We start from the raw sequence: 256,101 nt of genomic DNA on the forward strand, positions 1-256,101 counted from the left end.
GAGAGCGCCATCTCGCGGTTAGTTGCTCTACTTCTCAGAGCAATTTTTTGCTGGTTTAAAAACAATGAAAAAAAGTTGAGTTAATTAACGCGCTTAGAAGAGTAGAATGGAGCAAAACGTGGGTCTGCTGTAACCAAGGCAGATCGTCTGTAGGGCGGCACCAGGGGTCACTGGGCGGCACCAGGGGTCACCGGGCTGCATGGACGCGCCAAATGCCGGCCAAGCAGACAACAAGAGGCGAGCCTGTACCGTGACGGGTTGAGAGATCAAAGCGGCCAGTAATGACGAGGACAGAGGGATTTACCAGATCCTAATCTTCAGGCCTGCACTCTACCCCGCTCGCTGGGATCTCGTGCGCCCAGTCCCTCTCGCCCCAGCCTCGGCCTAATGTGGTCTTTGTGGGCAAGCCGCGAGAGCTTTTCTTGGAGTTTCTTTTAGAATCATCCTCCGAGGCGAGGTGGCCTTTGTATCTGCTCATCCGAGGCTGGCTTTGATTGTATCAGCGCCACCCGCACATCGCCCGTACATCGCCCGCACACCGCCCGCACATCACCACACGGCCTAGACAGACAACCAAATAATTCTGGCACCAATCTAATCAAGCCAGAAATGAAATGAGACCCAGGAGACCCAGGAGACTGGGTCCTGCCTGGAATTGCCATCTTTTCCCCGGACTTAACTTGTACATTTCTGGTGCACCCACCCGGCGCATACACCAGGCGCATACACCGGCGCATCAAATGGGCACTTTTGGATCTAAATAGAGCTATCCTGAAAAATAAAGAACTTTGCTCACCCCCCCCCCCCCCCCATCCTGACGCCCCCACTTTAGAAACCCCCACACACTGTTGTCGGGGCACCGTCAAAACACTTCTCAGAACAATCTTATATTTGAACTCAATACATCCGTACGTGTGTACATTAGAACAATTAAGACATAAACTTATTAGGTTATCAGATACAAAACGATCAACATTTAAAGCCGGCCATAGAGGCGGCACGTTTGCCTTTAAGCTGAGACCTTGCAGCCATCTAGATCGTACGTTGATGGTGGTCTAGTATTGCCTGCCGTGTAGTTTAATGATGGCGGTCAAGTTTTAATGAGCCAATCAAACCAACTTCCTGTTTGAACTTGGCGAGTTTATTGCTGTCGTCACCTCGAGGTGGCGTCCAGTTTATTTGCTCGTGTCGACTGGCCATTGTCCACCCGCCGGACAGCCGGCTAGCTGGGCACGAGTTCACAGCTCTTCGTTAGTCCATCAGACCTCATCTGCCGGCTTTTATACCTCATCTGCCGGCTTTTATTCTCACGTCAAGTGGTCAGCGCTGGAGTGAACATTGTCACCCACCCACATGTGGACCTTAACCCTTTGCTTACCATCTTTAGTCCTGAACCCTGTATCTACCATTCAGTGTTTCTTCCAGACTTTTTTCTCCGGGGGGGGGGGGGGGGCACTTCAAATTTTCGGGGAGGGGGGGGGCGGACACTGTTAAAAGTATATATTTTCTATATAAATTATATAAATTTCATTTCGTTGGGGGGGGGGGCTTTAAATTTTTTCCGGGGGGGGGGGGGGTCTCCGCCCCCTTGAAGAGATGCCTGGAAGATATTCTGCTACAATTTTAGTCCTGAACCCCGTATAGTGGCGTAGCCAGGATCGTCTCAAGGGGGTGGGTTCCAATTTTTACCCGGGCACAAACTTTCGATTTGCACCCCTCCCCCCTCAAACTTACGATTTCCACCCCCTCATACTTTATATATATATATATATATATATATATATATATATATATATATATATATATATATATATATATATATATATATATATATATATATATATATATATATATATATACCGAGGGGTCTATGGGAGGGTTATGACCCCCATAACCCCCCCCCCCCCTGCCTACGCCACTGACCCCGTATCTACCACCTTTAGTCTTGAACCCTGTATCTACCATTTTAGCCCTGAACCCCGTATCTACCACCTTTAGTCCTGAACCCTGTATCTACCATCTTTAGTCCTGAACCCCGTATCTACCACCTTTAGTCCTGAACCCCGTATCTACCATCTTTAGTCCTGAACCCCGTGTAGGACCGAACCCTATTGTTTCTGCCTCTCCATCTGTTGTTTAAGTGCGAATGTTCTGTTTGCCATACCCCGCCCTCTACATAGAACCCCAATGTTCTGTTTGTCATTCCTCACCTTCTACATAGAACCCCCAGGAGCGATAAATTAGCCAGGATCGTACATGAAGAGGTCTCGAGGGGCGATAGCATCAAGGTATTAAACAAGGGCACCACACCCCGCGGGCACCACACCCCGCGGGCAGCACAACCCGCGGGGCTTAGAAGTTTAACGTCAGCTCACACTGGTGTATCGTAACACCAGCGAGCCTCGAGGTTTCACAAACGGGTACCACGTGATCTAACTGCCCGCATCTCGATCATTCTGTAAAGTACAACTTTGAAGTGGCCCACAAGACGAGCCGCCCCTAGACAACCGTACGCCGGTCTACGCTGGCTTGAGCCGGCTGCGGAGAACGAAAGGAACAATGGATCTATCAGGCTGATACGACTAGCTTTACATACCTCGTCTAACACCGGCCTGCTAAAAAGTGTCCCCAGTGATAGATAACTGTGTTGATTGGAGCAACTTTCTTTGTTAGTCGAACGTCCATTTTTGTTGACCGGGCTGTGTCGACTTTTTACCAACAGATTTGCATAAACCCGAGCCTAATAATACTGAGCTAAAGAATGTTTTAAACATTTGGTGGAAACTAGTCGCCGTTCTAACGGCTAAACTACGTCTTAAAGGGAATGTTCGGGGTGGACCGGTTGTATTATTTTATGTTTTATTTCTGGGCGTTGACTTTCTGTTTCTTGAGTAGTTTCCCTTACCGATCGTCACATGAGTAGCTTCCCTTTAGCTTTAGAGATATTGGTAAATCTGTTAGTGAGCTTCTCTTTGATACTTGATCTCACTCAGGAGATAATGGGCGTGCGTGTTTGCTGCGACCGATCCAAATGGCACTTTTGGCTGTAGAATGTGGCAGACACGGGCACTGCTGGCGACGCTACGGAACACGGCGTCGTGAGGACAATAGACAGCACGTGACCTGGTGCCGCTCAAAGGGTTACAGCGGTTTGATGTAAACAATCTTGGTCATGTGACTTAAGGAACAGGGGCAGGGAACTGCTCCTTAAGGTGGTTGAGTTGTAGTTCAGAGATTTGTTAAGTAAAGCAGACGTGTAGAGTAGACAGCCAGGAGCAACTCTGCTGCCTCTACTTACCACTGGTCAATTGGATCTGTGCCACTAATTACCACTGGTCAATTAGTGTCCAACAGTGACCAATGTCCCGTCTGACCTGCCCCCCCCCCATCCAGGGGATGTCCGGGTGTCTCTAGTTACCCGGATGTTTAATTAGGTCTGCGCATGACCGTGCAGTCCAAGCTGACACCTTGTTGTCAGTCGTGTTTAAACCGGCAAGTGTCAGTGCTGAGGCCGGCATATTCCGGCAAGTGTCAGTGCCGATGCCGGCATGTCCCTTTTTATCGTTTGCTGTGTCCTGCAAGGAAAGACGTTGTCTTGAGATGAGGCTTGGGGGTCATGGACTTCACTTTGTGGCTAGCAAGGTCAATTGTAGACACACGGACCGACGGCAGAATGGACATGTCGGGACCTGGACCATGGACGTGTCGGGACCTGGACCATGGACGTGTCGGGACCTGGACCATGGACGTGTCTGGACCTGGACCATGGACGTGTCGGGACCTGGACCATGGACGTGTAGGGACCTGGACCATGGACGTGTCGGGACCTGGACCATGGACGTGTAGGGACCTGGACCATGGACGTGTAGGGACCTGGACCATGGACGTGTAGGGACCTGGACCATGGACGTGTCGGGACCTGGACCATGGACGTGTCGGGACCTGGACCATGGACGTGTAGGGACCTGGACCATGGACGTGTCGGGACCTGGACCATGGACGTGTCGGGACCTGGACCATGGTCGTGTAGGGACCTGGACAATGGACGTGTCGGGACCTGGACCATGGACGTGTAGGGACCTGGACCATGGACGTGTCGGGACCTGGACCATGGACGTGTCGGGACCTGGACCATGGACGTGTCGGGACCTGGTCCATGGACGTGTAGGGACCTGGACCATGGACGTGTCGGGACCTGGACCATGGACGTGTCGGGACCTGGACCATGGACGTGTCGGGACCTGGACCATGGACGTGTCGGGACCTGGACCATGGACGTGTCGGGACCTGGACCATGGACGTGTCGGGACCTGGACAATGGACGTGTCGGGACCTGGACCATGGACGTGTAGGGACCTGGACCATGGACGTGTAGGGACCTGGACCATGGACGTGTAGGGACCTGGACCATGGACGTGTAGGGACCTGGACCATGGACGTGTAGGGACCTGGACCATGGACGTGTAGGGACCTGGACCATGGACGTGTCGGGACCTGGACCATGGACGTGTAGGGACCTGGACCATGGACGTGTAGGGACCTGGACCATGGACGTGTAGGGACCTGGACCATGGACGTGTAGGGACCTGGACCATGGACGTGTAGGGACCTGGACCATGGACGTGTAGGGACCTGGACCAACAGTTGAAATGACGTTACTGACTGTTACGGAAAAAAAATTACATTAATAAATAAACTAAAAATAGTTGCACCAAGTTGGCTGTTACCTGGCAACCAGCATGTAAGATATCCGTCTATGTCTCACATAGAGCACTTTTCTAGCCGTGAAATGTACACAACTTGGCGCCCCCTCCCAACCACAGCCAAACGTACCCAACTTGGTTCACTCCCCCACCCCACCCCCACCCCACCCCTCCCCCGACAGTGCGACATGAAACTCCAGTTGCCCCTGTTTAAAGATCTCCGTAATGAATTCCCCTGTATCAGTACACGGCGGCCATCTTGAAACCAAAGCCGGTAAAAGCTTTTCATTGCTTCTCGTGTTAATGGCGGACGTGCTTAAGGTTTGCATTAGAACAATAGTTAAGCACCAGTCCCGTCCCCGGGCCTGCGGATTGTCAAACTGTTTCCCGCTAACATATTTTAGACACTTGCTTCATTACTGGAATTCCATAAAACATGTTTTATTTTATCGGCGGCTTGGTTCACTCCCTTTATATCAATAGCGTCCCTTGTTCGGGAATAAAATAAAATGGGGACTTCCCTCTGTGCACCTGTTTGAACTGTAGTCAGTTCTATTGAACGTCCGTAGTCTGAGGACGTAGTGATGAGTCTAGAATCAAATATGGAAATGTTTTGTAATCCAGGTTGACTAGACAATGGTGTGAGATAGATGGCGCACGTTTGTCTTAACCTGAAGAATGCTTGGTGAAAAGTTTACAACTTTCCAATGGCCATTCCTGCATGCGAAAGTAGTTTGATTTTAATTGATCTCCGTGCGTCATTTTTATAGTCCATGACGTCACAGTCTGCAGACAACAGACGGTTGTGGTTTAAGACAGTTACAGTATGACGTCATCCTGGCCTTTGACAGGCGGCATTTTCCTCCTGCCGAGTTTATCGAAGATGAATGCTGTATGTTTTTTAATAGTTCCACCAAATGTTAAAGATCGAAACTTTCTTCTTATACCATGAAAATGGTTTCAGACGTTGCGCGAACCAACACTCTGGACCTCACGTGAGATAAGTTAATCTTGAAGTAGCCAGAGCGACGCCTGGCTGGAACCGCTAGTAGACTATAAAATAGACACTCGTCAACTCTCAGTGACGCAATCGTGTTGCGACTGTATGAAAATGATTCAGCTACTGTAACGCTGGGTTACACCGGGTCAACATCAAACATAACACGTGCACTAGGTGACCCTCCACAGACACGTCATGACGTCACAAGGTCCATCAGCCAATCATAAACCACCTAATGACGTCACAGACACATTTGATTACGTTTAACGCCAACCATCCCGGGGGTAAAGCAGTGCAAAAAACCCTAACCATTGAAGACACAGAAGTTAACAAAACTTATATTTGCGATCACTCTCACCGACGGTTCGCGCCTCTCAAATTTCACAGACGTCTTTTACCGGCGCCGTCTGCTCCAAGATGGCGGGCCAGACGATCTGCTGAAAGAGGTGGCCCATTCTCGGCCCATTCTCGGCCGACACTGCTCGTGTCAGGCCAACACCCGAGCCTCTTATTGACACACGCGAGAGCCAACAGAGAGGAAGTGTATGCAAAGATAATTGGAACAAGTCCGGCACTTTCGTCCGGCACTTTCGTCCGGCAGGCTCGGCTGCAACTCTCGGGTTTCACCGGCAAGCCGGCACACATGTAGCAAGTTTTCAGTTTTCAAAGGTTCAACTTTTGTTTTCAACTTTTCAACTTGTCAACGTTTTTCAATTTAATTTTGTCAACTTTCTTTTTCAACTTTCAAATGTTCACCTTGTCAATAGATGGTCTAGCGTTATAACGTCACTGCTATCTCTCATTATGTTTAATTTGTCAATTTTTTCTTCTTATCTAGTAACATAAAAATCCTTTTTTGCGCCTACGTTCATATTAAAGAGTGCCATAAACTATGGATACCGTGTGCTACTATAATAATTGATTCTAGTAGCCAGTATGTTGTGTGGACACACGGTGAACGAAAAAAAAAGTCACAGGAAAAAAAAATAGAAAAAAGTCACTAAAGGAAAAATGTCATAGGAAAAAAGTTACAGAAACAAAGTCACAGGAAAAAAGTTACAGAAATCTTTTAAGAAATATTCTTTTATTTAATTTTTGTGTATTGTTAAATTTTCAGTGTTTATTTATGTGGGTGGGTTTTTTTTTGTAGCATATTTGCAAACTTTAAAGCATTATGGTTTAAAACAACAATACAAATTTTGCTACATATTTAGCTAAATACGAGGTAGTAAAAAATAATTATCAAGGACATTTAGGCACATCATTGTGTTTTGCATTTCCTTTGTCGGCCTAATCCGTCCATATTGTGTGTTGTTGACCTTTTGCGTCAATGACAGTCTTTATACCGTGTCGGCTTTTTGTTTTGATCCTATGCATTGTAAATGTGCTCAGAAAATGTGGTTGAACTGTTGATGCGATGAGTCGAGTGCAGCAAGTCAGATTATTTATGTTTTATTCCACCTCAGGCTAATTTAAAGTTAGTGTGTAAAACAACACGATGAAAACCAAGAACGTCAGAACATTGTATCAAATTCTATTAAATATTACTTATAGGCCTATAACGGAATTAAAACCTACGTACTTCATACAAAATATTTTTTAATAAATATTACTATGCGCATACAACCTACACATATATTACATTTAATTAATCGTAAGTTGATTTGCACTTTCTAAATATTTAATACATAAAAGTAATAACACATTTCATACAAATATATATTTGTGATTTTTTTCCTGTGACTTTTTTTCCCTGTGACATTTTTTCCTGTGACTTTTTTTTTTCCTACAATCGGACAAACCTGGTCACAACAAGAGATATAGCACTGGCACTGTTTACATTTAAATAACTCAGTTTTAGAAAACAAGTTGACTAAAAATACACGATTGGAAACGCATTGATGAAATCATTTAAATGTTGCGTCAGCCTATCTTCTCAGACTGCAGCAACGCGCGCGACATGTACGCACGTATTTTCTATAAAAATTGAAATTCAGCTCTTTGAAGGAGGACTATGCAAGGTCACGTGTACTCTGTGGGTGTTTCCACCTGTAGAAGAGCCAGACAGGTAGACCCGTGTCTTAACATGTCGTGTCAGCAACAGATTAGCCAATCACCTGGCCATCTGCCCACCACACCTGTAAACCGATACACGATGACACGGTCATTAAGTTTAACCGATACATAATGATATGGGTCATTAAGTTTAAACGTTGTACACAAAAGCCAGAGATAAGATTTAAACGGCACGCCATTCTCTACAGAAACATGTACACACATACACACACACACACACACACACACACACACACATATATATATATATATATATATATATATATATATATATATATATATATATATATATATATATATATATATATATATATATATATATATATACGAAGTGTCGATGAAAAATCCACACTTGCAAGTCAAGTGGAAGAAAATCCCACACTTTCAAATGGACGGCCCAGAATAGATCACTCTCCTGTTACCTGATACTGCACAATAAACTTCGATACAATCTGCTGAATTCGATTACATTAGGTACATGTTACAGTCGCTATTCGATTCCTTGCCTTGGGAGAAAAGATGTAATCGGATACGGGTGTTTCGGATTGGCCCCAATAAATCAGCCCCGACAGCCGAGGCGGACGATTGAGATCTACTTTCAGACTCGAGACAAAGACGTGCTGCCAGACTTGATACTTGTGGGCTAGAGGTGAGGGCCTTCCATGGTGGTACACCTGCTGGTGTCTGTGGTGGTGTTAGTGGTGGTGTCAGTGGTGGTGTTAGTGGTGGTGTCAGTAGGGGTGTCAGTGGTGGTGTTAGCGGTGGTGTCGGTGGTTTATGTGGTGGTGTTAGCGGTGGTGACAGTGGTGGTGTCTGTGGTGGTGTCAGTGATGGTGTTAGCGGTTTATGTGGTGGTGTCAGTGGTGGTGTCAGTGGTTGATGTTGTGGTGTCAGTGATGGTGTCAGTGATGGTGTCAGTGGTGGTGTCAGTGGTTATTGTGGTGGTGTTAGCGGTGTTAGCTGTGGTGCTTGTGATTTATGAGGTGGTGTCAGTGGCTGATGTGGTGGTGACAGTGGTTCATACAAATGATTGGCTAGCTAATCTTGTCACGATGCAGACAGCAAGCAAATGATTGGCTAGCTGATTTCCGCCGATAATGATCCAGTTATTTCTCGCGTTTTTAGCGAGATTGTTTTTTTCGTTAAGCGGTATACGTTTTTTTGTTAATTCACACGTTTGTTTGTAGGCTTGTCAAATCTTGTAACTCAGTCACAACCCGCTTTTAGTGTAACTATTTTGTTTGTAGGCTTGTGAAATCTTGTAACTCAGTCACAACCCGCTTTTAGTGTAGCTATTTTGTTCAAACTTTAAATATACAATCATCTCCAATGACAACGCAATAATGTCTGATTTTTAATATAATTGACATTAAAATTTAATTAAACGGCTACTGAATGCAAAAAATAAATGGGGATATAGCAAGATTAAAATATACCCGGAAATTTAAAAGCTTCGAAAAAAAGTCTGAAAGAAACATTGCTTGCTTTATAAAACAATATTTGCTAAAACGTGCAAGAGATCCCTTGAGCTACAAATGCTTTTACTATTAAAATAAAATAAAAAACCAGTTCGTTTTAATTTTCTTATTTTCAAAGCTATATGAAGTTTATTATTTTAAAGTTTCTTAATATTTGTTTTAGTTCGGTTTTCTTCTATTTTACCCTCAGAACTAGACACACTTAATTTTTATCTTTGTCAGTTTTGAAAACTGATTCATATTAGTCATAAGTGACAAATAACAATATTATCCCTATAGCAACAGTATATTTTAAAATGATCCTAGAAAAATTAAAATGAATGTAAAGTATATTTGGCGAATAAAAACAAAAATTCTTAAATAGCTAACGTACTAACATGACGTGCTCTTATATCGTGACCACGTATTTTAAGTAATGTTAACTTTGTTAACGATTTCATTAAATGTAGATTATCTCATTGGTTGATGACATTTTTACCTCAATATAAAATATGTGAGATCTTGATTTTATCATTTTTTTCACTTTCGGTAAAGACCGACAACTGTTATAAGATGTGAGCAATATTTGAACACATTTGGTTTCCACTTACTGCATCGCACTTTGTTAATGGTTTATAAATTATACTTTAGTCAATGGTCTAAAAATTATTGGTCTAAAAATTATAATTTTTTAATGGTCTAAAAATTATATTTTTGTTATTGGTTTAAAAATTATACTTTTGTTAATGGTCTAAAAATTATACTTTTGCTAAACGTCTGCTATAAGTTGTGTGAGATGTTGGCTGACGTCTGCTATAAGTTATGTTCTCTGATTTAAGTTACTGAATCAAACATCACAGATGAAAGAAAAAAAATGTAAACAAACTAAAGAGAGAAAAGTCGCACACGTTTATTAACAAAATCACAACACATCAGGGACCATTGCAAGCTGACATAGAAGGGGGTCACATGTTGACTGGTCGGTCCGTGTTTAAATACAATGGTAGCACTGACCTCTTGGTGACCTGACTACAGGGACCTCTAGGTGACCTGACGATAGGGACCTCTTGGTGACCTGACGACAAGGACCTCTTGGTGACCTGACGACAAGGACCTCTAGGTGACCTGACGACAGGGACCTCTTGGTGACCTGACTACAGGGACCTCTTGGTGACCTGACGACAAGGACCTCTTGGTGACCTGACTACAGGGACCTCTTGGTGACCTGACTACAGGGACCTCTAGGTGACCTGACTACAGGGACCTCTTGGTGACCTGACGACAAGGACCTCTTGGTGACCTGACTACAGGGACCTCTTGGTGACCTGACTACAAGGACCTCTTGGTGACCTGACTACAGGGACCTCTTGGTGACCTCAAAACGGGGACTGTTACAGGTAGATAGCAATGGGGATTTCATAAGAGGGACCTCGCGAGTATCATTAGGTCGGCGATAGGGTCAGCAAAGGTCACGAGGTCGGCGATAGGTTCAGCAAAGGTCACGAGGTCGGCGATAGGGTCAGCAAAGGTCACGAGGTCAGCGATAGGTTCAGTAAAGGTCACGAGGTCGGCGATAGGTTCAGCAAAGGTCACGAGGTCGGCGATAGGGTCAGCAAAGGTCACGAGGTCAGCGATAGGTTCAGTAAAGGTCACGAGGTCAGCGATAGGGTCAGCAAAGGTCACAAGGTCGGCGATAGGGTCAGCTACAGGAGCTATTAGCTACACACATGGCGCCACCTATGTGGGCGTGGCTAAAACATTGGTCGTTACGTAACAATATTTACACTGTAAACAACTGTACACAATGTGGATACATCAAACGTGTCACGCGTGACAGCGTGATTGTCTAACATGAAGCTAATCCCGCATAAATTAAATGTCAAGGTCAATCAATAAAAACAAACAGGTAGGAGAAGGTGAAACCGTTTCACATTATGTCAGAGCTAGAGTTGTCTTACAACTTGAGAACACAAGGTTAGAGTCTCCACTTCCGGCTTGACACTAACCACGAGAGGTGACGTCACCAACCACGAGAGGTGACGTCACTAACCACGAGAGGTGACGTCACTAACCACGGTCACTAACCACGAGAGGTGACGTCACTAACCACGAGAGGTGACGTCACTAACCACGAGAGGTGACGTCACGGTGTTCAGGTGAGTGGTGGTTGTGCTCAGTAGACCGTGACAAAACACCTACGAGTAGAAGAGGGACACGACAATTTGCTGGCTTTCTTACTCCTGGCTGCCCACGTTTGTCGAGGTCAGGGGTCAGCCAATGTCCTATGGAGATGACCAACAGATTGGTCCTGCAGGGGCGAGAATCTAATCCCCGATACAGCCGGCAGTTTTGTCCCCTGTCTGCGAGTAGGGCTTGGAAGGGCAGCAGGAACAGCCTACGGTGTAGTGCAGAGTTTTGTTGGCGGTGCTCAGGGCTCCGTACCCGTAGCTGGAGCCCAGGGCCAGGCTCGGGAGCAGGGGCGGGTAGGGGATGGCCAGCGCCGCCATGGGGCTGGAGCGGGCGCCCGGGCCGTAGGTGTACCGGATGGAGTTGAGGTGGGCGGTGGGAGGGGAGCTGATGGGGGAGAAGGCTGACTTGAAAGCCGGCGTCCCGAGGGTGGGGGGTAGGTAGGACTGGGGGAAGAATCCGGAGCTCGAGAGCCCGACGTGACTGACGGCTAAAGCGTTGAGAGCCGCCCCGACTCCCATGGAGCTGAGCGGCATGCTGACCGGCACGTTTCCGGCTTCCGTGTGGTGGTTGTTGAGGACCTGCTCGATGGCCTGCACCATGTCGTCATGGCAACCCTGAAGGATGAGCTGCAGCACGCCGCGCTTCATGTGCGGGAAGACCCGGCACAGCATGTCCAGCGGCGAGCGCTTGCTGCCGGCCAGCATGGCCTCCTCCAGGGCCAGGGCCGGGCTGAAGAGCTCCACCTTGCTGGACGGAGGGGTCAGTCTCTGCTCGCTGGTGGGCGGGGCCGAGCGGTAGGTGAAGCTCGGCTCGTGCATCAGCTTGGGTGAGTAGCTCTCTGTGTGCGGGGTCGGTGACCTGGCCAAAGGTGAGTCCTGGTCTTTGGCTGACCTACTTCTCGGAGACTCGGTGCCAGCGGGAGACGAGGGTTCGGATCCCGGCTGCTCTTCGCTATCTGTGTCTAGACGCGACCTTTTCCCACCTGTTGGAACAAAAAAAAATGTTCTTGAACAATTTTGAAAAGAACATGTCAACAGATGGAGTTACAAGAAAACAAACCTTAAAAAAACAAGTTAATTAAAAAGTCTAGTGACATTTAAGCGCAATTTCCTTATGTTGTCTAAAAATAGCTCTGTCGTAGCGTAAATCAAGAGCAGGGTTAGTAAAACCATTGGTTAGTTATTAAAACGTTTTTTTATTAATTTTTTTTTCAGTATTTTACATGTTTTATTTACAATAGAGTTATATGACTAAAAACCATTGCGCGCCTACTGAACGTGATGACGCAGCCATTGAACGTGATGGCGCAGCTATTGAACGTGATGACGCGTGTGGTGTGGTTGCATAAAATGCCTACTAATTCGGTCCAAATTTTAATTAATTCAAAAAAATGTTTGTGACCAAACGAAAGGATATTTTTGAAAACTTTCTTCGGCAATATTGTTCTAAATTATAGCAGGAATCGATTGGTACATGTTTCAAGTCGCTAAGTGGTCTGGTTGCCGAGATATGGGCCAAAAACTGCTTTTTTTCGATTTTTTTTTTTTTGGCTTTTCCGGAAAATCCATGAAAGAAACCCGGAATTTTTATGGCCTATGTTTATCCTCGTAACTTGCTTAACATAATTGCTTTTGGAACTAGTCATCGATATTGCTTCGTTGAGGAGGAGATACGACTTAAAGCTGCGGACACACATCCATCCATCCATCCATCCATCCATCCATCCATCCATCCATCCATCCATCCATCCATCCATCCATCCATCCATCCATCCATCCATCCATCCATCCATCCATCCATCCATCCATCCATCCATCCATCCATCCATCCATCCATCCATCCATCCATCCATCCATCCATCCATCCATCCATCCATCCATCCATCCATCCATCCATCCATCCATCCATCCATCCATCCATTCATTCATACATTCATACATCCAGAAATGACGGGTTAATAAACGCAATTCTCCAGAATGGAAATTGCGCTAAAAACAAGCCACCAGAATTGACGTTTAAGTTGGGGGGTTGGGGGGGGGGGGGGGGGGGGGGAGGGAGGGGGGTGGGAAGGGGCGCGACTAGTAAGTTATTATGCTAACAACTCTTAACCAATCGCCCAAACCACGAGTTATGTTTAAAATTATTATTATTATTATTATTATTATTATCATTATTATTAAAAATATTATTATTTTATTTTTTAACATTTAAGTTATTTTTTAATCAGAAAACCACAATTAGAATGCGAAAATGCAAAAAACGACTGTCTGATAAGACCCCCCCCCCCCCCCCAAACCCCTTTACGAGATATAATTGTTTATTTGTAATCTTGTTTCCTTTTGTAAGCGTTATTTTAATTGACACTATCCTGAAAGAAAAAGTGTTTGATGTGTCGTATTGGTTGCCCATTAACGAGTGCCGGACGTGGTTGCACGATAGCCGGCAGCCGGGTCCGGCGAGAATGTTTGCTACTGTTGCCGGACGGGCGTCTGGGCGTACAGGGGAGACAATCGTCTGATTGTTGACACAGACGTGATGTATCTCTCCCATCTAGTCTTGCTGTGCGCATGCGCCGTGCCCTATCCATCTGGTTTCCGGTGGGCTTAGATTCGGGTACGCTCCGTCTTAGCGAACGTTTGATAATAAGGTACACACGGATTAACTGTATCTCTTTTCATTCGTTTATTACAGGGTTTTTTTTAATAAACACTTTAAAAAAATAACTCAAAGAGAAACTAGTGATAGATACGACAGTTAGATCTAAGGGAAGATACTACAATTTAGCTACAGTCAAGGGAGGTCACTACAATTTAGCTACAGTCAAGGGATGTCACTATACTACAGCTAGATACAAGGGAGGTCATTAGAATTTAGAGTCCAGCGAGGTAACTCAGTCGCAACATTTTGATACATAGCGTCACCAGATGAGCACAAAAAGCGAGTGTGCAGCGAGTGTTTCAGTCTGTCGGAGGGAGGGCAGGTGATCTAGATCTGCCTGCAATGTTTCGGAGGGAGGGAAGGTGATCTAGATCTGCCTTGCAATGTTTCGGAGGGAGGGAAGGTGATCTAGATCTGCCTTGCAATGTTTCGGAGGGAGGGAAGGTGATCTAGATCTGCCTGCAATGTTTCGGAGGGAGGGCAGGTGATCTAGATCTGCAATGTTTCGGAGGGAGGGAAGGTGATCTAGATCTGCCTGCAATGTTTCGGAGGGAGGGAAGGTGATCTAGATCTGCCTGCAATGTTTCGGAGGGAGGGAAGGTGATCTAGATCTGCCTGCAATGTTTCGGAGGGAAGGAAGGCGATCTAGATCTGCCTGCAATGTTTCGGAGGGAGGGAAGGTGATCTAGATCTGCCTGCAATGTTTCGGAGGGAGGGAAGGTGATCTAGATCTGCCTGCAATGTTTCGGAGGGAAGGAAGGTGATCTAGATCTGCAATGTTTCGGAGGGAAGGAAGGCGATCTAGATCTGCCTGCAATGTTTCGGAGGGAAGGAAGGTGATCTAGATCTGCAATGTTTCGGAGGGAAGGAAGGCGATCTAGATCTGCCTGCAATGTTTCGGAGGGAGGGAAGGTGATCTAGATCTGCCTGCAATGTTTCGGAGGGAGGGAAGGTGATCTAGATCTGCCTGCAATGTTTCGGAGGGAAGGAAGGTGATCTAGATCTGCAATGTTTCGGAGGGAAGGAAGGCGATCTAGATCTGCCTGCAATGTTTCGGAGGGAAGGAAGGTGATCTAGATCTGCAATGTTTCGGAGGGAAGGAAGGCGATCTAGATCTGCCTGCAATGTTTCGGAGGGAGGGAAGGTGATCTAGATCTGCCTGCAATGTTTCGGAGGGAGGGAAGGTGATCTAGATCTGCCTGCAATGTTTCGGAGGGAAGGAAGGTGATCTAGATCTGCAATGTTTCGGAGGGAAGGAAGGCGATCTAGATCTGCCTGCAATGTTTCGGAGGGAAGGAAGGTGATCTAGATCTGCAATGTTTCGGAGGGAAGGAAGGTGATCTAGATCTGCAATGTTTCGGAGGGAGGGAAGGTGATCTAGATCTGCCTGCAATGTTTCGGAGGGAGGGCAGGTGATCTAGATCTGCCTGCAATGTTACGTCTCCCACACCTGGCCTTTACGGCTGTGTTAACACTGATCCTAACACTGATCCTAACACTGATCCTAACACTGATCCTAACACTGATCCTAACACTGATCCTAACACTGATCCTAACACTGATCCTAACACTGATCCTAACACTGATCCTAACACTGATCCTAACACTGATCCTAACACTGATCCTAACACTGATCCTAACACTGATCCTAACACTGATCCTAACACTGATCCTAACACTGATCCTAACACCCGTGGCTTAAGATTTAATTTGCTAGAGATCAACTGCAAGCCTCGCCCTGAGCTGGAGGTGAAATGTCATCTGTCACTGACACGGCACACCGGTGTAGGCAATAACAATGGTAGACCACCCCGACAAATGTAGCCGCCGTACAACAAAACTAAGCCGCCGTACAACAAAACTAACCAATCAACAACATTCATGTACCGCCTAAAAAAACAACCATGTTTAGAGACAGAATCCAAGAATGACGGAAGCCACGAGTCACGTCCATGGCTGTACAAAATGGCTGCAGCCAGCCAACATCACATGGAGGGTCACACTGTGGACGGGTCATGACGCGGGTCACAACACGGGTCACATAGTCAGCGGGTCTCCCCTACCCCTATAGCTTGTGTCTTCAGATTAATTCAGTTTTCCGTGTCCAACGTACCGGAAATATTTCTTAAGCTTTCGGTTATTTGCCGGGACAAGCAGTGGCCGGTAGTTTCCGGTCAACCGGCTGTTCTGGTCCGGTTCTAGGGGCGGCGCCCTGTTACCGCTTCCGGTTGAGTGCCGATTCCACAGAGCCACGGTAGCGACATACAAGCCGCCACAAGCCCGGCATCCATCAGCACTCGTTGATTGCGTCCCCTTTGTCTGGCGGTATTGTTTCCCTTGTATGTGGGACAACAAGCCGACACTTGTTTTCGGTCAAATAAACGGAGGAAGAATACAGGAGTAACCAGAAGTTTAAGCTGACTCAACCGTTAGAGGACAACTTGAGATAACTGACCAGAGGATAGGAGACAACTGACCAGAGGATAGGAGACAACTGACCAGAGGATAGGAGACAACTGACCAGAGGATAGGAGACAACTGACCAGAGGATAGGAGACAACTGACCAGAGGATAGGAGACAACTGACCAGAGGATAGGAGACAACTGACCAGAGGATAGGAGACAACTGACCAGAGGATAGGAGACAACTGACCAGAGGATAGGACACCTTGAGACAACTGACCAGAGGATAGGACAATTCATGAATATAATGTCCCATAAATGGCATGCTCCCTATGTGTCATGACCCCTAAATGTCAAGTCTCCTGAATGTCATGTCCCATGAATGTCATGTCCCCTGGATGTCATGTCCCCTGGATGTCATGTCCCATGGATGTCATGTCCCCTGGATGTCATGTCCCATGAATGTCATGTCCTATGGATGTCATGTATCCTGGATGTCATGTCCCCTGAATGTCATGCCCTATCTATACAAGTGTGCAAAAACTACGAGTCAACTTTAATCACTGCTAGACAGTGTTTGTTTTGAAACCTCAAGCTAACAAAATATCCTTCAATCCCTGTACAGGCTCACTCCTCCCGTCAGCCCCCCACCCCACGGGTGACACTGTTTCAGGGTGATGTATCACCCAGTCGAGGAGCCCAATCAGGTTTTAATCTGGTGTCCCCCCCCCCCCTCGCCCCTCCCCCACGTGTGCTGGAGAAACGTTTGAAGTTAACTAAAAGAAAACAGACCACCTCTCTAGGCCACCACAGGAACCCCCCGCGCCAGGCAGGAATAAGCCTATATTTAATGACTGTTGTTTTTACATAACTTCAAAAGTAACCCAAAATTGTCGGCCTGTAATACTTCTCTCCCTTGGGCAATATTCAAACAAGTTATCCCCCTGTGTGAAAAAAAGGATGGATTATAACGATAAGCGCTTGTTATCTTACAATTTGTTACCCATTTGGTTAGCAGACGATGGTCTACGTCTGCCGGGAATTGTGTGCAGCCGTTGATTGAAATCGCTTCCGTTGTATTCAGGTGTCGACCCCGTCATTTGGACAAAAAACAAACACGACGCATCACGTGACTAAACACCTTGGCCTTTCCCACCCCACACCCCGGGGGGAGGAGATCTACAAGGTGGCCATGTTGTGACGTCACAAGAAACGTTACCCCAACTGTTTGTGGCTGGGGTATGGAGTAGAGCGAGTTGTGAAGCTCCAGGTCATATGTTGTAAAAAAAAAAAAAAAGCTACCCGTTTAAAAAAAAAACATGTAAGAATGCATCAAGAAAGCCGCCATTAATCAAATCGTGGGACATGCAGGGTGCAGCAACTGCTGGCATCAGATTTCACACACCTGCATGTCTGTCTTCTCTCTCACAGACACACTCACACACTACACCCACACTCACACACACTACATACACCACACACACATTCACTCAAACACACACTCACACACTACACCCACACTCACCCACACTCACACACACACACCACACACACATTCACTCAAACACACACTCACACACTACACCCACACCCACACTCACACACTACACCCACACTCACACACACCAACACACACCACACACACATTCACTCAAACACACACTCACATACTACACCCACATTCACACACACCACACACACACTCACACATTACACTCACACACATCACACACACACTACACCCACACTCACATACACCATACACACACCACACACACATTCACTCAAACACATCACACTCACACACTACATCCACACTCACACATTCCACACACACTACACACACTACACACACTCACTCTCACACACCACACACACACTCACAAATTACACTCACACACATTCACTCTCACACACTACACTCATATACTACACTCACACTCACACACACTCACACATTACACTCAAACACATCACACACACCACACACACACTCTCACACACCATACTAACACACTACACATACCCAAACCACACACACACACCATACACACACTCACTCACACACACTACACACACTAACACATTACACTCAAACACATCACACACACTAACATACTACACCCACACTTACACTCACACAGACACTCACACATTACACTCACACACACCACACACCACACACATACTCACACACACCAAACACACACATACGCACACCGCACAATCGCAAATATATATATTAAAAACGAAACCGAATTTCCCAAACACAAACATACGTAAAAATTCAAACACACAAATGCACATTCGCATGCACACAAATTATACAGTTACAGATATAGTATTACTCAGTAAATGTAATTATTCATGATTTCAAAAATTGTAAAGTGTAGACATGCAGCTGTTTTAATTCCGGCTACAATTGTTAGACCAATCTTTGCTTATTAAAAAAATAAAGTAATGCAATATTGTTTTTTAAAGCGACACGATTTAGTTTTTTTTTTAATTTAATTTTTTTAAGAATGTTTGCATACTACAAACTCCGTGTACTATAAGGGGTAAAGCCGCGAAGGCTCTATGAAAATCTTTTAAAATCGTGAACGGTGGGATAAAAAATAAATGACTGTGTTTTACTGTGTTTTAATGAGTAATTTCGGCGACTAAATCAAATGTTTTAAAAACCAAATTAAATTTTTTCTCTCATGTTCTCACCGTCACAAAACATGGCGAGCCGAGGTCACATGGTTTGAACAGTAAAATTTAATTTATTTTTCAAAGGTTTTTCTGTGTAAACTACTACAATAAGGGGATTGAGATCACTGTTTTCTGTGTAAACTACTACAATAAGGGGATTGAGATCACTGAGTTTTGATACAGCCAATCAAAGTTTGTCTAACTTAAAAGATAATTCGGCGTACGTTTTTGGCTTGATAAAAATAAATAGAAATGTAGCCTTATTAAACGTAAAAAACTCTCAATTTATCTGCATTCGTGACGTTATAGCATTGGTTGTTTAAAATATTACATTTCTGAATTTAGTTCAGCCCCCCCCCCCCCCCCCCCCGATGAAGACAAAAGCACATGTTTGTTCCGACAACAATAAACATGGGGGGGGGGGGGGGGGGAATCGCATCAATCTCGGTGTTTCTTTCTGGCATCTCTCTGAAGCGACACTGTCCCCACCCCCCACACCCGAGTGAGGATCGCCTCCACCTGCGCCCCCCCCCCCCACTCCAAAAAAAGAAGAAATATTTTATATAAAAAAAACTTAAAAGGTCCGCTACCCTCCGAGTTACAAGTGCCCCCCCCCCCCCCCCCCCATCCCCACCCTGGCGAAAAGTGTCTGAAAGAAACCCTCTATAAAGTTTGGGCCACTCAACATTGGCCATCAAACATGGCAGACATAGTGCAACAAACTGGCCAGAGCAGACGATGACAGCGGCCTTCGTTTGACGATAACACCGCCGATTACCGGCCCTGTGTAATCGCAGAGATCACGGATCGAATCCACTCTTCACCGCGGCTCACGGTATCGGCGCACAGGTATCGGTGTTTGATCAGTAATAAAATAAAACGATTCCCGTGTTGTGTGTGTGTGTGGGGGGGGGGGGGCTCAAGGAGCTGGAGATGGCGAGATACAGTTGACGAGGAAACCTTGGCGATAAATCAACTCGGGAGCTTTGAACAGTTCCAGCCCTCGCCACATCCAGATATACAGCACCTGATGGTATCCACTTATCCATCCAGCCCTCCCCACACACAGTATACAGCACCTTATGTTATCCACTTATCCACTTATCCACATCCAAGCTGTGACATCACCCATCGTACCGTCAGCCTATGGTTAGTATCTGACTGAAGGCTTCAAGACTTCCATTCTCTCACACCTTAGAAACTTCTGGTTAGTATCTGTAGGCTTCAAGACTTCCATTCTCTCCCACCTTAGAAACTTCTAGTTTACATACACATATCTGTATTTATATATGAGGTTCTTGAAGGGGACCTCTTTGGGACTACCCCCCCCCCCCCCCCGCGCCAAGTCATGCCTTACAGCTCGTCACAAAAGGTTCGTCACATAAGGTTCGTTACATAAGGTTCGTCTCATAAGGTTCGTCACATAAGGTTCGTCACATAAGGTTCGTCACATAAGGTTCGTCTCATAAGGCTCGTCACATAAGGTTCGTCACATAAGGTTCGTCACATAAGGCTCGTTACAAGAACCAAGTGAGGTTCGTCAGGTGAACTACAAGCACTGGTCACGTGAACAGCCCTCGTAAGACGCGTCTCGCCTTTTGAGTGCTCACCCAGCCATGTCCGGGTCCCATCAATCTTATCCCCCAACTCGAAACTTTCTTAACTTTTAACCTCCTTTCATCCACAACAAAATTCTTATTTATTTAGTTCCTTGGATCTCGGGGAACCGAAGTTCCCACGACGTTCCCCTGGCTCAGCCATGAGCCTCGATGTGAACGCTAGCTGGTCGCCCAGCCAGCCAGCCGAGCGTGACTGCAGCTAACTAATCGCGATCAATGAAACAAACATTAGCTGCCGTGTCGGAGTCGGGGGGGTAGATCGTACCCTCGTGCTCTGGTAGTTCTGTGAAGGTTGCAAGTCTGGAGGGTCGTAAAGTGGAGTGGATACACTTAGGCCATCACCTGGGGTCGGGGGGTGCGTCGCGCGTCATTTGTACGTTTGATTCGAACGATCAGTGAGGTTCGGGGTTGTTAACTTTACACCGCCTAACCTGTGTGACGTCACTCTGTCTAATTTACTTGTAGGTAAAGAGGAGACATTTGTGTGTCTGTTAGACCAACGATGCCCAACAACCCCCACCCCACGCTAAAAGGTTGGTTAGTGTATCACGTGATGACAGGTAAACTTGTGGGCACCGTCAGGTGTGTCGCATGATGTGGCGACACCTGCAACTTTAGGTGATGTGTGTCGCATGATGAGAAGACACCGTCAGCTTTACGTGATGTGTGTCGCATGATGTGAAGACACCGTCAGCTTTACGTGGTGTGTGTCGCATGATGAGAAGACACCGTCAGCTTTACGTGATGCTAGCAATCTCGCATGAGTCACGTACGATTCACGTGCTACCAGAAATATCTTTATCTCTCAAGATTTTTTTTCGACTTATCCTTTGGTTATTAAGTCAAATTACCTTCTTAACTAACTAAACTTTCTTATTTTCAGATTTCGTTTTCAAGTGTTGAAGTCAACAATGAACACCAACCAAAAAAACCTAAAACCAAACCACAAAACCAAAATCCCAACCACAGAACCTAAAACCCAACCACAAAACCTAAAACCCAACCACAAAACCTAAAACCCAACCACAGAACCTAAAACCAAACCACAAAACCTAAAACCCAACCACAGAACCTAAAACCCAACCCCAAATGGCTGCCTGATGAAAGAAACAAAAGCCTCTCTTACCGTGGACATCCTGGTCGTCTCTAGAATGTGGCCGGCAGAGGGGGGACCGGCAGCGTGGGGAGCCTTCCCTGTGACCCTGCATGGTCTCACTCAGCGTGGGTCCCTGTTGCTGTCCCAGCGACTGTCCCAGCGACTGTCCCAGCGACTGTCCCAGCGACTGTCCGTGTGACTGTCCGAGCGACTGTCCGTGTGACTGTCCGTTGCTGTCCGACTTGCGATCCCCGACTGTGGGGTTCGTGGATCCCTGTTGCTGCAGGAAGGTCTTGGCCTCCGGGAAAAAGTCGACGGTCTCCGGGTTCATCTGGAGCAGGCCGTTGGGGCCGTACAGGAGACCCAACTCCCGGGCCTCGTTCTCCTCCTGGGCCTGTTGCCGCCTGAGCGCCACCTGGGCCGCCATGACCCGCTGACGTTCTGCGATGAGTGTACACTTGGCACACACACAGTCCCGCCACCGACAGTAGCGCTTGTGTCCCTTCAGCGCCGACACGACGCCGTGGTTCCGGCACCGGGCGCACTTGGGCGTCCTGGGGTACCGGTCGGACGCCCGGACAAACATGTTTGACCCGTCTACAGCCGGCCCTCCGGCGTCCGGTCTTCCCTTCTCTTCATCGGAAGACGACATAGTTGAAGAAATCCAACTGAAAAACCGCACCAAAAAGTACCAAACGCGATGCTCTAGTAACGAAGTATTAGCAACCTAGGTCTAGCAGGCAAGTATCTCTCCAGTAACAAAGTATCTGCAAGCAAGTAGGACGTCAGAAGTTACAGCCAGGATCTAAGTGAAGACTCCGGTCGTTGGGTCATGATAGTGGTAGAATCAAGCAGCCGACACAGGCAATGTGTCCGTTAGAGCCACAAGCAGACGACAGCGCCACCAGAGAGCGAATGTTGGCTGTCGACAACGTAATAAAAGCTGGCAGAACTACAGCAACAAATCTGGGGACGCTGTGGTTACATGTATGGGGGACGTCCTCACACCTCCGGCTTTTGTCGGCTGTCCAAATGTCGCACCTCCCTGGCCCCGCCCCCGTGTCGTGGCAACAGTCGGGTCGAGTTGACGGCCGTGTATCGATTTGTCCTCGCCAGCCACTGGCGCGGACGTCTGGAGGACAGTCGCGCGCTCGCTTGTTTACTCGTCGCTGATTGGTCGTTTTTTCCTTGTATCATTTGACGCCTTGGCCTATGTATCGAGTGACGCTTGTATCGAGCGGGTTGACGGGGCGGGCGTGGGGGCGGGGCTTAAGCTGTTGGTTTAGTCATGTGACATATGTATCCCAAATATCCGCTTTGTGACAAGTGACAAGCTTTGACGTCAAACAAATGGAAATCTAATATCCCCGTCACTACACACATACAGATATGACGTCATAGACAACAAGCGCTAGCAGCCATCACTACACAGAAGACAACAAGAAAACTTGTGCAGACGAGACCAATCAAATGTTGAGTGTAGCTTTGATTTCTCCGGATTTAGATTACAGTAGCTGGCATTAGAAACTTTGTTGTCGGTAGAGTTCATCAGTAGCAGGGTACCGTTTTAGGGTACAAGTTTAATGTAGAGTTATTGGTACAATCGTAGGTACAGTTTTAGGGAACAAGTTTAATGTAGAGTTATTGGTACAATCGTAGGTACAGTTTTAAGTTTTAGGGTACAAGTTTAATGTAGAGTTATTGGTACAATCGTAGGTACAGTTTTAGGGAACAAGTTTAATGTAGAGTTATTGGTACAATCGTATGTACAGTTTTAGGATAGAGTTATTGGCACAGTCGTAGGTACATTCGGTGGTACGGTTTTAGAATACAGTTCTGGTACAATTTTAGGTTACAAATTTTGATTTTTTAAACTTCACACATATAAAGTCAACATTTATAAATATAAAGTCAAAATTCACACATATAAGATCAACATTCACACATATAAAGTCAACATTCACACATATAAAGTCAACATTCACACATATAACGTCAACATTTACACATATAACGTCAACATTCACACATATAAAGTCAACATTCACACATATAACGTCAACATTCACACATATAACGTCAACATTCACACATATAAAGTCAACATTCACACATATAACGTCAACATTCACACATGTAACGTCAACATTCACACATATAAAGTCAACATTCACAAAGAGTCAGTTAACATCCACACAAAAACTGTCAACATTCACCAATTCCACATTATTAACCCTAAGTTTTTTTAAATCCCACATGTCAAAATTTAAATAGCAATGTTGCATAGTGTCATCATTGGACCAAAATAACCGCAACAATCGTCTAAATAAAAACCCCGTCACCGACCTCATCTACCCTGAGACATACTGACACATACTGACACATACTGACATATACTGACACATACTGACACATACTGACATATACTGACACATACTGACATATACTGACACATACTGACATATACTGACACATACTGACACATACGGACACATACTGACACATATTGACACATATCGTAACCTAAAGTAACCCTGACTTATCCTATCCTAAAACTAACATAACCCAGCCCATCAAACCTTAACCTAATCTTAATCTAAGTGTTGCTTACTTCAGCCGGCCCTAACCTAACCTAACCTAACCTAACCTAACCTAACCTAACCTAACCTAACCTAACCTAACCTAACCTAACCTAACCTAACCTAACCTAACCTAACCTAACCTAACCTAACCTAACCTAACCTAACCTATATCTCAGTGATGCTTACTTAAATCTTGCCCTAACCCAACCTATCTCATAAGGTCAACAATAGTATAAAACATATAGATTTTAAAAATATTTTGTGTCTGAGACCCAAACATGTCACAAGAAGTAAGCGACATGTGCCCAGTGTAAAACATGTCACTAGAAGTAGGCGACATGTGCCCAGTGTAAAACATGTCACTAGAAGTAGGCGACATGTGCCCAGTGTAAAACATGTCACTAGAAGTAGGCGACATGTGCCCAGTGTAAAACATGTCACAAGAAGTAGGCGACATGTGCCCAGTGTAAAACATGTCACAAGAAGTAGGCGACATGTGCCCAGTGTAAAACATGTCACAAGAAGTAGGCGACATGTGCCCAGTGTAAAACATGTCACTACAAGTAGGCGACATGTGCCCAGTGTAAAACATGTTACAAGAAGTAGGCGACATGTGCCCAGTGTAAAACATGTCACTAGAAGTAGGCGACATGTGCCCAGTGTAAAACATGTCACTAGAAGTAGGCGACATGTGCCCAGTGTAAAACATGTCACTAGAAAAAGGCGACATGTGCCCAGCCTACTGACAGTATTTGTAACGAGCCGACCCGCGGCATATCATACGCCGCTATTTAGTTGTTTTATTTTCTACTTTTCAGTAATTCATAATTTGTGAATTCAACAGTACCAATGCCGCCTCTGAAAATATTTGCTTTAAAACACTATCAGTACGTCGTTAAGAACGATACTACCCCCACCCTCCTTTCCCCCAACCCCAACCCCTACCCTAACCCCCCCCCCCCCCCGTGAAAGCAGCCTCTTCTTAGTTACCTCCCCTAAGTTTAAAATAGTTTCAAACTAAATTATCTGCCCCTAATAGCCGTCACTAAACCCGGCTGCACGAATGTAAACATTTAGCGTGAACCACAGCTCACCAGACCATGTAGAGGTGGGGTTGGCAGGGAGCGCGCTTACAGCTTGTTTTCTAGCGTCTCCAAGAAGAGAATTATACATATAGATACAATATGATAAAAATAAATCTTACACACAAAATACATCTTACACAAAAAATACAGCTTACACACAAAATACATTTTACACACACAAAACACATCTCACACACAAAATACAACTAACACACAAAATACGTCTTTCACACACAAAGTTCGTCTTTCACAAATTTTTAGCTCATTAGAGGTTGTAGTGTAAGGTGGGGGGATTCAATTTTTGTTTAATATACATGGTGATCAGATAAACGAGCAAATAGAAGGCAGCAAAATCAGAAATATGAACTCACAGAAAATACCAAGAGAAATTTCCGCAAACAAAATGAGTAAAGACAAACTTTTGGACAGAAGAATACCTAACCATAACAATGATGCAAGTAAACCTTTATTTATTTATTTTTTTTTTTTGACAGACAATAGTTTGAGACAGTAAACAAAAGCAACACACGCCACAAGCAGTGTTCCCTCTAAGCTGCGCGGCTGCGCGGCCGCGCAGTACTTTCAAATGTGCCGCGCAGACATTTTCTGACCCCGCGCACAGATTATCAGAACGTCGGGCTAGACTGATTCACAAGAAAAAATGTGGCCAGTGGTTTGAATTAAGCGACATTTTTATTGCCTGTTTTGTTAAACGAACAGTCTTTGTGTTTTGATGCATAAACAGAAACCAAGGAGTATCATTGACTTGGGGGGGGGGGGGGGGTGACCTTGGTTGTCATACCACAGGTCCAGTTAATGACTTCACTCTAAACTGAGCGGGGCGGGTACCGATGTGATGTCTGGGTGACCCTCCCTCTGCTTGATTTAATGGTTTACTGACACCTAATACCGGAAAGGGATTGTGGCTACTAGCTGACCATGCAAGGTTTTATTTTCTATTGTCACTGCCCTCCCCCATCTCCCAACCCCCACCCACCTCCTGATACTAAGACGGCTTACCCAAGTCAGATGTAAAATCTACTTTACTAAAGGTGGATGTCTTTTTTTTCTGTTTGGTTTAAGGATTTATATTCTATATATCCAATTCTTGGATTATTACGAGCACCTGGATCGAACTGTTTCAGTATTCACAGACTGGTTAGGTAAATCAGGAATAAATGTCCACTACTGTGTGCTATTTGAAAATGTTGAAAAGAAAAATGTGTGTAACAAGCAGTTCAACAATGTGGCACAAAAAAAAGCGATAGATTCGTTTAAACTGGAATGGCTCAAAGTTAAAGTGAGAACCGAAACGCCATATCAAATAATGTTTCGGTTGAATTAGAAAGCATCTACGAATATTCAGATGAGATTGGACTGAAGTGTAAGTTCTGTGCTGCTACTACTTGTAACAAAACCAACATAAACAACGACTTGGTCACAGGAAAGCTCTGGGAATCATGGGCGCTTGACTACTGTGTAAACGTCAACTATTGTCTCTCGTTTACGTAGGAAATGTTGCGATTTCGTACAACAGCTCACATGGAACTGACCTTAAACGTCTGCTGGTTGAAACTTACATTGAGCGAGGAAAACTAATTGAGCAAAACGAGCGCCAGCGATCAAACGAGGATAAAGTTCGAATCCTAACGGATAATGTTCTTCTTATCGCCTCGATGCTGTCGGTACAACTGATTCATAACCACATGGGGAAGTATGTTTCAATACCAGACAGTTGGCGAAGTAAGAAATACGCCTTTGAGTTTGTTCAAGTAATCAACGAAGTTGTTGTAAAGAACATACTGACAGAACTTCGAGCAGCATCATTCCACACGCTTATAGTTGATGGCATAACAGTACATAAAATGCTAATCCTTTATTTTAAATTTCATCCAGTCAATTCTGTATTCTACAAAACCGTTTTTAGTGGAATAACTCAGCTTACTGTAAGTGATGCCTTAGCTCTGGAGACAGGCGTAACAGCACTACACTGAACATTAAAGCCAAGAAAAGTGTGAGTTAAACGAAAGAATCGACACAAGGCAAACCACACAGTACGTACAATCAGTCTGCGAACATTTAAATGTTAGGTTTCCAGGAGATGAACTGCAGTTTTTGTCATCTTTTTTTATGCTACAGGTTTTAAAAAATGTGCATTTGAGTTCGGCGTCAAAGATATCAAAGAACTGTGCGTAAAGTACAAAGACGGGTTACGTACAACAAATGATCAGTTAATTACCATCCAATACAATGACTTCAAATTTCGATAAAGTGAAAAACTCAAATCTGTTTCTGTAAATTATATGCCTGAATATGCAAGATTTGTCAAAACAAAGAACAAAATTTAGCTCACTGGCAAAGTTAAGTGACATTATTGTACTTTCCAAGCATGCAGTGCTGATTACGAACAAGGTTTTAGCCTTATTAACATAATAAAAGTGCAAGCACGAAATAGACTTGAAGCCACACATTTGGAGAATCTGATGCAAACTAAATTATATCTAAATGCTGGAGAGGATGTAGATTTAAACAAAGCATATAAGGTGTGGAAGCAATGCAAGGCTAGATGCGAGAAATTGCAATAAATGCCCCTGAAACTGAAAGGTTAGCTAATATTTGTTTTTAAGTCAGCTTTAATGTTGCATATGTTAAACTATTGCGTTTGTATTACCGTTATGGTATTAGCATTATTACCATAAGACTGTCTTACTTTAACATAGTAAGTCGACCATATAACTTGTTGTCTAAGTATAACTGAAAGTTTTTATTAGTTTTTTATTTATTTTGATGGTATTCGTATCTCCATTTAATTGCATACGTTTCATAAGTCACACACATTATACTATTAATTTATCAAAATGCATGTCTTCATTATTATGCTTAATTGCAAGACTAAAAATACATATTAACTTGCCCAAGTCATTTTTAGCACCGCGCACACAACATATTTTTTGCACACACACTCTTGGTCCTTAGAGGGAACATTGGCCACAAGTATTGTAAAACTAACACAGTCAACCATGTGACCTAAACAATTCTAAGCCAAATAAGGCGTCATCCATGTATGACTTCCACAAAAAATTCTAAATTTAATATGAGTGCTTTATTAAATGTATGTAGCCTATCTTCACATATGTGACTCCAAATGTTGAAATGTATTTGTCTTCTTATATATGACTCACAATGTTAAAATGTATTTGTCTTCTTATATATGACTCACAATGTTGAAAGGTATTTGTCTTCTTATATATGACTCACAATGTTGAAAGGTATTTGTCTTCTTATATATGACTCAAAATGTTGAAATGTATTTGTCTTCTTATATATGACTCACAATGTTGAAAGGTATTTGTCTTCTTATATATGACTCACAATGTTGAAAGGTATTTGTCTTCTTATATATGACTCAAAATGTTGAAAGGTATTTGTTTTCTTATATATGACTCAAAATGTTGAAATGTATTTGTCTTCTTATATATGACTCACAATGTTGAAAGGTATTTGTCTTCTTATATATGACTCACAATGTTGAAAGGTATTTGTCTTCTTATATATGACTCAAAATGTTGAAAGGTATTTGTCTTCTTATATATGACTCAAAATGTTGAAAGGTATTTGTTTTCTTATATATGACTCAAAATGTTGAAATGTATTTAAATGTTTAATCCTATATAGCGATCCATCCATGTGAATAAAATTCTGACTCAGAATATAAAGGCTACCCATTTAGTTACTTTTAAATTTACTGTGAGTTTGTCTACCATAATTTTAATTAAATTTTCATTGTTTTAACGAAAACTGTTTTTACCTCATGATATATCACCGCTATCGATTTACCTGGAGAATATTTACGATTTCAAAGTTTGTTTGATTTCTATCAAAATGTTTCTCTATTGTGCCCTTTAGTGGGAATGGGCTGTTATTTAGAGGGACCATAGAGATTTTGTTAAAAAGGGAATGTTGTGATTTGTTTTAGAGGGAATGTTGTGATACTTTTTTTTAGAGGGAATGTTATTATCTTGGTTTAGAGAGAATTTTGTGATAATGTTTTAGAGGGAATGTTGTGATAATGTTTTAGAGGGAATGTTGTACACTTATATAAGAGCTTGAAGGAGTTGATTATCAAAACAAGAAATTTCCAGAATTCTCTCCACGTGAGATCAAACGGATGGAATTTCTAGAAACTTAAGACGTTACAAGATACTTCTGAGGGGGGGGGGGGGGGGGGGGTCATTCACCAAACATTACAACATGAGTCAACTGAATGTTGTATGTTGGTTGATCCATCAACTGAATGTTGTATGTTGGCTGATACATCAACTGAATGTTGTATGTTGGTTGATCCATCAACTGAATGTTGTATGTTGTTTGATACATCAACTGAATGTTGTATGTTGGTTGATACATCAACTGAATGTTGTATGTTGGTTGATATATCAACTGAATGTTGTATGTGGGTTGATATATCAACTGAATGTTGTATGTGGGTTGATATATCAACTGAATGTTGTATGTTGGTGTATATATCAACTGAATGTTGTATGTTGGTTGATATATCAACTGAATGTTGTATGTTGGTTGATATATCAACTGAATGTTGTATGTTGGTTGATATATCAACTGAATCTTGTATGTTGGTTGATACATCAACTGAATGTTGTATGTTGGTTGATACATCAACTGAATGTTGTATGTTGGTTGATACATCAACTGAATGTTGTATGTTGGTTGGCTCATGACATGAATGTTGTATGTGGGTTGTTGGTTGGCTCATGACATGAATGTTGAATGTGGGTTGGCTCATGACATGAATGTTGAATGTGGGTTGACTCATGACATGAATGTTGTATGTTGTTTTGTTTAGCTCCCGCTTGTAGCGCCAGAACGAGCTACCAAAGAACTTGCCTGTCCACGTGACAAGTCAGCCGGAAGTTGTCATGTCAACTTATTAAACCGCTTTGGTTTAACACGAGTTTAATATCAATCCTACCCCAGTGTCTGGTGATCGATCACCGCGATCGATTACCCGCGTCAGTATCTCAGCCGTGAGCCAAATTGGTAGCCGATCCATTCAGTGGCCAGTCCCCAGTCAGTGGGGAGGAAATTGAAAAGTTTGGCCAGAAAGAGCCAAAGAATAGTTTTTGATTTGGCCTCCCCTTGCCGGAACGTTGGTAGAAAAAAACCGGCAGAAATGAAACGTCGGGCCTGAAGCGGGCGTGTATCGCCCGATTAGCGCCGGCTGACCGGCAAATTTGGGCGGGATTGACTTGCTATTCCGGCGTGTGGCGACTCCCCGGTAACGGCAGCGACCGGACGATTGCCGGGTGCCGGACATCTTCGTCTCTGGTCGGCGGACAAGGCGGTTTGATTAATTGTACCCGGGACATTTGAAACGCAAGCGTTAATTCGAGAAATCGCATTTCAATATTGTGACTTCCGGTGTACGTCACTTCCGGTGTACGTCACTTCCCGTCCCCATCAGAGCCTGAAGGCTGTAAGAACGCTGGGAGTTAGATCAGGTATCAGAAACATTGGCCAGATTTCCCCAGTCGATGTTTCATTGGTTGAAATATGATCTACAGGCTACAGGTCGCTACATGATAGGTCACTACATGATAGGTCACTACATGATAGGTCACTACAGGTCACTTCATGATAGGTCACTACAGGTCACTTCATGATAGGTCACTACAGGTCACTTTATGATAGGTCACTACAGGTCGCTACATGATAGGTCACTAGATGATAGGTCACTACAGGTCACTACATGATAGGTCACTACATGATAGGTCACTACAGGTCACTACATGATAGGTCACTACATGATAGGTCACTACAGGTCACTACATGATAGGTCAGAACAAGTCATTTCATGATAGGTCACTACAGGTCACTACATGATAGGTCACTACAGGTCACTACATGATAGGTCACTGCAGGTCATTTCATGATAGATCACAACAGGTCACTTCATGATAGGTCACTACATGATAGGTCACTACAGGTCACTACATGATAGGTCACAAAAGGTCACTACATGATAGGTCACAACAGGTCACTACATAATAGGTCACAACATGTCATGTTACATGTCATACAATTGGTGACCCTGTGGCGACACCAGTTGGTGAACCAATTACACGTCTCTCCCACCCCTTTAACAAGCTGACGTCACGCAATCGAGGCAGACGATGACGGGCATATGACGGGCACATCAAAGACGCGGTGCCTCAAGAGGGCAATAACTTTAACGAGAGCTCAGCAGCTGGGGGGGGGGGGGGGTCTATTAGTCTCTAGGAGCAGGTTCAACAGCTCGTCACGGTACGGGCTGCTACACTGGGAGGGGGGGGGGTGTCAGATCATAAGTCTCTGGGGTTGGTCTCTAGGATCAAGTTGGCCTCTAGGATCAGGTTGGCCTCTATGATCAGGTTGGCCTCTAGGATCAGGTTGGCCTCTAGGATCAGGTTGGCCTCTAGCATCAGGTTGGCCTCTATGATCAGGTTGGCCTCTATGATCAGGTTGGCCTCTAGGATCAGGTTGGCCTCTAGGATCAGGTTGGCCTCTAGCATCAGGTTGGCCTCTAGGATCTGGTTGGCCTCTATGATCAGGTTGGCCTCTAGGATCAGGTTGGCCTCTAGCATCAGGTTGGCCTCTAGCATCAGGTTGGCCTCTAGGATCAGGTTGGCCTCTATGATCAGGTTGGCCTCTAGGATCAGGTTGGCCTCTAGCATCAGGTTGGCCTCTAGCATCAGGTTGGCCTCTAGGATCAGGTTGGCCTCTAGGATCAGGTTGGCCAGGTTGGCCTCTATGATCAGGTTGGCCTCTAGGATCAGGTTGGCCAGGTTGGCCTCTAGGATCAGGTTGGCCTCTAGCATCAGGTTGGCCTCTAGGATCAGGTTGGCGTGTGGGTATACAATGATTAAGTCTAAATTGTCCTATAAAAGCATCTTAAGCCATCCATTGTGGCCGAACCCTGGGTCTACTGGCCGGCAAAAAATACGAGATTCAGTGGCCGGCGACATGGGTGAGAAAAATACGAGATTCCATCCTGGTACAGAGACTGTTCTTACGTCCGTTACTGTCCTGATACAGCGACTGTCCTGATACAGCGATTGTCATGATACAGCGATTGTCCTGATACAGCGACTGTCCTGATACAGCGACTGTCCTGATACAGCGACTGTCCTGATACAGCGACTGTCCTGATACAGCGACTGTCCTGATACAGCGATTGTCCTGATACAGCGATTGTCCTGATACAGCGACTGTCCTGATACAGCGATTGTCCTGATACAGCGATTGTCCTGATACAGCGAGTGTCCTGATACAGCGAGTGTCCTGATACAGCGACTGTCCTGATACAGCGAGTGTCCTGATACAGCGAGTGTCCTGATACAGCGACTGTCCTGATACAGCGAGTGTCCTGATACAGCGATTGTCCTGATACAGCGACTGTCCTGATACAGCGACTGTCCTGATACAGCGAGTGTCCTGATACAGCGACTGTCCTGATACAGCGAGTGTCCTGATACAGCGATTGTCCTGATACAGCGACTGTCCTGATACAGCGACTGTCCTGATACAGCGAGTGTCCTGATACAGCGACTGTCCTGATACAGCGACTGTCCTGATACAGCGACTGTCCTGATACAGCGACTGTCCTGATACAGCGACTGTCCTGATACAGCGACTGTCCTGATACAGCGACTGTCCTGATACAGTGACTGTCCTGATACAGTGACTGTCCTGATACAGCGACTGTCCTGATACAGCGAGTGTCCTGATACAGCGAGTGTCCTGATACTCCCTTACTTTCCTGATCCCCCTATTCTGCTACAGTGGCTGATTTGTCTAGATATACGGTCTAACCCCCCCCTAGATATACGGTCTAACCCCCCCCCCCCTAGATATACGGTCTAACCCCCCCCTAGATATACGGTCTAACCCCCCCCCCCCCCCCTAGATATACGGTCTAACCCCCCCCCCTAGATATACGGTCTAACCCCCCCCCTAGATATACGGTCTAACCCCCCCCCCTAGATATACGGTCTAACCCCCCCCCCCCCCCCCTAGATATACGGTCTAAACCCCCCCCCCCCATAAAGTCCTGGAGAAACGGGAATTCCCAGCAACACGATACGACCCGCAACAATGCTGGCCAGGGGACATAAATCACGAGAGACAACTCGTCTGGGTAGGGGTAGGTAAGCCAGGAGAAAACATACGCTCGATTGTGATGTAATCACGGGGGGGGGGGGGTGTCTTGGCCAGGTACTGGTGGTGGTCACCAATAGCGACACAAGACGGGGTGGGGGTAGGCGGTCCGCACCAGGTGACACCATTTAATGGCTGGACCTAAATAAAGCGGGAGTGATCTCACCTAAAATTTCTTGAATGTTCTTGCATAACACTACGGTAGGATGGCAACTGGAGATATAGACATAATTTTAAATCCACTTTTACATACTTAAACTTTTAAATATATAATAGAATCTCGATGAAAAAAAGAATTGCGCACCAAGTGAACAGCAAATAATGTGTGTTAAATAGTTCGGAACATAAGTACTTTATAAATTCATGTGCTTATTTTACAGAAAACGGAGGATTAGATGATTTACTTATATTTGAAATTTCGTCTCTCCATCAGAAGCTATGCAAGTTATAGGATTTAGAAAAACCCGAAAGAAGAAAATTAAATTCCATTTCCGGTTAACGGAAATATCTGAAAAGTTGATACAGAGCTACCAATTTTATCTTATACTTATATTTGAAAACTCATCACCTAGCTGTAACGGCACTCAAGTTATTGTGTTCACAGCTACACACGCTCAGACATACAGACATAATTTTATTGCAAAGCCCAGTTTTTCCGACATGATTAAAAACTAACTGTTAAAAAAAGTCCGTATCAAGTTAAAACAATAACACGGGGCAGGAGTGACTCACAACCGAAAATTCTAAAGTGTTGGAGGGGGCTGATGTGTCTTCCTCACCTTACCATAGTTGCAATCATGTGAATCGGGGAATTATACAGCTAATAGAAAAAATTTGGTGATTCGATTATTCAGGTAAATGCAGAATTTGGTGATTCGATTATTCAGGTAAATACAGAATTTGGTGAGTCGATTCTTCAGGTAAATGCAAAATTTGGTGAGTCGATTATTCAGGTAAATACAAAATTTGGTGATTCGATTATTCAGGTAAATGCAGAATTTGGTGATTCGATTATTCAGGTAAATACTAAATTTGTTGAGTCGATTATTCAGGTAAATACAGATTTTGGTGAGTCGATTCTTCAGGTAAATGCAAAATTTGGTGAGTCGATTATTCAGGTAAATGCAAAATTTGGTGAGTCGATTATTCAGGTAAATACAAAATTTGGTGATTCGATTATTCAGGTAAATGCAGAATTTGGTGATTCGATTATTCAGGTAAATACTAAATTTGGTGAGTCGATTATTCAGGTAAATACAGAATTTGGTGAGTCGATTCTTCAGGTAAATGCAAAATTTGGTGAGTCGATTATTCAGGTAAATGCAAAATTTGGTGAGTCGATTATTCAGGTAAATACAAAATTTGGTGATTCGATTATTCAGGTAAATGCAGAATTTGGTGATTCGATTATTCAGGTAAATACTAAATTTGGTGAGTCGATTATTCAGGTAAATACAGAATTTGGTGAGTCGATTCTTCAGGTAAATGCAAAATTTGGTGAGTCGATTATTCAGGTAAATACAAAATTTGGTGATTCGATTATTCAGGTAAATGCAAAATTTGGTGATTCGATTATTCAGGTAAATACTAAATTTGGTGAGTCGATTATTCAGGTAAATACAGATTTTGGTGAGTCGATTATTCAGGTAAATACAAAATTTGGTGAGTGAATTCTTCAGGTAAATCAAACTGTCGGTGAGTGAATTTGGCGGTGTGAACCATACAATCATATAACCATATAACCACGTGATGTGAACCATATAACCACGTGATGTGAACCCTGGGGTGTGGGGTCAGCAGGCCTACCCCGGATGGGTGTGAACCACTTGACGCCGGCCACGGTGATCACGTGATACCCGTGTTGAGCACATCGATCAGCATGCACGGGTCTACATGGGCCACTTACCCGAGCCCGCCGGCCCACCGAATGGCCCGCCGTTATCAGGCCATCGTCCTGTTTGATGTGACGTGTCAGCCATGTTCCGCTTATCGGAAACACATCGCAGCACGGCAAACATGGGTGAAAAATGGCCGCGCGTCCCTGGCTTGTAATTAGCCCCAATGTTGACGCAGGATTGTATTAATTGTGGCGGGCCCGATGAAATCTGATACTGAATATCGTGCACAGATTTGAAAGCAGGCTATTGACGGCGAAGAATGAGTCTATTGAAGCTGAAGAACGAGTCTATCCAAGACGCTACTACGAGCTGGCTGTGTTGCCCGACTAGTTAGCTGGGACTTAGATCACGTGATTAATTGTATTATCTCCCCTTTAATAATGGCGGAAATCCCGCCCATCAATCATCGGTTCCGGTATGCGTGGTCACGTGGTGCGGTGATACCCAGAGGGTGGGGGAGGGGGAGGACAAATCTGTAGCGGGAAGTGGGGGAGGGGGGCGGTAGTTTCACGACATCTGATGTAGCTGGGAGTTACCTTCTCCACCTGTAGGGCTGGGAAATGTGGAGAAACACAATTTTTTTACAACAATAGACGAGAGATTTAAATGTTGTTAGCTCCTGTATCGGCTACCTTTGGAAATTCTCGTCAGTTCACGCTCGTATGAGTCTCAAGTCTCGTCAGTTCACGCTTATATAAGTCTCAATTCTCGTCAGTTCACGCTCGTATAAGTCTCGTCTCGTCAGTTCACGCCTATATAAGTCTCAAGTCTCGTCAGTTCTCACCCAAATAAGTTTACATGTTTTAAATAACGAAAAACAACAGGACAGCTGGGACGGATTTCATTTATCACAAGCTACGAATGTCCACATGCCCCAGACTACGTACACCTAGACACATGCCCCAGACAACGTACACCTGGACACATGCCCCAGACAACGTACACCTGGACACATGCCCCAGACAACGTACACCTGGACACATGCCCCAGACAACGTACACCTGGACACATGGTCAACGTACACCTGAACACATGGTCAACGTACACCTGGACACATGCCCCAGAACACGTACACCTGGACACATGCCCCAGACAACGTACATCTGGACACATGGTCCAGACAACGTACACCTGGACACATGACCCAGACAACGTACATCTGGACACATGGTCCAGACAACGTACACCTGGACACATGCCCCAGACAACGTACACCTGGACACATGCCCAAGACAACGTACACCTGGACACATGCCCCAGACAACGTACACCTAGACACATGCCCCAGACAACGTACACCTGGACACATGCCCCAGACAACGTACACCTGGACACATGCCCAAGACAACGTACACCTGGACACATGCCCCAGACAACGTACACCTAGACACATGCCCCAGACAACGTACACCTGGACACATGCCCCAGACAACGTACACCTGGACACATGCCTCAGACAACGTACACCTGGACACATGCCCCAGACAACGTACACCTGGACACATGCCCCAGACAACGTACACCTGGACACATGGTCAACGTACACCTGGACACATGGTCAACGTACACCTGGACACATGCCCCAGACAACGTACATCTGGACACATGGTCCAGACAACGTACACCTGGACACATGCCCCAGACAACGTACACCTAGACACATGCCCCAGACAACGTACACCTGGACACATGCCCCAGACAACGTACACCTGGACACATGCCCCAGACAACGTACACCTAGACACATGCCCCAGACAACGTACACCTGGACACATGCCCCAGACAACGTACACCTAGACACATGCCCCAGACAACGTACACCTGGACACATGCCCCAGACAACGTACACCTGGACACATGCCCCAGACAACGTACACCTGGACACATGCCCCAGACAACGTACATCTGGACACATGGTCCAGACAACGTACATCTGGACACATGGTCCAGACAACGTACACCTGGACACATGCCCCAGACAACGTACACCTGGACACATGCCCCAGACAACGTACACCTGGACACATGCCCCAGACAACGTACACCTGGACACATGCCCCAGACAACGTACACCTGGACACATGCCCCAGACAACGTACACCTGGACACATGGCCCAGACAACGTACACCTGGACACATGCCCCAGACAACGTACACCTGGACACATGATCCAGACAACGTACACCTGGACACATGCTCCAGACTACGTACACCTGGACACATGCCTCAGACTACGTACACCTGGACACATGCCCCAGACTACGTACATCTGGACACATGCCCCAGACTACGTACACCTGGACACACGCCCCAGACTACGTACACCTGGACACATGCCCCAGACAACGTACACCTGGACACATGCCCCAGACATCGTACACCTGGACACATGCCCCAGACAACGTACACCTGGACACATGCCCCAGACTACGTACACCTGGACACACGCCCCAGACTACGTACACCTGGACACATGCCTCAGACTACGTACACCTGGACACACGCCCCAGACAACGTACACCTGGACACATGCCCCAGACTACGTACACCTGGACACATGGTCAACGTACACCTGGACACATGCCCCGGACTTCGTACACCTGGACACATGGTCAACGTACACCTGGACACATGCCCCAGACTACGTACACCTAGACACATGGTCAACGTACACCTGGACACATACCCCAGACAACGTACACCTGGACACATGCCCCAGACAACGTACACCTGGACACATGCCCCAGACAACGTACACCTGGACACATGCCCCAGACTACGTACACCTGGACACATGCCCCAGACAACGTACACCTGGACACATGCCCCAGACAACGTACACCTGGACACATGCCCCAGACAACGTACACCTGGACACATGCCTCAGACAACGTACACCTGAACACATGGTCAACGTACACCTGGACACATGGTCCAGACAACGTACACATAGACACATGCCTCAGACAACGTACACCTGAACACATGGTCAACGCACACCTGGACACATGCCCCAGACAACGTACACCTAGACACATGCCCCAGACAACGTACACCTGGACACATGCTCCAGACAACGTACACCTGGACACATGCCCCAGACAACGTACACCTGGACACATGGTCCAGACAACGTACACCTGGACACATGCCCCAGACAACGTACACCTGGACACATGCCCCAGACAACGTACACCTGGACACATGCTCCAGACAACGTACACCTGGACACATGCCTCAGACAACGTACACCTGGACACACGCCCCAGACAACGTACACCTGGACACATGCTCCAGACAACGTACACCTGGACACATGGTCCAGACAACGTACACCTGGACACATGCCCCAGACAACGTACACCTGGACACATGCCCCAGACAACGTACAACTGGACACATGCCCCAGACAACGTACACCTGGACACATGGTCCAGACAACGTACACCTGGACACATGCCCCAGACTACGTACACCTGGACACATGCCCCAGACAACGTACACCTTGACACATGCCCCAGACAACGTACACCTGGACACATGGTCCAGACAACGTACACCTGGACACATGCCCCAGACAACGTACACCTGGACACATGGTCCAGACAACGTACACCTGGACACATGGTCCAGACAACGTACACCTGGACACATGCCCCAGACAACGTACACCTGGACACATGGTCCAGACAACGTACACCTGGACACATGCCCCAGACAACGTACACCTGGACACATGCCCCAGACAACGTACACCTGGACACATGGTCCAGACAACGTACACCTGGACACATGCCCCAGACTACGTACACCTGGACTCATGCCCCAGACAACGTACACCTGGACACATGCCCCAGACAACGTACACCTGGACACATGCTCCAGACAACGTACACCTGGACACATGCCCCAGACTACGTACACCTGGACACATGCCCCAGACAACGTACACCTGGACACATGCCCCAGACAACGTACACCTGGACACATGGTCCAGACAACGTACACCTGGACACATGCCCCAGACAACGTACACCTGGATACATGGTCCAGACAACGTACACATAGACACATGCCCCAGACAACGTACACCTGGACACATGCCTCAGACAACGTACACCTGAACACATGGTCAACGTACACCAGGACACATGCCCCAGACAACGTACACCTAGACACATGACCCAGACAACGTACACCTGGACACATGCTCCAGACAACGTACACCTGGACACATGCCCCAGACAACGTACACCTGGACACATGCCTCAGACTACGTACACCTGGACACATGGTCAACGTACACCTGGACAAATGGTCAACGTACACCTGGACACACGCCCCAGACAACGTACACCTGGACACATGCCCCAGACAACGTACACCGGGACACATGGTCAACGTACACCTGGACACATGCTCCAGACAACGTACACCTGGACACATGCCCCAGACAACGTACACCTGGACACATGCCTCAGACTACGTACACCTGGACACATGGTCAACGTACACCTGGACAAATGGTCAACGTACACCTGGACACATGCCCCAGAACACGTACACCTGGACACATGCTCCAGACAACGTACACCTGGACACATGCCCCAGACAACGTACACCTGGACACATGGTCCAGACAACGTACACCTGGACACATGCCCCAGACAACGTACACCTGGACACATGCCCCAGACAACGTACACCTGGACACATGCCCTAGACAACGTACACCTAGACACATGCCCCAGACAACGTACACCTGGACACATGCCCCAGACAACGTACACCTGGACACATGCCCAAGACAACGTACACCTGGACACATGCCTCAGACAACGTACACCTGGACACATGCCCTAGACAACGTACACCTGGACACATGCCCTAGACAACGTACACCTGGACACATGCCCCAGACAACGTACACCTGGACACATGCCTCAGACAACGTACACCTGGACACATGCCCCAGACAACGTACACCTGGACACATGCCCCAGACAACGTACACCTGGACACATGCCCCAGACAACGTACACCTGGACACATGCCCCAGACAACGTACACCTGGACACATGCCCCAGACAACGTACACCTGGACACATGGTCAACGTACACCTGGACACATGCCCCAGACTACGTACACCTGGACACATGGTCCAGACAACGTACACCTGGACACATGCCCCAGACAACGTACACCTGGACACATGGTTCAGATGTGAACTGCCAGACATGCCATCCACCCAACAGCTGGTACCTGGCCTGCCGGTACAAACCCACACATCTGATATTTGAAACAGTTTGACAGCAGTTGTTGCGCTTCACCGTCCGGACACCGGCAGTCTAAGATACCGTGCCGGCACACGGCCGAGCCGGCAGTTTGCATGTAACTTGCGTGTTATCATCCAACACTATCGGCACAAGTAGATTAATTTGTTTTTAATGTTATCCCACGTGACCTGCCACATTTGCTGACGTCAGTAAGTAGAACAAGCGTATCTAGAGCGTGGCTGAGATTTCCGGAGACAGTCGGCAGTCCAGGGACCGGTCGCCCGGGGCCGGAGTTTCTAGGTGACGCAAACTGGGTCAGCTATTTTTAGAACTTGGGTATTTAACGACCACGGCACCTTAGGAGACGCAATGGGAACCTCTGGTCGAGTCACTTCAAGAGCTTGACGACATGGATGTGGACCAAAAGACATGACAAAATAACATTGTTGGACCAGAAGACATGAGAAAATAACATTGGTGGACCAAAAGACATGAGAAAATAACATTGGTGGACCAAAAGACATGAGAAAATAACATTGTTGGACCAGAAGACATGAGAAAATAACATTGTTGGACCAAAAGACATGAGAAAATAACATTGGTGGACCAAAAGACATGAGAAAATAACATTGGTGGACCAAAAGACATGAGAAAATAACATTGGTGGACCAAAAGACATGAGAAAATAACATTGGTGGACCAAAAGACATGAGAAAATAACATTGGTGGACCAAAAGACATGAGAAAATAACATTGTTGGACCAAAAATAAAGAGAAAATAACATTGGTGGACCAAAAGACATGAGAAAATAACATTGGTGGACAAAAAGACATGAGAAAATAACATTGGTGGACCAAAAGACATGAGAGAATAACATTGGTGGACCAAAAGACATGAGAAAATAACATTGTTGGACCAAAAGACATGAGAAAATAACATTGTTGGACCAAAAGACATGAGAAAATAACATTGTTGGACCAAAAGACATGAGAAAATAACATTGTTGGACCAAAAGACATGAGAAAATAACATTGTTGGACCAAAAGACATGAGAAAATAACATTGGTGGACCAGAAGACATGAGAAAATAACATTGTTGGACCAAAAGACATGAGAAAATAACATTGGTGGACCAAAAGACATGAGAAAATAACATTGGTGGACCAAAAGACATGAGAAAATAACATTGGTGGACCAAAAGACATGAGAAAATAACATTGTTGGACCAAAAGACATGAGAAAATAACATTGTTGGACCAAAAGACATGAGAAAATAACATTGGTGGACCAAAAGACATGAGAAAATTACATTGGTGGACCAAAAGACATGACAAAATAACATTGTTGGACCAGAAGACATGAGAAAATAACATTGTTGGACCAAAAGACATGAGAAAATAACATTGGTGGACCAAAAGACATGAGAAAATAACATTGGTGGACCAAAAGACATGAGAAAATAACATTGGTGGACCAAAAGACATGAGAAAATAACATTGGTGGACCAAAAGACATGAGAAAATAACATTGGTGGACCAAAAGACATGAGAAAATAACATTGTTGGACCAAAAATAAAGAGAAAATAACATTGGTGGACCAAAAGACATGAGAAAATAACATTGGTGGACCAAAAGACATGAGAAAATAACATTGGTGGACCAAAAGACATGAGAAAATAACATTATTGGACCAAAAATAAAGAGAAAATAACATTGTTGGACCAAAAATAAAGAGAAAAATAACATTGGTGGACTAGCACTAACTTTATCCTGATAATAACATTTTTATGGCCAACAGAAAAAAATAAATGCTAAGTATCAGTTTACAGCCATTAACAATACCAGTTGATTCATTGTCGTAATTCTTCAATGTGAAGATATTTTTTGTTGTGGAGACACAATAGTTTAGATGTCTCAATGTGAAGACACAATAGTTTAGATGTCTCAATGTAAGACACAATAGTTTAGATGTCTCAATGTGACAATAGTTTAGATGTCTCAATGTAAGACACAATAGTTTAGATGTCTCAATGTGACAATAGTTTAGATGTCTCAATGTGAAGACACAATAGTTTAGATGTCTCAATGTAAGACACAATAGTTTAGATGTCTCAATGTGAAGACACAATAGTTTAGATGTCTCAATGTGAAGACACAATAGTTTTTAGATGTCTCAATGTGAAGTCCAGATGACAATGTGACATTGATGAGTTTAAAAAGATGACATCTGTCATCACTTGAACTGTGGGCACGTGACTCCCGTTAGGAGCAGGCTCCAGCAGACGAGCGAGGTGTCACCCTCGTCTGACTGCCAGAGCCCCGTGACACGGGCCGCCTGTGTACACTCCCCCTGTCAGGGGCGTGTCAACAGTCCACTGGACGGGCCCATACAGCACGCAGGTCCGTCGTCCCCCCCCCCCCCCCGGGCTGTGTGTTTAACTGCTGGACAAAACGCAATCAACCTCGTCTCATGAGTTCACTGGAAGGCACAAAACTGGCGGCAAGTAAACAAACACGCGCGGACAAAAAAGTTGCCGGGTGGAAACTCTGAGCAGAAGACATGTTGACACTCACGTGACCGCTGACAGCGCATGCGCAAGGTGTTAACAAGTGCCCACTAACGGTGAATCAGTTTGTTCGGCGTCGCCAACTGGAGTCTGCTGGGTCAAATAAGGCCTGACTTTACTGGCAAGTCAACTCTCACGTCTGCTAAATTGTTTTCTCAAACCTCCCCACAGAGACTGCAGCATGACACTGTGGGGTCGGAGGTCAACCCCCCTCACAGTGTCCCACACAGACTGCAGCATGACACCATTTTTTTTCCCAAAAAATATAAATAGATCTCAATAAAAACAATAAAATGATATCCATTCTTCTCGACAAAATGGAATAACAGACTAAAGAGCAAGACAGAAAGAAGAAAATAGTTAAATACAGAACGTGCATGAACGTCCTCTCCCAGACGAGCTGGTTGGTAAAATGTTTCCTGTTCTTACAGCATATTATGGCACTTTTTCAATAACATAGAACGAAAATTTTCTGCGTCTAGATTCAGCTGGGCATTTCTTGTCTTGACATCTTTATATATATATTCTATACCATATATATATATATATATATATATATATATATATATATATATATATATATATATATATATATATATATATATATATAGATAGATAGATATAGAGATATATATAGATATATAATAAATAAATGCTATATTTGGATACACAGGTTTACTTCTCTTACCATTTCTTTGTCTGACCATCATTTGACTTTACCATTGCTCTGATAAACAAGTCCCTCACAGAAAGAAGTTTAATTTTAATCGCATACACGGAGTTTGAAACCTGATATTTATTGCTTTAATATCTGAGTTCTTTTCCCCTATTGAAAGCTAAAAATCAATTTTAATTAGCAACAGTATTAGAGAGGCCGCCTTGAGCAAGTCACATCGTTGTAAGACTCGTCCCAGTTTTTGTCTCGCTCTTGCTGGGCTGGGGGCTATGGGGGAGGGGGAGTGTCGTGATGGTAGTTCTAGTATCTGTGGGGATTGATGTTAGTTCTAGTATCTGTGGGGATTGATGTTAGTTCTAGTATCTGTGGGGATTGATGTTAGTTCTAGTATCTGTGGGGATTGATGTTAGTTCTGGTATCTGTGGGGATTGATGTTAGTTCTAGTATCTGTGGGGATTGATGTTAATTCTGGTATCTGTGAGGATTGATGTTAGTTCTGCTATCTGTGGGGATTGTTGTTAGTTCCGGTATCTGTGGGGATTGATGTTAGTTCTGGTATCTGTGGGGATTGATGTTAGTTCTGGTATCTGTGGGGATTGATGTTAGTTCTAGTATCTGTGGGGATTGATGTTAGTTCTGGTATCTGTGGGGATTGATGTTAGTTCTGGTATCTGTGGGGATTGATGTTAGTTCTGCTATCTGTGGGGATTGATGTTATTTCTAGTATCTGTGTGGATTGATGTTAGTTCTGGTATCTGTGGGGATTGATGTTAGTTCTGGTATCTGTGGGGATTGATGTTAGTTCTGGTATCTGTGGGGATTGATGTTAGTTCTGGTATCTGTGGGGATTGTCTTGATGTTAGTTCTGGTATCTGTGGGGATTGTCTTGATGCTAGTTCTGGTATCTGTGGGGATTGTCTTGATGCTAGTTCTGGTATCTGTGGGGATTGATGTTAGTTCTAGTATCTGTGGGGATTGATGTTATTTCTAGTATCTGTGGGGATTGATGTTAGTTCTGGTATCTGTGGGGATTAATGTTAGTTCTGGTATCTGTGGGGATTGATGTTAGTTCTGCTATCTGTGGGGATTGATGTTATTTCTAGTATCTGTGGGGATTGATGTTAGTTCTGGTATCTGTGGGGATTGATGTTAGTTCTGGTATCTGTGGGGATTGATGTTAGTTCTGGTATCTGTGGGGATTGATGTTAGTTCTGGTATCTGTGGGGATTGTCTTGATGTTAGTTCTGGTGTCTGTGGGGATTGTCTTGATGCTAGTTCTGGTATCTGAGGGGATTGTCTTGATGCTAGTTCTGGTATCTGTGGGGATTGTCTTGATGCTAGTTCTGGTATCTGTGGGGGCTGTCTTGATGTTAGTTCTGGTATCTGTGGGGATTGATGTTAGTTCTGGTATCTGTGGGGATTGTCTTGATGTTAGTTCTGGTATCTGTGGGGATTGTCTTGATGCTAGTTCTGGTATCTGTGGGGATTGTCTTGATGTTAGTTCTGGTATCTGTGGGGATTGTCTTGATGCTAGTTCTGGTATCTGTGGGGATTGTCTTGATGTTAGTTCTGGTATCTGTGGGGATTGATGTTAGTTCTGGTATCTGTGGGGATTGTCTTGATGTTAGTTCTGGTATCTGTGGGGATTGTCTTGATGCTAGTTCTGGTATCTGTGGGGATTGTCTTGATGTTAGTTCTGGTATCTGTGGGGATTGTCTTGATGCTAGTTCTGGTATCTGTGGGGATTGTCTTGATGTTAGTTCTGGTATCTGTGGGGATTGTCTTGATGCTAGTTCTGGTATCTGTGGGGATTGTCTTGATGTTAGTTCTGGTATCTGTGGGGATTGTCTTGATGTTAGTTCTGGTATCTGTGGGGATTGTCTTGATGTTAGTTCTGGTATCTGTGGGGATTGTCTTGATGCTAGTTCTGGTATCTGTGGGGATTGTCTTGATGTTAGTTCTGGTATCTGTGGGGATTGTCTTGATGCTAGTTCTGGTATCTGTGGGGATTGATGTTAGCTCTAGTCAACATCTGATCAGCACTCTGTCGGTCAACATCTGACCAGCACTCTGTCGGTCAACATCTGACCAGCACTCTGTTGGTCAACATGTCAACATCTGACCAGCACTCTGTTGGTCAACATCTGACCAGCACTCTGTCGGTCAACATCTGACCAGCACTATGTTGGTCAACATCTGACCAGCACTCTGTAGGTCAACATCTGACCAGCACTCTGTAGGTCAACATCTGACCAGCACTCTGTCGGTCAACATCTGACCAGCACTCTGTCGGTCAACATCTGACCAGCACTATGTTGGTCAACATCTGACCAGCACTCTGTCGGTCAACATCTGACCAGCACTCTGTCGGTCAACATCTGACCAGCACTCTGTAGTTCAACATCTGACCAGCACTCTGTCGGTCAACATCTGACCAGCACTCTGTCAGTCAACATCTGACCAGCACTCTGTCGGTCAACATCTGACCAGCACTCTGTTGGTCAACATGTCAACATCTGACCAACACTCTGTTGGTCAACATCTGACCAGCACTCTGTCGGTCAACATCTGACCAGCACTATGTTGGTCAACATCTGACCAGCACTCTGTAGGTCAACATCTGACCAGCACTCTGTAGGTCAACATCTGACCAGCACTCTGTAGGTCAACATCTGACCAGCACTCTGTCGGTCAACATCTGACCAGCACTCTGTCGGTCAACATCTGACCAGCACTATGTTGGTCAACATCTGACCAGCACTCTGTAGGTCAACATCTGACCAGCACTCTGTTGGTCAACATCTGACCAGCACTCTGTCGGTCAACATCTGACCAGCACTCTGTCGGTCAACATCTGACCAGCACTCTGTAGTTCAACATCTGACCAGCACTCTGTCGGTCAACATCTGACCAGCACTCTGTCGGTCAACATCTGACCAGCACTCTGTCGGTCAACATCTGACCAGCACTCTGTTGGTCAACATCTGACCAGCACTCTGTTGGTCAACATCTGACCAGCACTCTGTTGGTCAACATCTGACCAGCACTCTGTCGGTCAACATCTGACCAGCACTCTGTCGGTCAACATCTGACCAGCACTCTGTCGGTCAACATCTGACCAGCACTCTGTCGGTCAACATCTGACCAGCACTCTGTTGGTCAACATGTCAACATCTGACCAGCACTCTGTCGGTCAACATCTGACCAGCACTCTGTTGGTCAACATGTCAACATCTGACCAGCACTCTGTTGGTCAACATGTCAACATCTGACCAGCACTCTGTTGGTCAACATGTCAACATCTGACCAGCACTCTGTTGGTCAACATGTCAACATCTGACCAGCACTCTGTAGGTCAACATCTGACCAGCACTCTGTTGGTCAACATCTGACCAGCACTCTGTCGGTCAACATCTGACCAGCACTCTGTCGGTCAACATCTGACCAGCACTCTGTCGGTCAACATCTGACCAGCACTCTGTTGGTCAACATCTGACCAGCACTCTGTTGGTCAACATCTGACCAGCACTCTGTCGGTCAACATCTGACCAGCACTCTGTTGGTCAACATCTGACCAGCACTCTGTCGGTCAACATCTGACCAGCACTCTGTTGGTCAACATCTGACCAGCACTCTGTTGGTCAACATCTGACCAGCACTCTGTCGGTCAACATCTGACCAGCACTCTGTTGGTCAACATGTCAACATCTGACCAGCACTCTGTTGGTCAACATGTCAACATCTGACCAGCACTCTGTTGGTCAATATCTGACCAGCATTCTGTTGGTCAACATGTCAACATCTGACCAGCACTCTGTCGGTCAACATCTGACCAGCACTCTGTTGGTCAACATGTCAACATCTGACCAGCACTCTGTTGGTCAACATGTCAACATCTGACCAGCACTCTGTAGGTCAACATCTGACCAGCACTCTGTTGGTCAACATCTGACCAGCACTCTGTCGGTCAACATCTGACCAGCACTCTGTCGGTCAACATCTGACCAGCACTCTGTCGGTCAACATCTGACCAGCACTCTGTTGGTCAACATCTGACCAGCACTCTGTTGGTCAACATCTGACCAGCACTCTGTCGGTCAACATCTGACCAGCACTCTGTTGGTCAACATCTGACCAGCACTCTGTCGGTCAACATCTGACCAGCACTCTGTTGGTCAACATCTGACCAGCACTCTGTCGGTCAACATCTGACCAGCACTCTGTTGGTCAACATGTCAACATCTGACCAGCACTCTGTTGGTCAACATGTCAACATCTGACCAGCACTCTGTTGGTCAACATCTGACCAGCATTCTGTTGGTCAACATGTCAACATCTGACCAGCACTCTGTTGGTCAACATCTGACCAGCACATTGACCATGATCAACAGTTCTGTTTCTACTCCACGCTTGCTGTGGCGACACTTGAGCCAGTTAGGACCTAGGTACCACATGTTTTACATGTTGACAGTTTGTGTCAGAGATACGGTCGGGGGGGGGGGGGGGGTTAAGCTGTGGGTGAGTCGTATTGGTGGGGGGGGGGGGGGGGGGAGAGAATCTCATACTTTACGTGATGTGTGTGGGGCTGTGTGGGTGGGGCTGTGTGGGTGAGGTGGGAGGACATGCCACCAGGAAATGTCACATTAAATATCTAGTGTCATGTTACAGTGTCAGTCACTGCTACATCTGACAGCAGATTTGCTAACCAGTTTGTCCTAAATCCCCGAGGCACCGATAATCTCCCAATCTATGCTGAGCTTCTGCAAATAAGCTCATCTAAATATAGACCCTGGATTGATGAAACTAACATTTTTGACAATCTTTAGACAAAGTATGGAGCACAATGTCACCATATTTAGACCGGACTAAGTGCCGGAAATGCGCAGGTCACGGCTACAGCGGCGACCCCCCGTGACCGGCCCGTGGGAAGACAGCTAACTCCCCGACCCTGTCAGTGCTAGGTTGCCACTACATGCCAGCACCCTAGGGTCTAGAAATGCTATTTTTAGCCCGGGCTTGTTTGTGTTGGGGCTGAGCGCTGACCAGTAGATGCCTGGCTGGTTTATTTTGGGCGAGAGACGGGTTCCATCTCAAACAGGGCCTCGTCACGTGCTCGTCAGCCCCGGCCCCCATTGGTCCAGCTCTGCAAGTGTCAGTCCGTGTTTGATGACACGTGATGCGGTCCGGCGCTGGGGACTTGACTCCAATGTATGCAGGTCTTCTGGGGTCACGGGCCTCAAGGTCGCAGAACTCGAGCAGCAGACGGTTTGTTTGCTGGAAGACACGGGATCTCCTGCCCATATATGGGCATGCAATGCTGAAGACGTCATACGAGAAGTGTCAGATCATGCAGGACAAACAGCCGGCCCGTGAGTGTCAGTCAGTGTCACAATTGTTGTTTCATGAAAACTATGGGGGGGGGGGGGGAGGGGAAGGTAACATCACGGTCTACATTATGAATGGTGAGGGGGGGGGGGGGGAGGGGGGAGTTGGATTATTTAAAAACGAGACATATTTGAAACGGTGAGTATTTGACATCTAGTGCAATAACTAAACAGGCAAAAACCAGATAGGCAACAACCGAACTAAACAGTTTAGGTTGATTTTCCGCTTGTTACTTATAAGATTCGTCAACTCCACTTCACCTATCTTTGAACACCTTTACTCAGCTTTTAACGTTGAAATAAGCCGCCACTTGTCCGTGATAACAACCGATTCTTGCACAAGCCTAGTGGCGTCACTAGATCATGGTGTCTAACCCCTTCCTTCCTCGTGCTATCGCTTTGCATTTTGGAACCATAAAAGTAAACGTCGCACCATGCAGTATTTTTCAATGCGTCGCATTGTCATATTATAAGTTATAGAGGAGGGTTTGTTTATATAACGACTTAAATTCATTTTATAGTTGCCACTGTTTTTACTCTTTTGCATAACGTAAAGAAAATATTAAATACACGCACATTGCTAAAACATATTAAAAGGATCAATGTCAAATATCATTTTCGTTTAGATTCCTAGAAAAAGTGGATATATTTTAATAATAATAGGGTCGAAAAAAAAACGAATTAATTAAACTGTTTTGTATTTTTCCAAGGGAGGTAATTTGAAAATAAATTCAACTCACGCTAATTAAAAAAAATGTGATTCCAAAATCTACGAACCTCCTAGAAGGAATTATTGTTCCAATAATATAATTAGCAAAATGTGAATGCAATTTATGCGGATGTGTAAGAGGACATAATTGTTAGAATATTATAATTAGCATGGATTAATAAAAGATAATCTTTTATTTATGTTATTCACTGAACGTACTGTTTACTAATTATAATTTTTAATCAACTGTTCCGCACTATTATAGACGCGTCATCACGTTCATTAGGTGCGCAATGGTTTAAGTCATGAAACTCTATTGGAAATTTTTAAAATTTAAAGTACTGAAAAAAAATGCATGAATTGATAAAGTGCAATATGATTGGTAAAACACGGATATTTTAAATACTGCCTTTTATTTATTTTATACACTGAACGTACTGTTTACTAATTATTATTCTATCTTTCGGTTTGCTGGGTTTTTTTTTTATAGTCGTTCACTAAATCAGGCGCGTCCGCCGGTGCTCGGGCAGGGTGCGATTTGGCGCCACGAGCTAGATTGTGAGCACTATGGGTTTATTTTTGCATTTAAGTTGTCTTTATGTTATTAGTGTTGTGTTTATATTTTCATTTGTGTTTTTATTTGCGTTTGTTTTTTCTTTTGTGTTAATGTGTAGCATTTGTGTTTTCGTTAGTATTTGCATTGTGTTTTCTTTTGGGTTGTGTTTTGTTGTTCCCAAGTTGGTACATTTAAAAAAGACATACCGTGGCGGAGCACGGGTATGCAGCTAGTATATATATATATATATATATATATACGCCGTATACATGAGTATGTATAAATGTAATACTTATTTAGTAGAGCTGTTGTCTCTCGGTTAACCCGCTGTAGAGCTGTTAGCACGCTATGAAGGGATCAAGTTGTCTGTAGCAAGATCGAATCCCACCCTCCCCAAACATAAGATCGAATCCCACCCTCCCCAAACATAAGATCGAATCCCACCCTCCCCAAACACAAGATCGAATCCCACCCTCCCCAAACATAAGATCGAATCCCACCCTCCCCAAACATAAGATCGAATCCCACCAACGCCAAACATAAGATCGAATCCCACCAACGCCAAACACAAGATCGAATCCCACCCTCCCCAAACATAAGATCGAATCCCACCCCCCCCAAACATAAGATCGAATCCCACCATTGCCAAACATAAGATCGAATCCCACCCTCCCCAAACATAAGATCGAATCCCACCCTCCCCAAACACAAGATCGAATCCCACCCTCCCCAAACACAAGATCGAATCCCACCCTCCCCAAACATAAGATCGAATCCCACCAACGCCAAACACAAGATCGAATCCCACCAATGCCAAACATAAGATCGAATCCCACCAATACCAAACACAAGATCGAATCCCACCAACGCCAAACATAAGATCGAATCCCACCCTCCCCAAACATAAGATCGAATCCCACCCTCCCCAAACATAAGATCGAATCCCACCAATACCAAACACAAGATCGAATCCCACCAACGCCAAACATAAGATCGAATCCCACCCTCCCCAAACATAAGATCGAATCCCACCCTCCCCAAACATAAGATCGAATCCCACCATTGCCAAACACAAGTTGACAAAACCAGTTTCCTGAACGTAAATTTATTCTCAAATATTTCATTTGCCTGGGTTTGATTACAAGAAATTGTGCAATTAAATAATTATTTTAAATATTAACATTACAGGTTTCAGTTGTTTTATTTACAAAACATTTGTAGGAGAATACAGAGCCATAATGAATCGTACAAATAAATAGATGAGAATGTACACTGTAGCATACACATATAATAATTTTCTGTAGCATACACATATAACAACGCCCAGAAGCATACAACACATGTACGATAACATTGTGTAGCATACATGCAATATGCCAGATATATACAATCATTCATTCCCAGGTTCTGGTGGATAAAAACATCAGTCCCTTTCTGGTGAGTCCCCAATCCCTTTCTGGTGAGTCCCCAATCCCTTTTTGGTGAGTCCCCAATCCCTTTTTGGTGAGTCCCCAACAGACCAGTCTCTGTCCGCCGAATGTTCGAGATCTGACACCCACGCTACGACCTTGACATTCCTTGGTAAAACGAAAACAAAATCCCAAGGAAAAAATCTGGTCCTTTCTTGGACAAGAGAACTATTGACTACATCAATGCAACAATTGACCACAACTTTTGGATAACCATTGATCACAACTTTCAGACAACAATTGACCACAACTTTTGGCCAACAATTGACCACAATTTTCGGACACCAATTGACCACAACTTTTGGCCAACAATTGACCACAACTTTTGGACAACAATTGACCACAACTTTTGGCCAACAATTGACCACAACTTTTGGACAACAATTGACCACAACTTTTGGACAACAATTGACCACAACTTTTGGCCAACAATTGACCACAACTTTTGGACAACAATTGACCACAACTTTTGGACAACAATTGACCACAACTTTTGGCCAACAATTGACCACAACTTTTGGACAACAATTGACCACAACTTTTGGACAACAATTGACCACAACTTTTGGCCAACAATTGACCACAACTTTTGGACAACAATTGACCACAACTTTTGGACAACAATTGACCACAACTTTTGGCCAACAATTGACCACAACTTTTGGACAAAGGACTTTTGGACGGAGAAGGTTTTGACACTTGGAGAATGGATGACGTCAGACACCCTGTAAACCATTCGGACACACGGCGTTAAGTTAAACATATTGTCCGGCTAGTACTTGGCGGCCATCTTGTCCGGCTAGTACTTGGCGGCCATCTTGTCCGGCTAGTACTTGGCGGCCATCTTGTCCGGCTAGTACTTGGCGGCCATCTTGTCCGGCTAGTACTTGGCGGCCATCTTGTCCGGCTAGTACTTGGCGGCCATCTTGTCCAGCTAGTACTTGGCGGCCATCTTGTCCGGCTAGTACTTGGCGGCCATCTTGTCCGGCTAGTACTTGGCGGCCATCTTGTCCGGCTAGTACTTGGACTGTTTGCTGGCTGACCTCATCCAAGTGTCGTCCAGCAGCGTGTTACGTGAGGGGGGTCTGGGGAATAGAGTAGACATTAGGGGGTCTGGGGAATAGAGTAAACATTAGGGGGGGGGTCTTGGAATAGAGTAGACATTAGGGGGGTTTGGGGAATAGAGTAGACATTAGGGGGGGTCTGGGGAATAGAGTAGACATTAGGGGGGTCTGGGGAATAGAGTAGACATTAGGGGGTCTGGGGAATAGAGTAGACATTAGGGGGGTCTGGGGAAATAGAGTAGACATTAGGGGGGGTCTGGGGAATAGAGTAGACATTAGGGGGGTCTGGGGAATAGAGTAGACATTAGGGGGTCTGGGGAATAGAGTAGACGTCAGGGGGTCTGGGGAATAGAGTAGACATTAGGGGGGTCTGGGGAATAGAGTAGACATTAGGGGGTCTGGGGAATAGAGTAGACATTAGGGGGGTCTGGGGAAATAGAGTAGACATTAGGGGGGGTCTGGGGAATAGAGTAGTCATTAGGGGGGTCTGGGGAATAGAGTAGACATTAGGGGGTCTGGGGAATAGAGTAGACATTAGGGGGGGTCTGGGGAATAGAGTAGACTTTAGGGGGGTCTGGGGAATAGAGTAGACATTAGGGGGTCTGGGGAATAGAGTAGACATTAGGGGGGGTCTGGGGAATAGAGTAGACGTCAGGGGGTCTGGGGAATAGAGTAGACATTAGGGGGGGGGTCTGGGGAATAGAGTAGACATTAGGGGGGTCTGGGGAATAGAGTAGACTTTAGGGGGGTCTGGGGAATAGAGTAGACATTAGGGGGGTCTGGGGAATAGAGTAGACATTAGGGGGGTCTGGGGAATAGAGTAGACTTTAGGGGGGTCTGGGGAATAGAGTAGACATTAGGGGGGGGGGTCTGGGGGAATAGAGTAGACATTAGGGGGGTCTGGGGAATAGAGTAGACATTAGGGGGGTCTGGGGAATAGAGTAGACATTAGGGGGGTCTGGGGAATAGAGTAGACATTAGGGGGGTCTGGGGAATAGAGTAGACATTAGGGGGTCTGGGGAATAGAGTAGACTTTAGGGGGGTCTGGGGAATAGAGTAGACATTAGGGGGGTCTGGGGAATAGAGTAGACTTTAGGGGGGTCTGGGGAATAGAGTAGACATTAGGGGGGTCTGGGGAATAGAGTAGACATTAGGGGGGTCTGGGGAATAGAGTAGACTTTAGGGGGGTCTGGGGAATAGAGTAGACATTAGGGGGGGGGGTCTGGGGGAATAGAGTAGACATTAGGGGGGTCTGGGGAATAGAGTAGACATTAGGGGGGTCTGGGGAATAGAGTAGACATTAGGGGGGTCTGGGGAATAGAGTAGACTTTAGGGGGGTCTGGGGAATAGAGTAGACATTAGGGGGGTCTGGGGAATAGAGTAGACATTAGGGGGGTCTGGGGAATAGAGTAGACATTAGGGGGTCTGGGGAATAGAGTAGACTTTAGGGGGGTCTGGGGAATAGAGTAGACATTAGGGGGTCTGGGGAATAGAGTAGACATTAGGGGGGTCTGGGGAATAGAGTAGACGTCAGGGGGGTCTGGGGAATAGAGTAGACATTAGGGGGTCTGGGGAATAGAGTAGACATTAGGGGGGTCTGGGGAATAGAGTAGACTTTAGGGGGGTCTGGGGAATAGAGTAGACTTTAGGGGGGTCTGGGGAATAGAGTAGACATTAGGGGGGTCTGGGGAATAGAGTAGACATTAGGGGGGTCTGGGGAATAGAGTAGACATTAGGGGGTCTGGGGAAAAGAGTAGACTTTAGGGGGGTCTGGGGAATAGAGTAGACTTTAGGGGGGTCTGGGGAATAGAGTAGACATTAGGGGAGTCTGGGGAATAGAGTAGACATTAGGGGTCTGGGGAATAGAGTAGACATTGGGGGGGGGGGGGTCTGGGGAATAGAGTAGACATTAGGGGGGTCTGGGGAATAGAGTAGACATAAGGGGGGGGGGTCTAAGGAATTCGTGACATACACACACATTTATATAATGTTTTAAAAGTATTGGGTGTCTGCGATAAAACACAAAGGCGACATTTAGTGTAAGGAACTATAAAAATGTGACATTTAGTGTAAGGAACAATAAAAGGTTGACATTTAGTGTAAGCGACTATAAAAATGTGACAATTAGTGTAAGGAACTATAAAAATCTGACAATTAGTGTAAGGAACTATAAAAATGCGACAATTAGTGTAAGGAACTATAAAAATGCGACAATTAGTGTAAGGAACTATAAAAATGCGACAATTAGTGTAAGGAACTATAAAAATGTGACATTTAGTGTAAGGAACTATAAAAATGTGACATTTAGTGTAAGGAAGAATAAAAATGTGATATTTAGTGTAAGGAACTATAAAAATGTGACATTTAGTGTAGGGAACTATAAAAATGTGACATTTAGTGTAAGGAACTTTAAAAATGTGACATTTAGTGTAAGGAACTATAAAAATGTGACATTTAGTGTAAGGAACTATAAAAATGTGACATTTAGTGTAAAAAACAATACAAATGTGACATTTAGTGTAAGGAGGAAATGTGAGTGACCAAAAGAGACTAGACGAGACATTTGTACAACACCGGATCAAGTCGATGGAGGGAGGTGACGTCATCAAGGTGGGTGGAGCCAAGGGGTGGGTGGAGTCGATGGAGGGATGTGACGTGATCAAGGTGGGTGGAGCCAAGGGGTGGGTGGAGTCGATGGAGGGATGTGACGTGATCAAGGTGGGTGGAGCCAAGGGGTGGGTGGAGTCGATGGAGGGATGTGACGTGATCAAGGTGGGTGGAGCCAAGGGGTGGGTGGAGTCGATGGAGGGATGTGACGGGATCAAGGTGGGTGGTGCTAAGGAGAGGGTGGAGCCAAGGGTTGGGTGGAGTCGATGGAGGGATGTGGCGTGATCAAGGTGGGTGGAGCTAAGGAGAGGGTGGAGCCAAGGAGAGGGTGGAGCCAAGGAGTGGGTGGAGCCAAGCAGTGGGTGAAGTCGATGGAGGGAAGTGACGTCATCAAGGTGGGTGTAGCCAAGGAGTGGGTGGAGTGAATGGAGGGAGGTGACGTGATCATGGTGGATGGAGTCGATGGACGGAGGTGACGTCATCAAGGTAGGTGGAGCCAAGGAGTGGGTGGAGTGAATGGAGGGAGGTGACGTGATCATGCTGGGTGGAGCCAAGGAGTGGGTGGAGTCTATGGAGGGAGGTGATGTGATCAAGGTGAGTAGATCCAAGGAATGGGTGTAGTCAGGGGTTGAAACACAAGGTGGAGTCAAACAACGAGCACACAGTTAATCTTACATCACTTGTGTCTTCCTGCCCTAACCACAAACATAAATAGAGACATCAGTTAGTGCTTACATATTACATAGCCTTTTCACATTACAAAGTACATTATAGTACAGAGAAGGTTATATTTGACGCAAGCAAATATTAGTAGTTTAAACATGTTTTAAATAGCGAGTAGACGTCTAGCTACACTATTAATACCATTCAAAATAAAATATAACTATTCTCAAGCAAGTTGTTAAAAACAGCGAAGGCATTTCAAGAGAAATTCGTGGAGCCTGAAGAAATACACTGGAAAGTTTTTCTCCATTCTGTATCTGGATCTACCAAAACATGTCACGGTTCAGATACAACTGGGTTATGTGTACATTAGTCTGGTTATCGTATGTTGAGATGTGTACATTAGTCTGGTTATCGTATGTTGAGATGTGTACATTAGTCTGGTTATCGTATTTTCAGATGTGTACATTAGTCTGGTTATCGTATGTTGAGATGTGTACATTAGTCTGGTTATCGTATGTTGAGATGTGTACATTAGTCTGGATATCGTATGTTGAGTTGTGTACATTAGTCTGGTTATGGTATGTAGGTGTGATGATATCATCCCAGATCACGCTATATGTACTAGTTGTGGGGAGGTGTGTTTTAGAGACACACTTTGAAGAACGTGAATTTATCAAGAGCGAATAAAATGAAGAAAGGCAGCAAGAATGTGTTAGGTCTGGCCAAATACGAGATTCTACAAGGCAGCAAGAATGGGTTAGGTCTGGCCAAATACGAGATTCTACATGGCAGCAAGAATGGGTTAGGTCTGGCCAAATACGAGATTCTACAAGGCAGCAAGACAAGGTTAGGTCTGGCCAAATACGAGATTCTACAAGGCAGCAAGAATGGGTTAGGTCTGGCCAAATACGAGATTCTACAAGGCAGCAAGAATGGGTTAGGTCTGGCCAAATACGAGATTCTACAAGGCAGCAAGAATGGGTTAGGTCTGGCCAAATACGAGATTCTACAAGGCAGCAAGAATGGGTTAGGTCTGGCCAAATACGAGATTCTACAAGGCTGCAAGAATGGGTTAGGTCTGGCCAAATACGAGATTCTACAAGGCTGCAAGAATGGGTTAGGTCTGGCCAAATACGAGATTCTACAAGGCAGCAAGACTTACGCCAAATGCTGGGCTGGAAGAATCTGACCTGGTTTCTATTTCGTCAGCAAACATCCTAGTTTAGTAGGTTAATAAGTGTAACAAATTTAGTAGGTCAACAAGGGCAACACATTAAGTAGGTCAACACATTAAGTAGGTAAACAAGTGCAAAAAATTTAGTAGGCCAATCAAGGTAACATGTTTAGGAGCCTATTCCTGCAACAATTATAGTAAGTAGGGTGCACTTGACTAGGTTTACACACGTAATTTAGCATGTTACTTTTTTTTGTTAGTAGTTCCCCCCCCCCCCCCCCCCCCTGCAGTTGTGATGTCAGGTTAGCTTTATGGCTGGTAGTCTCAAGTCTTGAGTAGGGTAATGTGTGTGTGTGTGTGTTGAGGGGGGGGGGGGGTGACAAGTGGCTAAACAGCTGTGTAAGATGTTAAAGACGAATAATCGGCTGGTTAACAAGATGGCGGCAGGTTAACAAGATGGCGGCTGGTTAACAAGATGGCGTGCCGGGGGCCCATACACCACCAGCCCCTACCATCACGTCAATGGGGCCCCATACACCACCAGCCCCCTACCATCACGTCAATGGGGGCCCATACATCACCAGCCCCCTACCATCACGTCAATGGGGGCCCATACATCACCAGCCCCCTACCATCACGTCAATGGGGGCCCATACACCACCAGCCCCCTACCATCACGTCAATGGGGGCCCATACACCACCAGCCCCCTACCATCACGTCTGACACCTTTAAATCCTGAGCTTCCAGTAAGTTGAGTAAGTCATTCAACCGGACACCTTTAAATCCACTTGAAGCTGTTGAAACCTGTGACCATTACGCTCCCTATAAGATTCAATCTTTCACCTGTAAGTTCCAGCCTAAATCCTACCATGTGACTCCCCCCACCCCTCCCCTGCGTTGCGCCTGATGCCACCATGATTTACACCATCTACCTCAACGTTGCCATGGCGACCAGTGAATTAAACCAAGTAGTGTATCTCAGCTCAGATGCTACAGTACAATTTTTAAACTGCTCCAATGTAATTAAAGGCAGGCAATTAGCGCGGCAACAAGATCGCTGGAGGCTGGCCAATCATCGTCTTAGGCTGGCACCAGCTTGATGATTTATGCTCGCTTGTAAGAAAAAACCTCTGTTGTCTTGGCAACCACATTGTCACCAGATGAACAAAGGATTTAATCACAGCCGCGCTCGTACAAGCGTCAGGAGTCATTCTGTGTCAGAGGAGTCAGGGACTCACAGCGTCCGGAAGTCAGCATGTCAGCGAGTCAGTGTGTCATGGAGTCAGTGTGTCATGGAGTCAGGGACTCATGGTGTCAGTGATTCAGTCTATGTCAGTTGAAACCAACTTACTACACTGTATTGACACAGTTCACAAGCTTCTGATACCTTTCACGTCACAGATTTTATATTGCCCAGGTCACAATATTTTATATTGCCCAGGTCATAAGATTTTATAGTGCCCATGTAACTAGATTGTATATTGCCCAGGTCACAAGATTGTATATTGCCCAGGTCACAAGATTGTATAGTGCCCAGGTCACAATTTTTTAGATTGCCCAGGTCACAAGATTGTATATTGCCCAGGTCACAAGATTGTATAGTGCCCAGGTCACAATTTTTTAGATTGCCCATGTCACAAGATTGTATATTGCCCAGGTCATAAGATTTTATAGTGCCCATGTAACAAGATTGTATATTGCCCAGGTCACAAGATTGTATATTGCCCAGGTCACAAGATTGTATATTGCCCAGGTCACAAGATTGTATATTGCCCAGGTCACAAGATTGTATATTGCCCAGGTCACAAGATTGTATATTGCCCAGGTCATAAGATTGTATATTGCCCAGGTCACAATTTTTTATATTGCCCAAGTCACAATATTTTATATTGCCCGGGTCATAAGATTTTATAGTGCCCAGGTCACAAGATTGTATATTGCCCAGGTCACAAGATTGTATATTGCCCAGGTCACAAGATTGTATATTGCCCAGGTCACAAGATTGTATATTGCCCAGGTCACAAGATTGTATATTGCCCAGGTCACAAGATTGTATATTGCCCAGGTCACAAGATTGTATATTGCCCAGGTCACAAGGTTTCCCAGACACCGGAAGAAACACTGTGCCCAGTGTAGTTTGGTCAACTAGCACTGATGTCAGTGTGAATGACATAATTTGGGCCTATCCCCCACATGTCCTGCCATGTTGTCCCTTCTCAACTTGAGGCACTACGAATGAGCCGGGTTAGTGACGTCTATTAGGGGCAGATAATTTAGTATTTAACTCTTTGAAATGAAGGGGAGGTAAAAATTTCTGATTGACCTTTTCATTGTCTGTAAACGGCTGCTTTCACTGGGCGGGAGAGAAGGAGGGGGGGGGGGGGAGAGAGGAAGGGAAGGGGTAATGTTGAATTCACAAATTATGAATTGCTGATAAGCAGAAAATAAAACAACTAGATGGCAGCGTATGCTACTTCGCGGGTCAGCTCGTGATGAAGAGATACTTCCAGACACCATCAACAACGCAACATTAAGTCAGTTTCTTACCTGTGGTGACCTTGTTTTGTCATGAATCTGTCAAGGACATCTTCAGGATCATACAAAGATAGGTCATCCCCTGTAGGTCAACAATAAATGAGTTAAGACATGAAGACACTGGAGTTACATTGACCAGACACTTGTGTGACCTTGAACAGACACTTAAACTACCTTGAACAGACACCTGAGTTACCTTGACAGGACACATGAGTTACATTGACCAAACACCTGAGTTACCTTAACAAGACAACTGAGTTACCTTGCAGGTCCCTGAGACGCCTGAGCCTGTCTTCGTTTTTCCTGGCCAATTTGTCAACATTTAGACTAGACTGGGAGCCAAAGGTGGCTCGACTGGTGACATCTGGTGTGGTCATCTGGGGAAATCAAGCAATACAATCATATAGGGGACATCAACTAATATAGCAATCATACAGGTGACATCATATAATACAACAATCATACAGGGGACATCACACAATACAACAATCATATGGGTGACATCAACTAATACAACAATCATACAGGTGACATCACACAATACAACAATCATACAGGTGACATCACACAATACAACAATCATATGGGTGACATCACACAATACAACAATCATATGGGTGACATCAACTAATACAACAATCATACAGGTGACATCACACAATACAACAATCATACAGGTGACATCACACAATACAACAATCATATGGGTGACATCACACAATACAACAATCATACAGGTGACATCACACAATACAACAATCATATGGGTGACATCACACAATACAACAATCATATGGGTGACATCACACAATACAACAATCATATGGGTGACATCACACAATACAACAATCATACGGGTGACATCACACAATACAACAATCATACAGGGGACATCTGCAGAAATCATTACAGCTGCATTGGCAATCGGCCATGGCACATGCCTTTTAGGGGACCACTGCCCACCACACATGCCTTTTAGGGGACCACTGCCCACCACACATGCCTTTTAGGGGACCACTGCCCACCACACATGCCTTTTAGGGGACCACTGCCCAACACACATGCCTTTTAGGGGACCACTGCCCACCACATGCCTTTTAGGGGACCAATGCCCAACACACATGCCTTTTAGGGGACCACTGCCCACCACACATGCCTTTTAGGGGACCACTGCCCACCACACATGCCCTACCAGACCAACGTGTGATGCTGCCCTACCAAATGTGTGACGCTGCCCTACCAAACGTGTGACGCTGCCCTACCAAATGTGTGACGCTGCCCTACCAAACGTGTGACGCTGCCCTACCAAACGTGTGACGCTGCCCCACCAAACGTATGACGCTGCCCTACCAAACGTGTGACGCTGCCCTACCAAACGTGTGACGCTGCCCTACCAAACGTGTGACCCTGCCCTATCAGACTGTGTGACGCTGCCCTACCAAACATGTGACGCTGCCCTACCAAACGTGTGATGCTGCCCTACCAAACGTGTGACGCTGCCCTACCAAATGTGTGATGCTGCCCTACCAAACGTGTGACGCTGCCCTACCAAACGTGTGACGCTGCCCTACCTTTGGGCTGGATGGGACCCGTGTCCTCCTTCTGTAGCGAGCCGAATCATTTCTACGAGGCAGGTCCTCAAAGTCATCAGGGAAGTTGCCCACACCCGTCACATCTGTAGGGAGGGTCAAAGGTCAAAAATAAAGGCTACACCCACTAAGGATTTAGGCTACATCAAGAAGTGATCAAGGCAAAACTGTAAGAAATGGAGAGCTGGTTGATAGCTCAGACCTTCACTACACAGGGGGGGGGGGGAGATGATTGTGGCGTGACCTTAGACCTCCACTAAACAGGAGGAAGATTTTGCTCAGCATCTGTAACATTAACCAGTCCATTAATAACAGCGGTCTTGATATTATATTTTATAAGAAAACGTAGTTAATATCAGCTAATGTCTAAACTAATCAGCTTACAAACAGTCTACAATAACAGCTAATAAGCAAACTAACAGCTAACAACCAAACTATCAGCTAACAACTAAACTATGAGCTAACAGCCAAACTATGAGCTAACAACCAAACTATGAGCTAACAACCAAACTATCAGCTAACAACCAAACTATGAGCTAACAACCAAACTATGAGCTAACAACCAAACTATGAGCTAACAACCAAACTATGAGCTAACAACCAAACTATGAGCTAACAACCAAACTATGAGCTAACACCCAAACTATGAGCTAACACCCAAACTATGAGCTAACAACCAAACTATGAGCTAACAACCAAACTATGAGCTAACAACCAAACTATGAGCTAACAACCAAACTATGAGCTAACAACCAAACTATGAGCTAACACCCAAACTATGAGCTAACAACAAAACTATGAGCTAACAACAAAACTATGAGCTAACAACCAAACTATGAGCTAACAACCAAACTATGAGCTAACAACCAAACTATCAGCTAACAACCAAACTATGAGCTAACAACCAAACTATGAGCTAACAACCAAACTATGAGCTAACAACCAAACTATGAGCTAACAACCAAACTATGAGCTAACACCCAAACTATGAGCTAACACCCAAACTATGAGCTAACACCCAAACTATGAGCTAACAACCAATGTATGAGCTAACAACCAAACTATGAGCTAACAACCAAACTATGAGCTAACAACCAAACTATGAGCTAACAACCAAACTATGAGCTAACAACCAAACTATGAGCTAACAACCAAACTATGAGCTAACAACAAAACTATGAGCTAACAACAAAACTATGAGCTAACACCCAAACTATGAGCTAACACCCAAACTATGAGCTAACACCCAAACTATGAGCTAACAACCAAACTATGAGCTAACAACCAAACTATGAGCTAACAACCAAACTATGAGCTAACACCCAAACTATGAGCTAACACCCAAACTATGAGCCAACAACAAAACTATGAGCTAACAACCAAACTATGAGCTAACAACCAAACTATGAGCTAACACCCAAACTATGAGCTAACAACCAAAGTATGAGCTAACACCCAAACTATGAGCTAACACCCAAACTATGAGCTAACACCCAAACTATGAGCTAACAACCAAACTATGAGCTAACAACCAAACTATGAGCTAACAACCAAACTATGAGCTAACAACCAAACTATGAGCTAACAACCAAACTATGAGCTAACAACCAAACTATGAGCTAACAACCAAACTATGAGCTAACAACAAAACTATGAGCTAACAACAAAACTATGAGCTAACAACCAAACTATCAGCTAACAACCAAACTATGAGCTAACAACCAAACTATCAGCTAACAACCAAACTATGAGCTAACAACCAAACTATGAGCTAACAACCAAACTATGAGCTAACAACCAAACTATGAGCTAACAACCAAACTATGAGCTAACAACCAAACTATGAGCTAACACCCAAACTATGAGCTAACAACCAATGTATGAGCTAACAACCAAACTATGAGCTAACAACCAAACTATGAGCTAACAACCAAACTATGAGCTAACAACCAAACTATGAGCTAACAACCAAACTATGAGCTAACAACAAAACTATGAGCTAACAACAAAACTATGAGCTAACACCCAAACTATGAGCTAACATCCAAACTATGAGCTAACACCCAAACTATGAGCTAACAACCAAACTATGAGCTAACAACCAAACTATGAGCTAACAACCAAACTATGAGCTAACACCCAAACTATGAGCTAACACCCAAACTATGAGCCAACAACAAAACTATGAGCTAACAACCAAACTATGAGCTAACAACCAAACTATGAGCTAACACCCAAACTATGAGCTAACAACCAAAGTATGAGCTAACACCCAAACTATGAGCTAACACCCAAACTATGAGCTAACAACAAAACTATGAGCTAACAACCAAACTATGAGCTAACAACCAAACTATCAGCTAACAACCAAACTATGAGCTAACAACCAAACTATGAGCTAACAACCAAACTATGAGCTAACAACCAAACTATGAGCTAACAACCAAACTATGAGCTAACAACCAAACTATGAGCTAACACCCAAACTATGAGCTAACAACCAATGTATGAGCTAACAACCAAACTATGAGCTAACAACCAAACTATGAGCTAACAACCAAACTATGAGCTAACAACCAAACTATGAGCTAACAACCAAACTATGAGCTAACAACAAAACTATGAGCTAACAACAAAACTATGAGCTAACACCCAAACTATGAGCTAACACCCAAACTATGAGCTAACACCCAAACTATGAGCTAACAACCAAACTATGAGCTAACAACCAAACTATGAGCTAACAACCAAACTATGAGCTAACACCCAAACTATGAGCTAACACCCAAACTATGAGCCAACAACAAAACTATGAGCTAACAACCAAACTATGAGCTAACAACCAAACTATGAGCTAACACCCAAACTATGAGCTAACAACCAAAGTATGAGCTAACACCCAAACTATGAGCTAACACCCAAACTATGAGCTAACAACAAAACTATGAGCTAACAACCAAACTATGAGCAAACAACAAAACTACCAGCTAACAACCAAACTACCAGCTAACAACCAAACTATGAGCTAACAACCAAACTATGAGCTAACAACCAAAGTATGTGCTAACAACCAAAGTATGAGCTAACAACCAAACTATGAGCTAACAACCAAAGTATGAGCTAACAACAAAACTATGAGCTAACAACCAAACTATGAGCTAACAACCAAACTATGAGCTAACAACCAAAGTATGAGCTAACAACAAAACTATGAGCTAACAACCAAACTATGAGCTAACAACCAAACTATGAGCTAACAACTAAACTACCAGCTAACAACCAAACTATGAGCTAACAACCAATCCCAGTAGAATGAACAAGTTGCCCCCTGGATCTGCTAGTACAATAACTTTTTGATTTCCCAGGCCTGAATCAATTTTTTGACTGCGTTCAGCTGTCAGCGAACAGAGAAGCCTTGATTGTTTAGCTGTCAAACACCCAGACACATAAACAGCTTACAGAGCATTAAAAGAACATTAAGTTACAAATCTGCCCGCAATGCTAATGTAAACAAAATCAGCTGTTGCCTTGCCCAGCAAATCACTTGACATGAACTTAACAACTTTTCTATTACATCTTCAATACATCTTTTGTCCTCTCCACCCGCAATCAATGAGAAATTATTAGCCAAACAATGGCAGCCCTAGGTCACAGGGAGCCATCTGACTGTACACACAGGGAGCCATCTGACTGTACACAGCCACAGGGAGCCATCTGACTGTACAGTCACAGGGAGCCATCTGACTGTACACAGTCACAGGGAGCCATCTGACTGTACACACAGGGAGCCATCTGACTGTACACAGTCACAGGGAGCCATCTGACTGTACACACAGGGAGCCATCTGACTGTACACACAGGGAGCCATCTGACTGTACACAGTCACAGGGAGCCATCTGACTGTACACACAGGGAGCCATCTGACTGTACACACAGGGAGCCATCTGACTGTACACAGTCACAGGGAGCCATCTGACTGTACAGTCACAGGGAGCCATCTGACTGTACACACAGGGAGCCATCTGACTGTACAGTCACAGGGAGCCATCTGACTGTACACAGTCACAGGGAGCCATCTGAGTGTACACACAGGGAGCCATCTGACTGTACACACAGGGAGCTATCTGTCTGTACACACAGGGAGCCATCTGACTGTACACACAGGGAGCCATCTGTCTGTACACACAGGGAGCCATCTGACTGTACACAGTCACAGGGAGCCATCTGACTGTACACAGTCACAGGGAGCCATCTGAGTGTACACACAGGGAGCCATCTGACTGTACACACAGGGAGCCATCTGACTGTACACACAGGGAGCCATCTGTCTGTACACACAGGGAGCCATCTGACTGTACACACAGGGAGCCATCTGACTGTACACACAGGGAGCCATCTGACTGTACACACAGGGAGCCATCTGACTGTACACACAGGGAGCCATCTGACTGTACACACAGGGAGCCATCTGACTGTACACACAGGGAGCTATCTGTCTGTACACACAGGGAGCCATCTGACTGTACACACAGGGAGCCATCTGTCTGTACACACAGGGAGCCATCTGACTGTACACAGTCACAGGGAGCCATCTGACTGTACACAGTCACAGGGAGCCATCTGAGTGTACACACAGGGAGCCATCTGACTGTACACACAGGGAGCCATCTGACTGTACACACAGGGAGCCATCTGTCTGTACACACAGGGAGCCATCTGACTGTACACACAGGGAGCCATCTGACTGTACACACAGGGAGCCATCTGACTGTACACACAGGGAGCCATCTGACTGTACACACAGGGAGCCATCTGTCTGTACAGTCACAGGGAGCCATCTGACTGTACACAGTCACAGGGAGCCATCTGACTGTACACACAGGGAGCCATCTGTCTGTACACAGTCACAGGGAGCCATCTGACTGTACACAGCCACAGGGAGCCATCTGACTGTACAGTCACAGGGAGCCATCTGACTGTACACACAGGGAGCCATCTGACTGTACACACAGGGAGCCATCTGACTGTACACACAGGGAGCCATCTGACTGTACACACAGGGAGCCATCTGACTGTACAGTCACAGGGAGCCATCTGACTGTACACAGTCACAGGGAGCCATCTGACTGTACACACAGGGAGCCATCTGACTGTACACACAGGGAGCCATCTGACTGTACACAGTCACAGGGAGCCATCTGACTGTACACACAGGGAGCCATCTGACTGTACACACAGGGAGCCATCTGTCTGTACACACAGGGAGCCATCTGACTGTACACACAGGGAGCCATCTGACTGTACACACAGGGAGCCATCTGACTGTACACACAGGGAGCCATCTGACTGTACACACAGGGAGCCATCTGACTGTACACACAGGGAGCCATCTGACTGTACACACAGGGAGCCATCTGACTGTACACACAGGGAGCCATCTGACTGTACACACAGGGAGCCATCTGACTGTACAGTCACAGGGAGCCATCTGACTGTACACAGTCACAGGGAGCCATCTGACTGTACACACAGGGAGCCATCTGACTGTACAGTCACAGGGAGCCATCTGACTGTACACAGTCACAGGGAGCCATCTGACTGTACACACAGGGAGCCATCTGACTGTACACAGCCACAGGGAGCCATCTGACTGTACAGTCACAGGGAGCCATCTGACTGTACACACAGGGAGCCATCTGACTGTACACACAGGGAGCCATCTGACTGTACACACAGGGAGCCATCTGACTGTACACACAGGGAGCCATCTGACTGTACAGTCACAGGGAGCCATCTGACTGTACAGTCACAGGGAGCCATCTGACTGTACACACAGGGAGCCATCTGACTGTACACACAGGGAGCCATCTGACTGTACACAGTCACAGGGAGCCATCTGACTGTACACAGTCACAGGGAGCCATCTGAGTGTACACACAGGGAGCTATCTGACTGTACACACAGGGAGCCATCTGACTGTACAAAACTAACAAGATATTCTCACAACCTTCAAGATATTCTCACAACCTCCAAGATATTAAAAAAAATAATTCACAACTGAAAAAATATAACATGTTATATAAATAATATAAATGTTAGTCTAAAAAATCAAAAGATACACATCTATAAACTCTAGAAATAAGAAATCTAGCTAAAATAAAATTAGTTTGATAACAGTAAAATCATAGGATTGGCCTGCATGCATGTCAACAGAACAGAAGTTGGGACTGACCTACAAATGACCTATTGCTGAAAGGTCATGTGACCATAAACTAACCTACAAATGCACTGTTGGAGTGAAGCTGGGAGCTGGAGCTACGGACATCACGGTTGAGGTGCAGCGCTGAGGTGTCCTCCAGGGCCCCTGGTAAAGGGTTAACAGTACATCAGTATTGGTGGGGTGTGGAGGGTTAACAGTACAGCAGTATTGGTGGCATGGGAAGGGTTAACAGTACATCAGTATTGGTGGCATGGGAAGGGTTAACAGTACATCAGTATTGGTGGCATGGGAAGGGTTAACAGTACATCAGTATTGGTGGCATGGGAAGGGTTAACAGTACATGTGGGGTGGCATGGGAAGGGTTAACAGTACATCAGTATTGGTGGGGTGTGGAGGGTTAACAGTACATCAGTATTGGTGGCATGGGAAGGGTTAACAGTACATCAGTATTGGTGGGGTGAGGAGGGTTAACAGTACATGTGGGGTGGCATGGGAAGGGTTAACAGTGCATCAGCATTGGTGGGGTGTGGAGGGTTAACAGTACATCAGTATTGGTGGCATGGGGAGGGTTAACAGTACGTCAGTATTGGTGGGGTGAGGAGGGTTAACAATACATGTGGGGTGGCATGGGAAGGGTTAACAGTGCATCAGCATTGGTGGGTTGGGGAGGGTTAACAGTACATCAGTATTGGTGGCATGGGAAGGGTTAACAGTACATCAGTATTGGTGGGGTGAGGAGGGTTAACAGTACATCAGTATTGGTGTCATGGGAAGGGTTAACAGTACATCAGTATTGGTGGCATGGGAAGGGTTAACAGTACATCAGTATTGGTGGCATGGGAAGGGTTAACAGTACATGTGGGGTGGCATGGGAAGGGTTAACAGTACATCAGTATTGGTGGGGTGGGGAGGGTTAACAGTACATCAGTATTGGTGGCATGGGGAGGGTTAACAGTACATTACTATTGGTGGGGTGGAATAGAAAGGGTTAACAGTACATTACTATTGGTGGCATGGGGAGGGGGTGTCAACAGTCAACAAGAGCATTAATAGTTAAATGAACACAACAATAAAAAACTAATCAGCTGTAGATAGCAAAATAATGCTCAAAGTTTCAGACTAAGTCATTTGCTCATTCTAAAGATATCATTTGTTTAGTGTTAGACAATTATCTTTTGGCTTTCTTTTATTTATTTTTTACACTGAAACTTTGCTGTGATTGACAGATTCATTTCAAATGTAAAAACCACTTAGCAATTACTTTACAGGAGTGACAGGAGAAGGGAGATAACTCAAGATATGGTCGTACAAGGTGAGCTAGGGGAGACAACCCAAGATATGGTTGTACAACGTGAGCTAGGGGAGACAACCCAAGATATGGTTGTACAAGGTGAGCTAGGGGAGACAACCCAAGATATGGTTGTACAAGGTGAGCTAGGGGAGACAACCCAAGATATGGTTGTACAAGGTGAGCTAGGGGAGACAACCCAAGATATGGTTGTACAAGGTGAGCTAGAGGAGACAACCCAAGATATGGTTGTACAAGGTGAGCTAGGGGAGACAACCCAAGATATGGTTGTACAAGGTGAGCTAGAGGAGACAACCCAAGATATGGTTGTACAAGGTGAGCTAGGGGAGACAACCCAAGATATGGTTGTACAAGGTGAGCTAGAGGAGACAACCCAAGATATGGTTGTACAAGGTGAGCTAGGGGAGACAACCCAAGATATGGTTGTACAAGGTGAGCTAGGGGAGACAACCCAAGATATGGTTGTACAGGGTGAGCTAGGGGAGACAACCCAAGATATGGTTGTACAAGGTGAGCTAGGGGAGACAACCCAAGATATGGTTGTACAAGGTGAGCTAGGGGAGACAACCCAAGATATGGTTGTACAAGGTGAGCTAGGGGAGACAACCCAAGATATGGTTGTACAAGGTGAGCTAGGGGAGACAACCCAAGATATGGTTGTACAAGGTGAGCTAGGGGAGACAACCCAAGATATGGTTGTACAAGGTGAGCTAGGGGAGACAACCCAAGATATGGTTGTACAAGGTGAGCTAGAGGAGACAACCCAAGATATGGTTGTACAAGGTGAGCTAGGGGAGACAACCCAAGATATGGTTGTACAAGGTGAGCTAGGGGAGACAACCCAAGATATGGTTGTACAAGGTGAGCTAGGGGAGACAACCCAAGATATGGTTGTACAAGGTGAGCTAGGGGAGACAACCCAAGATATGGTTGTACAAGGTGAGCTAGGGGAGACAACCCAAGATATGGTTGTACAAGGTGAGCTAGGGGAGACAACCCAAGATATGGTTGTACAAGGTGAGCTAGGGGAGACAACCCAAGATATGGTTGTACAAGGTGAGCTAGGGGAGACAACCCAAGATATGGTTGTACAAGGTGAGCTAGGGGAGACAACCCAAGATATGGTCGTACAAGGTGAGCTAGGGGAGACAACCCAAGATATGGTTGTACAGGGTGAGCTAGGGGAGACTAGTTAGTCAACAACAATATCAACTACTGTAAGCAGACAAATCTTTTGACAGTACGACAGACTAGTGACATTAAGACAGGGTAGTGACATCAAGACAGGGTAGTGCCAGTATGACAGGCTAGTGACATCAAGACAGGCTAGTGACATCAAGACAGGCTAGTGACATCAAGACAGGCTAGTGACATCAAGACAGGCTAGTGACATCAAGACAGGCTAGTGACATCAAGACAGGCTAGTGACATCAAGACAGGCTAGTGACATCAAGACAGGCTAGTGACATCAAGACAGGCTAGTGACATCAAGACAGGCTAGTGACATCAAGACAGGCTAGTGACATCAAGACAGGCTAGTGACATCAAGATAGGCTAGTGACATCAAGACAGGCTAGTGACATCAAGACAGGGTAGTGACATCAAGACAGGGTAGTGACATCAAGACAGGGTAGTGACATCAAGTGACATCAAGACAGGGTAGTGACATCAAGACAGGCTAGTGACATCAAGACAGGCTAGTGACATCAAGACAGACTAGTGACATCAAGACAGGCTAGTGACATCAAGACAGGCTAGTGACATCAAGACAGGCTAGTGACATCAAGACAGGCTAGTGACATCAAGACAGGCTAGTGACATCAAGACAGGCTAGTGACATCAAGACAGGCTAGTGACATCAAGACAGGCTAGTGACATCAAGACAGGCTAGTGACATCAAGGCAGGCTAGTGACATCAAGACAGGGTAGTGACATCAAGACAGGGTAGTGACATCAAGACAGTGTCTTCAGCGAGTTAAGTTAGTAGAAATTAACTAGTAACTAATACTAATACCACATCTAGAGGTTAATAAAAATGTTTGTCAGATTGAAACCAGATTGTGCAGAGGACACCTAGACTGGAGCACCAATTAGGTGCCATGTTGCATACAGTCTATGTGCCATGTTGCATACAGCACCTAGGTTGGTGCTCTAGTCTAGCTGCCATGTTGCATACGGCACCTAGGTTTGTGCTCTAGTCTAGGTGCCATGTTGCAGACGGCACCTAGGTTTGTGCTCTAGTCTAGGCGCCATGTTGCAGATGGCACCTAGGTTGGTGCTCTAGTCTAGCTGCCATGTTGCATACGGCACCTAGGTTGGTGCTCTAGTCTATGTGCCATGTTGCAGACGGCACCTAGGTTGGTGCTCTAGTCTAGGCGCCATGTTGCATACGGCACCTAGGTTGGTGCTCTAGTCTATGTGCCATGTTGCAGACGGCACCTAGGTTGGTGCTCTAGTCTAGGCGCCATGTTGCATACGGCACCTAGGTTGGTGCTCTAGTCTATGTGCCATGTTGCAGACGGCACCTAGGTTGGTGCTCTAGTCTAGCTGCCATGTTGCAGACGGCACCTAGGTTGGTGCTCTAGTCTAGCTGCCATGTTTAAACTTACTTCTCTCCTTGATGGTCCTCAGACGTTCCTCCTGCTGGCGTAGCAGCGCCATCTGCTGGGACTCAAGGGCGTCGCTGGTGGTTGGTTCTGTAGGGAAGAGCTGGCGAAACTGTTTGCGGGAGTCAGAGTCCTCTGTGGGGGAGGGGGGCAGAAGGAGACACGATCAAAAGATTAGAGGCACAATCAACATTCCCTCTAAGGGTAAAAGGCTATTGTACAACCTGTATTTTGTGTGCACAGTGTTATAAAAGTCTTATACTTAGAGGTACACTGGGCACAATCATGAGATCAGAAATACAATCGAAAGATTAGAGACACAATCACAACACCAGAGACACAATCACAACACCAGAGACACAATCACAACACCAGAGACACAATCACAACACCAGAGACACAATCACAACACCAGAGACACAATCACAAGATAAGTGACATAATCAATTGGACAGAGACCAGCTGACAACCTGACACAGACCAGCTGACAACCTGACACAGACCAGCTGACAACCTGACACAGACCAGCTGACAACCTGACACAGACCAGCTGACAACCTGACACAGACCAGCTGACAACCTGACACAGACCAGCTGACAACCTGACACATGACAACCCTTAGGTTACTGACCTTTGTGTTTGAGGGAGTTGAACTCTTCAGCAGCCTGTGGGTTGGCTCTGTCTGCAGACGTGCGACCTGTGCGACCTGCGGGTGTTCTCCTGACCGCCACTGCATTACGGTTCAAGGCCGTCTCAAACACATCCACTTCTGGCCGACCTTGGCTGATGGGGGGTGGTGGTGGGGGGGGGGGGGGGGGGGGGCATTTCAAGGTCAGATAAGCATTTCAAGGTTAAACTATTCAAAGTTATATAAACAATTGAAGGCAGACTAGCGTATGAGTGGAAAATTTCTACTTCTGGCATATTTAGTCTTGATAACTTGTATAATTTTAGGAGTCTTTTCCTGTGGCCACTCTGCCAATTACAAACAAATCTTGTCACACTGTGACAGGCAGATATTGTCACTGACAGGTTATATTATGACAGATATTGTCACAATGCAGCTAACCCAAAAATATTTAATACAGATCCCTCACACCCTCACAGATGATGCGAGTTGGATGCAGCTAAAGTTAGGGGAGGTCATTTTTAGGCAAGTAATTATTGAGGCATTGATTGATATTTTCTAGACCAGAAATTTGACGCCAGATTGAGGCTACTCACGTTGGCACTGGCTGCGGCCGCTGGACTTGCCTGGGGTCATAAATGTCCACTTCATCCTGTGGAGGTAAAAGGCTCTTTAGGGCCAACCAACAACACAGTACCACACCAACCTCTACCACACAGTACCACACCAACCTCTACCACACAGTACCACACCAGCCTCTACCACACAGTACCACACCAGCCTCTACCACACAGTACCACACCAACCTCTACCACACAGTACCACACCAACCTCTACCACACAGTACCACACCAGCCTCTACCACACAGTACCACACCAACCTCTACCACACAGTACCACACCAACCTCTACCACACAGTACCACACCAACCTCTACCACACAGTACCACACCAGCCTCTACCACACAGTACCACACCAGCCTCTACCACACAGTACCACACCAACCTCTACCACACAGTACCACACCAGCCTCTACCACACAGTACCACACCAACCTCTACCACACAGTACCACACCAGCCTCTACCACACAGTACCACACCAACCTCTACCACACAGTACCACACCAACCTCTACCACACAGTACCACACCAGCCTCTACCACACAGTACCACACCAACCTCTACCACACAGTACCACACCAACCTCTACCACACAGTACCACACCAACCTCTACCACACAGTACCACACCAACCTCTACCACACAGTACCACACCAACCTCTACCACACAGTACCACACCAGCCTCTACCACACAGTACCACACCAACCTCTACCACACAGTACCACAGCAACCTCTACCACACAGTACCACACCAACCTCTACCACACAGTACCACACCAGCCTCTACCACACAGTACCACACCAACCTCTACCACACAGTACCACACCAACCTCTACCACACAGTACCACACCAGCCTCTACCACACAGTACCACACCAACCTCTATCACACAGTACCACACCAACCTCTACCACACAGTACCACACCAACCTCTACCACACAGTACCACACCAACCTCTACCACACAGTACCACACAGTACCACACCAACCTCTACCACACAGTACCACAGCAACCTCTACCACACAGTACCACAGCAACTCTCAGTTTCAAGTCTACAGCAGAAAAAAAAACCTTTACATTTTGATCATCCAACATGGTCTGTACACGGATACGTTCATTCTGGAGTTGTGCTCTCATCTGGGCCAGCTGGTTCAATACATCAGCACCTGCAACAGTATAGGTTGAGGGCATTGACACAAATACATGATAGAGTTTGAGACCATCAACACAAATACATGATAGAGTTTGAGACCATCAACACAAATACATGATAAAGTTTGAGACCATCACATGATAAAGTTTGAGACCATCAACACAAATACATGATAAAGTTTGAGACCATCACATGATAAAGTTTGAGACCATCAACATAAATACATGATAAAGTTTGAGACCATCAACACAAATACATGATAAAGTTTGAGACCATCAACACAAATACATGATAAAGTTTGAGACCATCACATGATAAAGTTTGAGACCATCAACATAAATACATGATAAAGTTTGAGACGATCAACACAAATACATGATAAAGTTTGAGACCATCACATGATAAAGTTTGAGACCATCAACATAAATACATGATAACGTTTGAGACCATCAACACAAATACATGATAAAGTTTGAGACCATCAACACAAATGCATGATAAAGTTTGAGACCATCAACACAAATACATGATAAAGTGTGAGACCATCAACATAAATACATGATAAAGGTTGAGACCATCAACATAAATAATAATAAGAACAATTCTTACTTTGAGCCCTGGGCGTAAACTCTTGTTTACTCTGTGGAAACACAATTAGTGGAGGATGATGTGAGGTGTGGTGGATGTTGTATGATGTGTGGTGTGGTGGATGTTGTATGTGTGGTCTGGTGGATGTTGTATGATATGTGGTCTGGTGGATGTTGTATGATGTTTGGTGTGGTGGATGTTGTATGATGTTTGGTCTGGTGGATGTTGTATGATGTTTGGTGTGGTGGATGTTGTAAGATGTTTGGTGTGGTGGATGTTGTAAGATGTTTGGTGTGGTGGATGTTGTATGCTGTGTGGTGTTGTGGATGTTGTATGTTGTGTGGTGTGGTGGATGTATGATGTTTGGTCTGGTGGATGTTGTATGTTGTGTGGTGTGGTGGATGTTGTATGTTGTGTGGTGTGGTGGATGTATGATGTTTGGTCTGGTGGATGTTGTATGTTGTGTGGTGTGGTGGATGTTGTATGTTGTGTGGTGTGGTGGATGTATGATGTTTGGTCTGGTGGATGTTGTATGTTGTGTGGTGTGGTGGATGTTGTAAGATGTTTGGTGTGGTGGATGTTGTATGATGTTTGGTCTGGTGGATGTTGTATGATGTTTGGTGTGGTGGATGTTGTATGATGTTGTGTGGTGTGGTGGATGTTGTATGTTGTGTGGTGTGGTGGATGAAGAAGCAACTTACAGGGGCAGCAACTGGTTCAACTGTTCTAGTCCGTGTGGCAGGTATAGGGGGTGATGGGGCCTGCAGGATGGGACATTTAGTTTAGTCACATGACAGCTCAGTTGTGTGACATGGGACATGACAACTTAGTCAACTGACATGACAGCTATATAGTGACAAACTTTGGATGGTGACATAATGGGATTTGCGCATTAAAAATAAATCACAAAGATCATGATACTGGGTTTATTACATTTTTGCATGAAGAAAATAATAAACTTTAATAACTTTAATGAACAATTTTTGTTTAAAATATACTTTTAAGACAAGATTAATTTAAAAAGAATAATTTTTTCCCCAATCTTATAGGCTCTCAACAAACAGAATAATATCCATCATAATATTGTATTTGGCATCATAGAAAAGCTGAATGTCTTATAAATTTGAAAATCGTATTTTCCGTCATTTCAGAAACACCCAAAGCTTACAATGAGTTTTACAAATTACTTTAAAATATTTTCGTGACCTACTTTTTTGCTGTTTTTCTCAGTTTTCTGTTTTTTAGTATTCAAAAGCCTACTACTTTTTTCTATTAATAATACAATTCCCACCATATTTTCAGTATTTGTTCTTCATGTAGTAATAAAACTTGAGTAGTAGTTAAGACAAGAGTTTTAATATCCACTGAAATATAAGCAGTATAAATCTAGTTGCTAGAAGTGCAGAAAAGCCTTAGCGTTTTTAGAAGTACCAAAAAATTCAAAAGATTCCATGACAACCAAAATTGTTTTTACGCCCCTTTTTGCAGTTTTTCATACTTACTTTCATGTGACAAACATGGTAAACATAGTAGTGTAATGGTTTTATATCTTAAATTATTTTTAAAAAAAGCGCATTTACCTATTAATTGTGACACTTTGGATGGTTACATGAATTGTGACACTTTAATAGTGACATCAATTGTGACACTTAAATAGTGACATCAATTGTGACACTTTAACAGTGACATCAATTGTGACACTTGGGATGGTTACATGAGAGAAATGAAATGTCCTCCCACCAAATCAAACAACCAAGCAGGTAGAGATAGGGATTTGAACTATTTGATGCAGGGAAAAAAGCAGATAGATACAAGCTTCATCCAACTTATATGTGGTTCACTTCTCAATGTAAATAAGCATGGATAAGGGTCACACAATTTAAAGCTTTTTATATTTGCTAACTTTATTTTTTTGTTCTAGAAATTATTTGAGATGAAGGGAAAAGCATGAACTCAGATGCTACACACAAAAGCTAAGATTGATAACACAAAAAACTTCAATACAAAGATAGAAGCAAACAAAAAATTGAACCACAGCAATCAAGGGCAGGAAACTCTGAAAACATTTACCACTGCGCTGGCCCCTCCCCCTGCGCTGGCCCCTCCCCCTTCTTCCTGTTTGCCCCTCAGGGCAGGAATGGGAGGAGACTGGCCTCTCCTGTCTGCTGCCTGTGTGGGCATCAAGTGGACATTTGGGTTAGAGACAATGGACATTTGACAGGACATGTTATAAAACTACTCAACTAATGGACAATTTAAAGATTAGAGACAATGGACATTTGACAGGACATGTTATAAAACTACTCAATGGACATTTGACAGGACATGTTATAAAACTACTCAACTAATGGACATTTGGATTAGACAATGGACATTTGACAGGACATGTTATAAAACTACTCAACTAATGGACATTTGGATTAGACAATGGACATTTGACAGGACATGTTATAAAACTACTCAACTAATGGACATTTGACACTGCATGTTATAAAACTACTCAACTAATGGACAATTTAAAGATTAGAGACAATGGACATTTGACAGGACATGTTATAAAACTACTCAATGGACATTTGACAGGACATGTTATAAAACTACTCAATGGACATTTGACAGGACATGTTATAAAACTACTCAACTAATGGACATTTGACACTGCATGTTATAAAACTACTCAACTAATGGACAATTTAAAGATTAGAGACAATGGACATTTGACAGGACATGTTATAAAACTACTCAATGGACATTTGACAGGACATGTTATAAAACTACTCAATGGACATTTGACAGGACATGTTATAAAACTACTCAATGGACATTTGACAGGACATGTTATAAAACTACTCAACTAATGGACAATTTGGATTAGAGACAATTGACATTTGACAGGAAATGTTATAAAACTACTCAACTAATGGACATTTGGATTAGAGACAATGAACATTTGACACGGCATGTTATAAAACTACTCAACTAATGGACAATTTAAAGAGACAATGTTGTCTAAGTTTAGCTGAGTGCCTACCATCTGCCTCTCTCTATTGTCTAAGTTTAGCTGAGTGCCTACCATCTGCCTCTCTCTCTATTGTCTAAGTTTAGCCGAGTGCCTACCATCTGCCTCTCTCTCTATTGTCTAAGTTTAGCTGAGTGCCTACCATCTGCCTCTCTCTATTGTCTAAGTTTAGCTGAGTGCCTACCATCTGCCTCTCTCTCTATTGTCTAAGTTTAGCCGAGTGCCTACCATCTGCCTCTCTCTCTATTGTCTAAGTTTAGCTGCGTGCCTACCATCTGCCTCTCTCTATTGTCTAAGTTTAGCTGAGTGCCTACCATCTGCCTCTCTCTCTATTGTCTAAGTTTAGCTGAGTGCCTACCATCTGCCTCTCTCTCTCCCTCTCCTCCCTCTGCTCCTGCAGTCTCTGGTCCTCCAGCTCACGTCTCCTCCTCTCTGCCTCTCTTTTCTTCTCCTCCGCTGCACGCACCAACTCCTCATTTTTTCTTCGAGCCTACAGGACATGCAGATTAACATTTTGAGACACGTTTAGAAGCCAAACAGTCAAGTTTTTTACATCTTGTTCAAATATTTGTCAAGTTTCTAAACATTTGTCTAATCACTAACCCCTATTTTAAATGTTTGTCAAGTTGCGAAATATTTGTAAAGTCACTAACTTCTAGTCTAAACATTTGTCAAGTCTCTAGTCTAAACATTTGTCAAGTCTCTAACCTCTAGTCTAAACATTTGTCAAGTCTCTAACCTCTAGTCTAAACATGTGTCAAGTCTCTAACCTCTAGTCTAAACATTTGTCAAGTCTCTAACCTCTAGTCTAAACATTTGTCAAGTCTCTAGTCTAAACATTTGTCAAGTCTCTAACCTCTAGTCTAAACATTTGTCAAGTCTCTAGTCTAAACATTTGTCAAGTCTCTAACCTCTAGTCTAAACATTTGTCAAGTCTCTAACCTCTAGTCTAAACATTTGTCAAGTCTCTAACCTCTAGTCTAAACATTTGTCAAGTCTCTAACCTCTAGTCCAAACATTTGTCAAGTCTCTAGTCTAAACATTTGTCAAGTCTCAAACCTCTAGTCTAAACATTTGTCAAGTCTCTAGTCTAAACATTTGTCAAGTCTCTAACCTCTAGTCTAAACATTTGTCAAGTCTCTAACCTCCAGTCTAAACATTTGTCAAGTCTCTAGTCTAAACATTTGTCAAGTCTCTAACCTCTAGTCTAAACATTTGTCAAGTCTCTAGTCTAAACATTTGTCAAGTCTCTAACCTCTAGTCTAAACATTTGTCAAGTCTCTAACCTCTAGTCTAAACATTTGTCAAGTCTCTAGTCTAAACATTTGTCAAGTCTCTAACCTCTAGTCTAAACATTTGTCAAGTCTCTAGTCTAAACATTTGTCAAGTCTCTAACCTCTAGTCTAAACATTTGTCAAGTCTCTAACCTCTAGTCTAAACATTTGTCAAGTCTCTAACCTCCAGTCTAAACATTTGTCAAGTCTCTAGTCTAAACATTTGTCAAGTCTCTAACCTCTAGTCTAAACATTTGTCAAGTCTCTAGTCTAAACATTTGTCAAATCTCTAACCTCTAGTCTAAACATTTGTCAAGTCTCTAGTCTAAACATTTGTCAAGTCTCTAATCTCTAGTCTAAACATTTGTCAAGTCTCTAACCTCTAGTCTAAACATTTGTCAAGTCTCTAGTCTAAACATTTGTCAAGTCTCTAACCTCTAGTCTAAACATTTGTCAAGTCTCTAACCTCTAGTCTAAACATTTGTCCAGTCTCTAGTCTAAACATTTGTCAAGTCTCTAACCTCTAGTCTAAACATTTGTCCAGTCTCTAGTCTAAACATTTGTCAAGTCTCTAACCTCTAGTCTAAACATTTGTCCAGTCTCTAGTCTAAACATTTGTCAAGTCTCTAACCTCTAGTCTAAACATTTGTCCAGTCTCTAGTCTAAACATTTGTCAAGTCTCTAACCTCTAGTCTAAACATTTGTCAAGTCTCTAACCTCTAGTCTAAACATTTGTCAAGTCTCTAGTCTAAACATTTGTCAAGTCTCTAACCTCTAGTCTAAACATTTGTCAAGTCTCTAACCTCTAGTCTAAAAAGTTGTCAAGTCTCTAACCTCTAGTCTAAACATTTGTCCAGTCTCTAGTCTAAACATTTGTCAAGTCTCTAACCTCTAGTCTAAACATTTGTCCAGTCTCTAGTCTAAACATTTGTCAAGTCTCTAACCTCTAGTCTAAACATTTGTCCAGTCTCTAGTCTAAACATTTGTCAAGTCTCTAACCTCTAGTCTAAACATTTGTCAAGTCTCTAACCTCTAGTCTAAACATTTGTCAAGTCTCTAGTCTAAACATTTGTCTCTAACCTCATCTTCCTTCTCCTTCAACTTGCGCTGCTCCTCCTCGTACTCTCTCTGCATCTTGGCTCTCTGCTCATCCAGCAACCTCTGCTCCTTCTCCTCCTCCAGCCTCTCCAGCTGTCTCCTCCTGTACTCCTCAGCTTTTTTCTCCTCAATCTGCAGGAGGCAGGGATAGTTTGATACAAGGATAGGGTTGGCAATAGGGTTAAAGATAAGGCTTGTGATAGGGATAAGGATAGGGTTGGCAATAGGGTTAAGGATAAGGCTTGTGATAGGGATAATGATAGGGTTGGTAATAGGGTTAAGGATAAGGCTTGTGATAGGGATAAGGTAAGGAATTGGGAGTTGGATAGGAAGATAGATTGGGATAGGAAGGATGACACATTATAAAGGGAGGTGTAATTACCCAGGAGGGAAGTCATTTATTTGGGGGGGGGGGGTAATTAATGAGGGATGTTTAAGACATATCAGGTACACACCAGCAACTGCCCACCACACCAGCAACTGAACACCAACTGACCAACACACCAGCAACTGCCCACCACACCAGCAACTGCCCACCAACTGACCAACACACCAGCAACTGCCCACCAACTGACCAATACGCCACCATCTGCCCACCACACCAGCAACTGAACCCCAACTGACCAATACACCAGCAACTGCTTGGCACACACCAGCAACTGAACCTCAACTAACCTATACATCAGCAACTGCCCACCAACTGACCTATACATCAGCAACTGCCCACCAACTGCCCACCACACCAGCAACTGCTTGACACACACCAGCTGACCAAAACTAACAACTGACCTGTTTTTTCAAGTCCACCTTGTACTTGTCAGCTTGCATCTTTTCTGCATCAGTCTGTTAACAAAGAGTTGACACTTACATAACAATACATCATAGTGACATGACATTTCCTTCATACTACCCTGACACTACCTCCAAACAGGCATTACATTCAGGTAACCCACAGCCAGACCTAAAGTAACCCACAGCCAGACCTAAAGTAACCCACAACCAGACCTAAAGTAACCCACAGCCAGACCTAAAGTAACCCACAGCCAGACCTAAAGTAACCAGCAGCCAGACCTAAAGTAACCCACAGCCAGCCCTAAAGTAACCCACAGCCAGCCCTAAAGTAACCCACAGCCAGACCTAAAGTAACCCACAGCAAGATTTAAAGTAACCCACTGCCAGACCTAAAGTAACCCACAGCCAGCCCTAAAGTAACCCACAGCCAGACCTAAAGTAACCCACAGCAAGATTTAAAGTAACCCACTGCCAGACCTAAAGTAACCCACAGCCAGACCTAAAGTAACCCACAGCCAGACCTAAAGTAACCCACAGCCAGACCTAAAGTAACCCACAGCCAGACCTAAAGTAACCCACAGCCAGACCTAAAGTAACCCACAGCCAGACCTAAAGTAACCCACAGCCAGACCTAAAGTAACCCACAGCGAGACCTAAAGTAACCCACAGCCAGACCTAAAGTAACCCACAGCCAGATCTAAAGTAACCAGCAGCCAGACCTAAAGTAACCCACAGCGAGACCTAAAGTAACCCACAGCCAGACCTAAAGTAACCCACAGCCAGACCTAAAGTAACCCACAGCCAGACCTAAAGTAACCCACAGCCAGACCTAAAGTAACCCACAGCCAGACCTAAAGTAACCCACAGCCAGACCTAAAGTAACCCACTGCCAGACCTAAAGTAACCCACAGCCAGACCTGTAGCCAGACTGACCTTAGGCATCCCAAAAATACCATGACCACCCCGGGCAAACGAAGCCTCTCCTTCTGCCGTGGTCTGGACAGGTGGGGGCCCGATGAGGTCGTCCCTGTAGCTGTTGGCTGCCCTGGTCGTGTTGCCTGCCTGAGGGCCGCCTCCCCCACCCCCATAGCTTCCACCATAGGGACTTGCTGCACCACCCCCACCCCCATAGGTCCGGGGAGAGAACTTGTCATTTCTGTTGGTGTTGTCAAACCTCATCTGGCGCAGATCAGCTGGTAAGCACATTCAGATCACATTAGTTTTAGAATGTATATGGTTATATAGACATTTAGATCACGCTGGTTTTAACATGTATATAAACAAAGCAAAATTGAAGAGTTTAATTAGTGTCCGAAGTAGAAAAGCTTTTAATTGTAAATAAATACATTATATAGACAGGCTTTTATATATACTTATAGACATTGGCAGACCAATGTTGTAGACTAGCCGTTTACTTTTGATAATTCACTAACTTCTACAGAAAGGGAAGTAACTAGCATTAAATTATCTTGAAATGCTTATCCAACCAATCATATAACCATGAAATAAATGTCACACAAGTGTTAAATCAAACACAATCAAGATAAAGAGGTCAGAGTGCACCACAAGCAGGCAATATGTGAAATGTGTACAAAAAACCAAGTACAAAAGTGTACAAGTCACACACAAGACATACTCACTGCACGGCCATCAGCATCAAGAGAAAAAAACATTCAAAAGGTTAATGGACAAAAGTTAATGGTGCTAGGTGGGACAAAAACCTGCTCATCTTCTAGTTCAAGATAACTATCATTAGATTAGGATTAGGGAAAAATATCAGTTTTTTTAGATTCAATATTGTTACAGTTGGGTTTCAACTATCAAACTGGCTAGTTGATCTGTTGCCATGGCAACAATACTAGACCAGCCATTGTGTAGTTACAACTCAAAGTTCTGCTACTTATCCAGAGTTGAAAGAATGTCTACTTACAAATGTTACAGCTCAAAGTACTGCTACTTATCCAGAGTTGAAAGAATGTCTAATTACAAATGTTACAACTCAAAGTTCTGCTACTTATCCAGAGTTGAAAGAATGTCTACTTACAAATGTTACAACTCAAAGTTCTGCTACTTATCCAGAGTTGAAAGACTGTCTACTAGCAAATGTTACAACTCAAAGTTCTGCTACTTATCCAGAGTTGAAAGACTGTCTACTAGCAAATGTTACAACTCAAAGTTCTGCTACTTATCCAGAGTTGAAAGTCTACTTACAAATGATGTTGCCGTGCTGGTCTCTCATGGGGGCCCCGCCTCCACCTTTACCAAAGGGGTCATAGTTTCTTGCCTCCTCTTCCATCTTCAAGTCATACCTGCGTACATCAGTTCAGTCAGTTGTTTCATTTAGTTATGTCTAAAGTTTTAAGTCATACCTGCGTACATCAGTTCAGTCAGTTGTTTCATTTAGTTATGTCTAAAGTTTTAAGTCATACCTGCGTACATCAGTTCAGTCAGTTGTTTCATTTAGTTATGTCTAAAGTTTTAAGTCATACCTGCGTACAGTCAGTTGTTTCATTTAGTTATGTCTAAAGTTTTAAGTCATACCTGCGTACATCAGTTCAGTCAGTTGTTTCATTTAGTTATGTCTAAAGTTTTAAGTCATACCTGCGTACATCAGTTCAGTCAGTTGTTTCATTTAGTTATGTCTAAAGTTTTAAGTCATACCTGCGTATATCAGCTCAGTCAGTTGTTTCATTTAGTTATGTCTAAGGATCAACTTATACTCAAACATGTCATGAGATGACCAAGTAAAAAGTGTGTACACATGTTATAAGATGACCAAGTAAAAAAAGTGTACACATGTCATCAGATGACCAAGTAAAAAGTGTGTACACCGGTCATGAGATGACCAAGTAAAAAGTGTGTACACATGTCATGAGACGACCAAGTAAAAAGTGTGTACACATGTCATGAGATGACCAAGTAAAAAGTGTGCACACATGTCATCGGACCACCAAGTAAAAAGTGTGTACACATGTCATGAGATGACCAAGTAAAAAGTGTGTACACATGTCATGAGATGACCAAGTAAAAAGTGTGTACACATGTCATGAGATGACCAAGTAAAAAGTGTGTACACATGTCATGAGATGACCAAGTAAAAAGTGTGTACACATGTCATGAGATGACCAAGTAAAAAGTGTGTACACATGTCAACAGATGAACAAGTAAAAAGTGTGTACACATGTCATGAGATGACCAAGTAAAAAGTGTGTACACATGTCATGAGATGACCAAGTAAAAAGTGTGTACACATGTCAACAGATGAACAAGTAAAAAGTGTGTACACATGTCATGAGATGACCAAGTAAAAAGTGTGTACACATGTCATGAGATGACCAAGTAAAAAGTGTGTACACATGTCATGAGATGACCAAGTAAAAAGTGTGTACACATGTCATGAGATGACCAAGTAAAAAGTGTGTACACATGTCATGAGATGACCAAGTAAAAAGTGTGTACACATGTCATGAGATGAACAAGTAAAAAGTGTGTACACATGACATGAGATGACCAAGTAAAAAGTGTGTACACATGTCATGAGATGACCAAGTAAAAAGTGTGTACACATGTCATGAGATGACCAAGTAAAAAGTGTGTACACATGTCATGAGATGACCAAGTAAAAAGTGTGTACACATGTCATGAGATGTACACAAGTGCTCACTTCTCTTGCTCCTCCTTCTCCTTTATCTTCTTCCAGTTTTTCTCCTGCATCTGCCGCTCCAGTTCCTCCCTGTAGGCCAGCTGGCTCTGGCGCTGCTCCTTCTTCTTCTCACTGTCTGAGGGAAACTCCATGCCTGTGGCAGGCGGTGACGTCCTGCCCTTGGCCCTGTACACAGGCAGGCACATTTAGAATACACAACACTTTGACTAGACATGTCTACACAACACTTTGACTAGACATGTCTACACAACACTTTGACTAGACATGTCTACACAACACTTTGACTAGACATGTCTACACAACACTTTGACTAGACATGTCTACACAACACTTTGACTAGACATGTCTACACAACACTTTGACTAGACATGTCTACACAACACTTTGACTAGACACGTCTACACAACACTTTGACTAGACATGTCTACACAACACTTTGACTAGACATGTCTACAGAACACTTTGACTAGACACGTCTACAGAACACTTTGACTAGACATGTCTACACAACACTTTGACTAGACATGTCTACACAACACTTTGACTAGACACGTCTACACAACACTTTGACTAGACATGTCTACACAACACTTTGACTAGACATGTCTACACAACACTTTGACTAGACACGTCTACACAACACTTTGACTAGACACGTCTACAGAACACTTTGACTAGACATGTCTACACAACACTTTGACTAGACATGTCTACACAACACTTTGACTAGACACGTCTACACAACACTTTGACTAGACACATCTACACAACACTTTGACTAGACACGTCTACACAACACTTTGACTAGACATGTCTACACAACACTTTGACCAGACACGTCTACACAACACTTTGACTAGACACATCTACACAACACTTTGACTAGACACGTCTACACAACACTTTGACTAGACACATCTACACAACACTTGACTAGACACGTCTACACAACACTTTGACTAGACACGTCTACACAACACTTTGACTAGACATGTCTACACAACACTTTGACTAGACACGTCTACAGAACACTTTGACTAGACACGTCTACACAACACTTGACTAGACACGTCTACACAACACTTTGACCAGACACGTCTACACAACACTTTGACTAGACATGTCTACACAACACTTTGACTAGACATGTCTACACAACACTTTGACTAGACATGTCTACAGAACACTTTGACTATACATGTCTACACAACACTTTGACTAGACATGTCTACACAACACTTTGACTATACATGTCTACAGAACACTTTGACGAGACACATCTACACAACACTTTGACTAGACATGTCTACACAACACTTTGACTAGACATGTCTACACAACACTTTGACTAGACACGTCTACACAACACTTTGACTAGACATGTCTACACAACACTTTGACTAGACATGTCTACACAACACTTTGACTAGACACGTCTACACAACACTTTGACTAGACACGTCTACAGAACACTTTGACGTCTACAGACTAGACAAACTACCAACCTTGGTTCCTTAAAGCGAACCCTTGACCCTGGTCCATCACCACCTAAACCAGACAGGTTGAGTGAGGGTACACCTCCTCCTCCCCCACCTCCGCCACCAACAGGAGCTGGGGAAAATAAAACTCCATTAAATGTCTTATTTAATATGTTGATTATTGAGGATACCACACATATCCTCTAAATAACAATCTACATTAACTGAATGTCTGCGCTACAAAAACTAGTTCTACAATGCCAGAGTTTTTTTTGCCAACACTCAGCCTTGGGCTAGATCAATCTGTGCCAACAGTTCGAGGCCAAACTTGTTTCAAGAAAAACACAACTACAAATTAAAAGACAGAACACAACAGAGCGAAAGAGGAAACAAGAAAACATTAACATAATCTTACCATTAAAAATACATTTTTTTTCTTGTTGGCTAGGATTCAGTTCTGGCAAAATTTTGTTTCCAAAATGTTTTGAAGATTGGTTGTTACATGTGGTTTCATGACTTAGAAAGGGGTCGATATTTTTCAAGAATTCCCAGTTAAGGTCAGAGTGGGGGAGGTTGGGAGGAAAACAGATGGCCGACATGGCCTCTACAACATGCCAGATAAGATAAAACATTCATGTTAGGGAGGGGTGGGGCTGGGGGGTCATTTCATGAACAACATGCCAGATAAGATAAAACATTCATGTTAGGGAGGGGTGGGGGGTCATTTCATGAACTACATGCCAGATAAGATAAAACATTCATGTTAGGGAGGGGTGGGGCTGGGGGGTCATTTCATGAACAACATGCCAGATAAGATAAAACATTCATGTTAGGGAGGGGTGGGGGGTCATTTCATGAACTACATGCCAGATAAGATAAAACATTCATGTTAGGGAGGGGTGGAGGGGAGGGGGGGTCATTTCATGAACAACATGCCAGATAAAACATTCATGTTAGGGAGGGCTGGGGGGTCATTTCATGAACAACATGCCAGATAAAACATTCATGTTAGGGAGGGCTGGGGGGTCATTTCATGAACAACATGCCAGATAAAACATTCATGTTAGGGAGGGGTGGAGGGGAGGGGGGGTCATTTCATGAACAACATGCCAGATAAGATAAAACATTCATGTTAGGGAGGGGAGGGGGGGTCATTTCATGAACAACATGCCAGATAAGATAAAACATTCATGTTAGGGAGGGGTGGGGGGTCATTTCATGAACAACATGCCAGATAAGATAAAACATTCATGTTAGGGATGGGTGGAGGGGAGGGGGGGTCATTTCATGAGCTTGGTATAGTTGATGTCTGATTTAAAAGGCTTGGAATGTCTATCTTGATTCTTACAATAAAATCTTGAATATGGTCAATACTGTTTTTTCATGATAGCACTAAGATAAGTGAGATAAAATGAGATAAGTTTGTCCTACCCATCTACAACGCAACAAAGACCCCCTAAAAGCAGCTAAGACTCCCCCCCCCCCATTATGAAGCAGCTAAGACCTCCTCCCCCAACAATCATGAAGCCGCTAAGACCCACTTCCACTATGATGCAGCAAAGCCCCCCCCCCATACTATGCAGCAACTAAGACTCACCAGCGTTGAGCCCAGGGTCCAGTGGGTTCCTAGTGGCGTAGAAGTTGTAAGCCTCATCCACTGAGCTGTTCATGAGAGGAACAGCATTAGCTGTGATGTAGGTCCTAGAAGAAAAGTGCAACCAGTTTAGTACAAACTCAAGCATTTTATATCACATTTTATCACACTTTAAATATCAATTACATTACTTACATATTTAGTTATACATATTTTTTATATATTAGAAAATCTGCAGTCATGTAATTAAGATTGAATTAAAAAAAAATTGCACACACATGAAATCATCTTGAGAACAAAAAATTCTTAAATCCTTGAATAACCTGTTACAGTTTACTAGACAGCAGAGGCGTAGCGACCCTTCCCGGCATCCGGGGACACAATTTCAATTTGGCGCCCCCCTCGGGATCAAGTTTTCAATTTGCACCCCCCCTCCAAACTTTCGATTTGCACCATCCCCCTCAAACTATTTATAATGCAAAAATGCCGCTAAAATGACATTTTAATTTGTTTTTACAACCCATTTTGGCGCCCCCTAAGGTCAGCGCCTGGGGACATATGTACCCCCTGGCACCCCATCGCTGCGCCTCTGCTAGACAGTGTGTGCTAACAGGATAAAATGGTGGTGTTCCTTACAAAGTCAAATTTAGAGTGATAGAGTGAAATAAGGGAGGTCAACTGGGTGCAGCACTAGTAGAGTCACATGAACTAGCACATTGAAATAGGTCAGATCATGGCTAGATTTAGCTTGACATGTGACCTACTGGGCTGAATATTTATGGTTGAATTTCCTGAGTAGCAGCACTAGTAGAGTCACATGAACTAGCACATTGAAATAGGTCAGATCATGGCTATATTTAGCTTAACATGTGACCTACTGGGCTGAATATATATGGTTGAATTTCCCAAGTAGCACCTGGTAAAGTAATTTGTGTGATTGCCAGTTTGACTTGTGAAAATTAAAAACACAGACAAGAAATGTGCAGAAATAAATCAGTGAGAAATGGATGTTAATAGAATATTACAATAAAGAATGCTAAATAATTCTTACATATCGTCAACCCATCTTTGAGCATTTCCATTGACAAAAAAAGTTATATGATAATGTTAAGTTTAAACTGAATTTTAAAATTTCAGATTAATACAATTTCAAAGCGCAAATTATAGAATGTATTCAACAGAAATGAAGTAAGTCCATGGCAAAAGTTTTGAAATATCTTAGACTAGAATGCAACTTTTTTAAAAACATTATAATTCTTTGCCTTTTTAAATATGGGATGGATAATTATTAGCATCTCTCCCAGGCTTGCGTTTGTGTTTGACCTAGTCATGATAGTGTGTTTGACCTAGTCATGATAGTGTGTTTGACCTAGTCATGATAGTGTGGTTGACCTAGTCATGATAGTGTGGTTGACCTAGTCCTGATAGTGTGGTGACCTAGTCATGATAGTGTGGTTACCTAGTCATGATAGTGTGGTTGACCTAGTTATGATAGTGTGTTTGACCTAGTCATGATAGTGTGTTTGACCTAGTTATGATAGTGTGTTTGACCTAGTCATGATAGTGTGTTTGACCTAGTTATGATAGTGTGGTTGACCTAGTCATGATAGAGTTTTTGACCTAGTCATGATAGTGTGGTTGACCTAGTCATGATAGTGTGGTTGACCTAGTCATGATAGTGTGTTTGACCTAGTCATGATAGTGTGTTTGACCTAGTCATGATAGTGTGTTTGACCTAGTCATGATAGTGTGTTTGACCTAGTCATGATAGTGTGTTTGACCTAGTCATGATAGTGTGTTTGACCTAGTCATGATAGTGTGTTTGACCTAGTCATGATAGTGTGGTTGACCTAGTCATGATAGTGTGTTTGACCTAGTCATGATAGTGTGTTTGACCTAGTCATGATAGTGTGTTTGACCTAGTCATGATAGTGTGTTTGACCTAGTCATGATAGTGTGTTTGACCTAGTCATGATAGTGTGTTTGACCTAGTCATGATAGTGTGTTTGACCTAGTCATGATAGTGTGTTTGACCTAGTCATGATAGTGTGTTTGACCTAGTCATGATAGTGTGTTTGACCTAGTCATGATAGTGTGTTTGACCTAGTCATGATAGTGTGTTTGACCTAGTCATGATAGTGTGTTTGACCTAGTCATGATAGTGTGTTTGACCTAGTCATGATAGTGTGTTTGACCTAGTCATGATAGTGTGTTTGACCTAGTCATGATAGTGTGGTTGACCTAGTCATGATAGTGTGTTTGACCTAGTCATGATAGTGTGTTTGACCTAGTCATGATAGTGTGTTTGACCTAGTCATGATAGTGTGGTTGACCTAGTCATGATAGTGTGTTTGACCTAGTCATGATAGTGTGTTTGACCTAGTCATGATAGTGTGTTTGACCTAGTCATGATAGTGTGTTTGACCTAGTCATGATAGTGTGTTTGACCTAGTCATGATAGTGTGTTTGACCTAGTCATGATAGTGTGTTTGACCTAGTCATGATAGTGTGTTTGACCTAGTCATGATAGTGTGTTTGACCTAGTCATGATAGTGTGTTTGACCTAGTCATGATAGAGTTTTTGACCTAGTCATGATAGTGTGTTTGACCTAGTCATGATAGTGTGTTTGACCTAGTCATGATAGTGTGTTTGACCTAGTCATGATAGTGTGTTTGACCTAGTCATGATAGTGTGTTTGACCTAGTCATGATAGTGTGGTGACCTAGTCATGATAGTGTGTTTGACCTAGTCATGATAGTGTGTTTGACCTAGTCATGATAGTGTGTTTGACCTAGTCATGATAGTGTGTTTGACCTAGTCATGATAGTGTGGTGACCTAGTCATGATAGTGTGTTTGACCTGTTTACAGCAGATATTGAAGCCACCCATGTCAACTGGTGGAAATATTTCTTGCAATCAACATATCAAGTATTAAATTTAGCATTTAAAATATTTCTTGCAATCAACATATCAAGTATTAACTTTAGCATTTAAAATATTTCTTGCAATCAACATATCAAGTATTAACTGTAGCATTAAAAATATTTCTTGCAATCAACATATCAAGTAATAACTTTAGTATTTAAAATATATCTTGCAATCAACATATCAAGTAATAACTTTAGTATTTAAAATATTTTTTTTGCAATCAACATATCAAGTATTAACTTTAGTATTTAAAATAATTCTTGCAATCAACACATCACAGATTTACTTTAGCATTTACCCTGTCTATCAAACCACTATGAGTAACTTTATACGGTCTGGTTAATATTATACAGTGTGTAGATATTATACATAGGGTAGGTTTTTACATAAACACAGGTAGGTTTTTACATAAACACAGGTAGGTTTGATACACACAGTTGGCCATGTCAAATGGTCTTTAATTCTTTACCAGACTAGACTTAACCTAACTTTACCAGACTAGACTTAACCTAACTTTACCAGACTAGACTTAACCTAACTTTACCAGACTAGACTTAACCTAACTTTACAAGACTAGACTTAACCTAACTTTACAATACTAGGCTTAACCTAACTTTACAAGTCCATCAGAAAAAATATAGTTGACATAAAGTAAATGTAGTGACCACACCGAAAAGTGAATCAAGTGACAACGCTCAACAGTGAAACAAGTGACCACGCCCAACAGTGAAACAAGTGACCACGCCCAACAGTGAAACAAGTGACCACGCCCAACAGTGAATCAAGTGACCACACCCAACAGTGAAACAAGTGACCACGCCCAACAGTGAAACAAGTGACCACGCCCAACAGTGAAACAAGTGACCACACCCAACAGTGAAACAAGTGACCACGCCCAACAGTGAATCAAGTGACCACACCCAACAGTGAAACAAGTGACCACGCCCAACAGTGAAACAAGTGACCACGCCCAACAGTGAAACAAGTGACCACGCCCAACAGTGAAACAAGTGACCACGCCCAACAGTGAAACAAGTGACCACGCCCAACAGTGAAACAAGTGACCACGCCCAACAGTGAAACAAGTGACCACGCCCAACAGTGAAACAAGTGACCACGCCCAACAGTGAAACAAGTGACCACGCCCAACAGTGAAACAAGTGACCACGCCCAACAGTGAAACAAGTGACCACGCCCAACAGTGAAACAAGTGACCACGCCCAACAGTGAAACAAGTGACCACGCCCAACAGTGAAACAAGTGACCACACCCAACAGTGAATCAAGCGACCACACCCAACAGTAAAACAAGTGACCACACCCAACAGTGAAACAAGTGACCACACCCAACAGTGAATCAAGCGACCACACCCAACAGTGAAACAAGTGACCACACCCAACAGTGAAACAAGTGACCACACCCAACAGTGAAACAAGTGACCACACCCAACAGTGAAACAAGTGACCACGCCCAACAGTGAAACAAGTGACCACGCCCAACAGTGAAACAAGTGACCACACCCAACAGTGAATCAAGTGACCACACCCAACAGTGAAACAAGTGACCACACCCAACAGTAAAACAAGTGACCACACCCAACAGTGAAACAAGTGACCACGCCCAACAGTGAAACAAGTGACCACGCCCAACAGTAAAACAAGTGACCACGCCCAACAGTGAAACAAGTGACCACACCCAACAGTGAATCAAGTGACCACACCCAACAGTGAAACAAGTGACCACACCCAACAGTAAAACAAGTGACCACACCCAACAGTGAAACAAGTGACCACACCCAACAGTAAAACAAGTGACCACGCCCAACAGTGAAACAAGTGACCACGCCCAACAGTGAATCAAGCGACCACACCCAACAGTGAAACAAGTGACAACGCCCAACAGTGAATCAAGGCCACTAGGATGCAGAAAATGTGAAGTGACCACGCCCAAAAGGAAAGTTAAAAACAATTGTAACTCACAGTTTAGGAAGATTTGTCTCCAATGGAACAGCAACATGCATTTGTCCAAATTTCATTACTAACATGCATTTGTCCAAATTTCAGTGCAAACATGAAATTGTCCACAATTTTCAGTATAAACATACATTTGCCCATTCAGAAAAACTTTCAGTACAAAGATGCTTTTGCCCACACAGAAAAACTACAAGCATTTGTCCACTTGCAGGCACCAATTTCATTTAAAAATTCCTTATTTACTAAATGATGAAAGTTGTAAAAATACAGGGGAAGGTTCAAATTTAACTTTATTTACTATGTGATACACTATTTAAAATATGACAACTATTTCAATGTTTTATGTGTATCAATATGTAACAAATCTCTCAAAGATTTGATAAAATCACAATTTAAAAACATTTGCAAACATTGATTCCAAACACATTATAACCAAAGGATCAATGTTTTATGTTAGAGGTATCTGAGCTTATTATAGCTGCTGAAATCTTGAGCAAAAATAGGAATAAAAATATGGATGAAGATTCTTTTCTGAGATGAAATTATAAAAAAAAACATCTGGAAACTGTCATTTTAAAAATTTATAAGTGACTAGCCGTCCTGGCCAGGCGTCGCCCTGGCCAATAAAAGATCAACATAATCACAATCAAAAGGGCCATTGTGTTTACTTAAATGCAATACATGCAACAAAATTTCAATATATTTATGTGACTTCATTTTTTAAATATTGTTACGCAAACTGAGTTGAAGCTTTGGTTTTATCAAACAACTTTTAAATTTTGTCAGAAATTCAAACTAAATCTTCATTGAATCCCGCCTCCCCATTCTTAGCTTATGTACTGAGCTAAATTTACCATAATATGCTATTTAAAATCTTCCTATGCCTAGAGTTCATTAGTGATTTTTCAATAAACACCATGCTTTTTTTGCACAGAGTATTATTCTCTTTCCCAAAAAAATGGGGGTAATTGTCTAGATTTTTAAGACATCAATGCAAGAGTAGCACTGTGAATCAATCAGCCATTCAAGGTAGAACACTATATGAGGTAAGTAAAAAAAAAGAAAAAGGTAGTGACTTCCTTTTTTTACTATCAGTATATAGGAAACTAACATAAAAATAAATTTTACTTTAGATCAATGAAATCCAAACAACCCCACCCACCCCATCTAAAACATCACACTCCGCACACAAATACTAGACACACCCAATGACAGTTTTTGCCTTATCAAACTCCTGTGTCAACAGTATTGATCAATATTTGTTACAGTATACAAAAAAAAAAGTTGTGAAATTCCAATCTAATTAAATTCTAATTTCATAAGCATAAAACTTAAGAAGAAAAAAATGTCATGTGACTCTCATTGCCCCTTCTACAGTTGACACATCCTTCTAATGTTCAACCTATCCCATCAGGAGCATCATGATATCAATCAACAAACCAATTCTTAACTCATGAAGAAATTACTTTGTTAAAGTGCATTGTATTTATAAAATAAAGGTAGGTAGAATTTAAAACACATTTATAAAAAAAAATTATAGCAAAAAGCTTTTAAATGCACTGAAAATAAGAAAATAAAGCTAATTTTATTTCTTTAATAAAAGCTTTTGTCGCTAAAATATGTAAAAGATCTCATGAGCGACCAAAGCTTTTATTAAAGAAAGCAAACTAGTTCAATTTTATTTTCAGTGCATTTAAAAGAATGTTGCTATAAAGGTTTTTTATGTTTTTTTTCTACATTTGAGTGATTCCTAATTCATGAAGTTGACATGACTAAAAGATATTTGCTTGAAAACATCATCAGTAGCTGGCGACATGAAAAAGATGAATATCTGCCCCGTGACCACAATTTACAGACAACAGTGTGCTGATCAAGGACTTAATCCCTTTAGATTCGCATTGTTTAAAATCTTTATTTTCTGCCCTTAATAACCTTCACTAATTCGACTTGTCTCAACGATTGTAAACATTCCGCGTGAACCACAGCTCACCAGACTGGTTGGGTCATAGTAACTAGCTAGTTATCTTTCCTTCTGTTAATGAATAAAGTAATCTATTGAGTAATCTCTAGCATTTAATCTTCTTATGTCCCATTAATCTCTAAACCCTTTAATTTTTAATGACTAATTTAACATTTAATTACATTTTAAAAAAAATTTATTCATGCATTGTCATCAAAGACGAAGACATCTGGAAAATGTGGACGAAATTGCTGTATTAGAAGTTTGTCAAAACTGAGTTACAAGATTTGCCACCAATCCACAAACATGTTGCCAACTAAATAAAAGCTTGTAACAAGACATCTTTCAGTGGAACCATGCAAATAAGGAGAAAGAAAATTGCATTCTAGTCTAGCTGCACGCAACAGAATACTTTAACTCCAATATTAAACAGTTTAGAATATGAGACCAATGTTTGAAAACAGACAATTAATGTTTGTTACATTCAAGATTTTGTCTTATGTTCATTCATTCAAGTCTTGATGTTTCATGTTTGTTACATTCAAATTTTTGTTTTCTGTTTATTACATTTTTTGTACAAAAATTGTACACCTGCTAACTGTATGTACATAGACATTAGGTCAAGAGATGGAACTACAAACACATATGACCAGAGGAAGCAGCCAGAGCTGAGCTTCCCCAGACTGGCCAGTGTGGCGCTACTTACGAGGGTTGGTACTGTAGTCCAGCTGGGGGGTTCAGGGAGGAGATGCGAGTGGGTGGGTCAAGGCCGGGATCAAAGCCCAAGTCAAGAATACTTCCAGGGGTCCGCCCGAGCTGCAGAGGTGGGGGATTAATACCACCCCCCAGGTAGCTCCTGTCACCGTTTAATGGTCTGCGACCCAGGATAGCATTGGATCTAGGGCTGGTCATGTAAATACAGGAATGTTAGGGCATTAGACAATGACATTATACAATGTTGAATTCAGGTGAGATGGACAGGTGAGGTAGACAGGTGAGGTGATCAAATCAGGTAGGCATACAGGAATGTTAGGGCAATTAGACTATGACATTATACAATGTTGAAATTAGGTGAGATGGACAGGTGAGGTAGACAGGTGAGGTAGACAGGTGAGGTAGACAGGTGAGGTAGACAGGTGAGTTAGACAGGTGAGGTAGACAGGTAAGGTGGACAGGTGAGGTAAACAGGTGAGGTGATCAAATCAGGTTGTTAGGTGAGGCGGACAAGTGAGGTAGACAGGTGAGGTAGACAGGTGAGGTAGACAGGTGAGGTAGACAGGTGAGGTAGGTGAGGTAGACAGGTGAGGTGGACAGGTGAGGTGGTCAGGTGATGTAGACAGGTGAGGTAGACAGCTGAGGTAGTCAGGTGAGGAAGACAGGTGAGGTAGACAGGTGAGGTAGACAGGTGAGGTGGTCAGGTGAGGTAGACAGGTGAGGTAGGTAGGTGAGGTAGACAGGTGAGGTAGGTAGGTGTGGTAGTCAGATGAGTTAGTCAGGTGAGGTGGTCAGGTGAGATAGACAGGTGAGGTAGGTGAGGTAGACAGGTGAGGTAGACGGATGAGGTGGTCTGGTGAGGTAGAAAGTAGTCAGGTGAGGTGTTACCTGATTTCATCCAGCTTATTGAGGTCAGCCAGAATTTTGTTGTTATATGCCTCCAGAGCCGGGTCCTTCCTGCGTGGGCGGGTGTCATACAAAACCAGGGCTGGGTCAGAGTTGACGATGCCATTGTCGTTGATCAGAAGACCTTGCTCTCTCTCCCTGGGGACAGACACATCTGACATTCAACATCTGACAACCTTCTATAATCATTTCAGCTCCATCCAACATCTGACATCCAACAACCTTCTAAAATCAGCTGAGCTACATACAAGAACCTTTATCAACAACATACAACAATTCTTACAATTTCCTGGCGTATGCTGACTCTTCCATTTGTTTCCTCAATGCCCTGTCATATTCCTCTTTACTCCGTCTCTGCTTCTCATTCTGCCCTGTGCCTAAAGTTGGATCAGTTTTTTCAATCACCAGCAACCCATACAAAATACATCAAAACAACACAAGCATGTTGAGGATTTAAAGCAAAGTTACTTAAAGGCAGAGAGGTGTAGTGGGCAGAGAGGTGTAGTGGGCAGAGAGGTGTAGTGGGCAGAGAGGTGTAGTGGGCAGAGAGGTGTAGTGGGCAGAGAGGTGTAGTGGGCAGAGAGGTGTAGTACTTGTTACCTAAGGGCAGAGAGGTGTAGTACTTGTTGTTACCTAAGGGTAGAGAGTTGTAGTAGGTGTTGTTACCTAAGGGCAGAGAGTTGTAGTAGGTGTTGTTACCTAAGGGCAGAGAGTTGTAGTAGGTGTTGTTACCTAAGGGCAGTGAGTTGTAGTAGGTGTTGTTACCTAAGGGCAGAGAGTTGTAGTAGGTGTTGTTACCTAAGGGCAGAGAGTTGTAGTAGGTGGCATCTTGGGGGTTCTGTAACAGCAGGTTCTTGTTAGGGTCCTGATAGTTCTAGTCAGAAAAAAATAAGACAGGCTTTAACACAGAACACTGGCAGTTGTAGGCTTAATGGGGTCAAAGGGTCAAGGTTATATACAGGGTGAGTACATGTAAAGGTCAAGGTTGGTCCTATAATGTATGGTGTCAAGGTTGGTCCTATAATGTATGGTGTCAAGGTTGGTCCTATAATGGTGTCAAGGTTGGTCCTATAATGTATGGTGTCAAGGTTGGTCCTATAATGTATGGTGTCAAGGTTGGTCCTATAATGTATGGTGTCAAGGTTGGTCCTATAATGTATGGTGTCAAGGTTGGTCCTATAATGTATGGTGTCAAGGTTGGTCCTATAATGTATGGTGTCAAGGTTGGTCCTATAATGGTGTCAAGGTTGGTCCTATAATGTATGGTGTCAAGGTTGGTCCTATAATGGTGTCAAGGTTGGTCCTATAATGGTGTCAAGGTTGGTCCTATAATGGTGTCAAGGTTGGTCCTATAATGTATGGTGTCAAGGTTGGTCCTATAATGTATGGTGTCAAGGTTGGTCATATAATGGTGTCAAGGTTGGTCCTATAATGTAGAGTGTCAAGGTTGGTCCTATAATGTATGGTGTCAAGGTTGGTCCTATAATGTATGGTGTCAAGGTTGGTCCTATAATGTAGGGTGTCAAGGTTGGTCCTATAATGTATGGTGTCAAGGTTGGTCCTATAATGTATGGTGTCAAGGTTGGTCCTATAATGTATGGTGTCAAGGTTGGTCCTATAATGGTGTCAAGGTTGGTCCTATAATGTATGGTGTCAAGGTTGGTCCTATAATGGTGTCAAGGTTGGTCCTATAATGTATGGTGTCAAGGTTGGTCCTATAATGGTGTCAAGGTTGGTCCTATAATGTAGGGTGTCAAGGTTGGTCCTATAATGTATGGTGTCAAGGTTGGTCCTATAATGCATGGTGTCAAGGTTGGTCCTATAATGTATGGTGTCAAGGTTGGTCCTATAATGGTGTCAAGGTTGGTCCTATATTGTAAGGTGTCAAGGTTGGTCCTATAATGTATGGTGTCAAGGTTGGTCCTATATTGTATGGTGTCAAGGTTGGTCCTATAATGTATGGTGTCAAGGTTGGTCCTATAATGGTGTCAAGGTTGGTCCTATAATGTATGGTGTCAAGGTTGGTCCTATAATGGTGTCAAGGTTGGTCCTATAATGTATGGTGTCAAGGTTGGTCCTATAATGGTGTCAAGGTTGGTCCTATAATGTAGGGTGTCAAGGTTGGTCCTATAATGTATGGTGTCAAGGTTGGTCCTATAATGCATGGTGTCAAGGTTGGTCCTATAATGTATGGTGTCAAGGTTGGTCCTATAATGGTGTCAAGGTTGGTCCTATACTGTAAGGTGTCAAGGTTGGTCCTATAATGTATGGTGTCAAGGTTGGTCCTATATTGTATGGTGTCAAGGTTGGTCCTATAATGTATGGTGTCAAGGTTGGTCCTATAATGGTGTCAAGGTTGGTCCTATAATGTATGGTGTCAAGGTTGGTCCTATAATGGTGTCAAGGTTGGTCCTATAATGTATGGTGTCAAGGTTAGATGTCACTATGTCTCCCCAGTGAGTCAAGGTACTCAAATTTATATCTCATTACAAAAAATTTAATTGTCAAGGTACAACACACTTTTGAGCAGTCAAATAACAAAATGTTCTTGAAATTTTCTTGTTGTGAGCAGTCAAATGAAAAAATGTTCTTAAATTTTTCTTGTAATCAAGTTATAAAAACTGTCTGAACTACAGATCAAGGAAATGTAAGAGCATGCTACATGAAGAATTGACTAACCAAGTCGTGGCATACAAACAATATATTTTCTACAAACACAATTTGCTAGCTGATGCTGAGGCAATGTGGGTTAGTAGGTTAGTGCTTTAGCTATATATGCAGTCTTGCATCACTAATTAATGATCAATTTGTATCATTATCTGATGATACACTTGTATCCTCCCTGATATATAAAACATCCAGTCATCATCTTTCACTAGATTAGTTTTTTTCTCAAGGTTTTCATGTTCAATTTTGGGATCTGACTTTTGGTTTATGCTAAAGTGGTTGTAGGTGAACAACCATGTTAGATGGGTTGTACCCTCATGTAAGAGGGGTTGTATGCCAACCAGCTGATTACCTTCATGATGGTTCTTGCATGTGTTTGACTAGAGCTGTTCACTTCATCCTTAAGCAAGCATTAAAAAATACAATTCACATCAGGTCACTTGCAACGTTCAAATACAACAATTCACATCAAATCGCTTGCAACTTTCATATACAACAATTCACATCAAGTCACTTGCAACTTTAAAATACAACAATTCACATCAAGTCACTTGCAACTTTCAAATATCACAATTCACATCAAGTCACTTGCAACTTTCATATACAACAATTCACATCAAGTCAATTGCAACTTTCAAATACAACAATTCAAATGAAGTCACTTGCAACTTTCAAACTCAGTGGTGTTAGTTTTCCAGCTCTACACAAGTGAAACATTACAAGCCATACACATATTTTACTAGCCTGAACTACACAGATGATATATTCAGCAAATTAGTATCCGTTAAAGTTAGCTAACATTATAAAACTGACCAGTTACCTGCAAGCTAACATTATAAAACTGACCAGTTACCTGCAAGCTAACATTATAAAACTGACCAGTTACCTGCAAGCTAACATTATAAAACTGACCAGTTACCTGCAAGCTAACATTATAAAACTGACCAGTCACCTGCAAGCTAACATTATAAAACTGACCAGTTACCTGCAAGCTAACATTATAAAACTGACCAGTTACCTGCAAGCTAACATTATAAAACTGACCAGTTACCTGCAAGCTAACATTATAAAACTGACCAGTCACCTGCAAGCTAACATTATAAAACTGACCAGTCACCTGCAAGCTAACATTATAAAACTGACCAGTTACCTGCAAGCTAACATTATAAAACTGACCAGTTACCTGCAAGCTAACATTATAAAACTGACCAGTCACCTGCAAGCTAACATTATAAAACTGACCAGTTACCTGCAAGCTAACATTATAAAACTGACCAGTCACCTGCAAGCTAACATTATAAAACTGACCAGTTACCTGCAAGCTAACATTATAAAACTGACCAGTTACCTGCAAGCTAACATTATAAAACTGACCAGTTACCTGCAAGCTAACATTATAAAACTGACCAGTTACCTGCAAGCTAACATTATAAAACTGACCAGTCACCTGCAAGCTAACATTATAAAACTGACCAGTTACCTGCAAGCTAACATTATAAAACTGACCAGTTACCTGCAAGCTAACATTATAAAACTGACCAGTTACCTGCAAGCTAACATTATAAAACTGACCAGTTACCTGCAAGCTAACATTATAAAACTGACCAGTCACCTGCAAGCTAACATTATAAAACTGACCAGTCACCTGCAAGCTAACATTATAAAACTGACCAGTTACCTGCAAGCTAACATTATAAAACTGACCAGTTACCTGCAAGCTAACATTATAAAACTGACCAGTTACCTGCAAGCTAACATTATAAAACTGACCAGTTACCTGCAAGCTAACATTATAAAACTGACCAGTCACCTGCAAGCTAACATTATAAAACTGACCAGTTACCTGCAAGCTAACATTATAAAACTGACCAGTCACCTGCAAGCTAACATTATAAAACTGACCAGTTACCTGCAAGCTAACATTATAAAACTGACCAGTCACCTGCAAGCTAACATTATAAAACTGACCAGTTACCTGCAAGCTAACATTATAAAACTGACCAGTTACCTGCAAGCTAACATTATAAAACTGACCAGTTACCTGCAAGCTAACATTATAAAACTGACCAGTTACCTGCAAGCTAACATTATAAAACTGACCAGTTACCTGCAAACTAACATTGAACTCCACTAGCCGTGAGAGCTGAAGCAGAGCGTGAAATTATTAGTAAAAAAATTTAAACATGCAGGATTGTGTCAGCCAATCAGATTTTTTAAAAAGTTTAAATATAGCATGATTAGTATTATCCAATCAGCGTTCAGCTAGTTTATCCTTTATTATTAGATCAAATTCTATTTTTAACATTTTTAGAAATATTTTTTGTTTGCTTTCTAGATCAAGATTGAAGTAAAATGTTAGTTAAAGAATATTTTAATAATTAGAAAACTGGGAATGTTGGGAGAAAAACAAAAGATATTACAAGGGATGACACCACAAAGTGACACCACGAAGTGACACCACAGGATAACACCATGGGAAAACAATACAAGAAGCCCAATAAGATGAAAATTGTAAGAAAATCAGTTGCCTCAAGTTACTATGCTCTAACAACCATTCAATGCCTACTGATTGATTCAACTTTTTAGTCTCAAATATTTTTATGATTTTTTTTTTAAAATTGGAGTTTCTTCATAAAAAAAGTGTACTATTTGACACTTTCCGCTCTAGTCATAACTACTTTGTTACTTTCAAAAAGAAAAATTATAATCACGATGTAATGATACAGTATACTTTAAAATAGTTCTAATCAATTGTTTTTTTAGCAGTAACAAAATGGGTGGTAATTTCCCTCCTATCATGGACAATGCAACTTCAGCATTCAATGTCTCATGTCCAGTTGTATAAACTTGATGCAACTTCTGCATTCAATGTCTCATGTCCAGTTGTATAAACTTGATGCAACTTCTGCATTCAATGTCTCATGTCCAGTTGTATAAACTTGATGCAACTTCTGCATTCAATGTCTCATGTCCAGTTGTATAAACTTGATGCAACTTCTGCATTCAATGTCTCATGTCCAGTTGTATAAACTTGATGCAACTTCTGCATTCAATGTCTCATGTCCAGTTGTATAAACTTGATGCAACTTCTGCATTCAATGTCTCATGTCCAGTTGTATAAACTTGATGCAACTTCAGCATTCAATGTCTCATGTCCAGTTGTATAAACTTGATGCAACTTCTGCATTCAATGTCTCATGTCCAGTTGTATAAACTTGATGCAACTTCAGCATTCAATGTCTCATGTCCAGTTGTATAAACTTGATGCAACTTCTGCATTCAATGTCTCATGTCCAGTTGTATAAACTTGATGCAACTTCTGCATTCAATGTCTCATGTCCAGTTGTATAAACTTGATGCAACTTCTGCATTCAATGTCTCATGTCCAGTTGTATAAACTTGATGCAACTTCTGCATTCAATGTCTCATGTCCAGTTGTATAAACTTGATGCAACTTCTGCATTCAATGTCTCATGTCCAGTTGTATAAACTTGATGCAACTTCTGCATTCAATGTCTCATGTCCAGTTGTATAAACTTGATGCAACTTCTGCATTCAATGTCTCATGTCCAGTTGTATAAACTTGATGCAACTTCTGCATTCAATGTCTCATGTCCAGTTGTATAAACTTGATGCAACTTCTGCATTCAATGTCTCATGTCCAGTTGTATAAACTTGATGCAACTTCTGCATTCAATGTCTCATGTCCAGTTGTATAAACTTGATGCAACTTCAGCATTCAATGTCTCATGTCCAGTTGTATAAACTTGATGCAACTTCTGCATTCAATGTCTCATGTCCAGTTGTATAAACTTGATGCAACTTCAGCATTCAATGTCTCATGTCCAGTTGTATAAACTTGATGCAACTTCTGCATTCAATGTCTCATGTCCAGTTGTATAAACTTGATGCAACTTCTGCATTCAATGTCTCATGTCCAGTTGTATAAACTTGATGCAACTTCTGCATTCAATGTCTCATGTCCAGTTGTATAAACTTGATGCAACTTCTGCATTCAATGTCTCATGTCCAGTTGTATAAACTTGATGCAAATATAACAATTTAGGCTTATTTGTTCATAAAAGTTTAATTAGATCTAGAAGAGACTGCCAACAACAGTTTGTGTTGTGCTCAAGTGCAATGAGAACATTTAGTTCATACACTTCTACATTTGATTGCACTTAAAGAATTCACTATATGTTTATATACATTTCAACAAGGAATTTTAAAATACATGCAAAGGTTGGACTGATACATTTTAGAATTAAGAAAATAAATAAAAAAGGAGAGAAGTCTAGCCATAAAAAAATAAGGTTGTTTTTAGGTAAGTTTAGCAGAAGCTATCAAAAGATAAGGTTGTTTTTAGGTAAGTTTAGCAGAAGCCATCAAAAGATAAAGTTATTTTTAGGTAAGTAGCAGAAGCAGCTAGTACACATGAATCATGGGAGATTTGGTCTGATCAGATAAATTCTACTTTAAAGTTTTAGTTGTTGATACAAATTTTTTTTTTAGGTTTTTCTACTTCCTAAATTCTAATTTAAAGTTTTAATTGTTTATAAAATGTTTTTGTTTTTAGGTTTTTCTACTTCCTAAATTCTACTTTAAAGTTTTAAATAAAATGTCTGTAGTTAATAGCCTTTTAAAACAAACGTGTCTGTAGTTAATAGCCTTTTAAAACAAAAATGTCTTTAGTTAATAGCCTTTTAAAACAAAAATGTCTTTAGTTAACAGCCCTTAAAGCAAAAATGTCTAGAGTTATCAGCCTTTTAAAACAAAAATGTTTAGAGTTGTCGGCCTTTTAAAACAAAAATTTTGTAGTTGATGGCCTTTAATAACAAAAGCAATGCTAAAGATACTAAAGGAGGCAATTCAAAAGGCTGGTGGAAGAAAAATCTATTAATATATACAAGTTTCTCTAGAGGCTAAGGGTTAATGTCATGGCACTAAGGGTTAATGTCATGACACTAAGGGTTAATGTCATGGCACTAAGGGTTAATGTCAAGGAACTAAGGGTTAATGTCATGACTAGAAGATTGGCTGGAGAATTTACCATGCTGTCATATCTACTCCTGGGACTTAACCAATAGGGGTCATCTAGAATACCATTATAGCTGCCGTCTCGTTGGTGGGTCATGGCCGCTCTCCTATAGGGGAAACAATTTTATTTTAACAGCTCTCCTATAGGGGAAACAATTTTATTTTAACAGCTCTCTTATAGGGGAAACAATTTTATTTTAACAGCTCTCCTATAGGGGAAACAATTTTATTTTAACAGCTCTCCTATAGGGGAAACAATTTTATTTTAACAACTCTCATATAGGGGAAACATTTTTATTCTAATAGTTCTTCTATAGTTCAAATTTTTTTAGCTATAAAACCAGGTAAATGTAGAATGGAATGAACCTGAATATCAAGAGAATATCAGTAGTAGTTACAACATGCAAATAAGTTTCTGAGCCCTGACATTGAACTTTGACCTACATATACATAGCAAAGAGGTTACAAAACAAAGCAAGCCAACACATGAAAAATACAGGGTGCATTAGATGAGTGAGGCAGTGCTGGGTAAGCACATGGAGACGTCCACTAATAGATGACCAGAAACTAGTTGGTCAGTGCGTGCCAGCAGGACAACACAACACACAGCTGTCTGAGGTTACCACATCTTTGTACTCCTGGACCAGCTCCGCAGTGTCAAGGTCAAATACATCTCTTCACATAGGGAAAAAATGGGAAAACACCATAAACCACAGGCCATTATTTGAAACCATGAACCAAAGAATTTCAACTATCTTACTCAGCCACTATGGAAATTCAAAGCATTAGGCACAAAAATAATTGTTTCATAAAAAAAACCAATCCTAATTTTCACTTAGAGAAAGATTTTTTGTTGTTGTGATTATTAGATAATAAAAATATATCAGCCAAGTGAATGGACATACCCCAACTACAGTCAAAGATGAAAGAAGAAAGTACTTTGCCAAATCCAACCTTGTACAACATACAGAACTATTTACCATCAGCTGAAATCTCCACATACACCTAGCCCAAGATTGGCTACACAGGTGAGGCTATACAGGTGTGGCTATACAGGTGTGGCTATACAGGTGTGGCTATACAGGTGAGGCTATACAGGTGAGAATGAGGCCAGGGAGATGAGAATGAGGCTACTGCTGCTAGACAACCACAACAGACTTGGTCAACAATACTTAACAGGTGCCAACAGAAATTAAATATTCATGACTCACCCTAATGGGGGAAGGGATCGATTCAAGTTAAAGCACAATTTTTATTGAGCTAACGAGACAGAATTCATCAAGTCAAAGGTACCAGATTCAAGTTAAAGCACAATTTTTATTGAGCTAACGAGACAGAATTCATCAAGTCAAAGGTACCAGATTCAAGTTAAAGCACAATTTTTATTGAGCTAACGAGACAGAATTCATCAAGTCAAAGGTACCAGATTCAAGTTAAAGCACAATTTTTATTGAGCTAACGAGACAGAATTCATCAAGTCAAAGGTACCAGATTCAAGTTAAAGCACAATTTTTATTGAGCTAACGAGACAGAATTCATCAAGTCAAAGGTACCAGATTCAAGTTAAAGCACAATTTTTATTGAGCTAAAGAGACAGAATTCATCAAGTCAAAGGTACTAGTTTCACTGAGGTAGACTGTGGTAGACTGACCAACTTTGTGTCAAATTTATTTCACAAAATGTCAGCATGAAAAATGTGTTTTACATTTAAAAAAACATTGTTGACTGCAAGAAACTTTGATGGCCACATGGCCAGATATTTGATGTCAGGTGGTGGCCACAAGAAGACAATTAAAGACAATACATGTAAAAGCAGACAAGCACCTTGGTCCTTCCTCAAAAAATCAAAAGTCGCAAACTGGACAAGAGTAGAACCTCACTTTTGTACTGACTAAATAAGTTGATGATCAAAAAATTAATTGATCAAACTTACTTGGCAGCAGAAAGATCTCTCTCCAGCTCTTTAATCCTGATCTCTGTCTAATATCCACAAAAATTTCAAGTTTAATATGTGTACAATATTGGCCCTCTATATGTCTAATATCCACAAAAATTTCAAGTTTAATATGTGTACAATATTGGCCCTCTATATGTCTAATATCCACAAAAATTGTAAGTTTAATATGTGTAAAATATTGGCCCTCTATATGTCTAATATCCACAAAAATTGTAAGTTTAATATGTGTACAATATTGGCCCTCTATATGTCTAATATACACAAAAATTTCAAGTTTAATATGTGTACAATATTGGCCCTCTATATGTCTAATATCCACAAAAATTGTAAGTTTAATATGTGTAAAATATTGGCCCTCTATATGTCTAATATCCACAAAAATTTCAAGTTTAATATGTGTACAATATTGGCCCTCTATATGTCTAATATCCACAAAAATAGTAAGTTTAATATGTGTACAATATTGGCCCTCTATATGTCTAATATCCACAAAAATTTCAAGTTTAATATGTGTACAATATTGGCCCTCTATATGTCTAATATCCACAAAAATAGTAAGTTTAATATGTGTACAATATTGGCCCTCTATATGTCTAATATCCACAAAAATTTCAAGTTTAATATGTGTACAATATTGGCCCTCTATATGTCTAATATCCACAAAAATTTCAAGTTTAATATGTGTACAATATTGGCCCTCTATATGTCTAATATCCACAAAAATAGTAAGTTTAATATGTGTACAATATTGGCCCTCTATATGTCTAATATCCACAAAAATTTCAAGTTTAATATGTGTACAACTCACACAATAATTGTTCATTTAAAACAAGAACAGAATATCTCTATTTAACCCACAAAAATTGTTAGTTGATATCTATGCAGTATATCTGTCTACCCACACAAAAATTGTTAGTTGATACCTATACAGTAAGCCTATATCTGTCTACCCACACAAAAATTGTTAGTTGATATCTATACTGTATATCTGCGTGCCCACACAAAAATTGTTAGTTGATATCTATACAGTATATCTGTCTACCCCCACAAAAATTGTAAGTGTATATCTGTGTGCCCACAGATAATACAGCATCTATTTGTGTGTCATGTCAAATTGTTCATTTAATTGTATTGGTTGTATCAACAAATTATGGGGTCACCTGAAATATTTATTGGTTGTATCACCAAAATATGGGCTCACTTCCAAATATTATTGGTTGTATCAACAAAATATGGGCTCACTTCCAAATATTATTGGTTGTATCACCAAAATATGGGCTCACTTCCAAATATTTATTGGTTGTATCACCAAAATATGGGCTCACTTCCAAATATTTATTGGTTGTATCACCAAAATATGGGCTCACTTCCAAATATTATTGGTTGTATCACCAAAATATGGGCTCACTTCCAAATATTATTGGTTGTATCACCAAAATATGGGCTCACTTCCAAATATTATTGGTTGTATCAACAAATTATGGGCTCACTTCCAAATATTTATTTTCAGTGCTACCCTGGTTCCTTAAGGTCATTTTATGCATGTGCTTACATATCATTGAACATTCACAATTTAGGCAGCCATTCAACTACCTATGTAGGGCTTACATATCATTGAACAGTCATAATTTAGGCAGCCATTCAACTACCTATGTAGGGCTTACATATCATTGAACAGTCACAATTTAGGCAGCCATTCAATTATCTATGTAGGGCTTACATATCATTGAACAGTCACAATTTAGGCAGCCATTCAATTATCTATGTAGGGCTTACATATCATTGAACAGTCACAATTTAGGCAGCCATTCAATTATCTATGTAGGGCTTACATATCATTGAACAGTCACAATTTAGGCAGCCATTCAATTATCTATGTAGGGCTTACATATCATTGAACAGTCACAATTTAGGCAGCCATTCAATTATCTATGTAGGGCTTACATATCATTGAACAGTCACAATTTAGGCAGCCATTCAACTACCTATGTAGGGCTGGACAGGGGAATGTCAGGAAGGACATTTTTGTCCATCTATTTAGAGAGGATTTACACAGATCAATAAGGTGGTTCATCTAACAAACACAAGTAACCAAACATTATCAATACGGTGGTTCATCTAACAAACACAAGTAACCAAACATTATCAATACGGTGGTTCATCTAACAAACTCAAGTAACCAAACATGTTGTCAAACATACAATTCCCTCCCCTCCATCATACAACAAAGCTAATTGTGATGACACATGATTCTACATAACACTCCACATCTTACCACATCAAAAGAAACTAACATCAAGACCACAACAAATCAAGCCGGTAGCCTAAGCTTGACCACTTACATCTGCTGAACTATGGAATTCTTTGTAAGAAAACTACGTACCTCCCTTACGTGAGGGTCTGAATCAAGTCCAATATCATTGGCTCGTCTGAAACATACAGGTGTTTAGTTAGGGGAGGCTGTACTATAAAGTTAAAAGAGTCAGTGACTCTAATGAAGGACTGAGTCAGTGACTCTAATATAACAATGAAACAGTGACTCTAATGAAGGACTGAGTCAGTGACTCTAGTGCTTACCTGTACTGTGACTCCTGAGCTCTCTTCTTGTCCAGCATCTCCTCATAGGTTGGTGTACCCCAGCCCTGCTTAGGTGGGTTACGCTAGAGGGAAAGGGAAAATGTAAACATACACAACATTTGGTGGGCCTAGGACAATTATTAATAGCCCCACATATTATTATATCTATATCCCTATTTAAGGTACATAGTATATTAGTGATTAACAAAAAGTTCTCTGGAGTAATGATAAAGGGAAGATGACCCAAGAGAAATAGACAAGGGGGTAATGTCTTGCTCATAATTGTATGGTTACTTGTAGGCAAGCAGACAACTGACCCCACTAGACCACTGAGCCAACTAGACAACCAGACCACTGACCCCACTAGACAACCAGACCACTGACCCCACTAGACCACTGACCCCACTAGACAACCAGACCACTGACCCCACTAGACAACCAGACCACTGACCCCACCAGACCACTGACCCCACTAGACAACCAGACCAATGACCCCACTAGACAACCAGACCACTGACCCCACTAGACAACCAGACCACTGACCCCACAAGACAACCAGACCACTGACCCCACCAGACCACTGACCCCACAAGACAACCAGACCACTGACCCCACCAGACCACTGACCCCACTAGACAACCAGACCACTGACCCAACTAGACCACTGACCCCATCAGACCACTGACCCCACAAGACAACCAGACCACTGACCACACTAGACAACCAGACCACTGACCCCACTAGACCACTGACCCCACTAGACCACTGACCCTACTAGACCACTGACCCCACAAGACAACCAGACCACTGACCCCACCAGAGCACTGAGCCAACTAGACAACCAGACCACTGACCCCACTAGACCACTGACCCCACTAGACCACTGACCCCACTAGACAACCAGACCACTGACCCCACTAGACCACTGACCCCACAAGACAACCAGACCACTGACCCCACTAGACCACTGACCCCACAAGACAACCAGACCACTGACCCCACAAGACCACTGACCCCACTAGACAACCAGACCACTGACTCCACAAGACAACCAGACCACTGACCCCACCAGACCACTGACCCCACTAGACCACTGACCCCACCAGAACACTGACCCCACCAGACCACTGACCCCACTAGACCACTGACCCCACTAGACCACTGACCCCACTAGACCACTGACCCCACTAGACCACTGACCCCACTAGACAACCAGACCACTGACCCCACTAGACCACTGACCCCACTAGACAACCAGACCACTGACCCCACAAGACCACTGACCCCACTAGACCACTGACCCCACAAGACAACCAGACCACTGACCCCACTAGACAACCAGACCACTGACCCCACCAGACCACTGACCACACAAGACAACCAGACCACTGAGCCCACTAGACAACCAGACCACTGACCCCACCAGACCACTGACCCTACTAGACCACTGACCCCACAAGACAACCAGACCACTGACCCCACTAGACAACCAGACCACTGACCCCACTAGAACACTGACCCCACTAGACCACTGACCCCACTAGACAACCAGACCACTGACCCCACTAGACAACCAGACCACTGACCCCACAAGACAACCAGACCACTGACCCCACTAGACAACCAGACCACTGACCCCACTAGACCATTGACCCCACCAGACCACTGACCCCACTAGACCACTGACCCCATTAGACCACTGAGCCCACTAGACCACTGAGCCCACTAGACAACCAGACCACTGACCCCACTAGACAACTGACCCCACTAGACAACCAGACCACTGACCCCACAAGACAACCAGACCACTGACCCCACCAGACCACTGACCTCACAAGACAACCAGACCACTGACCCCACTAGAAAACCAGACCACTGACCCCACAAGACAACCAGACCACTGACCCCACTAGACAACCAGACCACTGACCCAACTAGACAACCAGACCACTGACCCCACAAGACAACCAGACCACTGACCCCACCAGACAACCAGACCACTGACCCCACCAGACCACTGACCCCACTAGACCACTGACCCCACCAGACCACTGACCCCACCAGACCACTGACCCCACTAGACCACTGACCCCACTAGACCACTGACCCCACTAGACCACTGACCCCACTAGACCACTGAGCCCACTAGACAACCATACCACTGACCCCACCAGACCACTGACCCCACTAGACCACTGACCCCACTAGACCACTGAGCCCACTAGACAACCAGACCACTGACCCCACTAGACCACTGACCCCACAAGACAACCAGACCACTGACCCCACAAGACCACTGACCCCACTAGACCACTGACCCCACTAGACAACTGACCCCACCAGACCACTGACCCCACTAGACAACCAGACCACTGACCCCACTAGACCACTGACCCCACTAGACCACTGAGCCAACTAGACCACTGACCCCACCAGACCACTGACCCCACTGACCCTACTAGACCACTGACCCCACTAGACCACTGAGCCAACTAGACAACCAGACCACTGACCCCACCAGACAACTGACCCCACTAGACCACTGACCCCACTAGACAACCAGACCACTGACCCCACTAGACAACCAGACCTCTGACCCCACCAGCCCACTAGACAACCAGACCACTGACCCCACCAGACCACTGACCCCACTAGACAACCAGACCACTGACCCCACTAGACAACCAGACCACTGACCCCACCAGACCACTGACCCCACTAGACGACCAGACCACTGACCCCACTAGACAACCAGACCACTGACCCCACAAGACAACCAGACCACTGACCCCACTAGACAACCAGACCACTGACCCCACAAGACAACCAGACCACTGACCCCACAAGACCACTGACCCCACAAGACAACTGACCCCACAAGACAACCAGACCACTGACCCCACAAGACAACCAGACCACTGGCCCCACTAGACCACTGACCCCACTAGACCACTGACCCCAGAAGACAACCAGACCACTGACCCCACTAGACCACTGACCCCACTAGACAACCAGACCACTGACCCCACTAGACCACTGACCCCACTAGACAACTAGACCACTGACCCCACTAGACCACTGACCACACAAGACAACCAGACCACTGACCCCAGAAGACAACCAGACCACTGACCCCACAAGACAACCAGACCACTGGCCCCACTAGACCACTGACCCCACTAGACCACTGACCCCAGAAGACAACCAGACCACTGACCCCACTAGACCACTGACCCCACTAGACAACCAGACCACTGACCCCACTAGACCACTGACCCCACTAGACAACCAGACCACTGACCCCACAAGACCACTGACCCCACTAGACAACCAGACCACTGACTCCACAAGACAACCAGACCACTGACCCCACCAGACCACTGACCCCACTAGACCACTGACCCCACCAGAACACTGACCCCACCAGACCACTGACCCCACTAGACCACTGACCCCACTAGACCACTGACCCCACTAGACCACTGACCCCACTAGACCACTGACCCCACTAGACAACCAGACCACTGACCCCACTAGACCACTGACCCCACTAGACAACCAGACCACTGACCCCACAAGACCACTGACCCCACTAGACCACTGACCCCACAAGACAACCAGACCACTGACCCCACTAGACAACCAGACCACACAAGACAACCAGACCACTGAGCCCACTAAACAACCAGACCACTGACCCCACCAGACCACTGACCCTACTAGACCACTGACCCCACAAGACAACCAGACCACTGACCCCACTAGACAACCAGACCACTGACCCCACTAGAACACTGCCCCCACTAGACCACTGACCCCACTAGACAACCAGACCACTGACCCCACAAGACAACCAGACCACTGACCCCACTAGACAACCAGACCACTGACCCCACTAGACCATTGACCCCACCAGAACATTGACCCCACTAGACCACTGACCCCATTAGACCACTGAGCCCACTAGACCACTGAGCCCACTAGACAACCAGACCACTGACCCCACTAGACAACTGACCCCACTAGACAACCAGACCACTGACCCCACAAGACAACCAGACCACTGACCCCACCAGACCACTGACCTCACAAGACAACCAGACCACTGACCCCACTAGACAACCAGACCACTGACCCCACAAGACAACCAGACCACTGACCCCACTAGACAACCAGACCACTGACCCAACTAGACAACCAGACCACTGACCCCACAAGACAACCAGACCACTGACCCCACCAGACAACCAGACCACTGACCCCACCAGACCACTGACCCCACTAGACCACTGACCCCACCAGACCACTGACCCCACCAGACCACTGACCCCACTAGACCACTGACCCCACTAGACCACTGACCCCACTAGACCACTGACCCCACTAGACCACTGAGCCCACTAGACAACCATACCACTGACCCCACCAGACCACTGACCCCACTAGACCACTGACCCCACTAGACCACTGAGCCCACTAGACAACCAGACCACTGACCCCACTAGACCACTGACCCCACAAGACAACCAGACCACTGACCCCACAAGACCACTGACCCCACTAGACCACTGACCCCACTAGACAACTGACCCCACCAGACCACTGACCCCACTAGACAACCAGACCACTGACCCCACTAGACCACTGACCCCACTAGACCACTGAGCCAACTAGACCACTGACCCCACCAGACCACTGACCCCACTGACCCTACTAGACCACTGACCCCACTAGACCACTGAGCCAACTAGACAACCAGACCACTGACCCCACCAGACAACTGACCCCACTAGACCACTGACCCCACTAGACAACCAGACCACTGACCCCACTAGACAACCAGACCTCTGACCCCACCAGCCCACTAGACAACCAGACCACTGACCCCACCAGACCACTGACCCCACTAGACAACCAGACCACTGACCCCACTAGACAACCAGACCACTGACCCCACCAGACCACTGATCCCACTAGACGACCAGACCACTGACCCCACTAGACAACCAGACCACTGACCCCACAAGACAACCAGACCACTGACCCCACTAGACAACCAGACCACTGACCCCACAAGACAACCAGACCACTGACCCCACAAGACCACTGACCCCACAAGACAACTGACCCCACAAGACAACCAGACCACTGAACCCACAAGACAACCAGACCACTGGCCCCACTAGACCACTGACCCCACTAGACCACTGACCCCAGAAGACAACCAGACCACTGACCCCACTAGACCACTGACCCCACTAGACAACCAGACCACTGACCCCACTAGACCACTGACCCCACTAGACAACTAGACCACTGACCCCACTAGACCACTGACCACACAAGACAACCAGACCACTGACCCCAGAAGACAACCAGACCACTGACCCCACTAGACAACCAGACCACTGACCCCACAAGACAACCAGACCACTGACCCCACTAGACAACCAGACCACTGACCCCACTAGACAACCAGACCACTGACCCCACAAGACAACCAGACCACTGACCCCACTAGACAACCAGACCACTGACCCCACAAGACAACCAGACCACTGACCCCACAAGACCACTGACCCCACAAGACAACTGACCCCACTAGACAACCAGACCACTGACCCCACTAGACAACCAGACCACTGACCCCACAAGACAACCAGACCACTGACCCCACTAGACCACTGACCCCACTAGACAACCAGACCACTGACCCCACTAGACCACTGACCCCACTAGACAACCAGACCACTGACCCCACAAGACAACCAGACCACTGACCCCACTAGACAACCAGACCACTGACCCCACAAGACAACCAGAACACTGACCCCACCAGACCACTGACCCCACCAGACCACTGACCCCACCAGACCACTGACCCCACAAGACAACTGACCCCACAAGACAACCAGACCACTGACCCCACAAGACAACCAGACCACTGACCCCACTAGACCACTGACCCCACAAGACAACCAGACCACTGACCCCACTAGACCACTGACCACACAAGACAACCAGACCACTGACCCCACAAGACAACCAGACCACTGACCCCACAAGACAACCAGACCACTCACCCCACAAGACAACCAGACCACTGACCCCACAAGACAACAAGACCACTGACACCACTAGACCACTGACCCCACAAGACAACCAGACCACTGACCCCACAAGACAACTGACCCCACTAGATCACTGACCCCACTAGACAACCAGACCACTGACCCCACTAGACCACTGACCCCACAAGACCACTGACCCCACTAGACAACCAGACCACTGACAACCACAAGACAACCAGACCACTGACCCCACTAGACAACCAGACCACTGACCCCACAAGACAACCAGACCACTGACCCCACCAGACCACTGACCCCACCAGACCACTGACCCCACCAGACCACTGACCCCACAAGACAACCAGACCACTGACCCCACAAGACAACCAGACCACTGACTCCACTAGACAACCAGACCACTGACCCCACAAGACAACAAGACCACTGACCCCACTAGACCACTGACCCCACTAGACCACTGACCCCACTAGACCACTGACCCCACTAGACAACCAGACCACTGACCCCACTAGACCACTGACCCCACAAGACAACCAGACCACTGACCCCACAAGACAACCAGACCACTGACCCCACAAGACAACCAGACCACTGACCCCACTAGACCACTGACCCCACTAGACCACTGACCCCACCAGACCACTGACCCCACCAGACCACTGACCCCACCAGACCACTGACCCCACTAGACAACCAGACCACTGACCCCACAAGACAACCAGACCACTGACTCCACAAGACCAGACCACTGACCCTACAAGACAACAAGACCACTGACCCCACTAGACCACTGACCCCACTAGACAACTGACCCCACTAGACCACTGACCCCACAAGACAACCAGACCACTGACCCCACCAGACCACTGAGCCAACTAGACAACCAGACCACTGACCCCACTAGACCACTGACCCCACTAGACCACTGACCCCACCAGACAACTGACCCCACCAGACAACTGACCCCACTAGACCACTGACCCCACCAGACCACTGACCCCACCAGACCACTGACCCCACCAGACCACTGACCCCACTAGACCACTGACCCCACTAGCCAACCAGACCACTGACCCCACCAGACCACTGACCCCACTAGACAACTGACCCCACTAGACCACTGAGCCAACTAGACAACCAGACCACTGACCCCACAAGACAACTAACCCCACAAGACAACTGACCCCACTAGACAACCAGACCACTGACCCCACTAGACAACTGACCCCACCAGACCACTGACCCCACTAGACCACTGACCCCACTAGACAACTGACCCCACTAGACCACTGACCCTACCAGACCACTGACCCCACCAGACCACTGACCCCACAAGACAACCAGACCACTGACCCCACTAGACCACTGACTCCACTAGACCACTGACCCCACTAGACCACTGACCCCACTAGACCACTGACCCCACAAGACAACCAGACCACTGACCCCACAAGACAACCAGACCACTGACCCCACTAGACAACTGACCCCACTAGACAACCAGACCACTGACCCCACTAGACCACTGACCCCACTAGACCACTGACCCCACTAGACAACCAGACCACTGACCCCACCAGACCACTGACCCCACTAGACAACCAGACCACTGACCCCACCAGACCACTGACCCCACTAGACCACTGACCCCACTAGACCACTGACCCCACTAGACCACTGACCCCACTAGACAACCAGACCACTGACCCCACCAGACCACTGACCCCACTAGACAACCAGACCACTGACCCCACTAGACAACCAGACCACTGACCCCACTAGACCACTGACCCCACAAGACAACAAGACCACTGACCCCACCAGACCACTGACCCCACAAGACAACCAGACCACTGACCCCACTAGACAACCAGACCACTGACCCCACTAGACCACTGACCCCACTAGACAACCAGACCACTGACCCCACTAGACAACCAGACCACTGACCCCACTAGACCACTGACCCCACAAGACAACCAGACCACTGACCCCACCAGACCACTGACCCCACTAGACAACCAGACCACTGACCCCACCAGACCACTGACCCCTCAAGACAACCAGACCACTGACCCCACTAGACCACTGACCCCACAAGACCACTGACCCCACTAGACCACTGACCCCACAAGACAACCAGACCACTGACCCCACTAGACAACTGACCCCACTAGACAACCAGACCACTGACCCCACTAGACAACCAGACCACTGACCCCACCAGACCACTGACCCCACAAGACAACCAGACCACTGACCCCACCAGACCACTGACCCCACCAGACAACTGACCCCAGTGACCCCCATTGACCCCCACCAAAGACTTACAGACTGTGCCTTCTGCCGCATCATATCATTGTACTCCTTGTTTCTCTCAGCTTCCTTTTCCTTCCTCTGGTAAACAGAAATTTTATACAGGTTAGAGGTCACAGGTCATAGGTTGCCTAGGTGACAGGTTTGTCTAAATATGGAAAACTTAAGAAAAAATCTTTTTTTTTAAATAAGAAAAGATTATGAAAGAAGAAAAGTTAAAAAAAAAACTGAAGAATTTTTTTTATTTTATTAAATATGGAATAACTAACGAAAAGCAAAAGTTTGTTTATAGAAGAAAACACTAAAGAGATATTTTTCAAAAACTAAGTTAGCGTTTATACATAAGTTACCAATTTGTTTACTAAAATAATGCAAGGGTTTATCTCATTATGTCTGCCTCGCCTTTAACGACTTCTGTGATCATTTACCTTCGGGAACAACCACAAATCTTAACACCTTTCAGTCAAATCTTAACACCTTTCAGTCAAATCTTAACACCTTTCAATCAAATTTTAACACCTTTCAGTCAAATCTTAACACCTTTCAGTCAAATCTTAACACCTTTCAGTCAAATCTTAACACCTTTCAGTCAAATCTTAACACCTTTCAATCAAATTCTAAACGTTCAATCAAACTGAGCTGAATCAAGGTTTATCAATGTATTTTTCGCCATGACATTCAACAGACAGCTCTACACCAATTAATGCTGACTTTACACCTATTAATGCTGACTTTACACCAATTAATGCTGACTTTACACCAATTAATGCTGACTTTACACCAATTAATGCTGACTTTACACCAATTAATGCTGACTTTACACCAATTAATGCTGACTTTACACCAATTAATGCTGACTTTACACCAATTAATGATGACTTATTAACACTGATTAATGCTGACTGTATTTTACACTAAATAATTCTGACTTTATTTACACTTATTAATGCTTTACTTCATTTCATTTTTAAGTTACATTTTTTAAATGACAAAATATATTTTTGGTTTTTAATCAAGGTTTAAAGATGTCTGTCTGAATCATGAGTTATGTTGCCTTAAATTTAAAAAAACCCCAGAAAGTTTCCTAATACATTGGTTCATTCTGACTTCTCAAAGTTGCCTAATATAAACATACAATCTGACTACTCTATCAAGATATATGAAGGTTATAGAAAATGCACTAGGAGAAAGTTATCATTAGTAGCAGCATTCATCAAACTTAAGCAGAAAGAATAGGTTGTTAAATAGCCGACTATTATTTGGTAGCTATTTCTACAGTTTAAAATATAAACAGCTCACCTTCTGCAACAATGAAAAAAAAAAGTAAAATCATAAATATCACAGTCAGGTAAAAAAAATATCATAAATATCAGTCAGGTGAAAAAAATATCATAAATATCACAGTCAGGTGAAAAAAAATATCACAGTCAGGTAAAAAAAAATATCATAAATATCACAGTCAGGTGAAAAAGAAAAATCATAAATATCACAGTCAGGTAAAAAAAATATCATAAATATCACTGCCAGGTGTAAAATAATCATAAATATATCACTTTTAGGTGAATAAAAAATTCTAACTTTTTCAGTTCAATTAGTCTCAATAAAAACACTTCCTTTTTTTAAAAAGTTTTAACACAGGAGGGTAATGACAGACAGATGGAAAGATGAGAAAGGCATTCAGTAAAAATTATCAAGTATATTGTGTAGGCTACTTCTCGAATGTTTTAGAAGTGAAAGTTATATCCAAACTATTATCTTGACTTATTATGACTGAAAAAGATTTTTACTAATCTAGTGTACTATGACTGAAATTATTAATTTACCTGAGCAGAATTAGAATAACGCAGCCCAGGAATGGTAGCATAAACTCCATCATCTTTTACCTGATAGAGCAAATATTCATTCAATGACTTCATCTTCATATCACAACACTGACATCTTCATATCACAACACTGACATCTTCATATCACAACACTGACATCTTCATATCACAACACTGACATCTTCATATCACAACACTGACATCTTCAACCTATAACAACAATGACATCTTCAACCTATCACAACACTGACATCTTCATATCACAACACTGACATCTTCATATCACAACACTGACATCTTCATATCACAACACTGACATCTTCATATCACAACACTGACATCTTCATATCACAACACTGACATCTTCAACTTATCACAACAATGACATCTTCAACCTATCACAACACAGATAGTCAGATAACTTCCGGAACCTACCAATGCAGATTTTTTATCAGCAAATCTGTTCTGGTCTCTCTCTGCTTTGGTTGCCAGAAACTGGTTGTACTCATCATTTCTCTCTTTCATCTTCTGCAACTGGAATCATCAGGAATAAAAATCTTATGTCATGTCAGGCAAAAATCTTATGTCATGTCAGGCAAAAATCATCTTATGTCATGTCAGGCAAAAATCATCAGTACGTATAGATTGACGTCTTAATGTTAAGTCTAATAATTTTGCATTTTTTTTTCTGTGAGTTGAAAGTGCAACTCATAAAGTTATTTGGCCATTTTAAAAATAAAAACCGTTTAAAAATCAAAAAGGAATTTCTAATTGACTAACACAACAGAAACAGCCAAAACAACCCAACTGAAGGATGTACGAAGGGAACTAACTTCTCTTACAGAATAAGGTTTAATATCCACCTCCTTTTGTTTTCTCAAGCGTTGTTGAACTAAATAAGATTGTCCTGAGTTAATGATGGGCAGCTTGTGTTCATAAGGGGAACACTGGTTAAACAATGGAAGTTGATGTAGGGGAACACTGGTTAAACAATGGAAGTTGATGTAGGGGAACACTGGTTAAACAATGGAAGTTGATGTAGGGGAACACTGGTTAAACAATGGAAGTTGATGTAGGGGAACACTGGTTAAACAATGGAAGTTGATGTAGGGGAACACTGGTTAAACAATGGAAGTTGATGTAGGGGAACACTGGTTAAACAATGGAAGTTGATGTAGGGGAACACTGGTTAAACAATGGAAGTTGATGTAGGGGAACACTGGTTAAACAATGGAAGTTGATGTAGGGGAACACTGGTTAAACAATGGAAGTTGATGTAGGCGAACACTGGTTAAACAATGGAAGTTGATGTAGGGGAACACTGGTTAAACAATGGAAGTTGATGTAGGGGAACACTGGTTAAACAATGGAAGTTGATGTAGGGGAACACTGGTTAAACAATGAAAGTTTGTAAATCTGTAAGGTATCATTTTATGATTTTCAAATAAAGAATATATATAAGGAACCTCCAGGCAAGGAACCTGTAGACAAGGAACCTGTAGACAAGGAACCTGTAGACAAGGAACCTGTAGACAAGGAACCTCTAGACAAGGAACCTGTAGACAAGGAACCTGTAGACAAGGAACGTAGAAAAGGAACCTCTAGACAAGGAACCTGTACACAAGGAACCTTTAGACAAGGAACCTTTAGACAAGGGACCTTTAAACAAGGATCCTGTAGACAAGGAACCTGTAGACAAGGAACCTGTTCACAAGGAACCTGTAGACAAGGAACCTGTACACAAGGAACCTCTAGACAAGGAATCTTTAGACAAGGAACCTGTTGACAAGGAACCTGTAGACAAGGAACCTGTAGACAAGGAACCTGTAGACAAGGAACCTGTAGACAAGGAACCTGTAGATAAGGAACCTTTAAACAAGGAACCTGTAGACAAGGAACCTGTAGACAAGGAACCTGTACACAAGGAACCTGTAGACAATGGACCCAATAAGAAAACTTACTTTGGCAGCATCACTCTCATTGCTGTTGAAGGTGGAGGCTTTATATTCATCTGTTTGCTCTTGTAGGGGGCGGGCTTGATAACCTTTCTGTAGGATACAAGTACAAGGGGTCAGGGGGGGTCCATGGGATCTGTACATGTGGTCTGGGGAGTCAATATTGTCAGTACATTTGGTTGGGGGAGGGGGTCAAGGATGTCAGTACATGTGGTCAGGGGGGGGGGGGGGTCAATGATGTCAGTACATGTGGACAGGGGGGGGGGGTCAATGATGTCAGTACATGTGGTCCACAATTTTGTTCTAGTGCTGTTCCCTCTTATTTCTTTTAGTTAGAAAGTATATATTTACAAACTGTTTAAAAACTTTAGTGGGAAACAAAACATCTGATTTTTTTTATTTCAACACAATTAGTTTAACATTTTCTTTATCAAATTTTTTGTATTATAAACAGTATTTCTATTAAGGTATTTTACTTATTGTTATATTTACTAATTGCCAAATACAAATTGTTACTTCAACAAATTGCCAATAAGAATTAAAAGTATCAAGAAATTAGTTTAGTACACTAATAATGAAACTGCAATAATTGCATTTGAAAAAAAAGTAAAAGTTAGTAGTGGACATAGAATAAGAATAAATATTTAAGACCCACAAACATTAGCAGCTGTTAAAATAATTTACGAATACAAAGTCAGAGAAAATTTGGATTATCAGAATAGCTTTGTGGAAGTTGAAAAAGTAGCAGGGAATGACATTAATATGTCTGCTTCATCTCTGATTAGGGTAAATATTTGAGTTAGGGTCAGATCAAAACAATAGTTAATCTAACTAAATGCTTGTAGCAATATGTCCTAATAAATAATCAAGAAAAAGATAATGTAAATAAAATAAAAAAATATGCAAACAAGGTACTACATTCTAAGAGAAAATATTTTGAACAGAATTATTTAAAGTGCAAAACTTAGTTAAAATTTTGGTTATATGAGGCATGAATGCAAATAACTTATATTTTCTGTATGGATCATTAATGGTGTGATCCACTGCTGTAAAGAAAATTATTTCTACAAATTCTAAATGTTAAGATTTTCTCCACTACTTCTAAGAGTTGAATAAAGGCGAGAGCTTGTTATTGTAAGAGCTTGTAATGGGTGCCAGAAATCAAAGAAAGTACTCGTATGGCTTTGTTGTAGATGTTTTGTCCCTGCAGGTTTAGGTGGACAGGTGGCTCCCTCTTGGCTTCTTTCAGTTTTTTGTCTTCAGCTCCAAGGTTGTGGAAGAGTCCAAACTCCTCAGACTCATCAACCTCCGGAGCTAAACCTAGATCAAATTTGTCTCCTCGCTGTCAAGCAAAAGGTCTCTTTAATGGCCAGGTGAACAAGATGAACTAGCAGTATAAAATCAGACTACTCTAACATGCATGAGAGAAGACTTGTGTTTAGGCGTGACTTACAGACCATTTCAGCAGCAATCACTTTCCAAGGTCATCTTAAGACTTTATTTTTTTGCTAATGTAATAATTCAGTAGCTGTATTCATATGCTAGTTTTGTATGTCAATAATGAAAGATTTATTTACCATAAAAAATGTGAAAGCACAATATTTTGAGACACTCTTGTAACTTATCTGTTTAATAATAGCTCTACCTTAATTAACTGTCAGTAGCCTCTACCAATCAATGATGAGACATAAAAACATGGACTACAGGGTAAGTAGGGAGGAAATAACTATTTGATCACTTATACCAGCTTATACCAGCTTATACCAGTTTCACAGATCTGCTCATTTACAATAACATTTATAAAATTGAATGAGATATTTTTATCACTGTTAGCTTAATGTTGCAATCACCACAGCTATGAACCTGAGTTAGTAAGCTATGGGATGTATTAATTCACAGCTATGGGATGTATTAATTCACAGCTATGGGATGTATTAATTCACAGCTATGGGATGTATTAATTCACAGCTATGGGATGTTCTAATTCACAGCTATGGGATGTATTAATTCACAACTATGGGATGTATTAATTCACAGCTATGGGATGTATTAATTCACAGCTATGGGATGTAATAATTCACAGCTATGGGATGTATTAATTCACAGCTATGGGATGTATTAATTCACAGCTATGGGATGTATTAATTCACAGCTATGGGATGTTCTAATTCACAGCTATGGGATGTATTAATTCACAGCTATGGGATGTATTAATTCACAGCTATGGGATGTATTAATTCACAACTATGGGCCTCAGTTAGTAAGCTATGGGATGTATTAATTCACTTTGAGCGTAAGTTAAGATACTACAGATAGAGTTCTTATACAGGAACTAGCATGATGTTATGGGAACAAAATACGATAAACTTTGATAATAAATAGATCAGTAGTGCAAAACTCTAAAGATGAGTAAGGTGGGGGGGGGGGGGGGGCAGGTTTTTATGTGATCTACTAGTCCAAAGATCGTGTGAATAGATGAACACAGGTGAAGAAGTGACCACTGGAAACAGTGTGATGAACACAGGTGAAGAAGTGACCACTGGAAACAGTGTGATGAACACAGGTGAAGAAGTGACCACTGGAAACAGTGTGATGAACACAGGTGAAGAAGTGACCACTGGAAACAGTGTGATGAACACAGGTGAAGGAGTGTCCACTGGAAACAGTGTGATGAACACAGGTGAAGAAGTGACCACTGGACACAATGAACGGACCAGTCTGTCACCTTGATGGCCAGATATTCGTTGTATTCACGATTTCTTTCCTCCTCCATTTGTCTCAGGCGATCAAATCGCTTGTCATCTTTAAATAGAACAGCGCCAGTTTGTGTCCTGGGCGCTACATGCTCCAAGCTTCTCTACAGAGTTAGATATAGGTAGACATACAGTAATTACATTAATTAGGTTAATTAGATGGTGACAAAGCAGAATGGGAAGGTTTCAAAAGCAGATAATGAAAAATATGGAGTATTTATAGGCATGGCAAGTGAGCTGACAACATCACTCAGCTGACAAGATCACTAATCTGACAAGATCGCTAATCTGACAAGATCACTAATCTGACAAGATCACTAATCTGACAAGATCACTAATCTGACAAGATCACTAATCTGACAAGATCACTAATCTGACAAGATCACTAATCTGACAAGATCACTAATCTGATAAGATCACTCAGCTGAAAAGATCACTTAACTTACAAGATCATTCAGCTGAAAAGATCATTAAAGTGACAGGATCTCTTATCTGACAAGATCGCTAATCTGACAAGATCACTAATCTGACAAGATCACTAATCTGACAAGATCACTAATCTGACAAGATCACTAATCTGACAAGATCACTAATCTGACAAGATCACTAATCTGACAAGATCACTAATCTGACAAGATCACTAATCTGACAAGATCACTAATCTGACAAGATCACTAATCTGATAAGATCACTCAGCTGAAAAGATCACTTAACTTACAAGATCATTCAGCTGAAAAGATCATTAAAGTGACAGGATCTCTTATCTGACAAGATCGCTAATCTGACAAGATCACTAATCTGACAAGATCACTAATCTGACAAGATCACTAATCTGACAAGATCACTAATCTGACAAGATCACTAATCTGACAAGATCACTAATCTGACAAGATCACTAATCTGACAAGATCACTAATCTGACAAGATCACTAATCTGATAAGATCACTCAGCTGAAAAGATCACTTAACTTACAAGATCATTCAGCTGAAAAGATCATTAAAGTGACAGGATCTCTTATCTGACAAGATCACTAATCTGACAAGATCACTAATCTGACAAGACCAACACACCCAATGCTCAGATTTTGTCTAAACATTCAACAAGAAAGTGTGGCCTATCTGTGATGCTCCTCTTCATGTCTCTTCTGCTAATTGCAGTTGTACAATAGTTTACTCCTTTTTACATTTAACTTGTACAATAGTTTACTCCTTTATCTTTTATGTTGAATAATATTCATTACTTTGCTTTCAATTGAAACTTTGTCCTTTACTCCCAATCATTTTTAAGATGCAGTTTGTAACAATATATCTAATCAAATGAAACATTGTTCTAATAAAGAGAAATGAGCTGGATAAGATTATCAAACATTAGTCGTTGTGTGTAAACACTGAAGGTCAGATGTCATGTTGATTTTTTAAAATAATAAATATAATAAGGCCAAGAAAAAAATCAAGAAAGTGTTATCTATTAGTTTCCTCATGAGATATCCCTTCATTTGGTTTCACACTCAACCAGAGATGTTTCAAATCAGTTCAATGTACTCTAGACAGGAGAACTTTTTCCCTTTACCCAAACTTTGGGGGGGGGGGGGGGCAGCTGTGTACACATAGCAAGTGTATACCAACACAATTCAAATGTATGCGTACACATACACATCATGGTTAGTTGTACACATATTACATGAAAGTCAATATATTGATGGTTAGTTAACATACATATATCAAGGTTAGTTGAAATACACATATCAAGGTTAGTTGACATACATATATCAAGGTTAGTTGAAATACACATATCAAGGTTAGTTGACATACATATATCAAGGTTAGTTGAAATACACATATCAAGGTTAGTTGACATACATATATCAAGGTTAGTTGACATACATATATCAAGGTTAGTTGACATACATATATCAAGGTTAGTTGACATACATATATCAAGGTTAGTTGTACATACATATATCAAGGTTAGTTGACATACATATATCAAGGTTAGTTGTACATACATATATCAAGGTTAGTTGACATACATATATCAAGGTTAGCTGACAATGACAGAAGTACAACTAAACATATTGATAGTTCAGCCCATTTTACAGACTGCTATACATGTAACATTTAACAGTAAAGGTGGAGATATTACTTGGGAGGGGTCAGGTTAGTTGGGAGGGGTCAGGTTAGTTGGGAGGGGTCAGGTTAGTTGGGAGGGGTCAGGTTAGTTGGGAGGGGTCAGGTTAGTTGGGAGGGGTCAGGTTAGTTTGGTGGGGTCAGGTTAGTTGGGAGGGGTCAGGTTAGTTTGGTGGGGTCAGGTTAGTTTGGTGGGGTCAGGTTAGTCAGGCAGACCAAAGCACTGGTAGCGTGTACATGAAGCAGCAAGACAAATCTAGTGGCCTATACCTTCCTCTGCTGCAGCTCATTGTACTCCTTCCTCCTCTCCTCATTCAACCTCCTCCTGTTCTCCTCATATCCTCCCAGAGGAAGAGGCTCCTCCTCTGTACTCAGCCTGGCCTGTTTGTTGCCTGCTGTTTTCTACAGTAGTACAAGAGACAAGCATTAACACTTGACTTCATCATCAGCTCTATTTGTTCTAGACTCATCAGCTCTATTTGTTCTAGACTCATCAGCTCTATTTGTTCTAGACTCATCAGCTCTATTTGTTCTACTCTCATCAGCTCTATTTGTTCTAGACTCATCAGCTCTATTTGTTCTAGACTCATCAGCTCTATTTGTTCTAGACTCATCAGCTCTATTTGTTCTAGACTCATCAGCTCTATTTGTTCTAGACTCATCAGCTCTATTAATTCTAGACTCATCAGCTCTATTTGTTCTAGACTCATCAGCTCTATTTGTTCTAGACTCATCAGGTCGCGCTCAGCTCCAAGAAAAGTTCACAGAGTAAGTGGATAGAAAACTTTGAGCAAGTTAAAATCATGGTACCTTCATTAGCATTTCTCTGTATTCTCTGCGCCTTTCTTCATTTAATTTCCTTTTATTGTCGTCGTATGTTCCTATTGGCAGTGCTTCGTCCTCCACTATTTCACTGGCTGGTGCACTTTTATTGGATCGTCTACCTAATTTTCCCTGGTTTAAGTTACAATATGTCAAACTTTTATTGGATCGTCTACCTAATTTTCCCTGGTTTAAGTTACAATATGTCAAACTTTTATTGGATCTTCTACCTAATTTTCCCTGGTTTAAGTTACAATATGTCAAACTTTTATTGGATCTTCTACCTAATTTTCCCTGGTTTAAGTTACAATATGTCAAACTTTTATTGGATCTTCTACCTAATTTTCCCTGGTTTAAGTTACAATATGTCAAACTTTTATTGGATCTTCTACCTAATTTTCCCTGGTTTAAGTTACAATATGTCAAACTTTTATTGGATCTTCTACCTAATTTTCCCTGGTTCAAGTTACAATATGTCAAACTTTTATTGGATCTTCTACCTAATTTTCCCTGGTTCAAGTTACAATATGTCAAACTTTTATTGGATCTTCTACCTAATTTTCCCTGGTTCAAGTTACAATATGTCAAACTTTTATTGGATCTTCTACCTAATTTTCCCTGGTTCAAGTTACAATATGTCAAACTTTTATTGGATCTTCTACCTAATTTTCCCTGGTTCAAGTTACAATATGTCAAACTTTTATTGGATCTTCTACCTAATTTTCCCTGGTTCAAGTTACAATATGTCAAACTTTTATTGGATCTTCTACCTAATTTTCCCTGGTTTAAGTTACAATATGTCAAACTTTTATTGGATCTTCTACCTAATTTTCCCTGGTTTAAGTTACAATATGTCAAACTTTTATTGGATCTTCTACCTAATTTTCCCTGGTTTAAGTTACAATATGTCAAACTTTTATTGGATCTTCTACCTAATTTTCCCTGGTTTAAGTTACAATATGTCAAACTTTTATTGGATCTTCTACCTAATTTTCCCTGGTTTAAGTTACAATATGTCAAACTTTTATTGGATCTTCTACCTAATTTTCCCTGGTTCAAGTTACAATATGTCAAACTTTTATTGGATCTTCTACCTAATTTTCCCTGGTTCAAGTTACAATATGTCAAACTTTTATTGGATCTTCTACCTAATTTTCCCTGGTTCAAGTTACAATATGTCAAACTTTTATTGGATCTTCTACCTAATTTACCCTGGTTCAAGTTACAATATGTCAAACTTTTATTGGATCTTCTACCTAATTTTCCCTGGTTTAAGTTACAATATGTCAAACTTTTATTGGATCTTCTACCTAATTTTCCCTGGTTTAAGTTACAATATGTCAAACTTTTATTGGATCTTCTACCTAATTTTCCCTGGTTTAAGTTACAATATGTCAAACTTTTATTGGATCTTCTACCTAATTTTCCCTGGTTTAAGTTACAATATGTCAAACTTTTATTGGATCTTCTACCTAATTTTCCCTGGTTTAAGTTACAATATGTCAAACTTTTATTGGATCTTCTACCTAATTTTCCCTGGTTCAAGTTACAATATGTCAAACTTTTATTGGATCTTCTACCTAATTTTCCCTGGTTTAAGTTACAATATGTCAAACTTTTATTGGATCTTCTACCTAATTTTCCCTGGTTTAAGTTACAATATGTCAAACTTTTATTGGATCTTCTACCTAATTTTCCCTGGTTTAAGTTACAATATGTCAAACTTTTATTGGATCTTCTACCTAATTTTCCCTGGTTTAAGTTACAATATGTCAAACTTTTATTGGATCTTCTACCTAATTTTCCCTGGTTTAAGTTACAGTATGTCAAACTTTTATTGGATCTTCTACCTAATTTTCCCTGGTTTAAGTTACAATATGTCAAACTTTTATTGGATCTTCTACCTAATTTTCCCTGGTTCAAGTTACAATATGTCAAACTTTTATTGGATCTTCTACCTAATTTTCCCTGGTTCAAGTTACAATATGTCAAACTTTTATTGGATCTTCTACCTAATTTTCCCTGGTTTAAGTTACAATATGTCAAACTTTTATTGGATCTTCTACCTAATTTTCCCTGGTTTAAGTTACAATATGTCAAACTTTTATTGGATCTTCTACCTAATTTTCCCTGGTTTAAGTTACAATATGTCAAACTTTTATTGGATCTTCTACCTAATTTTCCCTGGTTTAAGTTACAATATGTCAAACTTTTATTGGATCTTCTACCTAATTTTCCCTGGTTCAAGTTACAATATGTCAAACTTTTATTGGATCTTCTACCTAATTTTCCCTGGTTTAAGTTACAATATGTCAAACTTTTATTGGATCTTCTACCTAATTTTCCCTGGTTTAAGTTACAATATGTCAAACTTTTATTGGATCTTCTACCTAATTTTCCCTGGTTTAAGTTACAATATGTCAAACTTTTATTGGATCTTCTACCTAATTTTCCCTGGTTCAAGTTACAATATGTCAAACTTTTATTGGATCTTCTACCTAATTTTCCCTGGTTCAAGTTACAATATGTCAAACTTTTATTGGATCTTCTACCTAATTTTCCCTGGTTTAAGTTACAATATGTCAAACTTTTATTGGATCTTCTACCTAATTTTCCCTGGTTCAAGTTACAATATGTCAAACTTTTATTGGATCTTCTACCTAATTTTCCCTGGTTCAAGTTACAATATGTCAAACTTTTATTGGATCTTCTACCTAATTTTCCCTGGTTTAAGTTACAATATGTCAAACTTTTATTGGATCTTCTACCTAATTTTCCCTGGTTCAAGTTACAATATGTCAAACTTTTATTGGATCTTCTACCTAATTTTCCCTGGTTTAAGTTACAATATGTCAAACTTTTATTGGATCTTCTACCTAATTTTCCCTGGTTCAAGTTACAATATGTCAAACTTTTATTGGATCTTCTACCTAATTTTCCCTGGTTTAAGTTACAATATGTCAAACTTTTATTGGATCTTCTACCTAATTTTCCCTGGTTCAAGTTACAATATGTCAAACTTTTATTGGATCTTCTACCTAATTTTCCCTGGTTCAAGTTACAATATGTCAAACTTTTATTGGATCTTCTACCTAATTTTCCCTGGTTTAAGTTACAATATGTCAAACTTTTATTGGATCTTCTACCTAATTTTCCCTGGTTTAAGTTACAATATGTCAAACTTTTATTGGATCTTCTACCTAATTTTCCCTGGTTCAAGTTACAATATGTCAAACTTTTATTGGATCTTCTACCTAATTTTCCCTGGTTTAAGTTACAATATGTCAAACTTTTATTGGATCTTCTACTTAATTTTCCCTGGTTCAAGTTACAATATGTAAATTGGTTCACATCTTCCTTAAGTTGATCAGAAAGTGGGCCACTACTCAGTGACTACTGACTAAAGTACAAACTTATCAAAAAGTGGGTCATCACTGCCTAAAGCAGTGAAATTATAAAAAAGTGGGTCACCATTATTTTTAAAATTATTTAAAACACATTTTTTTCAACACATAACAGATCTCAAATTTCTGTCAAACTGAACTCAAAAAATAAAAAAGATTTTTATAATGAAAAATAAATAAAAATAACAGTCCAAGCTACCTGTCTGAGCATTTCATTATATTCTTTCTGGCGCTCAAGGTTTAGTTTTTTCCTGTAATCTTCGTACCCACCCACTGGCAGCACATCTTCCTCTACTGCTACTGTGTGTGGCCGGTTATTAGAAACTCCTTCCTGTATAAGCGAGTTCTCATTTTATCATTTTATTCTACCTTCAAGTTTTTAAAGCAACTGTTCCTAAACATTATGAGCACTCACAAGCAGGCCTACCAGACATCTTTCGCTATTAAAAAGCTGATTGTGGATTTCTTTTTAAAATGTGTATGCCTAATAACAAATTCATAAATTTTAATGTGTAGGTCTAAAATTGACATGTTCATACAATTTTTATAAGTAGGCCTGATATCAACAAGTTCATAAAATTTGATGTGTTGTTAGCCAATTATATGTTGTTTCTGATTTTATTTAATAAGAAGAAACACAAGCAAAATATACTTGAAATGTTAGCAAAAAGCAGCATTAAGAGATGACTAGAGTTACATTTGAAATAAATCAGTAAATCTATTCCAGTAATAAATTTAAAAAATCTAATTAAAAATGACCTTTGTAACGAATTAAAGAAGAGAGTAGTTAAAAACAAAGCCAGGATGATGTTCTGCTACTACATCAAGTTAACAAATTGTACATGTCATTTGACTTCCATTGAGAAATTGCTTTAGAACAAATTTTGTACAAAAAAATTCCATAAAAACGTTTAAATAACAAGCTTTTAAGTAATAATGCACTAAAAAGGGGAAAATAATGATTTTCTTTAAAAATATAATAATACACTACTATTTAAATAATTATAATGAAAAGCGTGACTTTGAAACGTATCTGAGTTAGAAGTGCCTGACATTTCACTCGGCAGTTTTGATTTATGATGACATAGGAAGCAAGTTAACTCTTTAATTCATTGTTTTTCGCAATCCAAGTTTTTAATTGTAAATCTGGTCATGATAACACTAGAGCGGCCATTTTTCATTGTATTTACTTCTTGTCGTTTTCTCGTTAGATTGATTTTGTATTTTATAGAATTTTTTTGTAAAACAACTCGAAAAACTGCATTTTTTAATCACTGCTGAATGCTGTTCAGCGGCTGCGTCGAGACGTTTACGTTGCCACATTATAAAAAAAATCAATTAGTATAAATATTTTAAAGACTAACCCGATCCATGATTTTTGTAGAAAAATGGACGGACTTTCATTTTCTATGAATAAGAACTCATGAAAAATAAATCTTATTATTAATTTTCCAGACAGAAGTGTATTTATTGCCTGAAAAAATCAACTCTTTATTTTTTCTTCTTTAAAACTAAGTAATTACCTTTCTTCAATAAATAAATAATTAAAATTAATATCAGTGTGTAGGGCATTCAATTACGATTAATTTTTATCATAATGTGTGGGGTTTAAATCAATGGGTAAAAAGATATTTGTCATTTAGCCGCAGGGGTACTGAAAAAAATGAGTGAAAAAAATAATTCCGGTAAAACGTGAAAATAATTACGGGCTTAGAGAGTTAAATAGAAGCTTGTAAAATTTTACCTCAAGCTGATGATGACTCATTAAATAAGTAACATCAAAAGTTCTGCATTAAAAACTAAAATCATTGAGCAAAAAACCGTCAGGGGTGTTATATTCTCTAGTTATAAAAATGGCAATTACATCAACTAGAGTAAAAGCAAAAGAACAAATGGTTTTTACATCAATATTCTAAAAGCCACAGAAAAAGTTTTACAGAAATAAAAGCAAAATAGAAAGACATCTTGAACCATCACCAAATTTTTGAGGCAAGCAGATGGCAGGTACAAAATGTGTAGGCCACTACCTTCTTTTGCTCTTCCCAGCGCTTACGATATCTGTCTGCTTCATCTTTGGCCTCAGCTATTTTATCCTGAATGTTCTTTAAACTATCATCAAACTGCTGGTCGGCTGCTGGCTCCTCCATCCTCTGCAGCCAAAAATAAAACTAGTTTTAGAGCCACCAAGTTTTAGAGCCACCAAGTTTTAGAGCCACCAAGTTTTATAGCCCAGAGGAAATTCCAAACTTCAATGAGACACCAGATTCTATGGCTGAGCATTACAAGTCCTTACATCAAGTGGACATAGTGCTATTCAAACTAAAGGTTTCTACCTTGGCTAATTGCTTTGTATCTCCTCTGCTAACATCTTTGTTGTTCACTTTCTCAGGGGACTTTTTGCCAGGATATGGAGGAGGCTTGCCTGCATGCTATGTGTTGTTGACAAATATTTTCTTACAACTTTACATTCAAATATGCTGTTCACTATCCACATTAAATCAAATGCATTATGACAGAAAATGTTCATTAAGTGCTATGGGATTGTTAATTGGTTATATAGTTATAAGAAAAACGCCTGAACATATTTTGTTTAGCACTATGTTAAACTACCTAGGTGGGTAGTTAATCATTTCTAGCTACTGACTAGCTGAATCATTTCTAGCTACTGACTAGCTGAATCATTTCTAGCTCAAGCTTTCGCCATGCAGTAAGGACAGAATAGGTAACAAAAAGTGGCTACTTATAAAAGAAGTTGGATAAGAAACAAAGTGTGATGAATGCAACATGATTTTACCAACATGGGAGATAGAAGGTTTTAACGCAAAAAATAAACATTGTGAAATGAAAAAGAAAAAATTTGTCACTTATAATTTTAAATTTCAATGTAATGAACAGGTAAATAGTTTTGTATTATGCCAAGATAAAATAGTTATACTGCAGTAAATGCCATACTGACAAAACTTTCCCAAGCTTCAAGTTATTCTATCAAAGTGTAATAGACCTCAGTCATAATCAAAACACAATCAATACCAAGGGGAAAGAACTGACACAAAAGATGAGTTATCTACCTTAGAGTTCTGCTGCTCCCACAGTCTGTGGTACTCATCCCTGTCAACATTTCCTCGCACCTTCCCCACAGGGGGCTTTCCCCCACCCCCCAGCAGTGGATTGTGTTGTCTGAGGCGCTCCTCTTCCTCACGTTTTTCACGCTCCACCTCCCGGATGATCTGGGCGGTGTCTAAAACCCCAGCTCCACGTTTCATGTTGGTCTCTTGGGCCTGGGGAGAACGTCAAAGGTTACAAGGTCAAACCCACAAGGTCAAAGGTTACAAGGTCAAACTCACGAGAGGGTCAAAGGTTACAAGGTCAAACTCACAAGAAGGTCAAAGGTTACAAGGTCAAACTCTCAAGAAGGTCAATGGTTACACGGTCAAACTCACATGAAGGTTACAGGCTACAAGGTGAAAGAAATTAATTTTAAATGTATCCAACGAGGTGGTCATGGTTAGGAGTAAATTGTTTCACTCCACGCTCATAGTAAGTCCATTACCTAGATGTTCTATGTACGCTCATAGTAAGTCCATTACCTAGATGTTCTAGGTACGCTCATAGTAAGTCCATTACCTAGATGTTCTATGTACACTCATAGTAAGTCCATAACCTAGATGTTCTATGTACGCTCATAGTAAGTCCATTACCTAGATGTTCTATGTACGCTCATAGTAAGTCCATTACCTAGATGTTCTATGTACGCTCATAGTAAGTCCATTACCTAGATGTTCTATGTACGCTCATAGTAAGTCCATTACCTAGATGTTCTATGTAAGCTCATAGTAAGTCCATAACCTAGATGTTCTATGTACGCTCATAGTAAGTCCATTACCTAGATGTTCTATGTACGCTCATAGTAAGTCCATTACCTAGATGTTCTATGTACGCTCATAGTAAGTCCATTACCTAGATGTTCTATGTACGCTCATAGTAAGTCCATTACCTAGATGTTCTATGTACGCTCATAGTAAGTCCATTACCTAGATGTTCTATGTATGCTCATAGTAAGTCCATTACCTAGATGTTCTATGTACGCTCATAGTAAGTCCATTACCTAGATGTTCTATGTACGCTCATAGTAAGTCCATTACCTAGATGTTCTATGTACACATTACCTAGATGTCCTATGTACACATTACCTAGATGTTCTATGTACACATTACCTAGATGTCCTATGTACACATTACCTAGATGTTCTATGTACACATTACCTAGATGTCCTATGTACACATTACCTAGATGTTCTATGTGACAAGACCTTCATGTCATCCAGCTAGAGTTTCTAACATTGTTTCATTAGATATTACAAAAATTATATTCTAGTATTGGAGACAATTGCATCTGGAAAGTTTGAACAAAATTGCTGCATTTTTAAAGTGTTGAAATTAAGTTGCAAGATTAACCACACCCTTACACTTACAAACATGTTGTGAACTAAAAAAGCTTTTAAAAAACAATAGCTTTTCTTGACACAATATATATATCTTAACACATGTATCAAATTATTGTAATCACTAAACAAATACTAAATGAAACTTTTTGTGTTTAAAAACACTATATCTTAACACATGTATCAAATTATTGTAATCACTAAACAAATATTAAATGAAAATTTTTGTGTTTAAAAGCTAAGAGAAAAATTCATTTAAAAAAATGTTTTAATAAGATTTTATGTAATAATGCACTAAAAAGTAGAAAATAAATGAATTTTTAAAAATATAATAGTCTACTATTTAAGTAACTATAAAGAAAAGGGCGGGTCACTATCTATTGGATACTTTTACTAATATTTAGGGAAGTGACCCACGTTTTTCTTTATAGTTATTTAAATAGTAGAGTATTATAATATATTTAAAGAAATTCATTTATTTTCTACTTTTTAATGCATTATTACATAAAAGATTGTTATTAAAATGTTTTTTATGAATTTTTTTTCAGTACTTTAAATTTTTAAAATTTACAATAGAGTTGCATGACTAAAAACTATTGCACACCTCATGAACATGAAAACTTGTGTATAATAGTGTGGAATAGTTGGATAAGACAGTCTACTAATTTTAACAAATTCATAAAAAATTAATTAGGCATCCAATTAAGTCAAATTTAAGGTCAGATTGCACTGTTTTTATGTCTTGACCTACGTGCCAACTTTGAGCCAAATCTGTTAGTTAAAAGTGCCCAAAATTTTGCTCGAGTTTTCCGATCTATGACAACAGACAAAATGTGGACACACTGGACGAGTAGCAAATTCAATAAAAGCTTATAAAAATGGATGAAAGCCACTTGAAAGGTGTAATTACCTAGCAGCTTTAACTACCTGACAGCTTTAACTACCTGACTACTGTAACTACCTGACTACTGTAACTACCTGACTACTGTAACTACCTGACAGCTGTAACTGCCTCACTACTGTAACTACCTGACTAGTGTAATATTCTCACTACTGTAACTACCTGACTGTTGTAACTAACTGACTGTTGTAACTACCTGACTACAGTAACTACCTGACTACAGTAACTACCTGACTACAGTAACTACCTGACTACAGTAACTACCTGACTACAGTAACTACCTGACTACAGTAACTACCTGACTACAGTAACTACCTGACTACTGTAACTACCTGACTACAGTAACTACCTGACTACTGCAACTACCTGACTACAGTAACTACCTGACTACTGCAACTACCTGACTACAGTAACTACCTGACTACTGTAACTACCTGACTGTTGTTACTACCTGACTGTTGTTACTACCTGACTACAGTAACTACCTGACAACTGCAACTACCTGACTACAATGACTACCTGACTACTGTAACTACCTGACTAAAGTAACTACCTGACTACTGTAACTACCTGACTACAGTAACTACCTGACTGTTGTTACTACCTGACTGTTGTTACTACCTGACTACAGTAACTACCTGACTACTGTAACTACCTGACTACAGAAACTACCTGACTACAGTAACTACCTGACTGTTTTTACTACCTGACTACAATGACTACCTGACTACTGTAACTACCTGACTAAAGTAACTACCTGACTAAAGTAACTACCTGACTACAGTAACTACCTGACTACTGCAACTACCTGACTACAGTAACTACATGACTACAGTAACTACCTGGCTGCTATTACTACCTGACTGTTTTTACTACCTGACTACAGTAACTACCTGACTACAATAACTACCTCACGATGCTGTTGTTGCCACAATTCTCTATACTTGTCCCGCTCTGTTCCCTCCTGTGTGCGTGTGCTATCAAACTGCGGGGCAGGTGGTGCGGTGGGCTTGCTGGGATTGTTTACACCACGTGGTGATGGCTCCTAGGCAACAGTATTTACACGTCTCATCTCTTTTTCATTTTACAATTTTTGTTTTTTGTAAAAAAACTTATTTCAATAGTAAACAATCAATTTATAAAATAGAGCTTTAAGAAAATTAAGTCTTAAAACACATTTTGACGTGGTTGATGATGTGGTAGGTGATCACATGATGGTAGCTTGACAGCTGGGACTTGTATTGATTTCCCCCTGAAATATTGAAAGAGTTATCTCCCATGCTCTTGCATCCAGTGCTCAATTAGCTTGGTGCTGGATGGCACTGCTTGTCTTATCCTTAGTACCTCATTACACATGCAGATTAAGTGTGCAGGGGGAGGAGAGGTTTTTATAAGACAAATTGAACTGTTTTTATATGGGCTATGTATAATTTGACCCAACAATAGGCAGAGTGAGCTGGTAAACATCAGGTTGTGATGAGTGACTAACACAACATAGATCAGTAACCATCATGTGACTAACTCAACATAGATCAGTGACCATCATGTGACTAACTCAACATAGATCAGTGACCATCATGGGACTAGCACAACATAGATCAGTGACCATCATGGGACTAACTCAACATAGATCAGTGACCATCATGTGACTAGCACAACATAGATCAGTGACCATCATGTGACTAGCACAACATAGATCAGTGACCATCATGGGACTAGCACAATATAGATCAGTGACCATCATGTGACTAGCACAACATAGATCAGTGACCATCATGTGACCATCATGTGACTAGCACAACATAGATCAGTGACCATCATGTGACTAGCACAACATAGATCAGTGACCATCATGTGACTAACTGAACATAGATCAGTGACCATCATGGGACTAGCACAACATAGATCAGTGACCATCATGTGACTAGCACAACATAGATCAGTGACCATCATGTGACTAGCACAACATAGATCAGTGACCATCATGTGACCATCATGTGACTAACACAACATAGATCAGTGACCATCATGTGACTAACTCAACATAGATCAGTGACCATCATGTGACTAATTCAACATAGATCAGTGACCATCATGTGACTAGCACAACATAGATCAGTGACCATCATGTGACTAGCACAACATAGATCAGTGACCATCATGGGACTAGCACAACATAGATCAGTGACCATCATGTGACTAACTCAACATAGATCAGTGACCATCATGTGACCATCATGGGACTAACTCAACATAGATCAGTGACCATCATGTGACTAGCACAACATAGATCAGTGACCATCATGTGACCATCATGTGACTAGCACAACATAGATCAGTGACCATCATGTGACCATCATGTGACTAGCACAACATAGATCAGTGACCATCATGTGACTAACACAACATAGATCATTGACCATCATGTGACTAGCACAACATAGAACAGTGACCTATGATGTATACGACACTAAGCTGTATCAAACTAAACCCAACTGTCCCATACAGGGAGCTTACCATCCCATTATCAAACCTAACACAACTGTCCCATACAGGGAGCTTACCATCCCATTATCAAACCTAACCCAACTGTACCATACATGGAGCTTACCATCCCATTATCAAACTAAACACAACTGTCCCATACTGGGAGCTTACCATCCCATTATCAAACCTAACACAACTGTCCCATACAGGGAGCTTACCATCCCATTATCAAACTAAACCCAACTGTCCCATACTGGGAGCTTACCATCCCATTATCAAACTAAACCCAACTGTCCCATACTGGGAGCTTACCATCCCATTATCAAGCCTAACCCAACTGTCCCATACAGGGAGCTTACCATCCCATTATCAAACCTAACACAACTGTCCCATACTGGGAGCTTACCATCCCATTATCAAGCCTAACCCAACTGTCCCATACAGGGAGCTTACCATCCCATTATCAAACCTAACACAACTGTCCCATACTGGGAGCTTACCATCCCATTATCAAGCCTAACCCAACTGTCCCATACATGGAGCTTACCATCCCATTATCAAACTAAACCCAACTGTCCCATACTGGGAGCTTACCATCCCATTATCAAACCTAACACTTAAACACAACTGTCCCATACTGGGAGCTTACCATCCCATTATCAAGCCTAACCCAACTGTCTCATACAGGGAGCTTACCATCCCATTATCAAGCCTAACACAACTGTCCCATACAGGGAGCTTACCATCCCATTATCAAACCTAACACAACTGTCCCATACTGGGAGCTTACCATCCCATGCTGAAGTCGCCACATCTCCTCATACTCCGCCCTCTCCTTCTCCTTCTGGACATCCAAGATCAGGGCGTTGGTGTCCAGCAAACCTCTAGGGGACAGCTTGACCGGGGACCCCCATTGCTTGCGAGCAGCTGTTGGCTATGTCAAGGAGCAACAAAGGTCTAGCTACATCAAAGGCTCTATCCTGTGTTACAGCTAACTACAGCACTAAGATGGATTAGAGGTCAACACTGAAGATACTAAAGCGCTTAGGACCTGAGAGGTCAACACTGAGATACTAAAGCTCTCACAACCTGAGCAGGCTACTAAAGCATTCACCTCATCAACATCCCCTTCTCCTTCATTCAAGGTCAGCCCATCAGGATGACCCAACAACCCAACCCATCAGGATGACCCAACAACCCAAATTAAATCAAACAGCCACACATTATTACTGCATTATTAGCATGCCCATTATTGCCCAGAAAAAAAAAGCTGACAGCCCAAGGAAATGGCAGAGAAAGCAACCTTTAACAGTGCACAAAAACCTGGCAAGCAAACAGGAAGTGAGTTAGTGCCACAGAACTTTGCCCCTAACACAGCACACAGAGAAGCAGCATTGTGCGATTCTATTTCAGATGTGATTATTTTTATTCTTTTTTTTTAACAGTGGACCAAATTGTGCGTAAAGTAAACTAATGTCTAAGGGAACACCAGCAACATGATTCAGTAATAAGAGAGTTAATGACCTAAAATATCTCAGCTCTAACTGAGAAAGCACCAATTTCTGAGGGAACACCAGCATGAGACAGTAATAAGAGAGTTAATGTCCTCTAATGAGCAAGACAGTACCTCTAAGTATCTGCCCTTCACTTGGTACCAGAGCTTCTTGTAGTTCTCTCTCTCTATCTCCTTAGTGGCTTCAATGGGAGGACCCCACTTGCGCCTAACCTTGACCCCAAAGTTATCTGGACTCTGATCCACATAAATCAGTTATGGCTAGACACATTTTATGGAGGTGCAAAAGGGAAGTCAATGGAAGCAAACATGCCAGTCAAACTAAAGCAAAAGTCAGCATCTCTACAGAACTACAGCTGAATTACATGGAGGTCAATGAAAGCATACATGCCAGTTAAACTAAAGCAAAAGTCAGCATCTCTACAGAACTTAAGCTGGATTACATGGAGGTCAATGAAAGCGTACATGCCAGTTAAACTAAAAGCTAGAGTCAGCATCTCTACAGAACTACAGCTGGATTAAAGTCAACATGCCAGTTAAACTAGTTAAAGCTAGTCAGCATCTCTACAGAACTACAGCTGGATTAAAGTCAACATGCCAGTTAAACTAGTTAAAGCTAGTCAGCATCTCTACAGAACTACAGCTGAATTACATGGAGGTCAATGGAAGCAAACATGCCAGTTAAACTAAAGCAAAAGTCAGCATCTCTACAGAACTTAAGCTGGATTAAAGCCAACATGCCAGTTAAACTAGTAAAGCTAGTCAGCATCTCTACAGAACTTAAGCTGGATTAAAGTCAACATGCCAGTTAAACTAAAGCTAGTCAGCATCTCTACAGAACTACAGCTGAATTACATGGAGGTCAATGGAAGCAAACATGCCAGTTAAACTAAAGCAAAAGTCAGCATCTCTACAGAACTACAGCTGGATTACATGCTGATGGCTACATAAGGGACAAGCAACTAATTTAAGAAATCATGGGAGTGGGGACATTCTGGATCATCTAATTATAATTAATCTTTAATTAGTTATTAAAGAAAAATGTACATCAACACAGATAAAATAGTTTGCCAAGATGCTGGAAGATTAGCACTAATTAGTTAAACCTACATTTTTAATTCATCAAAGGAATAGGAAAAAACCAAAAGAACATTTTTTTTCCAGAAAAGGGTGAAAAAAATTATAAATGGATAAACAAACCAAAGTAGCCTATTGCATATGAAATGAACACAAATTTAAGCTAATGTATCTTTTAAAATTAGTTAATCAGCAAGAAGCTAAAGAAAGAATATTAAACTTAAATTGTTAGATTTTTTAAAAATATATATTTATATATGTATATTGAATTAATTTATTTCCTCTCTAATCAATAACAACCCACTGTCCAACTATATTCATCACTCACACAATTTTAACATCTATTTTAATTGTTTAAAAAGAAATCTTTTTATAGCACAAATTTTAAAATTACATCCAAGTATAACGAGTATAAAATATCAAGTGGAAAAACACCATTTATATATTTTTTTAAACATTACAGTTTAACAATAACAATACATTTCATGCTGATCTGTTTACTTAACAAACTAACCATTATATTTCTTCAAGAAAGAATAACTTCAACAAAAAACCTGATTTTTCAATATCTCTACAGAAAACATTCGGGCAATCAGATCAATTATTTAAAGTTAAATTATAATAAAAACTATATTCTCCTGTAATTAGTTAAAAAGATAGTAATTTAGCACATAACCAGATTAAAACATAAAAGTGGTAAAATACTACAACTAAAAAAGAAACAATTTTAGCAAATAACATGATTACAACAAAATGAAATGCCATAAAATGTTAAAAATAAGTTAACCAATGTGTTATAAAACTAAAATTGTAGTTTATCAAAACAGTGGTTGAGGCACAGGGTAAACAAAAAAGGCAGCAAATACTATATTTTTTAACTCTTGAAGACTGGAGTTATTTTCATGTTCAATGTCCTACACATTTATATAATCTTAAGGGGATATGCGCGGAAAAAAAATCACAAAATTTTCTTGTTTTTCGTCATGATGGGTTTCTTGCACTTTTGGATACTTTGTCCATTTTGTATAAAGAAAATAATAACTTTAAAGAGAAAAAAATATGTTATGTGTTTGAATTACGATTTTTATGACCCTATTAATTAAAAAGTAATCAATTTTTCCCAATCTTACAAGCTCTCTTTGAAAAGTTTTATATCCGTCATTATATTGTATTTGACGTCATTGGAAAGCTGGATTTCTCATGTATCTAATAAACTTAATTTCCTACATCTTGGAAACACCCAAAGCTTACAATCGGCTTTGCAGTTTACACAGATATGGTACTTTCCTGACCTAGTTTTCGTTACTTTTTGCTGTTTTTCTCAGTTTGCATGTTTTTAACACTAAAAAGCCTACTTCTTTTTTATTTATTAAACAATGCCAACCATATTTTCAGTAAATGTTCTTGATGCAAAAATACAACTTTTGTCACGAGGGAATTGTGATTGCTTTCATAGAAAAAAAGTATTTGGTAATTAATATGCACATTTTGAAACTTTTGAATACTAAAAAGGGTACGATTTTTTAGACCTTGTAAAATTCTTACTAGTAATTATTTCAAAAAGTTGTTGGGACAAAAGTTTTAATAAATAATGAAATATATGCAGTTTAAATTTGATTGCTATAGGTGCATAAATAAAATAGCCTTAGTAATTTTAAAAGTACCGAAAAATTCAAAATGGCGGAGGTTTTTTGGGTTTCCATGACAACCAAAATTGTTTTCGACCCTTTTTTTTTGCTATTTAATACTTACTTTTATATGCCAAATATGATAAAAGTATTCAAAAAAAGGCTTTAGATCTTAAACTGTAAAAAATAGAAAAAAAACATAGCATATCCCCTTAAGGTAATTATTTATTTATTGAATGAAGATAATTAATTAGTTTTAACGAAGAAAAATAAAGTGTCTATGGGGAAAAAAAAATAGGCTTATGTCAGAAACATTAATGATAAGAATTATTTTTCACGAGCTCATATTTTTGGAAAATGAAAGTATGTTAAACTTTTACATAAAAAATCATGGATCAGAATATTATTAGCATTAATACTTATCTTTAGTTAATTTGATAGTTTTGGGAGTGGTTTTACAAAAGAGAAAGTAGAACAAAAAAATGGCCGCTCTAGTGGTATCATGACTTAGATGTATGATTAAACACTTGGATCAGGGAAAATAGTGAATTGATGGCCGCTCTAGTGTTATCATGACTTAGATGTATGATTAAACACTTGGATCAGGGAAAACAGTGAATTGATGGCCGCTCTAGTGTTATCATGACTTAGATGTATGATTAAACACTTGGATCAGGGAAAACAGTGAATTAGAGAAAATGTTTTTGGCCGCTCTAGCGGTATCATGACTTAGATTTATGATTAAACACTTGGATCAGGGAAAACAGTGAATTGAATAGAGAAAATGTTTTTGGACCCTGGGAGCATTGATATGGTCTTTAAGAATTAATAACAGTAAATGACTTTAAACTCTTTATAAAGAAAGGTAACAGTTATATGAAAGGGAAATGGAAAGTGATTTATTTAGTACAAGAGTGCTAGAGGAGTCATATGACAACATTACCACAGGAAGTGACATACAACAACAGAATACCACAGGAAGTGACATACAACAACAGAATACCACAGGAAGTGACATGACAACAGTAGCACAGGAAGTGACATACAACAACAGAATACCACAGGAAGTGACATGACAACAGTAGCACATGAAGTGACATGACAACAACAGTAGCACAGGAAGTGACATGACAACAGTAGCACAGGAAGTGACATACAACAACAGAATACCACAGGAAGTGACATGACAACAGTAGCACATGAAGTGACATGACAACAACAGTAGCACAGGAAGTGACATGACAACAGTAGTACAGGAAGTGACATACAACAACAGAATACCACAGGAAGTGACATGACAACAGTAGCACAGGAGTGACATGACAACAGTAGCACAGAAGTGACATGACAACAGTAACACAGGAAGTGACATGACAACAGTAGCACAGGAGTGACATGACAACAGTAGCACAGGAAGTGACATGACAACAGTACATCAGTAGCACAGGAGTGACATGACAACAGAATACCACAGGAGTGACTTCACAACAGTAGCACATGAAGTGACATGACAACAGTAGCACATGAAGTGACATGACAACAGTAACACAGGAAGTGACATGACAACAGTAGCACAGGAGTGACATGACAACAGTAACACAGGAAGTGACATGACAACAGTAACACAGGAAGTGACATGACAACAGTAGCACAGGAAGTGACATGACAACAACAGTAGCACAGGAGTGACATGACAACAGTAGCACAGGAGTGACATGACAACAGTAGCACAGGAAGTGACATGACAACAGTAGCACAGGAAGTGACATGACAACAACAGTAGCACAGGAAGTGACAGAATACCACAGGAGTGACAAAAAAATAAAGAATTGCCAATTCCAAAAAAGAACAAATTTGAAGTGAAACTTCATCTTACATCTTGGTGGAAACAATATGTTTGTGGCCTGACAGTGTTCTCAAATGGCTCGCCCTCTTGAATATTCATGCTAGTACATTGTGGTAGAGTTAACTTGTTTGTTGAGTATGCTACATTTAACTTGTTTGTCAACATTGTGCTACATTTAACTTGTTTGTCAACATTATGCTACATTTAATTTATTTGTCAATATTGTGCTACATTTAACTTGTTTGTCAACATTGTGCTACATTTAATTTGTTTGTCAACATTGTGCTACATTTAACTTGTTTGTCAACATTATGCTACATTTAATTTATTTGTCAATATTGTGCTACATTTAACTTGTTTGTCAACATTATGCTACATTTAATTTATTTGTCAACATTGTGCTACATTTAATTTATTTGTCAATATTGTGCTACATTTAATTTATTTGTCAACATTGTGCTACATTTAATTCATTTGTCAACATTGTGCTACATTTAACTTGTTTGTCAACATTATGCTACATTTAACTTGTTTGTCAACATTATGCTACATTTAATTTATTTGTCAATATTGTGCTACATTTAATTTATTTGTCAACATTGTGCTACATTTAACTTGTTTGTCAACATTATGCTACATTTAATTTATTTGTCAACATTGTGCTACATTTAATTTATTTGTCAACATTGTGCTACATTTAATTTATTTGTCAACATTGTGCTACATTTAATTTATTTGTCAACATTGTGCTACATTTAACTTGTTTGTCAACATTGTGCTACATTTAATTTGTTTGTCAACATTGTGCTACATTTAACTTGTTTGTCAATATTGTGCTACATTTAATTTATTTGTCAACATTGTGCTACATTTAATTTATTTGTCAACATTGTGCTACATTTAATTTATTTGTCAACATTGTGCTACATTTAATTTATTTGTCAACATTGTGCTACATTTAACTTGTTTGTCAACATTGTGCTACATTTAATTTGTTTGTCAACATTGTGCTACATTTAACTTGTTTGTCAATATTGTGCTACATTTAATTTATTTGTCAACATTGTGCTACATTTAATTCATTTGTCAACATTGTGCTACATTTAACTTGTTTGTCAACATTGTGCTACATTTAACTTGTTTGTCAACATTGTGCTACATTTAATTTATTTGTCAACATTGTGCTACATTTAACTTGTTTGTCAACATTGTGCTACATTTAATTTATTTGTCAATATTGTGCCACATTTAATTTATTTGTCAACATTGTGCTACATTTAACGTGTTAATGTTACATCACATCATTTTCAGAACAAAGTTTTCACTGACTAAAAGTAAAAAAATATTATTAAATGTTTTTTACGGTGAGCCAAAAGATACACATTTGTTATTTGAAGTAATAGAAATTAGTTTTTAATAAACCTCTTTATTACTATGTTGTCACAAAATGTTGTCACAAAATAATGTCACACTTCTGGGAGAAAGAAGTCATAATTTTGTGACAACTTGTAATAAGGGTTGTCCATAAATGAAGTCACACTCCTAGGTGGGAGGGGGGTCAGTAATTCTGTGACAGTGTGTGATGAGGGGGAGGGGGTTCAGACTTTACACTTTTGCATTATAATTAACAATGTTAGAAAATGAATTTTAGCCGTTATTTTGCGTTTTAGAAAAATGTTTTAATAAATTGTAATAGGAATTGATTAAAATACTCATGTTGACAGAGTTTAGACAAGATTTTGGAAAAATATCAATGTTTCAAGAAAAATTGAACAGCAACATTGAGGGGGGGGGGGGGGGGGGGGTTGTAGGATGAGGTATGATGTCATTTTAGCGGGGGGGGGGGGTCTGGCTTTTGTGATGATGTGCATTGGGGGGGGGGGGGGGGTGATATAAATCATCAAAAAAGTGTAAGGTCATTTATGGAGAAGGTAAGCAGGTGTACAGCACATGGACCAACTACAGATCCATTGTGCAGATTGTTGAAGATTTATAATATCAAAAAAATGAAACAAAATGTTACTTAAGAGAGATCTAAAGATAGATGTGGTTTGTTTCACAAAATAATGATGGTAATAAAATCTAAAGTAAAAACTAATAGATACATGCTAAAGCAAACAACAGTGAGTAGCATATCATATAGCTGGGTATGTAGGCCTGGAAACTTAAATATTTAATATATGAATGTATAATGCCCACAAAAAAAAGATACTATCACTACTAACGCATGATATATACAATGATACAGTCCATTCAATTAGCACTCAAGCTTTTTCACACAGAAAGTTTCTAAAACCAGGACACACTACAAACATTTTTTTATCATGGCTTTCTTAGACTGGTTCAAAAATGTAGCTTATATTACTTTAATCTTAAATTAAATCTTAAAAAGTACCAAAGATATTTTACTATTTTTTTTTATTTTTTAGAAATTCATCTGTTTGAATCAGTTATTTGTAATTTGTAGGTTGAGTTTTTCCCAAATTTTATATAATGGCTGAATGCCAATCTCAAAATTGGCTAATTCAGCAAATTAGTTTATGTAATGATAAATGGACTTACATTTTTTAATGTTTGTCGTTCATTTGCAAGCTTTGTTTTTTGCTGTCTAATAAAAGAGTCCAGATCAGAGTCAACCGCCGTCATTCTTGTGTGTGCTAGACTCAGTCTACATGATTTCAAGCTGAAAAGTTGCATCAAAAATTAAATACTTGCTTTTAACAAAACCGATAGTTCAAAGGTTATAAATAAAATAAATGGTAAACAAACTTTTATATGACAGTCCAGCATATCACTTTCCAAAGCAACATCTTTCTTTTCTATCTAAGCCTTAACCTGTGGTTTATTTAGCATAAGGGCAGCAATAATAAATTTCCTCACTTAACCTGACAATAACTTGATCTTATTCCTTTGTTTTACTTGTCCTAAAATAGTTCATCATTTTACTGAAAATAACATCACTCTTTACATATATTTAATATCTCAACTGTAAAAAATTGGGATTTACTCATTTTGAATGTTAATATTCTAAAGAGTACTAATGATAAGTATTGTTGTATTTTTATATTCAAATCAGTAAGAAAGTATGTAAAAATTTAATGTGAAATTTGTAAAAAAAATATGTTATTACACCTGCTATTCTCTACATCATGAAATACTTGTTTGTAAGTATGTTAGATTTTATGGTCCTCCATTCAGCTGTAATCAAAGCTATGTTTATATACTTATTGGAAATCTACAATCAATAAAGCAAAAGGACCATTTAGACTTCAATTTCTTTTGAGCAGGTGTTGAGGCGTAAAACTACAGCAAGTCACAGGCGCAGGAATATCAATTTTTTTACATAGAAGATAATACAATGTATGAATAAAGTGTAAACATTTCTTTGGACACAACATTGGTATGTATAAAAAAGTAGGCCTAATTTTTTTAATAATTATATCTTGCTCATTAGGCCTATGATTTTAAAGAAAAACGTGTGGTAGAGGGTGGTGCTAATACATTCATGTATTTTTTGTGGTATTATGTTATGCTAATATAATTTTATTATATTAGCATTAGGCCTATAGGTCAAATTTCTAAATTATGTAAATTTTGAGAAATCCCACCACATAAATTTAAAATAACATTCAACATCATATGATACTAATGATAGCATCATTTACTACTTACATTAATTAACAAAAATAATGTAGGCCTATTTTAACTATTTTTTTGTTCATTGTGTTTGTACTCACTAGTTAAGTTAAGTTAAGTAAGTCATTACTCAATGTACAGTACTCATAAGATTATAGTTATAGTGACTGTAGTTTACAGTTTTGAGTTTATTCTGTCAAAATTCATACGGTCTTCTTCTTTGACAATCTTTGAAAATGAATGCCAGACTTTGAACAATTAAAAACAATATCAATAGGTTTTATTAGTTTTATTAGTTCCAATGTTGTGTGTAGTGTAGTGTTAAGTGTGTGTACACTGTGTAGTATATCTACTAAACTTTTTTTTTACACTCACAATGAAACTTAACTAACTGTCTCTACTAGTCTAGATCTACTCATTAGTATTAGTCAATGATTAGTCCTCATATATCTTGAAATTAATGTATCTCTTGAGTGAGTATCTTAAAAAAAAAGTATCTTGTCTCTGGGAATCACTCAGACTCCGACTTCAGACTCAGAGCGATCGTGTTCAAACGAGTAAAGACTCGAAAAACAAAACAAAAAAAAAACGATACTTATAACTTTTAATAACGTTCCAGTATGCGACTTGCTGTTTGGTGCATTAAATACACTGTATGGCAGGTAATAAATTATTTTAATATTATCAATCTACCTGCATTATTTATTTAAGGAAAATCTGTTTATTCGCGGCTTCTCAGGCTTCTCTTGACAACAACTATGTCGGATACGCATGCGCAGTAAGGTAGCACCTAGCCTAAAAGTGTTGTTTTGCAAGTTCATATTATTTAACTTACATTGCTAATTAATTTTTGCAACTAGAAGTTTTCGTTAACTTTCTAAAATTTAACACTAATTTAATAAAGGTTTTTTTTTGTTCAAAATTTTAGTACACTTAAAACTGTTAGTTATATTGTTGTTGTTTTTTTGTTGTTTTTTTGTTTACATTGCCTATAGGCTAGATCTAGATCTATGTGCTTATTTTCCGTTTCAAAATTGGAACTACCATGCAGTAATTGTCTAACAACAGATTTTTTGACGGATGATAATCTGATTTAAGTAATGAAACAGAAATATATAATTTAGTATAATGTATCATATTAGGCCTATTCCAAATGTCTGAATGTACATTATTATTTTGGTTTTGCTTTTTGGGGAAATCAGACAAGGTGGACTTATGTTGATGTTTACGTCCCCTTCATTTTCAGGGGTCAATAAACATGGCTGACAAAAGTGGTTTGTCCTCGGCCCAGGTTAAAATAGGGCATTATATATTAGGTGACACGTTAGGTGTCGGAACCTTTGGTAAAGTTAAAAGTAAGAAACTAATGTTACATTTTCTGTAATATAAAATGATGTTGAGACTAAGTCAACAAAGCTGCCTAAAGATTTCATTAAGAATTAGGCCAAGCGTTTGTTTGTTTTTAAATTACGGGCCTTGATATGGTACTCCGCTACTGGCCAGTAATGGGTGCTGTTATTTGATCTTAGGTTCTAGATCTAGAGTCTAGCTAGATATAGAATATAGATCTAGGCTTGGGTAATTTTTAGTACGAGAAGGCCTAAAGTATTTGTCTCCTTGCAATGACAATGAACAACAATGTCTCTTCTGCAGTCTCACTCAGGTGTCAGGCTGTCTCCTCCTGTAGTGTTGAAAAAATTCAACCGGGAGTGATCTCCCCTAAACTTTCTCTAATATTCTTATATGAAACAACAGGGGATGGCAACTCGGGATATAGACATGATTTTAAATACTTTTTAAACTAGAATAAAATCTCGTAGAAAAAAGAATTGCACACAAATTGAACGCCAAATAAAATGTGCATAATAGTGCGGAATATTATTAGTACTTTATAAATTCACATGCATTTTTTTGAGAAATCAGAAATAGCGAAAATTACTACTTCCGGTGAACAGAAATTACTCAAAATTTGATAGAAGGCAGAGAATTAGATCTTTAACTTACATGTGAAATTTCATTTATCGATCTGAAATAGTACTCAAGTTATAGGCTTTTGAAAAATAGTCAAAGTAGAAAAAGTTTCCACTTCAAGTTATCAGAAATCGCTCACAAGTTGATACGGATCTACGAGTTTGATATAATAATATAATACTTATGTATGAAATTTCATCAACCTAGCTGTAATGGTACTCAAGTTATTGTGTTTACAGACATACGGACAAGGTTGCAAAACTATGTTTTTCCAACTCAGGAACTGTAAAACGTTTTTTTTTTTTTTATGCACAATTACAAGACTTTCTCTATACTTCGTAAATACAAGAAAGTAAAAATATAGTGAGGGGTTGTCTGTAAAAAGTTTACTCACACTCTGGAGGAGGGAGGAGGGACTAATGAAAAACAGATCAGAAGAAGTGATTTTTTTTTTTTTAAAAAGCAAGAAATTGAATTTCAGTGAAAGAAATTTAAAATAGTCTGGCGGCCTATTGATAGTATGTTTTTTTTTTAAGATCTGAGCTACTTCTGGACTTATTCATTCATGAAGTTAACTATTTCCTTGAGAATTATTGGATACATTTACAATCGATGTATATAATTCTCTTCTGGGAGACTTTAGAAAACAAGCTGCAAGCGCGCCTTGCAGTCCCCTCTCTTCCTCTCTATCACTACCACCCCCACCCCCCACATGGTCTGGTGAGCTGTGGTTCACTCTAAATGTTTACAATCGTAAAGCCGGGTTTAGTGACGGCTATTAGGGGCATATAATTTAGTTTGAAACGATTTTAAACTTAGAGGAGGTAACTAAGAGGAGGCTGCTTTCACTGGGGGGGGGGGGGGGTATAGGGTTGGGGGAAAGGGGGGGGGGGGTAGTGTTTTAAAGCAAATATTTTCAGTGGCAGCATTGGTACTGCCGAATTCACAAATTATGAATTACTGAAAAGTAGAAAATAAAACAACAAAATAGCGGCGTATGATACGCTCGTTTTATATAATAGGCTTAGGGATGTCTACCCTTTTGTTTATGTCCCGCTATAGGCCTTTCCAAACCTTTTTCATGCCAACTTTTTGAATTTCAGACTTTTGACAAAAGAATCAGTATATTTCCATTAAGGAATAAAAACTCCGGACTCTATTACCTATGCCAATTGTATTATATTACTACCATAGCAAGTTGCAAATGCAGCTTGTTAAAAGGAGCTATCAAGCTCCTTTATTGTTGAGTACTTGGTTTAGCAATAAATGAAGCTTGAAAACATTAAATTTAGTTTTAAATAACTTTTAAACCATTCTTAATAATTAAGTTACCAGTTTGTGTTTTTTTTAATATGGATGTACATAAATGCTTGAGTAATTTTTAGTGGTGCAAAAGGACGCAAACTAGTTAATGGGGGTAAAGTGAGGTTACTTATTATTGATAGAAACAAGCATATTACTGTTATGATGGCAGAGATGTTTTCTTGCGTTAAATGTTGGAATATTCGATATATGGTGGGCGGGACAGATGAGATGGTTTTGTTTTTGCTACATTTTGATGAAATAGATAACAGTAATAACAAGGTAATACTAAACCAGCCTAGTGTTTTAAATTAAAGCAGTAAAAAAAAAAATGGATTAGATCCAATGATAAAATTATGTCATTAAAATATTTTGAGACAGGCTACTATGAGTTTTGGGCATCGCCATGCTGAAAAAATTAAACTGCTGGTGCCCCAGACCTATAAAATAGCTATACTTCTAAAATATAATGTGCTTAATCTTATCACAATCTTGAAAAGCTTTTTTGTAAGTAGAAACAAAAATAAATATTAATAATATGAAGCTCTTTACATGCTGTAGAAGTAAGAAATTTAACATACATTCTATTTAGTTGTACTTGTTAAAAAAACCATGGCATTAGCTACAGATTCAACATATTGTTTGAAAGATACCAACAAAATATTCTTTGATACGGAATCAAACATGCAAGTTTTTGTGTTGTATGCCTACACAAAGCCTGGATCTGATGTGACCAAATTTGTTCTACAGTTGCCACCCACCAGATGACTGGGCACAAGGTGGCTGTGAAAATCTTAAACAGGCAGAAAATTAAAAATCTCGATGTTGTTGGAAAAATCAGGAGAGAGATCCAGAATCTCAAGTTGTTTCGTCATCCTCACATAATTAAACTGTAAGCTGTTTATTTCATTTATTTGATTTTTACGCATAATTAAACTGTTTCTTTAATTAACTTTGTTTCCTTACATATTAAGAAATTAAGCTGACATGTTTGTTGCTTTCTTCACACAACAGCGACAATATAACTATGCTGTTTATTAAGTTAAGTAGGTTTCCAGTGTCCTGGCTTTATTGTCTTAACATAGGGATCTATTACAACATTAAAAAGATATACCCACCCCTCACCAGGTATCAGGTGATTTCAACACCTACTGACATCTTTATGGTGATGGAACATGTTGCAGGAGGCGAACTCTTTGATTACATTGTCAAGCATGGAAGGGTTAGTGTTTTTGTTGATTACATTGTCAAGCATGGAAGGGTTAGTGTTTTTGTTGATTACATTGTCAAGCATGGAAGGGTTAGTGTTTTTGTTGATTACATTGTCAAGCGTGGATGGGTTAGTGTTTTTGTTGATTACATTGTCAAGCATGGAAGGGTTAGTGTTTTTGTTGATTACATTGTCAAGCGTGGATGGGTTAGTGTTTTTGTTGATTACATTGTCAAGCGTGGATGGGTTAGTGTTTTTGTTGATTACATTGTCAAGCATGGAAGGGTTAGTGTTTTTGTTGATTACATTGTCAAGCATGGAAGGGTTAGTGTTGTTGTTGAGTCTGTATAAGCATTGAATTGATTGACTGCTGTGTTCTAGCTGATGAACCTTGACCTTGATTTCTTGTTTAGTTGTTGTTGAGTCTGTATAAGCATTGAATTGAATGACTGCTGTGTTCCTGCTGATGAACCTTGACCTTGATTTCTTGTTTAGTTGTTGTTGAGTCTGTACAAGCATTGAATTGAATGACTGCTGTGTTCCTGCTGATGAACCTTGACCTTGATTTCTTGTTTAGTTGTTGTTGAGTCTGTACAAGCATTGAATTGAATGACTGCTGTGTTCCTGCTGATGAACCTTGACCTTGATTTCTTGTTTAGTTGTTGTTGAGTCTGTACAAGTATTGAATTGATCGACTGCTGTGTTCCTGCTGATGAACCTTGACCTTGATTTCTTGTTTAGTTGTTGTTGAGTCTGTACAAGTATTGAATTGAATGACTGCTGTGTTCCTGCTGATGAACCTTGACCTTGATTTCTTGTTTAGTTGTTGTTGAGTCTGTACAAGTATTGAATTGATCGACTGCTGTGTTCCTGCTGATGAACCTTGACCTTGATTTCTTGTTTAGTTGTTGTTGAGTCTGTACAAGTATTGAATTGATCGACTGCTGTGTTCCTGCTGATGAACCTTGACCTTGATTTCTTGTTTAGTTGTTGTTGAGTCTGTACAAGCATTGAATTGAATGACTGCTGTGTTCCTGCTGATGAACCTTGACCTTGATTTCTTGTTTAGTTGTTGTTGAGTCTGTACAAGTATTGAATTGATCGACTGCTGTGTTCCTGCTGATGAACCTTGACCTTGATTTCTTGTTTAGTTGTTGTTGAGTCTGTACAAGTATTGAATTGAATGACTGCTGTGTTCCTGCTGATGAACCTTGACCTTGATTTCTTGTTTAGTTGTTGTTGAGTCTGTACAAGCATTGAATTGATTGACTGCTGTGTTTTTGTTCCTGCTGATGAACCTTGTTTTCTTGTTATCTTTGATGACTAGCTAAAGGAACCAGAAGCTCGCCGCTTCTTCCAGCAGATCATCTCAGGTGTGGACTACTGCCACAGACATATGGTGGTCCACAGGGATCTCAAACCTGAGAACTTGCTGCTAGACTCCAGCAATAATGTCAAAATTGCTGATTTTGGTCAGTACTCATTCTTTGCAAATATAATTTTATCCGGTTTTTCTCCATAGTTCAGTAATGGTAGTTTTTTCAAATTACCTGATGTTCAATATGCTATGCAGGCATGTATCAAAACTCAATACTGTGAAGAAGGCGAGTAAAAGCTTAGTTGTATCTTTCCTAAGGTCTATCCAACATGATGACTGATGGAGAGTTCCTGCGAACTAGTTGTGGCTCCCCAAACTACGCTGCACCTGAGGTCATCTCTGGAAAGTAAGTTTTTATACCCAGTCTTGTATCTCAAGACTTTTTATACTGCACCCAGTCTTGTATCTCAAGACTTTTTATACTGCACCCAGTCTTGTATCTCAAGGGTTTTTATACTGCACCCATATTTTTAGGATGTAAATGGGTGGCTAGTTATATTTATAAAATGTGAATGGTTAGCTAATTATATATATATAGAATGTAATTGATTAGCTAATTATAATTTATGGATCGGAAAAAAGCTAGGTAGCATATATTTTTAGGATATGATGGGGTAGCTAGCTATATCTTTGGATGAGAAAGGGTAGCTAGTTATATTTTAAGATGTGAATCTGATGCTTGTATTTTTAAGATGTTAATGGGTAGCTGTGTTTCAAATTTGAGTGAAAAGTTTGTATTATTTTAAGATTTGAATAAGTAGCATGTTATGTTGATTAGCTTTAAATGACATTTTGTTTATGCAGGCTGTATGCAGGGCCAGAGGTGGACATATGGAGCTGCGGTGTTATTCTCTACGCTCTCCTGTGTGGCACGGTAGTTTTTAGCTAGTTATTTCTCTGTCAGATCATTCCTCGTTATTTTACCTATATTTCTGTGTATTCATATGTCTATATTTGTGGGGATATTGATTACTCTGAAAAAGTATAATTGTCGATTGGTTTTTTATTTTCAAAATATTCCAGCTACCATTTGATGATGAGCATGTTCCAACATTATTCAGGAAAATCAAATGTAAGTTCACAACTTGTCTACTCTAACTTTAACAATCATTTCTGAACATGTTTAATTTTTTTTTTTTGGGGGGGGGGGGGGATTGATAGGTAATTTATTTCTGTTTTATTGTTACTTTCTCGTTTACGAAGTATAGAGAAAGCATTGTAATCAAGCAAAAGAAAAATAAAAAATGATTTTACCAAATTTGACATTTTACCCTCCCTGAGTCAGTTATGTCTGTGTCTGTAAGCACAATACAGTGCTGTTTCATTTATGTTTAGGAAATTTCATGTATAAGTATTAGATCAAATTTTCGCTTTATTTTTAGCTGTACTTAAAAGTATGATTTTGGTGGGGTTTTTTTTTGTCAACTGTATATGAAATATAATTATGTTATATTATGTCAGCTGTATATGAAATATAACTTATATTTTATTAGCTGTATATGAAATGTAATTGTGTTATATTTCATCAGCTATATATAAATTGTAATTGTGTTACATTTTGTCAGCTGTATATGAAATGTAATTGTGTTATATTTTGTCAGCTCTATATAAATTGTAATTGTGTTATATTTTGTCAGCTTTAAATAAAATGTTATATTTTGTCAATTGTATATGTCATTATGTAATATAATTGTGTTATATTTTGTCAGCTGTAAATGAAATGTGTTATATTTTGTCAGCTGTATATGTAATATAACTGTTATATTTTGTCAGCTTTAAATATAATGTGTTATATTTTGTCAATTGTATATGTAATATAACTGTTATATTTTGTCAGCTGTAAATGAAATGTGTTATATTTTGTCAATTGTATATGTAATATAATTGTGTTATATTTTGTCAGCTGTAAATGAAATGTGTTATATTATGTCATCTGTATATGTAATATAACTGTTATATTTTGTCAGCTGGAATCTTTGCTATCCCAGAGTACCTGAACAAGGAAGTGGTGAGCCTCTTGTGTCACATGCTGCAGGTTGATCCTGTCAAACGTGCCACCATTAAAGAAATCAGGTTATTATCATCTCTGCCATTTGGTCATGTTTTAGTGATGTTCTGTACTTGGTGATGTTTCAGTGATGTTCTGTGCTTGGTGTTGTTTTAGTGATGTTCTCTATTTTTGATGTTTCAGTGATGTTCTTTGTTGTTGATGTTTTAGTGATGTTTTAGTGATGTTCTCTATTTTTGATGTTTCAGTGATGTTCTCTGTTGTTGATGTTTTAGTGATGTTCTCTATTTTTGATGTTTCAGTGATGTTCTCTGTTGTTGATGATTTAGTGATGTTCTGTACTTGGTGTTGTTTCAGTGATGTTCTCTGTTGTTGATGTTTTAGTGATGTTCTCTATTTTTGATGTTTCAGTATGTTCTCTGTTGTTGATGTTTTAGTGATGTTCTCTATTTTTGATGTTTCAGTGATGTTCTCTGTTGTTGATGTTTTAGTGATGTTCTCTATTGTTGATGTTTTAGTGATGTTCTCTGTTGTTGTTTTAGTGATGTTCTCTATTGTTGATGTTTTAGTGATGTTCTCTGTTGTTGTTTTAGTGATGTTCTCTATTGTTGATGTTTTAGTGAGGTTCTCTGTTGTTGTTTTAGTGATGTTCTCTATTGTTGATGTTTTAGTGATGTTCTCTGTTGTTGTTTTAGTGATGTTCTCTATTGTTGATGTTTTAGTGATGTTCTCTGTTGTTGTTTTAGTGATGTTCTCTATTGTTGATGTTTTAGTGATGTTCTCTGTTGTTGTTTTAGTGATGTTCTCTATTGTTGATGTTTTAGTGATGTTCTCTGTTGTTGTTTTAGTGATGTTCTCTATTGTTGATGTTTTAGTGATGTTCTCTGTTGTTGTTTTAGTGATGTTCTCTATTGTTGATGTTTTAGTGATGTTCTCTGTTGTTGTTTTAGTGATGTTCTCTATTGTTGATGTTTTAGTGATGTTCTCTGTTGTTGTTTTAGTGATGTTCTCTATTGTTGATGTTTTAGTGATGTTCTCTGTTGTTGTTTTAGTGATGTTCTCTATTGTTGATGTTTTAGTGATGTTCTCTGTTGTTGTTTTAGTGATGTTCTCTATTGTTGATGTTTTAGTGATGTTCTCTGTTGTTGTTTTAGTGATGTTCTCTATTGTTGATGTTTTAGTGATGTTCTCTGTTGTTGTTTTAGTGATGTTCTCTATTGTTGATGTTTTAGTGATGTTCTCTGTTGTTGTTTTAGTGATGTTCTCTATTGTTGATGTTTTAGTGATGTGCTCCTTTGTTTTTTATGCTCGTGTTGTTCTCTGTTCATGTATGGGTGATGATCTTTATTTGTTGATGTTTTTGTGATGATCTGTGTTTGCTAATTAATATTTTATTTGACAGAGAAACAGAGTGGTTTAAAAACAGCTTGCCTGAGTATTTGTTTCCCAGCTCTGCTGATCAAGATGCTTCCATTGTTAACACAGACATTGTCAGGGAGATCTGTGAGGTGACTTGTTTATTCTGCGACATTTGGTGGTGTGTGCATGGGCCTGTTAGAGAAAATGTGTCCCCAGAAATGTAATGTTGATGACAACATTGTGTCCCCAGAAATGTAATGTTGATGACAACATTGTGTCCCCAGAAATGTAATGTTGATGAGAACATTGTGTCCCCAGAAATTTAATGTTTAGGACAACATTGTGTCCCCAGAAATGTAATGTTGATGAGAACATTGTGTCCCCAGAAATGTAATGTTGATGAGAACATTGTGTCCCCAGAAATGTAATGTTGATGACAACATTGTGTCCCCAGAAATGTAATGTTGATGAGAACATTGTGTCCCCAGAAATTTAATGTTTAGGACAACATTGTGTCCCCAGAAATGTAATGTTGATGAGAACATTGTGTCCCCAGAAATGTAATGTTGATGAGAACATTGTGTCCCCAGAAATGTAATGTTGATGACAACATTGTGTCCCCAGAAATGTAATGTTGATGAGAACATTGTGTCCCCAGAAATTTAATGTTGATGACAACATTGTGTCCCCAGAAATTTAATGTTGAGGACAACGAGGTCCACAGAGCTCTGCTCAATGACAACCCACATGACCAGCTGTACATTGCCTATCATCTGATCCTGGACAATCAGCTGATGCATGAGAAAGGTAAGCCACAATGAGCGCGGCTGTTTGGTGTCTTAGTGAAATGTCTTTATATTGGATATGTTATTACTGTCACTAGTTTAGTGTTTAAGGAATAAACCAATTGAAATCTGTGTCCACAGTGTCCAGTGAATATCAGGACTTTTTTCTGGCATCCAGCCCACCCCCTGAAGCTTTCAGCTTGGTACGTTTCTCTCTTGTAGTCTTCTAGATAACACATGATTTAGTTTGTCACACAACTTGTTGATCAGATGTAACATTGACTCGATAAAATTACATTGATAACATGTCACATATAGGTTGTCAAATAATACAATGATGACACATGGTCCAATAACACAATGGTGGCTTATAGTATTTAGCTAGTAAAATAATACAATGATTACACATAGTAAAATAACACACTAATGACACTAAATATAATACAGTGATGACACTCAGTATTAACCTAATATAGATGACACACAGTATTAAACACAAAATGATGACACATAATAAAATAAGTCACTGGTGACACATAGAATTTTGTTAGTTTCAGGCTCATCTTGTGTGGAATTTTTTCACTCCACCATCAACCATTGTTATAAAATTGTTACAATTTTTCACCCACTATTTTTTCTTTTCCCCAGGCATCAAGTCCACTAAGGCCTCACCCTGAGCGCATGCCAGGTACTCACAGCTGTTCACCTTTAACCCTTCACCCCAGCAACCAGACTTTATTGCTTTATTTGCCTGACATTTTGTCCCCTGTTCTTACCTTACCTAGCCTTGTAATTGTGAAGCTTAAACCTGTGGCAATCAATTTCCATTTTTTTTTACACATGTTGACCCTTTGACATATTTTTATGTAATTCTATTCTGATGTGACTGACAACCAGGGGAGGGAAGTCTAATTGTGTTACCATGGATTATTGTACTTGATTGTTTCAGAACTAAAGAACACCAGTCACACTCTGGACCCAGTCATTGAAAACAAGAACAGTGGCCACGCTAAGAAGGCCAAGTGGCACTTGGGTAGGATCCTACATTTTGATTCTCACTGACTGGATCATCTCCACATTTTTATTTGTGCTAATTGGACCATCTCCACATTTTTATTGCTAATTGGACCATCTCCACATTTTTATTCTTGCTAATTGGACCATCTCCACATTTTTATTCTTGCTAATTGGATCATCTCCACATTTTTATTCTTGCTAATTGGACCATCTCCACATTTTTATTGCTAATTGGACCATCTCCACATTTTTATTCTTGCTAATTGGACCATCTCCACATCTTTATTCTTGCTAATTGGACCATCTCCACACTTGCTAATTGGACCATCTCCACATTTTTATTCTTGCTAATTGGACCATCTCCACATTTTTATTGCTAATTGGACCATCTCCACATTTTTATTCTTGCTAATCCGACCATCTCCACATTTTTATTTTTATTAGTTGTTTGATCTAAAAAACAGTAGTCTTTGGGATTCCAACTTTTCACAGGTGTTTATGTGAAAGTATATCTGCTATTTGTCTCATTTCACTTTTTTTTTAAATCACAAACTAATTTTTTTTTTTTTCATATTTTAGACAAAATTTTAAACCATGAGCCTAGAATTTTTAGTTTATTTTACTTAAATCATGAGCTAGAATTTTTAGTGTATTTGAAATCATTAGCTAGAATTTTTTAGTATGTTTTCAAGATTTCAACAAGATTGTTGAGTCGTTACCACTGTAATTATGTGAGCATCGTTTGTAAGGTCAAACTATTTAAAATATGCTCCAGTAATTTGACACTTGGTTTTGCGTATGCTAAGGAACTTATTCACCTAGTATCATTACACTGATAATACTGCTGATAATGAGAAGATTGAGTTACCAGAATTGACTTCACACTTACAGACATTGTGACTTAGTAAAAGCTTGTAAAAATGGGATGTCGTAGAGAATGGTTTGCAAATGGCATTCAAGGAAAGATAATTGATTTGGTGTACTTGTATCAATCTCCCACCCACAGTGTTGTTTGAGTTGTCCCCCTGAATTTGGTGCTCATGTAAAAGCTGATATGAAAAATCTAATTTCACTTGCCAGAAAAATTTGGTACACATTGTTCTTCTACATAAGCTGACTCTTGTGTTTCAGGTATACGTTCCCAGAGCAAGCCCCAAGACATCATGCATGAGGTGTACAGGGCCATGAAAACATTGGACTATGTAAGTTTTTTTACTGCTGGATTCATGCATGAGGTGTACAGAGCCATGAAAACATTGGACTATGTAAGTTTTTTTACTGCTGGATTCATGTATGAGGTGTACAGAGCCATGAAAACATTGGACTATGTAAGTTTTTTTACTGCTGGATTCATGCATGAGGTGTACAGGGCCATGAAAACATTGGACTATGTAAGTTTTTTTACTGCTGGATTCATGTATGAGGTGTACAGGGCCATGAAAACATTGGACTATGTAAGTTTTTTTACTGCTGGATTCATGCATGAGGTGTACAGGGCCATGAAAACATTGGACTATGTTTAATTATATCCTGGATTATTAACTAGATTTTAACATGAAAATAGTGAGGAGCTGGCATCACAGAGAATCCAGAAAAAGGACATAATTTCATTAATTAATGCTGAATTCTTTACTACACTTTTCTAAAATTAAAAATAAATGTCTTAATCTAAATTTTGTTTGTATTGAAGGAATGGAAAGTCATCAACCAATGGCATGTGAGAGTTAGGAGAAAGAACCAGGTCACACAAAAATTTGTGAGTTCTCTCCCCTTCTTGCTTGTCAGAAATAACCTATTATTTAGTTCACAATGTCTGTAGTGGTAAACAGTCCTACAGATTCTAACCCAGGATCCATACTCTAGATTTTTGGGTTAGTAGCCTAGCACGCTATTGCTAAGTACAGTACACTGTCCCCAGCTTACTATTTTAATATTTAAAACTATATCTATGGTGTTAGGAAACAACACACTTTTAAACAGTGTATTTAGCTAGTTATTTTATGGAGCCAAAAAACATAAACAAGAATATGTAATTTTAAAATTAGTTACATCTTGTTGTTGCACCAAGGATGTTTTGATAATAGTGGCAGTGATTGGGAAATGATTTTGTTGCAGACGCGCCTGAGCCTGCAGCTGTACCAGGTGGACCAGAAGAGCTTCCTGCTGGACTTCAAGAGTCTGAACAACTGCAGCGACCCCCAGGAGATGAGCCCCACATCCTTCACCACCAGCCCCTCCAGCTCAGCATCCCTGCTGTCCATTGATGACCGCATGGAGACAGATGAGGACAGTGGTGGCCAGACCCATCAGACCCTCGAGTTCTTTGAGATGTGCGCCAACCTCATCTGTGCCCTAGCACGCTAGACATGTCCATCTTGCTAGCTAGCTGGATGCTTGTTCAGATATGACATGTTCATGTTGCTGGCTAGCTAGCTGGCTGTTTGTTCAGATTTGACTTGTTCATCTTGCTGGCTAGCTGGCTGTTTGTTCAGATATGACTTGTTCATCTTGCTAGCTAGCTGGCTGTTTGTTCAGATATGACTTGTTCATGTTGCTGGCTAGCTAGTGTATGGTTCACAAATGTGATGGTTAGCTGGTTATTTTTCTGTTAGTTATGATAGACAAGATTATATAACTGGCTTAATCATTTTTCATTGTCCTTATGAAGGAACAATCAAATATTGTGTCAAGTTCGGTCTGAATGTCAAAGTTGGTACATATATAACATTGAAAGACTGAATGCCATTGTTGGCATATATATAACATTGAAAGACTGAATGTCATAGTTAATACATATGTAAGATTGAAAGACTGAATGTCATAGTTAATACATATGTAAGATTGAAAGACTGAATGTCATAGTTGGTACATAGTTTATATCTTGCAGTAAGTCAGACACCTTTTCTCCCTATTTCCTGGCTCTAGAATCATGAACTTCCATATCTCTTGATATCTTACAATGTAATCCTTAATCAGAATTTTACACTTTCTCATTAATAGGTTATATTTTTTTTAATGGAAAGAGTGCATTGTTGATCCTGTTTTGTTAATGTAAAAACAAAATGATTTTGCCTTTTGCGTGTTTATTCTGTGTGTTATACCTTCAAATTACGGCCAGTGGTTGTTATTACTTTTTGTTTCATTGGGTTTTTTTTGTGTAAGAAAAGAAAGTAGAAGTGGTCAAAGATCTTTGAAAGCAAAAAATTGTTTAAATTGTCTGAAGTCCCAAAAAAAAAATATTTAAAGGCTTGAAAGCAAAATGGATCTCGATTGCCAATGTGTAAAATAGTGCATTTACCTTTTGACTTGCTCTCCCCCATTTTGCTACTAACTGAAACCTTATGGACAAGATAGTCTATTTATTTGCTTTGTGATAGTTAGATTTCTATATATATATTTATTAGTTTGTGGATTGTAAGTACTTTAAATTGCCCAACCTGGATGGAAATAATGTGCCAAGTGGTTTGGACTACTTCCAGTGCTGAGTGCAACAAATAAAAATCTGGTAGTCTTAGTTGAATTCATGTTTTTCACACTAACCGTTCTCCCATGTCATGTACATCTTTGTAAATACATCTTTTATCAAGCTTTGTGAAGACTAGGTTGGACAAGTGGCTGCTATGGTATGTGTGCAGCTTTATGGTGCTCGCATGGTGTGTATGGCATCAGTTCTATGGTATGTCTGTACTTGATTTTGTGAGGGTTTTTTTTTATGGGAACAGCTGGTAGACTGATGAATAATTCTAGATGAAATAACTTGTTAAAATTAATTCCTAAGTTCCTTTTGTTTTATATTTTCTTCTACTTTTTGAGTGGACATGGCAAAGAAACTTAACCTTGTTAGAAGTGGTGAATGCTATCTAACCAAAGTGAATCATTTCTATGCATTTGTGCTCTGTGTCTGTATCCATGTGACTTGTGTGTTTGCTAACATTTGTTAACTCACAACAGTCAAATGTATTAGTGTTATGTCAACATGTTTTATTAAACTTACTGTCAGTGGATTTCTGCCATTTATTTAGCAGAAACTGTTCTGTTCAAACTGCTCTGCTGCTACTGATTAGCTGAGACTTGTTTGAACTTTTTTTGTCTGCACATAGACATTTACTTATCTGTCAGTGAGAGAACATTAAAAACAAAAGGCTCAACATCTTGTTTCCCTTGTGTATGCTGTGAGAAGTGTTTGTATACATGTAGCAATAGAAGCAGCTCCAATGATGGCAAACAATAATTGAGCAAAAATTTATTGTCTAAATTGTTTTAAATCTACTAACAAACTTTTTTTCACAGTAAATTAGTTTTAGCAAAGGAAGAGAAAAAGTTGTCAAACCAGGTCCAGGAGGTAGTCTTGAATGATAAGAAAAGAAAAAGTAACAATGCTACATGACACAAGAACGTACTGAATGTCTGAACCCAGACTACACTTTGAGAGGTACTAAAAATACCAGCAAGTGACACAACCACTTGCTTAGCACAAAATATTTAAGTCAGCTTTTAAAAATCATCAAAAAAAAATTATTTAAATCGCCTCCAAAATCAACATTTACATGGAATGTACATTTTTAGTGATGCAAACCCTAGAAATATAATGGCGGTGAAAAAACAGAAAATAAAGTTTTTGTTTTTACACAATGACACCAAACTAGATGGATACACCAGTAAAGTATGTTCTGCAGTGGTACAGTCAATGACACCTAACTAGTTGGATAAACCAATAAATTATGTTCTGCAGTGGTATTCTCAGATAAGAGATTATAAAAACATATTCTGAGTTTTGTTAATATAGATACATCAAGTTATAAAGCAATACTGGTAATCACTGACTTTTTTGTTTATAATACAAATAATGTGGGCTGAGAGGGACATGTGTGGAAACATTTTTCAAACATGAATCTAATTATTTACCTAGAGAGAATACCACAAAGTCTTTTTTCAAACATGAATCTAAACATTTACCTTGAGAGAATACTACAGAAAAATTCTTCCATGGTTCAAGAGCCAAACCAAGATTGTATTCCAACATAAATACAGGCATTACAGGTAAAGAAAATATATCAGCATGTTTTTCACGACGACATCACCATGTGAAGTATCCTGGTGAGCCTCTAGTTTGGTGACAATGACATCACCCAATCAATATGATTAGATACAATCAGAACTGGGTTATTTTAAACAATGCCAAATATATACAATGTATTTTATAAGAATGATTCAAAGAAACAGTTCCAATAAATTTGTAGCACCTTAAGAGATAACTGGTGAATACAATCAAGATGAGAGTTAACGAGGACAGAGATAAGACAATGGATTCAGGCAAATTCAATGTTAAATAATGCATTTCAAAAGGTAACATCAGGTGGCTAAATTGTGGAATGTAGGTCAGGAGCTTAACAGCTATAAAATTGTTAAGGCAAGGATCAGTCAATTTAACCCCGGCACTTGCAGCAAGCAAAAAAATCAATCAATTATTAAACTAAGGCATTGAGGCACCAGCTGTGGCTGTCATAAAGATGTCACATAGACATGAGATGGTCACATAGACATGAGATGGTCACATAGACATGAGATGGTCACATAGACATGAGATGATCACATAGACATGAGATGGTCACATAGACATGAGATGGTCACATAGACATGAGATGGTCACATAGACATGAGATGGTCAGATAGACATGAGATGGTCACATAGACATGAGATGGTCACATAGACATGAGATGATCACATAGACATGAGATGATCACATAGACATGAGATGGTCACATAGACATGAGATGATCACATAGACATGAGATGATCACATAGACATGAGATGGTCACATAGACATGAGATGGTCACATAGACATGTCACATAGACATGAGATGGTCACATAGACATGAGATGGTCACATAGACATGTCACATAGACATGAGATGGTCACATGGACAAGAGATGGTCACATAGACATAAGATGGTCACATAGACATAAGATGGTCACATAGACATGAGATGGTCACATAGACATGAGATGGTCACATAGACATGAGATGGTAACATAGACATGTCTCAGTCACATAGACATGTCACATAGACATGAGATGGTCACATAGACATAAGATGGTCACATAGACATAAGATGGTCACATAGACATGAGATGGTCAGATAGACATGTCACATAGACATGAGATGGTCACATAGACATGAGATGGTCACATAGACATGTCACATCCACATAGACATGTCACAGTTCTGGTATACATTTATAAATGTCCAATATATTTTAGTTTTAAAAAATGAACAACTTTTAAAAAATGATATGATTGACAATGTAAGATCATAAATAGATCACCATTTTGTATAGAGAGATATGTTATGAGATATGTTATGAGATATGTTCTGAAAGACCACAACAATATGTTCTATCACAATCAGGTGTAGTACAGGCCCATACAAACTAAAGGGCAGCAGGCCAGGCTTGTATCCAGTAAATGATTGGTCAGCCACAACCATGTGATGTGTCCAGTAAATGATTGGTCAGCCATAACCATGTGATGTGTCCAGTAAATGATTGGTCAGCCACAACCATGTGATGTGTCCAGCAAATGATTGGTCAGCCACAACCATGTGATGTGTCCAGTAAATGATTGGTCAGCCATAACCATGTGATGTGTCCAGCAAATGATTGGTCAGCCACAACCATGTGATGTGTCCAGTAAATGATTGGTCAGCCATAACCATGTGATGTGTCCAGTAAATGATTGGTCAGCCACAACCATGTGATGTGTCCAGTAAATGATTGGTCAGCCACAACCATGTGATGTGTCCAGTAAATGATTGGTCAGCCACAACCATGTGATGTGTCCAGTAAATGATTGGTCAGCCACAACCATGTGATGTGTCCGGTAAATGATTGGTCAGCCACAACCATGTGATGTGTCCAGTAAATGATTGGTCAGCCACAACCATGTGATGTGTCCAGTAAATGATTGGTCAGCCACAACCATGTGATGTGTCCAGTAAATGATTGGTCAGCCATAACCATGTGATGTGTCCAGTAAATGATTGGTCAGCCATAACCATGTGATGTGTCCAGTAAATGATTGGTCAGCCACAACCATGTGATGTGTCCAGCAAATGATTGGTCAGCCATAACCATGTGATGTGTCCAACTGGTCACTCTGTGCAGGTGCCATCATATCTGACCTGTTGTTGAGTCTGGCTTTACACTGGAGGGGGAAGAAGAAAGTTCTGACTGAGGTTAAAAATTTTCTAAAAAATGTAAAAGTTAAAATTAGAAAAATCTGGCTCACTCAATTGGAACCAAATCATGGGCTGCTGGGCTGATCATTGCAGGTGTGGTCACTACAGGTGTGGTTACTACAGATGTGGTCACTACAGGTGTGGTCACTACAGATGTGGTCACTACAGGTGTGGTCAGCACAGATGTTGTCAGCACAGATGTGGTCACTACAGGTGTGGTTACTGCAGATGTGGTTACTACAGATGTGGTCACTACAGGTGTGGTCGGCACAGGTGTGGCTGGCAGAAGTCTGGGCGAGGCTCCACCTGAATAAACACCAGGCATTTAACTCACAGGTCAAATGGAAACTTTAGTGTGCCTACAATATTACTGCTACAGCAAGGTCCACGCCTACAATATTACTGCTACAGCAAGGTCCACGCCTACAATATTAATGCTACAGCAAGGTCCATGCCTACAATATTATTGCTACAGCAAGGTCCATGCCTACAATATTACTGCTACAGCAAGGTCCACGCCTACAATATTAATGCTACAGCAAGGTCCACACACTGTGCTAACTGACTCAAGTATCAAATACAAGTGTAGGCCTACCTCTGTGCTAACTGACTCAAGTATCAAATACAAGTGTAGGCCTACCTCTGTGCTAACTGACTCAAGTATCAAATACAAGTGTAGGCCTACCTCTGTGCTAACTGACTCAAGTATCAAATACAAGTGTAGGCCTACCTCTGTGCTAACTGACTCAAGTATCAAATACAAGTGTAGGCCTACCTCTGTGCTAACTGACTCAAGTATCAAATACAAGTGTAGGCCTACCTCTGTGCTAACTGACTCAAGTATCAGTAGGCCTACCTCTGTGCTAACTGACTCAAGTATCAAATACAAGTGTAGGCCTACCTCTGTGCTAACTGACTCAAGTATCAAATACAAGTGTAGGCCTACCTCTGTGCTAACTGACTCAAGTATCAAATACAAGTGTAGGCCTACCTCTGTGCTAACTGACTCAAGTATCAAATACAAGTGTAGGCCTACCTCTGTGCTAACTGACTCAAGTATCAAATACAAGTGTAGGCCTACCTCTGTGCTAACTGACTCAAGTATCAAATACAAGTGTAGGCCTACCTCTGTGCTAACTGACTCAAGTATCAAATACAAGTGTAGGCCTACCTCTGTGCTAACTGACTCAAGTATCAAATACAAGTGTAGGCCTACCTCTGTGCTAACTGACTCAAGTATCAAATACAAGTGTAGGCCTACCTCTGTGCTAACTGACTCAAGTATCAAATACAAGTGTAGGCCTACCTCCAGTTCTAACATGGAACTCTTTCAGTGGACTTGTGCTGAGAAGCTCCTGCTTGTTGTGGCTGCTGGTCTTTTGCTCTTGGACAACTTTCTTCTGGAGAGATCAATACATTTCATATACACATATATGTACGTGTCTATACATAGGCTATATTGTTATGACCAGCTGGTGTTTGACCTGGATTGACCCTAAAGGTGGGTCAGTGATATGACACAAATATGGGGTGACCAGAGCATGACTGATGTTGTCAGGCTCAGCATGTCATTCATGGCTGACACTTGCTCGTCAATTGACCAGCAGTGACCATGTGATTAGTGACTGACACATGCTCGTCAATTGACTAGCAGTGACCATGTGATTAGTGGGTGACACATGCTCGTCAATTGACTAGCAGTGACCATGTGATTAGTGGGTGACACATGCTCGTCAATTGACTAGCAGTGACCATGTGATTAGTGGGTGACACATGCTCGTCAATCGACCAGCAGTGACCATGTGATTAGTGACTGACACATGCTCGTCAATTGACTAGCAGTGACCATGTGATTAGTGGGTGACACATGCTCGTCAATTGACTAGCAGTGACCATGTGATTAGTGGGTGACACATGCTCGTCAATTGACTAGCAGTGACCATGTGATTAGTGGGTGACACATGCTCGTCAATTGACTAGCAGTGACCATGTGATTAGTGGGTGACACATGCTCGTCAATTGACCAGTAGTGACCATGTGATTAGTGGACTGACACATGCTCGTCAATTGACCAGTAGTGACCATGTGATTAGTGGGTGACACATGCTCGTCAATTGACTAGCAGTGACCATGTGATTAGTGGGTGACACATGCTCGTCAATTGACTAGCAGTGACCATGTGATTAGTGACTGACACGTGCTCGTCAATTGACCAGCAGTGACCATGTGATTAGTGGCTGACACATGCTCATCAATTGACTAGCAGTGACCATGTGATTAGTGGGTGACACATGCTCGTCAATTGACTAGCAGTGACCATGTGATTAGTGGGTGACACATGCTCGTCAATTGACCAGCAGTGACCATGTGATTAGTGACTGACACGTGCTCGTCAATTGACCAGCAGTGACCATGTGATTAGTGGCTGACACATGCTCGTCAATTGACTAGCAGTGACCATGTGATTAGTGGGTGACACATGCTCGTCAATTGACCAGCAGTGACCATGTGATTAGTGACTGACACGTGCTCGTCAATTGACCAGCAGTGACCATGTGATTAGTGACTGACACGTGCTCGTCAATTGACCAGCAGTGACCATGGGAAAAGGCCAAGCTTGGGTCAGGCCAGACTAGACCATTAATTAGACACTTGTGGTAGATAATTGCCCCACACCTGGTGTCTATGTGAGCAACTAAAGGAGGGTGAATTCAGACACAGGGACAGTGCAGGGCTAGATGACGATGGAATGGGACATATCTTGTGAGCAGGTGACGCCCAGGGGATATTTGGTCAACTTAGAATGGACTGTTAGGGGTTGGTAGGTACATGCTACTTAACATGGGATATTTGGTCAACTTAGAATGGACTGTTAGGGGTTGGTAGGTACATGCTACTTAACTTAACATGGGATATTTGGTCAACTTAGAATGGACTGTTAGGGGTTGGTAGGTACATGCTACTTAACATGGGATATTTGGTCAACTTAGAATGGACTGTTAGGGGTTGGTAGGTACATGCTACTTAACATGGGATATTTGGTCAACTTAGAATGGACTGTTAGGGGTTGGTAGGTACATGCTACTTAACATGGGATATTTGGTAAACTTAGAATGGATCGTTAGGGGTTGGTAGGTAGATGCTACTTAACATGGGATATTTGGTAAACTTAGAATGGACTGTTAGGGGTTGGTAGGTACATGCTACTTAACATCTAAGAATATAAAAAAGAAACCTCTGGTCCTAGTCCGACTTCTCTCAGCAACTGCTTCTCTCTCTCTAAAACTCTTTTCTCCTCCAGCAGCTGTTTCCTCTGTTCAGACAAGTCCTCCTTCTCCAGCTGCAGCTGTGTCTGCTGCAGGGAGCTGCTCTCTAGAGACTGGCTCTGGGATCGCAGGGACTGCTGGAAAAGTTGTTTAACAAGACTTCAATATTGGTGGGTACACAAGAAGGCTCACTGACAAATGAAACTATGTCAGTATGTTGTGTACCAAATTAAACTGAGCTGTCAGTGTTATGCATGGTAATTTAGTGTACTGCATGGTTATGAGAATATGTGTGTTGTGGAATGTTTGATTTTAATAAAAGATAATGAATGTGTGACGAGGCACGTAAGCATGTGACGTGGGAGAGTAGAATTTTGTTATTAGGGAAAATAATTTAGATCAGTCTTCGCCCTGTGGTATTAGAGAGCGGATGTCTTCGTCCGTCGATGTCGATATGGGCGTGTTTGTTATGTAATTAAACAGTTCAATTAAATTGTATCGGATCGTCATACGTTGTCCTTCAACTTCAAGCATCAACCCTGTACAGATCTCACACCGTAACAGTCAGTATGCTGTGTACCATATGAAACTGAGTTGTCAGTGTGCTGGGTACCAAATAAAACTGAGCTGTCAGTGTGCTGGGTACCAAATAAAACTGAGCTGTCAGTGCGCTGGGTACCAAATAAAACTGAGCTGTCAGTGTGCTGGGTACCAAATAAAACTGAGCTGTCAGTGTGCTGGGTACCAAATAAAACTGAGCTGTCAGTGCGCTGGGTACCTGGATCAAATCCTCCTGTTGCTGTATGATCAATTTGTAGTTGCTCATTCGTTTCCGCAGCTTCTCCAACTCTAGATGGTCCTGTGAATTTCTCCTGGAGGACATGTCCTGTGTGTGTCTCCGGGAGGACATGTCCTGCTTGTGTCCTACAAATGGTCTGCTGGTACTAACTTGCACTGGACTTTTTATTTCTGAAAATTTTGTATAATGTCGAATTCAAGATTTGGAGAAAAAATCTGAGAATTATTTATTATTCAATAAAAAGAGAAACTTTTCTAATCCATGTTTTTCTTACTTTGTCCTGCAAGTTTCTTGATGATCCTAGAGATCTTTTTACACGCGTCTCCAACAGTCCTCTCAATGTCCAGCCTGACAAACTCACAGGGCATCTGCTGGTAGCCTAGTCAAGGGCAGAGACATAGGGCAGTTGTGACATTCATCAGACATACATCAGCTTACACTTGACATACATCAGCTTACACTTGACATACATCAGCTTACACTTGACATACATCAGCTTACACTTGACATACATCAGCTTACACATCAGCTTACACTTGACATACATCAGCTTACACTTGACATACATCAGCTTACACTTGACATACATCAGCTTACACTTGACATACATCAGCTTACACTTGACATACATCAGCTTACACTTGACATACATCAGCTTACACTTGACATACATCAGCTTACACTTGACATACATCAGCTTACACTTGACATACATCAGCTTACACATGACATACATCAGCTTACACTTGACATACATCAGCTTACACATGACATACATCAGCTTACACATCAGCTTACACTTGACATACATCAGCTTACACTTGACATACATCAGCTTACACTTGTTTGACATACATCAGCTTACACTTGACATACATCAGCTTACACATCAGCTTACACTTGACATACATCAGCTTACACTTGACATACATCAGCTTACACTTGACATACATCAGCTTACACTTGACATACATCAGCTTACACTTGACATACATCAGCTTACACTTGACATACATCAGCTTACACTTGACATACATCAGCTTACACTTGACATACATCAGCTTACACTTGACATACATCAGCTTACACTTGACATACATAAGCTTACACTTGACATACATAAGCTTACACTTGACATACATCAGCTTACACTTGACATACATCAGCTTACACTTGACATACATCAGCTTACACTTGACATACATCAGCTTACACTTGACATACATCAGCTTACACTTGACATACATCAGCTTACACTTGACATACATCAGCTTACACTTGACATACATCAGCTTACAATTGACATACATCAGCTTACGCTTGACATACATCAGCTTACGCTTGACATACATCAGCTTACGCTTGACATACATCAGCTTACACTTGACATACATCAGCTTACACTTGACATACATCAGCTTACACTTGACATACATCAGCTTACACTTGACATACATCAGCTTACACATGACATACATCAGCTTACACTTGACATACATCAGCTTACACATCAACTGAGGCATGATAACAATGAAACTTCTCCATTAGACAAACATTTAAAACATACCTTCACCAAGGTCAGGGATTGTTGGCTGATCTTCATCTGTGGAGGTGGGGGATTCATGGCGGCCAGTCTTCTAGGTGGGGGGGGGGGGGTGTGCAAGAGTTTATTTAGATATCAATAGGTCACTGTGTGAGAAAGAGCTAACAGATGACAGTGGGACTAACAGATGACAGTGGGACTAATAGATGACAGTGGGACTAATAGATGACAGTGGGACTAATAGATGACAGTGGGACTAATAGATGACAGTGGGACTAACAGATGACAGTGGGACTAACAGATGACAGTGGGACTAACAGATGACAGTTGGGCTAACAGATGACAGTTGGGCTAACAGATGACAGTGGGACAAACAGATGACAGTGGGACTAACAGATGACAGTGGGACAAACAGATGACATTGGGACTAACAGATGACAGTGTGGCTAACAGATGACAGTGTGGCTAACAGAAGACAGTGGGACTAACAGATGACAGTGGGGCTAACAGATGACAGTAAAGCTAACAGATGACAGTGGGACTAACAGATGACAGTGGGACTAACAGATGACAGTGGGGCTAACAGATGACAGTGGGACTAACAGATGACAGTGGGGCTAACAGATGACAGTGGGGCTAACAGATGACAGTGGGACTAACAGATGACAGTGGGACTAACAGATGACATTGGGACTAACAGATGACAGTGGAACTAACAGATGACAGTGGGACTAACAGATGACATTGGGACTAACAGATGACAGTGGGACTAACAGATGACATTGGGACTAACAGATGACAGTGGGACTAACAGATGACATTGGGACTAACAGATGACAGTGGGACTAACAGATGACAGTGGGACTAACAGATGACATTGGGACTAACAGATGACAGTGGGACTAACAGATGACAGTGGGACTAACAGATGACAGTGTGGCTAACAGATGACAGTTGGGCTAACAGATGACAGTTGGGCTAACAGATGACAGTGGGACAAACAGATGACAGTGGGACTAACAGATGACAGTGGGCTAACAGATGACAGTGGGACTAACAGTTGACAGTGGGGCTAACAGATGACATTGGGAATAACAGATGACAGTGGGTATAACAGATGACAGTGGGTATAACAGATGACAGTGGGACTAACAGATGACAGTGGGACTAACAGATGACAGTGGGGCTAACAGATGACAGTGGGTATAACAGATGACAGTGGGTATAACAGATGACAGTGGGACTAACAGATGACAGTGGGACTAACAGATGACAGTGGGGCTAACAGATGACAGTGGGACTAACAGATGACAGTTGGGCTAACAGATGACAGTTGGGCTAACAGATGACAGTTGGGCTAACAGATGACAGTTGGGCTAACAGATGACAGTTGGGCTAACAGATGACAGTGTGGCTAACAGATGACAGTGGGACAAACAGATGACATTGGGACTAACAGATGACATTGGGACTAACAGATGACAGTGGGACTAACAGATGACAGTGGGACTAACAGATGACAGTGTGGCTAACAGATGACAGTTGGGCTAACAGATGACAGTGGGACTAACAGATGACAGTGGGACTAACAGATGACAGTGTGGCTAACAGATGACAGTGGGACTAACAGATGACAGTAAAGCTGACAGATGACAGTGGGACTAAGAGCATCAGCTTACAGGTATGTTTCTCACTGCCTTGTGGAGCAGTGCTGTGACTTCCCTCTGTATAACCAGCACACAGTCCCTCCACTCCCCATTCTCAAGCAGCAGCTCATTTTGTTTCTCTTCAAGGTTGCTGATCATGTGACGGAACACTTCCTCATCATGTCTGAACAAAGGTAAACATTTGTTCATGTGTGGACAGGGTAAACATTTGTTCATGTGTGGATAAGGTAAACATTTGTTCATGTGTGGTATAGGTAAACATTTGTTCATGTGTGGACTAGGTAAACATTTGTTCATGTGTGAACAAGGTAAACATTTGTTTGTGTGTGGACTAGGTAAACATTTGTTCATGTGTGAACAAGGTAAACATTTGTTTGTGTGTGAACAAAGTAAACATTTGTTCATGTGTGGAGAAGGTAAACATTTGTTCATGTCTGAACAAAGGTAAACATTTGTTCATGTGTGGACTAGGTAAACATTTGTTCATGTGTGGACAAGGTAAACATTTGTTCATGTCTGAACAAAGGTAAACATTTGTTCATGTGTGGACTAGGTAAACATTTGTTCATGTCGGAACAAAGGTAAACATTTGTTCATGTCTGAACAAAGGTAAACATTTGTTCATGTGTGGACAGGGTAAACATTTGTTCATGTGTGGACTAGGTAAACATTTGTTCATGTCAGAACAAAGGTAAACATTTGTTCATGTCTGAACAAAGGTAAACATTTGTTCATGTGTGGACAGGGTAAACATTTGTTTATGTGTGGACAGGGTAAACATTTGTTCATGTGTGGACTAGGTAAACATTTGTTCATGTGTGGACAAGGTAAACATTTGTTCATGTGTGGACAAGGTAAACATTTGTTCATGTGTGGACTAGGTAAACATTTGTTCATGTGTGGACAAGGTAAACATTTGTTCATGTGTGGACAAGGTAAACATTTGTTCATGTGTGGACTAGGTAAACATTTGTTCATGTGTGGACAAGGTAAACATTTGTTCGTGTGTGGACAAGGTAAACATTTGTTCATGAGTGGACAAGGTAAACATTTGTTCATGTGTGGACAAGGTAAACATTTGTTCATGAGTGGACATGATAAGACAACAGGACAAGAGTGAGAGAAATATGACAGCCTGCATCAGAAGTGTTGTGACAGTGTTTTGCCTGACATTCTTGGTTGACCAAAGACTGACATGAAAGTTGTAACAAGGAAGACAACTCTTACTTTCCAGATACTGACTTCCAAGTTGACCTTCGACCTTCAGTATGGCTCACTACATTCATTAGATCCATTCCTAAAAATAAAACACCCTATTTAAATATTAAAAAATTGTAAAATTCTTCAATAACAAGTAAAATTTAAATTTGCTAAATAATCTACTCCAGATTTTTAAAAATATTCAGTTAATCTTTGGTTTGCTTATAATATGTTTGAAACGTGTAACCACTCTGCTATTTCCCTACCTATTTTTCTCTCAGGAGCTTTGTCAGACAACAGCTGATTGAGCCTCTCTTTGAGCTTGTTGACCTCTCTCTCCTTCTTCTTCAGCTCATGCTTGTAGTGAACCTCCTTGGACTGGAGAACAGCTTTCAACCTTTTCACCTAACACAAAAAATGGGAGAACAGCTTTCAACCTTTTCACCTAACATAAAAATTGGGAGAACAGCTTTCAACCTTTTCACCTAACACAAAAAATGGGAGAACAGCTTTCAACCTTTTCACCTAACATAAAAATTGGGAGAACAGCTTTCAACCTTTTCACCTAACACAAAAAATGGGAGAACAGCTTTCAACCTTTTCACCTAACACAAAAAATGGGAGAAGAGCTTTCAACCTTTTCACCTAACACAAAAAATGGGAGAACAGCTTTCAACCTTTTCACCTAACACAAAAAATGGGAGAACAGCTTTCAACCTTTTCACCTAACACAAAAAATGGGAGAACAGCTTTCAACCTTTTCACCTAACACAAAAAATGGGAGAACAGCTTTCAACCTTTTCACCTAACACAAAAAATGGGAGAAGAGCTTTCAACCTTTTCACCTAACACAAAAAATGGGAGAACAGCTTTCAACCTTTTCACCTAACACAAAAAATGGGAGAACAGCTTTCAACCTTTTCACCTAACACAAAAAATGGGAGAACAGCTTTCAACCTTTTCACCTAACACAAAAAATGGGAGAACAGCTTTCAACCTTTTCACCTAACACAAAAAATGGGAGAACAGCTTTCAACCTTTTCACCTAACACAAAAAATGGGAGAACAGCTTTCAACCTTTTCACCTAACACAAAAAATGGGAGAACAGCTTTCAACCTTTTCACCTAACACAAAAAATGGGAGAACAGCTTTCAACCTTTTCACCTAACACAAAAAATGGGAGAAGAGCTTTCAACCTTTTCACCTAACACAAAAAATGGGAGAACAGCTTTCAACCTTTTCACCTAACACAGAAAATGGGAGAACAGCTTTCAACCTTTTCACCTAACACAAAAATTGGGAGAACAGCTTTCAACCTTTTCACCTAACATAAAAATTGGGAGAACAGCTTTCAACCTTTTCACCTAACACAAAAAATGGGAGAACAGCTTTCAACCTTTTCACCTAACACAAAAAATGGGAGAACAGCTTTCAACCTTTTCACCTAACACAAAAAATGGGAGAACAGCTTTCAACCTTTTCACCTAACACAAAAAATGGGAGAACAGCTTTCAATCTTTTCACCTAACACAAAAAATGGGAGAACAGCTTTCAACCTTTTCACCTAACACAAAAAATGGGAGAACAGCTTTCAACCTTTTCACCTAACACAAAAAATGGGAGAACAGCTTTCAACCTTTTCACCTAACACAAATAAACCTGGAGTGATCTCCCCTAAACTTTCTCGAATATTCTTATATAACTTGGAATATAGACAGGATTGGCCAAAACAAAATGTGCATAATATTATTAGTACTTTATAAATTTACATGCATTTTTTGAGAAATCCGAAATAGCGTAAATTAGTACTTCTGGTCAACGGAAATTACTCAAAATTTGAAAGAAGGTAGAGAATTAGATATTTTACTAACATGTGAAATTTCATTTATCTATCTGAAAAAGTACTCAAGTTATAGGCTTTTGAAAAATTCAAAGTAGAAAAAGTACCACTTCCGGTAATCGAAAATCGCTCAAAAGTTGATCAGGATCTACGATTTTGATAAAATACTTATATATGAAATTTCATCAACCTAGCTGTAACGGTACTCAAGTTATCGTGTTAACACACACACACGCACAGACACACACACAGACATACAGACAAGATTGCAAAATTATGTTTTTCTGTATCAGTGAGGTGTAAAACGTCAAGATTTGTAAAAATCTCGATTTTTATTTTTTACAAGACTTTCTCTATACTTTGTATATACGAGGAAAGTAAAAATGGGGGAACAGCTTTCAACCTTTTCACCTAACACAATGGGAAAAATGGATGCAGGCAGTATAATAATAGCTTATTAAAGTACTTTATTGTAAGTACTTTTCAGGTATTAATGTTAGGGTATGGGTTACAATCAGAGTTAGGTGTAGCAAAAACAGAAAGACAAAAAAAATCTTAAATACTTTTTGTCTATGGACTAATAGGTACTGACAAAATTATTCTTGATTTTATAAAGTAGCAAGAAAGCTATTGATTATACTGAACTAGTGTCTGAAAGTAAATAGATGTTTATGGAATGTGGCTAACTTTTGGCTAAAGACTTACATCCTCCTGTTCTGCCTTCAGTTTGATAAAGACTTGCTTGTATTTCTCATTGAGCTGTCGAAGTTTCTCCCTCTCCTGGCCAAGCTCTCTGTCTGTCTGTTCTTGCTGTCTGCTCATGCGCAACTGGGCAGATTTGTAGTGGTCAGTTTCACTGGTCAACCTATGAACTCTTTACAAAACATGGGTAGTTAAATTGGTTTTAAGTCAACAGCTAGCCTTAAAAATACTTCAGCTTAACATTTGAGAAGAACCATCATAAAAATAAGATTGTCATAAGGTAAATAGAAGAGCCAAAAGACAGAATTTGTGGGTTGGTTACAGACACGGGACATTTTTGTGCCAGTCAAATATTTTACTGGCAGACTGACCTTTTGAGGCTTCAGCAAATGTGTGAGAAGTCACTGAGACTTGGGACCAACATATTTTCTACAGATTTGGGACCAACATATTTTCTACAGACTTGGGACCAACATATTTTCTACAGACTAGGGACCAACATAATTTCTACAGATTTGGGACCAACATATTTTCTACAGACTTGGGACCAACATATTTTCTACAGACTTGGGACCAACATATTTTCTACAGATTTGGGACCAACATATTTTCTACAGACTTGGGACCAACATATTTTCTACAGACTTGGGACCAACATATTTTCTACAGTCTTGGGACCAACTTGTACAGACTTGGGACCAACATATTTTCTACAGATTTGGGACCAACATATTTTCTACAGACTTTGGACCAACATATTTTCTATAGACTTGGGACCAACATATTTTCTACAGACTTGGGACCAACATATTTTCTACAGACTTGAAACCAACATATTTTCTACAGACTAGGGACCAACATAATTTCTACAGACTTGGGACCAACATATTTTCTACAGACTAGGGACCAACATAATTTCTACAGACTTGGGACCAACATATTTTCTACAGACTTGGGACCAACATATTTTCTACAGACTTGGGACCAACTTCTACAGACTTGGGACCAACATATTTTCTACAGACTTGGGACCAACATATTTTCTACAGACTTGGGACCAACATATTTTCTACAGACTTGGGACCAACATATTTTCTACAGACTTGGGACCAACTTCTACAGACTTGGGACTTACTTGTTCTCTAGTTCATCTCTGACAGACTGAGACTTATGGTACAGCTTGAGCAGGTCATGAAGGCGGTTGATGAAGAACACGATGTCTGATTTCTGCTCACCATACTGCAGGCAGGGGAAGCGCAGCAACTGGAACTCCTGAAATTTGGAGTAAACTTGATGTCAAATCACCCCTAGAATGATGGCACACTTAAACATACTCCTCTACCCTTCCACCCATCCCCCTTAAACATACTCCTCTACCCTTCCACCCATCCCCCTCAAACATACTCCTCTACCCTTCCACCCATCCCCCTCAAACATACTCCTCTACCCTTCCACCCATCCCCCTTAAACATACTCCTCTACCCTTCCACCCATCCCCCTTAAACATACTCCTCTACCCTTCCACCCATCCCCCTTAAACATACTCCTCTACCCTTCCACCCATCCCCCTTAAACATACTCCTCTACCCTTCCACCCATCCCCCTTAAACATACTCCTCTACCCTTCCACCCATCCCCCTCAAACATACTCCTCTACCCTTCCACCCATCCCCCTTAAACATACTCCTCTACCCTTCCCCCCATCCCCCTTAAACATACTCCTCTACCCTTCCACCCATCCCCCTCAAACATACTCCTCTACCCTTCCACCCATCCCCCTTAAACATACTCCTCTACCCTTCCACCCATCCCCCTTAAACATACTCCTCTACCCTTCCACCCATCCCCCTCAAACATACTCCTCTACCCTTCCACCCATCCCCCTCAAACATACTCCTCTACCCTTCCACCCATCCCCCTTAAACATACTCCTCTACCCTTCCGCCCATCCCCCTTAAACATACTCCTCTACCCTTCCACCCATCCCCCTCAAACATACTCCTCTACCCTTCCACCCATCCCCCTTAAACATACTCCTCTACCCTTCCACCCATCCCCCTTAAACATACTCCTCTACCCTTCCACCCATCCCCCTCAAACATACTCCTCTACCCTTCCACCCATCCCCCTTAAACATACTCCTCTACCCTTCCACCCATCCCCCTTAAACATACTCCTCTACCCTTCCACCCATCCCCCTTAAACATACTCCTCTACCCTTCCACCCATCCCCAATTAATTAAAAAGTTCTCCCTTTAGAGTTATTCAATAAATGGACTCTAACGTATGGACCTAGAAAATGTGTAGTTTTTTTAATGTTAAATGTTATGATGTCAATAAATGGACTCTTAATGTATGGACCTAGTGAATGAGTAGATTTTTTACGTTATATGTTATGATGATAAGTGAGAAAACAAATTGTATATCAATACTCCAACACTAAGTCAAATTAGTCTAGGAGTCACTACATATCATAATACAATTACATACAACTAAATTTTTTACTTCACTGACACAACTGCTAGCAACTATGTAAGAAAGCAAGCCAATAACCTTCCTTACATACATATCTACATTATTATAAAGAATTGACTTCATATTTTTACTATCTTCCTTGAACCTAGAAATCTTTTATACCTGACAGTTTACCTGATTGATGTAAGCTATGGCACCTGACAGTTTACCTGATTGATGTAAGCTATGGCACCTGACAGTTTACCTGATTGATGTAAGCTATGGCACCTGACAGTTTACCTGATTGATGTAAGCTATGGAAAGTAAAAGATTCTCTTGAGTACAGAAGCTCTCCTCTCTAGTCAGCATCTCCATGGGCACAAACATGGCTCCATCATCAGGCCGACCAAGTATGCTGTACGCAAACAGCTCAGACATTCCTCACCAGTTGGGCTGCGACGTGTACACAGACACAGCTCTACAGGTGCCATCAAGCACTCCACTCTATGTAGGGGACCAACTCTGGAAATATACAGGCCAAATCTAGTAATACAACAAGGGCTTGGCTTCACAATACACATTTCATCAAATAGGAAACCCTCTTAATTTAGTTGAACAGCATTAAGTAAGGCCTATTAAAAAAGTGCCTCTAAGGGCAGAGCTCCCTCTGCCTTCCCTTTAATATGCCATGACAAAAAGCTAGAGATCAGCTAAATTTAAGTTTGTCATACCACAGACAAAAAAGTTTTAATTGGAGTCTACATAAAAATAGGCCTACATGACTTTTGTCATTTCTAATAGTAATAATTGTAGTACCTAAACACAACTATAATTATAACTAGTATATATATTATTGAAATCAACTTTTAATTACAAATAAATGGGCAAATTAAGTAGGCTAAAGTAGGTTAATTATTATAATTAATGCTATTATTAATAATGAATATTAATAATGAAAGAGTATTAAAAAGATAGTTACTGTAAGTTACTAACTAGTTAAATGATTTGGACATTAGGCCAAGATCAAGATTCTAAAATTCTAGACCTAGGCTAAATTTTTATTTGGCTTAATATTTATGGTCTTGGTAAAATGCTGTACAACGTCAGAAGAAAATGCAGAATTACGCGTAAACAGCTAGACACAATTTGATAGACATTTTGATTTTATGCTTGTGGTTGTTTTTTTTTTTCTTAAGATGTGAAAAAGAAGATAAAAACTTAACAAGTCAATCTATCATGAGTGTTGTATGTTGTTTTTTTCTTGATCTAGGATCCGGGTCTAAACTTTCATTTAACGACTAGAGTGCCGTCCCCGCGTGTTACCACTGGGTTATAATTAAGTCTGACAAAATATATTAGGACTTGGGAGGGTTTCATCAATTCGTTACCAATTAGTAGAGGCGTGACCTTCTTTTCTAAAACTGAGGTAAACAATGCCTGTGCTTGGATCATATTTATCGGTGCACCCTGATTCGATAGTCAACAATTATTGTTGCCCATCGAGTCTTTGGTGTATTTAAACATTAAGTAAGTATAGCCTTTTTATAAAGTGAACGTAGGCACCATATGCCATATAGATCTAGTAGTACACCTTACCCGCTATCAAGTGCTAAGATAGCTGTTCTGAACACTAGTACTAGTTATTTATTATTTAGTAGTTATTACTAGTCTAGTAGTTAAGTAGTAGTCTAGATTCTAGATCTATTTTTGTCATTTTGATTTTTTTATTATTAATTTATTTATTAGGCCTAGGGCCTATTGCCCTATTTTTTTACTATATTTTTATTTACCCATTCAGTATTTAGTATACTATGTCTATGTACTATGTACATGTAGGCCTATTTTTAGTATTTAGTATTTAGAGAATCTAGGCCTAATACTAGATTCTAGATCTATTTTTTATTTTTTTACTAGACTTAGAGTTTTGATTTTTCTGCTTTTAAATTTTAAATGAAAACAAGATTTTTGGACAAAATCTAGAGTTCTAGCTAACTAAACTAGCTACTACTAGCTAGAGCTAGACTCTAACAAAATCTAGATTTTCTAGATTGTCAATATTACTAGATCTAGATCTAGAATCTAGATCTAGTTAGTATATACTAGTATTATAATTATAGTGTATAGGCCTACTTAAGTAAGTACTACTAAGTAGATCTAAGTTATTAGCTCAGCAAGGGTCTCTAGAATATAGCAGCTATTAGATCTAGATCTAGATCTAGATCTATATTAGCTAGATCTAAATCTATAAAATCTAGACTTACTTAACTATTTTATGGCATTTTGTTCATGAGAGTACTTTCCCTTGGTAAATAATTTAAAAAAAAAAATATTATTTCGTTATTTCAGACAAGTCTATCTAGAATCTAAGTCGTGATCCGGATCTTGATTCTAGAAGTAGTTAGACCGATTCCGGTAGATTTACAAATAGAGTATTATTTGAATCAAACAAAATTATAAATTAACAAGCAACAACACACCATTAATTAATATTCTATTTTATTTTTATAATTCTTGTTGATGTGTTTTTGGATTTCGCATCTTAAATTTATAAGTTACTATTTTTTACCATGCAGTTGTTATGACAACGCTATAGTTTGATCTAGACTAGATTCTAGATCTTTTAATGTAACTTCAATGTAATCTAGTAGTTCTCATAGTCATTAAATTTTTTTTTTTAAATAATTCAAAGCACTGTATGGAGTAAAAATAAATGTTGATATTACAGATCTAAGTGTGGTGTAGACTACTTTATCTAACTGGCCACTTGCCTTTTTAGGTCCTAATTAATATTAATTAGGCCTAATTAAATTTAGTAAAATTAATTTAATAAATTAGTCCTAATCGGCCCTATACTTTTAATATTTAGGGCCTATTGAATAGAAACCCTGAGCGGCAGTGTCACAATCATAGGCTTATTATTTTTACCCCCATGCTAATTGTGGCAGTAATTTCCCACTTTTTTGCCGTATTTTTTTTTTTTTTTAGTAAGGGGCATAACACATTCATTTTGACAGCAAATGTTGACCGTAATGGTAGCCTACTATTCAACACAACACTAGAAGTTTCATAATTTTTGACAACGCTTGCTAAGCCAGTGGACCTCACACAGTAATATTGTGAGACAGTGGATCTCACACAGTAATATTGTGAGACAGTGAATCTCACACAGTAATATTGTGAGACAGTGGATCTCACACAGTAATATTGTGAGACAGTGGATCTCACATAGTAATATTGTGAGACAGTGGATCTCACACAGTAATATTGTGAGACAGTGGATCTCACACAGTAATATTGTGAGCCAGTGGATCTCACACAGTAATATTGTGAGCCAGTGGATCTCACACAGTAATATTGTGAGACAGTGGATCTCACATAGTAATATTATGACCATATTGGAACATTTTGGCTCCTAGTCTCAATGTGACAGACAACAGTTTGATAAATGTATAACACAACAAAACCAAATTTACAACACACAAACATAACACATTTATTTCACACCAACATAATGTGGCCAGATAAATTTATTACTCATAAACATAACAGATAAAACAACATGTGCAAATATCAAGACAAGTGAGTGGCGCAGTCTGTATTTAAAATAAGTTCTGTCATGAAATCCACATCAGCAGGTGTGTGCCCTACACCTTGCAACAAGATTGAGAAAAAGCGAGTTGACGAGTCTTTGGAAAATGCTGATGCTATGGGTTTAATTCTCTTTGCTAGCCTAGGAAAAAATGGAAAGATTGTACAAGCAATACATGACACTGTAGTTAGGTCTTATAAAACATTTGGTTTTAACAATGAGAAAATGTGTAATTTATTCATTACCGGTACTTACATTTTTAAAATAAATAAAGAAACTATCATCCATTCAGAAGGCTTGAACACAATGTTATTATTCTGAAGTCTGGAAGTTAAAAAAAAAATTTCTTTAAAATATTCAATACAAAAAAATGGATTGGTAGTGTGGTGTGTAGTTGTATCTGGGTATGTAGTGTGGTGTGTGTCTGGATGGCAGTGTGGTGTGTAGGTGTATCTGGGGTGGCAGTGTGGTGTGTAGTTGTATCTGGGTATGTAGTGTGGTGTGTGTCTGGATGGTAGTGTGGTGTGTATATGGGGTGGTAGTGAGGTGTGTATATGGGGTGGTAGTGAGGTGTGTATATGGGGTGGTAGTGAGGTGTGTATATGGGGTGGTAGTGAGGTGTGTATATGGGGTGGTAGTGAGGTGTGTATATGGGGTGGTAGTGTGTTGTGTCTGGGGTGGTAGTGAGGTGTGTATATGGGGTGGTAGTGAGGTGTGTATCTGGGGTGGTAGTGTGGTGGTAGTGTGGTGTGTAGGTGTATCTGGGGTGGTAGCGTACCTAAAGGTGTGCACCAATTCCCGGACTGGGGTAGAGACATCAATGAGAGACAGCTCAAGTGGAGCCAGCAGCGGGGGTATCCTGTGAAACATAAATTCAAGTTAGGCAAATAGATGAAGGGATTTTATGGTAAGCTAAGTGTCCAGCCAGACCACAGAGAAGGACTGTGGCAAATGTCCAGCCAGACCACATGGAAGGACTGTGGAACTAGTTAAATGTCCAGCTGCTATTACTTAAATTACAAAGCTATCAATAAGTGTAAACAGCTAAGCTGGAACTATCTCAAGGATGGATTTTTCAAAAATAAAGATTTTATTTGTGAAAAAATTAATAAGTTGAATATTAAAAATATGCTGCAATTAATTTATGTTAACGAAGATTATTTGTAAAATTAACATAAAATATGGTAAACTTACGCTTTATCTAATCTTTCAAGGACAATTTTTTTTCTGATCTGCTGTTGGTCATAAGCATCAACAGGAGGAATAAACACGGGGTCTTCCAGCTCTGGCTGTAAAATTAAAACTTATGTTAATTAATGATGTCTCTGTAAGATCAAAACTCTGTTAATTAATGCTGTCTCTGCAAGGTTAAAACTCTATGTTAATTTGTTAATTAATGCTGTCTCTGTAATAATAAAACTCTATCAATGTGGCAAGACAACTTTACCTTACTCTATCAATGTGGCAAGACAACTTTACCTTACTCTATCAATGTGGCAAGACAACTTTACCTTACTTTATCAATGTGGCAAGATAACTTTACCTTACTCTATCAATGTGGCAAGACAACTTTACCTCACTCTATCAATGTGGCAAGATAACTTTACCTTACTCTATCAATGTGGCAAGACAACTTTACCTTACTCTATCAATGTGGCAAGACAACTTTACCTCACTCTATCAATGTGGCAAGACAACTTTACCTTACTCTATCAATGTGGCAAGACAACTTTACCTTACTTTATCAATGTGGCAAGATAACTTTACCTTACTCTATCAATGTGGCAAGACAACTTTACCTCACTCTATCAATGTGGCAAGACAACTTTACCACACTCTATCAATGTGGCAAGACAACTTTACCTTACTCTATCAATGTGGCAAGATAACTTTACCTCACTCTATCAATGTGGCAAGACAACTTTACCTTACTCTATCAATGTGGCAAGACAACTTTACCTCACTCTATCAATGTGGCAAGACAACTTTACCTTACTCTATCAATGTGGCAAGACAACTTTACCTTACGCTATCAATGTGGCAAGACAACTTTACCTTACTCTATCAATGTGGCAAGACAACTTTACCTTACTCTATCAATGTGGCAAGACAACTTTACCTCACTCTATCAATGTGGCAAGACAACTTTACCTTACTCTATCAATGTGGCAAGACAACTTTACCTTACTTTATCATTATGATGGATAAATCTGTGTTACCTTATCCAACAGAGTAGTTGGTTTTTTCCCAGTGATAAACTCAGTGACTTTCAGCTGAAAGGCCTCTGTCTCTTGCTTCAGCAGCTGATAATCTGGGGGTGGCTTTAGCCCAGTTTTATGCTTGATGTCATCATCGTCAGGCTCGTTTAGAATGTTTTCAAAAGTTTTCTGTTGCATGTCCAGGCGTCGACACAAATCTGCATAGCGCAGCTGGACTTGAGGGTCATTGAAACCCCGGGGCTCACCCCCATCGTTGAGTGACCTGAGGTAAGACAAGGTTTCCTGGGTCACCCAAGATTTGATCACCTGGCTGATCAGCTGGACAGGGGAACTTGGTGGCCTGGGTGGCCCAAGGTTCTCAGCGGAGGCCAGAGTGGATTTGGTTGTGGTGGAGGTGTGTGTGGAGGAGCTGTGTGTGGAGGATCTGTGTGTGGTGGAGGTGTGTGTGGGTTTGGTTGTGGTGGAGGTGTGTGTGGTTGTGGTGGGGTTGTGAACATGTGTAGAATCTTGTGGAGGTGAAGCTAGTTGCGAGCCAGCCAGTTCAAGAGTTCCAGACTGCTGTCTCTGGTTGACCAGAGTACCAGCGCTGGGAGATGGCACGCTGGCTTGAATGTCCACCATTCCAGACAGAAGATTTTTTCTCTGGGCCAAAAGTTTCATTAGCTGATCCATTTTAGAGCCTTCAACATTAGTGGCAGCACAAGTTGTTGTGGGCAAACAAAGTTCAGACACTGAGCCACAGGGTTGTTCAACCTTTGACCTCCCTTGTGTCAAGTCTTCACAGTTGTCTCTCTTTGTTGCTGTTTCAGGCACTCTCAGGTTTACACCGGCATTTTCTCCAGGACAAGATTCAACAGCACCAGATAGGACAGTTGGATTAGGACCAGCTTCACCTTGTATGTCAGCTACCTGGTCACTATGTTCTGCTCCACCTATTGGCCTCACATAATCAGCTGACTTGCTACAATCTGCTCCTGCTGTAGATGACTTTCTACAATCTGCTCCTGCTGTAGATGACTTTCTACAATCTGCTCCTGCTGTAGATGACTTTCTACAATCTGCTCCTGCTGTAGATGACTTGCTACAATCTGCTCCTGCTGTAGATGACTTTCTACAATCTGCTCCTGCTGTAGATGACTTTCTACAATCTGCTCCTGCTGTAGATGACTTGCTACAATCTGCTCCTGCTGTAGATGACTTGCTACAATCTGCTCCTGCTGTAGATGACTTTCTACAATCTGCTCCTGCTGTAGATGACTTTCTACAATCTGCTCCTGCTGTAGATGACTTGCTACAATCTGCTCCTGCTGTAGATGACTTGCTACAATCTGCTCCTGCTGTAGATGACTTGCTACAATCTGCTCCTGCTGTAGATGACTTGCTACAATCTGCTCCTGCTGTAGATGACTTGCTACAATCTGCTCCTGCTGTAGATGACTTGCTACAATCTGCTCCTGCTGTAGATGACTTGCTACAATCTGCTCCAACTACACTTGAAGGTGTACATTTTTTTCTGGCTAATGAAGCATCAGACACTTGACATGAGGAGGAAAATCTTTTGTCCAGTTCTTCAAGCTGTAGGACTTCAACTTCCAGCAGCTTTTTAGGGGATTCCCCAACTATCTCATCACCAACTATCCCTCTGTGAATGGAGCAATCAAAATGGTGAGCCAAAGTTGGCTGTTAGCTACATCAGGATCTTGGTTAGAAGGGAAAAGTTACTGAATGTTACAGATAATAACATGTTTAGATAGCAAGTCAAAAGTGATCAATCAGAAGGCATTGCAAGTAAACACCACACCACAGTAAGTAAACAAACACCACAATACAACAAGCAAACACCAGAATACAGCAAGTGAACACCACACCACAGTAAGTAAACAAACACCAGAATACAGCAAGTGAACACCACACCACAGTAAGTAAACAAACACCACAATACAGCAAGTAAACACCAGAATACAGCAAGTAAACACCACAATACAGCAAGCAAACACCAGAATACAGCAAGTGAACACCACAATACAGCAAGCAAACACCAGAATACAGCAAGTGAACACCACAATACAGCAAGTAAACACCACAATACAGCAAGTAAACACCACTATACAGCAAGCAAACACCAGAATACAGCAAGCAAACACCACAATACAGCAAGTGAACACCACAATACAGCAGCAGCTATTTCAGTATTTGTGTTTTTACCAATCAGCAAGTGGGTAACATGTCAACATATCACACACTACCAATTCAATGAGCAAATGTATAGCATGTCAACATATCACACACTATCAATTCAATGAGCAAATGTATAGCATGTCAACATATCACACACTATCAATTCAATGAGCAAATGTATAGCATGTCAACATATCACACACTATCAATTCAATGAGCAAATGTATAGCATGTCAACATATCACACACTATCAATTCAATGAGCAAATGTATAGCATGTCAACATATCACACACTATCAAATCAATGAGCAAATGTATAGCATGTCAACAAAACATACACTTCTATTATGTGAGCAAGTATTGCATGTCAACAAAACATACACTTTTATTATGTGAGTGGGTACCAGAATTGAGACTTACTTGATTGTTTTGTGAGATAGAAGTGTTAGGTACCAGAATTGAGACTTACTTGATTGTTTTGTGAGATAGAAGTGTTAGGTACCAGAATTGAGACTTACTTGATAGTTTTGTGAGATAGAAGTGTTAGGTACCAGAATTGAGACTTACTTGATTGTTTTGTGAGATAGAAGTGTTAGGTACCAGAATTGAGACTTACTTGATAGTTTTGTGAGATAGAAGTGTTAGGTACCAGAATTGAGACTTACTTGATAGTTTTGTGAGATAGAAGTGTTAGGTACCAGAATTGAGACTTACTTGATTGTTTTGTGAGATAGAAGTGTTAGGTACCAGAATTGAGACTTACTTGATAGTTTTGTGAGATAGAAGTGTTAGGTACCAGAATTGAGACTTACTTGATTGTTTTGTGAGATAGAAGTGTTAGGTACCAGAATTGAGACTTACTTGATTGTTTTGTGAGATAGAAGTGTTAGGTACCAGAATTGAGACTTACTTGATAGTTTTGTGAGATAGAAGTGTTAGGTACCAGAATTGAGACTTACTTGATAGTTTTGTGAGATAGAAGTGTTAGGTACCAGAATTGAGACTTACTTGATAGTTTTGTGAGATAGAAGTGTTAACTCTGGGACGGTCTCCCTTTCTCTAGACCACAAGGGGGACTCAGGAATCTGGTTACAGAAGTGTTTGGATGCCTTGAAGCACTGGTTACTACAAAAGTTCTGAAAAACATTCCAGTCGCTCATAGCACAATACAATATGAGAAGCCCTACATTTAAATATAGCACCAGGCATACAGTAGGACTAGCCCTACATTTAAATATAGCACCAGGCATACAGTAGGACTAGCCCTACATTTAAATATAGCACCAGGCATACAGTAGGACTAGCCCTACATTTAAATATAGCACCAGGCATACAGTAGGACTAGCCCTACATTTAAATATAGCACCAGGCATACAGTAGGACTAGCCCTACATTTAAATATAGTACCAGGCATACAGTAGGACTAGCCCTACATTTAAATATAGCACCAGGCATACAGTAGGACTAGCCCTACATTTAAATATAGCACCAGGCATACAGTAGGACTAGCCCTACATTTAAATATAGCACCAGGCATACAGTAGGACTAGCCCTACATTTAAATATAGCACCAGGCATACAGTAGGACTAGCCCTACATTTAAATATAGCACCAGGCATACAGTAGGACTAGCCCTACATTTAAATATAGCACCAGGCATACAGTAGGACTAGCCCTACATTTAAATACAGCACCAGGAATACAGTTGGAGTCTGCCTACTTTTAGACGTGTTGGGAGCACTCTAACACACTTCTCAAATATTGAACTAAATAAAAAAAACTACAAACTGTGAAGCTTTTATTGAACACAGTAAAACTGTGAGAAAATTATTTTTTTACCTTCCTTTCTGAGATGTCATAAACTCTATTAGTTTTTGTTGATATATGATATCTCTTGGAGGGAATCTAAGGAAATAAAATATACAAAGTTTATTATTATGAGGTTTGAATTCCTTTTAGTTTTACAGAATACAGATATAGTGAAATAAATAGAAATTTAGCTACGGGTGCATATAAATAAGTGTATTTTCCATTTAAGCCACTGTACCTTTTCTAAGGTATTCTCACAAAGAGGATAACCACAGAGAAAGGTTATTGCCCTCTCCTGGGTGACATCCCTGTAGTGGTCTCTGCTGATCAGCTGGCCCTAAGTCGATACAAGAAAAGATTCCTTGACACTCAACATTTTTATATTACATTGACCTTATTAAACATAAACAATTATAAATAAGATATCTATCTGGTACTTCAACAAGAGCAGAAAGTAAAAAGCAGTAAAAAAACATAAAACTATTAAACTGAACGCTCTGTTAAGCAGGACGGCATGATCAAATGGTAGCGCGTTCCACTGCTGGTCCAAAGGTCTAAAGTTGGGATCTCAGTACAGACTCAGGACTGCTGGACATCCCTGAGTCCACCCAGCTCTGATAGGTACCTGACTCACATTGGGGAAAGTAAAGGAAACTGGATACAGTGCTGATCACACCATTCCATATGGAGGTCAAAGAACAGGAACTCTACTTCATCTGCTCTAGTATTGTTGGGTCACAAAGTGGAGCTTTACTTTCTTTAGACTGTAATAACTGTAATTTTGGCCAGAGAGTAACTAAGACTACATACACATTGTTTGAGATAGTCCTCCTGAACTGAGGCATCAATCAGATTGTTAACAATTCGAAATGCTCTTTCTTCACAAGCCACATGCTCACGAATGGTTGATTCATATTTCTGAAGTTTTTCAACTTTTTCTCCCATATCCTTGAAATAAAAGTAATGTTATCAAGTTTTTCTCCATAGCCTTAGAATAAAAGTAATGTTATCAAGTTTTTCTCCCATGGCCTTAAAATAAAAGTAATGTTATCAAGTTTTTCTCCTATAACCTTAAAATAAAAGTAATGTTATCAAGTTTTTCTCCCATAGCCTTGAAATAAAAGTAATGTTATTAAGTTTTTCTCCCATAGCCTAGTATCCCTGTCTAAATTAGTATTCAACAAAACATTTAACTTTTTCCTTCTGATTGTCCTTGGTATTTATTATCTTTATCTCACCATGATTGCTTATCTCTAGATAATTATCTCATCACTTTTGATAAGTCCCAGGCTAATGACAGTTGAGTAAGTCACTAAATGTTTGCTTTTATGAGCATGACTGTCTCTGTTTCTGTAGCTTAGCAGATCCATAGGTTAAAAGCTTATTGAATTTTTTAGTTTTAGTATTCCAAATACTAAATTCTAATCAAGCTAAAGTAAGCCTAATGGCAGAAAATTTAGAAATGAGTGCTTTACTATGTATTAGTAGAATTTAGATATATTACTTACGAATAAATGATTAATGATTTAACATTAGATGATTAGGCCATTAAGTTGTCTGAGGCCTTCCTGAAGATTTCATTCAACTGCTAGGGATTTATCAGCTTATTATATGCTATTTATTAATAACAAGTTATTTGGATCATATATGAGTTAGTATTTTCATCAAGCCTAAGTTATAACCCAATGTTTCACTTTGGCAAGACAAAAATTTATTGACTGTACAGGAACTCAGTGATCAGCTTTGTATTAGTTTTAATTAAGTTACACCGTGCTTGATTTTTTAAATATTTAAGGCCGATTCTAGCAGGAAAAAGATGTGCATGGCTCTACAATTACCTATTTTTCTCGTCAACTAAACGTTCGCTGTTTAGGCCTATGCGTTGTCTTGATGGGACAGGGATTAACACAAATACTTAAATAGTAGATTTAAAGAGGCTATTAAAATAGATTTTTAAAAAATATTTTATACTTAACAAATAGGCTAGAACTCTTTGCCAGGTATACTATAAATATACTATGAACCCTCACCCTTAGATGTCCCACCCGAAGCGCAAATGCTCGACCTCAATTTTGCCCAAAGAATAGTCATTTTATTCCTTTGCACAGCTATTAAAGAGTAACTTGAGCCCACAGCGCAGCTATTAATATAATTTAATTTGAGCCCATACAGCAGCTATTGAGGTCATTGTTTTGCATATTGATATTTGATATTTTCGGGGGACGGGGGGACGACGACAAAATTTTCCAGGGGGTGGGAAATTTTCCATTTCGTTCGGGGTGCGGTAGAGATGCCTGGAAGAAGATCTGTTCTCAACAACTTCCAAAAGTTTCATGCGAATTTGAATTTTTTTTTTCTCGCAGAAACCTTCACAGAAGTATTATCAACAAGTTGTCAACAACTTCCCAGTTTCATGGCGATTGGATGAAAGGTGTAGTAGCCTACTTAACTAACTTTTAGACTGGAACTCTTTGCTAGCTATACTAGATAGATATATAGTATATAGGCCTATACAACATACAATAAACTAAACCTTCAACCCCTGACGACCCGCACAAAGTCAAAGCGAAACTGCTTGACCACACAGTACAGTACAGATAGATCTACTAGATCTAGTTTTGTCAGAAGAATAATTAATAATTATGAAGCTAAAAGTAAAACTTAGGCCTAATTAATATATCCCATTGTGCAGCTATAAAATAATAAATTGAGTCCATTGCACAGCTATTAAAATTAGTTTTAATATTTTTAAAAACCTAAAATTTAAATTTATAAATTAGGCAAAATTAGCCCCCCCCCCCCCCCCCCCCCCCCCCCCCCCCCCCCCCCCGAAAGTGCCCTACTAGATCTAGTATTACTATAGTACTACGATCTAGAATAATTCTAAATGACTAGGGCCTAATGGGACGATATTTCATTATTTCGAGTAGACCCTACCTAAACTTTTTTGATCTAGATCTAGATCTAGACTAGAGTATTCAGCGATCTAGATAAAAGATTTAGATCTCTAGATTCTGGTTGTTATTTTTAAGGTACAGGTGAGGTCTCTCTATCAGACGAAATCTTGGGATTTTATGTTTAATCTAGAGAATCTAGATCTAGATCTAGAGAGAGTCTACTTGCAAAAGAGATTACAATGATTTAGTTCTGATTTGAGATCTACACCTAGATCTAGATATATAGGTCCTATATACCAGATCTAAAATGCTTTATTGAGTATTGTAAGCCTAAAGAAGAAAATGTAATGTAAAAAATCCCAGAGACATTAACTGCGATGTATCGTTTTATTACATTTTATTTAGATCGGTACATATCCCAACCTTTTTTGTATTGGAAGAGTAGCATCCCCTTTTACAAGCTTTTCCTTATACTTTAATTTTATTTATGATAGGATGGGGGTAGCCTAACTAAACTGCAGAATGTAGATCTAGAGATCTAACGAGTAATGTAATCTAGAGGAGATGCATCTTGTTTAAAGTTGATCCAGATCTGGAATCGATCAAAGATTAATAAATAATTTATATTGCTAGTAGATCTAGACTAGATCTATTACCCTGGCATCTTTTTTACTTTTATCTTTTCTTAGGCCTTCCAAATGATTTTTTTTTAATTTAATATTATAATTAGACTATAGTTACTATAGTATAGTGTCACTAGTGACTATACTGTGACTATTTAGAAATCTATATAAATATATATTATATAGCTACAGTTTTACTACACTGGTTGGAGTATATATTGATTTCTAGGTAATCCCTTAGTTTAGCGTCGGTTATTATTCCGGAATCGTATAGCAGTAAAAAACAGTGAAACAATAACAAAGTCTGTCACACACTTCCGGAATTCACCGGAAGTACCGTAAACCATACTTTATTTGGCGTCTTCTTTTATTTTTAAACAGAATGTTTAAAATTTGGATAGATTTATTTTTGTAATCATTTTTACATTTTGTAATCATTTTTACTATTTTCGTAATCTAGATTTTTTTACTTGGCCTAGCAGCTAGATATCTAGCTTGATCTAGATTTAATTAATTAATGGTCGCAAATCCGCTGCAAGCCAAAAACATTAAATTATTACATTTGATACATTATTTATATTTATATATGTTTTTATTTTTAGATCTACTAATTTAAATGTACTATTATATTTATTCTTGTTTCCTTTTGTCGATTAAACTTAAAAAATTAAAACATTAATTTACTACAATCGACTTTCAATTTATTTATATTTCAATGGTCAAATAAACCATGGTTTACCGTAACTCTAATTACCGAAACTCAACAAACATTACCCGATAATTTCCGACGCTAAACTAAGGGATTACCGATTTCTATAACTAGACTCTAATACTCTATAATATAATCTATAACTATAGGCCGCACTATAGGGCCGGCATAATGATAATCACAATCACTGAGTCAGTCAGTAATCAGTAAAAAATCAGTAGACCTTTAATAAAAATATGTGATGAAGGGAGTAGATTTAGAATTTAGGCCTAAATAGTATAATTAGGCCAAAAAGTATTGATTTAAAATCAGATCAAATTCTAGCGACATTGATCAGTAAGTTTGGTGTGGTGAATGGACTGGAAATAAGTAATAATACTTTTTATAGTTTTTTTTTTGTCACTGAATTATTTATGTCACAGTCACTATTATAATAATACTAGACTAAAAATTTTTGTAAGACTTTTCACCAAAGCTAAAAAGTCTAGTTTTAATAATGATTTTTTAAAATTAAGCTTAGTATTTTTTAAAGTAAATCAATAGACTTAAAATTATTATTAGGCTAATTAAAAGGCCCTCATTAAGTTATGATGCACTCCTACCTGTTATAGATCATATCAATTTTTGCTTTGGTTACTATTTCTCTAAGAAAAATGTAAATATACTTATAATTATAGCCTTTAGAATTATTACCCAAATAAGCCTATTTTTAAAATTCAACTTTTCAGAGATAATCCATTCTGGAGCTGTTAACAGTGGGAATCCATTTCTATGTGACTGTGATGGTGAAAGATACCTCAATGATAAAATAAAGATATTGAAAGATAATCTCTAAGGACTTAACACTGTGAAGCTCGATGATGGAATAATTATTTATCTAACGATATGACAAGCTTGTGAAAGAATGGATTCCATATCAGTTGTACTAGATTATGTAAACAGCATAGATATTGACTATGTCTCTTGGGTCCTGTGGGTTCTGTACCCCATTCTGATCACCTTTTTACTACCTTCATTTATCATCCTCTTTCTATACCTCTCTTCTCTTATGCTGTTTATATACAAGCAGCGCATGAAACTTAAAGCTGCATATGACCATGATTTCTGGGATGGCGCAAGAAAAACCCTTGGTGCACTTTGGTGGGCACAAGCAAGAACATGGCATGGTAAAAAGATTTGATTCTTACCCATACTATTTAGTCATTACCTAATGAAGCTTTTGATGTGAAACTTTCTTCTGGCACTTGTAGTCCTAAAAAATATGAAGGAGATGAAGATAAAAATATTGGCCTGAACTTCTGGCTCTTGTAAAAAATATGAAGGAGATGAAGATATTGATGTGAAGCTCTTGTAGTCCTAAACAATATAAAGAAGATATTGACCTGAAGCTCTTGTACTCCTCAGGTTATGAGGTGGAAGGCCTCCACCACATCCCAGAATCCGGGCCTGCGTTAATTATCTACTACCACGGCGTCCTCCCCGTTGACATCTATTATGTTCTTACAACTGTTTTGCTAGAGAAAGGCCGACTAATTCACTTGGTCGGTGATAAGTTTTTATTTCACATTCCAGGTAGGTATTTGTTTATTAAAAAAAAAATTTCAACTGTGTAGACCCTCCACTCTACAATTAACATATTCTACAACAGAAACTCTAATGTGCACCCATTTAGCTGACATGAAAAAAGATGTATATGATGCAGGACTGTATTAATGACTTGATTACAATATCTATTTGGGCAGGTTGGCAGACGCTAATGGAAGTGTTTAATGTGACTCCTGGCACCGTGACCAGCTGTGTCGACCAGTTGAAAAATGGCCATCTGCTGTGTATATCTCCAGGTACAACTGTGGTAGTAGTGTGATTGTTCAGAAACTTTTGAATTTAAGTCCTGTAAGATCTTATGTCGTATAGGTGATGTGGTGAGTAGATAACTACACGCTGTGGGCTCAGCTCACAATAATAACACCCCACTCCATAACAACAATTGTTTGTTATAACTGTAAGTAGCAATATATTCAATGTGGGTTAGTCATTACATCATTTAATTCATGTAGATTATAATACTCTATCAAAAATTTTCAAGGGATTTGTTTTTTCAACATTCTAAAGATAGTGTGTTTTATATCAGATTTAGTGACAACTGTGACGTAAATAAACAATGACTCAATATGATACAGGTGCTTGAATGAAATGTAGAACAAATTGAATGATGAATTTTCTTTCTGTGCATAGATAAGTTTTTTTCCCTTAAAATAATGAACCTCTGTATTGTCTCCCTTTAAACATTCTTTAAAATGTCAGCATCACTTGCAAAAAAATGTTGAATATAATTAATAAACATTTGTCCTGTAGGGGGTGTTAGAGAAGGACTTTTTAGTGATGAAAACTATGGCATCATGTGGAACAAAAGATGTGGCTTTGCTAAAGTTGCCCTGCAGGCTAACGTGGTAAGGCACTAACTTTCCTCAAGCTGCTTTAGGTGCTGGCAAAGCAAGCGACATAGTCTGTGATTAAATTTTGTTTTTAAATTTGCGTATTTTTTAATAATTTTTTTCTATAGAAATGTGTACATAAGTATTGAATCTAAATTTGCATCTCAATGGATCTATTTTCAGCCCATAATTCCAATGTTTACAGTAAATATCAGAGAAGCTTTTAGAACACCCAACTGGGCCAGAGGTTAGTCTTTAAAGAATGTTGACAAATATTAACAGTTTGATGATTTTAAACCAGCATGATTGAGTTTCCTCCCTTTGTTCACAGCATGGTTCCGAGGCTTGTATGAGAAGACCAGACTTCCGCTGGCGCCTGTCTATGGATTATTCCCAGTTAAACTCAAGTTGGTATTTTATTGGTTTAGCCTGCTAAACTCTAGTTGGTATTTACAACAATTTTAGACTGAAGTTGGTATTAACACATTGTTTTGACTGAAGTTGGTATTTACAACACCTGCTCACCCAACAGCCTTGTTAATAAAGCTGTACTTACTTACTTACTTACTTAATCCTCATCACTCCCTGTGGAGTATAGGGCAGCAACAAATCTCTGTACAACAAATAAAGCTGTAGATGCCATTTTATTTTTGTTTTAGAACAATATTTGGCGAGCCTATCCTGGCAAACCCTAACTTCACAGCAGAGGAGCTTGCAGAAGCTGTAAGTTTAAAAACAATTGTATATCCATTGTACTTTTACAAGAATTCAAACTTTGTCTTTGAAATGCTGTTATAAAGTTGTTTGTGAGTCCATTCTAGCAACCCCAAAGTCAAATAATTTTTTTTTCAGGTGAAAAGTGCTTTGGAATCTCTAATTGCAACTCATCAGAAGTGCCCTGGCAATATACTGCGCGCATTGTTAGAAAGAATTCCCTTCTTCCGATGAAAAGATTTTGCTCCCATTTCTGCTGTGTTCACTTAGGAGTTGCATCAATATCCCAAAACAAAATATTTAAAAATGCCATTCATTTTGTTTTTCATTTGTAAATAGCTCAACTATATTTATTTCTTTTACAAATACCCAGCTGAATCTGTGATAATCATCACAAAGCAGTTTATTTCAAATTAAAAAAAAACAACCAAGCATTTATTGACAGACTTGTTTTAGTTTGTAAACATTTATTGAGAAACTTATTTTATTTTTCTCTTTCATTTTACATATTCTGCTGGATAAAAATCACAACTTACCTTGGGGCATTTGCGATTTCATAATGACGTAATTCAGCTAGGCTAGAAACTAAATTTTACAGCCCTTTTTATGTGGAATTAATTTGTGGAATTGAGACTGCTAACATGAAAGTCTCAAGGTTGCATTCTTGACTCAATTCTGTAGATGGCCCTGAGTCCACCCAGCTCTGATAGGTACCTAACTCACATTAGGGAAACTAAGTTGGCCGGGCATGCGAACAGATGAACTGTACTTTATCTACCCCATGTGTCTTGGGGACGAATGGAAAAATTTGATGATGATGAATAAGATAGACAGTTACAAGAATCAAATTAATGTATGTAAATGTAGGCATTCCATTCAAGCAATCACTCACCAGCAGCATGTTAAACCACAGGCCACCACATATTTTTTTAAGTACATTCTGTGTTGCCTGACACCTTGATTCATTCATTATGTTTGTATTTTTTTAATTGTCCTAGTTATCCACACATTTTTTATATTTATATTATCAAAGACATTTTGTCATTCAAGATAAAACAGTTTGATATCACAGCTGAAGATTGAGAACTGGACGTACAAAAATCTGGCCACCACAAACACATGAGGAAATAAAAGTTTTAGGCTTGTCAGATCTTAAACGCTGTGTCACACATTTAACTTAATCCATAATTCTTTGAAAAATGCACATATTTCTCATAAATATCTGATTGCTTTCATACACTCCTTCATTAAATTGGTTCACATTTTTATTATTTTTTTGACCTTTTTGTTTTTAAATTTTTTTTATTGTGTATCCCCACATCTACATCAGCTGTCTCAAGAAAAATAATTTCTAAAGTTTTACAACTTTTGGCACCCCAACAGACATTCCAGTTTGTAAACAAGTTTTGTTTAACTATTAATTAAGAGACAATTTACCTTGCATGTTACAGATGACATGATCCAGTTATGTTACAGATGAATTTATGTATCCAGAACTTTTTTTTTTAATAAACTGACATATCATCTTTTGAATCTTTTTACATTGGGTATTTTTAGTGTGAAAAATGATCACTAGTTCTGAGGGAAGAATGTCCTAAATGACTGATCTTTTGTTAAAGTTTAACATTGCTGTTTGGATATAATGTATGTCATGAATGTATTGTGATTTAATAACCGTGATGAAACAGGACGGGATTTCCCTACACACAGTGATACTACTAAATAGAAAGTTTTGAAATAAAATAAGCTGTATGTAGTGTAAGTCTTCTCTATGCAGTGCATGTCTGCTAGTATGTCTGCTTGCATGTCTGCTGGTCCCATCTGTGTTTGTACTTTTTGTGTAGTGATAAAATAAGAGATGCATTTGAAAAGTTTTCTTGGTTTAGAAAAAAGATTTTAATCATCAGGAAAATTTTGGCACCCTGGTCTTCACCTTCTTACATTATTTATCTTGTACTAAATATAAAGGATGCATTGTATCATGCGAAAATCTGAGATTTTGACAAACTGATGTTTTACAACCTTTCAGAGCCGGAAAAAAAAAAGAAGTAGGTGCAGAAACACCCCACCACTCGGAAGTCAACTATAGAGAGAAATTGGGATTAGGGTTTCAAAACACTCCTATAAATATAAAACATTCTTTCTATATAAGTTCCGATGACTGGAAAAGTTACTTAACACTATTCCCGATTTCTCAAGAACAAAAGAATAATTTCTACAGATTTGTTTCAATTATTTTTAATTAGGTCAAGACTATCACAATGCACTGCGATATAAAATGTGACTTAGATGTAATTAGAGGTTTAACTTTTTTTAAAATTAACTGTTTCCTTTATTAAGTACTTATTTTAGGACTATTTTGCACACATTGCTGTGGGCGCAGTTATTTTTTCCACTCGGTCATTTCCTTTTTTTAAAAATTAAGTGTCAAAAAAATAATAATACTAAATTGTCTGTAGCACGACTGCTAGATCTATCTGCCTTCCTGTAGTTGTTTTATTATTTATTAGAATAGGGCTTACACTATACGAGAAAATTCAGGGGAGGTCACTCACATTTTATTTTTAAATGGCTGCAAATTTATGATCAAAGGGCAACAATCATGAAATTATTTCTCTTCATAGTTTAGCTCACTTACATATTTTTAGTACTATTTATATTAAATAACTATGTATATTCAGAAGAAGAAGAAGATACATTCAGATTAATCTCTAAGTATATTTTTTCGAATCGCAATTAAGTTTAATATAATTGAGTTTATAAGATATCTAAAAAAAAAACCATGTAAGCGAGGTAACTGCAGCTTTGTTCCCCTTTGCTCTTTTCAAAGGGAATTAACCGAATTTAGTAAATTTAGTAAATACTCGATTATTTCTCTTTGACCACTGAAAATAGCCGGCTCTTTTCGCCTGAACCAGTAGACTTTATCGAAACTTATATCTAAAATACTTAGGCCTAGAGAAAGTTTTTTGAATAAGGTAATTTCTCTAGTTTTAAAGTAAATCTTTAAAATATAGAAATAAGTAAATAAGAAATTTTAGCGGACCGATTTATTTCAATATTCTAAGAAGGTAAATATTCGATTACAATGCACTGCGACCAGTGTTTCTTCCAGACTTTTTTTCTCCGGGGGTGCACTTAAAATTTTCGGGGGGGGGGGGGGGCGGACACTGTCAAAAGTTTATATTTTCTATATAAATTCCATTTCGTTCGGGGGGTGGTAGACTTTCTCCGTGGGGGGGGGGGGGGGGGGGGGGGGGGCAGTGCCCCCCCCCCCCCCCCCGAAGAGATGCCTGGAAGAAACTCTGACTGCGACTTAACTAGATGTTTAATTAATTTTTAAATAATTAATCACCGTTTCCTTTATTAAGTTCTAATTTGTAGCTCTATTTTGCACACATTGTTGGCCTTAAATTATCGTTCATTTGTAAGCATAGGCGTCCTGTGCTTTAGGGGTCATCCATATATGACGTCACGCTTTATTTTGACCTCCCCCACCCCTGCGTTACACGTCACAAAAAGCCAGACCCCCCCCCCCCCCCCTCAATGAAGTCACATTTCAGCCTACAACCCCCCCCCCCCCCCCCCCCCCCCCCCCTCAAAGTTGCAGTTGAATTTTTCTTAAAACATCGATATTCTTCCAAAATCGTGCCTGAACTCCGTCAACATAGATTATTTTAATCCGTCCCCCACCCCTAATCACACACCGTCACAAAATAACGGACCCCTCCCCACTACGAATGGTATGTCATTTATGGACGACCCCTTTAGCGAAATCTCGAGTAGCGTACCGAATGTTTCCAGGGGCAAGTTAGGCCATTCAAGCCAAAAATAGCACTTATAGACAAGCGTTCAGCTAATTAAATTTTTAAAACAAGTGTGGTGAAACAATGCCGTGAATTACAAAGCTTAAAATGCTTAGAAAACATGTAAAATTTGTTTTCATATGATGGCTCAGAGACATGGTTTGTGAAGCATCGATCAACATAAAAGCTTTACTTCTTTATTAGCAAATCATTTGAGATGCCTTCAAAATACATCGGCAAATTCGCATAAGTCTGTAGAAGTAGACAAAGTAAAGAAATCTTATTTATTGACATAATTAAATTCTTGAATTCATTATCCAGCATCTTATTAAAATTGATATATCCAGTAAGCCTACACTTTAGGCCTATGATGAACTACAAATTTCAAGTTAAACTGCCTAAAATTATTAACAACTTTTCTATTTAGTATTCGGCAAACATTAAGATTATGGAGGGGTTAGAATGACCAAAGATTATTTTTGTTTGTTTGTCTGGTTTCCAATGGGGAATAATTATTTGCTCCTAGCCTTTTACACGTCGAGAGCTAAAACCCTGGATTTAACTTAAAGTAAAAATTCTGTTTATTGTAAGGGAAGTAATAGATGACACGCAAATTGCGGTGAAACGTTTTTAAAGCTTATTATGTTTTAAATCACATTTTGAACACTGAGTTATCGTGACTTTTTCAGAGTTTTAATTAAAAAATCGTTTTATAAACGGATATAAATTTAACAGCATACATATTTAAATTATTCCAACGGCCAATAAAACATCGAGCCAACTAAATTTAGCACAGCACATACTAACAGCCAGGAACAAATTATGGTAGACATTTTAGTGATAGGTTACCGTTGTGATAAACAATATGGCGGACCTCGAAAGAAATCATTAGGTACTATGTTTCTTCTGTTAATTATCGATGTTGGTAAAACTATGTTGAATGTGAATTACGAATTGTGTTAATAATAAGGACTGGCAATATTATAATCTTCTCCACCATTGCACTTGATTAAGGCTTAAATAATAAATAAATGGGTAAACATCTAGGCCAAATTAATTTTTATTATTTTACTTAGGCCTATTATTACTATCATCAACTGTCAACATAAACAATAGGCCTACATAGTATAATAAAATGATAAAAATAACTAAATCTATAAGAAAGTATAATAATAAGACATAAGAACTAAGCCTACTAGATTATTAGCCTATTAGTATTACTAAAAGTAATACTTAGAGTATTAGTTAGTCTAGCAACTATTAGTTATAATTTGTATTAGGCCTAGGCTTACTAAACAAACATTAAACAACTGATGTTGCTTTGTGGTAGGCGTCCGTCAATGAATTAGGAAACTGATATTAAATAAATAGCTAACTTAACTACTATAACTAGATCTAGTACTTGGCCTAAATTAGTAGTAACCACTAATAAACTAATTTTTACTTAGTTTAGGAATTGATCAAAATACTCTGTTGAAAGAGTTCTGACAAGATTTTGGAAAAATATTGATGTTTTAAGAAAAATTCAACAGCTATTTTGAGGGGGTTTGTAGGCTGAAGTGTGACGTCATTTTAAGGGGGGGGGGGGGGTCTGGCTTTTTGTGACAGAGGGGAGGAGGGAGGTAAAAATCGTCAAAAAAGAGTGACGTCATGTATGGATAATCCCCATTAGATAAATATTGGGTTTTGTTTTAGAATTTGCCATCAAAACAGCTTTTAAAAAAATAAAAAACTCAATCCTGAAAATAATTCAGAAATTTAATATTTTTAGCATTAATAGAACCAATGTTATAAAAGTTGCAAATTCAGAGAACTTGAAAATAATTGTTTGAGTTTAAGGCTACATCTCTATTTATTTTCATCAAACCTAAATCATTAACCGAAGTTTCACTTTCGTAAGATAAAAATTGATTGGCTGTACAGGAACTCCATCATCAGTATTCTGAAAACCCCACTTCATAGTAATTTGTTCTCAAAACTTTACTGATCAAGTTTTTCAATCAAATTATTTTTTAACCCAAAATTTTGACAGCTATTTTTTAACCCATAATTTTGACTGCTATTTTTTAACCCATAATTTTGACAGCTATTTTTTAACCCATAATTTTGACAGCTATTTTTTAACCCATAATTTTGACAGCTATTTTTTAACCCATAATTTTGACAGCATTAAGAGACAGACATCAACCAAACACTGAGATGTCCTAGTGAACCTTAATCCAGGTCAGCCTCCATGTTTTGTTACACCTTGTGTGTTTCTTTATAATCATTTATTGCTTGAACTGATCCACTCTCTTTAATGAAAGGTAAACTTGTTTTAATCTTTATTTTAGAAAACTGAACTATGCAAGCCTACACAAAGCCATTGTCGCTATGGCAACTGGTTGAGCAGAATGTGCAAGTCCATGAGCGGGATGAGATCAAAGAGATGCTGGGCTCATCATTGGTAGAGCAAAGTTTGGAGCTGCATCAGGAGGTTCGCTTGTTATTTTATTAAATGGTTGAAGTGGCTCCCTGCTTTGGGATGATACCAACTACAAAATAAAAGAATAAATGTTGCTATATATGTATATATGTAAATATTAAAACTGTTCTATGTTTGACCAGATCTCAATGTTGCTTGAAATATGGAGAGACATGAGAGATGAACAAAATGACTTGACTCACTCACCTACAACATTGCCTGAGCCCCCTAATCTAAGAGATCGCCTTGTCCAAGAAATTTGTTTTTTTGTTGAAAATGTGAAAGAAAAAGCCAAGCAAAAAGGGATGTAAGTTTAGTTTTCTAGCCTTTTTCTTTAACATTATTCTATTTTAAGATGAAAAAAAGGTACTAAAAGCCTTTTCTTTTCCAGAGATCCTCAGCATATTCTAAAGAAACACAACCCTGAGATTCTGGGATATGCCACAGAAATGACAAGTTAGTTCTCTTCCATTTTAATTTTACTGTACATAAATTGAATGACCATTTTAATTTTAATGTAAAATGCAATACCTGAAAGATTAATAAAGCATTATCATTAAGTACATACTTGGTCAATCTGGGCATTAAGTACATACTTGGTCAAGTGCGGCATTAAGTACATAATTGGTCCAGTGGGGCATTAATGTTTAGTTTTTAAAAAAATCAAATCCCACCAATTTTATTTCTCTCTTAATTAAAATAAATAAAACAGATTCATGTGTAAGTCTAAATTTGATTTCGTTTTTTAATACTACACCCAACAACATGCTTACTGGCCCCACATGAAAAGATGATTTCAATGTACACATTGTTAATTTTTTTTTTTTTTGGTAAATAAATTCTGTCACCAGGACCTGGATCATCATTGAGCAAAACATCCAGGTCATCAGATGGGAGGGAGACACCTATGGTACCCATCTCAACACACAGGTAAACATTCCAACTCACAGGTAAACATTCCAACACACAGGTAAACATTCCAACACACAGGTAAACATTCCAACACACAGGTAAACATTCCAACACACAGGTAAACATTCCAACACACAGGTAAACATTCCAACACACAGGTAAACATTCCAACACACAGGTAAACATCTCAACACACAGGTAAACATCTCAACACACAGGTAAACATCTCAACACACAGGTAAACATCTCAACACACAGGTAAACATCTCAACACACAGGTAAACATCTCAACACACAGGTAAACATCTTGGTAAACATCTCAACACACAGGTAAACATCTCAACACACAGGTAAACTGGTCTACATAAACAGTTGGTTTCCATTCCCCAGGCAGTCATTGGCTGATGAGCTTACAGGTGAAGTAGAGTCTGTCAACAAACAACTGAATTACCTGGATTTCCACCAAGTGTGTCTCAGTTTACGGTCAGTAGAATTTTTGTTCCAGCAGTTCATGTCATGTAAACACCCTTTTCTTTGCCTATCAGAATTTCTGTTCCAGCAGTTCATGTCATGTAAACACCCTTTTCTTTGCCTATCAGAATTTCTGTTCCAGCAGTTCATGTCATGTAAACACCCTTTTCTTTGCCTATCAGAATTTCTGTTCCAGCAGTTCATGTCATGTAAACACCCTTTTCTTTGCCTATCAGAATTTCTGTTCCAGCAGTTCATGTCATGTAAACACCCTTTTCTTTGCCTATCAGAATTTCTGTTCCAGCAGTTCATGGCATGTAAACACCCTTTTCTTTGCCTATCATTGCTGTAAGAATCCTTTTATGTGAACAATTACTGTAAGAACCCTGTTGGCTGTCACCAATGACTACGAGCATGATATTGCTCTTGACTTTATGTTGGAATTGTTGATTCACTTTTCATACAAATAGTTCTGACAAAAAGCATCTCTGCCTGTAGATAAACTCCCTCTCTCTCCCTCCCTCCCTCTGGTGTAGGAGAACACTGGAGCAAGAGATTGACCAGCTGATAGAGGACATCCAGTTCCTGCACACTTGTCTGGACACAGAGGTGGATATCAGGGACTGTGTCACCCCCAGGTTGGCATCTAGAGAGCCAACCCTCACAGGTAGCACTTTCGTACCAGCTACATCTTAAACCAGCTACATTTTATACCAGCTACATTTTATACCAGCTACATTTTATACCAGCTACATTTTATACCAGCTACATTTTATACCAGCTACATTTTATAACAGCTACATTTTATACCAGCTACATTTTATACCAGCTACATTTTATACCAGCTACATTTTATACCAGCTACATTTTATACCAGCTACATTTTATACCAGCTACATCTTAAACCAGCTACATTTTATACCAGCTACAATTTATTCCAACTGCATCTTATACCAGCTTCATTTAAAACATCTGCTAGAGATTTAACATGATGTTAACATTTGCTAGAGCTGAGAGATTTAACATGATGTTAACATTTGCTAGAGCTGAGATATTTAACATGATGTTAACATTTGCTAGAGATGAGAGATTTAACATTATGTTAACATTTGCTAGAGATGAGAGATTTAACATTATGTTAACATTTGCTAGAGCTGAGATATTTAACATGATGTTAACATTTGCTAGAGATGAGAGATTTAACATGATGTTAACATTTGCTAGAGCTGAGAGATTTAACATGATGTTAACATTTTCTAGAGTTGAGAGAAGAGCGGTCTTTGCTTGAGAAGGAGCTTCTGGCCACTGGTAGTCTGACAGCCACCCCTGACGTCCACAAGCCAAAGTTTGGCTCAGAAACGTGAGTACAGTTCTCTCTCACTCTCATTGGGATTTTCTCACATGGGGCTCTTCCATTCATCATGTCCAAAAAACAATTTCATACCATTTGTTTATTAAAATGTTTATAATATCAAGCATTTATATAATAGGTAATAAAAGATGAATATAAATGGCTTTCTTTAATTCCTTCTCTCTCCGACCGCACAATATTTTACGAGGCTATGAGATCAGTATCTTCAGCGATATATGGAGAACTTAATGATATGAACTTTTGTTGAAAATAATATCCTGGATGTATTAAATGTATAAACTAAATTTTATTTAAAGAAGGAAAATAAAAATAATGGCATATTCGAATGTAGAAACACATTTTTGATTATGCAACCAGAAAAGTGTTTATGGTTATGAAAAGAACGCAAAAAAACAATGACATCACATGCCACATGTTTAAACTACGGAAAGAACACAACACTCACGGCGTCATCTTCCAATTTTAGAATATGAAGAAATGAACTATTTCATTCAAATTTGATTTAGATTTGTAGATCTAGATCTACTTATCAAGACATAATGTCCAGGGGTAATGTCCAGCACCCACTCAAAGCACCTCCCAGTCCACAAAAGACCCCCACATTTTCAGACACCCCCCCCCCCACCCACACACACTGTGTGGACATCATTAATGGATACCCATGTTGAAATTTTAGCTTACAAATATTTATTGTTGCAGTCAATGTTAAAATGTTTTTATTTTCAGCATTCTGCCAAAGACGCCCTCAAGAGAGATGTCCCCTCCACACCGCCCTGGGTCTAGCAGAGTTGGGCCACTGAGAGCCAGACATGACATCGACCTGACATCCCCACCTCCTAAGTCTGAGCTTCTGTCCCCCGTGTCAACAATATCCACGTCCAGCATGACACGCTTGACTGACTCCACCAGCATGACACGCCTGGCTGACTCCACCAGCATGACACGCCTGGCTGACTCCAAGACTTTAACATCTGCTGGCCTGGTGCCAGTTGCATCAAGAAGTGACAGCAGCGTCAGCAGACAGCCGGCACCACCCAGATCAGCCCATTGTGGCGCCACCCTGTCAAGTTCTGGCACCGTGCTGCTGGGTGCCAAGAAAAGAACTATCAGCCCCGCCCGTGTCAGAGTGGTGCGAGTCTCCAACATCGTTGACGACCAGCTCAGCAAGGGCGACCACTCCCAGCACTTGATCAACTTCTCCTCTCCCTCCCTCTCCTCCTCCCCCTCCCCCTCCAGCTCGGAGGAAGTTCTGCGGGCCAGTGGGGCACACGCTGACAGGTTTAGGAAGATGGTGTTGGAGTGTCGCGATGGGGAGTGACCAATCCATGCCTCGAGAGTGTTTGGCTTTGACATGTCTAACTGTAATGTGTTTGGCTCTATGGCTGTAGCTTATATGGCTGTTGAGATTCTATGGCTGTAGCTTATATGGCTGTGACGTTTGAAATTTCCTGTGCTGTAGGCCAGATTATCAACTGGACTGATGGAGTGTGAGCTCCACTTGTCTGCCCATACATACTTGAGTCAATCAAACATTACCTGATGGAGTGTGAGCTCCAATTGTCTGGCCCTACATACTTGAGTCAATCAAACATTACCTGATGATAAATGTGCTGCCCTGTAGGTGCCTACTGGTGCTAGAAACATCTGCACAGGCAAGCTGGCCCAGGGTCTGTGAGTGTAGAGAGTTCCAGAAAGAGGTTGTCTTTAAACTTGGGTGCCCATTGGGATGATTTTTATTGTTTAAATGTCAGATTTGTACAGTTTTAATAAAAAAGTTCAAAACTTTTCACAGAGAATTTGTGGCTGTCTTTAGTTGGTTGTCTCAAGAAAAGTAGGCCATCTTAATAAAAGTAGGTCATCTAAATAAAAGTAGGTCATCCCAGGAAAAGAAATTCGTCTCAAGAATCTGAGATATAAAGTTCTCCTTCAATCTGACACCATCATAGTGCAACCGTCACACGTGTTGATGTGTAGTGTGTCCGACAGTTAACAGTTGATGTGTAGTGTGTCCGACAGTTAACAGTTGATGTGTAGTGTGTCCGACAGTTAACAGTTGATGTGTAGTGTGTCCGACAGTTAACAGTTGATGTGTAGTGTGTCCGACAGTTAACAGTTGATGTGTAGTGTGTCCGACAGTTAACAGTTGATGTGTAGTGTGTCCGACAGTTAACAGTTGATGTGTAGTGTGTCCGACAGTTAACAGTTGATGTGTAGTGTGTCCGACAGTTAACAGTTGATGTGTAGTGTGTCCGACAGTTAACAGTTGATGTGTAGTGTGTCCGACAGTTAACAGTTGATGTGTAGTGTGTCCGACAGTTAACAGTTGATGTGTAGTGTGTCCGACAGTTAACAGTTGATGTGGTGTAGTGTGTCCGACAGTTAACAGTTGATGTGTAGTATGCGTTTGTATTGTTTTCTGTGTAGTCATGGTGACGTATGGCCGCATGAAGGCAGAGTTTCTTCCAGGCATCTCTTCGGGGGGGCGAAGCCCCCCCGAAAAATTTTTACCGCCCCCCCGAACGAAATGAAATTTATATATTTTATATAGAAAAAATATATTTTTAACAGTGTCCGCCCCCCCGAAGAAAGTTTACCGCACCCCCGAAGATTTCAAGTGCCCCCCCGGAGAAAAAAGTCTGGAAGAAACACTGCATGAAGGGCATGGCAATTATAACATTTGATTTTTTACCAGCTGATTCTTCAGTAGATAAAAAATCAATGTCAAATTTCAATCTTGCTTTCAGTTGAAACTAAAATAATAACAGACATTTACTAAAGTTCAGTTTCATGATCGGAATTTTAATCCATTGAATTGTTGAGTAAAAAAGTAGGCTCTTTCGGCAAAAAAAAAATAAATCTGTCGCTTGCAGCGCATATTTGACGCGCCCGTCACAAGACTGACGGCGCGCACGTCACAAGACTGACGCCGCGCCCGTCACAAGACTGACGCCGCGCACGTCACAAGACTGACTCGCCCATCACAAGACTGACGCCGCGCACGTCACAAGACTGACTCGCCCATCACAAGACTGACGCCGCGCACGTCACAAGACTGACGCCGTGCCCGTCACAAGACTGACGCCGCGCACGTCACAAGACTGACTCGCCCATCACAAGACTGACGCCGCGCACGTCACAAGACTGACGCCGTGCCCGTCACAAGACTGACGCCGCGCACGTCACAAGACTGACTCGCCCATCACAAGACTGACGCCGCGCACGTCACAAGACTGACGCCGTGCCCGTCACAAGACTGACGCCGTGCCCGTCACAAGACTGACGCCGCGCACGTCACAAGACTGACGCCGTGCCCGTCACAAGACTGACGCCGCGCACGTCACAAGACTGACGCCGCGCACGTCACAAGACTGACTCGCCCATCACAAGACTGACGCCGCGCACGTCACAAGACTGACGCCGTGCCCGTCACAAGACTGACGCCGCGCACGTCACAAGACTGACGCCGCGCCCGTCACAAGACTGACACGCTCAAATGTTAAAGTTGATGAAGAAATCGACGATTTTAAAATGTGAAAGTTCAAGGTCCATTAAACACCGAAAATTGTGAGGAGGAAATTTTCCGGCTTTGCTCCGCGAATAGCCTGCAGCAAGCAAGTCTTGTGGGAATCAATGGCATTGACTCGGGAACAATCCACTCTTTGTTTCGTCACGTCTTCTCCGGTGGATGGTTTAATCACCAGTCCTCTATTGCATCATGTAGATGCAGAAATGATTCAGACGAAGCGAGAAAATACCCGCCAGTTTTAGTTGAAGTTCAAGATGAAAATAAAGCAGGAGTGACGTCACACTCAATGGGGGGGGGGGGGGGGGGGGGAGAGAGGGGTCCGTAATTTTGTGACAGTGTGTGATGAGGGGGAGGGGGGGTTCAAATGGTGTAACGTCACACTTTTACATTATGAAAAGCAATGTTAGAAAACGAATTTTAGCCGTTATTTCGCGTTTTAGAAAACTGTTTTAATAAATTGTAATAGGGATTGATTAAAATACTCTACGTTGACAGAGTTCAGACAAGAATTGGGAAAAATATCGTATTTTTTAAAACATTGATATTTTATTAAAATTTTGTCAGAACTCTGTCGAAAAAGAGTATTTTAAACAATTCCTATTACAATTTATTAAAAAAAGTTTTCTAAAACGCGAAATAACGTCTAAAATTCGTTTCCTAACATTGCTTTTCATAATGTAAAAGTGTGACGTCGCACCTTTCCCACAAATTCTAATTATGTCTGAAAATTATTTACATTGAGTCCTTTAGAACACATTACGTCCCTGGATAAATTAGGAAAACACAACTACTTCCCTTTATAAAAAAAACAAACATTGGAGGATTTATTATTTTGTTTTGATGTTGGGAAAAAATACTTACATAACTAGCACGGATTGATCAAGTACAATGTGCTAGGTGTTTTAGAAACTGTCTTTTATTTTTTATTTTTTTATGCACTGAACGTACTGTTTACTAATATATTTTTTTTAAATCGATAACAGTTAAAAAGCCAGCTGCTCTATCTTTACTTCTTTCCGTTTGCGAATAAACTTGGGGTATTTTAATTGTTCACTAAATTGAAACAGGCGCGTTCGCCGGCGCCCCTGCACGGTTCGATTTGGCGCCCTGGACTGTCCTGTGGATTGTAGGAAAAAAGTCACACGAAAAAAAAAAAAACAGAAAAAAAAACACAGAAAAAAGTCACAGGAAAAAAAGTCACAGGAAAAAAAGTCACAAATGTATATTTACAATGAATTTGTTAATACTTATATGTATTACGCTAATCAACTTGTGATTTATTAAATGTAATATAATCATTTTAGATATATATGCGTAGTTTGTTTACATATAGTAATATTTATAATACATAAAAGATTTTAGTATAAAGTTGGTAGGTTTTAATTGTAATTCTTTTTTACATATGATATTTAATAGAATTTAATATGATGTTCGAACCTTCTCGGCTTTGACGCAAAACGTAAACAAAACACAATATGGATGGACAAAGCCGGCTGAGGAGAAGCCGACCAAGATAAGGCCTACGTCAAAAACATATGCAAACACAATGACGAGTCTAAATTTATTTTAAAATAGTTTTCCACCGCGTATTTAACTGGATACGTAACATTTATTGACGTTGCTATGTACATTATCTTATAGCATTTTAACTTATTATTGTTATAAACAATAATGCTTTCAAAGTTTACAAATATGCTACTGAAAAAAATACCAATCACAGTAATAAACATCCAACATTTTATAATTATCAACAATTAAATCAAAATATTTCTTAGAATATTTGTGTGACTTTTTTTCTGTGATTTTATTTCTGTGACTTTTTTTCCGATAAAATTTTTCTTTTGAGACTTTTTTTCTGTGACTTTTTTTCCTAGCAAAAACTGTGACTTTTTTCTGTGTTTTTTTTTCCTGTGACTTTTTTCCGTTCACCGTCCTGTGAGCGCTATGGTGCATAATTTCGTTTTAAAAAGTGCGATAGACTATGGATAAGAAAGGTTGCAAAAGTCTTTTAGTGCACAGAGGCCAGTGCAGGGCCTGGCCGGGACGGCTAGTTTAGTCATAAATTAGGAAAACACAATTACTTCCATTAAAAAAAAACATTACATCGGGGGGTGGGGGGTTACTTTTTATTACTTTGTTTTGGTGTTGGAAAAAAAATAAATTCCATAATTAGCGCAGATTAATCAAGTGAAATGTGGTAAGTAAAACACAGATATTTTAAATACTGCCTTTTTTTTTATTTTATCATACACTGAACGTACTGTTTACTAAATATTATTTATAATCAATAACAGATAAGAAGCTAGCTCCTTAAAGTCCTCTATGTTTACTTCTATCTTTACGTGTGCGGGTAAGCTTGGGGTATTATAGTCGTTCATTAAATTGAATCAGGTGCGTCCGCCTGCGCCCCGGCAGGGTTCGATTTGGCGGCCTGTACTATCATGTGCGCAATATGGTGCATAACTTTGTTTTAAACAATGGGATAGACTATGCATAGGAAAGGTTACTATAGTCTTTACCTAAATCCGGGCGTCCTCCGGTGCCCCAACATGATCTTATTTGGCGCCATGAGCCTTCCCGTGTTCGATATGGCGCCTACGTTCGTTTAAGTGAGTGCACAAGACTATGAATAAGTTGTGGTACTATAGTCGTTTACAAAGTTGAATCAGCATGATGCGATTTGGCGCCCCGGGCTAAACTGTGAGCACTTTGCGTTTATTTTTGCGTTATTGTTTTCTTTGTGGTTGGGTTTAAGTTTTCGTTTGGATTTGCTTTCGTATGCTTTTTTGTTTGCGTTTGTGTTTTCTTTGAGTTCATGTTAGTGATAGGGTTTGTGTTTTCGTTTGTGTTTGTATTTGTGTTAGCGGTTGTGTTATGTTTGCTTTTTTAGTGTGTTTTGGTTGGTTGTGGTTATGATTAAGTCGAAAAGGAATATATTTCCTAAACCCGGGCATTGCCTGATATATGTTGATTACCAAACACTCAAGTCATAATCCTTTGCAGATAAGTTTTTCACAGGGGCCAGTGCAGGGCCTGGCCGGGACGGCTAGTATTACTTAACATTTGAGTGATATTTATCCGACACATTATTCCCTTTGTGACTCTTTTCTGTGACTTTTTCCGCTTACCGATAAATACATGTACATGATATATATTAGATAAAACGCTCAAATACATGTACATGATGCATCGGCGACGCTGAAGTACAAAGTTAGCAATAATTAACAGCGGAGTAAGTCTAGTGTTACATACTTGAAATTGATTGAAGAAATCGTTGCGCAACAACAAATAGGTCAGACTGGATGCATTATGCAACCACAGCAAAACAACCTATTGGAGAACCATTAGCAGACGTACAGGTTTGCCTGTACTGGTTGGCAAGGGTTGCCTGTCGAGGTCGTCTGTTTTGGCTGGTTGCGCGACATGGTTGGTTGTGTCTGACATGGTTGTGGGTGGTTGTCCGACACGGTTGTCGTGTACAGTGTGTTGACGACCAGTTCGATGTTAACTCACCGAATAACGGGTTGATGCCCCGATTGTATGCGGGACAACATTTGAACCAACATTCAACATTTGAACCAACATTCAACATTTGAACCAACATTCAACATTTGAACCAACATTCAACATTTGAACCAACATTCAACATTTGAACCAACAGTCAACATTTGAACCAACATTCAACATTTCTCGCGAGTCAACATTTGAACCAACATTCAACATTTGAACCAACAGTCAACATTTGAACCAACATTCAACATTTCTCGCGAGTCAACATTTGAACCAACATTCAACATTTGAACCAACAGTCAACATTTGAACCAACATTCAACATTTCTCGCGAGTCAACATTTGAACCAACATTCAACATTAGAACCAACAGTCAACATTTGAACCAACATTCAACATTTCTCGCGAGTCAACATTTGAACCAACATTCAACATTTGAACCAACAGTCAACATTTGAACCAACATTCAACATTTCTCGCGAGTCAACATTTGAACCAACAGTCAACATTTGAACCAACATTCAACATTTCTCGCGAGTCAACATTTGAACCAACATTCGCCATTTGAACCAACATTCAACATTTGAACCAACATTCAACATTTGAACCAACATTCAACAAGTTGTTGACGTCCAACTTGGTCGCTGTTTCCTGATCCTAACCGACCAATCAACGTCGTTTGGCTGTATCGAAGTGATGGCTGGGTTATTTAAGGCAACACATTCAGTCGCGCAGCATGTGTGTGAGTTGTATGTTGTAATTCTGCCAGTAACGTGAGTTGTATGTTGTAATTCTGCCAGTAACGTGAGTTGTATGTTGTAATTCTGCCAGTAACGTGAGTTGTATGTTGTAATTCTGCCAGTAACGTGAGTTGTATGTTGTAATTCTGCCAGTAACGTGAGTTGTATGTTGTAATTCTGCCAGTAACGTGAGTTGTATGTTGTAATTCTGCCAGTAACGGGAGTTGTATGTTGTTATTCTGCCAGTAAGGTGAGTTGTATGTTGTAATTCTGCCAGTAACGTAAGTTGTATGTTGTAATTCTGCCAGTAACGTGAGTTGTATGTTGTAATTCTGCAGGTGCTGATGAGCCCACACCTGACCATTGAATCAAACATTTGACGCCAGAATTGCGCAAGAACGATAACTCGTGGTGCTCAAGGGAAATCATCGACACAATAATAATAGAGCAGCTAGTGATGGCCCCACAGACCTGATGATGGAAGCAGAGGCTGGGTTAACCTGGTGGAAAATAGACAGGTGACCAACCAGGCTCTAGACAACCAGGTCTTGACCAACCAGGTGTTGACCAACCAGGCTCTAGACAACCAGTTAATGACCAACCAGGTGTTGACCAACCAGGCTCTAGACAACCAGTTAATGACCAACCAGGTGTTGACCAACCAGGCTCTAGACAACCAGTTAATGACCAACCAGGTGTTGACCAACCAGGCTCTAGACAACCAGTTAATGACCAAACAGGCTCTAGACAACCAGTTAATGACCAACCAGGCTCTAGACAACCAGTTAATGACCAACCAGGCTCTAGACAACCAGTGAACCAGGCTCTATACAACCAGGTGTTGACCAACCAGGCTCTAGACAACCAGGTGTTGACCAACCAGGCTCTAGACAACCAGTTAATGACCAACTAGACTCTAGACAACCAGTGAACCAGGCTCTATACAACCAGGTGTTGACCAACCAGGCTCTAGACAACCAGTTAATGACCAACCAGGCTCTAGACAACCAGGTGTTGACCAACCAGGCTCTAGACAACCAGGTCTTGACCAACCAGGCTCTAGACAACCAGGTGTTGACCAACCAGGTGTTGACCAACCAGGCTCTAGACAACCAGGTGTTGACCAACCAGGCTCTAGACAACCAGGTGTTGACCAACCAGGTGTTGACCAACCAGGCTCTAGACAACCAGGTGTTGACCAACCAGGCTCTAGACAACATATAGTTACGGGCACCTTGTGTGTTAGTGAATGCGTGGAGGTGTGGTTAGATATTTTTGTTATATGTTCTGGTTTTTTTTTTTGCGTATGTGTGTGTGTGGGAGGGGGGGATGGGTGATAGGTAACCCTTCTCACGTGGACCTAGTATAACGACTATAAGACCCCCCCCCCTTGGACCTAGCTAGTGTAACGACTGGCGTGAACCCCCCCCCCCCCCCCCCCCCCCCCGCGTCTCTCGCAGCGTGAGCGTGGACAAGATCGATAACTTGCGCTACCTGGCTCTAGGGGAGACAACAACTATCAGTAGGGGAGACAACTCACCAGCAGATGTCAGCACTGACTTACTGCGACATTGCCGTGACGTCAAAGCACCAGGACAGCCGCCGATGCCAGGGCACCTGCAGGGCAGACGTCACTGACCAGTGGTGGCACCGCGCTGACCACACCTCTCATCTTACAATGGAATATCTGCCCGCCTCGCGCGTGGAACTGTGAAATGTGATGTCAGCCTCGGATGTGATTTTCACACTTTGTTTACATCGACAATATGAGGAGTTGGGGGTAAGTTGATCTCTTGATTGTACGCACCTATTTTTTTATTGTACGTACCTATCTATATCTCATGATTGTACGTACCTATCTCTATCTTTTGATTGTACGTAGCTATCTCTATCTTTTAATTGTACGTACCTATCTCTTGACTGTACGTACCTATCTCTTGACAGTACGTACCTATCTCTTGACTGTACGTACCTATCTCTATCTCTTGATTGTATGTACCTATCTCTATCTCTTGACTGTACGTACCTATCTCTATCTCTTGATTGTATGTACCTATCTCTATCTCTTGACTGTACGTACCTATCTCTTGACTGTACGTACCTATCTCTTGACAGTACGTACCTATCTCTTGACTGTACGTACCTATCTCTTGACTGTACGTACCTATCTCTTGATTGTACGTACCTATCTCTTGATTGTACGTACCTATCTGTCTCTCTTGACTGTACGTACCTATCTCTATGTCTTGATTGTATGTACCTATCTCTATCTCTTGACTGTACGTACCTATCTCTTGACTGTACGTACCTATCTCTTGACTGTACGTACCTATCTCTTGATTGTACGTACCTATCTCTTGATTGTACGTACCTATCTGTCTCTCTTGACTGTACGTACCTATCTCTATGTCTTGATTGCTCTACTATGTGACCGTGATGGAGCTCTAGTACCTACGTGGTAGAGGGTTACGATTGGCCTCTTGTGTGATGATGTAAAGTGTCAAGATTTTGTTTTCCTCAAAAACTTCTTCTTTAACCCAATCTAAAAAAAACAACAACTGGTTATTATAAAAAAAAATTGTTAGCACAAGTCAGCTAATTAAAATTGTAATTGTTTGAGCAGATTGCTCGGTATGGTTCTTGAACAGATGGACGTGATACAATGACAGGATCACTCAGGTCATACAGGCTATGGCAGGTTGTACAAACGTGTACCTGTTGCAATATAAAACAAATGTTACAATTGTACTTGTTGAAACATGGAAAAAAGTTCTACGTTTAGCTATTGAAATATGTAACAAAAGTCCCACTTGTAGCTATTGAAATATGTAACAAAAGTTCTACTTTTAGCTATTGAAATATGGAAGAAAAGTTCCACTTGAAGCTATTGAATGATTTAGTCAGACCAAATAAATGGTCCAAACGTCCGTCTAGTGAATTGATGAACTGACACTTAATGATTGACCGTACAGCGCTGCCAGCAAGGGGGAAAACTCCGCGTTGGTGGAGAGATAGACAGAAGGGACGCAATCAGTACATTTTGTTTTGCTATTAAAATCTAATTGAAGACTTGAAAAAGAAGCAATAACATTCAAGGAGCAAAAAAAAAATATTGATTTTTTACATTTATTTTTACTTGGCAGTACTTTAACATGAGACAGCCGGAGTAGATGGTCGTGGTTGGTTTAGGGGGCTGGGAGTGGAGGGGGATTTGACCGTTAAAAAATGGCATAACGGTTTATCGACTGAGTGACGAATATGAAGTTACAAACATTTCGAAATGCTACATTATTAATAGGCTAAATTAAAGCTCGCCTAGTGGGTATCGTGGAGTGGGATGTATCACTTCTTGTCTGCAGGGAATAGTTCACTTTTTCTCTTTTGTGAATGTGTGAATGTTTCTCGCTTGTGAATGTATCTGGTGTGTGAATATTTCTAGTGTGTGGATGTTTCTGGTGTGTGCATGTTTCTGGTGTGTGAATGTTTCTGGTGTGTGAATGTTTCTGGTGTGTGAATGTTTCTGGTGTGTGGATGTGTGAATGTTTCTGGAGTGTGGATGTGTGAATGTTTCTGATGTGTGAATGTTTCTGGTGTGTGAATGTTTCTGGTGTGTGAATGTTTCTGGTGTGTGAATGTTTCTGGTGTGTGAATGTTTCTGGTGTGTGAATGTTTCTGGTGTGTGAATGTTTCTGGTGTGTGAATGTTTCTGGTGTGTAAAAGTGTATTTGAATAAACCTGACCAAAGTTCCTGTTCTTGTCGCTCATTCGGTCGGTGTAAAATACGTAGCTTTTATTTTTAGAACCGGAGTGTAAAAACAAACAGAGCAAATTTAAAAATGTTTTCAGATTGTTTAACAACTATGTGTGATTTAAAAAAAGAAGCAGATGATGAAATGTTTTCAGGATATTTTTTCAAAAAATGAAGCCAAAATCTGACCGAGTTAGATACGTTTTTGGCAACATGTTTTTATTAACTTAATTAGCATCGAGACATTACCAGGCAACTGGTGGGTTCAGGGTTAAAAAAGCCTGGCCATTGCAGCCTCGCCTACACGGTGTCTGCCGTCATCAAACGACTCGTGTCGTCATTCAGGGCTGAAATAGACGGAAGATGGGGCAATTATTTGATTTGATTTTTTGAGATGTAGATCTAGAATTGAAATAAGCTGACACCCGGAGGTTTTAACGTGTTTCTAATTTTTCTTCTTCGCTTTCCTAAGGGCCCCTACCGCCAATCATATCCACATTTAAAAAAAAATTCTCGTATACAGAATAGTTGAACAGAGGGAGGATACATTTTGTCATATCTCCACGTTTCTCGCCTCCATAAGTCGACCCCCCCCCCCCCCCAGAGGCGTATCCAGGTTTTCGTTGTAAGGGGAGCGAAAAGAGCAAAAAAAGGCGCCGAATTCTATATACGTGTATTATATATATATATATATATATATATATATATATATATATATATATATATATATATATATATATATATATATATATATATAGGCCTATATATATATATATATATATATATATATATATATATATATAATTACTAGCTATATGTCATTACTTTGCTATGATGTAAAATAAATTGAAAGTAGCACTCTGAAGAAATAAGAAAAAAACACACAATGTAGGCCGACAAAACAAAAATTGTGCCAATTGAAACGAAAAAACTATATATATATACACACACTACAACCAAAAACAATGAACGTAATACAATCTGTATTGTAATTCATGAAAAATGAAAAAATTTCTTACATATTAATTCCTGGGAAATTATTTAACAAGTGAAATAGGGGAAATAATCACTCTCTTGATATAAATATGTATATGTCTACACATTTAATTATAAATGTCAAAACAAATAAATAATTACTTTAGAATATAATGAAACTGTTTAACACTATTCGTGTTTACAAAATGATTTTGTTTATAATCAGAATTTAATATATCGTCATCTTAAATGCTAAAGTATTACAGCATAATGAAAGTTTTTAAAATCAGAGTTGGTATAAATCCACGCTTTTTGATATAATAGAAAAACAATCGGAATAACAGCCTACATTTAACTATATAACGGTCTTTTAGTTCAGATCATGTATTAAAATTAACTTCTGCTGATTTGTGTTCATTGATGATCATTTTTTAACATAGTGATAGGTATGGGTTAGATCACTGTATTGCTCACACACCTTTTTACTGGTAATTGCAAAAACAATATTCACAGAGTTTTACTTTTAAAAAGCTAATTTTCTGGCGGCATGGTACTTTGGTACATCATTACGCGTTTTTCTACATGTCCTTAGCAGATCAGTTCGGGGTGGGTTGGGGGGGGGGGGGGGATGGGTGGGTTCAACTTCATTCACCACTGTCCGTTCTTTTTAGGTCAATTATCCAACCCAGTGTATACCTAGGTATGACATTAATGTCGCTCTACACAATTGTGGTGGAGAGGTGTGTGTGTGTGGGGGGGGGGGGGGGGAGATAACCAACTCAGAGTGAACATAGCGTCAGCTTTTTAGATGACTGTTCTAATTATACATATATATTACACAAATATATATTACACAAATATATATATATTACAGAAATAGATTTAAATAAGTAGCAGTGGTATTATGACAATATTTTTTTACAGAGGGGTCCATGGGGGACGGGGGGGGGGGGGTTGTAACTGTTTCATATAATTTGTAATCGTAATCACTTTCGCCCAAACTGTAAGAATACTACTACTTCATCGCAGTGGCGTAGCGAGGTCGGGTGTAACCCGGTGCGGCACTTAATGGTGTCACCCCCCCCCCCCAGAGGCGTAGCGACACTTCCCGGGGACAAACTTTCAAATTTTCGATTTGCACTCCCCCTCAAACTTTCGATTTGCACCCCCCCCCCCTCAAACTTTCGATTTGCACCCCCCCCCCCCTCAAGTTTTTCTCTATATATTTTGCTATTTTTTGCCTTGGTGTCACCCCCCTAAATGGTGTCACCCTGTGCGGTCCGCACCCCCCGCCCACCCCTCGCTACGCCCTGCTTCATCGTGATGGCGTTGTTGACCTTGTCAAAATGTCCCCACCACTACGCAGTTTGCTCATAAGTAAATTTAAATAGTGGTGCCACATCAGTTGTATTTGTTTCTGTATTGTAATTATTTTTTAAATTAATCACACGATTCAAACTGTATATACAAAGTAATTATGTGTGAAGTTTTATATATAACATTTTCTAATTCAATTATTCGTAAGCAAATACATTATACAGTTGCCTTAAACCTAACACCCCTCTTGCCAAGTGGCACTACCCGTAGAGGTTTTTTAAACATTGCAATGCATCGTAATGGTTATTTTTAGAATGGCAAACTGATGCAGCTGCTAATACGTCTTGTAAACGTAGACACTGCTAGACTAGTACAATAATGCTTAATTGCTGCATGAAAAGAAATCTTGTGATTTACATAGATGTGCCGACCAAAAATATTTTTTAACAAATATCATTGTTTAAAACTTTGAGTTTAAAAAGTTTCCAAAAAGGCGCCACTTTGCTGAAAATGGCCAGAGGGGGAGCGGCCGCTCCCCCTGCTCCCCCCCTGCGTACGCTACTGCCCCCCCCCCCTTCCACCCGATTGGAGGGGGAAAAAGTCACAGGAAAAAAATCATACGAAAAAAAAGCTACAAATACTATTATGTATTCGCATGGGATTTGTAAATATTTTTATGAATTAAATATTAAGAAAGTACAAATCAACTTACGATAAATTAAATGTAACGTAATTTGCGTAGGTTGTATACCTAATATAGTAATATTTATAACAGACTTAAAATATTTAGTATTATTTATGTAGGTTTTATTCCGTTATATATATATATATATATATATATATATATATATATATATATATATATATATATATATATATATAATGTTTGATATAATTTATAATATAATGTTGCAAGCTTCTTGGTTTTCATCGTGTTTTTTAAATACTAACTTTAAATTGCATGAAATGGCATTAAGACGTAGTTAATGTGATTTGCTATCGTCGACTCAACAATAGATCAACCACCTGTACCGTCCACATTTATCACGCTCATTACATAACAAAGCATAGGACCAAAATAGAAAGCCGACACGGTAACAAGGCTGTCATTGACGCAAACCACCAACAGTACAAAATATATACGGACAATGCCGACTGAGGAGAAGCCGACAAAGTAAATGCCTACGGCGAAAATATGTGCACAACACAATGATGTGCCTAGATTTCTTTTGTAATTAATTTTTCTACCGCGTATTTTAACTAAATACGTAACAAAAAATTAGGCTTCTGTGTAACTGAGCTTATAGTATTTTTACTTATTGTTCTTATGGACCATAATGGTTTTACGTTTTGAAATATGCTACCAAAGTAAAACACCATCCACATTAAAAAAAAACGTTTAATGTTTTACTCTCCCTGGCCGTTCCGGCTGACTTCAAGGTGGCAGTTTTTGAAAATATTTGAGTTGATGAAATAATTCTAAACGGCTTTTCAACGGCTTATATTAAAAAGGAGGTGAAATAGATGGTTCCCACACGGCTTTAATTTTTACCAATGTAACTATAATTTTATCGCTTGCCATATTTTAAAAAATACTTTTTCAAAGATTTAGTATGATTACATAGCTCTTTCAAGTCTATTGAGGATTTCTTAAAAACCTTTAGAATTGTATACGTGTATATATATATATATATATATATATATATATATATATATATATATATATATATATATATATATATATATATATATATATATATATATATATATATACAATTTTTTAGTTTAGTCAGTTGAAATAATATAGCCATGTCTTACAGGTTTCTAATTCTGTTCTTACATCTCTTAAAATTATCTCATTTGTTAATTCCAGTTTTTTATATTCCTAATTTAATACTTTTAAAATGTTATATATGTATTGTACAAATGCTGATATATAGAGGAGAGGGAAAAAAGACAGGGAAAAAATGTTCCAGAAAAAAAAGTCATAAGGGGTACATTGTATCGAAAAAAAGTCAACAGGTTGAACTATGGTGACAATGGGTTGGGGACGGCAGATATTTGTGTCTTCTTCTCATTTCACGCGAATACTAATACAAACAAGCCGAATAGGTTGAAACCTTATGTTGAAAATTCATATGTATATATATATATATATATATATATATATATATATATATATATATATATATATATATATATATATATATATATATATATATATATATATATATACGTGTGTGTGTGTCTATGCGCGTGTGTGTAAGAAAGAGAGTACATAAAATAGTGTGTTGTCTAATTTTAATATTCATGTTTAAAAGCCAGATTATGAGAAGAGACAACACAACACATAATGTAAGTCTATCTTAATCCCGTTGTCATGGTAACAGGGAAGCCATCTTACACAAAAAGCATTCCGCCTGAAGTATTTGAGAATCTGCATGACATTCCTTCGTTCGAACTGAACCCGTATGACATGGTTTGCTGTAAGCTTGAGACATCATACACCTAGTGGTGACCCGTCATCATACCCCTCGTGGTGACCCTTCCTTATACATCTTATAGTGATCCGCCCTTATAATAGTGGTGACCCGCCATCATACCCCTAGTGGTGACCCGTCATCATACCCCTAGTGGTGACCTGCCATCATACCCCTAGTGGTGACCTGCCATCATACCCCTAGTGGTGACCCGTCATCAAACCCCTAGTGGTGACCCGTCATCATACCCCTAGTGGTGACCCGCCATCATACCCCTGGTGGTGACCCGTCATCATACCCCTGGTGGTGACCCGTCATCATACCCCTAGTGGTGACCTGCCATCATACCCCTAGTGGTGACCTGCCATCATACACCTAGTGGTGACCCGTCATCATACCTCTAGTGGTGACCCGTCATCATACCCCTAGTGGTGACCCGTCATCATACCCCTAGTGGTGACCTGCCATCATACCCCTGGTGGTGACCCGTCATCATACCTCTAGTGGTGACCCGTCATCATACACCTAGTGGTGACCCGTCATCATACCCCTGGTGGTGACCCGTCATCATACCCCTAGTGGTGACCTGCCATCATACCCCTAGTGGTGACCTGCCATCATACACCTAGTGGTGACCCGTCATCATACCTCTAGTGGTGACCCGTCATCATACCCCTAGTGGTGACCCGTCATCATACCCCTAGTGGTGACCTGCCATCATACCCCTAGTGGTGACCTGCCATCATACACCTAGTGGTGACCCGTCATCATACCTCTAGTGGTGACCCGTCATCATACCCCTAGTGGTGACCCGTCATCATACACCTAGTGGTGACCCGTCATCATACACCTAGTGGTGACCCGTCATCATACACCTAGTGGTGACCCGTCATCATACCTCTAGTGGTGACCCGTCATCATACCTCTAGTGGTGACCCGTCATCATACCCCTGGTGGTGACCCGTCATCATACCCCTGGTGGTGACCCGTCATCATACCTCTAGTGGTGACCCGTCATCATACACCTAGTGGTGACCCGTCATCATACCTCTAGTGGTGACCCGTCATCATACCCCTAGTGGTGACCCGTCATCATACACCTAGTGGTGACCCGTCATCATACACCTAGTGGTGACCCGTCATCATACCTCTAGTGGTGACCCGTCATCATACACCTAGTGGTGACCCGTCATCATACCTCTAGTGGTGACCCGTCATCATACCCCTAGTGGTGACCCGTCATCATACACCTAGTGGTGACCCGTCATCATACACCTAGTGGTGACCCGTCATCATACCTCTAGTGGTGACCCGTCATCATACACCTAGTGGTGACCCGTCATCATACACCTAGTGGTGACCCGTCATCATACCCCTAGTGGTGACCCGTCATCATACCTCTAGTGGTGACCTGTCATCATACCCTTAGTGGTGACCCGCCATCATACCTCTAGTGGTGACCTGTCATCATACCCTAGTGGTGACCCGCCATCATACCTCTAGTGGTGACCTGTCATCATACCCTAGTGGTGACCCGCCATCATACCTCTAGTGGTGACCTGCCATCATACCCCTAGTGGTGACCTGCCATCATACCCCTAGTGGTGACCCGTCATCATACCCCTAGTGGTGACCTGTCATCATACCCTAGTGGTGACCCGCCATCATACCTCTAGTGGTGACCTGTCATCATACCCTAGTGGTGACCCGCCATCATACCTCTAGTGGTGACCTGTCATCATACCCTAGTGGTGACCCGCCATCATACCTCTAGTGGTGACCTGCCGTTGTACCACTAGTTATAGCCTATGTTTATCACATAAATACTTTAAATAAAGCATGCCTACCGCGTGGATTTTATACTGTCGTATGTGTGTATGTGAATATGTGTGGCAATGTGTGTAAATATGTTTAAGTGTGAGTGAGATTGGGGGGGGGGGTGCTATAATGTCTGACCAGCAGACAGTTGACCGTCTGACCAGCAGACAGACCACCAGTGCTGTTTGTATTTGACTGTTCTCTGACGGGAAAGGTCTGGAAATCCTCGAGGATTGTGAATGTGGTTGCTTATGTGTGTGGTTGTTGGTGTGTGTGTGTGTGTGTGGTTGTTGGTGTGTGTGTGGTTGTTGGTGTGTGTGTGTGGTTGTTGTTGTGTGGATGTTTATGTGTAGAAGAGTGTGTGTCTGGTTGTGTGTGGTTGTTGTTGTGTGGATGTTTATGTGTAGAAGAGTGTGTGTCTGGTTGTGTGTGCATTTGGAATGGTTATTTGAGTACTCCAATGCCTAAGATTTATTGTGTGATTGTGTGATTGTGTGTGTGATTGTGTGAGCATGTGTGTGAGTGTGTGTGTGTGAGGGTGTGAGGGTGTGGTGTATGCGGGCGTGCCGTGGGTGGGTCCCCTGATATAGATCTAACCATGGCTGACTGCTGCAGCAATTACCTAACGATCACTGTTGAACTGATACATCACAACTCAGGATAGACAACTCCAGAACAAACGACGTTATTTGAATAAGGGAAGCAACCCATCACTTTCTACAGCACACAGACGCGTTTTTAATATCTGCTAGCAAAAACCGTGTGAAACAATTAAATGATTACCTCCCCCATGGGTCGTTAGGGGCAGATTTCTAACGGTGACTTCTGAAATAAGAACTAGGTCAGGAGTTTATCAGGTGAGTATGCTGCACTTTTACGTCACATGCATCATTTATTCAATGATATCTTTGTTTAAGTATTTGTTAGACATATAAATACATATATACATTCGTAACATGTTTATATATAAATATATATATATATATATATATATATATATATATATATATATATATATATATATATATATATATATATATATATAAAGAAAATGTTCCAAGTTTGTCAAGGTTATTGATAGATGTTCTAAGTATGTCAAGGTTATTGATAGATGTTCTAAGTATGTTAAGGTTATAGATAGATGTTCTAAGTATGTCAAGGTTATAGATAGATGTTCTAAGTATGTTAAGGTTATAGATAGATGTTCTAAGTATGTTAAGGTTATAGATAGATGTTCTAAGTATGTTAAGGTTATAGATAGATGTTCTAAGTATGTCAAGGTTATAGATAGATGTTCTAAGTATGTTAAGGTTATAGATAGATGTTCTAAGTATGTAAGGTTATAGATAGATGTTCTAAGTATGTTAAGGTTATAGATAGATGTTCTAAGTATGTAAGGTTATAGATAGATGTTCTAAGTATGTAAGGTTATAGATAGATGTTCTAAGTATGTAAGGTTATAGATAGATATTCTAAGTATGTCAAGGTCAGAGATAGATGCTCTAAAGCAGCAGACATACAAGAGCTCGATATTTTTTAGACAAGGCCTTCCAAGGTGAATATTTCATAGGCTGCATTGGAACTATCTTTCAACAAATCAATTCAATACATTACATTAAGAGATGACACTGATTACTAATGTAACGATATCACATAGACGTCGATACCACTGAATTTAGCACGGGGGTAGTGATTACTTTATCGTGGCTGTAAATGTGTAATCGATACCATTGGTGACGCATTCAAGATGGTCGGCACTTGTGTGGGCAAGGCAGGTATGTGGTCGGGATTATTTTGCTGAGTTACAACATACTAGCTACATACCCGTACACCAACTCCTAGCTACAACATACTAGCTACATACTAGTGCACCAACTCCTAGCTACAACATACTAGCTACATACTAGTGCACCAACTCCTAGCTACAACATACTAGCTACATACTAGTGCACCAACTCCTAGCTACAACATACTAGCTACATACTAGTGCACCAACTCCTAGCTACAACATACTAGCTACATACTAGTGCACCAATGACTAGTCAGATTTGTGAGATGGTTTTTGTAGATAAAACGACAAAACAGAAAAAAATCACAAATTTAAAACAGAACAAAACAAAATACATCACAAAACAACTCGAAACACAATAAAAATACAAAACAGAACATAATACACAGCAGAACACACTCATATGATACAGCAGCCTTCGTAATCCTTGTAAAATAAAATGTAATTTTACCTAATGAGTAATTAAAGCAATATTATAGGAAGGGGGCGGGGCGACTAACAGAAACGGAAATAATCACACAGTTTTAACACAATTCTGTGAAAACAAATATATTTTCGGTTTATAAGATATTTTTTAAAACAATTATCTTTTATATTTCAACTTCACTATTGTATATTATCACACCATGAAGATCATTTATGAAATCGTAAAGTGACACAAACTGTCTTGCTGATCAGTTTTCCTAGTATCTAGTTACTAGAACAAGACCCCCCCCCCCGTCCCACACACTTCACACCCCGTCCAATCCTCGGCTAACACCTACACTTGGTTCCTAAAATGAAAAGTTAATGAGCACCATTCGATAGAAGGTATTGATCAGATTAAACCGATTGATTTTAAGTAGATTAAGGGCGCTCTAAGTTAATCTACCGCGTGTGTCAGGAGATGTGTTAGTGACGAGAGCAGGGGCGGATAATTCGTGAGCAGCACTCGTTGAGCATTATCACGTGACTATGCGACTCGAACGATGGTGGTCTAGTAGTCTAGATGGTAAGTCAGTGGCGCAGCTACAGGGAGTGTAATGGAGGGGTGGAGAAGACGTAGTGCACCTCCATCAAACTTTAGGGTAGTCTCCGACATAAGTCGGTGGTGTAACGTGTGTAAGTAAGACGTACGCTGTAAGGATAAAATAATTATCATTAAAAAAGTTTAAAAAAACCCACGTTTTCTGATTGAACTAAAAAGTAGAAAATAAATGATATACATCACAATAATGCAAGCGATCACTGTACTATAAGCGATGAAAAACGTGGGGCGCCGAAGTAAAAGGTATATTACTATTGATTAGATAATACTATTGACTTTTATTAGGGAGCTTGTAGAGAGTCAACAGTATTAGAAACTGTAAGAAAATCACGGCGCCCCACGTTTTTCATCGCTTATAGTAGAGTGATCGCTTGCATTATTGTGATGTATAGCATTTATTTTCTACTTTTTAGTTCAATCAGAAAACGTGGGTTTTTAAAAACTTTTTAAATGATAATTATCTTCTACTTTTTAGTCTTTGTCTGTTTGTTTGCATTAAAATCTTGCTATCGATTTTATCTTTTCGCATTCACTTTTTTTTTTGGGTAAACGAAGACAACTCGTAAAAAACACGTGCCTTGAACCCGTGTCGAGTGGGTTAGCAATCGTGTGCCCAACCACTCGACCATATCGTCTCCCCCATACTGGCCACCAGTTATTACGGTTGTTTGTACACAAACACCACGTGAACACTACTCAGTAAGCCAAAAGAGGGAGAGTACCGAACCTTGTTTTCATCAAATTACAATTACTGGGTTATGTCCCCCCCCCCCCCCCCCACGTTTTTTTGTAGAAATATATAGCGGTCTAAAATGATCAATAAAATGTTTCCATGGGTCAATTTAGTAATAATAACAATTGAATATTGTATTGTCATCGGAAACAAAGCTTCCCTGTAAAATTTCAGCGCGCTAGCTAACTGGGAAGTGCCCGAAATTTCGATCGCAAGATTTGATTGGAAAAACAGACGCGAAAGCAAGTTAAAGAAAACGTGGGAAAAAATGGACGAGAGACTCAAAACAAAATTTAAATATACCTTCTGTTTGATCGCAGTATGGTTAAACATCTTTTAAGTGATAACCTACTTCTTAAATACTTCCCACTGTTTTAGAATGGCCGATTTTTCGACCCATATTTTACCACGGGATGAGTATGACAAAAATTCTATTTATAGTTTTTGCTTCTGTTAATTAAATGCAAACATAGCACGCACATAGTGGCTGGCTCAGATACTCACATCGTAATTTTAGATTCTTCATTAGATTTACACTTTCTACTTGTAATCTATGTGAAATACAATTATTTGTAGTGTAGGTTGCCCACAATAGGTTGGTCAATGTGTGGTAGGTTGGTCCATGTGTGGTAGGTTGGTCAATGTGTGGTAGGTTGGTCCATGTGTCATAGGTTGGTCCATCACATGTGTGGTAGGTTGGTCCATGTGTGGTAGGTTGGTCCTTGTGTGGTAGGTTGGTCCATCACATGTGTGGTAGGTTGCCCACAATAGGTTGGTCAATGTGTGATAGGTTGGTCCATGTGTGGTAGGTTGGTCCATGTGTGGTAGGTTGGTCCATGTGTGGTAGGTTGGTCCATGTGTGGTAGGTTGGTCCATCACATGTGTGGTAGGTTGGTCCATGTGTGGTAGGTTGGTCCATGTGTGGTAGGTTGGTCCATCACATGTGTGGTAGGTTGGTCCATGTGTGGTAGGTTGGTCCATGTGTGGTAGGTTGGTCCATCACATGTGTGGTAGGTTGGTCCATGTGTGGTAGGTTGGTCCATGTGTGGTAGAATGGTCCATCACATGTGCGGTAGGTTGGTCCATCACATGTGTGGTAGGTTGGTCCATCACATGTGTGGTAGGTTGGTCCATCACATGTGTGGTATGTTGGTCCATGTGTAGTAGGTTGGTCCATCACATGTGTGGTAGGTTGGTCCATGTGTGGTAGGTTGGTCCATCACATGTGTGGTAGGTTGGTCCATCACATGTGTGGTATGTTGGTCCATGTGTAGTAGGTTGGTCCATCACATGTGTGGTAGGTTGGTCCATGTGTGGTAGGTTGGTCCATGTGTGGTAGGTTGGTCCATGTGTGATAGGTTGGTCCATCACATGTGTGGTAGGTTGGTCCATGTGTGGTAGGTTGGTCCATGTGTGGTAGGTTGGTCCATGTGTGGTAGGTTGGTCCATGTGTGATAGGTTGGTCCATGTGTTGTAGGTTGGTCCATCACATGTGTGGTAGGTTGGTCCATGTGTGATAGGTTGGTCCATGTGTGGTAGGTTGGTTCATGTGTGGAAGGTTGGTCCATGTGTGGTAGGTTGGTCCATGTGTGGTGGGTTGGTCCATGTGTGGTAGGTTGGTCCATCACATGTGTGGTAGGTTGGTCCATGTGTGGTAGGTTGGTCCATGACATGTGTGGTAGGTTGGTCCATGTGTGGTAGGTTGGTCCATGTGTGGTAGGTTGGTCCATGTGTGGTAGGTTGGTCCATGTGTGGTAGGTTGGTCCATGTGTGGTAGGTTGGTCCATGTGTGGTAGGTTGGTCCATGTGTGGTAGGTTGGTCCATGTGTGGTAGGTTGGTCCATGTGTGGTAGGTTGGTCCATGTGTGATAGGTTGGTCCATCACATGCGTGGTAGGTTGGTCCATGTGTGGTAGGTTGGTCCATGTGTGGTAGGTTGGTCAATGTGTGGTAGGTTGGTCCATGTGTGGTAGGTTGGTCCATGTGTGGTAGGTTGGTCTATCACATGTGTGGTAGGTTGGTCCATGTGTGGTAGGTTGGTCCATCACATGTGTGGTAGGTTGGTCCATCACATGTGTGGTAGGTTGGTCCATGTGTGGTAGGTTGGTCCATGTGTGGTAGGTTGGTCCATGTGTGGTAGGTTGGTCCATCACATGTGTGGTAGGTTGGTCCATGTGTGGTAGGTTGGTCCATCACATGTGTGGTAGGTTGGTCCATGTGTGGTAGGTTGGTCCATGTGTGGTAGGTTGGTCCATCACATGTGCGGTAGGTTGGTCCATCACATGTGTGGTAGGTTGGTCCATCACATGTGTGATAGGTTGGTCCTTGTGTGGTAGGTTGGTCCATCACATGTGTGGTAGGTTGGTCCATCACATTTGTGGTAGGTTGGTCCATGTGTGACAGGTTGGTCCATCACATGTGTGGTAGGTTGGTCCATCACATGTGTGGTAGGTTGGTCCATGTGTGGTAGGTTGGTCCATGTGTGGTAGGTTGGTCCATGTGTGGTAGGTTGGTCCATGTGTGGTAGGTTGGTCCATGTGTGGTAGGTTGGTCCATCACATGTGTGGTAGGTTGGTCCATGTGTGGTAGGTTGGTCCATGTGTGGTAGGTTGGTTCATGTGTGATAGGTTGGTCCATCACATGTGTGGTAGGTTGGTCTATGTGTGGTAGGTTGGTCTATCACATGTGTGGTAGGTTGGTCCATGTGTGGTAGGTTGGTCCATCACATGTGTGGTAGGTTGGTCCATCACATGTGTGGTAGGTTGGTCCATGTGTGGTAGGTTGGTCCATGTGTGGTAGGTTGGTCCATGTGTGGTAGGTTGGTCCATGTGTGGTAGGTTGGTCCATGTGTGGTAGGTTGGTCCATGTGTGGTAGGTTGGTCCATCACATGTGTGGTAGGTTGGTCCATCACATGTGTGGTAGGTTGGTCCATGTGTGATAGGTTGGTCCATCACATGTGTGGTAGGTTGGTCCATGTGTGGTAGGTTGGTCCATGTGTGGTAGGTTGGTCCATGTGTGGTAGGTTGGTCCATGTGTGGTAGGTTGGTCCATCACATGTGTGGTAGGTTTGTCCATGTGTGGTAGGTTGGTCCATGTGTGGTAGGTTGGTCCATGTGTGGTAGGTTGGTCCATGTGTGGTAGGTTGGTCCATGTGTGATAGGTTGGTCCATGTGTGATAGGTTGGTCCATCACATGTGTGGTAGGTTGGTCCATCACATGTGTGGTAGGTTGGTCCATGTGTGGTAGGTTGGTCCATGTGTGATAGGTTGGTCCATCACATGTGTGGTAGGTTGGTCCATGTGTGGTAGGTTGGTCCATGTGTGGTAGGTTGGTCCATGTGTGGTAGGTTGGTCCATGTGTGATAGGTTGGTCCATCACATGTGTGGTAGGTTGGTCCATGTGTGGTAGGTTGGTCCATCACATGTGTGGTAGGTTGGTCCATGTGTGGTAGGTTGGTCCATGTGTGGTAGGTTGGTCCATCACATGTGCGGTAGGTTGGTCCATCACATGTGTGGTAGGTTGGTCCATCACATGTGTGATAGGTTGGTCCTTGTGTGGTAGGTTGGTCCATCACATGTGTGGTAGGTTGGTCCATCACATTTGTGGTAGGTTGGTCCATGTGTGACAGGTTGGTCCATCACATGTGTGGTAGGTTGGTCCATCACATGTGTGGTAGGTTGGTCCATGTGTGGTAGGTTGGTCCATGTGTGGTAGGTTGGTCCATGTGTGGTAGGTTGGTCCATGTGTGGTAGGTTGGTCCATGTGTGGTAGGTTGGTCCATCACATGTGTGGTAGGTTGGTCCATGTGTGGTAGGTTGGTCCATGTGTGGTAGGTTGGTTCATGTGTGATAGGTTGGTCCATCACATGTGTGGTAGGTTGGTCTATGTGTGGTAGGTTGGTCTATCACATGTGTGGTAGGTTGGTCCATGTGTGGTAGGTTGGTCCATCACATGTGTGGTAGGTTGGTCCATCACATGTGTGGTAGGTTGGTCCATGTGTGGTAGGTTGGTCCATGTGTGGTAGGTTGGTCCATGTGTGGTAGGTTGGTCCATGTGTGGTAGGTTGGTCCATGTGTGGTAGGTTGGTCCATGTGTGGTAGGTTGGTCCATCACATGTGTGGTAGGTTGGTCCATCACATGTGTGGTAGGTTGGTCCATGTGTGATAGGTTGGTCCATCACATGTGTGGTAGGTTGGTCCATGTGTGGTAGGTTGGTCCATGTGTGGTAGGTTGGTCCATGTGTGGTAGGTTGGTCCATGTGTGGTAGGTTGGTCCATCACATGTGTGGTAGGTTTGTCCATGTGTGGTAGGTTGGTCCATGTGTGGTAGGTTGGTCCATGTGTGGTAGGTTGGTCCATGTGTGGTAGGTTGGTCCATGTGTGATAGGTTGGTCCATGTGTGATAGGTTGGTCCATCACATGTGTGGTAGGTTGGTCCATCACATGTGTGGTAGGTTGGTCCATGTGTGGTAGGTTGGTCCATGTGTGATAGGTTGGTCCATCACATGTGTGGTAGGTTGGTCCATGTGTGGTAGGTTGGTCCATGTGTGGTAGGTTGGTCCATGTGTGGTAGGTTGGTCCATGTGTGATAGGTTGGTCCATCACATGTGTGGTAGGTTGGTCCATGTGTGGTAGGTTGGTCCATCACATGTGTGGTAGGTTGGTCCATGTGTGGTAGGTTGGTCCATCACATGTGTGGTAGGTTGGTCCATGTGTGGTAGGTTGGTCCATGTGTGGTAGGTTGGTCCATGTGTGATAGGTTGGTCCATCACATGTGTGGTAGGTTGGTCCATGTGTGGTTGGTTGGTCCATGTGTGGTAGGTTGGTCCATGTGTGATAGGTTGGTCCATCACATGTGTGGTAGGTTGGTCCATGTGTGGTAGGTTGGTCTATCACATGTGTGGTAGGTTGGTCCATCACATGTGTGGTAGGTTGGTCTATCACATGTGTGGTAGGTTGGTCCATCACATGTGTGGTAGGTTGGTCCGTGTGTGGTAGGTTGGTCTATCACATGTGTGGTAGGTTGGTCCATCACATGTGTGGTAGGTTGGTCCATGTGTGGTAGGTTGGTCCATCACATGTGTGGTAGGTTGGTCCATTACATGTGTGGTAGGTTGGTCCATGTGTGGTAGGTTGGTCTATCACATGTGTGGTAGGTTGGTCCATCACATGTGTGGTAGGTTGGTCCATGTGTGGTAAGTTGGTCCATCACATGTGTGGTAGGTTGGTCCATTACATGTGTGGTAGGTTGGTCCATGTGTGGTAGGTTGGTCCATGTGTGGTAGGTTGGTCCATGTGTGGTAGGTTGGTCCATGTGTGGTAGGATTATTTTGCTCTTCACTTGTTTGTATCCCAGTACTAACGTATGGTATAGGCTTTCACTTACGTGTTAATTGCCCCTACAACTGTCCTAAGTCTGAGGAAATGTTCGTTGATTTAACGTAGGTCCATTCGTGTGTATCAACACCTATCAACTTGTGTGTATTAACACGTGTGTGTATCAACACCTATCAACTTGTGTGTATTAACACGTGTGTGTATCAACTTGTGTGTATCAAAATGTGTGTATCAACACCTATCAACTTGTGTGTATCAAAATGTGTGTGTATCAACACCTATCAACTTTGGTGTATCAACTTGTGTGTATCAACTTGTGTGTATCAACTTGTGTGTATCAACTTGTGTGTATCAACTTGTGTGTATCAAAATGTGTGTATCAACACCTATCAACTTGTGTGTATCAACGTGTGTGTATCAACGTGTGTGTATCAAAATGAGTGTGTATCAACACCTATCAAGTTGTGTTTATCAACATGTGTGTATCAACACCTATCAACTTGTGTGTATCAACACCTATCAACATGTGTGTATAATCGTATGCGTGCTAAATATATTTTGTCGTCTTGACACGGTTTTTTTTCGTGTTCCTAAAAAATACAAACTTGTACTCAACTACCACACAAACTTGTACTCAACTACCACACAAACTTGTACTCAACTACCACACAAACTTGTACTCAACTACCACACAAACTTGTACTCAACTACCACACAAACTTGTACTCAACTACCACACAAACTTGTACTCAACTACCACACAAACTTGTACTCAACTACCACACAAACTTGTACTCAACTACCACACAAACTTGTACTCAACTACCACACAAACTTGTACTCAACTACCACACAAACTTGTACTCAACTACCACACAAACTTGTACTCAACTACCACACAAACTTGTACTCAACTACCACACAAACTTGTACTCAACTACCACACAAACTTGTACACAACTACCACACAAACTTGTACTCAACTACCACACAAACTTGTACTCAACTACCACACAAACTTGTACTCAACTACCACACAAACTTGTACTCAACTACCACACAAACTTGTACTCAACTACCACACAAACTTGTACACAACTACCAACCTACCGAGGAAGGTGTCACTTAAACTTACACTCTAGTTACAACCTACTGTCTCCCGGTGATGTAAGCCTAAAGCTATCCTTTTCTATTATTATCATGAACCACCTTCCCCTCCCCCCCCCCCCCGTCAAAAACTGCCCTCCCCCACAACTCTGCCATCCCCCCCCCCCCCCCAGTTGTTCAGTCCGCTTGTATTATGACGTTTGAGCTTTACTAAAACAGGATTGACGTCTGGTGAATTAATTTAGAAATTACTGTAATCCTTCTAAGCCCCAGTTCCTCAAGCAAGAAGCAAAGCAGACGAAACCAAGTTGACATCAAATGTCAAAGATGTCAAAAGCCAATGGACAGAGCAATCAAATCAAAGCCAGTGGCTGCTTCGATGGTTGGGAATGTGGGGCGATCGGGGAGTGTCTGTTGAACATGTATGTCACACGAGGAGTGTATGTCACACGAGGAGTGTATGTCACAATACGAGCAGTGTATGTCACAATACGAGTGTATGTCACAATACGAGCAGTGTATGTCACAATACGAGTGTATGTCACAACACGAGTGTATGTCACACGAGGAGTGTATGTCACAATACGAGGAGTGTATGTCACACGAGGAGTGTATGTCACAACACGAGTGTATGTCACAACACGAGGAGTGTATGTCACACGAGGAATGTATGTCACACAAGGAGTGTATGTCACAATACGAGTGTATGTCACAACACGAGGAGTGTATGTCACACGAGGAGTGTATGTCACAACACGAGGAGTGTATGTCACAATACGAGTGTATGTCACAACACGAGGAGTGTATGTCACACGAGGAGTGTATGTCACACGAGGAGTGTATGTCACAATACGAGTGTATGTCACAACACGAGGAGTGTATGTCACAATACGAGTGTATGTCACAACACGAGGAGTGTATGTCACACGAGGAGTGTATGTCACAACACGAGGAGTGTATGTCACAATACGAGTGTATGTCACAACACGAGTGTATGTCACACGAGGAATGTATGTCACACGAGGAGTGTATGTCACAATACGAGTGTATGTCACACGAGGAGTGTATGTCACACGAGGAGTGTATGTCACAACACGAGGAGTGTATGTCACACGAGGAGTGTATGTCACAACACGAGTGTATGTCACAACACGAGGAGTGTATGTCACACGAGGAGTGTATGTCACAACACGAGGAGTGTATGTCACACGAGGAATGTATGTCACACAAGGAGTGTATGTCACAATACGAGTGTATGTCACACGAGGAGTGTATGTCACAATACGAGGAGTGTATGTCACAACACGAGGAGTGTATGTCACACGAGGAGTGTATGTCACAACACGAGGAGTGTATGTCACAATACGAAAAGTGTATGTCACAATACGAGGAGTGTATGTCACACGAGGAATGTATGTCACACAAGGAGTGTATGTCACAATACGAGGAGTGTATGTCACAATACGAGTGTATGTCACAACACGAGTGTATGTCACACGAGGAATGTATGTCACACGAGGAGTGTATGTCACAACACGAGGAGTGTATGTCACACGAGGAATGTATGTCACACAAGGAGTGTATGTCACAATACGAGTGTATGTCACAACACGAGGAGTGTATGTCACACGAGGAGTGTATGTCACAACACGAGGAGTGTATGTCACAATACGAGTGTATGTCACAACACGAGGAGTGTATGTCACACGAGGAATGTATGTCACACAAGGAGTGTATGTCACAATACGAGTGTATGTCACAACACGAGGAGTGTATGTCACACGAGGAGTGTATGTCACAACACGAGGAGTGTATGTCATAACACGAGGAGTGTATGTCACAACACGAGGAGTGTATGTCACAATACGAAGAGTGTATGTCACAACACGAGTGTATGTCACAATACGAGGAGTGTATGTCACAATACGAGTGTATATCACACGAGGTGTGTATGTTACACGAGGTGTGTATGTTACACGAGGTGTGTATGTTACACGAGGTGTGTATGTTACACGAGGTGTGTATGTGACACGAGGATGTATGTCACAATATGAGTGTATGTCACAATACGAGTGTAAAATCACACGAGGTGTGTATGTTACAGGAGGATGTATGTCACACGAGGTGTGTATGTAACATCTACAAGTGTAAGTCACTAAGTTTTCTCTATGACTGGCCTACATCTGAAGTAAACCACGCTTGTTCATAAAGTACACAAGTGTTCACGTACTGATATTGATGAACTCAGTTGTTTTTCTGTTATTCCTCTAAGTACGTGCCATCTCTCTTGATGAAGCCATACAACTGAGGAGTTTACGTTCCCAGTTCCACTTCGGAATATCAAAAAATAACCCCGGCTAAATATGATCTATAATAACAATTTTAAAGATTCTAAAGATGCTTAGTTGGATGTAATGAAATTGTTGTTCAAGTTATACGACTGACAAAACGTTAGCTTTAAAAAAATAATATATATATATATATATATATATATATATATATATATATATATATATATATATATATATATATATATATATATATATATATATATATATATATATATATATATATATATATATATATATATATATTAAAAGAGATAGCCCAGGGCAAATCGCACCATGCCGGGACTCGGTCGGACACGCCTGATTATGTTTAGTGAATGACTATAATATTAATTCTCATCCATATCACACTCTTTAAAGCGAAAGCATGTGTCATAACGCTAACGGGATAGCCCGGGGCGCCAAATTGCACCCAGTCGGGCGCCGGTGAATGCGCCTGATTTAGTGAACGACCTGAGCGCTCCATCTTATTCAAAGTCTATCGCACTGTTTAAAACGAACGTGACACCATCGCGCTCACGGGATAACACGGGGCGCCAAATTGCACCCTGCCCGGGCTCCGCCCGTGCGGTATTCAATTTTTTTTCCGCAAAACCTCCCCAGAAGTATTCTCAACAACTTCCCAAAGTTTCATGGCGATCAGATGAACGATGTCGAACCGCAGCCGACGTTTATTTTTTATATACCATATATAGAGAAAAATCGCGCCCTGCCGGGGCGCCGCCCTTAAGAAATTTAAACAAATTTTTAGCAGAAACCAACCCTGGAGTGGTCTAATAATTCCACAAAGTTTATGGCGATCGGATGAACAGTGTCAATCCGCAATCGACTTTATTTTTTATATACCATATATAGAGAAGAATCGAATCGCGCCCATATATATATGACCCCAAAAAAATTTCCCCTCGGGGCCCCGCTCTAATACGCCCCTGTACATCACCTTCCCATATAGCGAGCAAGTCGATGTACTTGTGATTGAATGGCGTCCATGTATGATCAGAGAAGTAAACTACGTTCTTTAAAGACCGGTCAACAAAATAGCTCAGCCAATTAGCGCCAATGTCTCTCAGTAATTAAAGACTTCACCCCGTCTATTTGATCTCATACCTTACTTGGACCAAAATATTTTTGACGCATTTTTTTAAAGCCTTTTCTCATGACACGCCAGTCCGCCTAAGATGGCCTGCTTGTGCACAAATCCTGGGGAAAACAAGAAAGGTATTGATCTCTTTCCTGGCACAAATGTCAAGGAAGTACACGCTGGTGGATGGCTGGTGGAAAGCTGGTGGATGGCTGGTGGAAGCCTGGCAGCACCAACCTGTAATTCCACCTGGCGGCGACAGACGAGACCAGGTTTTAGGCCGAGAAACCGATGCCTTAATTACAGTTTTTTGTTTCCTTTGACGGTTATTTCCGATCTGTTTTCTACACGCAGTGTCACGCAGCCTAAAATTATAAAGTTGACATTTCATTTTGCCGTGGAAAAAACCATTGATTCTACTCGGCCTTACAAAAGTCCACTGTTTTCGTGGCTACCCACAGTGGTCTTTAAGTGGGCCGACTTTCACGTCGCAGTTGGAGAGAAAAGTTTCAAATGCTAATTAAGGCGCGGCCATAAATAACATCTCACACGTAGAAGGGAGGTGGGCTTCAGACCGCTGTTATTTATACTATGTGGCGCAGGGAATGGGGTGAATTGCTCGGGGGGGGGGGGGGATTTCATGTGTTTAACCACCGGGGGTGGTGGTGTTAGGTTACCAAACTATCTGGGGGAGGTTATATGTACCATATATAACTTGTCGTGCATATGTGTGTGTTACCATACATTCATTATTTATTATTGATTTATATCTATAGACCAGCATATGTATTTATCTGAGCTGAACTCCGGCCCCTGGTGTATGATCACCGATTTCCAAACCGCCTATTACAAATCTGCTGCTACAGCAAATGTTTGTCTTCTGTACAGATTCAACTACTTGAGACGGGACAAAAGTTTGCATTGGGGAAGCTGATGATCTGTCAATATGTCTTCCGTGCTAACATTGACACGGTCTCTCTAACTCTAACATTGACACGGTCTCTCTAACATTGACACGGTCTCTCTAACATTGACACGGTCTCTCTAACATTGACACGGTCTCTCTAACATTGACACGGTCTCTCTAACTCTAACATTGACACGGTCTCTCCAACTCTAACATTGACACGGTCTCTCTAACTCTAACATTGACACGGTCTCTCTAACATTGACACGGTCTCTCTAACATTGACACGGTCTCTCTAACATTGACACGGTCTCTCTAACTCTAACATTGACACGGTCTCTCTAACATTGACACGGTCTCTCTAACTCTAACATTGACACGGTCTCTCTTACTCTAACATTGACACGGTCTCTCTAACATTGACACGGTCTCTCTAACTCTAACATTGACACGGTCTCTCCAACTCTAACATTGACATGGTCTCTCTAACATTGACATGGTCTCTCTAACATTGACACGGTCTCTCTAACTCTAACATTGACACGGTCTCTCTAACATTGACATGGTCTCTCCAACTCTAACATTGACATGGTCTCTCTAACATTGACACGGTCTCTCTAACATTGACATGGTCTCTCTAACATTGACACGGTCTCTCTAACATTGACACGGTCTCTCTAACATTGACACGGTCTCTCTAACTCTAACATTGACACGGTCTCTCTAACATTGACACGGTCTCTCTAACTCTAACATTGACACGGTCTCTCTTACTCTAACATTGACACGGTCTCTCTAACATTGACACGGTCTCTCTAACTCTAACATTGACACGGTCTCTCCAACTCTAACATTGACATGGTCTCTCTAACATTGACATGGTCTCTCTAACATTGACACGGTCTCTCTAACTCTAACATTGACACGGTCTCTCTAACATTGACATGGTCTCTCCAACTCTAACATTGACATGGTCTCTCTAACATTGACACGGTCTCTCTAACATTGACATGGTCTCTCTAACATTGACACGGTCTCTCTAACATTGACACGGTCTCTCTAACATTGACATGGTCTCTCTAACATTGACACGGTCTCTCAAACTCTAACATTGACACGGTCTCTCAAACTCTAACATTGACACGGTCTCTCTAACTCTAACATCGACACGGTCTCTCTAACATTGACATGGTCTCTCTAACATTGACACGGTCTCTCTAACTCTAACATTGACACGGTCTCTCTAACTCTAACATTGACACGGTCTCTATAACATTGACACGGTCTCTCCAACTCTAACATTGACACGGTCTCTCTAACATTGACACGGTCTCTCTAACATTGACACGGTCTCTCAAACTCTAACATTGACACGGTCTCTCAAACTCTAACATTGACATGGTCTCTATAACATTGACACGGTCTCTCCAACTCTAACATTGACACGGTCTCTCCAACTCTAACATTGACACGGTCTCTCTAGCTCTAATATTGACACGGTCTCTCAAACTCTAACATTGACACGGTCTCTCTAACATTGACATGGTCTCTCTAACATTGACATGGTCTCTCTAACATTGACACGGTCTCTCAAACTCTAACATTGACACGGTCTCTATAACATTGACACGGTCTCTCCAACTCTAACATTGACACGGTCTCTCTAACATTGACACGGTCTCTCTAACATTGACACGGTCTCTCAAACTCTAACATTGACACGGTCTCTCAAACTCTAACATTGACACGATCTCTCAAACTCTAACATTGACACGGTCTCTCTAACATTGACACGGTCTCTATAACATTGACACGGTCTCTCCAACTCTAACATTGACACGGTCTCTCTAACATTGACACGGTCTCTCTAACATTGACACTGTCTCTCTAACTCTAACATTGACACGGTCTCTCTAACTCTAACATTGACACGGTCTCTCTAACTCTAACATTGACACGGTCTCTCTAACTCTAACATTGATATGGTCTGCCTGTAGACCACCAATTTGCCTGTCGACCACCAATCTGCCTGTAGACCACCAATCTGCCTTTAGACCACCAAACTGCCTGTAGACCACCAATCTCTCTGTAGACCACCAATCTACCTGTAGACCACAAAACTGCCTGTAGACCACCAATCTCTCTGTAGACCACTAATCTCTCTGTAGACCACCAATCTGCCTTTAGACCACCAAACTGCCTGTTGACCACCAATCTCTCTGTAGACCACCAATCTGCCTGTAGACCACCAATTTGCCTGTAGACCACCAATCTCTCTGTAGACCACCAATCTGCCTGTAGACCACCAATTTGCCTGTAGACCACCAATCTCTCTGTAGACCACCAATCTGCCTGTAGACCACCAATCTGCCTGTAGACCACCAATCTCTCTGTAGACCACCAATCTGCCTGTAGACCACCAATCTCTCTGTAGACCACCAATCTGCCTGTAGACCACCAATTTGCCTGTAGACCACCAATCTGCCTGTAGACCACCAATCTGCCTGTAGACCACCAATCTCTCTGTAGACCACCAATCTGCCTGTAGACCACCAATCTGCCTGTAGACCACCAATTTGCCTGTAGACCACCAATCTGCCTGTAGACCACCAATCTGCCTGTAGACCACCAATCTGCCTGTAGACCACCAATCTCTCTGTAGACCACAAATCTGCCTGTAGACCACCAATCTCTCTGTAGACCACCAATCTGCCTGTAGACCACCAATCTGCCTGTAGACCACCAATCTGCCTGTAGACCACCAATCTCTCTGTAGACCACCAATCTCTCTGTAGACCACCAATTTGCCTGTAGACCACCAATCTCTCTGTAGACCACCAATCTGCCTGTAGACCACCAATCTGCCTGTAGACCACCAATCTCTCTGTAGACCACCAATCTCTCTGTAGACCACCAATTTGCCTGTAGACCACCAATCTTGGTGTAGACGACTGACCTAATGGTCAAGACACAAAAGCTACCTACAGCAGACGACAGTGAGGTCAACTCAATTACCTCTGGCTTTTATGGCACTTTTAGTCACGTGACTGTGGGGCTAAGCTGAAACCCATGTCGGTAAACATGTTGTATCATGTGAGGTGTGGGTAAACATGTTGTATCATGTGACACACTGGTGTCGGTAAACATGTTGTATCATGTGAGGTGTCGGTAAACATGTTGTATCATGTGAGGTGTCGGTAAACATGTTGTATCATGTGAGGTGTCGGTAAACATGTTGTATCATGTGAGGTGTCGGTAAACATGTTGTATCATGTGAGGTGTCGGTAAACATGTTGTATCATGTGAGGTGTCGGTAAACATGTTGTATCATGTGAGGTGTCGGTAAACATGTTGTATCATGTGAGGTGTCGGTAAACATGTTGTATCATGTGAGGTGTCGGTAAACATGTTGTATCATGTGAGGTGTCGGTAAACAGGTTGTATCATGTGACACACTGGTGTCGGTAAACATGTTGTATCATGTGAGGTGTCGGTAAACATGTTGTATCATGTGAGGTGTCGGTAAACATGTTGTATCATGTGAGGTGTCGGTAAACATGTTGTATCATGTGAGGTGTCGGTAAACATGTTGTATCATGTGAGGTGTCGGTAAACATGTATCATGTGAGGTGTCGGTAAACATGTTGTATCATGTGAGGTGTCGGTAAACATGTTGTATCATGTGAGGTGTCGGTAAACATGTTGTATCATGTGAGGTGTCGGTAAACATGTTGTATCATGTGAGGTGTCGGTAAACATGTTGTATCATGTGACACACTGGTGTCGGTAAACATGTTGTATCATGTGAGGTGTCGGTAAACATGTTGTATCATGTGAGGTGTCGGTAAACATGTTGTATCATGTGACACACTGGTGTCGGTAAACATGTTGTATCATGTGAGGTGTCGGTAAACATGTTGTATCATATGAGGTGTCGGTAAACATGTTGTATCATGTGAGGTGTCGGTAAACATGTTGTATCATGTGAGGTGTCGGTAAACATGTTGTATCATGTGAGGTGTCGGTAAACATGTTGTATCATGTGCGGTGTCGGTAAACATGTTGTATCATGTGAGGTGTCGGTAAACATGTTGTATCATGTGAGGTGTCGGTAAACATGTTGTATCATGTGCGGTGTCGGTAAACATGTTGTATCATGTGAGGTGTCGGTAAACATGTTGTATCATGTGAGGTGTCGGTAAACATGTTGTATCATGTGAGGTGTCGGTAAACATGTTGTATCATGTGAGGTGTCGGTAAACAGGTTGTATCATGTGAGGTGTCGGTAAACATGTTGTATCATGTGAGGTGTCGGTAAACAGGTTGTATCATGTGAGGTGTCGGTAAACATGTTGTATCATGTGAGGTGTCGGTAAACATGTTGTATCATGTGAGGTGTCGGTAAACATGTTGTATCATGTGAGGTGTCGGTAAACAGGTTGTATCATGTGAGGTGTCGGTAAACATGTTGTATCATGTGAGGTGTCGGTAAACATGTTGTATCATGTGACACACTGGTGTCGGTAAACATGTTGTATCATGTGAGGTGTCGGTAAACAGGTTGTATCATGTGAGGTGTCGGTAAACATGTTGTATCATGTGAGGTGTCGGTAAACATGTTGTATCATGTGAGGTGTCGGTAAACATGTTGTATCATGTGACACACTGGTGTCGGTAAACATGTTGTATCATGTGACACACTGGTGTCGGTAAACATGTTGTATCATGTGAGGTGTCGGTAAACATGTTGTATCATGTGAGGTGTCGGTAAACATGTTGTATCATGTGAGGTGTCGGTAAACATGTTGTATCATGTGACACACTGGTGTCGGTAAACATGTTGTATCATGTGAGGTGTCGGTAAACATGTTGTATCATATGAGGTGTCGGTAAACATGTTGTATCATGTGAGGTGTCGGTAAACATGTTGTATCATGTGAGGTGTCGGTAAACATGTTGTATCATGTGAGGTGTCGGTAAACATGTTGTATCATGTGCGGTGTCGGTAAACATGTTGTATCATGTGAGGTGTCGGTAAACATGTTGTATCATGTGAGGTGTCGGTAAACATGTTGTATCATGTGAGGTGTCGGTAAACAGGTTGTATCATGTGAGGTGTCGGTAAACATGTTGTATCATGTGAGGTGTCGGTAAACATGTTGTATCATGTGAGGTGTCGGTAAACAGGTTGTATCATGTGAGGTGTCGGTAAACATGTTGTATCATGTGAGGTGTCGGTAAACATGTTGTATCATGTGACACACTGGTGTCGGTAAACATGTTGTATCATGTGAGGTGTCGGTAAACAGGTTGTATCATGTGAGGTGTCGGTAAACATGTTGTATCATGTGAGGTGTCGGTAAACATGTTGTATCATGTGAGGTGTCGGTAAACATGTTGTATCATGTGACACACTGGTGTCGGTAAACATGTTGTATCATGTGACACACTGGTGTCGGTAAACATGTTGTATCATGTGAGGTGTCGGTAAACATGTTGTATCATGTGAGGTGTCGGTAAACATGTTGTATCATGTGAGGTGTCGGTAAACATGTTGTATCATGTGAGGTGTCGGTAAACATGTTGTATCATGTGAGGTGTCGGTAAACATGTTGTATCATGTGACACACTGGTGTCGGTAAACATGTTGTATCATGTGAGGTGTCGGTAAACATGTTGTATCATGTGACACACGGGTGGTGTCTCATCTAATACATGGATGGTGTCTCATCTAGTAGGCCTACATGTTTGGTGACAAGATTTATTTTATTTGACCACTGTTACGTCTTATTTTATACCGATTTTACTTTTTTAGGAGCATCGATTCCATCTTTAGAAAAAAAAATCGATTACATCTGGTCATTAGCCTCACGTTTATCTTCTATCAATAAAATAATCGATCCCAATCTGTTTTTACATCCACGTTAATGAGCACCATTGGAATCTTAGTATCCTGCCACCAACCCATCTTGAGCTGTCACTGACAACATACGGATAGATGTCACATAGTTATGTCTCGAAACATGACGAAACATACATATTTTATATATACACGAGCCGACCCGCAGCGTATCATACGCCGCTATTTAGTTGTTTTATTTTCTACTTTTCAGTAATTCATAATTTGTGAATTCGACAGTACCAATGCTGCCACTGAAAATATTTGCTTTAAAACACTAACCCCCCCTTTCCCCTAACCCCGACCCTACACCCCCCCCCCCCCCCCCCCCGTGAAAGCAGCCTCCTCTTAGTTATTTCTTAGTTACCTCCTGTAAGTTTAAAATCGAACTAAATTATCTGCCCCTAATAGAAACCCGGCTCTACGACTTGTAAACATTTAGCTTTATAAACATTTAGCGTGACCACAGCTCACCAGACAATGTGGGGGTAGGGTGGGGGTGGTAGTGATAGTGATAGAGGGAAAGAGAGGGGACTGCAAGGAGGCGCTTACAGCTTGTTTTCTGACGGCTCCCAGAAGAGAATTATATATATAGATTTTATATATATATATATATATATATATATATATATATATATATATATATATATATATATATATATATATATATATATATATATAAACATGAAAGTGTGGGCATTATGCTCCTTTCACAACACAATCCCCGGGATCCATTATTCCATGTTGAGCCTATGGCCAGCGCGTTAAAACATTTCTTCTAATCTCTGCTGTAATTTGATTGGTTCAACGATATGTGGCGCTAGCCACATAAGGAAAAGGTTAATTAGTCCACGTTCCATTAGCCAGCATTTTGTTCCAGAAACATTTTTGTGCCAAAGTTTTTGCGGATCACGTGATCCAGGTTTAACATGTTCCTTCTTCACCTTCATTTGTTGCTGTCCACGTCTTGCCTAGGAGGCAATCTGGACATCATACAACAGTTTCACGATATCACAGTCTAAATAAAACAAAAAAAAATCCAATACTAAACACTTCAATGCACCATAATGAATTCTTCTTCTAGCCCCACAATGTTCGTCTTGTCGAGTCAGATTTAATAAAATGTCCTCTAGTAGAGACAGTAGGTGAACAGTCGCGCTAGACCCATCCCATGATCCATGGTTATGTTGTAGTCCCAGCCTGTCAAGTCATTTGTTTGGTTCAGGTGGGTGGGTGGATACAGGGATAAGAACATAGGTTTTACATGACCTCATTACATGGGCCTTACATGACCTTATTACACGGGCCTTACATGACCTCATTACACATGCCTTACACGCCCTCAATACACGGGCCTTACACGACCTCAATACACGGGCCTTACACGACCTCCTTACACGGGCCTTACACGACTTCATTACACGGGCCTTACATGACCTTATTGCATGGACCTTACGTGATCTCATGACACTGGCCTTACATGACCTCATTACACGGGCCTTACATGACCTCATTACACGGGCCTTACATGACCTCATTACACGGGCCTTACATGACCTCATTACACGGGCCTTACATGACCTCATTACACGGCCTCATTACACGGGCCTTACATGACCTTATTACACGGGCCTTACACGACCTCATTACACGGGCCTTACATGACCTCATTACACGGGCCTTAAATGACCTCATTACACGGGCCTTACATGACCTCATTACACAGGCCTTACATGACCTCATTACACGGACCTTACATGACCTCATTACATGAATTTTTAATGATTTTATTACACGTGCCTTACATTACCTTGTTATAAGGGCCATATATGACCTTACATGACCTCACTACACGGGCCACTACGGCCTTACATGGCCCCATCCCAACGGCCTTACAACCGACATACTTCCTGTACCGTTGCTGTCATGACACAGCCATCGTGTGTTGAATGAGGTGAAGATGTTTCTCACCGTTTCTAAGTCATGACACAGCCATCGTGTGTTGAATGAGGTGAAGATGTTTCTCACCGTTTCTAAGTCATGACACAGCCATCGTGTGTTGAATGAGGTGAAGATGTTTCTCACCGTTTCTAAGTCATGACACAGCCATCGTGTGTTGAATGAGGTGAAGATGTTTCTCACCGTTTCTAAGTCATGACACAGCCATCGTGTGTTGAATGAGGTGAAGATGTTTCTCACCGTTTCTAAGTCATGACACAGCCATCGTGTGTTGAATGAGGTGAAGATGTTTCTCACCGTTTCTAAGTCATGACACAGCCATCGTGTGTTGAATGAGGTGAAGATGTTTCTCACCGTTTCTAAGTCATGACACAGCCATCGTGTGTTGAATGAGGTGAAGATGTTTCTCACCGTTTCTAAGTCATGACACAGCCATCGTGTGTTGAATGAGGTGAAGATGTTTCTCACCGTTTCTAAGTCATGACACAGCCATCGTGTGTTGAATGAGGTGAAGATGTTTCTCACCGTTTCTAAGTCATGACACAGCCATCGTGTGTTGAATGAGGTGAAGATGTTTCTCACCGTTTCTAAGTCAAATCGTGATGTCTGAGAATGGGATGTGGCGGGGCGGGTGCTCTACTTCACGTCTGACAACTTCTCATGTCCCATCGATCCCATCTTTCATCGGATCGCCCTCTTATACTGCATTTATCTAATTATCTCTTCTCTCTATCTCCAGGCTCTTCTGGGATAATGAGAGCTGATGACGTCAGAAAAATATCGTTTCTCAGAGGTTGTACAAACAAAAAAGTATCGATTCAATTAGTATCGACGCTGACACACACTCCGATACTCCATGTCAGCATGCCAGAAAAGTCGAAGTTGGGCTGTAGTAATCGAATCATGTCAGCGGTGGACAGTCTCCACTCTAGAACTGACGCGTTCGGACAAAGTGACCATTCCGGCTTTGAGCTGACCACAAGCCATGTAGCCAAATTATGATAAGCGTTGACACCTGGACCACGTGACGTCCTCCATTAGCTAACGAGATTTGGTGTCCGTGTGGCGTCTGCTTTATGGAAGAGAGCGTTGAGAACAGCACGAGCGATGACGTGGTGCCCAACAACCGACTGCGCTTCCCGGAGCCATCTTTCCCGACATGGGTGCCGGCTGTCACCGTAGCCATCGGCATGATCGCTTTCCTGGCAGCGTCCTTCTACATCCGGCACCGGAAGGTGGTCAAGAAACGCGAGCTACTCATGGACTACTTCTACATCATTCTCCAGTACGGCGGTCTGCGCAGGAAGAGGATGGTGGCGGCGCTGTGCAACACCAACGCCATCACGCTAAGAGAGCTGGGTCGCTCCTTCATGATCAGCTTCGACTCTATCGGCAACAACGACAACAGCTGTCCGTTCTACTTTGATGAGAGCGTCACCAGTCCACAGGGCGCCATGACCGCGACCAACGTGCAGAAAAAAACTTTTTTCCGCAGCCGCGGGATGATGAGCACGAAAAAGGCCCGCGGGCCGTTCAGGCGATACAACACCCAGTCAGACGAGAACCAGGGGTCAAACCCCGTCTCCATCCAGGATATTCTAATGCGATTTAAACCCAAGCGGCCCACAGAGCCGAGTCCGGCACCCATGCGGACACACCACCGGCTGGAGGGCAGCTCCATGAGCGCCATACACGGCGACGACATGGACTACACGTCGTACACAGAAGAGAACGAGCTCCCCCAGTACAACCGGCAGAGGAGGAACGCCTATGTGGTCAACTACGAGGTGCCCACCCCCAGGCTTGCCGACATCGTGACGGAGGTGGGCCGCCGCTCACTGGGCAACGTGCACGCTGGTTCCTTCACCAACTCGCCGTACGCAGGCAAGAGAAACTCCGAGCCGTGGCAGAGCATTGACGGCAACTCTGGCACCGTGCGCTCGCCGTCCCGAGCCCAGAACCCGACCGTGTTCCAGCTGAACAACGAGCGACTGACTCCGTCCAACGTCGTGTGCGGCAGCTACGGCTACATCCCGTCACTGCAAGAGGCGGGCCACATGGGCGGCTCCATCGGCAGCTACCGGAACAGCGAGCCCACCATCGTCATACACCAGGCCAGCACCGAGCAGGACACGTCACAAGGCTGGACGGACATACGGACCAGGTACACCAACGGCATCGTTTTCTTGAAGAGAGTTCCCAAGGGCGACGGCAGCACGGGTGAGTACTATTATGAGGAACAGCTGCAGACCGACCCTCAGGCGGATAAGGCAAGGAGAGCCAGTCTCAGCAAGGTTAGCTACGTGCCTTCAGGAAACATGAACGATTACTACAAGGGACTGGCCAGCCCCAATAAGAAACAAACGGGGGCGGTGACCGAAGGACTCGACACCCCAAGCTCCACAACCAAGTCCGTGGGCTCAGTTCAGACCCTCGGCCCTTCCCAGTGCAAGCGCAGCCGCCTGAGCCTGGGCGAGATAGCCATCAGCACCTTCAACAAGAGGATCGACCTGTCCAGTGGCGAGAGTCGCCACGGCTCTGCGCAGGAGTCATCACAGGAGAGCAAAGGCTCGCAGGAGTCGGCGTCACACCCCATCCACAAACGTTCCGCATGGATGAAGTTTAAAAACGTTCTGAAGGGCAGCCGGTCGAGCCAGAGCAGCGGGTCCCAGCCCAGGTCCAGCAAGTCCGTCGTGGAGGAGCGGCACAAGCGGCGGCTCGACTCACGCTGGAGGAAATTCGTCAGCGTCTTCACCGGCTTCCGGTCTCTGCCTGAGACCAAACACCCGGCACTCTGCCCCAAGTCCAGCTCTAGTGTGCCGTACGGGCTCAACAAAGACAATCACGGATACGAGCCGTGCCGGAGCTTGGACCTAGACTCAGATTTTGGCTTTACGGACGGCCACAAATCAGTGACATCCGTCAAGGTAGATACGAGCAGTGAATCAAGTTTCAAAGCCCGCGGGCTGGAGCGGCCCACCAGTTTAAGGCTACCAACCCACACCCAATCCGTCCCCGAAGATCTAACCAACGCACGATACCAGCGCTTTAGAAACATTTACGACATGAAGAAGTCCACGCCACCCAGCTCATTCAGCATACCCAGACGTTACCGCAGGCGAAACGACCCCATTCAGTGCTCCACCATCTCCCTGCCCCAGACCATGAGAGACTGCAAGCCATTTCCGTTTTGTGCAGGGTCATTGAACTCGCCACTCGCCCTGAAAATGAGCGTACAACAAGACACGCCCCCAGGGGCCAGCAGCCTGTCCTGCGATGAAGGCCGGGCGTCTGTTGAGACCGTGTTTTACAATCGCCGGGTGAGGAACCTCAGCCCGCTCCCCGAGACCACGGCGGGCAACAGGGCTGAAGGGGCGGGAAATTCTCGGCTAAACATAGACGGTGACACAGTGTCGGACAAAAGCGTCTACCTGACGCCGTCACTGCTCAAGTCTGACTCGGAGAGTCTGCTCAATCGCTTCACGTACGTCAACCCTCTGGAGGCCGCCGTCAACGACAGGCTACAGAGTAGCTGCTCCTCCAATGACCTCTTCAGCTTCGATGATGTCGAGGCTCAAAGATTTCGAGCTGTGCGGAAAATTGCCTCGGACTCGAATTTGATTAGAGAAATCTCTAGACTAGCCCTGAAACCAGACGTTAGACGGAAGACACGGGCCAGTTCGGAGAGGCCGAGCATAAGACTGGACAATGTACCAGCAGGATCGTTCTGCTCCGTCCACAGCGAGCTGGTCTGGCTGGAAGAGAAAGTTCCCCAGTCTCCTGATAAGGAACCGGGGCCCGGACACCAGCTGGAACAAGAGCCGCTACTTGGGCCCGAACAAGAGCCGTTACTCTGGCCCGATGTCCATCAGGTCAGCAACCTACCTGAAACGGAACCTCTGCTCGGACCTGAGGTCCGTCACCTCCCTGAACTTGAGCCGCTACTCAGGCCCGAAGTCCGGCAAGTGAGTCACCTGACGTTGGGGCACAGGCAACTAGGGCTGAGCAACGACTCCGTTTACTATGATTCACAAAGTGCCGTGGGGACGCCCTGTCAGAAGGAAGATTTCCAAACGCCTTCCGCTAAAGATTTTTCCACTTATTTATTTCAAGTAGCTTCCACAAACGCAATGGACGCATCGTTGTTAGGTATGAGCAATGAGATATCAGAGCAACTTTTCTCTACAGGTGGAGCAACTATTTCACCTGAAAACACCTGCCTTACACCCGCTGCTCAGTGCAGACCTGGTGCAGACCATTCGCGCCTGTCCTCCCCCCACATCTCAAGGACTCCGTCGCCATGTCAGTTTTGGCAGCCCACCCCTCGAGATTGGCTGCAGCATGAACAACTAGCCACGCCCACACCCACTCGATTGCACGGTGCGTCATACCTTCAGAGCGATGCCGGCAGCACGTTTGCATCCCAGGACGTTTTCACCTCCACCCGTGACCTACTCTCTGATCCCTCATCAGCTGTCCCCGACCCTAGCAAACTTTCAGATGGCGGACCCTCACCCCGTAGACATCCCACGCCTACACGCGCCATGAGCACCCCTTCACCGTCGCTGGAGCGCCCCCCGAGTGGCCAGGGTGATTATGTGCACCCCGATGAATCTTACAGGGCCAACGTGTCGCGACTGCCGAGGTTCGCCAGACGGGCGAGCCAGGGCGCTGCCTTGCCCTTCCACGGGCACAACCAGGACATCATGTTGGCGCGTATTGGTAGGTGGTGACACAGGGTAGTGTTGTTGCCTATTTAGTTTTAGGGTGAAACACGGTGGTACATTTGCCTATTTGATTTTAGGGTGACACATGGTGGTACATTTGCCTATTTGATTTTAGGGTGAAACATGGTGGTACATTTGCCTATTTGATTTTAGGGTGACACATGGTGGTACATTTGCCTATTTGATTTTAGGGTGACACATGGTAGTGCATTTGCCTATTTAGTTTTAGGGTAACACATGGTGGTACATTTGCCTATTTGATTTTAGGGTAACACATGGTGGTACATTTGCCTATTTAGTTTTAGGGTAACACATGGTGGTACATTTGTCTATTTAGTTTTAGGGTGACACATGGTGGTACATTTGTCTATTTAGTTTTAGGGTGACACACCGTGATATAGGCCCTACATAAAGTTTAGAAAAATGTGGGGTACTGTAACTCTATAGATAACCCATAACAAAGAGCAGTAACTCTATAGATCACCAAGAACACACAAAGAACAGTAACTCTATTGTTCACCCAGGACAAAGCGAGGTAACTCTATCTTAAGCAGAGATAAACAACTGAAAGGGTCGAAGCGAAGTGAAACCAGCGCCGCGCTCTGTTATTGCCCTGACACAGAAAAGTGGCATCGATTTCTGACAAGACATTTGTAGACGTCAATACGACAACACGACGAAAACAAATCGCTAAACAACACATACAAAACAAATCGCCACACAGAACACGACAAAACAAATCGCCACACAGCACACGACAAAACAAATCGCCACACAACACACGACAAAACAAATCGCCACACAGCACACGACAAAACAAATCGCCACACAGCACACGACAAAACAAATCGCCACACAACACACGACAAAACAAATCGCCACACAACACACGACAAAACAAATCGCCACACAACAAGACAAGACAAATCGACACACAACACACGACAAAACAAATCGCCACACAACACACGACAAAACAAATCGCCACACAACACGACAAAACAAAACAAATCGCCACACAGCACATGACAATCTGCGCCAACAGGGCTAGTATTGTTTTGCAAAAAAATTTACGCGGGGAGGGGGTATTAGCTAGCCACACGACGCCATTCTTCTAAATTAAGTTTTCATAAACAAGCAAAGAACATGCGCCGTTTTTTTAATGCTCCGTTAAAAATAAAAGCGATTAGCAGCCACGCCAACTGCAAAATCGAAACAATTTAGATCTTCAGCTAGCCACATTTTTCTCTCCTCTGATATTGAACAATTTACATGCGCTTGCCAGACATTTTTTGCCTTTTCTGTTCTAAAACATGACTTACAAAACTTACTTCTCTATGACTAAAAGGTAGGCCTACATGTTGCGTTCACTTCTCTTTCTATAAAAGTCAAACTAAAACGCGCCAAAAAATGGTGCACACAACTTAGACATGCCATAAAATGGTGCACACAACTTAGACATGCCATAAAATGGTGCACACAACTTAGACATGCCATAAAATGGTGCACACAACTTAGACATGCCATAAAATGGTGCACACAACTTAGACATGCCATAAATGGAGCACAGCACACAAATTAGACATGCCATAAAATGGTGCACACCACTTAAACATGCCATAAAATGGTGCAAACAACTTAGACATGCTATAAAATGGTGCACACAACTTAGACATGCCATAAAATGGTGCACACAACTTGTATCACAATGAGATTCACACAACTTGTATCACAATGAGATTCACACAACTTGTATCACAATGAGATTCACACAACTTGTATCATAATGAGATTCACACAACTTGTATCACAATGAGATTGACACAACTTGTATCACAATGAGATTCACACAACTTGTATCACAATGAGATTCACACAACTTGTATCACAATGAGATTGACACAACTTGTATCACAATGAGATTCACACAACTTGTATCACAATGAGATTCACACAACTTGTATCATAATGAGATTCACACAACTTGTATCACAATGAGATTGACACAACTTGTATCACAATGAGATTGACACAACTTGTATCACAATGAGATTGACACAACTTGTATCACAATGAGATTGACACAACTTGTATCACAATGAGATTCACACAACTTGTATCACAATGAGATTGACACAACTTGTATCACAATGAGATTCACACAACTTGTATCACAATGAGATTGACAGAACTTGTATCACAATGAGATTCACACAACTTGTATCACAATGAGATTGACACAACTTGTATCACAATGAGATTCACACAACTTGTATCACAATGAGATTCACACAACTTGTATCACAATGAGATTCACACAACTTGTATCACAATGAGATTCACACAACTTGTATCACAATGAGATAGACACAACTTGTATCACAATGAGATTGACACAACTTGTATCACAATGAGATAGACACAACTTGTATCACAATGAGATTGACACAACTTGTATCACAATGAGATTGACACAACTTGTATCACAATGAGATTGACACAACTTGTATCACAATGAGATTGACACAACTTGTATCACAATGAGATTGACACAACTTGTATCACAATGAGATTGACACAACTTGTATCACAATGAGATAGACACAACTTGTATCACAATGAGATTGACACAACTTGTATCACAATGAGATTGACACAACTTGTATCACAATGAGATTGACACAACTTGTATCACAATGAGATTGACACAACTTGTATCACAATGAGATTGACACAACTTGTATCACAATGAGATTGACACAACTTGTATCACAATGAGATAGACACAACTTGTATCACAATGAGATTGACACAACTTGTATCACAATGAGATTGACACAACTTGTATCACAATGAGATTCACACAACTTGTATCACAATGAGATTGACACAACTTGTATCACAATGAGATTGACACAACTTGTATCACAATGAGATTGACACAACTTGTATCACAATGAGATAGACACAACTTGTATCACAATGAGATTGACACAACTTGTATCACAATGAGATTGACACAACTTGTATCACAATGAGATTCACACAACTTGTATCACAATGAGATTGACACAACTTGTATCACAATGAGATTGACACAACTTGTATCACAATGAGATAGACACAACTTGTATCACAATGAGATAGACACAACTTGTATCACAATGAGATTGACACAACTTGTATCACAATGAGATTGACACAACTTGTATCACAATGAGATTCACACAACTTGTATCACAATGAGATTGACACAACTTGTATCACAATGAGATTGACACAACTTGTATCACAATGAGATTCACACAACTTGTATCACAATGAGATTCACACAACTTGTATCACAATGAGATTGACACAACTTGTATCACAATGAGATTGACACAACTTGTATCACAATGAGATTCACACAACTTGTATCACAATGAGATTGACACAACTTGTATCACAATGAGATTGACACAACTTGTATCACAATGAGATTGACACACCTTGTATCACAATGAGATTCACACACCTTGTATCACAATGAGATTGACACACCTTGTATCACAATGAGATTGACACAACTTGTATCACAATGAGATTGACACAACTTGTATCACAATGAGATTCACACAACTTGTATCACAATGAGATTCACACAACTTGTATCACAATGAGATTGACACAACTTGTATCACAATGAGATTCACACAACTTGTATCACAATGAGATTCACACAACTTGTATCACAATGAGATTCACACAACTTGTATCACAATGAGATTGACACACCTTGTATCACAATGAGATTGACACAACTTGTATCACAATGAGATTGACACAACTTGTATCACAATGAGATTCACACAACTTGTATCACAATGAGATTCACACAACTTGTATCACAATGAGATTGACACAACTTGTATCACAATGAGATTCACACAACTTGTATCACAATGAGATTGACACAACTTGTATCACAATGAGATTCACACAACTTGTATCACAATGAGATTGACACACCTTGTATCACAATGAGATTGACACAACTTGTATCACAATGAGATTCATGCGGTAACGTTTTCTCCCAGCAGGTGACAAGAACGGCCCACTACGAGAGTGCAGCATGGAGTTGAACCCACCACCAGAGTGTGGAGACAAGAACGGCCCACTACGAGAGTGCAGCATGGAGTTGAACCCACCATCAGAGTGTGGAGACAAGAACGGCCCACTACGAGAGTGCAGCATGGAGTTGAACCCACCACCAGAGTGTGGAGACAAGAACGGCCCACTACGAGAGTGCAGCATGGAGTTGAACCCACCACCAGAGTGTGGAGACAAGAACGGCCCACTACGAGAGTGCAGCATGGAGTTGAACCCACCACCAGAGTGTGGAGACAAGAACGGCCCACTACGAGAGTGCAGCATGGAGTTGAACCCACCACCAGAGTGTGGAGACAAGAACGGCCCACTACGAGAGTGCAGCATGGAGTTGAACCCACCATCAGAGTGTGGAGACAAGAACGGCCCACTACGAGAGTGCAGCATGGAGTTGAACCCACCACCAGAGTGTGGAGACAAGAACGGCCCACTACGAGAGTGCAGCATGGAGTTGAACCCACCATCAGAGTGTGGAGACAAGAACGGCCCACTACGAGAGTGCAGCATGGAGTTGAACCCACCACCAGAGTGTGGAGACAAGAACGGCCCACTACGAGAGTGCAGCATGGAGTTGAACCCACCACCAGAGTGTGGAGCCGACCAGCTCAAGAAGTCGCCATTTGATTCACGGATTTAGGAACAGGCGGCATTCGTGGGGAATTCTCTGCTTGTGTGTGTGTGTGGGGGGGGGGGGGGCAGGAGACACAATGGACACTAAATAATGGAAGTAAGGAGACAGAGGTTATACGCTGTTCTTGAAATTCTCAAACATTTCATAAGAACTGTAGCCTATAATTTCTATAAAGGCTCGTGTTTTAAACATACCACCGTTGTTTTACCAAGTTTTAGTCAGTATTATAAAGTAGCAACGAAAAAAAAAAAAAGACTAAAATAGTTTCGACTGGCCATGCTGCAGTGTGACGTCACTAGAAATGTGGTGTCTAGTGTAACGTCAATAGAAATGTGGTGTTTAACAGGGCTGTGGAGATGGACACACTAAATCTAGGGAACATTCACCGGTCATCTGCACCCACCCCCCCCCCCAATGATAACATCGTCTTGCTATAGGCAGAAGCGTTTTATAAGGTGTGAAAATAAAATAATTTAGAGATTGACGCACGGTTTCACTCCGCATTTATTAATGGTTGCACAACTCCAGTTTGACATTAAAAATAAATGTTTCTCCACCGTCGAAAATCTCCCCCCCCCCCCCCCCCCCCCCACTTTCTATTGCTATGTAAGAGTTGCATCCCTTGAAACGAATCATGAAAACTCTATTTCCCAGAATCGTAATGTTAGTGGCACGGTAAGTTACAGCCGAGTGAGAGTTGAAGTGATTTTTATCTACCAGTGCAATTCATTCACATTTTTAAAGACTGCATTGTAGTTCAATGTATTTATTATTAACAAAACTTGCAATTTAGAGAACAGTTGAGGC

The 256,101-nt window shown here is 41.1% G+C and overlaps 10 protein-coding genes across 39 annotated transcripts; 3 read left to right on the top strand and 7 right to left on the bottom strand.

Annotated features, from left to right (window-relative positions):
* Window positions 1-10,129: 10,129 nt before the first annotated feature.
* Window positions 10,130-22,870, bottom strand: LOC131937983 (doublesex- and mab-3-related transcription factor A2). Its single transcript, XM_059295782.1, has 2 exons — window positions 21,927-22,870; window positions 10,130-12,408 (listed from the first exon to the last, which is right to left on the bottom strand). Exons 1-2 carry the CDS (start codon window positions 22,546-22,548, stop codon window positions 11,561-11,563), a joined length of 1,470 nt encoding a protein of 489 aa, XP_059151765.1. The 5' UTR covers window positions 22,549-22,870; the 3' UTR covers window positions 10,130-11,560.
* A 9,052-nt stretch (window positions 22,871-31,922) lies between these two features.
* LOC131937964 (uncharacterized) lies at window positions 31,923-32,438 on the bottom strand. The gene has a single exon (XM_059295756.1). It carries the CDS (start codon window positions 32,436-32,438, stop codon window positions 31,923-31,925), a length of 516 nt encoding a protein of 171 aa, XP_059151739.1.
* Window positions 32,439-45,566: 13,128 nt separating this feature from the next.
* On the bottom strand, window positions 45,567-49,497 carry LOC131937966 (uncharacterized). The gene is made up of 3 exons (XM_059295757.1): window positions 49,293-49,497; window positions 48,564-48,637; window positions 45,567-46,196 (listed from the first exon to the last, which is right to left on the bottom strand). The coding sequence occupies exons 1-3, from the start codon at window positions 49,495-49,497 to the stop codon at window positions 45,567-45,569; spliced, it is 909 nt and encodes a 302-aa protein (XP_059151740.1).
* A 2,446-nt stretch (window positions 49,498-51,943) lies between these two features.
* On the bottom strand, window positions 51,944-148,312 carry LOC131937921 (centrosome and spindle pole-associated protein 1). 16 transcript variants are annotated; one of them, XM_059295665.1, is made up of 47 exons: window positions 148,237-148,312; window positions 146,470-146,590; window positions 139,471-139,593; window positions 138,634-138,777; window positions 136,267-136,401; window positions 133,083-133,292; window positions 132,348-132,443; window positions 132,042-132,164; window positions 130,214-130,345; window positions 126,599-126,742; window positions 126,059-126,190; window positions 122,083-122,250; window positions 120,915-121,001; window positions 119,389-119,487; window positions 118,954-119,013; window positions 117,146-117,211; window positions 108,723-108,805; window positions 108,529-108,574; window positions 106,122-106,168; window positions 104,812-104,863; window positions 101,259-101,294; window positions 99,504-99,551; window positions 97,283-97,358; window positions 96,768-96,861; window positions 96,467-96,622; window positions 95,571-95,768; window positions 88,006-88,109; window positions 86,436-86,541; window positions 84,931-85,095; window positions 83,478-83,575; window positions 82,200-82,459; window positions 81,264-81,317; window positions 80,457-80,606; window positions 78,461-78,592; window positions 77,154-77,252; window positions 75,785-75,844; window positions 75,105-75,135; window positions 74,420-74,508; window positions 73,311-73,366; window positions 72,718-72,869; window positions 72,089-72,220; window positions 68,228-68,314; window positions 61,933-62,036; window positions 60,624-60,738; window positions 60,374-60,443; window positions 57,814-57,868; window positions 51,944-53,399 (listed from the first exon to the last, which is right to left on the bottom strand). In XM_059295665.1, exons 2-47 carry the CDS (start codon window positions 146,551-146,553, stop codon window positions 53,385-53,387), a joined length of 4,773 nt encoding a protein of 1,590 aa, XP_059151648.1. In that variant the 5' UTR covers window positions 146,554-146,590; window positions 148,237-148,312; the 3' UTR covers window positions 51,944-53,384. The 16 variants fall into 16 exon arrangements, with proteins under 16 accessions (XP_059151648.1, XP_059151647.1, XP_059151655.1 ...); XM_059295664.1 differs by lacking the exon at window positions 57,814-57,868; XM_059295672.1 differs by lacking the exons at window positions 57,814-57,868; window positions 139,471-139,593.
* A 451-nt stretch (window positions 148,313-148,763) lies between these two features.
* LOC131937909 (5'-AMP-activated protein kinase catalytic subunit alpha-2) lies at window positions 148,764-162,721 on the top strand. 5 transcript variants are annotated; one of them, XM_059295634.1, is made up of 17 exons: window positions 148,764-148,898; window positions 151,567-151,708; window positions 151,945-152,038; window positions 153,354-153,498; window positions 153,663-153,750; window positions 154,209-154,278; window positions 154,428-154,476; window positions 155,372-155,477; window positions 156,815-156,920; window positions 157,464-157,578; window positions 157,698-157,759; window positions 158,205-158,244; window positions 158,506-158,589; window positions 159,705-159,745; window positions 159,809-159,838; window positions 160,264-160,329; window positions 160,689-162,721. In XM_059295634.1, the coding sequence occupies exons 1-17, from the start codon at window positions 148,802-148,804 to the stop codon at window positions 160,935-160,937; spliced, it is 1,584 nt and encodes a 527-aa protein (XP_059151617.1). In that variant the 5' UTR covers window positions 148,764-148,801; the 3' UTR covers window positions 160,938-162,721. The 5 variants fall into 5 exon arrangements, with proteins under 5 accessions (XP_059151617.1, XP_059151618.1, XP_059151615.1 ...); XM_059295635.1 differs by lacking the exon at window positions 159,809-159,838 and adding an exon at window positions 159,872-159,901; XM_059295632.1 differs by having other exon boundaries at window positions 159,705-159,838.
* Window positions 162,722-166,006: 3,285 nt separating this feature from the next.
* On the bottom strand, window positions 166,007-181,641 carry LOC131937967 (afadin- and alpha-actinin-binding protein; the record flags this gene model as incomplete). Its single annotated transcript, XM_059295758.1, has 13 exons — window positions 181,550-181,641; window positions 179,589-179,810; window positions 177,970-178,106; window positions 176,838-177,006; window positions 174,558-174,696; window positions 174,319-174,388; window positions 173,104-173,254; window positions 171,449-171,518; window positions 170,156-170,260; window positions 169,861-170,051; window positions 169,052-169,219; window positions 167,123-167,216; window positions 166,007-166,122 (listed from the first exon to the last, which is right to left on the bottom strand). Coding segments are annotated over exons 2-13 (1,548 nt in total), but the record flags the coding sequence as incomplete, so codon positions are not given.
* A 1,133-nt stretch (window positions 181,642-182,774) lies between these two features.
* Window positions 182,775-192,345, bottom strand: LOC131937906 (putative RNA polymerase II subunit B1 CTD phosphatase RPAP2). 5 transcript variants are annotated; one of them, XM_059295620.1, is made up of 11 exons: window positions 192,279-192,345; window positions 190,323-190,525; window positions 189,895-190,032; window positions 189,323-189,421; window positions 189,115-189,180; window positions 188,284-188,411; window positions 185,097-186,738; window positions 184,072-184,166; window positions 183,656-183,736; window positions 183,133-183,201; window positions 182,775-183,018 (listed from the first exon to the last, which is right to left on the bottom strand). In XM_059295620.1, the coding sequence occupies exons 2-11, from the start codon at window positions 190,323-190,325 to the stop codon at window positions 182,859-182,861; spliced, it is 2,481 nt and encodes an 826-aa protein (XP_059151603.1). In that variant the 5' UTR covers window positions 190,326-190,525; window positions 192,279-192,345; the 3' UTR covers window positions 182,775-182,858. The 5 variants fall into 5 exon arrangements, with proteins under 5 accessions (XP_059151603.1, XP_059151607.1, XP_059151605.1 ...); XM_059295624.1 differs by lacking the exons at window positions 190,323-190,525; window positions 192,279-192,345 and adding exons at window positions 190,593-190,672; window positions 192,022-192,120; XM_059295622.1 differs by lacking the exons at window positions 190,323-190,525; window positions 192,279-192,345 and adding exons at window positions 190,593-190,698; window positions 192,022-192,120.
* On the top strand, window positions 191,463-198,165 carry LOC131937913 (monoacylglycerol/Diacylglycerol O-acyltransferase). 7 transcript variants are annotated; one of them, XM_059295648.1, is made up of 9 exons: window positions 191,463-191,515; window positions 194,042-194,479; window positions 194,718-194,885; window positions 195,056-195,154; window positions 195,669-195,763; window positions 195,932-195,995; window positions 196,080-196,155; window positions 196,408-196,471; window positions 196,601-198,165. In XM_059295648.1, exons 2-9 carry the CDS (start codon window positions 194,218-194,220, stop codon window positions 196,694-196,696), a joined length of 924 nt encoding a protein of 307 aa, XP_059151631.1. In that variant the 5' UTR covers window positions 191,463-191,515; window positions 194,042-194,217; the 3' UTR covers window positions 196,697-198,165. The 7 variants fall into 7 exon arrangements, with proteins under 7 accessions (XP_059151631.1, XP_059151632.1, XP_059151630.1 ...); XM_059295649.1 differs by lacking the exon at window positions 191,463-191,515 and adding an exon at window positions 192,397-192,526 and having other exon boundaries at window positions 194,383-194,479; XM_059295647.1 differs by lacking the exon at window positions 191,463-191,515 and adding an exon at window positions 192,398-192,531.
* Window positions 198,166-201,115: 2,950 nt separating this feature from the next.
* On the top strand, window positions 201,116-207,023 carry LOC131937968 (coiled-coil domain-containing protein 24). The gene is made up of 10 exons (XM_059295759.1): window positions 201,116-201,189; window positions 202,436-202,491; window positions 202,602-202,744; window positions 202,876-203,039; window positions 203,124-203,188; window positions 203,584-203,662; window positions 204,035-204,127; window positions 204,652-204,782; window positions 205,376-205,475; window positions 206,214-207,023. The coding sequence occupies exons 3-10, from the start codon at window positions 202,613-202,615 to the stop codon at window positions 206,803-206,805; spliced, it is 1,356 nt and encodes a 451-aa protein (XP_059151742.1). The 5' UTR covers window positions 201,116-201,189; window positions 202,436-202,491; window positions 202,602-202,612; the 3' UTR covers window positions 206,806-207,023.
* Window positions 207,024-215,707: 8,684 nt separating this feature from the next.
* Window positions 215,708-235,447, bottom strand: LOC131937969 (uncharacterized; the record flags this gene model as incomplete). The annotated part of the gene is made up of 3 exons (XM_059295761.1): window positions 215,708-215,805; window positions 234,742-234,924; window positions 235,393-235,447. Coding segments are annotated over 3 exons (336 nt in total), but the record flags the coding sequence as incomplete, so codon positions are not given.
* Between the last annotated feature and the right edge of the window lie 20,654 nt (window positions 235,448-256,101).

Source organism: Physella acuta, unplaced genomic scaffold (assembly GCF_028476545.2).
Source record: "Physella acuta isolate Inbredline_101_S28 unplaced genomic scaffold, ASM2847654v3 ptg000225l, whole genome shotgun sequence".
Taxonomy (NCBI): domain Eukaryota; kingdom Metazoa; phylum Mollusca; class Gastropoda; family Physidae; genus Physella; species Physella acuta.

Coding starts and splice junctions, on each gene's coding strand:
- LOC131937983 (XM_059295782.1), bottom strand. CDS start 22,548: ATGTCGTCTTCCGATGAAGAGAAGGGAAGACCGGACGCCGGAGGGCCG. Junction 12,409..21,926: donor AGACGACCAGGATGTCCACG/GTAAGAGAGGCT, acceptor TTGTTCCAACAG/GTGGGAAAAGGTCGCGTCTA.
- LOC131937968 (XM_059295759.1), top strand. CDS start 202,613: ATGCAAGCCTACACAAAGCCATTGTCGCTATGGCAACTGGTTGAGCAG. Junction 203,040..203,123: donor AAAGCCAAGCAAAAAGGGAT/GTAAGTTTAGTT, acceptor TTTCTTTTCCAG/AGATCCTCAGCATATTCTAA. Junction 204,783..205,375: donor TAGAGAGCCAACCCTCACAG/GTAGCACTTTCG, acceptor AACATTTTCTAG/AGTTGAGAGAAGAGCGGTCT.
- LOC131937921 (XM_059295664.1), bottom strand. CDS start 146,553: ATGACGGCGGTTGACTCTGATCTGGACTCTTTTATTAGACAGCAAAAA. Junction 119,488..120,914: donor ATGAGAGTGATGCTGCCAAA/GTAAGTTTTCTT, acceptor TGATGATTCCAG/TTGCAGAAGATGAAAGAGAG. Junction 86,542..88,005: donor GGACCCTGGGCTCAACGCTG/GTGAGTCTTAGT, acceptor TATTTTCCCCAG/CTCCTGTTGGTGGCGGAGGT.
- LOC131937966 (XM_059295757.1), bottom strand. CDS start 49,497: ATGGGCAGGAGATCCCGTGTCTTCCAGCAAACAAACCGTCTGCTGCTC. Junction 48,638..49,292: donor CGAGCACGTGACGAGGCCCT/GTTTGAGATGGA, acceptor TGTGGTACCTAG/GTCCTAACTGGCTCAAGTGT. Junction 46,197..48,563: donor TGATCATGGTCAATGTGCTG/GTCAGATGTTGA, acceptor CAATCCCCACAG/ATACCAGAACTAGCATCAAG.
- LOC131937909 (XM_059295632.1), top strand. CDS start 148,802: ATGGCTGACAAAAGTGGTTTGTCCTCGGCCCAGGTTAAAATAGGGCAT. Junction 157,760..158,204: donor CCCCTGAAGCTTTCAGCTTG/GTACGTTTCTCT, acceptor TCTTTTCCCCAG/GCATCAAGTCCACTAAGGCC. Junction 160,330..160,688: donor ACCAGGTCACACAAAAATTT/GTGAGTTCTCTC, acceptor ATTTTGTTGCAG/ACGCGCCTGAGCCTGCAGCT.
- LOC131937913 (XM_059295648.1), top strand. CDS start 194,218: ATGGATTCCATATCAGTTGTACTAGATTATGTAAACAGCATAGATATT. Junction 195,764..195,931: donor TTGCCCTGCAGGCTAACGTG/GTAAGGCACTAA, acceptor ATCTATTTTCAG/CCCATAATTCCAATGTTTAC. Junction 196,472..196,600: donor CAGAGGAGCTTGCAGAAGCT/GTAAGTTTAAAA, acceptor TTTTTTTTTCAG/GTGAAAAGTGCTTTGGAATC.
- LOC131937906 (XM_059295620.1), bottom strand. Junction 183,737..184,071: donor CTTGAAAGATTAGATAAAGC/GTAAGTTTACCA, acceptor TATGTTTCACAG/GATACCCCCGCTGCTGGCTC. Junction 183,202..183,655: donor GAATTGGTGCACACCTTTAG/GTACGCTACCAC, acceptor TTTAACTTCCAG/ACTTCAGAATAATAACATTG.
- LOC131937964 (XM_059295756.1), bottom strand. CDS start 32,438: ATGCTAGAGGCCAACCTGATCCTAGAGGCCAACCTGGCCAACCTGATC.